The sequence below is a fragment of the Scardinius erythrophthalmus genome (genome assembly GCF_964197995.2).
Source record: "Scardinius erythrophthalmus genome assembly, chromosome: 13".
In the NCBI taxonomy this organism is placed as follows: domain Eukaryota; kingdom Metazoa; phylum Chordata; class Actinopteri; order Cypriniformes; family Leuciscidae; genus Scardinius; species Scardinius erythrophthalmus.
The window spans coordinates 19,934,492-20,222,849 of NC_138233.1; the positions used below are offsets into that span (position 1 = coordinate 19,934,492).

The 288,358-nt window shown below is 37.9% G+C and overlaps 3 protein-coding genes across 5 annotated transcripts; 2 read left to right on the forward strand and 1 right to left on the reverse strand.

The window, feature by feature from the left end:
- The first annotated feature begins 16,077 nt into the window (after positions 1-16,077).
- On the forward strand, positions 16,078-141,092 carry fgf13a (fibroblast growth factor 13a). Of its 3 annotated transcripts, XM_081383590.1 has the most exons (8): positions 16,078-16,126; positions 16,223-16,323; positions 17,324-17,504; positions 74,184-74,351; positions 108,448-108,558; positions 117,056-117,159; positions 134,902-135,100; positions 139,399-141,092. In XM_081383590.1, the coding sequence occupies exons 3-8, from the start codon at positions 17,456-17,458 to the stop codon at positions 139,533-139,535; spliced, it is 768 nt and encodes a 255-aa protein (XP_081239716.1). In that variant the 5' UTR covers positions 16,078-16,126; positions 16,223-16,323; positions 17,324-17,455; the 3' UTR covers positions 139,536-141,092. The 3 variants fall into 3 exon arrangements, with proteins under 3 accessions (XP_081239716.1, XP_081239718.1, XP_081239717.1); XM_081383592.1 differs by lacking the exons at positions 16,078-16,126; positions 16,223-16,323; positions 74,184-74,351 and having other exon boundaries at positions 17,328-17,504; XM_081383591.1 differs by lacking the exons at positions 16,078-16,126; positions 16,223-16,323; positions 17,324-17,504; positions 74,184-74,351 and adding an exon at positions 105,987-106,835.
- A 100,531-nt stretch (positions 141,093-241,623) lies between these two features.
- Positions 241,624-244,722, reverse strand: zic6 (zic family member 6; the record flags this gene model as incomplete). The annotated part of the gene is made up of 2 exons (XM_081382158.1): positions 241,624-242,243; positions 243,762-244,722. The coding sequence occupies 2 exons, from the start codon at positions 244,720-244,722 to the stop codon at positions 241,624-241,626; spliced, it is 1,581 nt and encodes a 526-aa protein (XP_081238284.1).
- Positions 244,723-250,417: 5,695 nt separating this feature from the next.
- Positions 250,418-252,871, forward strand: zic3 (zic family member 3 heterotaxy 1 (odd-paired homolog, Drosophila); the record flags this gene model as incomplete). The annotated part of the gene is made up of 3 exons (XM_081383268.1): positions 250,418-251,414; positions 252,316-252,479; positions 252,689-252,871. The coding sequence occupies 3 exons, from the start codon at positions 250,418-250,420 to the stop codon at positions 252,869-252,871; spliced, it is 1,344 nt and encodes a 447-aa protein (XP_081239394.1).
- Between the last annotated feature and the right edge of the window lie 35,487 nt (positions 252,872-288,358).

Consider the following 288,358-nt stretch of genomic DNA (forward strand, 5'->3'; position numbering starts at 1 on the left):
AATGCTTGGAGAAGCTTTACCCCCAGTTAGCTTTGAATTCACAGCCATTTTTAAAACCAACACCACCAGTCAATGAAGCTGAATTCTGAACGCAGAGCTAGCTATATACATTCAGACAACACTAATAAAAAGTAAAGATGAAAAATGTGTAGGAAATTTGAAAAATGTGTAGGATACTACCATGGCGCTCTGGAACTCTTGATTGTGATTGGTCCAAAATGTTTTCCCGCCTGCGCCCCGAGATGCTGATAGGCTCCACTGCCGTTTCAGCCTCCCGTGAGGCCGTGACCCTTGGAGTACAACCAGTATGAAGAATAAATGATGGCCCATCATCGCGCCATCCCCGGTGTCCATCTAGGTGCGCAGCGCTTATGTTCATGTCCGCGGAGGCGTGAACTCGCTCGTTCCGTTTCAGACAACACAACTGCCGCCATCTCGCGTCTCAGTTATCGATTATAGAGAAAGTTACCTCAGACGAATTCAGTAGCCTGATGTGTAATTTACCGTATTCAACAGCAGCGCCATCTTTGGTTTTTAACGGTAATGAAAGCGGGGCTGTGAGGGATAGACTTAGGCTACATCTCTTCAGTGGGTTGTACCTACTATTATTTAATGTGGTTTTTTTTCTCTCCCTCAAATCCAGCCCTGGAGGGCCACTGTCTGTAGAGTTTAGCTTAAACCAGGATCAAACTCACTTAGCCTACCTTCAGTAAGTCTGAAGAACTCGACTAGCTTTTTCAGCATTAAAGCCTTGATGCCATTGAATTTCGTTCAGAGTTGTGAAACCATCAATCACTGTTTGCAGATACCATAGAAATGAATGAGAAGTGCCATAAACAGAATCTTACCTGTCGCACAAGCCCGTGACTTCTCTTATAGAACAGCTTTTTTTTTTCGTGTAAACTCTATACACATAAAAATAGATCAATATAAAATGGATGTTTTATAGCAAACATGTTTAAGATTAGCCAAAGGGCTGTCGATTCATTAAACGATAAGCTATTTCCTAAAAAAAACAGTTTATTCAGTGTAGTGAAGCCTTTCCTCCATTGACAACCATTAAAAAAAAAAAACGCATCTGGTCTCCTTCCCTGTACCACAGCATTACTGTAGCTAAGCGTTATGTTTTTTTTCGGCTAAGGTTACAAACGTCAAGGTGTGAAGAGCTTTTCATTACACAACGGGACACACTTGCTGGCTGCGTCCGAAATAACACAATGCTAGGTACTTATTTTGAAATAAGTAATTACTTCGCAACTGCTAAACTGTATGTTCTAAAAAGTATGTATGATTGTTATCTGGACGTACTACATCCGTCATGTTCTCATTATCATGTGACCAGGGGCGTAGTTTGTGGGGGGGTGAGGGGGGAGATAACCCCCCCAATATTTAAATCTATGTATTACAACCCCCCCAATATTTATACCATGATCACATGAAAAATATGCAGAATAATTTTTCAACCCCCCCAATGTTCAAACCAAATCTACGCCCTTGCATGTGACATACCAGTGTCAATTGCGTCCCTTCACTGCCATTCACAATTCCTCTCCCGTGGCCTCATGGGATGGTAAAGTGTCCATCGTATCATGCATAGACAGTAAAAGAAATGGGCACAGCGACCCCAATGGATTCAATGGAGAAAAGTGAAGTCAATTTGAAGCTCTCACTTCCTGATGGCTGAGTGTACTGCGGACTCAAACTGAGCTTGACGACGTAGATGTGACGTGAGCAACCTGTCTGTCTTCTAGCAGCTGTGCCATGAGAAATCTGAATCATTCCCTTCTGAAACTTGCAGAAGCGGAGATTGTGAGTAGGAGGTGTCCATGAGCAGGAGCAACTTTTGCTAAGTATTCTGATTAATTATTTTGTCTTTTTGCCTCCACGTCCCCACGATTGTCCGCGAGCTTCTCCTCCTGTCCATACGGTAATTTCTCTACTGTGCGACAGAGAGTCGCGTGGTTATGATGCAATCTTTAGCCTATTTTTACAAAAACTGCTTCTACGGGGCCATAACATAAGATACAAGGTAATGGAGCCTTTTATACATTTTGGAGTCTTTAAAGGCCTTTAAACGCCTCAGATGTGAAGTTATTTGCTGTCAAAGTGACACCAAAATGATTGGGAGTCAATGGAATGCTAACAGCAGGTGATGGCCTGCTAATCAATGGCGGCCCCCGGGGAAGCTTCAGTTTCCGGCTGAAAGATTACCCCCTTGATCGTATGTACACTTAAGAGTATTCCCGGGTGAATTATGTCATCCGGGTAGCCTAGAAATCTAGACGCACCCTAGCAGCATCAAAATTTATTTTGCAGCCAGTGTAGTCTAGCAACTCTCCGTTGACTTTCGAGCTGGAAAAAACAAACTCTAGTCAGGCCAATCAAATCGTGTATAGAGTCGGTGGGCAGGCTTAACATAATGACGACAGAGTTGTGACGGTTCCGTGTGAATTCCCTGCTACTTGAAAACAAAGAATGGCTGCTGCTGGCGAACAGCGGTCTTTCAAATCGGCTTTGGCTGCAACTCTGGAGGACTTGGAGTTAAGCTTTTCTTTGAGAAAAGAACAAAGAACAGCACTTAAGTCATTCTTAAAAAATATGTATTTGTAGTTTTGCTGACCAGATACGGCAAAAGTTTAATCTACTAGCTCCGCTGTTGGGAAAATGCTCTGGTTGGTTGAAGCCATAGATATCATATAAAGGCTAGATGTCTCGTCCGCGCTGCTGGCCAATGGAGCTCGACATCCGCACACGGCGGCCATCTTACCACAGGGTGCTCGCTCACTCATAACATGGTGCATGTACTTTTAAATAACCATAACTTGCTCAATTTTCTACCGATTTTCAAACGGTTTGGTTTGTTATAAACGTCAGAGATGTAGCTATTATATTGCATACATATGAATAATTATGTTCAAAATGTTTAAGCATTCAGAATTATAGCCACGTTAATAACGTTTGTAAGAAACCAAACCGTTTGTAAATCCGTCCAGATTTCAGCGAGATAAGAGGATTTGTGTGCGTGCTGCTCACTCACCTTAATTCACAGAGCCCTGTGGTAAGATGGCCGCCGGTGATGCCGGAAGTGACTCCGCCTTAAGACATCTAGCCTTTATATGATATCTATGGTTGAAGCGCTGTCCTGTTGCGTGCAGAGGGAATTTGAAAGACAACCGTTTATCCCGCCCCTCGGATTGAGCCGTGCCAATGGTGAGTTTCCAGACCTAACATCTTGATGTAGGTTTGGCTTGCCAGGCTATCATCCGGGCAGTTTTTGCCTACTCTTTTATGAGCACTGTGAATTCGGACATTCTTTTGTCACATACTGTTTTTTGCCTATTATTTACTATAGAAGTATGCGATTTCGGATGCAGCCATAGTGTTGTGTAAATGCATGTCAAGCTTTATTTGCGTATTTTTATTTTCAATACTTTGCCATTTAAAATAAACTAAAAGATCTTCTAAAGATCTGTTCAGTAGTCCCTATGTAACAATTTAATTGTGATGCTTCTAATTAAATGATAAAAAGCAGTTGTAAACATTTACAAAAACACATAATCATCTCTGCACCAATAAAATATGCAACACTTAATGTTTTGCTAACAAATGATATGTAATAGCCTATCTAATACTGTAAAGTTTTACTCTAAATCTCACAATTTCAGGGCACATGAGTTTCTGAACGTGATGCATGATGGGATACGTTTAGCTTTACATGATACCAAGCAGGTGCTGAGACTAGAACAGTAGAGCATTGGCTCTTACAATGCCGAGGTCATGGGTTTGATTCCCAGGGAAAGCAAGAACTGATAAGAATGTAAAATGTGTACCTTGAATTGAAATGCAATGTAAGTCGCTTTGGATAAAAGCGTCTGCCAAATGTAAATCTACTGCCAAATGTAAATCTACTGAGACTGTGTAATGTAGATTAAAGCAGGGCAGGTTGGTGTTGTTATGTGGAGCATGTGGGAACTGGACACAGCACCATTGATTCCAGCAGTGATGTGCATCTGTCTGCCCTGTGCTGCTGGGAATTGGTGCCATCTCCAGTTAGATTAGAGGCCACTGCGAAGGATCAGCCCACTGCAGAAGATAATAAAAATGTGACGCCTGTTCAGTGCAATTGATTATGGAGAGCATCTTCTCTCTGGGGAGGTAAGCAGATCGCAGAGGTCCCAGGACTTGTGAACTCTGAGGCCAGCGTAGCTCATTAGAGTCCCCAAGCCATTTGTACAAGCTTATTTTTGGCCTCGAAAAGCACCAGACTGGGTGTATCATAAAGTGCAGTTAGAAGGGATGAAGAGAGAGAGATAAAGGGCTGCGAATTTTGCAATGTTAACTGTATCAGGAAATGATAACAGGTTCTAGACTGCAAAGTTTTCAGATGCTTCATGTTCCCATGATCCACACTACGTTATTAAAGGAATGGTTTCTTCATTATTTTCTCACCCTCGTGTTGTTTCAAACCTAGTTTCTATTGTTGAACACAAAAGGAGATGTTAGACATAAAGCTATGGGGAAGTTGGAGGGTTTCTGAAAGCGCGCTGCACTGCTACAGCAAATGCTAACCAAGTATTTGAAGGTTGAGCACACAATCTCCATTCAGCTTTGCCCTATAGAGAAGGATGTAATAGAGAGCAGGTTGAGTTAAGGACCTATTATCTGCTCCATCTAGAGTTTCATGACATAACTTTGTATATCTCGCTTTCTGATATACTGTTGATGACTATTGCTGGGAAGTACATTTAATGTTCCTCATTTAAAGTTGCTTTGGATAAAAGCATCTGGTAAATGAATAAATATTAGGGGTGTAAGAAAAAATCGATACACTTGAGTATCGCGATATTTTATTTTGCAATACTGTATCGATTTTCAAAAACGCAATATCGATTTTTTTTTATTTTTTTTTTACGTCCAAAAATATTCATGGTAAGACCGTAAGACAGTGGTTCACGTTTATGTTGTTTAAATCCCTACCACTAGATAGCTATGCTGAGACGCACCACTAGTGTCCTCGCCAGGCTCGCCTTTAACGGTGCGTTTCCACTGGCCTTTTTTGGATTGACAGCGGACCGGAGAAAGCGTTGCAGAGCGACCGAGAGCGTCAAAAAGTTGGGCAGTTCCTTTATACAAATATCAAGCGAAAAACGCAGTCGGCAGCCAATTGCTGTGAGGTTCGGGATGTGACGTCTGTCTTGAGAGTTTAAACATATGCAAATTGTGCCGGAGTTTATGATGGATTTAGTGCGTAAATCATTTCGTTTACAAATTAGACGTTTTGCAGTTGTTATATATATGTTGAATATTTCATTTTGGATGTGTTTATTGTGATTATAGCCTATTGGTCTGGTTTTATAAAAGTTTATACAGTTGAAAGGATATATTTGCTTGGTGCATTTGGAAACAAAGCTTGTCTATTTCTAAATGTAATCGCGTGCATCGTTCACACCAAACGCGAAGAGAGCATCTGGCGCGAGTGATTTCAATGTTAAGCCAATGCACGCGTTTACGCGCGTCTGGAGGTCCTGCGGCACGAGGCGTTTAGTGCGGCGCGGTTCGCCTCATTCGCGCGTCCAGTTCTTTTAAAATCTTTTATCACATAAAACTTGTTTTCAATATATGACACATTCATTTTGTTCACTTTCATCCACATTCATTCATTTTCGTCCAGTTCACGTTGTTGTTTTGTATTGTGACAGGGGCTATGCACCTATTTTCTTTTATTATGGCCTACTTGAGCATACAAATTTGCTCACCAAGAACCTGTGAACCACAATCCCAAACTGGCAGTTTGATTTTCTGTGTACTGAATTGTTTACCTAAAGTAAACAAAAGTTGACTAAAGTTGACTTTTATGCACATCATGTCTTTTTTAAAATATTTTTAATATATTTTACTTAAAAAAAATCCCAATATATGGCCTTATGCACAGTATCGAAATATATTGCAATATATTGAATCGTGACCCATGTATCGTGATACGTATCGTATCGCCAGATTCTTGCCAATACACAGCCCTAATAAATATACAGATAATTTCTATGCTACTTTATTGAAGTAGTTTTTTTTCCCTGTCATTTTTAGAGCTTGACATGCCCTGCTTTCATTTGTAAGGAAAAGAGCAGTGTGAATATCCTTCCTAACATCTTTTGTGTTCCACAGATTTGAAACAACATGAGGGTGAGTAAATGATGACAATAATTGTTTTTGGAGAATTATTCCTTTAATAAGCTTGGCACAAAGGTACTTATTTATTGCATTATACTACACTCACCTAAAGGATTATTAGGAACACCTGTTCAATTTCTCATTAATGCAATTATCTAATCAACCAATCACATGGCAGTTGCTTCAATGCATTTAGGGGTGTGGTCCTGGTCAAGACAATCTCCTGAACTCCAAACTGAATGTCAGAATGGGAAAGAAAGGTGATTTAAGCAATTTTGAGCGTGGCATGTTTGTTGGTGCCAGACGGGCCGGTCTGAGTATTTCACAATCTGCTCAGTTACTGGGATTTTCACGCACAACCATTTCTAGGGTTTACAAAGAATGGTGTGAAAAGGGAAAAACATCCAGTATGCGGCAGTCCTGTGGGCGAAAATGCCTTGTTGATGCTAGAGGTCAGAGGAGAATGGGCCGACTGATTCAAGCTGATAGAAGAGCAACTTTGACTGAAATAACCACTCATTACAACCGAGGTATGCAGCAAAGCATTTGTGAAGCCACAACACGCACAACCTTGAGGCGGATGGGCTACAACAGCAGAAGACCCCACCGGGTACCACCCATCTCCACTACAAATAGGAAAAAGAGGCTACAATTTGCACAAGCTCACCAAAATTGGACAGTTGAAGACTGGAAAAATGTAAGTCGCTTTGGATAAAAGCGTCTGCCAAATGTAAATCTACTGCCAAATGTAAATCTACTGAGACTGTGTAATGTAGATTAAAGCAGGGCAGGTTGGTGTTGTTATGTGGAGCATGTGGGAACTGGACACAGCACCATTGATTCCAGCAGTGATGTGAATCTGTCTGCCCTGTGCTGCTGGGAATTGGTGCCATCTCCAATTAGATTAGAGGCCACTGCGAAGGATCAGCCCACTGCAGAAGATAATAAAAATGTGACGCCTGTTCAGTGCAATTGATGTTCAATTTCTCATTAATGCAATTATCTAATCAACCAATCACATGGCAGTTGCTTCAATGCATTTAGGGGTGTGGTCCTGGTCAAGACAATCTCCTGAACTCCAAACTGAATGTCAGAATGGGAAAGAAAGGTGATTTAAGCAATTTTGAGCGTGGCATGGTTGTTGGTGCCAGACGGGCCGGTCTGAGTATTTCACAATCTGCTCAGTTACTGGGATTTTCACGCACAACCATTTCTAGGGTTTACAAAGAATGGTGTGAAAAGGGAAAAACATCCAGCATGCGGCAGTCCTGTGGGCGAAAATGCCTTGTTGATGCTAGAGGTCAGAGGAGAATGGGCCGACTGATTCAAGCTGATAGAAGAGCAACTTTGACTGAAATAACCACTCGTTACAACCGAGGTATGCAGCAAAGCATTTGTGAAGCCACAACACGCACAACCTTGAGGCGGATGGGCTACAACAGCAGAAGACCCCACCGGGTACCACCCATCTCCACTACAAATAGGAAAAAGAGGCTACAATTTGCACAAGCTCACCAAAATTGGACAGTTGAAGACTGGAAAAATGTTGCCTGGTCTGATGAGTCTCGATTTCTGTTGAGACATTCAGATGGTAGAGTAAGAATTTGGCGTAAACAGAATGAGAACATGGATCCATCATGTCTTGTTACCACTGTGCAGGCTGGTGGTGGTGGTGTAATGGTGTGGGGGATGTTTTCTTGGCACACTTTAGGCCCCTTAGTGCCAATTGGGCATCGTTTAAATGCCACGGCCTACCTGAGCATTGTTTCTGACCATGTCCATCCCTTTATGACCACCATGTACCCATCCTCTGATGGCTACTTCCAGCAGGATAATGCACCATGTCACAAAGCTCGGATCATTTCAAATTGGTTTCTTGAACATGACAATGAGTTCACTGTACTAAAATGGCCCCCACAGTCACCAGATCTCAACCCAATAGAGCATCTTTGGGATGTGGTGGAACGGGAGCTTCGTGCCCTGGATGTGCATCCTACAAATCTCCATCAACTGCAAGATGCTATCCTATCAATATGGGCCAACATTTCTAAAGAATGCTTTCAGCACCTTGTTGAATCAATGCCAAGTAGAATTAAGGCAGTTCTGAAGGTGAAAGGGGGTCAAACACAGTATTAGTATGGTGTTCCTAATAATCCTTTAGGTGATTGTATATGTGTCCATTTAGTATCATGCACATTTAGTACTTGTAATGTGTAGAGTAAGTCTATTGCATATTGAAGTTGTTTTAGATGGTATATGTTTACTTAAAAAACGCAAACTGAGGTTGAGTTTCACATGAATTTCTTCCTTTAGTGAGATTGATTATTCTCCAGAGACGGCGAGGCAGCAGGCCAGACCACAGATATAGCAGTGAACATCACAGTGAACAGTGAGAACAGAGAAACATCACGCCAACAGGAAACAGCACAGTGAAGACTGAGAAAGGTTGTAATTACTTCACTTTGCTTTGTATGTTTTTGGAAGAAAGAGAGAAAAATAAACTTTGCACCATCTTAGACGAATGCAGACAGCCTAAGAATAGCAGACTGTCTGAGAATAACCTTCACATCACGCACGCACCACAATCTCTGGATTAGCATTGACTCATCATCTAAGTCCTTACTTTTTTCCTCCCTCTCTGAGAGCGCTATACGGACATCAGTCACTCCACACCGTGTGTTTACCCTGCTACAGGGGAGCGTGTGTGGGTGTGTTTTCAATCATAGTGGCATAATGAACCAAAGCTATTATTTATACAAATGATATATCATTTTATTGAAGAATCACTTACAGAACTCTGCCCTCCTTTGGGTCATGCACTGGGCTACAAGTATTGATTTCTGCTTCTTAACTAACCCTCTATCCACTTAGAGGAAGTAATCTCAGGATTATAAAAAAAAAAATCAGGTATTGTAAAATAAATATATTTAATAAATTATTTAACCCCTGTTGTTATCAGTGTTATTTTAGTGTTGTTTATATACTATTGTTGTATTCATTAATGTTTTGAACTTATTACTTATTCAATTTTAAAACTTATACAACTTTTTAAATTTCAACATTTTCAAATTATAATATAATATTTCAAATATCAATTTACATAATTTAAGAATAATGTTTTAAATGATGCAATTTGACACCATTTTTAAAAAATCTAATTTAAAATTAATAAACAAAATTTTTATATTTTTATATCAATGGCCTAAAAAGTGGCCTAGCCCACATCTCACTTATATTCTTTGACCTGAGAATCAGGTACAACCTAATATATTAAGGTACAGTAGCACTGGTTGTTCATATGACAAAATGTGGGGGGAAATAGAGTATCTGTCCCCTTATTAGATATTTAATCATGTTAGTGATGTTTCAGTGTGTTTAATCAATTTGGATTGTGACTAATAAACTATTGTATAATCGCTAATGCTAGACATGTAAGCATCCCATTTATTTTCTAAAGGTGAGTCTAGGGACACTCCCGACTTCCTTTGTGAGTTAAAGGTGGTATCAGTGATTTCAGGCCCAAAAATATTTTTATCACATTCATCTAATCTTTCCTAACGATCCGCTAGCTGCCCGCCCCATAAGCATGCCGTCAAAAAACGCGTCTTGAAAAACTAAGCATTTTCTTGGTGATTGGCTGGAACACTATTTGTTTTGATTTTGAGTGTTTGGCTAAACCATTTGTTTTTGTGTGCAGATCTCAGAGCCTACGCTGCCTACAGAGACGCATTTTTTTGACGGCATGCTTATGGGGCGGGCAGCTAGCGGATCGTTAGGAAAGATTAGATGAATGTGATAAAAATATTTTTGGGCCTGAAATCACTGATACCACCTTTAAGTAACTCCCTATAAAGTATAAAGTATAACGTAAGTCCCTTCCTCCCTTCCTGTGGGTGCAGTACTGCAGTTATAAATGGAACAACGGCAGGTTTGAAGAATCTGCCCATGCCTTATATAGTCTCCTGGACGTGGCCATTGACATTAATCTGGTATTTGTTCGAGTGCACCTCTGTTAATTAGCACAGTCTTTCTGTGAGTCTGAAAGGGTAATGCTTCACACCCACGGCCCCAGTGCACCACTCCAGCTCGGCCCAATCTAAGCATCTGACATTTAAACAATCTGCTTGATATTTAGTAGGAGGATGAAAAGAAATAGCCACTTCATGTGTGCTCAAAACCGTAAACACATTTCTTTTGACTTTGTCTCTCTCTCTCTCTCTCTCTCTCTCTCTCTCTCTCTCTCTCTCTCTCTCTCTCTCTCTCTCTCTCTCTCTCTCTCTCTCTTTCTCAATCTACAGACTAGCAGTGCTTCATCATATTGGAATATTGGAAGGGATATAAGATAAGATAAGATAAGATAAGATAAGATAAGATATAAGTATGGATGTACTTTTAAAAATGTATCACTAAAACTTTTTTTTGGGACTCTATTATTTCCTTCTAATTAATTCTCACAGTTAATTTGTCGACCCTGTCTAAATTAATTTATGGGGGGTCATTGGCATTACACTACGATTATCCCACCTCCACAATCAGCAACTAGTGATTAAAGTGGAAGCACAAATGCCTAAAATCAGTGTCATGGCTCCCATGTAATTCTATGATGACCCAATTCACAAGTTTCCAAACATTTTAAAATGCAGGACTAATCTTTGGATTGCAGTGCATGGGCAGATAATGTTCTTTCCACATTACACGTAAAATCTCCTCCCCACATTTGACACATTTCTCACAATATGATATTCTGCTAAGCTGTTAAAATTTAAGAATGTTCTCAGACCTCCGGGATTCATCAAATGCCAAAACAAGACAATCGCGCATACTTTGTTCATTCATTATCATGAAGAAAAGTTCACATTGTGCCTAACAAAATATCACAGAATCTTTTTCTTCCTCTAGTTTATTTCCGAGTGTGTTTTTCCAGCCCTCTGCTGTTTGGACAAGTTTTCTGGGGATCGGTCAGGCCAGAGCTCCAAACCCTCCAGGACAGGCCTACAATAAAGCCTAATGTTTACCCATGGAAGGTTAAACAGAACTCTGCAGCGGAGATGGAGGAGTACAGAGGAAGAGACAAGAGGGAGATAGAGAAAGGTAGGGAGACATGCCAGGGGATATTTCATGTGTCAAGCTCAGGTTAACTAATTGACAGAAAAAAAAGTGTTTCTGCCCTGGCCTTTCTTTATCTCTTAAAGCTATTCAGACACAGCCCAAATCTGATTTTTGTGCATATCTGATTGAAATCCGATCAGATTTAGCAAGTGCGAATCACATGAAATACGTGGTTTGTGTGTGGTTGTGTGGTTTGAAATCACTTTTCGTGTGGTTTATGTGACTGTCTCACGACTCCTAAAACGTAAACGTCAGACATTGTTGTAGGAAACATGCTGAAAGTTGTTGCAGAAACAAGGTTTTCTTACATCTTTCTCCACCTTTTTACACCTTTTGGATAACAGCAATGTAAGATAAAAAGATGTTATGGTAAATATGCATATACCAAGGGTTGATCACTGCCAGAAAGCAGTAGATCTCCAAAGGTTTAAGGCCGTAATATACTTCAAGAAACTTTCTGGAAAAGTTCGCTTCAGCTGGTAAACACTTTGGAACTACCCTTGGTCCATGGCGATTACGTAATAGGTAGGTGCACTCTGGGGCTCCAAAGGTATTTCAAACTTCTTTTTACACTTAAACGAAGAACGAAAAAGACCTTTGCTGTGAGTATATCAGGGCCTTTATGAGTAATGACACTTTCAGCCATAAACCCAATGGGGTCTACTGTGCCAATTTTAGACAGAGGGGATGACAGAATTGTGGTGTCAGGTCAAGGCCTTTGACCTCAATTGTTACAGTTGCCTAACCCCAATAGGACCTGCCATTGCTAGCATATGTGCACTATACAGTACTGGAAGAAGTGCTGATGCAGCAAAGACAGTGGAAATTAGAGATATCCTCTCTTGTGTATTTAATACCTTTGTGGGTGGTGGACAATTATCTATACTGCAAAGTCAGCCATATAACCTTCTGGTGTGTTTGCTCTAGGTATGATGTCTTACTGTAGTAGCAGAATATTGATCATAACTGTAAGTTAATTACTGCCTTATCAGCCTCGCCCACAGCACTATTTACAAAATAAGCCCTTTTACCTCAGCATAACAGTAGTCCATAAATCACTTGCTCTTAAAACACTTTCCTTTGTCCCAGAAAATTATTTTAGGAATAACCCCATATAACTTCTCAAAGCTAACACTTTTCAAATGACATATTTTCTCATCCAACATTTGGTTTGTAAAAAAAAGCTTGTTGATTTGAGCTCAGATGTTCATAGACTTTATTTAAAGCAGTAAACTTATAAACACTCAGATTAAATAAGACAGAAAAGTGTGTATGACTTCTTTGAAAGCTAAAAACTTCTACAAAAGTTATTCTTGTGTTCTCCAAAGTCACTTTGAAGTGTGCTTGCTGTGTAAAAGCTGCCATTTATGTCAGCCCATAACTGAGCGTTCACAGCTGAGCTTTTCTTCATGAACATTTGGATAATTGTTGCCCACATAATACCATCAATCTAACCATTCATCAGTCTTCAACCATTCAAAAGCATTTCAAGGACACCTCTGGAAAACAACACCCCTGACTTAGTCCTTAATCATTACTACTGTTATTTTTACAAGGTTGATTGAGTGACGACTGAGTGGCACAATGGACAGTGTGGGAGAGTCACATCGGAGCTAAAAGCATGTAAAGACTTAATGTATCATATTTTGACACAATCATACTGGGGGATGTTTGACTGACAGTTAGGATTGAGCTGCTATTACCGTTTAGGGAAATTGGTAGAGGAACTGAAACAAGACTGAAACAAGGGCAGGTATCTTTCCTAAAACTATACAACACAACACAGTTTTCCAGTTCTGGATTTCATTTTTTTCATTTGAACAAATTCTGTTCAGAGTAAATATTCTGTGAAGTATGACAAGTCTGCTGTTTTATGTGCAATATCTAATTTACCATTATTAATGTTTAATTTTAATTTAACAATATCTAATATACCCTGCTCTCTAGACATCAGTATGGGATGGTAATTAAAAGACCTATATTAGTCGGTAATCAATATGGCCCTAACAAATCATTTAGGACAACACACCAAGATTAAATAAGTGGTCTGTTGATTTAATGCATGATGTTGTAATTTATATAATAGGGGTGGAAAATCAAAATGCCATCAAAAATGAATCAAAAATGAATCAAAAATGCAAATTTTGACACTTTTTTTAGTGATAATATTGGGCTTCTAAATTACTCTTAACTGACAAGCCAGTAGCAGAATAGTGAGATAATTTTTCAGACAGACGTTTTAATCAAGTCTTCCAGCTGGTGACCCCATTCTTTATTGATCAGGAGCACACTGACCTCCATGACCTTTTGCTTCTGATTGGCAAATATTGATTCCCCGTTTGGAAATGGGTACCTCTGTTTAATGTAACCAAACTCAGCTGAGACATTTCTTATGCATCACTCAGTTCTCATGAATATAAATAAAGAAGGAGGAGGCCATTAATCCACATTGAAGTCCTGTCTTACTACAATGTACATGCAAAGAAACTGTGTATGCATGCCACTGTTGTACAGTACACATATTGTGTAATAGATCTCGTCATGATAAAGAAATGTCAACATAATATACTGTACACCACAATTCAACATCTACAGTACACTCACCTACACTCAAGGATTATTAGGAACACCATACTAATACTGTGTTTGACCCCCTTTCGCCTTCAGAACTGCCTTAATTCTACGTGGCATTGATTCAACAAGGTGCTGAAAGCATTCTTTAGAAATGTTGGCCCATATTGATAGGATAGCATCTTGCAGTTGATGGAGATTTGTGGGATGCACATCCAGGGCACGAAGCTCCCGTTCCACCACATCCCAAAGATGCTCTATTGGGTTGAGATCTGGTGACTGTGGGGGCCATTTTAGTACAGTGAACTCATTGTCATGTTCAAGAAACCAATTTGAAATGATTCGAGCTTTGTGACATGGTGCATTATCCTGCTGGAAGTAGCCATCAGAGGATGGGTACATGGTGGTCATAAAGGGATGGACATGGTCAGAAACAATGCTCAGGTAGGCCGTGGCATTTAAACAATACCCAGTTGGCACTAAGGGGCCTAAAGTGTGCCAAGAAAACATCCCCCACACCATTACACCACCACCACCAGCCTGCACAGTGGTAACAAGGCATGATGGATCCATGTTCTCATTCTGTTTACGCCAAATTCTGACTCTACCATCTGAATCTCTCAACAGAAATCGAGACTCATCAGACCAGGCAACATTTTTCCAGTCTTCAACTGTCCAATTTTGGTGAGCTCGTGCAAATTGTAGCCTCTTTTTCCTATTTGTAGTGGAGATGAGTGGTACCCGGTGGGGTCTTCTGCTGTTGTAGCCCATCCGCCTCAAGGTTGTGCGTGTTGCGGCTTCACAAATGCTTTGCTGCATACCTTGGTTGTAACGAGTGGTTATTTCAGTCAAAGTTGCTCTTCTATCAGCTTGAATCAGTCGGCCCATTCTCCTCTGACCTCTAGCATCAACAAGGCATTTTCGCCCACAGGACTGCCGCATACTGGATGTTTTTCCCTTTTCACACCATTCTTTGTAAACCCTAGAAATGGTTGTGCGTGAAAATCCCAGTAACTGAGCAGATTGTGAAATACTCAGACCGGCCCGTCTGGCACCAACAACCATGCCATGGTCAAAATTGCTTAAATTACCTTTCTTTCCCATACTGACATTCAGTTTGGAGTTCAGGAGATTGTCTTGACCAGGACCACACCCCTAAATGCATTGAAGCAACTGCCATGTGATTGGTTGATTAGATAATTGCATTAATGAGAAATTGAACAGGTGTTCCTAATAATCCTTTAGGTGAGTGTATAAATTCTGCAAAAAATATATTTAAACATAATGATTCAAAGTAAAGTGATTCTGTTCAGTAAATGTAGTTCTTCAGTACATAAAAACTAAGCATTTATATTATTTGAATAAGCACATAGTGTTCAGCATTAATGCTGGTGATATAAGCAGGATGATGACAGACTTGAAAAGAAATAATTACAATGTGAGAACATGAGACTTCCAACACAAAATGTTTTGTAAATAACTCACTGCAATAATTCAAGCATTTAGCTCCAATAATACCCATAACTGTCAACATTGTTGTCCACCACATATCACCATTTTAACATGAATTAAACAAGCATTAGCTGTCAACTCAAAAATTGTAGATTTGACAGAATCTGTGTATGTTAGCAAATGCTATGATGTGAACTCTTGCCTGACAAACTGCAAACCCAGAAGATACACACGGTGCTCAGATAAACCCCTTTAACCCATCTTGGATGGCCTCTTTTTATGCCTGCTATCTTCTTGAATTCTCCAAGGTGACTTTGTAGATTGCAACCTAAAAATGGCATCATTATTTGTGGAGGTAAACTTCATTCTGCTGGAAATGCAGCTACTAAAATGATGTGTCTATTTCACCTCCTCCACTAAAAACTTTACATTTTCCCTTTTGTAGAATTTATTTGCCCATCTGAGAGGAGTGTATGCTGTTTATTTGTTGTATTAAATAATTAAACGTTTTTCGACATTGTGAGATAGGCTACAGTGAGGTCAGACAGTTACAAACTGAAGGTGGGACCTTTACTAATTGTTCAGATTATTTAAGTAATTGTCTTCCATAACCCTTGTCTGTTGTATAATTTGCTTAAATAATTATGATTTAACAAATGATAAACCAGTACTGTCAGTTTAAAGCTCTGGAAACCTTTTAAGAAAGTCTGGTCAATGAAACGTTGAAAGGCGTCCAACTGTCGCTAAAAATAGCAAGTATGGATCCTTAAACCATCGCCTTCTGTTTCCACTCAGTGCAGCGAAGGAGTAGGCTACAATCCGTCAGGTGATATACAGAGTCTGGTGTTGTTTTTCTGTCAACTCCAAATTAGCAGGGACAAAGAAATCCAGCATTTTAAAGCGAACATCTGTGATTCAATAGGTGTCAAAAGTGGACAAAGGAATAGACTACAGTTCGTGAACTTTACTTCGTGGCTGAATTACCTCAGCGGTCTTGCAGCTATCTTTTCATCGATTAAACAGGTAAGAAATAATCTTTTATCTGAGAAACTGTGTCAGGACTACTTTTAAGACCGTACAAAATCATTCTCGCCTCGACATTATTTAGTTTGATTGGCAACTCTAAAGATGCGCAGATTAAAAACAAATTAATTAAATCATTTTTATTGCCTGTTAAATAGCCATGAACATGGACGTGTACATTCACATTCAAAATATGGTGCATAGGCTAACAATGTTTACAGTTTCAATATTTGGCCTAAAATGAAGTGGAATTCGGGGACTGTTGGAATTTTTACCATCGTTAAAAACAAGAAATAGCCTACAAAGTGTAGCCTACCTTTCTGGAAAATATCAAACAAACAATTGTTCTACCGTAAGCCGTCCATTGTTATGAATATCAGTGGTTTTATTTCCTTTACATGTGTAGGTGCTATTTAGGTTTTGACTCAATATCCTGTTGCTCACACTACATTATTCCGTGTTTTACATCAAAACCAGTTTCTGCAAACGCTGGCAACAGGCTGGTACATGTGTGAACATCTCTGTTACAGTATCAAAAGGTGGTTCCTCGGGTTATATCAGCGCTCGCGAAGCGACCACTGTGTCACAGCTGACGTCGACTGACACTCGGTGGAAGCCCCTCTCCTTCCCTCGCGCTTTTTGTTCTCTCGTTTGCTTCATTCGCCAGGGTTAGTCTTATTTTCACCACCTCGAGCTTCATGCGGGAGCCGTTTTTCTATATCAATGTGCATTAATGTAGGAGACAACGTGGAAGAGATAAGGTGAGATAACCTTGTTGATAACAAAGAGCACTACGTGAAGGTCTGCGTTTGATTGTGACATTGGCGGACTTGTTACTATCCACGCGCTTTGTAAACTCGACTTGTCTTTATGTTTAACTGCATTGACGGCTGTTGATAAATGTCAATAGAAGGTACGAGAACCATCACTTTCTCTCTGATGTTTTACAACAACAACAAAATAATAATACTTTTGTTTATTTATAATGCGTTTCTTACAGAGCTCTTATCTCCTCACCTGGTACCTTTGTTTTGGATTGGCCAAGGATTTTCTAAAGCGACAGTGGGTATACACGACTGAAGGATTTCGGATTTTAGTCTAAATCGGGATCTATACATACAAACTGGGATCTATGAGCGGAAAAGTGGCTAAGTCTAAAGAAGAAAAGGATGCTTCAAAGGGTAAGAAGAGTCTTAAAACGTCTCGATTCCTCACCGTGCATCACAGGTTTAAAGCGACCGTGAGCTCATTCATCTCCCACTCGTTGCATTGTTGCTTAATTGTGAAAACATAAAAGCAGTAATGGAAATTGGCCAAAATACATGTCAAACGTTGGTCTAGGACAAACGTTTATGAGAATATATCCACAATATTACGCAAGTAATGAATGATTAGCTGTTCCGCCGAGTAGGAAAACCTGCTATCTGATAAAGACTGAAAATCAGCATCTTATTCAGTCTGTTCTAGAGATGAATTAATGGGCTGTCGCTTTAACGAAGCCTGCAATAAAAACCATGCTTGTTCTGTTAAAAGTCCCTTTTATGTTTTCTTCTTTGCACTTACGGTATAGGTCTCAGTAACTATTCAAATAAGCTATTTATCACATTTGCAGCGGTCTGCGCTGTGTGATGACGCTTAATCGTTTGTTTGGGTAGCTACTGCGCAAATGACCTATTGCGTAAAACGGAGCTTCTGCATGTCTCTGGATTCTGGAACAGCCGCGCTTTAGCTGGATGTAAACTGGCCAGCCAGCCATTGCCATGGAGACAAAGGGGCTACAGGGTTGCCAAAGAAACCTCCGCGCGTTAAATGTGCACTGCATGTCTGCCAATGGGTTTCAGTTCAGTTTACAACGACATGAATGTGCTGTGGTCCTTTGTTCCGACTGAAGAAAACCCACAGTTAAATAGCCTAAAAAACACAAACTTGGATAGCAAGCAACTTTAGAAGATATTTAACAAAATCGAATCTATCTTACTTTGTCCTAATAAAACGTTTTGTATACTTTCCGTCTCATAGATCTTTGAGTAGATCAACAGAAGTACAGAAGTAAAGATGAGTGATTAGCTTTATATTTTAATGGAAAATATTGTTTATAAGTTTGTGTTTATTAACATTGTATATTTATTTATTTACGAGGAAAAGAGAAATATATCCATTCCCCTCTTTATGTAGAGAAAAAATGGACAGATAGACAGCTATCTTGGCAGTATGTTATGAAAATATTAGCATATCTTCATGTATTTTGTTATTATAAGTGTTTATAGTAAATGTACAGCAGACTTTGTTGAAAACCGACAGGAGTTAGTTTTTGTTTTTGTTTTAGGCAGAATTCGTCATAGCATTGTACATGACTCATTTGCTCAGCATGCTGGCTATCATCTTATTTGTTTTGAGCTATTATGAAACACATTGCAGTGGCTATACATCATTAAAACTTTCAGGATTCCATTAATTTGGGGATTGTCACCACCCATTTGTTAGTTACCCGGAATTTAATGTGTGAAAGTTTTTGTTTTTGTTTTCTGCACTCTGCAACAGCATGGGCAGTGTTGCCATTGAGATCATTTTTGTTTTCAAAGGAAACTATGTGAATACATTCACACTTTGTGTGGTTAGCAAATTCACAGTAAAAATAGATGTGGGCAGTTGTTGCATTAAAGGTTATTTCTACTTACCCATAAAAAATGCTTTTGGCTGGTGTTGCCAAATTATGTCAGGTTGATTCAGTCACATAAACTGATAATCTTGAATTAAAACCAGTTCATTTAAATCTTGGTCGTTAATTCGCAAAAATAAATCGCAAAAATATGTTGGCATGGCTATTGGAAAAGTGCCATGGTGTAGCGACAGTGCGCAAGCTTTTGACACATTGGAGTTGTGGTGATGATCATGTTAGCGATGCAAGTTTGAATCTGGCTTGAAATGCGCGTCCCTTCTCTCTCTCTCTCTCTTTCTCTTATTTTTCGTCAATATCTCTCTATATAATAAAAGAGGCAAAAACTCAAACTTAACAATGTCAGCTATATGCTCGAAACATTTACACCATTATGATTTTTTTTTAACCGTATATGTCTTATTTAGGGCTTGATAAATATCAGTCTACCCTTGCACTGTAATTTAGGGCAACGGTGCTGAATGCTCAAGGGAACAGGCTAATTAGCCGGAGGATGAATGCCACAGGCTCTGGACTGGCTGACTAGGGCTTGCGAGTCTTTCATATTTTCTTGCAGATGAATTCATCTCCAGGTCAGATGCTGTGCCAGATCAATAGGCATCCAGAGCATAATTTAGAGAGGCTTCATTAATCACAAAGCAGCAGAAGATGATTTTTTGTGCCCCGCTCTGACACCTGCTCTAATCTTCTTGGCATAGCGGCACCCCGACTGCTGCAGCATCCAAATTCACTGACCTGCTGGACCTAAGTAAATTAAATAGCTGAATGTCTCGTGTATAAAGGGATGTTTTGTACAGTTCCGTGTTTCAGTAGGTTAAATGCTGCCAGTAGCTTTAAGCAGCAGACTTTGAACTTGTTGTTTGGATGTTGCCTCCCACAAAGTGAGGGGAAACATATTTTGACACTCAAATGCAAAAATGCTTTAAGTTCCAGAAATAAAGTATTACATAATTTAAGTCATTTCACAAAAGCAAGAGTGCTGTTGTGTTGAATATTAACAGGGACGTCGTTAGGCCTATTTTAGGGGGGCTGAAGCTACTCCAAAATGTTCCTAAGCCCCCCTAAATTATAATAAGAACAACAATAACAATTCGATTTATCAATAACCGTATCCTCATTCATATTTAGACGCAACAAATTATATATATCCAGCTACAAAAAAATAGCCGAAAAGTCGGAAGTTGGACAGTGCAAAGAGTCGTAACAGAGCTGCCAACTCTCACGCATTCACCGTGAGACACACGCAATTGACACTTTTCACACGCTGTCACGCCACACATCTATTTTCTCACACACAGAAAAATCGCGAAATGAGGACACGGAGACCAACAGACTAGACAGAGCAGGTTACTGTATGATATAAAAGAATCTCAACTCTCAGATTCTGTCAATTTTATTACGAAATTCAAACAATAAATACCGTTTTGGGGTTTGTAAATGTTATGTGACAGATCCTTAGCGCACGTGAACCGATCATTTCTACTACTAGCTAATAGTAAAAAGACACGAACACTGTTGAAAGATACAGTAGTAGGCTACAATTTACCGAAATGTATATTCCTCATACATAATATAGATCAATCAGTGTTTTTTGTCAGCGTGAAGAGGTCAATAACATAGCTGGAGAACAATTATGTCACATTTACCTCAGGAAAGCCATTTAATGACCATAATAGGCTACAGCACGTAGTTGGCAAGAAAAAAGAGCAATAGAGAGTATTTTGCTAAATATGTGTTCTATATTACATATTTATTATATTTTTAATTATATCATTAAATAAAGTTGTTATTATATAAAAAAACCGCATTATATTTAATTTGAGTTATTTTTAACCTTAAATAATACAGCCAGCTGATAGGGCTCTCTGTATGTTTACAGCATTAGGTTTTTTTTCTTGAGAAAAATGAACACCTACCTTGTGTGTAGCCTACCTAATATTTATCCAAATGAGTCAATATTAAATCAAAATACAATAATTTAATTGAATTGAAATAATAAAAAAGCGTAGCTTACCAGAAATTGTATTCTTATGATTGCTCTGAACATTTCTGACTAAGTTCAACAAACATTAAATTACTTATTCATAAACTTAAAAAAAAATGAATAAAAACGTAGGTGTGACGGGGTTGAGGGTAACAGGGTTGAAGATGGTAACGGGGTTGAAGAGACAAATACAGCTAAACATATACAGTACATAGCTGTTTTCTACTCAAATTCACTGTAAGATTTTCTATAATGCAAGTTACAAATACCCTGGGGGCTAAGCCCCCCTATCTTTCAATCCTAGTGACGTCCCTGAATATTAATATGATATTCAGTACAACAGACTAATATCTACTGCTCAAAAGTTTGGGGTCGGTAGGAGTTTTAAATGTCTTTAATAGAAGGCTCTTATTCTCACCAAGGCTGCATTTATTTGATAAAAAATACTATAAAACAATAATATTGTGCCTGTGATAACTGCTTTCTGTTAACTTTTATTTATTATTATTATTATTATTATTATTTTTATTATTCCTGTCATGGCAAAGCAGAATTTTCACCAGCCATTACTCCAGTCTTCCGTGTCACATGATCCTTCAGAAATCTCTGCTAAAGAAACATTTCTTATTATGTCTAAAATTTAAATATTATGTTGAAATCAGTTGTGCTGCTTAATGCTTAATGGGGTGGTCGATTATGATTTCACTTTTTTAACTTTAGTTAGTGTGTAATGTTGCTGTTTGAGCATAAACAACATCTGCAAAGTTACAATGCTCAAAGTTCAAAGCAAAGGGAAATATTTGCTTTTAAAGAAATCACTTTTTAAGGTCTACAACAAACGGCTGGTAGGGACTACACAACATTCCTCCCGGGTTAATGACATCACCAACCCTAAAATTTACATAAACCCCACCCCCGGAACACGATTTATAGATTGTCAAGACAGAATATGCGAATCAATGACTATAAGATAACTACACTACTAATCATTCAGAAATGCTGTCTACATGTTGTCACTTCTTCTTGGGTCTCTCCATCATTGTCTGACTCCGGTTTGAACATAAAAGGCTAAAAGTTTGTGAAATTTTCAGTGCATGTCTGTGAGTGCAAGCTGTTGTAGCTCCGCCCTCTGTGCCGGGAGCAGCAGCTCATTTGCATTTAAAGGGCCAGACACAAAACGGTGCGTTTTTGCTCGCCCTCAAAAATTGACAATTTTAACTTGCTATATAAAAATATCTGTGGGGTATTTTGAGCTAAAACTTCACATACACAATCTGGGGACATCAAAGACTTATTTCACATTAGAAAATGGCATTATACCACCCCTTTAAAATTGTTATGGAAACTGTGATAAAGTTTCTTTTCTTTTCTTTTCTTTTTTTTTTTTTCTTAATATCTTACTAACCCCAAACTTTCTCCATCAGCAAAGGTAGTTTGTTTCCACATTTTACCGCTTACTAGTGTGGAACAATACAAGCACAAACTCTCCATTATCACAAAATGACCCAGTGTTGTTATATTAAAGGTGCAGTCTGTAAGAATGACAGCTAGTGGTCGAAATTGGTGCTGCTGTCCAAATTCCAAATTTTGGAGATCATTGTTTCCCCCGCCCCTTCCTCCTCTCAGACTCGACGCTCACGTGGGGTTGCCAGTTTGAGGACACGCAACAGGAATGAGCGCAATTGACAATGAAAGCCAAGGAGTAAATACACTTTAAATTGATTTATCCACGTTTTAATATGCTCTCGTTCATAGAGATTTTTAGATTGATGCTGAAGCGTTTTAGGTTAGTTAGAATCTGCAATCTCTGACCCAGTTTGTTTGCTGGCTGCAATACGCTGTGTTTCCTGCCAACTGGCATCCCAGGGTGTCGAAATACTATTGGGTGAACTTGCAGTGGGCGAGATCACATAGACCAAAACAAAAACAGACATTCCAACACGGAACTCACATGTCAAAGTAAAATAACTGGCTGTAGAAGTGTTTTTCAGAGAAAGGAGTATGTGAACTCAGCATGTTTCCTAAATATCTGCAAAAGTATTATGGTATTTTTATACTTTAGTGAAAAAGTTACATACAGAACATTTAAGTATTTAATTTAGGTAGCAAATTATGTTGCACGAATCGTAATCATTTTGAAAGTGTCTAATGTTTGTATAGTAAGTGTTTTGCAAATTCTGTGTAAGGGTAGTGTGATTCAGGACAGTGCTACACATTGTAGTCTACAGCTTCCTCAGCGCTGACAGAAATCTCAACATGCAGCCCTAGAGCAAGACTCCATCTGCATTAGAGAGCTGTCACTCTGCATTGCCTCCTTGCTCTCTGAAATGTTTCGGAATGTCCCGGGCCTGTCTATATAGCTGTTCCCTCCACCTCGTAAATGATGGCCGTGCTGGTGAAAGTAGCACGATTAGTGCTCTCTGATTGGCCGGCCGTTTCTCGCTTTAGCTTAATCTCCAGCTCCTCAAAAGACCCCACCGCTTGTCATAACAGCAGCCTCAAAACATGCCTGAAAAGAAAGAAGAGAATAATGCAAATCTTGTTTTTGTTTGTTTTGGAGAACAGTCATGAAATTTCAAGTGCCTCTCCTTGCTTTGGCAATTTGCCTGAACCCAGCATTATGGTTTACTTTTTTTTTTTTTTTTTCTCATAGTGGAATGCATATTCATGCTGGAATTAATATTCATGCAAATCATGGTTATGTCACCTTCAAACATAGTAGAGCACAAAGTTGACAGGTGAGCATCTTAATTAAATGCTTTGACCTTAAACTCTTCAAATACTTGTGGTGATATGAGTGGAGCAGTAATCCAGAGAGCTGAAGGGACTGGAGGTCTGAGCTACACTCTTAGTTCCTGTGGAAACAGCTTTGCTTCAGATGGCAATTTATAAATTATAGGTCACATTGCTCAGATCAGATGGTCTGTTCACTGTTCCCAGTCTCAGCCTCAGCGCGTAGGCCCACAATCTCGTTGGCCCACTGATGCATATATTGCTCACAGAACTGGACAATGCTTTTTGATCTGGCAAGGACTTATCTGATTGGCTGTATTCCTTCTGGAAGTAAAGGGCACACAGGATTTTATAAGTCTGCGCTTTCAAGGATATAATGGCAAGTCCAATTATTATTACATTCTATCCATTTTATTGTGATATACTGTTAACATCATATAATACAAACATAATCTGTGGTTGCTGTACATTTCTCTTTTGCCGATGCTGAGTTCACAAAAAAGTTCAAATTTAAGAGGAAAAAATTATTGATGTGAAAGAAATGGCAGAGAGAAAGAGAGTGAGTGACCTTAAATGGTCTATTGTGCTGGGGTTTTCATATAATGACTGATGACAGCAGTGGCCTAGTGATGGTTGTAATGGGATTTATGCAGCAATGCATTTATGGGGATTAAAACCCAATCAGTCTTTCTGTGTTGTGCATGTAGGCCACTGCTGCACATCCTTTAAATCGGAATATTCAACCTCTTAGCGTTCCTCTTCGAGTTCCTCCATTTAGTTATAACAAAGCATTTAATTGTCAGGATATTCAGCAATTATGTATTTGATTATTTTCCTATCTGTATCTAGTGTGTTGTAGATTTCTTAGAGAACAGTGTATCGGGTATTATTTTCAGCTGAGTCATAATCTCTGAAATAATCATGTTTTACTGATCTAGTTATCTGTATTATTTGTTGGGTTCTTTCATTACACTAATGGCTGGATTCAGGGACATATTTTTTTGTAGGTGTGGGATTACGTGACAATTCAGGATTTTGGATTACAGGTCTGAATGGAATTGTTTGAGATTTAGAAATGCATTTTCATGCCATTTGTTGATATAAAGATAAGCCGCTTTTGTGTCATTTATATACAAAGGCACTTTTTATGTTGCCATCTAAGTTTTGAAGTACAGTAGGGCAGTTTAGAGGACAGTAACTGTAACATCATGGAATGTTTGGAACAAGATTCAACCACAAACTATTGTCAATTGCTGGGTCCTAATTCAGAGGCTGCATCCATCGAAGGCCGCATTCAAAGGCTGTTTGTTTTATCCTGAGCATTGAAGGATACAACGGATGAATCTTTCGCAGCCTACCTTTCCCCAGAATTCATTGTATGCCGGTGATGACAGGATTCTTTTTAGAAAAATTGCTTATACTTTCTTAGTAGTAAGTATTGGGTTTCAATTTACTTGAATATCTTATAGATACAAATGTAAAAATAAAATTTATATATAAAAATGGCAATTGCTTGAACAGTGGGTTCATTATTATTCTTTATGAAAAACACAGCAACAAAACAGTACAATGACAAACTTGCTTATAAACATAGAACTTTTATTAACAAAACTAATAAGATGGCTTTATTAACTAAAAGAATTAGCACGACAGCCTCATTCTTATTGTTTGCTTGAAGGTGTGTGTAAAATAGAACTGTTACCTCCGGATACTGCCACCTTCATCAGGCAAAGTTTACAGATTTCCTCATTAATATTTGCAGGTTCCCTATTAGCATTGGGTTTAAATCCAAAATATTGCCAAATAGGCGTATTTACATTTCGCTTTGAAACCAAATCTTCCGCCATCGTCTTGTCAGTCATCTTGCCTCACTCTCGTCATCCTGAGAAATTAAATTTAAAATGCTATTTTATATAGTTTATACTCTTTATTATGTACCGAGAAGGACCTAGGTGAACATATTTAGACAAGTTGTGAACCCTTATTTGTTTTCAGACAGTTGAATATAACTTTCAAAAAAGTCCAATACAAACATGACTCTCAGTTGCTATGTGACAAGAAATATTGTCCTTAGGCTAGATGTCCCATTTAACATTGCTCGCTCTGACCTTTGCGGGCTTCGAAGGCATGGCCTTTGAAGTTTGCGTCCTTTGAAAGGATGCAGCCTCTGAATTTGGACACAACTAATCTGCTCAGACCTAGGTTACCAAGTTGCACTTAAAGACCGCCTGTCCTGAAAATCAAGTTTTTAATGTTGTTTATATGTCTGTGTGGTGTCTTAATATGCTTTAAGACAAACCATGTGCAAATTCATCAGTCAACACCATTGCTGAGGATTTTTTTCCTTAAAACTGCAGTGTACCAAAGACAATCTCAAACCGGCCCAGTTTTCTACCGTCACAAACATGTAACCAATCCGGTCAACGTGCAGGCTTTTCCACAGTGAGCTCAAGAACACCTTCAAATCAGGTACATATAGCAATACAGCGGGTGAATTATGTATATGATGTATATTACAGTGTTATGATGAATTATGTCTTTCCCCACTGACTTTCTATGATGTTCATTTCTAAGGAGGCTGATTTTTAGAAGGTAGCTGTGTGACTCTGAGATGGTGAATGGGAACGTGGTTTGTAACTATAACAACACATTGTTAATTGTTTAATAACATAGTCAAGACAAAACCATTTGCATTGTGTTTTAAGGGATAAAATTACTAATTGCAGGTGGTCAACTACTTTAAAGGAGTAGTTCACCCAAAAAAATTTATTTTTTTTATATGTTCGATTTTAAAAATGTGTCTGAAGTTTCAGCTCAAAATACCCCACTGATCATTTATTATAGCATGCCCCAAATGTGGGAGTAAAAACATGCTGTTTTCATGTGTTTATCTTTAAATGCAAATGAGCTGCTGCTTGCCGCCCCTTTTCCAGAAGAGGGCGGTGCCTTTACAGCTTGTGCTTCGGATACTCTGGCAACAACAAAAATCTCACTCATCAAATATGTCAGAAATGGTCAATACCGGTGTTCAGCCTATGGGTGGGCAATATGAACAAAATCTTCTATCACGCTATGAGTAATTTTATTTTCATGATAACAATATAAATCACAATATAGGTATTTTTTCTTTATATTAGTTTATTATTATACCAATTTTTTATACCATTGAAATGTCATAATTCTTGTCACCATTTTCAATATCACAAGAGAACTAATACAAGCCCAAGTAAAAAAAAAAACAACTGCTGATGAAGGAAGAACAAAGAAACTAATTACAAGCATATAGGAGAACAAAACTACAATAGAATAAAGACACAAATGAAATAGACCTAAAAACTTTAAGCACTAGAAATAATAAGTACTACACACACTGTATAAATCAAATGTTTAAAAAACATTACATAGTCTTCACTGTGTAAATTAAATATACATTTATTCATATTAAAGTTAAGTGATTCAGTGAAGAGCAGTGAGAGATTTTCTCTTTTTTGTTTGATTAAGAATTGCAGTAGGTAAATTTGGATGCTGTCACAATGCATGGATCCAATATACTTTAGCTGGCTGTTTTTTTTTCTCAACTGTTTGTTGATTTAAGAGATAAATGACTGTGTTTACTTGCAAAGACGTAGTCACTCTGATGCATAAGTATGTGTATTTAACCGTTCAAGCCCAATTAGTCGCTTTATTAGCAGCGGCTTCAAGTGCGCGCATCTCTCAGAAAACGCTCAGAAACGGTCTCTCTGACAGGATGTGCGTATAGCAAAATGAGTTGAATTTTGCTGCTTACTGTGATTCAACAGTTTGAAATCACTTGTTTTTAAACTAGTATACTTAAAAACGCATGGAAATGCTTTCGTGACTGCATTGCACAACAATGTGAGCCTGCTTAACTGCGAAAGGACGATAGTTTTCTCCCGGTTAATCATGTCTACCAGTATATCGCTCACTCCTAGTTCAGCTTTATATGTTCGAACCGGAGTCGGAATTTCATAAATTCACAAATTCATAAATGAAATTCATCCACTGCGTCAACAATGGCTTAGATACCTGGAGTTATCTCCAGAACAGAACAGTTGTAATGACTACATGGTGGACTGTGTGTGGCTCACTCAGGATCTATGCTAATAGGGCAGAGATCATCACCAGTCATGGGCGGGGATTGGAGAAAACTCCGCCCATGACTGGAATCACTGTTTCTGATTTATGGGGATTATAAAAAAAGGAGTGGGTGGATTTTTACCATAATAGGGCGGTTGTTTACACACCTTGACATATGTTCAAACACAATGTAAAGTGCATTTTCCGTAATCATGATGAAGGAAATCTCTTAAAATACATTTTTAAAAAATATTTAAAATGATTTGTTTTGCGAAAGGTTTTTTATATCTAACCTGTAACATAGAAAACAAAAGAGATTTTAAAAGTTGATTTGGGCTCATTTCAAAAGGCTCAGACTTGGACTCTGTGTGAACATGTCTGAGACAAACTATGTACAGTAGACACACAAAGAGTTCATGTGTCAGGGTTGTACTTAATTGCTTTGTCATGAATCTCAGCTGTTTCTTTCAGCAAGTCAAAACCTTGTGGCTGAAATGGAGAATGTGGTAATTGCTGTTAGTTGAAAACATATTTGAGTTCTTAGACATCAGACAGCCTTCAGCTGCTCCTGAGAAGGTCATGCAGTTAATTCATAATACATCTTAGACATGGTATATGTAAGAGAGTGAAACTTTCATTAGACTCCTGCAGTTTAGTTTTATTTTTGCTCTCCAGAGCAAGGATAAACCTTGCAGCTACAGAAACACTACCAAATGCCAAATTACTGTGACGCTGTTTGCTACTTGATTTCCAGTGATTCGTGTTACCTGCACTGACTTATATTTTACCTTAGTCACGCATGACATTTCAAGTATAGTGGCAGTGGTTCAGTCCTAAAACCATCACTGCTTGTTGATTTATGTACCTGTGTCAATGACGCCCTGAGCTGGCTGCTCTGTCTCAGAGCCTGCTGTGGATATTGTGTTTTGTTTAATTACACTTCCCCCGGGCCTGAACGTGGCACCACTTAATGGGATTTAATTTTCTGCTGCAAAGCCTACAGAAGACAACTTGTTTGTGAATTAGCGGTCAAGTTTCTCACTCAGTGATTGACAAGTATATCAGTGTTATCAAATTAAGGGAATTACTCTCTGTCTTTGCAATTCATAAGCAACAAGTACGTAGAGGTTCACAATGCCTTGTTTTGGTTCTCTCTGGTAAGACAGTAATGGACATGGCAAGAAGGTAATTTTAAGTTCTCGGCTCAGGGGGTTGGAACTACCAACACAGTCCTCCACTTCTGTCCCTGCTGTCAGCTGCCATGGTCATTTTACTGTTCAATTCAATTCACGTTTATTTGTAAAGCGTTTTTCAAAATACACATAATTTCAAAGCAGCTTTACAAAAAGTGTTTGAGTCCATATTACAAATTAGAGTGTTCTGTTATCAGGGGTAACTGTCTAAGTTAAGTATTTCAGAAATGTACATATACAAAGTTACAGTTAGCTAAAAATGTATTAATTTAAACAATGTAATCATTTAATGCAGAAACAATGAGCTCATTGAAGTAATGAATACATGTTTGTTAACAAATGATTATGACATTTAGAAAATATAGCATTGGTGCATGTTGATTCACAATCAACAACTGTCTGCTAAGCAATAGTTCAATAAAGAGGTCCATAATAATAACTCTGTGCTTTTGGTCATTCCCATTGGCCGTTGAGGTCCAGCTGCTTTTTTTCCACTACTCGATTGTTGACAATGTAAGGCTGAAGAGCAAACCAAGGTCACACATCTACTAATTAGGTGACCTGGGGTCCCGTACCTTTAACAACACAATTATCCTTTTGTTACAGTGTGAGAGATGAAGACTGAGAAGAAAATGCCACCCATCCAGTCTGTGTAAAGTAGTTCTGCTATTTAAGTAGTTTAGTAAGATGGTTGTTAAAGCAAATAGCTGTGATTATGACTGTGTGTGTGCATGTGTCACATGTTAACTGGTAGCTCTTACTATGATGAGGATTAGTCATTGGTCTGATCATGATCAAATTAAAGCTGGCCAAATTACAACCGGGAGGTAATAAGCCTAACAGGGCTTGAGACAATACAGACTGCCCCTTGAAAAGTGCATTATGGGTCAGTGGAGGGAGAATAATAGCTGGAGGTTATCTGTGATATATGCAGGGTGTACCTCTTTGAGCCTGAAAATGGCTTGGGTTAGGGCATTCAGGCTCTCAGGCACAAAATAAGGCACATTTTACTATTGCACAAGTTTATAAATGCAGTATGTGGATGGTTTCTGATATATAGATGAGGATTTGTTCGATATCCAGCCATCTTTTCATTACAAGAGCTTTTTGAATCTCCCAGTGCCTCTTTTTACAAATTGTTTAGTATTAGAGCAGGGGCAGCGTATGCATATGGCAGTTGCCATACCCTGGCATTCAGACAAAACAGGGTAAATGACAGCTCATGATGGTGCTCATTAGTTCTGTTGCTTGAGTTGGCCTTTGGCAGAAATTGCAGCTTTGAAACAATTTCTTTAGATATAATATAATTACTTGGAAATGTCTTTGTTGTATGACCAGAAGGAATTATGCCTAACTTAGGTTTTGTGAAACGCCACCACTAGATTAGAGAAGCATGAGTGCCTTCATAAAGACTCCATTTGTCCACAGTTTGACACCATTCTGGCCAGAGCAAATATTACCTAATTTGCACTGTTAGTGTCTGGCACCAATTCCAGCAACTCTTCAAGACAAGCATAATTAAGCACTTATGTGGAGGTAAATGCTTGGCTCTTCCTGGCTGAATTTCTAGCTTGAATTCTTAAAGCAGTAGCTTCAAGTAGTTGGTTACCTGCGGAGTTATAAATGTCGGTATGAAGTGTGATGCAATTTGCAAAAATCTGCTAAAAACTTTAGAAGTTGCATGTAATCCTAGCATTTAGATTGGAACTGGCAATTTCATCCAGTTTTCGCCTTTTTTGTTTGCAATATGCAGAAGATGGTCTGTAAATGACTGAGTGGTCTGTGGGTTTTGCCGTCTAAGGTTGAGATTCGCTGGTCTTGTGTCACGTAATGCATGTACTGTGCTCTTTGCATCTCTAATATTAACACTATTGACCACATTGATCTCTGGGGTCACGTGGTCAACATAGTTGTTGCATTCAGATGCTGAAACACAGAGTTCTTCCTGTAGAGTGGTGGATTCCTCAGCAGGCACATGGCTTGAAATCAGATGAATATTATTTAATTCCAGGGATCCTTCTTTAGGTTGATTGCTGTGTCAGCACTTTTTTTTTCTTTTTACTTGCCATTGGACTCAAAGCAATTCTTTCCAGCAGTTTATTTCAGGTTAAACTAGGGAATTTCACCCAAGTGCATTCAGTGCATTTCAGTTCCTCTCAGAGTGATTTAGAGTCCACCAGATTTGAAGAGAATGCAATGAATCTCCATCTACCTTGTTATTGTGCTGTGATGACATTTAGATGAGTGATGAGCTCTCAAGTGCTCGGGGGTTGCTGTTTACATCGTTTCTCAAATGTCTGAAAAATGTTGTAGATACTAAGGTTTTTGGATAAACATATACCAAAAGTGTTTTTTGTACACTGACATCCACTTCTGTGTCTCCAAGCTCAGTCTTATCTATGATAGACTTATGAAGAAGAATGGAAATAAAATGTTGTGAGGATGACAGCTGCTAAAAATAGCTTCGCTCTTGTTCTCTGAAGCACACAGTTTCACACACTCTGGAGTGCCGATTATGAGGTGTGTGTGTGTGTGTGTGTGTGTGTGTGTGTGTGTGTGTATGCGCTTCAACGTTAGGAGGAGCATACACACATGGGAAGGAATAATTTACATTAGAAGACAGCCAAGACAACAAATCAGAAATAAGTGGTGAGCAAACAGTCACATAGTCTCTCAACTGTCTTGCACTGTAACATGAGGAGAGAAAAGGATAGATGTCTAAAGCAGTAGTTCACACAAAAAAGAAAAATATTTTAAAATGTATTCACCCCTGTATGTTTTGAAGAATGTCTTGGATGCTATTTTCCAAACAATGAAAAAGTGAATGGAAATGGGATCTGTCCATCCAAGTCTTCTGATGCCGTACATTAGCTTTGTGTGAAGTTTACCTACCATTGTTGGTTATTTCTTTTGTCAGCCCAGCATCAAATATTGCTTCTAATCTTTTGGTTTCTCACAGAATATAAATGCATACCTCATTTTAGCCATGATTTTAAAGAAGCTTGAAAAAAGTATCCTATAATTAGTGACTTTTTATACCCTTTGCTTCTAAGTCAGGCATCATTTTTAGCAATAGAGATGTTTTTATGGATCAAAGCTTCATGGGATGATGTAGTTCACGTCTGTCACTGCACTGAGCAGTGCTGAATGTCTGTCAGCTTTAACAGTCTTATTACTACACCTCAACTGCACAAGCAAATAATCAGTAGTGTGCATGTAGATTTGAATGAATCACTATAAATTGAACAGAAGAAACAGACAGCATAGTGAAGTAGTAAGGCAACTAGGCACGTCCGAATCCAATGATCGTGTCACATCATGATTGATTTTTGAAGGCAGCATAGATGTATCCTCCGTGCTTGTGATATCCCACAATCCTGTGCGCTCATTTCCTTGACATTGAGCTAAAAATACAAATGTTGCCTGAAAGTTGTGTTTGGTGTTCAGTTTGTGTATAAATGTGCGTTTTTCCCCCCACTTTTTTATTTAATTTATAGTTAAATTAGTATTGTAGTAATTAAATATTGCTTGGTTATCACCAAAGATCTCTCTATATTGTTGTAGATCATTAAAAATGTATGCTCCCTCAGAAGTCCATCCGAAATCAGTTTTGGGAGGTGCCTTCAAAGGCGAACACTGCAAAGTCACTGCCCGATAAGGTATGGATGCTACAAGTCCACTGCCTAAGCTTTCTGATGCAACCTATGTAATTTTACTGTACCAATGTAAAATGTATGGATATTGTAAGTCTTATTTTAAGCATAAATCTAATTTAATACATTTTATGCTTGAAATGAGAAAAGGAATCCAGAATAGTAAACCTGAGTGAAAATGACCATAGAGCCTGCAACTAGCCTCAGTGTGTTTGACAAGTGTGCACATTAGAAGAGCATCTGCAATGGCTGCAGGTTGGCAACATTCTGGGTCTTCTTGTCACAGACTTCTTCGCAGACTCAAAACATCAAAGAGCAACAAGCGTCAGTCTTGTACTGTGTGCTTGGCTTATAGCACACGCCTGTCAGCCTTTAAAATGCTGCACTTCATTACAAGCAAATGGACTTAATGAAATCAGTTGCTTCAGTCTCTGTCACTGGGTATTTACTGACCGTCACAGCTCTTCTACACTGTTAAAAATACAGTTAAATTTATGGTTAAAAAAGGCAGCTGTGGTTGCCAGAAATTCACAGAAAATTATTAATTCAATATAAAATTATATTGTCAATGTTTCGGTATTACGGAGTGGCGTATTGTTGCCTCTATATTTTACAACTTATAACTGTATATTTCATCAAGTGATATAATGTAAATATACAAATCTACTTGTCCTACCAAAATCTGCTTTTCACCTTTAAAATGTACTGATAACCACTAGGGATGTCACAGTGAGGAAATTTTCCCACCCCACCGGATAATAAATTTCACAACACCAGGTGCTACGCTTGCTTTTCGCTTTCACTTTCGACTTGTACACTTTACACATACTTTACGCACGCGATTACACATATTCTGTCTGTGTAGAGGGAGCATCTGCTACTGACCGCACTTTTTATATTTGAGATATTTGTCAATGACGCTCAGAATCTGTTGGACCCTTTGACACCAAATTCTCCGCCATTGTTTTGTCACTTCATCATAACGACTCTAAAATTACACTAAATAACAGAAAATGTAACAAAACACTTATTTACATTACTGATAACAAAAATGAGAAAAGAATATTTAAAAAAAAAATCATGTCAAAAATAAAAAGTTCACGCAGGGCCCTCACCTTAAATTATAACCTATGTCAATTCATAGTTTTTACTTCCAAAAACTTTCAACTTATTTTGCTCTTTAAGTGTTGTCTTGTTTTTTGATGATCTTGTCATGTAATTGATGCATACAGTATGTTTTGCAGTTAGTTGTGCACCCAGACATGACAAAACATGAAACTGCGTCTTTAAATATGCACAGGCTGGTGAGCTTTAGTCTTGTAATGTGCACTTGGCATTACTGAATGTATGAGGAAATTGGATGGACAGATACCACTGAGAGTCAGAAAGTCTAGTTCAGATGTTCCTGACAAAATGAAAGCACTTCAGTGCATTATCATGTCACTGACTGCCCTAGTAGAGTGAGAAGATGTGTCTGCAGTTTTGTCAGCAAACAAAACTGCATTTCCTTCAGCAAACTGAGTATGTCTTTGTTTATGTATTTTATATAATCCATTACCTCCATCCTTCTGGACTATCAGCTGAATGTCGCAGATGTCTAAAAGCAGTGTCTGGCAGCATTCTAGCAGTGTGCCTTCTTGTCTGTCCTTCTCTATTAAAGGGATAGTTCAATCAAAAATAAAAATTTTGTCATCATTTACTCAACCTCATAACGTTTAAACTTTTTTTGTAAATACAATGAAAGTCAGTGGGTTCCAAAACTACATTGGACTCCTCTGACTTGCACTATATTACATTTTTCAAAATATCCTCTTTTGTGTTCCGCAGGAGAAAGTGTGGGTTCGGAACGACATGAGGCTGATTCAATAATGACAGAACTTACATTTTTAGTTTGACTGTCCCTTTAAGGCTGGTTCACGGTCCCAACCAAGGGATCAAGGTTTGGTGCCAGGTCGCTACAAATTATGGCAGTTTATGAAATGGATTTTTATTTTTCCCTGGCTATTTTGCCCTTTGCCGTCACAGCTCAGGATAGTCGCTATAGTGAAAGGTTTGGGACTGTACATGTTCTTGTGCTGTTATCGGTTAAGTAGCCAACCATGACCATTTTCTTGCAGCTCCAAAATGATTAGTCACATGGCATTCATGGCTCAAGTGACTGGCTCAAAACAACAGTGTTAACACACTGATCCAACAAAACACAACAGCCAGTGAAATTTGTTGGTGTTCAACGAGGCAGTGTGAACAAGTCTTTAGTTAGGAGAGTGTGTAAAGATGTTTAGTGAAAACATCATTGGATTCACTTATGTGTATACACAGAGTACAAGACATTTAGACAGCTGAGGTCACAAAAGCAATGAAGCTTCACATAGCAATGTGTTAACCTTCCAGGCATTCACATAATTGAGCCTTTGCTATGTTCAGTATCTCTGTCCCTCTCTATTCTCATTCCTGTCTCGTCCTAGAGGGTGTGGGATGATTCCTGATGAATCCACAGGCAAGATACCTGCTTTGCACATATCTGCTTTAGATCGGTCTACCACAGATGCTTACATGTTGTCAAGGTGGAGGCATTGATGCAAATTTGTACATAATGTGATATGCAATAAAATAGTGCAGCTTTAATCCAAAACCAGAATGCCCAATTCCCTTTCATGCCTCCTTGGTTTATCTCCATTAGCACCTCTTTTAGCAATAATGCAGTCTTGCACTTTTTTCCTCTTGTCTGCCATGTTGTGTTCTTGTTAAAAGATCCAGCACATGCTATATAAAGACAATAATTTGGCACCGAATGCTGTAAAAAGTGTTGTTTATGCCAGTGCTCTGTATTTAGAAGGACGGTGTTGGTGGATCTCTTTTTGGAGTTTAATGATTGGTGCCTCCCTTCAGAGAAAAGAAAGCTTATGTGAGGGGCCACACCACAGACACACACACACACACACACACACACACACACACACACACACACACACACACACACACACACACACACACACACACACACACACACACACACACACACACACACGTTGTGTTTTCATGTTTTATGGGGACTTTCCATAGACATAATGATTTTTCTACTCTACAAACTGTATATTCAATCCCCTAACCCTAAACCTACCACTTTACAGAAAAATGCATGTTTTCCTCATGGTGCCCATAACATGCTCCAATAACATGTACCGATTCCTTATTCAGGGCATTGATACACTTATAATGCATTGAAAACATCACAGTTATGTTCATGTGTTTACATTCATGGATTGTGTACGGTTTCATTGATTATAATTGGAGCCTGTATCCTATCTAAGCAATGTAGTTTTGTCACCGCGCATCACTCGTTTCATGTACAGTTCAAATAAGTGGTTCTCAACCAAGGACCCCCATTGTCCACAACAATATTCAAAGGCTCCATGATTTTCAAGCTGATGGTGAATGAATTGATAAAGAATAATGACAAAAATGTTTAAAGAATATTTGTCAAATATGTTTACCGACTTGAACTTGAACTTGAACTAGATTTTTTTTTTTTTCACAATAAAATGTATTATTTGTAAGAATGGCCATGGAGTTGAAAAATGTTATTAATTTGCATGACCTATTGGATCCCAGTCCCCTGGTTAAGATCCACTGGTTTAAATACTTGTGTGTGAATCATGTGCATGACAAAAGGGTGATCCTTGCATGTTTATTAAACATTTCAGCTAATTTGATTATGCTTTTAGCTACAAGTAAGACAGCAGTACTTCTGAGCTGCATTTAACTCCTTTTATTTTGTTTTAATGTATTCCACAGATTTGCACAGAAATGGTATAGGCAATTATATAGAAATTGACCATCAATAAATATTGCTTAATTTAAGAATGCTGAAAACAGCATCTGTGATTGCAGAAATAATGGCATTGCTATATTGCACCATTCTGCTGTGTCGTTATTGAACTAGCTCAACAGAAGAGCTCTAAATCTGGTTTAAGAGTCTGATCATGGCGCATGTAGTTCAGAGCGGTGTTTGCTTTGCTCAAGAGACAGATGGCCCTTCTGCCATCCTGTCCTGCTGCTCTCCTGTACCCTATCTCTATGTTCTCATCCTGTCCTGGCACACAGAAAGAGTAACACTCTTTGGCCCCCGACAGCCCTCTCCTATATTTATTACAGTTTCAAGCTTTTCTTTAGCCTCTGGCTTACTACGCTGCCTACACACCGGCGCCAGGTGACCTGACCTATATCAGCACACCGGACGCTACACTAATCGCCCTGACACGATGCTATTCTAGCACGTTCTCCACATAATTATGTTGAGCTTTCTGCTGAGCTTGAGAAAAGGACCTAAGCTTCTCTTGAACGTCAACGTTTGACATGTAGATGTAGTGAAGCAATACAGGATCACTTATGCTGAGACAAGGGACTTATGATTTATTCAGAGGCTGAGGTGGGGTACACGAATGTGTAGGAAAGGTAATTTTTCCAGCCTACAAAGAAACTGATGACTTTCCACACGCTGGCTGCTCACTGCATTCAATGAAACTTCAGGCTCTGAGAGCACCGCACCGCAGCACGCCACGTGTGAGAGTGAGAGAGGGCGAAACGAGTGATAGCATGCAGCTCACATCTTCATGTTTCTGTTTCAAAACATCTTGCTCCTCCTGTATGCGTGCCTGTAAACAGAGGACGTGACAGCAGTTCAGACTGCATGTGGCGTGGATGTGTCTCTCTTTGCTTCTCTCTCAACTTCCTTCACAGCAACAGCATCCGATCTGAGCTTGTTTTTTTGTGTGTGTATGTCATAGCACATTATATTAATAAACCTCAAACTCTTGCATGGCTGCATATATTTGATGACGATAGAGTAAAAACAGTAATATTGTGAAATATTATTACAATTAAAAATGTAATTGTCACATGATCCTTCTGAAATCATTCTAATATGTTGGTTTGCAGCTCAAGAAACATTTCTGATCAATGTTGACAACAGTTGTGCTGCTTAATATTTTTAGGGTTCCTTTGATTAGATTACTACACATCTTTACTATCACTTTTGATTAATTTAATGCATACTTTCAGAATAAAATTATTAATTTATTTTAAAAAAATCATCTTACTGATGCTACACCAGTGTTTGTGTGTGCTCTTCAAATTTTTCGCTTATTGTATGTCAACAACATTTTTCTAATTTGTTTCTCAATGAATTTTTTGAGGGACATCTGAGACAAAGTTGATACTCAAATGACAATTTAACTAAATAAACTAGGAAATATGAAAGAGAAACCTCTTTGGTAGTGACTTTCTTTGGCATTTCCTTGAATAGGTTTCAGCTTTTAACACTTTGTTTACTATAATGCATGAAATGCTTGTTACTGTTTTAGATCTCCTTCCATTTATCCATCTAGTAATTTGCACACACTGTTTAAATGCCTGGTTAGTCCGATAGTCCTGATAATCTGTCTCATGATGGCTTAACAGTAGTGACCACAAGTCTTTTAACTATTTGTAGAGTTTAATTATTTGTTCCTAAAGAATAAGTGAGTACTGAAATTTGAGCAGGCGTTAATTACAGGTTTGCTGTTATTATATATTAAAAAGCATTTCTGCACTATTCAGAGATGGCGTTAAAGGCTGCTAAAGCTATAAGTAAGTTGTTTGTCTTTTGCAACGCATTATCTCCAACCACTTCCACATGTTAATGACCTGTTGCACCTTCACACTGCTGCACAGGCCCGTCGCGACAAGGCAGGCAAACCAAGCAATTGCTTGGGGCCCCGAGCTGGCCTGGGGCCCCAAGACAACGACTGGTTAAGAATAAAATGCAATGACAAACTGTGTGAGCGCCCCTTTGATAGTCAATGCAGTAAAGTGCAATGACACTGTTATCGGGATCCCCCTCAAGGGGGCCCCCCTCAGCAGTCGCTGACAGCAGCCAGCCAATCACGTGATCTCTGCTGCCGGCAAAATACAAAAACTCCTCGGCAGTCATCATGAAGCGGAATTATGCTTCAGGAAGCCAGAAAATAATGAAGAGAAAGGAAGAGGAGGATAAGAAAAAACAAGATAGTGGTAAGTAGGGGTGTAACGATACACGTATTCGTATTGAACCGTTCGGTACGAGGCTTTCGGTTCGGTGTTCGGTACGCGTTTTCAAACCGAACGGTTCGTTGGATAATTTTTCCTGCCGACCAAAATTTAGTTATTTCAAATGTAGGCGCGTTGCGCGTGGCAAGCGCGCTCATAATGTAGAGACGCCGGCGCGACCACAACATTGCCCAACATCAAATGGCAAACGTAATGTAAGCGGAACGAAACTGAGCTACTCGTTATTATTGTGTGGTTGACGGACCGTTGTTTATCAGTTTGGACCAGTGCAGCGCGAGCCGATCGTGATCATGCGACACTGTTACTACACGGCGCTAACAAGAGATCCAATAAATAAAGCATTTCAAATCGCCACTGAAGTAATCCATGTCCATTTTGCTTGGGGCCCCCAAATTCCTTCAAACGGCCCTGCTGCTGCACTGGAAGATCATTAGAGATGTGACTTTAACACAAGCGGTCTGGCTGAGTTCACCTTGTGTACGGTGGATCTTTGATCTCTTTGTGAAGGAGGCTTAGCACTTACAGCAGGGTTAAAGCGTTGTGGGAGAGGAATGTTTGTATGAATGTGTATAATGTAATGACTGTACGATTCACAGTGCATGGGTCTCTGAGCAGAGGAGCACCAAGCACATCGCTGCCTCATATGAGGACAGTCTGAAAATTTGAGCATCATGTCCAGTGTCCATCTAGCAATAAATAGGCAATTCGTCCTCACCTTTATGTTGTTACAAACCTGTATGGCTTTCATTCTTCAGTGAGATTCATTCTTCAAAAGGAGAAATTCTGAAGGACGTACCACCTGTGCTTTTTTTTTTGTAAAATGGGGACTTACACAGTGTCTACACAAGAAGTGAGTGCCGCAACGCGACAAAAGACAATAGAACCCATTATAATCAGTGATGGTGTCCACATTGGATGTGGCGACTCGAAAATTATTGCTATTTCTGACATACTCCAAGTATTTGTGCCTCTGACATAGACGAATAACTTTTCAATGGTCACTTTGTCATGCCCAGCGTAGACAGCCTCAAGACATTGCGACGTTACACGACAACGGTAGCGTCCGCTGTGAAGCTTTCAATCTTCATAAATGATGCAAAACACTGTAAAAGAGGTCCATTTGTTCACAAATTAGACATTTTTCACAAACAGATGTCAAGATTTTGAAAGGGTTTTAAGATATATGGACTTAAATTTCAGTCTGTCGCACGAGTTGTATTTGCTATGATATATTTATGGTGTGGCTTTTTTAAAGCTTTAGTTGAAAGCTTCAGACTATATTCATAGTAGTTGCATGGAAAAGCACAACTAGCTCATCTTTTGAAATGACACAAGTCTTGTAATTGCAGTAGGTACCTTTGTACAGGTTCAGAACTATATGAGGGGAGTAAATGATGACAGAATTTTAATTTTGAATTAAAATGGGCGAACTATCCCTTTAAATGAGTAGTACATTTCTGGATATTCGTTTTAAAGCTTACATTTCATGGCAGTGTAATTTTTATAAATGAGCAGAGCTGTCTTGTGACTGTAATGGAGGCTTTTATGAGGATGCTTCTGATGGATTATGGAGGGTCGTGTCAAAACTGGGAGAGCTTAGTGAAGACATATCCTCAAGAGTTGACCTTAAGCCTCTTCTGCTGCTACTCCTCAGCATTTCTCAAGACATCTGCATTCAGCTGACTTTGAGTTTTTCTAGTTCTATTGCTGCCTCTGAAACTTCACCAAAAAATACTGAAAGTCTATCCACAAATCTCTCATTCTTTTCTCTACAATTTCTGTTTCTCTTTACTTTGATGTCAGTGTCAATCTGGTCTTCTAATGAAAACCGCTGGTTTGGTGGATGTAGTGTTAGTGCCGGTTCACACGAAACGCGAGACACAGGTCAGTGGAACGGAAAAAAAAACGCACAGTCTAGAGACGAGTTTTTAAAAAAGTTGAACTTGTTTTAACTTGAACGGCACATTTTTAGAATGCAAGGGTTAAATATGTCCATCTAGCGCCTGTTTACATTAAAAACAATGCAAAAGTAGCACAGTGGAAGTAACTCATTCTGTGTGAATGGCCTCTTAAAGGCCAGTGTTCAGCACCAGTATAATTGCCTGTGTGAATGTGGCTGAACATATGTGGGAGTTGTTCTGTGATTTGTGGACTCTTAATCATTGTTGTGCACATGTGTGCGAAAGACAGAAGGAGAGAGAGATATGAGCGCAAGCTGCAGTCCTTGCATCTGCTGTTAGCAGGGCTTCCAACTTTTGAGTTTAGCTTGGAGTGAGAATTATTGGGAGGTTGGGTTGATGTAAAAAAAACTTGCATCACAATAAGTGTATTGTGGTTGTCAAAACATTTGGTAACTAAACAGAATTTTATTAAGTTTAGTGACAACAATGTTTACATGGTCACAAATGTCACGATTTTAATTCAATTTGTGGGATTTGATTCTGATCTTGATTCTATTAAGTTCAGTATATACATGTTAATTTTTCTCAAGAAAAAAACTCACCTAATGCTGTGAACATACAGAGAGCCCTGTCAGCTGGTAGCCTATTATTATTAAAGGTTAAAAATAACAACTCAAATATAAATATAATGCGTTTTATAATAATAACAACGTTATAATATTTCAATTATATAACTAAAAATATAATAAACATGTAATATTGTGCACATATTTAGGAAAATACTCCTCTCTATAGCTAATTTGTCTAGCCGACTAACGTGATATGGTCATTAAATGGTTTTCCTGTGGTAAATGTAACGTTATGTGACATTGTTCTCAAGCTGTTTTATTGACCTCTTTTAACTGTTGGAAAACACTGATTGATCGAAATTATGTATGAGGCATATACATTTCGGTAAGTTTTACTGTATCTTTTTTAACATATCTATTGTTAATTAGTGTTCATTTACTATTAACTAGTCTAGTAGTAAAGAGTATGTTTGTTACACGTGCCGCTTGAGCTGAGGCGCTAACAGCGATCTGTCACGTCACATTTACAAGCGCCAAAATGGTATTTACTATTTATTGTTGAATTTCGTGATAAAATTGACAATCTGAGTGCTGAGAAATTTGTTTCATATCAAAAGTTACCAGCTCTCTCTTGTCTGTCGGTGTCATCAGTGTCTTTGCTTCGCGATTTTTCTCTGTGTGAGAAAATGGATGTGTGGCGTGAGTGCGTGTCAAAAGTGTCAATTGCGTGAGTCTTACTCTGAATGCGTGAGAGTTGGCAGCCCTGGCTGTTAGTGTTTTGTAAAAAGAGTGGTTCAGCTCCCAGCCCTGTCCTGACAAGTGTCTTTTCCCATTATACCCAGATGCCAGGGACACATGCAAACTTTAAAACCATTAACTAAATCTTTAAAATGCCCCAATAAAAACTAAAACGCACATCTTTCTGTATGCCATTCAAGTCTGTGGAAAATGGTGTTCACAATCACAACCCATTTTAATTCCATATGATGACGTTTTTCAGAGTGAAGATATTCAGCAATAAAAATAAAGTAGGGAAAGATTGGAATTTATTGATTTGTGGTAAAGCAGCAATGCTGATTAAAGGCTACAGAGAAGAGAAGAGTTTTTTTTTTTGTATTTGAATAAACAGACCATAAATGTGCATTAATAAAGTAAATAGTGTATAGGGGGCATAAAAAACTGCAAAAGGTAAAAATTACAGCACCATACTGTACTATCCATCTGTAATTCAAAAGTAAAAAAAAGAAGCTGTATTTCTGATGATATCACACATGAACTTGGTTGCTGGCCACATTTGTACCATTTAATGTGTTGGATAAATGGTGTTGGAATATTTGATTTCTCTCAATGACTGGATTTTATGATAGACCAGTCAGGACAGATATTAGTGTAAAGTACGTCAGGTGCAGTGACTTCTGAGCAGAGGATGTGAGGTAACATTAAGGTCACCATTAAAGAGTCATGTCAGTTTATGAGGCAGCAAATGGTTGATGGGACGATTTACAGCGGCAGGCCTGAACCTCGAGGTGGCAGACATCACACCTACCCACAGAAACAGACAGAGAACGAGAGAGAACCATGATGGCATGCTGAAGGAGGAGGAATGGAGTATGATAGGATTGCTGATTTGCATATTGCGTTGCTAACATCTGCTCTCGTCACCTTCACAAGGTGATCGAAAAAAGAGAGAAAGTGACAAAAACTCTGTCCTGTGAATGCTAGCATTTGAACCTAAAGCACTCGCATACACATTGGTTTTGGGTATCAATTAAATGCTTTAAACATATTGAGTAACTAATTCTTTGTTACTTTGTTATTCTTTGTGTTATTCTTCTGATGAGTAAGGGCGCTTTCACACCAGCACTTTTGGTGCGCTCCCGGGTTCGAATGGCATCATTGAACCGTGAACTGCGAACCGTACTCGAGTCCGCTTAAAAAGGGTGGTCTGGGGTATGGTTCATGTGAACTCCAGTACGGTTTGCTGCTGATATGAAGGCAATCGTACCAAATCGCGGAAGTGAACCGAGAACCGCTATTGATGATGTATAATGTGGTCTACAGGACAGTCGTCAGTTGCACACGTCACTTTCAAGATGAGCAGAAAAGGTTTATTTTGGTCATCAGAAGAAACTGAAACCTTGTTAGATGTATGGGCTGACGAAAACATAAAAATGCAACTGGAAAACACACATAAAAATGCTGACATTTTCATTCATAGCGGTTACCAAGCAACACGATTACGCACCAGCTGCCAAACAGATTTATAAACTAATAAAAATTACAATCACACATCAAAATTACTTAAACTTCAACTAAAATTAAAACTGATAATTTTAAAATATATATCTTTTTTTTTTTTTTTTTTTTAAATCCTATAATAGTATATAAAATAAGACCACCCCTAAACAGGACATAAAACAATCGTGTGTCTGTAAGATGAACTCTTCCTGTTTAAGTTTAAGACTTTTTTGGTGCAGTATGCAGCAGAGGTGGTTGCATACGTCAAAACTCAGTTTTACCCATTTCTTCATCTGTTCACCACATTTTCACCTTTTTTTTATTCTCTCACTCTTTGTAGCTCAAATGCCTCTTATTGCTGCACATGTACTCTTATTGACATGGAGACACTGCAGTTCTCTGCTGCACACAAAAGCGTCTGCAGTTCTTTTGAGGTTGTGTTCGTTGTTGTACCCTGACATCCTCTCTCATCTCATCTCTGAGGAGCGCTAAGTTGATTATTACAGTTACAAGGTTGTCATCATGGCTGCTCTAAGAATAACAAAGACCCTGCGAGTATCTCTCTCCACAGGGGGATGGGGCTCTGAAATAGCCTCCCCCTGACCCCCCCCATCTCCCTCACTCCCCCCCTCCATTTTGAGTCAGCAATTAGATGCTGTTCTTCACCAGATCCATCTAGGGCAAAGTGAAGTAATGGCAGGAATTGGTGTGGCAAGAATGGATGAGCTGGCTGGATTACTAGTGTTTGATTGGGAACAAACTTCATTATAGAGAGCCTTTAAAAAAGCATGTGCAGCATTCCTTACAAGACACAACACACTACCTTAAAGTCAAACCAATACTACTATAAAATATTCATGAACAAATATTCCACATCAAAATGTGTTTACACTAATGCACAATTTTGTCATTCTCTCAGGGACATTTTGGAGTATTTAGTATCTGAAAATTTAATTTTTAGGAATGATTCATCACCCTTTGATAACCTATCACCCTTGTAAATGCCTGACAGGTGGCAAAGCCCTAACCCTACATTCCCCGGGCTTACGAGTCTGTAAGGTTGATCAACCTATCAGTTTTCCAAGCATTAATGGTAAGGAACGACCCTTATTATACTTGAGCGGCACATATGAGGTGTTTCTGGGTGTTTCTCTCTCATGTCTGCTTCTTAATTGTGGCATTTATTTGAGGTTTAGAATCCATTATTCCTGTAATTCTTTTGTATTATATGAATTTAATAAAGAACTCTGTCTCATATTCTGTCCAAACATACCGCGTCATCTACGTCAGGTGACCTGTAAATGCGCAAAAACTGTTTCCATTGCAGTTTTGCAAAATATTTATTTTTTTGAATTGCCTGAAAAACCACCTCATGTGAGCGTAAAAACTTTTTTTGCGTAAATGGGAGTTTTTGCGAAATTGATATGTTTCCATTGGGCATATTTTCAATTTGCAATTTCAGTTTGCGCAATTTGAAGGGTAATGGAAACGCGGCTAGTGTGAAATTTCAGCCTTGGTGTAGAGAGTTCATGGACATGCATTGTTTCATTCGAACTTGATGTAAATATATCTTTAGTGTGTGTGTGTGTGTGTGTGTGTGTGTGTGTGTGTGTGTGTGTGTCTTGGGTTAGGCTATTTATATTACTATAGTAAATCGAACCGATAGCATACTTTCTTGAGGATAGAGTTTAGCATACTGGAACCATTTAGATGTTCATATTTGCCAATATACTTATGTCTGAAGTTATTCTTTGATTGTCTGGTATGGTATTGTGGAGTTGTTGTATGTGTATGTCCATTGTTTTAACATATCTGTTGAAAAACATGCTATGTTAGTTTACGGTGAAGCACACTGCAAATGACCAATTATTGAGCTATGTCGGATCTTTACTTACAGACATTCAGTGGTACAGCGCTGCTGATCAGGGCCACTTGCAGTCTGCGCAGGTCACTGTGACTATTGCAGATGAGCTTGTTTAATCGCACCTGCGATCTTAATGCTGAATTATTTATGAGCTGAAGTCTAAATCTGGAAGCTGACAGAGAGCTAAATTTGAATAATGTTTTAAAAAAAAAGAACTCAAAGCGTTCTGTCTACATGTTACATCATCACCATTTGTCCTCATGCTGGACTGTGAGGATAAGCTTTGTGACAAGCACTGATACTATTTCAGAAAGAGGCTAAACAGTAAGCTGCCTAAACAGGCTGCAGCCGAAACACATATCTGACCCTGTAGTGGGATACACTACACAACTTTTAAAATCTGGACAGATTTTAAAACACTAGGAAAAACTGGGCATCATAGACTAAACAACTGAGGATCACACACTACCAGACTTTCAAATTGTTTTTCGAACAACAAACTCACGCCGAACACTAGATGTTAGATGCATGACAAATGAAAACGTGTTCTAAAACCGACTCATGTTTGATGTCCTCTGACTGGATGCAATCGTAGTCTGAAGCTAAAAAGTCTGTTTTCATCATACATGACCGATTTTGCAGAAAATCTCATAAACTCCGACTGACCAAAATCTGCAGACTGACTCTGACTTTCGGCAACTAACGTTGACTCTTCAGACTGCAAATCTGGGCAAAAGTCATGTAGTGTATTCCAGCCAGTCTGCCTCCTAAGATTTTCATTATAACCTAATTCTTCTTTATTATAATTAGGCACCATAGCATATACTATTCTCAGAGATGACAATTGTAGAATGCATTGCGATAAATAAAAAATGATAGGCCTAGTAAAGTAGTAATGTTGAGAAATAATATTACAATTGAAAATAACTGTTTTCTATTTTAATATACATTAAAATGTAATCTATTCCTGTGATTGCAAAGCTGAATTTTCAGTGTCACATAATCCTTCAGAAATCATTCTAATATGATGATTTGCTGCTAAAAAAACATTTATTATTATCATCAGTGTTGAAAACAGTTGTGCTGCTTAATGTTTTTGTGGAAACTGATGCATTTTTCTGAATTCTTTGATGAATAGATAGTTCAAAAGAACAGTATTTATTTGAAATAGAAATATTTTGTATCATTATAAATGTCCTTACTGTCACTTTTGATCGGTTTAATGCATCTTTGCTAAATAAAAGTGTTTTTTTTTTTAATCTTATTTTTACGGAAAAGTTTCCATACTTTTGAACAGTATGCTACCTACAATTCAATTCAATTCAATTCACATTTATTTGTATAGCGCTTTTCACAATACATATCATTTCAAAGCAGCTTTACAGAAAATGTATGTGTCTACATTACAATCAATTTAGAGTGATCTGTTATCAGAGGTGACTGTGTCCAAGTAATGTATTTCAGAAATCTACATATACAGATCACGCAGATAACTAACAATGTATTCATTTAAACAATATATTAATTTAAGGCAGAAACAATGAGCTCATTGAAGTAATGAATAGGCTACATGTTGTTAACAAAATGTTTAGGATGCATAGAAATTTAGCATAGGTGCATGTTGATTCTGAGTTTTCTTCGTCTGAAGTCTTCACTGGAGTTGGCGCCATCTCTTCACAGGTGTTGTGGCATATGAAGTCTTCATAAGAGGCTGGATCCAAACGGGATTTGACATACTCTCTAGTTACCTCAGGATGGGCAACCCGAGATAAAACAGAAAAGCAAATGGAAAATAATTAGCATAGCTGCTGTTCACAACATTCTAGCAAAGATAATCATGTGCATTTGATCTGATATAAATGGAGTATAAGGTTATGAGATGTATTATGTGAATGCTTGGCTAAAGATGTATCTTTAATCTAGATTTAAATTGGGAGAGTGAGTCTGAGGCTCGAACATTATCAGGAAGGCTATTCCAGAGTTTAGGAGCCAAATGAAAAAACGCTCCCCTCCTTGAGTCGACTTAGATATTCTACTACTAGAACCAGCGTTCTGTGACATTAAAGAGCGTGATGGATTGTAGGGCGATAGATGACTGGTTAAATACACAGGAGCTAAACCGTTTAGGGCCTTATAGGTCAGTAAGCAATACTTTTTGTAATTGATACAGAACTTAATAGGTAACCGGTGTAGAGATGATAAAATTTTTGACCTAGTAAGAACTCTAGCTGGTGCATTTTGTACCAATTGTAGCAGGACAACCACCTAGTAATGCATTACAGTAATTTAGTCTAGAGTTCATGAATGCATGATCTAACATTTCTGCATCAGAAACAGATAGCATGTTCCGTATCTTAGCAATGTTCCTGAGGTGGAAGAAGGCTGTTTTTGTAACATATCAAATATGATTTTCGAAAGACAAGTTGCTGTCTTAAATAACACCCAGGTCTTTTACTGAAGAGGATGAAGTAAAAGTACCTCCTTCTAAATGCAAATTGTATTCTAAGAGATTCTGTGTACATGTTTTTGGTCCAATAAGTAATACCTCAGTCTTATCCGAATTCAATAGATGAAAATTACAGGTCATCCGATATATATATATATTTTTTTTACACACTCTGTCACCTTCGATAATTCCACATAACAGTGGAAACTAATTCCATGTTTTCTTAGAATATTGCTTATTAATATTGAAAAATAGCAAAGGGCCTAACACAGATCCTTGCGGCACTCCATAATTTATTGACGTTATCTTACATTTTTCCCCTTTTAAATAGACAAAATGGTAACTGTCTGATAGGTTCAATCTAAACCACCTTAATCCCTGTCCCTAAATACCAGTGTAATTTTGTAGTCGATCTAAGAGGATTTTATGATTTATAGTGTCGATTGCAGCACTAAGATAAAGTAAAACTAGTTTTGAGAAACAGCCTTGGTCAGAAGCTAGAAGTAAAACATTTGTCATTTTAATGAGTGCAGTTTCTGTGCTATGATGGGGCCTGAATCCAGACTGAAATGTTTCATACTGTAGATGTATTTTTTTTGCAAGATGGAGCACAATTGAGCGGACACAACTTTACCTAGTATTTTAGACATAAATGGAAGATGCAGTATAAGAAGAAAAGAGTCCAGCTTTATAAGATAACTCATCATATCAGCCCTAACATTCACATTTTGTTAGTGAGGTGCAGTAGGAAAGCAGAGAACTGCCTGAAGTGAAGCTCTTGTAAAAAACACACATCCACCATTGCAGATGCATTAAACATGTCTGCTTGTAAATCAAAGACACAGCTTCCTGCAGTGGATGACAACTGTTAAAGCTGTGCAGATATATAACACTCACTGGCATCTTCATTTCAGTACGGTTTATTTTTCCATGCCAGGCAATTTGCATTTCTCATTTCTCTGGTATATCTTCAGAATGTAGCAAAAAGATCAAGGGCCGAGGTAATTGCCATTCCATTTGTGTCTGCTTAAGTTTCATACACTGCATGCTTGTGGAAACTACAAGTTGTTATGTATAGGTTTACACACTGAAGCCATGTTGAAGTTATGTGACCTTAGGTTGGGGAGGTCAGTGTGTCAAACGATTTAAAGTGTGAACATTAAATTGGGCACTAAACACCTGTGATCTCTATGATCTTTGGGTCAAAAGGTCTCAAGCAATGTAACAGATGCATGTTGCTATGCATAGAGGTCAGAGTTCAAGGCATGAGAGTTACGGAAGGAATGAGGAGGCCACAGTTTTTAAAGAGTGCTGATAGCTGTTGATATGGTTGCTGGTTTTCCTTGCCGCCTGTTCCTGCTTTCTGCAGTGGTTGGGTTGTTGCTGTCTGACAGCTGAGAAATGATGGGACAAACTGAGGTGCCTTTTAGCCTGCTGAAGTGATGTGCTCGCTGAAGCCGCACAACCTCAGCTCTCATCCTCCCATCACTCTTTTTAAGGGCTTGTCTTCCTGGCCTTTGGCTATTGATCAGTGCTGACTCAAGACTACACAGCCACACAGATACACATGCTATCAATAGACAGTATGAGTAAAACATCAGATGTGCTCTATAAGGACTTGTGTGGAGATTTACAGCTTCTTTTGATCATCTTGTATATGAGTGTTTTTCATCAGTTTCATCAGTGGTTCTTACTGATGGTATATTGGTGAAATTGAACTAATTTAATTGAACTTTTGACCCAAAAAACTTATGGACTTATGTTCTGTTTTACATGTATTCCTAATACTGAAATACACTTATTTTACATGAGGTTACATTTGCTTGTGTTTAGTTTAAATAGCATATTTAATAGCTTTATACATTGATGTTTGAAAGGAAAATGACAATGCATGATTTGCATTGTAATGCCGAAATGAAATGAAATTAAATCCATAGCTACATTTGTCATTAGTATTTTTATGACTTAAGGTTGATATTATGTGGTTTTAGGTGGGACCACCAACGATGGCATTTCGCTCTAACCAGCCGGATATTGTTTTACAAATTTACAACACCAGCTTTACAAATAACATCTGTCTGTGTCCTGGAAAGGTCGATGGATGAGATATATAAGTGTCTCCTCTAGCTGTACTCATCTTCTTTGTGAAGAGAGAGGTTGCAAATGTCAAACAGAAGCACTTCTCACATGTGTTTTATTTATCTTAGCTGTAACTATATTTTCGAATAACTTTGTAAGATAGAAATACAGTGCTGGTCAGAATTACTTGCCCCCTTGGTAAATATGATCAAAGATGGCTGTAAAAAATAAATCTGCATTGTTAATCCTTTTGATATTTTATGGAGAAAAAAAAAATAAGCAAAAATCGAACCTTTTATTGAAGTAAAATAATTGAAAGTGGGGGGAAATCACGTTATTAAATAGTTTTTGCAACCTTCTTTTGCCAAGATAACAGCTCTGAGTCTTCTCCTATAATGTCTGATGAGTTGGGAGAACACCTGACAAGAGATCAGAGACCATTCCTCCATACAGAATCTCTCCAGATCCTTCAGATTCCCAGATCCATGTTGGCGCTTCTCCTCTTCAGTTCAGCCCACTCATTTTCTATAGGGTTCAGGTCTGGGGACAGGGATGGCCATTGCAGATGCTTGGTTTTGTGCTCAGTGACCCATATGTTTTGATTTTGATGTTTGTTTTTGGATCACTGTCCTTTTGGAAGATCCAAACATGGCCCGTTATAAGATTTCTTGCACAGTCTGTCAGGTTTAGATTTTTTATCTGTTGGTATGATAAAACCCCACGAATCCATGATGCCATGTATCTGAACAAGATGTCCAGGACCTCTGGCAGAAAATTAGGCCCACAGCATTAAAGATACAGCAGAGTATTTAATTTTACACATGGGGTATCCCTGTATGAACCAAACCCATTGGAAGTGTTTACTGCCAAAAAGTTTTTTTTTTTTCATCTCTTGTCAGGTGTTCTCCAAACTCATCAGGCATTATAGGAGAAGACTCAGAGCTGTTATCTTGGAAAAGAAGGTTGCAAAAAGTATTTAATAAAAGGGGGCAAATAATTGTACCCAACATGTTTTGGAGAAAAAACATTTATTTCATAATGTGATTTTCCTCCCACTTTAATTCTTTTACTTCAATGAAAGGTTAGATTTTTGCTATTTTTTTTTAATAAAATATTAAAAGGATTAACAATGCAGATTTATTTTTTACAGCCATCTTTGATCATATTTACCAAGGTGGCAAATAATTCTGACCAGCACTGTATATTTTGTTAAGTGTCGTTAATTATAATCAGAGATCATAATTAATTCCAAAGGATCTCAGTGTATCTGATCTGTTCATCTACTAAACAGTTGTTTGATGTGATTGGGGATTAAAATTACATTGATACGATACAGACATGAATAAACTGTGCATTCCTATAGTCATGATTTCGTTGCATAACTGCATCAGTCAATTGCCATGAGTTCAATTCCTAGCTAAAGCATTTTCTTTTACAGAAATCAACTCAGTGAGTTGAAATCCCATTAGGCCATGTGTGACATAAACAATAACCTCCACTGCTTTCACAAAGTGCGTGTCCTCCTCGGGTGACCTCAGGTTCAGAGCGCTGACATTGATAAGGGTAGTGATGTAAAACCTTGACATACATCTGGAGGGAGAGGCAGGGAAACAACCAACTGAAAAACAATTTAATGCTTCCATGCTCTCGCTGCGCCAGAGGCCACGCTCAAATGAAAAAACTTGCAGTTTTCTTCCTCCTTTCTCACTCTTCAGATCTGCCCAAAACTAAGAGACCAGCTGTGTGTATCATTCAGACCAGCAGCTGGGGGGTTTTGATTAATGGCCAAGTGTTTTGACTGGCTTGTTGTTTGATGGGAGACCTGAGTTAAACTAGTAAAATGCAAGGTCTATAACATACAGTTGTTTATCTAAAACAGACTGAAGTATTCGGTCCTGTTGCTTGGTTGTTTGAAAAGCCCAAAAGTCTAGATAAGTCAAGTCAAATTTATTTGTATAGCACTTTTTGGGTAATGCTATTATCCCGGTGGACGAAGCAGTTATGTGCAATAGATGTTTTAAACATTTTAAAGCATATAAAGTGATTAAGGTTGTCTTAATCAACTCTAGCCATCTAACTTTTTTACAGAAAGCATTAGAAACCATGAAGAAACATTTCACCCCCTCATTTAAATTTTCAAAGAAGAGTTGGCAAAAAGCGGCATCTAGGATCATATACCTTACGCAGGGATATTGGCTAATTTTGAGTTTTAGTAACAGTCAGGCACATCTTAATTTTTGTTGGAGTAAAATTTTGGATCAGTGTGTTTTAGACGATTCAGTTCAATTTGGTGAACTGGTTCAAAAGAATGATCCGCTCAAAATCCGGACATCATTACTGGAAAACCGTTTTCTAACAATTACTTTTACAGTTCTGTTTTGTTGCATCAGTAGTGCAGATACCTCCTCACCTTTAAAAAGAGCTAATGATCCATTAGCTATGTGAATGCAACATGTGTTCTTTGTATTGACATTTGATTCAGAGTTACACTCTTAGCATTTTACCTCATGTTTCTCTTGATGCTCTGTACACAAAAGGGAAAGGGATACTATTGCTGGAACACTAATGCTAATGGCTAACCTGTTTTCTTCTCAAAACAAAACCCAGAACTGTAGAATGTGACTGAAGTTGAATCACTGAGTGATTCCCCCAGTCTCAGTGAGTAACGTGGGGGCGGCTGCATGAAAGATGAGATATGTATGTGCTTTCCTCTTGATTCAGTTTTCTCCCAGTGCAGCAAGTCATTACTTTGTAACAGTCTATAATGACACTAGATGTGTCATCACAGGGGGGCTTTAATAATGCCCACCACAGCCTTTTGATTTAGGAACAATGGGTTACATCTAGGGAAGCAGACTTCTGAGGTACAGTAGGTTAAATGTCGTCACACCATTGATCATAGAATAACTAGCTGAGATGCTATTTTAATGTCTTATAAACTGTAGCAATAACAGGCTTCCTTCAACTTGTATGAACAGGACTTAAATGTGCTCATTAAGAACTTGCTATAGGCTACAGCCTCATATCTTTCATTCCAACCATAAAAATATGCGATTAACAGAGCTGTCATCACCCAGGAAATCTGTGCTTATGTGATCATGCGGCTTCAGTAAGCTATCTGAGGTTGATTTACTCTGAATCCTGCCATTGCCAATCGTTATTATATATTAAATGTTGACAGATGATGTAGAACAGATATTCACATGTTTTTTCACCTGACCATTGGCTAGAAATAAAAACGCTACCTCCCTGGAGCCTGCTTTACCCTTAGCTTGCAGGCGTTCTGCCAAGTAAATGTGGTCTTGCAATTTATTAAAGAATTTATGCAATTGTTCCACATCGACCGCTTGAGTGAGGCAGACTAAAGAGTAGCTTTTGTCTGTGATGTCATCATAACACAACACTCAATTTCCCCTCAGGGATCCTTGCATAAAATGTAATGTCATAGACAAACATTTTTAGCATCATTAACAGCATTAACAATTTAAATCATATCGAATCACGATTTCCACAACTGCACAACTGTTTTTACTATTGATAATAATAAGAAATGTTTCTTGAGCATCAAATCCACATATTAGAATGATTTCTGAAGGATCTTGTGACACTGAAGACTGGAGTAATGATGCTGAAAATTCAGCTTTGCAATACATTTCATTTTAAAGATTGATTAACTTATTAAAATAACATTTCACATTACTGTTTTTACTATATTTTTGTAAAAATGAATGCAGCCTTGAGCATAAGAGAATTCTTTAAAACATAGCACCCATTTGTTGCTTTTCAGACAATGCATTAAAATATTTATTGGTATCAGCCAAAATTGGTTTTTAAACCCAGATCTTCAACGGGTCTTAAACATGACTCTGTTTTGAAGTGTTTTAGTTGATTCTTGTCTGTCTTAATGTAGAGCATATTGTTTTGCGTTGAACTTATTGAGTTATTGAGTTATTAATATCCCATAAATATCTCCCTGGCTTTGGTGTTTGGTTGTGGATGCGTGAGAGAGTTCTAGAGAGGACAGGAGAGATGTCAGTGGTTATCAGATACACAGAGTTCCCATAGCTTCTGCTACAGGTGTTTACTTTCACATACCCCGATTGACATCTCTGATATCCCTGACGTCAATCTTTTGGCCACTCAACTTTTTCTACCTTTCTACCTTAAACATAGCTTTGACTTTAGAACAACAACTGTATTATGTAAAAGGCAGCCGGCTATCATTGTATAAGCTGTGGGTCTTATTGGCTTCATATTCCTGTCAAATATGTCTTACCAACTGTTCCCATGGTGATGCTTTGAGCACTCAAGGTCATAAAGTGCTATTTAAGATACTGTAAAGAACAGTTTATCAAATGAAAGAATGTGCTGTGGTATAAGGTATAGCAGAGAAACATTTTACTGTTTTGAACCAAGCTAAGGACTAGAGTTAAATGTTTCTATGTTAATGGATGAACACATTTTCCTGTCTTTGAATTTGATCGGTATGTTTTCACTGTTTTCATTACTCTTCTTGTCCGTGTGTTCCAGACAGACTGTCAGCCTGTGCAATAAGGGGTGAAGATTTTAAATTGAATTTTTCTTCATGTTACATTGATAAATCAGTAGGTGGTGATAAGTGACTGTCTTTATGAGAAAGTCAATGAATCATTCTTTCAGTTCATTCAAAAACACTGATTCCTTCAGGGTCAAAGCAAATGACTATATTTGTGAGCGAGTCATTGAATCTCTTTCCGTGTTTTCACTGTTATATGGTAGGGGGCGCTATGACACATCTTCTGAAAGAGTTCAGAATCTCAAAACACAGGCGATGAAGATGCAGAAAGTAACAAGCGATATACAGTATGTAAGCAGATGCATATGTAAATTAACGTGGTCATCATTAATCAGCATATAAATCAAAACTGCCTAATGTTACCGAATGAAATGACGACCCAGGACGAGCTGTAGGATTGTGCAACCTTTGGGTTGTTTTTAGCCCAGCATCTGGGTATTTTAATAAAGCATACACAAACATGTATTTCTCTGAAAAAATGCACCAATTATATGGCACTGAGAACCACTCTCTCTTGAAGATGATGCAAAAAGCCAGCACTAAGCATCTCAACCGCCGGGTAGTTGCGTCTGACCAAGGAACAGGGTAACACAAAACTACTCAAACACTGAAAAAATAACCCCAAAAAAATGAACCAACAGGCTCAACCCAGCGTTTGGGTTGAAAAAAATAACCCAGCATTTTTTAGTGTATAATCAGCATCTAACAATCATGCCAGTGCAATGAGAGATAGTTATCACACCCCTAACTCAAATGTGTGATGTTCTCTTATCAGATTATTTCTGTCCTCTAGATCCTTCCAGTTTGTGTTTATAAGGGTCTGTGGCAGATCCGTTCCTCTCAGTGGGATGGTTCCCCTGCAGCACTGATGTGTTCAGCATTCATAACAGAACACACAGATCCAGCATCCTTACAGGGAGCCGCACTAAACTTGCCTCACCATACATGCCTCTTCTCTTTGTCTCTGTATTGGTCTCAAGCTTGCTAACTTGGGAGCCTGTAATCATTATCTCAGTAGTCTTGTATTGAACAGCAGTAGTGTCTAGTAATCTGTGCCACACTGAACTGAGGCTGTGCTTTTCTCCCAGGCCACCTTCTCTGTCAAAACAAATTATTCATGAAGCTATTCCAGCCATCAGCCCCCACCGTAGCTGGATCTGAAGGTCAAATCTGAAGGAGTTAAAGGACATTGGTGGACAAACGCGTCTTTGTCTTTTTATCTGTACTGCAGAGCTGCAGGTTTTATAACAATCATACAGTATGTACTTCTTACGTAACTCACTAGTGTTAAATGAAATACTACCTAGTACAAATTACGGTTCTTCTCTTTTTACCAAACGCATTGTCCGTTTACAAAAAACTATAATATGAATGTGTGTTCTCAAAATATAAAGACACTTTTTATAGAAAATGTTCATGTTTTTATATATAAAATGTTTTATATATATTTGCCAAGGTCACTACTGGTTCATTTGTATTAGTTTCCAAGATAAATGCCTTCTCAAATTGTTAAATGGCTGTTGTTTGTCTCTGTAGAGCTAAACACTTTGCAGACAGAGTAAGTGTGTTTGTCTAGGCCTCCTCTCTTTCTTTTAAAGTAGTGTCTGACAGAATGGGGTTGCTGAGATGAGTATAGAGATTGTAGGTTTATTTTGGGTCATTTCAGGTGTCTTCAAATTACTGACAAAAGTAGCTAATTTGCCTTTTCATCTTTAAAATTAAACTTTAATTGTCTCCACTTATCTTCCAATGTGTCTTCCTAATGCATGAGCGGGTTTGCTGTTATGCAATCCATTTATATTTGGATCTGCGCAATCTTTTTTCTCAGCTTCTCAAACTATTAGGTTGTGAATGTCGGATGGTGTAAAACAGGGATCATTATCTCATTTGTTCATTACTCAGAACCCCAGTTGTAATAGGGGTTGTTCACCACAAAGAGTTGTATACAAGACAGGGTCGTATGTTTTATTTATATTCCTGTTGTCCCAGATTAATGCCACCCGGACAGCTAATCAATACCTGCTGCAAAACCCATTGCCAAAACCTGCAAATGAAAAAAAAAAAAAGGTTATATGGTTTCCCTTAGGTGATTTAGAGGCTCAATCCATTTGTCTGTTGCAGGCTGTGCTGTACCGAGGGGTTGAGTTGTTCTAGACCAGCTGGAATGTCATGTCTAGACATTATGGATTTGGACTGGCAATTGTGTTTGGTACAATATTCACTCTTCTGTACGTCAGGCACTATTATGCAAAGCTAGGTCTGGTCAGCAGGACCCAGCGGGAGATAAATCAGAGAGCTTTGCACTGAGAGCTTTGAACACTGGTGCTCCCCAGCTGTTTCCTATATGGACACAATATAGATAGTGCTGACAAGTCTCTGACACAGATGTGGGTTTGAATACAGACATTTAAAGGTGGTATGAGTGATTTCAGGCCCAAAAACATTTTTATCACATTCATCTAATCTTTCCTAACGATCCGCTAGCTGCCTGCCCCATAAGCATGCCGTCAAAAAAACGCGTCAGGGGGAGGGTGTTGTGAGGTTTTGTGCTCGTGCACGGCTGCACGCGAAGTCAGAGCTGAAGAAAAAGCTGGCACAAAACCTCACAACACCCTCCCCCTGTCGGTGATTGGTTGGAACACTATTTGTTTTGGTTTTGAGTGTTTGGCTAAACCATTAGTTTTTGTGTGCAGATCTCAGAGCCTAGGCTGCCTACAGAGACGCATTTTTTTGACGGCATGCTTGGCATGGGGCGGGCAGCTAGCGGATCGTTAGGAAAGATTTTTGGGCCTGAAATCACTGATACCATCTTTAAAACACAAACTTGTGTTTAATGGTTGAATAGAAAGAAATGAGCACATGCTGTTGCTATTTTAATGTCAAAATTTGACACTATCAAATGTAATAATTAATAGATATAAAAAAAAATATCTATTTTTCATATTGTTGTGATGCTTACATTAAGCATTTAAAACAATTTTTATTTATTTATTTACTTACTTGCCCTAATGTGCATCTCTAGGTAAAGTGATAATTCACCCAAAATACAATAAAAAGTTCAAGTCAAAATGTTGTTTTGAACAGTAGTAGCATTCTTCAAAATATCTTCTTTATGTTCCACAGAAGAAAGAAAGTCATACAGGATGAGTAAATGATGACAGAATGCTCATTTTGGGGTGAACTACCATTGAAGGATTGCTAATATTTGACTAACTTTATTTTACTTAAATTTACATTTTTAACCAAGAGAAAATTTGGCTTGAGTGAGATAAACCGTAACAGGTTGTTCGTTTAAATTGCCTATAGAAATTCCTGTCTAAAAGTCAGCCCTGATTGCGGAAATAGCTGTGTGATCACTGTCGTTTTCATGAGGCTGTGGGGCGAATGGGCGATCTGCTTGAGTTCACACAGGCTGCCAGTGTTGTGCTCTGTGCCGTTGCGTAAGCACATCAAGCGCATGACCCACACGTGTGAACCTTTGCCAATGGAAGAGAGAACTGTGGTCGTTTGTGGAGGGATCGCTCACCTGTGTGTTTCTCTTTTGACTCATCTGTGCTGGCTTGAGGGAAAGTGTCATTTGGTGTGTTTCTTCAAACCACCTGTCTGGAACAGAACATTTATGAAGCTGCATGCTAAATAACCTACGCATGGATTCACATTTGATCTTGTGGAGAGGGAGAGAAGTGGAAGAGGCTGTTTGAAGGAGTTCTGACATGACAGACAGACAGTAACTCAAGGCTGTCTGAGGCAGCTGTGTGTAGTTTTCAGTACTTGGCTCAGTGCAGCCGTTTATCCAAGTTTGAAAATATGATTAATTGATTGATTTATCGAAATAGCACAACGTCCTTGTTAGTCCTGGAAAAATATTACACTTTAAGCATTTGCTATATTACATTATGATTTAAAGGAACAGTTCACTGAAATTATTTCATTTCATTCATGGAACACAAAAGGAGTAATTCTGAAGAATATGACTGACCAAAAAACAGACTTGACATGGTATACAGTAGCTATTAGAAGGTGTAACGGTACACAGAAGTCATGGTTCGGTACGTACCCCGGTTTTGGGGTCATGGTTCGATATGAGTTCAGTACAATAGGAAAAATTGTGACAATTTAGTTTAGGGTGCAATTCTCACTATTAACTTATTATTAATTATGACTTTTGCCTCAATAAACTCCTAATTACTGCTTATTAGTTAGTAAGGTAGTTAAGTTTAGGTGTTGGGTAGGATTAAGGGATGTAGAATAAGGTCATGCAGAATAAGGCATTATATGTGCTATATCCAGCCAATATTCTAGTAATATGCATACTAATAAGCAACAATAGTTGTGAGATTTGGACCCTAAACTAAAGTGTTACCGGAAAAAGCAACAAATCCACAATGCTACGTTTCTTTTCATTTATTTTGAACAGACAGTAGTGAAAATTGAGGTAGTTGGTTGATCATTGATCAAATTGATCATTTTTTATCCAGACATCAATAGCTGTATTAGTTTCAGTGAGACTTCTTTTAGGTGCCATTAAAAAGATGCCATTAAACAAGTATTTCAAATATACTGTCTTTATTTTGTTTCTACATGAATTTGGAGATTAACTGTGAAATTATTACATTATAAAATATATAAACTAGATATAAACCTACAAAAATGTGTTTTTAATTGTGATTAATCACAGATTTTTTATTTATTTTTTACTTTTTTTTTTAATCGATCGATATTATCTGTAGTTAGTGTCATGTATGGCATTAAAAAATAATAATAATTGCATTAAAAAGGCCTTAAAAAGCATTCTATTTAACCCTGAATTGGATAAAAATCTGAAAAACTGAATGACCAATTTCATTGCACAGCATCTAAAATGTTGGTTTGATCATTCTGAAATTCCTAAGCCAAAGTCTGTCTGTCATCAAAATTATTTGGTTTAATTCCCTCCCATAAGTGTCTCGTATGATTGCATTCCCAAACACCAGGCATCCGAAAGCAAGATAACATGATAGTGTTTATTGCGTTTAGTCTTTTTAGTCATTTATGATGTTGGAAAAAAGATTGCAGCAACTTCCATTTTTATTACAGATATTTTTTGCCAATTTCCCAGGAGGTGACTATTTTTTTCTATTAAACACATGGGATGGAACCACTGCTTTATTCGCAAATGTTTTATGCAATATTCCAATTTTGTTAAAAGTAAAGTTAAATTCGCAACTTTGGATGGAAATCTGTTTGAAGGACATTATACAGGTTTGGAACAACAATTGGCTGAGTAATTGATGACAAAATTTAAATATATGGTTGAATTAAGAACCAATATATAGTATGAGAATGAATGTGTAAAAACTATGAGGTAGGGCAGTGGGATCAGATCAGAGCCCTTTAGAAACCAAAATCTCAAAGAGAGCTTGTCTCCTTGCAAAATAAGCCAAATCTTTGAGCTTGCAACATGTCATAGCCTCTGGGAAGTGATGACCGCCCGTGTGTGAAGCGGGGCGACTGTTGTGTAACAGCCCAATTCCTTTCGGTCCAGTGGGTAGGATCGGGGTGGGCGTGGGGGTGGGGGGGGGTGCACTATGCCTTTTAAGAGCGCAACAAATCATAAGAGCATTATTTTGATAGTTTTAACCAGTAATAGCAAACCCTTTCATTGTGGGAGAGTTCATATAAAATTGATGCAAAGAGTGGCCCATATCATGAATTTCTTTTTTTTTCTTTTTTTTTTAAAGTCCTATTCGCACTGGATTAGTACTATCTGGGGACCTCATGTGATTTAGCATTCGCACGGGATAAGCGAAGCCTGTGATTTTACTCGAAATTACTGACTTATCTCCCGGATATGATGTCAATAGGCTATTGCTTGGAAATGTCTTGTCGTTATTATAGGTCTAGCTGTATGATATATCATAAACAGAAGAATGTTTCTTACCGCATGCTGCTATACATGTCATCCATCTCCATCTAATTATTCTTTTTGTTTTTGCTCTTCTGATTGTTTTCAGCTTTCTCTTTCTGCAAATTGTATAGTTGTATCGTATGGTGTATAGCGATATGACCCAGCACCCAAAATATTATCAAAACGCTCCAACGCAGCCTCCATTCTTCACGAAAGATGGATAAAAAAGCGCACAGGAAACAAAAACCTTGAAAAAATGAAGGAAAACCCTGATTCGCACAGGACTAATATTATCACAGGACCTTGGTGTTCGGCGAAATATGGTAGGTCATTTGCGGGGGAATTTTTACCTTACAAATTGCAGACATGGCCGATTCGCACGTGATTAAGATCACAGACAACCTCCGCAATTATTACAAATGACTAGAGGTCACCAGGTAATACTTAACCCGTGCGAATAGGGCTAAAGCCACCCATTTTGAAAAAATTAGACCATCTGATGAACTTTTAAACTTTATTTTTTTATTTATTCAAGATTTGATGCTAACCTGACAAACCTAATCCAGTCCAGTCCAAATATAGATTTATTTTTTCTTCCATTATATTTCCTTTTTTTTTTAATAACCTGGTATCTATTGAAAATGAATTTGTTTCCAGATGGACTAATTAAAAAAAAGTGCTTTTACTCCTGGATGTTGCATCAAGTCAGCCTACCAGATTAGAGCTTGCCAGATCGAGACATTTCTAGTTTCTAGATTTGTGATCAATATGCATCAGATGGTCAAGGAATGGATCGTGGGCGGTTCGTGGGCATGTCGACTGAAGCTGAGACTAGTGTACACATAAAAATCTTAATGTATACACTTATTAAGCACTGAAACAGCTTAAGCTTTAATGGTGAGGCACACTGTTAGCCCGGACAAGTTTAATCTACTTAAAAAATTGGAGCAAACTGGTTGCCCTAAAAAAAATTAAGTAATGGTAACTTAAAAATTTGAGTTTATTTAACTAAAAATGTTTTGTAATATCAATTACTAAATTATTATTACACATTGTATATTTAAGTTCAATCTACTAAGTTAAATTTATGTCAATTAATTTATTTTTAATTTGTTAAACTAGAAAATTAAATAAAAGCAAATAAATGTACATTCATAAAAATTTCAGTTTTATTTCAATTAAATTCCAAATTTTAATTTGAAATACAACAAAGCATGAATTTGCCATGCCCTAAAAGCATTTTACTCATAAAACATGAAAAGAAAAACTAGTCTGTTTTAATAAATCTCAGAATCACAACAAATCCAAAACTAGGCTATATGGTTTGTCTACACTCATGAGTTCACAATATTGTCAGTATTTAATTTTAGGTGCCAGCTCAACTTTTCCCAGGCTAAACATTACCTGCTGAATAAAATTAAAAAAAAATTCATACAATTAGGGTACTCCAGGGCAGGGCGTAAATCAGTCCGAAAAAAGGACACTGAAGGCCTGAGGTTGGTCAGTTCATCCATCACCAAACATCCTTCCAAATCAATCCTCACTCTAAATGGGTTTAGCTGAGGATTCTCACTGGAGTTTGTCTGTATGAGTCCTTGTCAGCTGCATCTTAACAGAGGAAGAAAAAGATAGAACAAAAAGATAAGACAAATACATTATAATGTCAGATGATTCTGTTGTCAAATACTCAAAGCCATATGCTGCATTCCCGCCATGTCGTATAACTGTAATTCCAAGATGACAAAATGTGACGTTGTACTCTGAGCCATTCATGTTCTTTGACTGGCAATTATGTATTTTAAAGGCAACACTTTCCATGGCTAAATGAATCAGCAGCAGTAGGTTGGTACACTGGTCATGTGGTAAAAGTAGGAGCTCTCAGAAAATTCCCAGTTTACAGGTTGCAATTACGAGTTCTACGAGAACAGGAGCGCTTTTTTACAAGCTGGAATCTCCATAAATACACACATTCAAATTATGTCTAAAAATTTGTAGAATCTAAACTTAAATAATTTAATTAAAATTGATATAAAATCCGGCGTCGAATGATAACACAGTTGTAGTTTCTGCCCTTTAAATGTGCTTATACATGAATGAACGGAGATTTTCTCTGCAGGGCCGTTTGGGAGCTGGTGTCTGGTGTGTAGAGGTGGTGTCTGACTGTGAGCTGGGGTTGTGTGAAATCCCACTCTTTCACCTCTGAGACACATGAGCTCAGAGGGAAGCCTCCTAAGTGTAAAGCGAAAACAGTTAGTTGACAGATGGAAGAGAGGAAGGAAGTGAGTGGTACTAAATAACATAAGAAATCTAAATGCTCTGCGTGGAGCCGCAAGCTCATAACTTACTGTAAGTACTTTAAAGGCACTGCAAAGTTTCGTGAGTGATGATTTCATATTATTTTATTTACACATGTAGTGTATGAAATAAAGTTGCTTGTAGGAAATTCTTTTTCTTTATGTATCAAGTATCGAGCACGTTTGTAAACACACACATTGTAAATGTTTCTGACACAAATGTCGATTGCTACAGTATACTCATCTGTATATTTAAGCCTTTTTAAACAGCTATTGATGCTTTACATAGTTGAGTCCTAATAATAGATCTCAAATAAAGCGAGCACATAAAATCTTTTTCCACAAGCCTTATAGTGCATGTGGAGTTCAAGTTTCTATTTACCATGCCCTGTACAGTATGTTGTCATATTTTAATCTTTTTATTTGGCATAATGAATGATTTAATCATCCTCTAACAGGCCTAGTATTGTACTGAATCCCATTAGCTTCCATCAGCTGTCGACTGCAGTAAATGTGGTCCAAAACATTAATCCCACTTAATTCTTACATCTGTTTGTTTTCAGCTTCAGTGAAGATGACTTGCAGTGTGTGTATGTGAGATAGAGAGACAGTCTTATTTACCTGAGAAGAAAGATTGACTCTAGTGTCTCAAAATATGTACTCTGGTGCATTCAGAAATCATCTTGAGCGGCTCAGTCAACAGCTCTGAGGGTCCTGTCAGAGAGAGCAGTGTCAAAACAGTCTGGAGAGCCTTTGTGATTTACACGTTATCTTTGGAGACGTTCCTCTCAGGTTGTGAAAAGAGGCCGCAGTGAAAGTTTATTTAATGCGTATGACTCAGCTCTGACTGTGAAAAAACACAGAGGAATCGCATCAGCTTTTCGCTGAGCAGAAAGCACACACTGAGATCACAAAATCTTTATGGATCCAGTATGCACTCATCACGATTGCAAGATGTTTACTTGGAACTTAATGTTTGATGTTACCAAAATTTAAGCATAATCACTTTTCAGGGCCCTATAGTGCAGTCACCAGCTGTTCTACAGTATAATCATATCAGGTTTGCATTAATTGCTTTGAGTTCATTGGTCACATATAAAGAGCTGATTCTTTAAATGCATGTTAATATGTGCAGTTGCCTGTTCTGATTCTAAAAAAATACAATGCTAAAAGCACATTATAAAGTGCAACTCACCATGTAATGGTAGAGAGTTAGGAACGGTATGCTTGTCAACAAAAAAAAGTTTCCTGTATATTTTGTTGACATCAAAGTCTGTGCGTCTAATCAACTAAACAGCTTTTTGATGCAAATTCATCTGTCACTTAGTATAAGCAGCAAAATTAGACAGATGCCAACATGGACAGGTTGCGTGGTGAGGCTTTGCACATTTAAAAACCATGCGCAAAACTGTGCAAGTTAAAAAATATGACCCAGGCTATGGGAAATATAATTATTAAATACATATATTCATATAAATATAAATTTTGTTGTGGAATTTGTTTTAAATTTAAGACGCCTTAAGAAACCGAAATGTTACATTTTCTTTTCGATTTATGGTCACGTTGCTTATTGTTTAATATATAAAATAAGACTCTCATTAATGTTAAGTAATAGCTTTAAGTTGGCTGTGTTGTTGCAAACCACGTAAATAGAGAGAAGCGCAGCTGAGCAGTCCTGTAGTATTAAATGTGTGCAGCCATGTGCACCGAGCCCTGTGTTTATGTTGTTACCTTAAATCCAAGGGCAGGTCGGCAGGTTTTCAGCCAGAGGGGAATATGTTCTGCTCTCTACCAGTGAGCACGAGAGAGAACCTGTTTGGCAGTGATGGACTGTACTTTGTTCTCTTCTGTGAAGAGGAGTCTTGTTGAATGAGATCTTGAAGTGGAAAGCAGTAAGTAAGTCCGTGTGGCCTCTCCATGTGCTGCCATCTTTAAATGCGGCCCATCCATATTTTCCCTCACAGGGCACACACACACACACACACCCACACACACACACACAGTACACATTACATTGCAGGAAGTGAGACTGCCGACTCGTTTCAGGCAGTTCCAAATCTGTTCTTTCTTTTGGGAGACAGATTGTGCACTTTGCAGACCTTTTACATTCTCAAACATCTATATCACTGCATATAATAATAAACAACAAACAAATATGTATTTAGAAATTATGATATGGAAAAAAAGTGAAGGAAATGGATGGTCATAGCTAATGTATGTTAATTTGGATGTGTTGTGCTGGTGCACTGAACCGGCTTCTTAACTTTTCCTGCTATAATTTCTTGATCACCCAGATTCACCAGACAAGTTGTGCTGGTCCACCAACTAGACTAAACATTTACATTCATGCATTTGGCAGACACTTTTATCCAAAGTGACTTACATTGCATTACAAGGTACACATTTACATTCTTATCAGTTCTTTCTTTCCCTGGGAACGCTAAACAAACAAGTGCTAACAGCTTGAAAATGCATGCTGGTCTGAGCTGGTTGTGTCAGAAGGTGTTCATTGTTTGAGGATGTGTACTCTTGATTTCTGCAGTGTTCAGAGAATGAGAATCACAGTCAGATGTCATACCAGACAGCCTCCAGGCAATAGAGAGATTCAGTCCACCTCAGCATTTAATGCAGTCCACCTTCAACAATTCTGCTACAAGGGTTGTGTTACTGACTGAGTAAACTGCCTCTTTAGCGAGAGAATAAATACCTCAAGAACTAATTAGACTGTGCCGCTATTAATAATGTATTCAACTCTACGGTGACCTGTCATTGTGCTTTCAGCAAAGAACATGCTAATATCCTGATTTCCTTCAGTTGTCTTAAACATTATCTCTTGCTTAAACTCTCTAAATATACATGTAAGCAAACTTGCTACCCTGCTTTCATTAAGACCTAAGGGAGCGTGTTTATATTAAAGCTGTAAGCCAAGGTGACTCATGATGATAAATTAATGTGGGAAGGCTTAAGGTCACCCCTTGAAAGCATATCGGCACCTTTACGTTTGCATTTAAATTGAGAGTATCTCCACATCTAAATTAATTTTAAAGCCTCTGAAGAAAAGTGAGGTCGGTTCAGAGAACCAACACTAGACCCTTATTAAGTCGCAAATGGGATGTCTGTGATGGTTATTGGTAGTGATTCATTTGTGTGTTCACAGCAGTAACAGTGAGTTAACTACATGGCTTATCGTTGGTGAACTGCCATTAGATTATTTTAATTTGTTGTGTCCTTGAATTCATCCTTTGTTGCAAAGTTGAATCTGTCTGAGCTTGTGTTCCAAAAGTCATGGAAAAACCTGGAAATAGTGTTTTTGTAAATATTGAAAGTCTTTTTAATATACTACCATTCAAATGTTTGGGGTTGGTATGATATTTTTAATGTTTTTGATGCTTAACCAGGCTGCATTTATTTAATCAAAAATAAAGTAAAACAGAGAATTATTATTGCAATTATTATTATTTTTGTTTTAATATATCATAATATTATGTAATTTATTCCTGTGATGCCAAAGTTGAATTTTCAGTGTCTTCAGTGTCACATGATCCTTACAAATTATTCTAATATGCTGTTTTGTTGCTCAATAAACATTTATAATAATAATAATAATAATAATAATATTGTTATTATAATTATTATTATTATTATGTTGAAAACAGTTGTGCTGCTAAATATGTTTTTAGAAACTGATTTTTTTCAGGACTCTCTGATGAATAGAACGTTCAAAATAACAGTATTTTTATATATATATATATATATATATATATATATATATATATAAATCTTTTGTAACTTTGTGTCTTTACAGTCACAGTCAAATGTATTATTTTCTTTAAAAAAACTTATTGACACCAAACTTTTGAACAGTAGTGTACTGTACATTTAACAAATATACATAAATATTAAGTCTATAATTCTATAGAAATTGCTATATTTACATTTAGTACACATATATTATTGTTTTGTGTAGATCTGTGTTTGCAAACCAGGATATTGGTGAAATTATTCTTTTTTGAGGCGAGTTCTTTTCTATGAAGTTTTTGAACTGCTTCACAATAAAACCTGAGAGTAGAAGCTTAAGTGATGTTGTTCCGCTCCTCATGATCGCTGGTGTTCTTGTTACGTGTTCGCTGTTGCAATTTTCTTCACGCTAGTTTCTATTTTAAATTGAATTCTGGAGGTGTAACTTTTCTCCACATGAATTGTGTATGTGTGGCAGGGCTATTTTGCAGTCCTTAAATGACTTCAGAAGATATAGCCTATATTTACATATACACATATGTATTATTTACATATTTACATATTATATTTAAATATCCATTGATCATAAAAAAAAAATACAAATTAATGTTTGAAATAAATTAACCCTTTTTTTTTCATTAAGAGTTTTATTCTAATAAATAACTTTTACAATAAAAATGAAAATAAAAATAAAAATTTAAGTCTCCAGGACCGTGACTCATTTTACCCCATCCATCCTGCATTTTATCATTCTCATACGGGCCTGTGACGTAAGCTCACTTGGCCATTTAGGGGGCCATAAAAGCGTCCGTTCAGGGCCATTTCTGGTTGCCCTCTGATTAGCTGTTAGTCACTGGCTGAATTGGCTGAAAGGAGCTGATTCTGCCTGTGTGTGTGTGTGTTTGACAGATGCTGGGAGAATCAAGCATGGCCTGTGCGTCATTGCTGTGTGTTCCTGTGGGAGGGAGGCATCAGGTGGTCTGTGTTGTGTTAAATGGACTGATTCGACAGGGAGGTGGGGGTGATGAATAAAGGTGTAATATGACTGTTACAATCTCATGTGTTCCCGAGTTAGAGGCTGTGGGGTGTTGCTTGGATGAGGACGAGTGAGAGGAAAGGGCTTTGTGGGCTTAGTTGAGAGAGTTTTTAATGATTGTTAAAGCATCATACTTCTGATAATGTTCTTAATAACAACGTTGTTTGGCTCAACATGGTCATTATGTAATAATGTAACAAATCAGATGAAAAATAACTTCTAAATTAACTTGTTAGTATTTTAGGGAGTTCTTTTGTGGTGTTTTTACATGCAGTAAATTTTTGTTTGCTTGGATTGATACTGTAACATAAAATGTCAACATATTGACAGCATCTTAAATGTGAACTTTTTGTATATGTGCAACTTCAAAGATCTTGACAAAATCTGACTGATCAGAACAGAGATTTCTAATACCTTTTGCTGCCGAATCCAATAATTGACGGATGTAAACACTTGAAAAATTAAGAAACTTTGTTCAATACCTTCTAAACAAAATTTATAGAATACATTTACATAATGGGATTACATGAATATTGTTTCACTTAAATATAAGTTCACTTAAATTGGTGTTCTAATATTTTTAATTGTAATTGTTAATAAAAACAATATGATAATTTAGCAGCATCAGTGTTTGTATTGGTATGATACTGTAACTGGCCTTCATTCATAGTACTTAGTAAAAAAGATGCATTTAAACAAACATTTAAAATAGGGGTCGACCAATTTATCGACAAGGCTGATATATCAGCCGATATTTGCCATTTTTATGGTTTTTTTGTGTGTGTTTTTTTGCTCATGTATTGTGGGACTTTTATTTTGCCAGCGCGCCAGACTTTTATTTTGACTGTGCTGAGAACGCCGGCTCTGAGAATGGCAACCAAGGGGGTAATCCGTCAGCCAGAAACTGAAGCTTCCCCGGGGGCCGCCATTGATTAGCATACCATCACCTGCTGTTAGCATTCCATTGACTCCCATTCATTTTGGCGTCACTTTGACAGCGAATCACTTTACATCTGAGGCGTTTAAAGACTCCATTTGTCCATTATTTATTTCTAAAGAAACACGAAAATGTATGAAAGGCTCCATTACCTTGTATCTTACGTTATGGCCCCGTAGAAGCAGTTTTTGTAAAAATAGGCTAACGATTGCATCATAACCATGCGACTCTCTGTCGCACAGTAGAGAGATTACCGTATGGACAGGAGGAGAAGCTCGCGGGCAATCGGGGGGACGTGGAGGCAAAATGACAAAATAATTAATCAGAATACTTAGCAAAAGTTGCTCCTGCTCCAAACTCATGGACACTTCCTAATCACACTCTCCATCTCTGCAAGTTTTGGAAGGAAATGATTCAGATTTCTCATGGCACAGCTACTAGAAGACAGACAGGTTGCTCACGTCACATCTACGTCGTCAAGCTCAGTTTGAGTCTGCAGTACGCTCAGCCATCAGGAAGTGAGAGCTTCTAATTGACTTCACTTTTCTTCGTTGAATCCAATGGAGTCGCTGTGTCCATTTCTTTTACTGTGTATGATGGCAACCTCTGAGCACACCATTCTCCCATTCTCTGTCTTCATTCTCTGTTTAACAGTTTTGTCTATTACGTTACTAGATAGAACTGTTAAAGTAAACTGTATTCGAAAAAGTATTATAGCGTTTGCTTTTACATGCTTTTATGCTAATATAATTTATACAAATAATAAACACTTAATTACACAAACCTTGCAGACTTAGTCGAATCCAGCTGCCAGATATTCTGAAGTGCACATCTGAAGCCTGCATGAATGTGTTACTCTGTGCATGACGGTCGGTCCAAGTGAATGAATGAATTTAGCTTCCTTAGAGATGCATTATCGACAAACTTTAAACCCTTGACGATCCTGCGCTATATTCATTTATTAAATATTAATTCAATTCAAATAAATATAAAGTATATATATTTTATCGGCTTGACATTGGCCATCGGCCACCCTGCTCTCTAAGATATCGGCATCGGCCACTAATTCAAAATGAAATATTTCAAATAAATACTATGTTGTTTCTACATTCATTTAAAGAGTCAATGTGAAAATATGTAACACAAAAATGTATGTTATGTGATTAATAATAATAATATAGCGCTTTTAACAATATTAATTGTTTCAAAGTAGCTTTACAGTGATAATAGGAAATTACAGTAACAGAGATTGTTTTGGCTTTACAGCAGCTCTAGAGTTATTGTCCAGCTAAAGTTAGTTTCGAGTGATTGATTCACTTCCGTTGCGAAGATCATTAGGTATTAACTTAGGGGCCGTTAACACGACACCGTTCTAACAGAAAACCCTAGTTGACACTTCAGGACTGCGTTGTCGTCGTGTCCAGGCACAGGTACATCATCAGATACGGCTTGGATCCGGCAGACTGCGGTAAACCTCGGGATAAACAGAGAGACTAATATTAGCGTAGACACCATCCTTCTTATGATGTAACAAGTACATCAGGATTTATGTGAAGTGTTCCCTAGTATTTTGGAAGGAGGGGCTTCATTGACCCAGGGACTAAACAGGGCGTTTGAGACATACTTGGAAGTGAGGAGCTGCAATAATGCACTGTAACATATAATGTGTTTTTTGAAGAATCCAGCATGAATACTTATTCTAGAACATACCCAAAACCAAAATCAAGACTTTGAAAAAGGGCATAATAGGCCCCTTTAAATTACAGCTTGTTTCGTAAAGCTGCAGAAGTGGCTTTCTTAGTGACACACAAACTCTCTTGTTACTCTTTTGTTGCATTTAATTTGCATTTTAATTATCAGATTTAAATTGAGTTATACACATTTCAGATCATCAAATCATTAGAAAGAACTCCTGCTTTCACAATAACCCTTTTCCACCCTCTACAGTTGCATGTTGACTGCTCTCAGGCATTTAAAAGAGTGGGAAAATATGGATTCTGTTTTTAAGTACAGAATAAAAGAGGTTTACTGGTGTAAAGAAAAGCTCAATTTCACCTCAGCTCCAGGAGCTTCAGAATGACACAGCAATAAAAATTAAATCCATTTCCTCAAAGCTGTGGAAGAAGATCCCAAGAGACCAAAAAGAAGTCTTGACTCAGATACACATGATATTTAAAGTGCTGGTATTTTAAGCGCTCGCTCCCCCAGGGCTGCTGGAGCAGCTGATGGTGATGTTCTTGTGTTATTTTCCATCAGACGGTTAACTGGCGTTTCATGCAGAATGAGAGTGATTGAAATTGCTTCTGACTTCCCCTCATTTGAATTGTACAAACTGATACAGTCCACCTCTAAATCTGTCTTTCTGCTTAAACTTCATGACCTCAATCTGCTGCGAGCTCTCGGCCTAAATGTGCAAACTGCAGCAGGGCCATAATTCAGAGCTGTTGATTGCGTCAGTCCTGTCCTTGAAGCCTTTGTGCATTGAGGCCATTGTAAATTAAATGTTCTGATCTTTGACATGCAGTGTAACTGTAACCCATGTACACTTCTGGGCTATTTAAGCCATCGCCGATCATTTAGTTTTTGACTTTTATTGCCTCCCTTGATTAAGGGTCGTTTTGCATCCAACTTGTGACACATGATACCTTCAACTCGGGGGCTGAGGGGCAAGGTGATGTAAACAGAGGAAGGTTATGCACTCTGTGTCATTAAATCCTTTCTCCCATCAAGTTCCTCTCTGGAGTGTCAGTTATTGGCTTTCAGCACCATGGACAGGGACATTTATCAGCGCAGTGCTGAAGTGGTGGCAGAACCATGAGCTGTAGATCATGTCCCATCAGACCACGGGCTGACAGCTCATTTTGAAGGCCCAGCTGATAGGGAGGGCGGAGCTACGGCAGGCTGCATATCCATCAGGCTTCCTGTGACCCATCCGTGCACTCTCCATCACGGTTAGGCACGTTGTGCAGCTCCAAGTCGTAAAGAACTCTTTTAGCACGGTCCAGTCCTAAATAAGCCATTTTAATTGAGGTTTATGGGGCTGCAGTTAATATGGCTATTAATAACCATTGATGGACTAAGACCTTCAAAATGCATTGGAGACAAAAGGAGACTGTGTTCTGGAGGGAATACCCCCACCCCCATTTCAGGTTGTGTAAATAAAAAGCACACCGTAGTAGACCTGGCATATATATATATATATATATATATATATATATATATATATATATATATATATATATATATATATATATTATTTAATAATAATTATGGACATGCCTGGAGCTGAATAATATGTTTGGAAAGGAAATGATGCATTCTATGGAGCCTCTCTAAAGGGATATGGTGATGTAAAAAAAATGAGATGGGAGGAAAAAATATATTTCAGTTCTTCATGTTCTCTTGCAATTATACAGTTGGCTAATTATGTTGTATATAATTTGCAGGCATCAGGGAGCCGCTATTAATATGCAGAGTATTGAAATCGCTTTTGAATGCATGCTCGTTTTTTTATTTATTTTATATATCACTTTCAAATTCGCGATCACGTGTACTTTGTTTATAGGGAGCGGCGGTACTGACTAGACATTTTACAGGACGAGATATTTGTCAATGATTCTCAGGATCTGTTGCGCACCAAATCCTCCGGCATCATCCTGTCAGTCATCTCTCCTTACTATCTTCACATTAAAAGTGAATTCTGATGTACTGTAATGTAACCGACTACCACATCAAGCCTAAACATGTCCCTTTAGAGGCTCCATAGAATGCGTAATTAATTTTCAGTGCCTTTCCGAATTTGGATTTAGGCTTCGGGCACATCCCTAATTATAATTATTTCTGAGTAAATAATTTAATATTAGTCCTATGAGAATGCCTCATTAAAATATTTATAATGTATTGTTGATAATTGATTGACTAATTGTTTTGCACTAATCCACAATGATATTTGTATTTTGACAGTCCTCATGTAATATAGTGCTTATTAATGTCTCTTTTCAGTAATTTCGGTCACAGTATGACTGAACTAGAGTGGGAAACACATCCGCAAAGCCAACATATTCCTATGGCATATTAAAAGTTTGTAAAAAAGGCCACATAACTGACTTCCTTCACCAGAAGAAAATCAAGAGTTAGACTTCAGTCTCCAGTATAATACATACAGTATCATGGCTTAAAATAGAAGGTGGCTGTCAGCGCACCTATACTTCATACCAAAGTAAATTGGACCCCAAGTGTGTACTTAAACTTCTGTGTACTTAAACCTACCAGTGAAGACAGTACCTAGAGAGAGAGAGAGAGAGAGAGAGAGAGGGAGGGAGAGAGAGAGAGAGAAAAAAATATTACCTCTGCTGGCAGTAGAAGTGTTTGGCCTCAAATAATGACAATGGAAAAAGAGATGCTAGCCTGACCAGCAGCCTGAACTTTATTAGTACATTTCATCTCAGGGAAAAATAGACTCTGCAAGCACCAGGAAATGAAACCCTATATTAACCTCTCACAGTATGTGCCTGAACTAATAGAGTGAGTGAGCATTAGCCTGCACTTACGGTATGAGAGGTTCGGAGGTCAAGGTCAAATAATATCACAATTACACACCACTTTTTAAAATGACCATGTTTTTCCCCCAGAATGGTGTAGTCTACCAAATATCAGCAGGGGCTAACTGAAAAAATCCTACAAACCTTAAGGGTCTTATTTTTAGCAGCTTTTATGGACATAGTCAAAGCTTCACAGATGCCTACCTTCTCACGATTTACGTTACATTACACTTCATTAGCTCATTATCAATACCGGAACAATGACAGCTGTTCATAAATGCATGTTGGATGTATGCAAAGTCCCATATACAGTTTGAAGTGCTTCCTCTGTGCATGTGTGATGTAGAAGATGCCTGTAGTGGAAGACGATGCATGCTTTCACTGGGTTGACTTTCTTCAGTACTGAAGAAATCACTTTAGAAATAGTCCCTTGATATATCTTGATCCCACACAAGTGTGTAAGTTTGCATGATGGCTCTGTCTATACACACACTATTGAGTCTGGTCATCACCCTCTGAAATATTGGATTTCAGTTGATGAGAGCCAGAAGAGCTCCAAATCCCCTTCCTGCTCTACTTTACCACCTTATCCCAGATCCCAATGCTTAACTAACTGCTGTCATATTGTTTCAATCATTGTGATGTAGTGTGTTTTAGGGCTGGGTGATGTAACTAAAGTCATTTACTCAATATTTGTAACCGTTTTGTTTAAAATGGTGAATTCCTCCCTTTTTTAAAATAGTTTTCTTTAATATGCACCAATGCATAGTCATGCAGCAAAAAATCTACCAAGACATTTTCATACACAAAAATGTCACTCAGATCCTGTATTGAGAACGTTTGAGTGATTACACAAATGTATCATTGAATGGTTTATATGAAATAGACCATTTGAACCGATTTACTAAAATGAGTTGAACATCCTAACTAAATCTCAATCAGCAATAAATAAATATTCTCAACACAAGGTGCGAAAAGGAATAATTGTGAAATTATTGTAATGACACATTTTTAGGAAAGGAAAACTCACATGAATTGATCATTTTATTCAGTTTGAAATCATTCGGAAATGTATTGAAAATATTTGGTATATCGCCCAGTCCTACTGTGTATTAAGCTTTTCTTTTCTATCTTCTTACCTTCTCTCCTCCTCTTTCTTCTGTATATCAAGTTATTATATGTGTTCTGCTAATCTTGTTACTGTTGTTGCTTATCATAACCTTGTTGTTGCCATTTATACTTTGTCTCTTTTCTTTGCGTAGTTCTCTCATTGTGTTGAATTTGTTCTGTTGCTTTGAGCGCTCTCTCCCTTTCTAACCCTGCGTTCATTTTGTTATGGCCCGACCGCAGTCCAGGATGACGCTGCCCCAGGTACCCAGGAGTACATTATGTTGCGGCAGGATTCCATCCATTCTGCGGATATAAGGGGTAAAGGCTCCCCTTTTCGTGCTAAGTGTCACGAAATCTTCTGCTGCCCACTGAAGCAAGTCACCCTCAAAGACAGCTCAGATCCCGAAGGTTTGTGTGAAACACATCCATGTTTTTCTTTACTTTGCTGATGCTTTTGTATCTTTTACATAAGTTTAAGTTTCATTTGAACTTACTTTAGTTTTTTGCCTTTTCTTAAAAGCATCTGGCTTGTGTATCTTGTAGAAACTGCTTGAAGCCTGTGATGTTGAATGCCCTAAGGACACACTCTCCTTCTTTTCTGTTTGTGTGTATGTGTGTATGTCTGTGCTGAATACAGACTTGTGATCAAGATCCTTCAGATCTGTATTCACCAATGATTACCAGATCACTGATGATGTCACTCTACCTGATCTGAGGCTTCACACTTCTATTTTAAAACCAGGGCTCTAGACTCAATTTATTTCATTTTTTTAGAGGCACAGGCAAAAATTTGAGGTGCATTCAATGTTTTGTTGACTAATGTTTATGTGCCACTGTCCTGTAAGTTTTACTATAGAAATATAGATAATATAAATAAATTATAAGCTTATATTTGTTGTATTATATTTCCGAGTGTCACTTACAGTGGTGCGACCAATTAACATTCTATAATATCACTAGTTTTTTAATAACATGCTTGCAGTGTAGAGCCCTGCAAATGAATAACATCCACTCGATAAAGCCCCTTTATCACTAACCCTTCAGTATGAGTGAGTGAATGATGATGATGATGATGATGATGATTCACACCACACCCTTCCCACAAGCCCCTCCCCTTTTTGAATACAGCTTGTCTCTTTCTCCCTTTACCCTCTATATCTCTCTTTCTTTTCTTCTCTTTAGCCCTGCACCCATTTTCAGACATCCCCCTCCCCCCACATCAGGTCCACACATCTTTCTACATTAGATGAATATCTGTTTAACTGCTGCCAATCTGTTTTTCAAATGATAGTGTTTCTGCTTTCAAAAGGAACTGAACTCTCTCTCTCTTTATCTCTCTTTCCTATGTATCTCGCTCTTTCTGTCAGGTGTTTTCAGATGCATGAGGGTTGCTGATGTCTGCTAATGATCATGGGTACACGGGTCCGATGTGCTGGGTTGTCATACGGTCCTGTATGTGTCTGAATGCTGTATTGCCTTTATGTTGGGAGTGTTTTGGAAATCTTGTAGAGTGATAAGATTGTCCAAACATGTTGTAAATGTGATTGTAAAAGTGTTTTTCTTTTCAGACTCTCAGATCACTGGGTAAGCCATCAGCAGTCACCTCAAGCTTAAATAAATAAAACTTAACACACAAATGCGCTCATCTCCACTGCTGTGCTGGATGACATATGAATTGTTCACGCATCACTAGAACGCAGCTCTAGATTGATGGATAAGTTAGTTGTCATAGATACAGTGCCATTGCTGCTGACAAACATGTGCCTAATCAATTATTCAGTAATGGTTTATATTCACGGTCATTACTACCTTATTTCTGTGTGGTATAGAGTTGTAGAGAGTCTCTGAGGAGCAAGAGTGAGTTGAGCATGGGGAATCTTTTTGTGTCTGTTTGTGGTAAATTTTTATCTGTCTGGATCATGCTGCAAACAAAAGGACACGAGTGAAAAAAGTGAAGGAGGGGAAGGCTTATAAAGAGACAGACTGGAGTACTGCAGATATATTATTCAGTCTGATTGAAGCTTTGCTTGGACGTGACTGAATTTGCAAAGAAAGTCATGGCTATCTTATGAAATGTGTTCATAAGCACCGTGCCATGGAAGGTTAAGGGATAGTTCACCTTGAAATGAAAATTATGGCGTTCCTCAGTCGGTCGCAAAAGGAGATGTTTGGCAGAAAGTTCACACTGCTTTTTTCCATACAATGAACGTGAACGTGGACAGAGATTGTCAACCATACAGGGTTTCTGAAACTCAGTCCTGGAGGGCCACTGTCCTGCACAGTTTAGCTCCAACCCTGATCAAACACACCTAGCTGTGAGTTTCTAGTGATCCTGAAGACATTGATTAGCTTGCTCAGGTGTGTTTGATCAGGGTTGGAGCTAAACTGTGCAGGACAGTGGCCCTCCAGGACCGAGTTTGAGAAACCCTGATCTAAAATGACACCAAAAGCACCATAGGAGTACTAAAAGTTGTCCATGTGACTTATATGAGACACTTAGCAAATTCTTCTACCATCTTTTAAATCTCTCATCATAACTTAAAATCTGGTCCATTTCATACAGAAAGCTATCATGGGGCTTCAGATGATGTGTAATGTTGTGCACATGTAATATAAACTACTTGTAGGATACTTTTTCAAAGCACCTTTTCAATGTGTGTTTCACTGTATGGAAAAGAGCAGCATGACATTCCTGCTAAACCTTTTGTGTTCCATGTAACAAAGAAAGTTTAGAATAACATAAGTGAGTAAATGATCAAAGATTTTTCATTTTGGGTGAACTATCCCTTTAAAAGAGGAAGGACATCTGAGCCACTGTTTAGGAGGAATACAAGCTGTTCTGGGATCAGTTTGTGTTACAGAGACTATTCTGTTTAAGAGTATGGGGGCACTGGGTGCAGTCCACTTTCCCTGATCAGAATCAGGATAACCCCCCCCCCCCCCCCCCCCCACACACACACACACACACACACACACACACACACATTAGATGGAGATTTAGATCAGCAGTGGTGTCTATAATCAAAACCCCTGTCACTCCACAAGTACACCGGACTCTGTCGCTCTCTCTCTCTCTCTCTCTCTCTCTCTCTCTCTCTCTCTCTCTCTCTCTCTCTCTCTCTCTCTCTCTCTCTCTCTCTCTCTCTCTCTCTCTCTCTCTCTCTCTTCGACTTCTCCTCTCTCTCCTGTACTGTTACACTGCTTGCCTCAACATCCATTATCTCCTTTGCACTCTCTCGGCATCTTCAAATTCATCCCCCAATCAATATCTGCTTGAATTCTGTCTGTTCTCTATCCTAACCTCTTTCTTTGTCCCCATTTCTTTTTTCTGTCTTATTCTTACTGTGAAATGTGTCCCTAAGGCCTGTTTCTCTATCATAATTAATCAATAACCGAGAACAAGTTGTTCTCAGTATTTATCCTCGAAAGCACATACTCAAACCTCAGTGCACACTAACATTTGTTATTTACCAGCCAAACTTTCATAACCTGTAAGTTTAATATGTCCTTGTGTACTTCGGAAACTGTATATCACATAGTGATGTTTGTGTGTGTGTGTGTGTGTGTGTGTGTGTGTGTGTGTGTGTTTGTGTGTGTGTGTGTGTGTGTGTGTGTGTGTGTGTGTGTGTGTGTGTGTGTGTGTGTGTGTGTGTGTGTGTGTGTGTGTGTGTGTGTGTGTGTGTGTATAAACATTTTTTTTTTCATTGAATTCCCAACTACTGTTACCATGATGTAAAATAACTTGCACTATCATCATTTAAAAGTTTGGTGTCAGAGAGATTTTTAAAGGAACACTCCGACTTTTTGGGACTTTAGCTTATTCACAGTATCCCCCAGAGTTAGATAAGTCCATACATACCTTTTTCATTTCTGTGCGTTCTGTAAGTGTTATTTGACGCACCCACCGCTAGCCTAGCTTAGCACAAAGGCTGGATGTAAATGGATAAGGTAGCATACTAATCCCAATAAGTGACAAAATAATGTAAACATTTTCCTATTTACATGTTGTGATCTGTATAGTCACAGCGTGTACAAATAACAAGGCTATATGAGACAGAGACCATTTTTAATCATATAAATACTGGGAACTATATTCTCACTAGGCGTAGGAGCACAGCTACTTGGGCGGAGTGGCTACTTGGGCGGAGTGATTAGCGCAGAGACGCCCTGTGGTGAGGAGCAGAGAGTTCGCTCAGAGTTGGAGTAATAGAGTCAGCAATTACTAGATAGTAAATTTATAGTTTACAATCATGGGTGTTCGCTGTATCTTGTCTTACAGCTTCCAAAGTTTGTAACTCCTCGTCTGTGTATTCTGGCTCAAAACTATATGGTTCTGGATCTTGGTTTGATACCCAGTAAAATTCCTCTGACAATTCCTTAAAGTCAGCCATGATCACGAGTCACGTTCGCTACTAGCTAGTTAGTCACGTTTGTTTTGTTTACAGAACCATCAACAGGGCCTCTCGTGTGCTGCGCTAATCACTCCGCCCAAGTAGCTGTGCTCCTATGCCTATAGTGAGAATATAGTTCCCAGTATTTATACGATTAAAAATGGTCTCTGTCTCATATAGCCTTGTTATTTGTACACGCTGTGACTATACAGATCACAACATGTAAATAGGGAAAATGTTTACATTATTTTGTCACTTATTGGGATTAGTATGCTACCTTATCCATTTACATCCAGTCTTTGTGCTAAGCTAGGCTAGCGGTGGGTGCGTCAAATAACACTTACAGAATGCACAGAAATGAAAAAGGTATGTATGGACTTCTCTAACTCTGGGGGATACTGTGAATAAGCTAAAGTCCCAAAAAGTCGGAGTGTTCCTTTAATGTTTTTGAAAGTCTATCTGAGGTTGCCTTTATTTGATAAAAAAAAAAAAAAACACAATTTTCTAATTTAATTTAATATTATCAATGTTGAAAACAGTATAATATTTTTGTGGAATCTGTGATACATTTTTCAGGAAAAAAAAAACAGCATTTATTTGAAATATAATTTTTTTATTACATTATAAATGTCACTTCTGATCAATTGAACGTGTCCTTAGTGCATAAAAGCGAAGTATTAATGATGCCAAACTTACTTGCATTCCATTATTTTTTATGTATTATGTTGTTTATACATTAACACATTCTGTATTAATAATAATGTAACTTTTGGATAATCCAATGAATTATTTACAAAATAAAGTTTGAAAGAAATTAAAGACATTTCCCTTGTCCCTAGATTCCCTAGATTTGCTGAATTTTCTCTTTTTATTTTGAACTTGAGTACAAACCAGATTTATATAAAAAAATAACAATTCAATGATAGCTCCACATTATTAAACAGATTGAGTGACTTTAAAAAGCACAAATAACATTATAAAATGCAACTCTGATTTCTTCATTAAAATACTTCAATACTATACTGCAGCAGAATAACCTACTGCAAGACCTCTACTGGGTGATGCATTTCTAACATGACACTGCATGTATGTGTAGCACCCAGCCCTACAAGAGACCATTAGCCAGTCTAGCAAGTGATGTCCTTTGTTGTGATGCCAGCTACAGTATATTGTATTACTCAAACACATAACATTATTGCAGTTAAATCACTGCTACGTCCATAACCCTACTTAGTAGAATGTGAAAATATTATACGGCTGGCTTGCTCATTTCACAAACTGTGTATAGCAATTTAAATGCTTGGCACCTTCACCCCCACCTGTGTAAACGGCATGAGTAGGACTGATGAGCTCTGAAATTACATTTCGGGTGACCCCCGCTTCTCATGTCAGCTGCTCCTTTCAAACTGCGTTATTCAACACTGTTATCGCTAACAGCACAAAGTCTAGATGGACTCTTTGTTTGTTTGTTTCCTCATTTAGTTGCATCACGCTCACGGGATCAGGTTGGAGCTATTTATGCAAATGTTTGCACAAACAGAGAAAGCATGAATAAGTCATGGTTATAATAATGGATGTGAGCAGGGGGGATTGGAGCAGAGTGAAGGACCTTCTGCACTGCACTGTATTTTTTTGTGTTTTATATTTATTGCAGGGGCTTTTGTGCTCACATTCAGTGCTCGAATTGAGGGGGGGGGGGTTGGGGGGATCCTGGACCCCCCATAAGGTATCAGGGACCCCCTATAAGAAGTAAAAAATAGACTTACTGTAGGGGGGTCCTTCAGATATTTTTATTTTAGTAAAAATAATAATGACAAATCTGATTAAATGCATGCAATGGATACGGTAAATTTTGTGAATTCATTTACAATCATTTATTCCGGTTAAAGATAATTTTAGCTTTAGAAAATGGAGAATAATAAACCTCCACTCGCAGTCGGGAAGAGAAAGCTTCTTACTGACTTTTTTTGAGGGGTAATTTTCTCTCTCTCTATATCTTTCTATATCTATATCCACTCCATGTCGGGGCTTTTGTATTCCTTGCATAAATTGGAAACATTTAGGCTTAAGTTACTAATTTATCATTATTTATAGTCCTGGTTCTACGGGAGTGCTAGAGATCTCGATGAAGATGAGTAACAGCATTTTAGTAATTATAAAGGGAGCGCTCGTTGTGCGCTTTCTAATATCCATCCAGAATTTGTATAAAACTTGTTTTTCATGCTGCTAGGACCAATGGCCAAAAAAAAAAATTGAAACCAAAACATGGCATTGTCTAGTGTGCAGGTAAAGAGGACCTCCACATGCTTTTACGGGTCTTCAAGTGCCTTATACTGTATGTAGTGCCCTGGTATATTTGCCATAGTTGCTCTTTTGGGTCTGCAGCTTTGTCACCCTCTAAATCCATTATTACCTTAGTAAGTAAATTAAAAGAAGAATTGTAGTTTATCTCTCTTTGATATATAACATTGGACTGAAAATGTATATATTTTTCCCCCTATATTTTATGGTTTATGTACTACAAACACTAATGTATAATGTATTATGTACTGCAAACACTAATGTAAGTCCTCATGGATTTTATACAATGTAAAAAAAAAATGATCACAGAATAAGGCAGAAAATATACAGTACCTACCTATCAATAGTTTGGAAACATTACAATTGTTTAATGTTTTTGAAATAAGTCTCTTCTGCTCACCGAGGCTGCGTTTATTTAAAGGGGTGGTTGATTATGATTTCACTTTTCTAACTTTAGTTAGTGTGTAATGTTGCTGTTTGAGCATAAACAACATCTGAAAAGTTACAATGCTCAAAGTTCAAAGCAAAGGAAGATATTTGCTTTTAAAGAAATCGTTTTTTAAGGACTACAAACGGCTGGTAGGGACTACAGGACATTCCTCCCGGGTTAGTGACATCACCAACCCTAAAATTTACATGAACCCCGCCCCCGGGAACGCGATTTATAGATTGTCATGACAGAATATGCTTATCAATGACTAGAAGATAGTTAACTCACATCAGCAATATAAATTCATCAACTAACCATTCAGAAATGTCCTGTTGCATTCTACATGTTGTCACTTAATTCTTCTTGAGTCTCTCCATCTTTCTGACTCCGGTGTGAACATAAAACGCTAAAAGTTTTAGAAATTTTCAGTGCATGTGTGTGTGAGGTAAAAGTAGGCTACACAAGCTGTTGTAGCTCCACCCTCTGTGCGGGGAGCAGCAGCTCATTTGCATTTAAAGGGCCAGACACAAAACGGTGCGTTTTTGCTCACCCTCAAAAAGTAACAATTTTAACATGCTATATAAAAATATCTGTGGGGTATTTTGAGCTAAAACTTCACACACACACTCTGGTGACATCAAATACTTATTTTACATCTTGTGAAAAGGACATTATATCACCCCTTTAATAAAAAATGTAGTAAAATCAGTTATATTGTGAAATAGTATTACAAATTTTACAAGAAAAATACAAAGGTTTAAAATAGCTGTTTTCTGTGTGAATATATTGTAAAATGTATTTTTTTCCTTTGATCAAATCTGAATTTTTTCAGCATCCATACTCCAGTTTTCAGTGTCACATGACCCTTCAGAAATCATTCTAATATGCTGATTTGCTGTTCTAGAAACATTTTTTATTATTATAAATGTTGTGCTGCTTCAAATTTAATTTGTGGAAACCATGATACCATTCAAACATTTGTGGTAAGATTGAAAAGAGAGAGAAATTAATACTTTTTTCATTGAGGATGCATTAAATTGATCAAAAGTGACAGTGAAGACATTTCTAATGTTATAAAAATTTTACATTTAATAAATGCTTTAATAAATGCAATATATAAATGTAATTCAATCCATGCTGTTCATTGAACTTTCTATTCATCAAAGAATCCTGAAAAATAAAATGCATCATGGTTATTACTTCTATGAATACGTTTTGTACTGTCTGTGAGAGAGCGCCCTCCGGCTTCGAGTATGAATGAAACATACATTACACGAGAGTGAACTGTTAGTAAATCTGGCCCTTAATATCAAACGGTCTGTTAAATGTCAAAGATTTTTAGTTTATCTTATTTCTTTTTCTTTTATATATGCATGGTAATAATCAAGATCCTGTCCTAGTCCTGAATCACACCTCTCTTTAAAGCGTTCCTGAACGATTAAACCACCAGCTTCCCCTATACTGATTTCAGTGTGACTGCTTTAACACATCTGCAGCTCCTCTCTTTTACACTTCTCCACACAGCCTCACGGACCTCCTGTTGCTCTCCTTGACTGAAGGCAAGTGTAAACCTGCCAACCCAATTCTCACCTGCTGTCACTTTAGTTTATTCAGTCTAATCTTGTAACACAACGTGGCAGATTTTTACTTAAAACTCTAAGTAGAACAACGGGTTCAGTCACTGCCAATGACTCAGTCTGTATATGTATGTACATTAGCTAAAGTTTAAACAGCATTTAAAATTGTAAGCTATTTGCGCTATGCGGTATATATGAATCACACAATGACAGCTTACAGCACACACATATAGATGAGAATACATGTTTCTGTTTCTATAAGACTTGTTTGTGAACATAAGAGAACTGAATGCTGTGGTCTTGAGATGTGATGGACTATTTTTAACTCCACACTCTTGCTTATAAACACATGTGGATCTTTTTTTGTGATATTTTTATCAGCTCTGATTAAATTTATGGAGAACTAGGAGTGCAACAAAATTATGGAATCGACAACTTAAACTTATACAGAAAAAAAAATAATACTTTTCAAATTGACAAATAAATGGTTTGTAGTTAAATGTAACAATAATAAATTGATAAACATTGAACTTGCATTTGTATAAAGCATTTTCCATTGTGCTTTATAAAATTGGACAATTCAAATGTAGGCACAATCAAATAACTTTTGACTGAAAGCAGTTTATAAAAAGTGTTGTAATATTGTGACATTAACCAATAATTATACAAACAATTCAATTTAATTGTCAAGTAGAATTTTTTTTTTTTTCAAAGAAATTTGCATTGCACTGAAGGTATGCATCAGTTTTATGAGTTCATATGGAATGGGAATTGAAGCCATGAATGTGGCATTGTCAGTGCCATGCTTTACAGGAACAATTATTTTTATTTAAGTAATAAATTGATAATAGATTCCTTCATTTTATTTTTGAGTTGCACTTCTGGTCCTTCATTAATTAAGGCTCTTCTGCAAAAATATTACATCGAAAAACATAAGAAAAAAAAATTAGATAACCTAGTCGACATTACTAAACAGATTGCTGAACGAATAGTCAACTAGTCAAATATTGTAACCCATTTAATGTCTCACTGAACCCAGATTAGGCTCTCGTGCCTTGAGGTAAAAATGTAATGTAATGTGAGTGTTTGATAAAGAACAGCAAAATATGTGAATGGGAGGAAGAGAGCTGGAGGGGATTGGCTCACTGCAAGCTTTCACTCCTGCCTAACTCCCCCTCTTTTCCTCACACAAAACGCACACGCTTGGTCTTTTCCTCTCGCCCACACTAGTGTGTTCCAGATGCCTGTTTAGACGGGTAGTCATGAGTCATCTCCCCACACGCTCTCACCTATTCTCCTCTTTCATCAACCTGTTTCACACCTCTTCAATCCCTCGCCCTCCTGGAGAGTTGAACTGAGAGGTGTACAGTGGGTAACTTCTCTCCTCCGCTCCCTCGCTGAACAGATCCACAAAAAACTAAAGCTAGGGGATGTTGTAGCAGTGCTTTATCCAGTAATGGAAATATTCCATCCAGCCAGAGTGGAAATCAATATGTGAACACTCTACATCTCCATTTAAAGTCATTTGTGCTCTTGCCTTGCCGTGCCACTTCACAGACTGTTGATGCCCCCATTTTTGCTGAAATGTTTACTTTGGAAACGGTTTGAGAGTTTTGTTCTCTATTGCAATAGTACAAATGTCAAGAGTTGTGATAGTTGAACCCCAAGCCCTCATTTTGTGATATGGTCCTGTCCCGTGGGCCAATGGGGCACAATGGAATAGCACAATTACATAAGACTTCGGAGCGTCTTCTCCCCAAGAGCTTCTGGCAGGCTAAGGCCTTGTCGGCACTGATTTACAGAGACACCCAATTTGGAGCATTGTCTTTGCTGCCAGGCCTGGTGAAGGATCTGAGAGTGTTGGGCTGGATGGAAAAGGCAGGATTAATGTCTGTCAGCACAACTCTCTCACCCATCAGCAAACCAACATGTTGTGTCATTTATAGGAATCTTTATCGGCCTACCTGAAACAGTCTTTTTTTCTGCAATGTGATACTGTAGATCAGTCACATGAACTTACTTGAGGGATAATCCCACTGGAGTAACCTTGGGGTATGTGCCTTGCTCAAAGGTACAGTGGGGAATTCTCTAAGCTCACTCCTTGTGGAGACTTAACCTCTTCATACCACACCACTAAAGAATGATCAAATGTAGTCTCCGATATAACATTTTTGGATGATACAGATAAGCCAATAATTATTTTCACATGGTGATAACATGACTTATGTAACATTAATTAAAAAAATAAGACTACAAACAAAAATCAATGGACTTAAATGCTATAAGTGAATTTAGGCATCACAACATGATAATGAACAGTATGAAAAAATGGATATTAACTTTGAGATTTGCTAAAGGTTACATTTAACAGTGTTCTTAAATTATTAGTGTTTTTAAAGATAAATTTTAAGTGAGCATTAGATGAAGGCAAATGTAATCTAAATGTAAAAATAGGGGAAATGAGCATGAACAATTAAATATTGTCCAACATTATTAAAATTTACCGCTAATGGTTATGATACCAATATAATGTTTTGGGTTGGTAAGATTTAGTTAGTCTCTTTTGCTCCCCACGGCTGAATTTATTTGAACAAAAATACAGTAAAACAGTAATATTGTAAAATTATATTTAAAATACATTTTCCTGAGATGGCAAAGCTGAATTTGGGAAGTCTGACAAGTGATATATCTAATGATAAACAGCCAGATCTACAGTATGTGGGTTAAACACTGAAGCTAATTCTGTTTTTGAATAAGGATGGTAGATTTACTACTGTAGATCCTAGAAACATGCCATAAATTGTTTTTGTGTTCTTCTGTTTTTGACAACCACCAGTCTGCACCTGAACATAGCGCCATTCCCTCTCTGTGCGGTTGTGTATGCACTGCTGTAGGTTTAAGCAATAGGCTCAATGTGCCAGTGATGTCTTTACAGCGAGGATGAGATTCGGTTTATTCAACCACTCCAGGCGAGAAGCTATTTATAGCTAATCCTAATGTGACAGGGAAGAGGGGCTAAAACACTGTTCTGGGACACACATTCAGGGTAGATGCAGGGAAACAGGATGAAAAGAGACCATTGCAAAGCATGTCTAGTACATGTGTGTTAGGGGGATGCTGACTTACTATCCAGAACCATGTTGTCTCCATTGGGCATCGTGACTTGTTTACTTTGAAGTGCAGTCGATGTTATGTGCTACCTTAAATATTTATTGTTCTGAGTCTTTTTTGTTGGGTTTTGACAGACATCTTGTTCAGATATGTGATGAATTAAGGATGAATTACTTAAGGGGGCATTTGGGAGAGGGTACATATACATATCACAATACAGAAGCACTAAAATGAGTGGTTGTGTTAGTCATTGCCTTCTGAGTTATTCACAGCTGGTAGACATATGCATAACTATAAAACATAACAATGTATAAGTAATGTTACTTTTATTTATTTTTATTTACCTGTACTTTTACAGTGCTATTATCATTCCTTCCTCATTTTCACAGTTATTTTGGAGCACCTAAACCCACCCCTACCCTAAACCTACACACTTCTCAACAATATAAAACACGTAACAGCCAAAAAAATTTAGTCAAGTATTTATTGCCAAAAAAACAGTATGAAAGTATTACAAACAACTCGTGTTGCATTCCAAGTCTTCTGAAGCCATACAAAATCTTTATTTGAAGAACAGAGTGTAACTTAAGTTTTTCATTGTTGAAAATGATCCTGCTCTATGAACGCATGCAGCTATATCTCATTCAAAAGATACACTTAAACATTAGCATGACGCAATCGGTCATGAGACACACAATACCATTTCACAAAGCTCAAAGCTGTCATTACTCTTCTTCTGGCGTCAAACATTGAATTTATGTTATATAATACACAAATGGGGTAAGTTTAGGGGTAGGGTTACGTGCTCAATACCATGTGCATTAAAATGTGACGCTGAGGGGTCCTGACCAAGCGTCAATATGTGACAATTTGGTAGTGAGAATGTATTGACTTGTTCTATTTTTCTGGTGCACACGGATTACAGCCGAAGTGAATGGGGACAGCAGAGTAAAGCACATAGACCTGCTCGGAAAGTTACCTGCATGCTCAAGTTCTCGTGTCATTTTCAATGAGATGCGCAAGTAGAACCTATAAAACGGAATTTTTAACAGTAACTGTATATGTCTATAAAGCATGGTTGCTAAACATAGATACACATATGCAGAAGATAAAACAGTTTGGTTAAACAGTCTGGGGTGGCACAGTGTTTCAATCTTGATTTATAAACAATGCGTTAGTTTCACTTGCAGTCACCTGAATCAGAATGCAGGACACGGGAGCCTGGAAAGAAGTTATCACAGAACCAATTCAGATTTGTGGGTAAAAGATTGAGGAAGTAGAATAAATGAACACTGCTCAGACGCAGAAGCCGAACCAGAGCATTAGAGAGAGTAGCCACATGCCTAATAGGAGACCTGTGAGCGATGAAAACGCTGCAACACGGGCACGAGGCTGAGTCGGCAAAACTTAAATATGTATACACACTCACATGCTCTATTCATACTGCCGCAGCGATATCTGATCGGATGTTGTTGCATGCATGTTAACAGCAAAAACTGAGCAAATGGCATTTTTACGCATCCGGTTTGGGCCATTTTCATATGTTGTTTGATACTTATCCAATATCTGGTCATCTGACCTAAGTCTAAAATCTCATGTCCGATTGTTCTCTTATTTCACGGTTTTATGTCATTAATATCCGCTGTAACATAATACTTGTTTACAGTATATGTGCATGGCTTGTAATTCTAGAGCTACAAGATGTGAAACAGAAATGTCAAGTATGCATTTTAACAGTGTTACACTGTTTTCTAAGAAAGGCTTGTCTTCCTGGGGTGATATTGTCATAGTCAAGTCACCGTTATTTTTTATAGTGCTTTATACATCACAGATGGTTTTAAAGCTGCTTTACAGTGATCAACTTGTGATTCAATTATGCAAACATAATTCATTTTGGCTGTAAAGCAGCTCTAAAAAGAAAAAAAAAATCATTGTTCAGCTGTATTTAGTTCTGTGTTTCACACTGTAAAAGTACAGTTCAGTTCTGTTGTAATGATCATTAGTTATTAAATTAGTTCAATTCGGCTATAAAGCAGCTGTGCAGGAAACAGTGATGTAATTGCCTATCGCAGTTCAGTTCACATCAAATAGTGTCAGTGCAGTCAGATCAATAATATTGTTGAATATTAAGGCCTGGTTTCACAGACAGGACTTAGATTAAGCCAGGATTAGGCCTTAGTACGATTAGGACATTTAAATAACTTTTTAAAATGTGCCTTAGAAAATAAGGCCATACCAGCTGTCAAATATTTTTCATGACTCTAGCAACTTTATTACAATTTTCCAGTGTATCATAGCCATTTTATAAAAACACTTGCAGAATAAAGAAACATCTCATATATCCCTTAGTCAAAGAAATACAGTTATATAGTTATAGAGCTAGAAATATTCATGGAAGTGTGGCAGAAATGTGAAGGGATAGTTAACCCAAAATGGCAAATTCTGTCATTATTTAGTGAATGAGTGCTCTCAAGCAAGGAAGTATCATGAAAATGATGACTTTATGATCCTTTTGCATGTTTTTTTATGCTTTAAAGACCCAATTTAACCAACTTCAGACTTTTGACTTTGACTTTGACTTCAGATTTTTGATTGGCAGTATCTTAGCTCACTGCAGTATGAAGTCTCTGTCTGACAGATGTGTTAGAATGTGGGCCATGTGAGCAATGAGTGTGCTCTCTCTTTTTTCTCCTACCCAGTCCGTCAGACACGAAGCCGTCTGATTGGCTGTTGCACCATTCAGACGCATGCTTAGGATGATGTAATGTGCAGCAATCAAGCGTCATCGTCGTCGCAGGACCCAGCATACAAAAAGCAGCGCTGATGATGCCAGCTAGCGCTAATCTCAGCGCTAACACTGATAAAGGCCTGATTATTGTTATCCCTCCGGCAGTGGTCGCACACTTTATCAGCTGATTAGCAGGGACTGCTGGATAACTCTGTAGCTTTGTGTGGGGATCTGCACTTAATCCTCAGTGATTTTATAGCAGCATGAATCCAACTCCTTCTGCAGTGTGTGCTTGTTATGGCAGATGTTTTTTAAATGGGATCAAATGGCTGCTTCCAATCCAAAAGATGCCCAATCCACCCTGGTTACGGAAGTAAATTATGGTAGTGTAATGCTTGATGAGAGGCCATAATCACTTAAACTTATCACTCGGTCATTCCAGGGAGCTCAGTGTAATCTCAGATTCATATTGAGACTTATGACACGGCTTCCTGGAATGCTTGTTTGCGATTGGTCGACAAACATTTGGGTATATTGACTGTTTAGCTGTATAATTGACTTCTGTCCCAGGCAACTGATTTCAGTATAGACTTAGCCTATTTTAACCCCCACAGTGTCTGTCTTCACACACAATGAATACAATATTTATTTATGTGGTTGTTTGTATGGTTGGTTGGGTGGGTGGCTTGTTGTATAGTAAACTCATTCAAGGTGACACATAACCTGATCTCCCTATCTTGTTTTATTTTGTGATAATGACCGGATGAATGTACATTATCTATTATTTAATACTCAACCTCTTGCAGTCTCGGACTCGGTTATAAACATGGCTTCCGAAGAGGGTGTGGGAAAGAAAGAAAGAGACAAAGGCATCAAAAATGAGGAAAAACTCAATGTCTCAACCGAGACATTTGGGCTCTGTAGAAGAAGAGTTTTGGCTCAGAGCTTTGTTCTTAGCCCTCACACTTCCTGCTTCATTAATGTCAGAATTATTATTATTTCTCTTGCTTTCAGAAATGAGAGCGCCTGCAGCTAAAGGACTACTGCGTTTTCGTGAGGCAGCAGACGGGAGCGCAGAGTGGCAGAATCAAAGGAATTTCAATTGCTGTTTACTCTTCGACCTCCTATTCAGACAGCTCACGCTGCATGAGTGTCTGCTTAGATCATAAACTATGCAGGGGGGAAAAAAGGAAAGAATGTGAAAAGATGAAAAGAGAAACTTTGTATAATGCATTCGCCATACACATGGAAGCAACTTGAAGCTTGGTTATCCAAAGAGAGATACAGTAGGAGATGCTTACATACTTCACCTTAAAGGGACGGTTCACATAAAAATGAAAGTTTGCTCCTCATCGTGTTGTTCCAAACCTGTATGACATTTTCATATGTGGAACACAACAGAAACATATTTTGAACAGTTTTGTCCAAAACAACATTGAAACAACATTTTATAGCGCTTTATCAAATAGAAATAGTTTCAAAGGAACTTCACAATAATAAACAGGAATGTAACAGAATTAATGATGCAGACTGATGAGACAAGTTCAAATTCGGCTGTAAAGCAGCTGTAGCAAGATAATAGTGTAGTGATGATTCAGTTCAGTTCAATAACTGTAGTTTATTCATGATGAAAAAAGTTCAATTTAACTACAAGTTGCTCTACTGAAGATAGTAATGTCATTATTCAGCTTGCGTCAGTTAAAATGTTGATTCAGATCAGTTCAATAACGGTGTCGATGTTGCAAACTTCAGTTTTGAAAAGAAGAAAAGATAAAGCATTTGTCATTATTCATCTCAGTTCAAATTTTGTTCTCATCTGATAGAGTCATACAGTTAAATAAAAGATGTACATTTTTCAAGTGATCTTTTGTTTTCTGCATAAGAAAGTCATACATGACGTCATACGGATTTAGAATGACATGATGACAGAAGTTACATTTTTGGGTAACGCTGATTTTACAACGCTGATTCATGAAGACTGTTTGGACAATAGACAAAGGAAAGAAACAATTTGCGTATCTGAACCTCTCTGCACCTTCCTCGTCATTTTAATTCTGAAATGAGTTATAAGAAGAAAAAGAGCCAACAATTTATTCATGCAATGCAGTACAGCGGTGGCTGATCCCCATGGTTTTAGAACAGGTGGTGTGTTCAGAGCTGAGGTCTGTCAGAGGGAGCAAAGGCAAATCAAATAAAGAAAGTTTTGAGAGCATCAGCATGCCAAGCAGGCGTCCCAGAAGGCTGTGTAGAAGTGATCTCTCCTGGATACTTGTTTCTGGAGTAAAAAAAAAAAAACAGCATGGTGAGAAAAAAAAGGCAAGGGCCATCAATAATGCAGAAGGTCAGATCTACTCTGACTGTACTGTTTAAATCAAAGCTGGCTGCAGCTCAGATTCATAAAAGGAATTCAGTCTTTTGGACTTAAAATCGTGAAACCGCAAACGGGCATTTTAACAGAAATGTCCCGCCTTGAGGCGTTTTTTACCTTTTGCTAAAACTTTGCACTCCAAGGGATTGTTTATTCTTTCATATTCCATTCCATTCTTCAAAATATCTTTTTTTTTTCACAGTAGAATGAAATGCATAAAAGTTTGGAAAAACATGAGGGAGAGTAAACAATGACAGAATTTTCATTTAAGAGTGATCAAATTCAGTGTTTTAAATAAACTAAAAATGTTACATGATATGAAAATTGCATAAAATTGTTATTAATCTAATTAGTCACACAGATAAAATCCCCCAAATTAAGAATTTTAAAGATGCTGCTGTGATAAACAAGTAAAACATTGAATAAAGGTTACAAAAAAGCAATTTGTTTATTTCCATATTAATGTATCAATCAGATGTCAAATTTTTAAAAAGACACATTTTGTTTTTGTCAATTTTGCTTTTATTCAAAAGGTACAAGAAGTGAAGTGGGAGAGTTAGGGAATCATTTTGTTTAATTTAAAGGTGACATATTATGCCCCTTTTCACAAGATGTAATATAAATCTATGGTGTCCCCAGAATGTATCTTGTGAAATTTCAGCTCAAAATACCCCCCAGATCATTTATTATAGCTTTTCAAATTTGCTCCTTTTTGGGTGTGAACAAAAACCCACCGTTTTTGTGTGTGTCCCTTTAAATGCAAATGAGCTGCTGCTTCCCACCTCTGTTCAGAAGACGCCCAATCCTTTACATGAGCTTCAAATATTCTGGCAATAACAAAACACACAAATCTCAGTCATCCAAAATCTCAGAAATAATAACCAGGTTGCAACTTTTAGACTGCACCTGGATGTTTCTGAATGATTAGTGGATACATTTATCTAGTTGTTGTGCAGTTACATTGAGTCATCTCATCGACTTGCATGTGCTGTCATGTTTAACTTTTACACAAGTTGACACAGTTTCCCTGAGGTCTTTATAAGACAGCTGTGACATTTTTTGTGCCATGCTCGTCTGTGCAGCCAACGACAGAACAGTTTGCGTGCTTTGCTCGAATTTTTGCCATTGCGTTAGAACTGGTTACACTGTTGTCGCTTGCGAAAACCAAATGGCGATGCCGTGGATGGAAACATACATCGGGAGTACACCAAACGTACTCCTTCGTCAGAAGGGGAGCGAAATCTGATCGGCTTATTTTTTGACATGCTTGCAGAGAAAGGCTTATCAAAACAAAGTTACTGGGTTGTCACTTTTCATGTGTTCTGGGTTGGTAGATGAACTGGGGACCCGATTATAGCACTTAAACATGGAAAAAGTCAGATTTTCATGATATGTCCCCTTTAAACTAAACGGATTTTTGGTCAGAATTTTGTAGCCAGTGTGTGTATACGAGTTAATCACAAAAAATGTGATTTATTTTATAATTAATCACATTAAAGCAACACCAAAGCACTTTTCCTCTTCGGTCCCCCTACATCTTCGAAACGGAATTGTCCATTACCACTGTCGTAAATAATTTAGCCTACCGCAGCCTACCGTCGCACACACGCTATTTGTTTATCCAGCACCGGCTTTGGAAATAACTATGTCCATGGACAAGGTAGAGTATGTTGCATGATTTTATGAAAGTATGATGTATTGCGACATCAGAAACGAAGAAAAACAAAATAAAGACATTGCTTGCTATTTTTTTGCTATTGTAGCGCTTGCCGTAAAGCAAGTAAAATTTGTCGTTTCTTATGTCTCATTCGGACTACAGATCCTCTACCCGATCTGGCAAACTTACAAAGTGCGGTTATAGCTGATAAAGGGTCGCAAAGCGAATGCAGAAGTGCCGTTCACCCTGTTACGAGTTGATGAACCACTGAAACGATTTTGGAAACATTATTTTAAAAGTCCTGTATTATGCCCCTTTTCACAAGATGTAAAATAAGTCTCTGATGTCCCCAGAGTGTGTACTGTATGTGAAGTTTCAGCTCAAAATACCCAACAGATCATTTTTTACAGCATGTTTAAATTGTCATTTTTTGGGGCTCAGAAAAACGCGCTGTTTTAGTATGTGCCCTTTAAATGCAAATGAGCTGCTGCTGGACGACCCAGGGGGCGGAGCTTCATGAGCTTGTGCTCAGTCTCTCAGGACAATTTCATCTCACGGAATGATGATAATATCAGAAACTCTCAGTAACGTGTTCATTTCGAGTCGGACAATAATGCCTACAGAGTCAGAGTGCTGTATAGAGATGGAACAGGTATAGTTTAGTAGTTTAATTACGGTTATTATAACGTATTTGTCATCTGCTTGTATGTATCCATTATTTATTAATAGCCTACAAGTCTGCTGTTTCGGACCAGGTCCGAATGATGATCAAACATATACTGATGAGTTTAATAAAGTTTATGGTACATCACACAAAGATGAAGCGTCAGTTTTACTTCAGAAAATCACCGTAAGAGCTGAGTAAACACAGTAAGCTATTAGAAGTGCGCAAGTACATAAACGAATTTCGGTAGAGTTGAGGGAGCATTCCTGTGGGCGGAGGTTAGTCAAAAAACTGTTCTTCTGACGTCATTAAAGAAGGAAGTAGAGGGATGTAGTCCAAACGGGCCGTTCGATGTAGGCGACTTCTGTTAAATAAAATATCTCGCTTGGCATTGAACTTTGAGCTTTATAATTTTACAGATATTATTTATACTCTAACAGCAACGTTACACACTAACTAAAGTTTGAAACATGGAATCACGAAGAACGGGACCTTTAAGGTACAAAATAATCTTTGGTGTTGCTTTAAATTGTCAGCCCTGTTTTTTTTGTTTGTGCTAATTTTAAAGACCTTCTAGAAACGAACTAGCAGAAGATGAGCCAGCACATGTGAATTCAGTTCTACCTCAGCCTGCTCCACTGATCCACACTCAGCTGTCAGCGCAAAGCTATGCCAGACCTTTACGCAATGCCACCAAGCAAGGCAAAGACATAAGATATCTCCTGAAGGAAGCATGATATTACCATGGGAAATGAAAACCGCCTGCCACGCTAAATGGATTTTGCATATGATCTTCCGTAGGAAACTTAGCAAAGTAATCAGACAGCTTGCGCAACCTCCATGTCTATTTATATTTGCCAGAAGCAAAGTGGAGATGATTAGGGCTATTTTTGAGCAGTTGCTAAGCTTAGCATCACACATTCTAGAATGGGTCAGACTGATGCAAAGAGTTCTGACAGTCGGCTGTGATACAGATGTCACCTCTGAGCTGAGGTGGAAGACAGTGCTATTTGCTCATCCATCAGGCTGGACGAGTTTCCTTTGTTCCTTTCTCTATTTTATATTGGATCTCATTTTCACCCTTTTGAATTAGCATTTACAGGGTCATCTGCCCCTCATTTCCAACTATTTCCATTTATATCTGTCTGACTGGGATTCGATATAGGTCAGAAGCCTATCACGCAGCCCAGGCCCCGCTGCCAGGGTGAAAATAGAAAATTAGTTATTAATATGCTTAGGTAGTGTGTAATTCAGCAGCTCATGATTATTGCAGAGGGAATCCTGGTGGAAAACGTGTGTGAGTTTGCAGACATTAAGTGATTTTCATTCTCACCTTGGTGATTAGCTGGACCGAGTTGTGGGCTCAGGGCCATTGAAGAAATGAAAGCACGTCATAAAAAAATGAGTGCTTTCTTAGCCCTTCTTCTCATGGAGCGCCAATATAAGCCAGCATCTAAAATGAAATTTTTTTTTGTGTAGATCTGCCTTTTCGTGATTCCATGCTGGGAAGTTTACTGACATTGCTAACAATCTGGATGCTTCAAAAAAGTACTGTGTCAAATAGATGAATGCTTCATTCTACGTTTAATTGGATGCAGTCTTGCCCAGTGAACTGGGGTTTGGCAGGATATAGGTGTTTTCATAAGCTGTGAATGAGTTTTACAGAGAACAGAAGTGGTCTATAAACTTTATTGTTCTCATTATAGCAGTAAATACTGACCTATTTTGGGATACATAGCAATACATTTACAGAACAAATATACATTTACAGTGGCCCCACAAACTATTTGGGCACTTAAGATACACTTAATGAATGAGTGTCTGCATTATGTAACAGAGCAAAAAATAAGTGAAACCAAGTGGCATTTATTCTAAAGACAAATTGCACAGAAATTATTTTTAGTCAAAACATATCACACAAAAAAATGACTCAGAATGGCTCAGTAAAGTGAAGTGAGTGCTGAGAAAATCCACTATTTGTTTTCAGATGTCACAAGCCATCTAGATTATTTGTGTCTAAAGTGTCCAAATACTTTTTGGTATGTGTAAAAATGTAGTTTTTTTTTTTTTTTTTTTTTTTTCGTGGCTGCTAGAACAACTATGTGAATGTGTGACTCTACAGTTGCCATTATAGTTTCTTTAAACTTTCTGTAACTGGGCCACCTGTTGTAAATATGGTGTCTTTCTTTTTCTGATCTCCACTCACTCAGTCCCATGATGGTAAAGTAGGGTACAATCTTTCAGCAACCCAGAAACGGCAGTAATCTGGGCTAGCCTCGTCCTGCTGCGCCTGCGTGGCCTCTTTCTGAGATATTAGCCACTTGCTAGCTGAAATCTGGTCCTAGAAGACTGATGGATCATGATTATTTGCACTGTAATCTCAATTGCTGTGACTCAGTTTACTTGAATGTATTGATTAGCAGTGGCGTCATCCAAGTACGTATGATCAGGGCTTGACATTAACGCCCGCCAACCCTCCTAATGCACCCGCATTTCAGCAGTGGTGTGAAACACAGTCACTCTAGCCACTTTGGCAGGTTGAATTTTATATATAATAAACATTTTTCAATTGAAGTCTTTTTAAAAGGGCATCTGAAATAAACTAAGTGCAATGTAGTACATATCGACACTGAAGTAAACGCTTCCTATACTAATTTTCCGCAGAAGAGATACACAATACCAGCCGCGCTTTCTCGCTCTCTCATCTCTCCGACAGCGAGTTGACACACAAACATGCCTCCCCTCACTCACTTGTTTCATTTGCTCCAGAATAGATGAATATTGTTGGTGTTACAGGGCTTTCATTTCGGTGTGGGATTGTACGTATTGCACATCATTTTACTTATTCCCACAGATTTTGTGCTCACACCCAAAGTGTGCACACATAAAGCTGCGTCTCAGCGCTTAAACAATCAAATACATACAAAATAATGTCAAAATGACGCTCTTGGTCTGTATTCACATAAGCGCAGTCAGTTATGTTGAGAAAGAAAATGCATGTGTAACAGTATAATGGATCTGTGCATCAGGTCTTAAAGTGACAACAGCCTAATATACCTGCTGCCAAATTATGAGAATAATATATAAAAAATTATATATGCCAGTTTTTCTATTCTATTTTGATTTCATAGTGACTTTAAACAACAACAACAACAACCACCACAAAAAACATTGTAGTGTATTTATTCCTTTTTATTTTTTTGTTGCATTCAAGACGTATTTGCCTCAAAAACAGGGGAGACGTGTTTGAATGGGCATGAGTGTGTAGTTTAAGCATCTGCTGCAGACGTATCCTCTCAGAAATGAGCCCCTACGGATGTGTAACAGGCTTTGGCTCGCAGCATCACCTGGGGCAGCTTCTCTCAAGCTCTGTGGAGCTCATACAAATGAAACTAGCGCTCAGATAACTCCGCTCAGATGGGCCCTAGCACGGATCTCCACTGTTTCACAGCTCATTTGACTCTGGAGATTGAGACTTCTCCCACTCATCAAAGAGTGCAAGCTCTCAGGCCAGGACCGAGACCTGGTTCACGAACTCATGCTTAACGCAGAAAATGGGCACCTTGTTCATAACAGAACAGATCAGATTCTGTAACATCACTGTAAACACATTACTTTCCATATGTTGTGGTTCCATGACGTTATACTACAGGAAACATGTTTGAAAGTGAACTTTAATTTTGCAGTTCCTTTTGCTGAGGCTAATGTCACACTCCAGCTTTAAATGCACAGCTTTTTTGCATGACCCACGTTAACTGAAGACTTCAAGTGTGCCAGAATGACGACTTTATCTGTTCTGATTGCACTCAGTTAAAGTGTCCTCATACTGTGAAGTGGACAGAACGGCCATCTGTAATTACCTTCACCGATTATTGATGCTTCCGTTCTGTTCCTGTGAGTCAGGACTCGCAATAGCTACACACAGTGTGTTTCTGGGGGCACTGGAGATGAGTCTGTGAATTGAGTTTTCCTTGAAGCTAAATGGGAATCCCTGGAGGCGCAGAATGAAATTAGCCGTAGTTGTGTACTTGGTTGTTGCAGAGTAATCAGCCGCCTGTTTGTGATGGACTCTTGCTCACCCCAGCTAATGCAGCTGATGGTCTAATGAGAACACAACTGCCTGATAATTGGGACGGTGTTGACTTTATGATGTATGTAATTGCTCAACCCTGTTTTTCGTTATCCATTCTGCATCACCGTGATGCAACTCTCCAACATAGCCCTGCAGACTGTTTTCTATTGCTGTTTAATAAGGATTCATGTTTAATTTTATAATTCAAGTTACAATTATGATCAGATTGGGGTCAGAGACTCAGAATAGCTCAAAACCATAGTTCATATTTGAGCATAACATTCATGCTTTTCTTAATCTTATGAGAACGGATTATAAACAACTTCAAATTGATCACACTTCAAACGTCCTCCAAGAAAAGTATTACATTAATTATATTTGGAGTCTCAGAGACCTCAGATTAAAACAAAACAAAACAAAACCTGAATAAAATTCTGATCAGTGTACACAATAAAATAGTGCATTTCTGTCAGTTTTTCCCATTTTATTTATTTATATGAAATAATTTAAAGGCAGAGTTAATTTTAAAATATATGTTTTATTTTATTTTTTACAGATGGGCTAAAACATTTTTTTTTTTAAAGAAATAAACACTTTTATTCAGCAAGGATTCATGCATTGATCAAAATGACAGTAAAGCCTTTAATAATGATTCATATTACTAAAGATTCATATTTCAAATAACTTTCTATTCATCAAAGAATCCTGTATGTTGAGAAGAAGAAATGTTTATTTAGTATCAAATCATCATATTATATTGATTTCTGAAGGATTATGTGACACTGAAGACTGGAGTAATGATGCTGAAAATTCAGCTTTTCATCACTAGAATAAATTACATTTTAAAACATATTCAAATATAAAACCTTAAATTGTAATACTCTTTCACAATATTACTGTTTTATATATATATGTGTGTGTGTATATAAAATTGATAACAGTTGCATGAATAAACAAATAAATAAAGTTGCAAAATTTGCCATCTACCTGCCCTCATGTTGCTAAAACGTTTATTATATTATATATTTTTTTTTATATTATACATTTTATTTTTAGTAATTCAATATAGATCCCAAACATTAAAAACATGGTAACAGAGCATGGTGGTTAATTTTTAAAAAAAAAAAATATTACATCCTCATCTTATTCATCCTTTTTCTGCTCTTTCTCCTTTTCTTTCACTCACCATCTCTGCATCTTTTCCATATTATAACCCTTTGATGACAGATATTTCCCATTCCTCTCATTCTGTTGGACACCGTTATTATTTTCTCAATCTCTCCCTTTCATCTATTCCAATTATACTTTATTTTATTTCTCAGCATCTAACACTTATTACATCAGCGGCTCAAAGCAGACCGCATGTGACAGGTAACCTGATTGTGGACAGGTTTGAAAATCCCATTTTGCTATCATAGAGAGTGCGAGAGTGCGAGAGAAAAAAGGGGGAGCAGGGTGTAGTAGAGGGCTGAGGATGATACTCCCCTTCCCCCATCTACTATGCTCACACACATGCTCTGATATAGACACTGTCTCCATGACAACGCCTGCCATTGCCATGTTGCTAGTGGCCAGCGCTCAGCAGAAGGCCCTCCTGTTTTTAGCAGCAGTGAGATGCTGTGAACTCTCATGGGCTCGTGGGCCACATTAGGACAACACATACTTCACCTTTACTGCTTTTCCCCTCCACCGTTTTCAGCTTAATCTCTGTTGGTTTCACTTGTTGTTTAAAGGTAATTGGACAAAGCATTTGTGAATAAAGAACTGTTGCCATCCCTTGTTTTCAAGAAAATAAAATTGTCACTTTGGCACAAAATATCTGTGATTAAAATGGAAATTGCCACTGTGGCTCTTTTTTAAAACATCATAAATGAGTTGCGCCTCAGACAGGGCATGCATGTAGATAAACGCAATAAACAACGACAAAAAAACGCATGTTATTTGGGTACCTGGTGTTTGTGAATGCAATTGTGTGAGACAGTTCTCGGAGGGAATTAAACCAATTGATGATAGACTTGGCTTAGGATTTTCAGAGTGATCAAACCAACATTTGAGATGCTGTGCAATGCGATTGGTCCACTGGCTAGTCCAGTTATCCAATCACATCCTCTCTTGAGGATTTATTTGGTAAATGTGTTTCCACTGTACTTCATTCACGCTTAAAGATAAAAAAAATATCCGCCTCAATTGAGCGCATGTTTTTATGCTCATTTGTAGAATTTCTTGCTGTTTCCATATAGCATTTTTTATTTTTTTACATTATCCCAAAAGTAACATAAAAATAGTAGTATACATACCTAACATAGCTATTGACACCCCAAAATGCATGTTTTAAATATATATGGCCAGTTTCGTTCAGGGTCCAATTCTTACTATTAACTAACTATTAACTTTTGCTTCAATAAACACCTAATTACTGCTTATTAATAGTTTATAAGGTAACTATTAAAGCAACAACATGGAACTTTTCAACCTTCATAATATATTTCCAAGACCCTTGTGATAGTACATCGACTTACAATAGGTTGAATGAGACGTCTGCCAGAGCCTGACGGGGTCTGTATCGCTTTTACTGGCACTATGTAACTTCGCGGTGCGGGTAGTAACCAGCGCTCAAAAAGAACTACAAAATTCGACTGCTTTACGGCATACGTCACTTCGCCCAACACTTCCTCAAATGTGGCCAACCAGCGCGTTTGTTTTCGTGCGTCTGTTTTCATCATGGCTGAAGCAGCAGCGAAACGTAAGAAGTCCAAGGTTTTGTCGTTAGTTTTAGATGGTTAGGATGCTATCGCTATTATTCTCGTTCAGATTTGAGCATTGTAATCGACATGCAAATCGCAAATGTTTGAGTTAAAATGTTTAGTCTACTATATATGTATAAATTATAAAAGGAGGAAGATTAATAATATTATCATTGCCCATATGAAAAAAAGCCTACATGCTTCATATACAGTAACCGTAAATCATTTTACGACAGCGGTAATGGACAATTCCGCTTCCAACCTGTAGGACGACCGCTGAGGAAAAGTTCCATGTTGTTGCTTTAAGTCTAGGTATTAAATAACAGCCAATATCCTAGTAATATTCATGCTAATAAGCAACCAATTTATAGTGAGAATTGGACCCTAAACTAAAGTGTTACCAAATATACATTCTAAATACTTATTTATTATACACAAAGGGTTATATCCTGAAAAGGAGATAGGAATGCAAAGGTCAAAAGGCTCTTTGCTCTCCATAAGTGGCCATGCATCTCAAAGTCCATTAACACCAGCTCCATCTAGTGGCCGTTGATGGCGCTCACAGCCATGATGTCTGCATCTCTGAGAGGTGATGTCATTCTTTCTGGCTGTGCTTGGAGAGAAGGCTGTATGTTGCTGATATCTGATCACTATGGCCATCTGTGTGCCCGTGTGTGTCAGCAGGAAGCACACTGCAAATTGGCACAATTATCACTTGTGTGAGAGTGTGTCTTGACTTGGTCATAGCACAGCAAATGTAATAAAACAGGTGCTGTACTGTAGTCATTTCCTCATCTCCAAGGCATTTTCTGCAGCGATGTGTCATGAACCCTCTTATGTGCCATTGCATGAAATGTTTCTGCAGTTCAAACATGCAGAACAAACATGGTTCGGAGATGCACTTCTTCATAACAGCATTAGTGGGGGGAGGATCCTTCATTTTGAACCACCTGATGATGTTGTAAAAGCAGCATAGATCCGGTAAATGCAGCTAATGCTCAGAGTATAATGTGGTTATGGTCTCTTGAATAGAGGGCAGCAGCCACACTAATTGTACAGCAGTGTCTTTCAGTTTCATCAGAGCTCCTATAATCCATAATAATAATCATCAAGCCGTTTACACCGCCTGATCAGCAGTCACTTCCACTGTGCCTTTTGTCTACACTTTATCTCTCTCTTTGTGTGTGTGTGTGTGTGTGTGTGTGTGTGTGTGTGTGTGTGTGTGTGTGCTATCATACATTTTTTATTTTATACAGGCTATCTTACATTTCTTTCTCTACATCAATGTATCTTATTAGTGATGTCACAATGTATGTAGAAAAGACCTTTTTTGACCTCTGCATTCCATCTAGTGAAAAAAGCAATGCTTTTTAGTTTGTTTGTTTTTAAAGAGTAAAGGTCATTGCCGTTCTTTCTTTAAAGGTTTCTTTAAAATTTCAATCTTGACTTGTTTGCCTTATAAAATTCAAATTTGGCAATTTCAAGTTAGCCCAAATAGATCATAATTAATAAAGCCTATCAGTAATAGTTATTAACTATTGCCTAATAATGTATCAGATAAACAGAGTTGGCTTTGGTTAAAGGGATAGTTCACCCAAAAATGAAAATTCTGTCATTATGTTGTTCTAAACCTGTATGAGTTTCTTTCTTCTGTTAAACACAAAATAAGATATTTTAAAAAAATATTTGTAACTAAACAGTTGATGGTAGCCATTGAGTTCCATACAGGGGGAAAAATGTCAACTGTTTAATTAACAATTTTCTTCAAAATAGCTGCTTTTGTTTTCAACAGAACAAAGACAATCATACACAGGTTTGGAACAACATGAGAGTGAGTAAATGATGACAGAATTTTCAATTTTGGGTAAACTATCCCTTTAAGTAGACCCATTTCTGTTCCTAAGTAATGGATGGACTGCACAGATTCATAAATATGCTTCGCTCGCGCCATCTAGTGGACAAACCACTGATAAACACTTTTGAGGCAGTGATTCATGGATCTTTCCTTCTCTAAATGTCACTTTTAATAAATATGCAGGACTAAACATGGTTATAGGCTCCATAAAAAAAGTTATGGAGGGGATACACAGGGCAAGATTAAACACACAACACTTACCTCCAGTATAAGCAAGGAATATTCACTATTAACCATGATGGTGTGCAACAGTAAATGCAATAAAAAGTGAATTTTTCTGATGGACAGTGAGTGTTATTTGGTGTGTTTACTGTTTTGTATTTGATGCTGTAGAGCCTCCCTCCAGCCTTAATTTGAAGATCTGATCTTTTGTACATCTGGACATTGGACCTCTAAAGTTTCACAATGTATTTATAACCTACTTTTGTATTCAGCCTTTGCATAACAGACAGCGTTGCCTTCATTAATACACTTTAAATGTAAGTGTGATTGGAGGTCACAATTGATTGTTTATTGGCTTCACGTCCAATGTTGTATTAGAGAATCACTTGAGATCTGCCTCGTTTAACATATTCCACTGTAGTCATGAACATATTCATTCTTACGGTTAAATCGGGCTGTTTTTTAACATTCAGGGGCTGATTAATATGTTCGATATGTCGAACTATAAGTTTGACCACGTTAATGTTCTCATGCTCATGATTTTCAGACTGCTATTAATATATTGAAATTTTCATCATTTCAAATAGTTTTGTCAAGATCGTGGACGTTTTACTGAACTACCGGCAGCTTTTACAGTTGTTTTTATTAAAAAGAATTGTGCTGAATCTCTTTTATCTGAATGCATGCTTAGATCATTGTTACATCTGTCAGGCATGTTCAGAACAACAGAAGTGAAAAGCACAGCTAATGTTTGATGCTCCTGAGTGGAGAATGGAAGGTCTGGTATAACTGGTTTACACAACGCATTAAAGGATCACTTTACAGCCGTTTCTTTGTAACATGAGAGGAACGAAAGCTCTGCTCTAGTAGGAAGTACAATGTTCGATTTTCTCCTTGCAATTTTGACCCAGAGTACTGCAGTTTAGTGAACACACGCCCTGTGTTTGCCGGATCAACAGCGCTTCCCAATGAATCTTTAATGACCGCTTTAGAAGTCGTAATGGCTAGTCACTAATGTCCATTAATGATTTCTGAATGCAGCTGGCCCCGCCTTGATGGCCTCTCGTCTGTTCCATTAGGATTTCTTTTTAGTATGGTGAAAACTTTGAAAACATCCTCCTGCTTGCAGTGAATCATCACTGTCTTCCTGCTTTATTCTTTTCAATATTTAACTGCGAAATATGACATTTCCTCTAAGAAAATCGACATCAGGTAAGAATTGTTTTCACTTTTTCTGCTCTTTGGTTTTAAAGGAATATTTAGAGTTGTGTACCGAGTAGTGAGATTCACCTGCTGAATCACTGTGTATTGCTTTCATTGGATTTGACTGGTTTGACGTTCTACTTCAGTCTAGAAGTTTTCTGTGGGATCTCAGCTTGTTGGCGCTGTCCGAGGTGCTGAACTGCAGATAAAGCTGCGCTAGAGTCTTCTTTCTTTCTTGATTTTTTTGTTCATTCTTCTTTTTATCTTAGTCTTTTTTTGTTTTATTTAGGCTTTGTAGCATGTGTTTGTAAATATTAAGGGACAGGGTTTTAATTTAAAGAACATTTCTAAGAATATTTTACCCTAATTTAATACTAAAATTGCTTTTTCTATGTGGAATCACCTGAATCACATTTGTGGACCTCAGAACCACATTTATTTAGCTAAACTAAGAATGTCTGTTACTGACATGAGATGGACAGAAGTAGTTCTCCTGCTTTTTCCTTTCAGAATAACTTTGCAATACTTAAGGAATATAATTCTGTAAAATTATTAGAAAAACAGTCGTAAACCGATCTGTTATTTGTCTTCACTCCAGACGTTGTTATTGCGTTTCATAATGTCCTGATTGTACAGTAGATGGCGCTGTTGATGAAGATATAATATCCCGCTGCTGAATGAGCAGGGCAGGAGTCTCGAGTCTGGAGGGTCTATAGTAGGCTAGTTGCTCAGGGTGTTTGGCCGTTCAATAGCTCTTTTAGCGGGATTTTTCTTTGACTTTGCTGTTTTTGAAGATATTGATTGAATCCCACTGATTAGTGCAATGCCAATACATGTTTGTAGATCTTATTCAACAAATATATTATTTTCCAAATATTATATTTCAGTAATAAGGTAGGCTATTAGAACCTAATATTAGAAAAATTCTAACCTATATTAGAAAAAAAAAATCTAAGAATAGCTAAAAACGGTTTTTAATATCCATCGTACCTCTCGAATTCAAGCAATGTAAACAAAAACAGCAATGTTATTCATTATTTTAAATATTGTGCATTGAAAATATTAATATGCATGTTATTATGAGAGTGCCAGAAGACAGAATGTGCTTTTGCCACGCATGCAGGAAACTCACTGCCATGGCAACCGACACTGCTCCAATCAGGACATCGCAACTCTGTTGTTTCCACGCGATCCTTTATGTTTTGGGAAAGAAACATAACACATGACTAGCACACTATGTTCGACTATGTAACTGTTGTAGCACTTTATAAAGCTTCAAGATCTCCAGTTCACTTGCAACGGTCTCATTTGTGTGCGTCACCGGCTCCCTGCGAGTCTAACGCGAGAGATCTAGCCCGATAGATCCGGCTCCCTGTTAAATATTGATCAATCGCGCTATTTACCTCGCTTGCTGTTCACAATGAGTAACACACAAATATTCAAGACTAATCGAATTTTACGTAGGCTAGTTCACTACAGCATAAAAATATTTTTTGCTGTTCCACATCAGTCTCCGCCCACTGCCCAATTTATACCCGGTACATATTTTCTGTCCCAGACGATTGATGACCAATCGTGGCGATTTCTGTGGTCGTGGCTGCTAAGCGGTGGTCCTGCGTCGTACAGTGAGAGAGGTTCAAAGACGGTCTTGCGACCAAAGACAGCCTGCGATAACACACTGTCAGAAATTAGCACGATCGTCTCACTTTGTGTTTGCTGCTACGACTTACGTCTATAGCCTACTGACAAGCCATTAAAAATACAACATGAAATGGTGTAGGCCTATTGATCAATGCGATGGTGCTTGCCTTAAACTACTTACCTCAAGCTCAATTTTTGGCATGCCAAGTTCCCTAGCCACGACCGCGTCCATATTCTCCTATTTCGCTTAACTTTTTTTTTTTTTTTTTTTTTTTTTTTTTTTTCAGCGATTAATTTTGCTGTAGGCTAGCCTATTTGTTCACCACTAGCGCATGCTAATGATGGCCTTTAATTATTCTATATACTAACTTGCGTGGTAGCCTACGATTCATCATACACTCTACATCTACGCACACGTCCTAGGCAGCGGTTTATTAAATCCACGTCGTTCGGTGGATAGCCAAAATCGCATAATCTGTAGCAGGCAGTTGTAACGATTTTGAAACAGTCACCGTCTCTCGGACAGATGCGCAGTCGGAGTCTGATTAACGATTTTAGAAGTAGTATACAATACAAATATATTAATACATGCATTTAATCAGTATTTAATAATGCAATTTAATATAACATGAATAACATTAATAATATCAGATTCGTAATGACCCAAGAGCTGATTATGAATCAGCTGATATTAATAGCATTTTTGAGTTAGACGTATTTTATTCTAATAGCACATTAGTACAAAGTATAGCCTAGGCTACTAATTAACCTACTGGAACTGGATATATATTTGCATTTCACTTATATATATATATATATATATATATATATATATATATATATATATATATATATATAAATTTCGTTTTAATAAACAAACTATTTATTACAGGGACAGACGAATTATAAAAAAGACCCATATTAATACAACTTAAAAAATAAAATAACCGTAACTACGCCATGACGTAAATGAGTTGCTGAATCACTTAAATGATTCTTGGAAATGAACTGTCCGAAAGAACCGATTCGAATAAACGAGTCGGACTTAATCACTTGCCGTCACATACCACAAATAAACTGAACAACTGTTTTTGTCTTCCCATTGAGTGATTCATTTTCCCGTATTTGCCATGATTCAGCCTGTACTACTATTAAGACTTGTTAGAAACTTGTCGCTCTCGTTGTAGTTGTCTGGGTCTACATTACAAACGGATTCAGATGATTTTAACTGAAAACAAACTCTCGCTCACACACCCACACACCCACAAAGCGCGCGCACACAAGAGCGCTGAATCGCGCTCGCTAACAGGTGTTTCTCTCACATGGCTCTGTGCTGTGACTGTGACTGACTGCTTCGTCGTGGGATGCTGCGAAACGTGTTCGGTGTCTGGAGGAACATCTCCGTTATTAGTCGAAATGGCAAGGTAACTTAGTGACATTATCAAGCGACAGATGCGGTAAGACCTCAGGCAACTGAATGTAGAGCCGTCTAAGGACTTTATCTCCGAAGAGAACAATGAGCGTTGAAGAGATGCGCCGTCACCTGCATAATTGTGTTTTGTGTTAAAGCCGTTTTAAACTCTTTTCTGCCGATCTGTCACAATGGTGGTATCTGGCATGAAGACTTGGATGTGAGCTATTAAGTTAAAGATTCCCCTTAAGAAATCGTGTTGTGGAGTAAGTGGGGAAACGGATAGGGTCCTCTGAAAGTTTTGGTTGTCGCACCGTCAAACTGGCCATGGCTGCGGCGATCGCCAGCTCCCTGATTCGGCAGAAGAGGCAGGCAAGGGAGCGTGAGAAATCCAACGCCTGCCGCTGCGTGAGCAGTCCGAACAAAGCCAAAGGAACATGCGAGAAACCCAGTCGACTCAGTGTTTTCTCCAGGGTCAAGTTGTTCGGCTCCAAAAAGCGCAGACGACGACGACCAGGTCTGATGTTACCTTTGTTAATGTCCTGTCTTAATACGGCCATTATATTTGTAACAGAATCGCCATCATTATCAATGCATTTGTGTCTGTACTTTTCAAAACATTGGATTTTAAAATGAAGTGCTTGCTATGCTCAAGTCAGACTACAAGTTTTACATTTTAGCCAGCATGTGCTTTCACACTTCATTGTTTCACACTTCATTGTGAGAGCTCATTCAAACTCCGTTATACGACCTTACAGAACTTCTCAGGCATTTTGACCAAATAATTTGTCTGAGAAAAAACGTTAATTGTATACAATAATGTCTTATTGTATACAATTAACGTTGTGTTACTCTGCAGATATTATGTTGCAATGATGTTGATGCTGATCTGTCTATCTATCTATCTATCTATCTATCTAAAACACTCATTCAGCACAACTGTTTACTTACAAGCTTGTAGTCTCAATTACCTTGCTTCCCTCCCTAGACAGCATCTTACATAACCCTTATGTGACACCTTAGCAGAAGTGTGGAAGTTTGTGTGTGTAGAGTAGCAGCTGTTTACAGCAGTGATTCGGTCTTCATTAAACAGTCTCATACTTAACAATCGTGTTCACATTTATACACATGGACTAACACTCACATGAATGTGCTTCTTTATGTGAAATTAAACATGTTTTCATATACACATGACGTTTGTTGAGGAGTGATACCTCTGCAAATCTATACTCATTCACACCCTCATTGAGCCATTCGTATTGTATCTGTACTGTACCATATTATAGCATCTGTATGGTAGTTTATTTTGGTTTATTCTGAATTGGCATCTAATAGGGTTATTTGAGAAATTCAGATTCTCTTTGTGTTTTCTTGACTGAAATGTAGGGTATGTGTTATAGTTTGTATTATCAGTTGTAACCTAATATCCGCACATGTTTTAATCTCATATGATAAATGAAAGTTAATCAGTGTTAAGAGCATGATCCACCAACTTACTAAGCCTGATTAACTACATATCTGCTAATGCAATTGCAATCTGGTATTTTGCGCAGGAGATCTGTGTCCTATATATGTTTTATATTAGTTCTAGTGGTGCAGATCAGATCTATTTAAAATGATATTGCTCTGTGCATCTACATATTCACATGAATTCTTGTAATGGCCAGCAGACTGCAGTTTCTTTGCAAATTGCAAATTGTGGTGACTCTGGTGACTATAACAACATGTTGAGATTTTTCTTTTTTGTTGCTGTTGTCAGTGTGGACTGTTGTTTGTAATGCGTGCAGGCTCAAATCTGTAGACTATGGAATGCTCTTGCTGAGCCAGTAGCTTTGAAGCCCCTAATACTGTCACTGTGGCAATGCCTGTTTAACCCTGTCTTCTTCTCTCTCTCTCTCTCTCTCCTCTCTCTCTCTCTCCCTCTCTCTCTCTCTCTCTCTCTCTCTCTCTCTCTCTCTCTCTCTCTCTCTCTCTCTCTCTCTCTCTCTCTCTCTCTCTCTCTCTCTCTCTCTCTCTCTCTCTCTCTCTCTCTCTCTCTCTCTCTCTCTCTCTCTCTCTCTCTCTCTCTCTCTCTCTCTCTCTCTCTCTCTCTCTCTCTCTCTTTCTCTCTACCTTCTGTCTCTTTGCAGAGCCCCAGCTGAAGGGGATCGTAACAAAGCTGTACAGTCGACAGGGCTTTCATTTGCAACTCCAAGCAGATGGAACCATTGACGGCACTAAAGAGGAGGACAGTGGTTTCAGTAAGTCAGCTGGCATCTTGTCAGAATATGTTTTCAAATTTTCACCTATCTAGGCACAGCTTGAGGTTCAGTTTTAGAAACAAGGAAGTGCTAGATTAAATAGGTTAATACAGTGGCCGCCAAAAAAGTATTTGGACACTTTGATTTATGAATGTTTTTGCGTTACATAATAAAACGTCAAACCAAATGGCGTTTCATTTTAACAGAAATATAGAGGCTTTTCAAGCAAATGTTTTTTGGGCTTCAAATAATACAGCAAAAAATATACTGTTTAGAATAAATCATTAAAAAAGCATTTGTCCATAGTTACTCAGCTAGTACACTGACTTCATACTTCCTAGTTAGACCAGTTGGTTAAAAGTAATAACAGAAATGGCTCAGGAAAGTGAAGTTGGTTCTGGTCTTGCATCATTTCTTTGCAGATGCCACTTGGTTTGATATATTGCATGACATTTTCGAAGTGTGACTTAAGTGTCCAATTTTTTTTTTCTTTGGCCCACTGTGTGCCTGGTATTGTATTTCAATGATGGCTGCTGTTGTTATTTATTCCTGTACACTCTTCCTTCAGACTTCATTTCTGCCTTATACCGACACTTATAGACAGCTTCAGCTTTGCTTTTCACTTTTTAATACCTTTTCAGTTCCTGTATTGGTCAGAAGTCAAGAGTCAAGAGGCTCAGTTCTGTATTATCCTGAAATGGAAAATTCAGCAGGAGCAGTCAAATTAGACTACCATTCTTCAGAAAACAATTATTCTGAGAGCACAGTCAATGTAGCTTGAAAGCCCAAGTACAAGAGAAACATTTTAGGCAGATGTCCATAATGCCTGAGAAACAACTTTTTCTCCCCTTTCATCCACAAATTATTTTGTGCCATTTGAAGTCCTCTTACTGGGCACCTGCAAGTGTGAATTATTTAGTCCGTTGGCAAGTGCGGCGTCACCCAGTCAGTGTTTGAGCTATACTGCGTATAGGAGCCGGCTGTCTGGTTGGCAGGGCTCTAATTTAATATGTGCTATATCTCACTGATGCTAAGTGTCCGTGGCATTCTTGGGCCTGTAAATTAGCTTGACTCTATTCAATTAGTCACTGGGTGAAGATGATGCTCATGTCGAGCAAACGAGTTTGTGGTGATCGGAGTCATTTGGAACTGTGATCACTCAAGGCTCCAAATCCTCTCATCCATCAAGCTCATCTAGATTAACACAAATTTGTATCTAGTGCACATAAACAGTGTTTAACATGAAGAGCCATGCTAATTGAAATAACACCCCTTACTTGAATTTAAATAGTGGTTGTTTGACTCAAGTATACATGTTTTATTCACCCTTGAGATGAATCTGCGACACTGGTGCAATTGGCCACTCCTCTTTCATTGCATGCTCATTTATTTTCTTGTCTGTATTCTTCCCCTGTGTGATTGACTGTAAGGTAAAATTAGTTATATGGGGTGAGATTAGATAATAGAAGCTGACCTGCTTTTCCCACTACACTCCCTTATTTTGTGGAGAGAATGAAAAGCTGTTGCTGGAGAGGAGAAGTGGGAAAACAGGGAGCTTCTATCTCTCACGCTACAAAAATAGAATTGTTAGGAGCTTGGTGCCCTTGTCTCCATAGCGACGCAGTGCAGTCCTCTTGGCTCTTCTCTTGGTGTGTGTGTGTGTGTGTGTGTGTGTGTGTGGGTGTGTTTGATAGGGATGAGGGTCTGCTCCAATGCTGTCTTTACTCTCTTGATGTATGCCTCTTACCATATCTCTTTGACTGTTGTTCTTTGCACTTCAGAACAGTGCCAAGTTATGTCATTGCTTCACTTAAATCACTTAAATATCACATAAGTGCCAGGTTTTAAGTGTGTTTACAGCAGATCTTAGCCAAATACTAATTATTTTTGCCCTGAAGTCATGCCATTCTGCTATAAATAATGGGGGTAAAAAAAAAAAAAAGTTTTTCTAACTGCATGAGAAATGACAGCGAGAATGAGAAGCTCCCATTCCCATTTGCTAACGGTGGATCATATTTGATTTTATTAGATGAAATTGGGCTAGTCAGGTGTTTGGAAAGTGGACATTTAAAGATAAAGATCTTATTGAAAATCAGCCTTTCCATCTCTCAAGTCTGACTGTGATGAGCTCTTTGGAGGAACAAGAAAAAAGCTCATTCTGGGCAGTAAATGTCAGGTATGGCTGCTCTATTGGATTATGTCTCTTTGTGCAGAGTTTTAGAGCTTAATTCAATTCCTAATCAATGTGCCGTGGCAGGAGGCCTTTCTCTCCGTCAACATTAGTTTTTATCTCTGCTAACTCGTCTTCCGTCTATAGAGTGGGCTGATGTGTTCTTCAGTCAGTCACAGTCGTATTCTAATCAGTCTGATTTATCTCCAGATATAATAAACTGAAATACTAACATCTGAATGAATGAAATGCTTCTCTAAATGAGCAATAAAAGTTTACTCAGATTTACTGTATAGAGGTTTATCCAGGCATCCAGATAAACTACCAAAATGAACACATCCAAGATCCTTTTGTAATAAAATTCAAAAGGTTCACACAAAATTGAAAATTCTCTCATCGTTCACTCACTATCATGTTGTTCCTATCCTGTGTGACTTTGTTCATCTTCAAAAATAAAGACATTTTTAGTGGATCTTGAGAGATCAACCATGGCAGCTCAACCATACTTGCTTGATACGCAAAGGACAAACCTCACTTATTCTCTGGCATTAACCCTCTGGAGTTAGCAGGGGCAACCTTCCTGTTTCTCTCTTGAAGCCAACACAGAAATTTTGTCCTTCATGAAAACTGTGAAGGCGTGAATTTTTTATAACTCATCCGTTTAAATTATATTAAGCCTTAAAGTTCTGCATAATTAAGGGAGTAGCCACTTGAGTGACAGGTGGATTGCCGCTGCTGTCACTACTAGCCGTCACGTCACCTCAGCTAATTTCAGCCGCTGAACTTGGCATCTTGAACTTGGAACTTGGAATTTTGCTTAAACGATGTGAAAATCATCCTGCTCACTCATCCACATAAAACAATATGTTGATTTAAAATTTAAATCAGCTAAAATTGGCTTAGATCGGCTGTCACTTTAAGACTTCATGTATGGTTCCAATATACCGACACATGAGTATCATAATATACTGACAGCTGTCCAAACTGTTTACATTCACTTAACTTTTTCCCCGCCATTGACGGAAATTTCCATCATTTGTGAGACAACACTTACCCACCATTGACGGAATTTTCCGGCTTTGTACTGTTAAACGGTAGAAGGGGGCTATTACACATCTTCTGAAAGAGTACTGAATCTCCTGATCAAAACACAGGCAAAAAAGAAGCAGAAACAAACAATATCGAATGTAAGCAGATGCATATGTAAAATAACGAGATCATCAACATTAAACGGCATATAAATCAAACCGCCTAATGTTACCGAATGAAATGTTGACCCCGGACAAGGTCTGTGCAAGCTTTGGGGGTGTTGATGGACTCGATCAAATCCATCTATGTTTTGATCATGGTTCTGAATCCCATCCAGATGCGGTCTTTGACAAAAACGCAATTTTCTCAGCTTTTTAAAATCATGATATTGCACACCCCTTTGTTTATATATGAATAAAAGCCTAAATTAAATCTGTTCATCATATAGCAGGTGTGTCTCTTCAGAAGACTTGGATTGAACGTCTCCATCCATATATGGAGTATGTTTATTCATAAACTTTTTGGAGCATCATTTTTGGTTTTGTGAACTTTCAATTGAGGGACAGAAATCTATCAGGTTTTATTAAAAATATCTTTATTTGTATTTCGAAGATGAATGAAAGTCAACAACATAAGGGTGAGTAAATTACAGAATTTTCATTTTTGGGTGGACTAACCCTTGATAAAACTTTTTTTGATCAGTCTGTTAAATTTTTTTTTTTGGGCTATCATATAACTTTAGAAGAAAAAAGTGCATGAGTATGGAGTACTTTGAATTAATCCTTTTATAGCCTGGTTTCACAAACAAGGCTTAGATTAAGCCAGGATTAGGCCTTCGTTAAATTAGGACATTTAAGTAGCTTTTGTAAACATGCCTTAGAAAAAAAGATATAAACATTACTGGTGTGCATCTTATTTTAAGATACTGTATGTCAGTGCAAGTTGCTTTATGTTAAGACAGCTCAAACATGCATTTTAGTCTGGGACTAGGCACATCTGTGAAACCAGGCAGTAATGTTATATGTGAACATTAAGGTTTTTCACCCATATTTTCAGTGATTGGTGCTGTAGGAGAGGTGCTTTTTTGAATTCTGATGGTTGTTATATTGGCGCTTTTGCAGAGAATATTATTGTGCCCTCTTGATCTTCCCAAATCTCTGTGCTCAGGTGCTCTATTAGGTGTGTGTAATTGAGTCTTCCCTCCACAACCCCCAGCGACCAAGCTCTGCTAATCCCTCTGAAATGAAGTTCGCCGTAACCCTGTGGTTATGTGTGCCGCCCATGTGTGTATGCCACAAATAAAAAAGATACAGATGTTAAAATCGTATTATCTTCCTATAGTACTAATATAATCAATACCTCATTAAATCATCTGCATTTGGCATCTAAAAACTCTTCATATGAACTCAGTGGCTGTAAAGCACAGAGCAGGAAAAGGGCTGATCTCCACAGGTGGACCTGGCTGGTGTCAGAGGGCTTCAGAGAGAAGAGGAAGGACCTTGATGTTGGATTAGAGAGGATGGAGAACACTCCGAACTGTTGTATAAAATAGCAACATGGCCATCGATTGAGGTCTGCAAAAAATATTAATCAAGAGCTTTCATGTTTATGATGAAAGGTAGAATGGGTTACTGTTTATGTTCTCTCTAGAGAATGAGGAAGCAGGAATCATGGCTGAGTTAAAGTTGTTCAATTCAGACAGATTTTAAATTAGATAAAATAGTTTAAATACTGACAGAAATTGATGGCAGAATTTAGATTTTATGATGAAGTATCCCTTTAATCACTTTATTTAGTTTTTAAACAACATTCATTTCATCTTCAAGCATGAACATTTGAGATTCCTTTTACTTTATTTGATGTATAAATAGTTGTTTTTGTATAAATATAAAGCTATCGTATCTCTTCAGAGGACCTGGATTAAACCGCTTGATTATAGTCCCAGACTAAAATGCATGTTTGAGCTGTTTTAACTGAAAGCAACTTGCACTGACATATTTTAATATGTCCATTGTTTTTCTCAAGATTCACACCAGTATTTTTCTAAGGCACATACTGTATGTATATACACTCACCTAAATGATTATTAGGAACACCTGTTCAATTTCTCATTAATGCAATTATCTAATCAACCAATCACATGGCAGTTGCTTCAATGCATTTAGGGGTGTGGTCCTGGTCAAGACAAACTCCTGAACTCCAAACTGAATGTCAGAATGGGAAAGAAAGGTGATTTAAGCTATTTTGAGCGTGGCATGGTTGTTGGTGCCAGACGGGCCGGTCTGAGTATTTCACAATCTGCTCAGTTACTGGGATTTTCACGCACAACCATTTCTAGGGTTTACAAAGAATGGTGTGAAAAGGGAAAAACATCCATATGCGGCAGTCCTGTGGGTGAAAATGCCTTGTTGATGCTAGAGGTCAGAGGAGAATGGGCCGACTGATTCAAGCTGATAGAAGAGCAACTTTGACTGAAATAACCACTCGTTACAACCGAGGTATGCAGCAAAGCATTTGTGAAGCCACAACACGCACAACCTTGAGGCGGATGGGCTACAACAGCAGAAGACCCCACCGGGTACCACTCATCTCCACTACAAATAGGAAAAAGAGGCTACAATTTGCACGAGCTCACCAAAATTGGACAGTTGAAGACTGGAAAAATGTTGCCTGGTCTGATGAGTCTCGATTTCTGTTGAGACATTCAGATGGTAGAGTCAGAATTTGGCGTAAACAGAATGAGAACATGGATTCATCATGCCTTGTTACCACTGTGCAGGCTGGTGGTGGTGGTGTAATGGTGTGGGGGATGTTTTCTTGGCACACTTTATGCCCCTTAGTGCCAATTGGGCATCGTTTAAATGCCACGGCCTACCTGAGCATTGTTTCTGACCATGTCCATCCCTTTATGACCACCATGTACCCATCCTCTGATGGCTACTTCCAGCAGGATAATGCACCATGTCACAAAGCTCGAATCATTTCAAATTGGTTTCTTGAACATGACAATGAGTTCACTGTACTAAAATGGCCCCCACAGTCACCAGATCTCAACCCAATAGAGCATCTTTGGGATGTGGTGGAACGGGAGCTTCGTACCCTGGATGTGCATCCCACAAATCTCCATCAACTGCAAGATGCTATCCTATCAATATGGGCTTTCAGCACCTTGTTGAATCAATGCCACGTAGAATTAAGGCAGTTCTGAAGGCGAAAGGGGGTCAAACACAATATTAGTATGGTGTTCCTAATAATCCTTTAGGTGAGTGTATATATATAAGATACTTAAATGCCCTAGTTGAACTAAGGCCTAATCATGTCCTAATCTAAGCCCTGGTTTGTGAAATGATCTCTTTATATGATAGCTTTTTCTAATAGACTTTTAATGGAGGGATAGAAAACTGTCAGGTTTCATTAAAAATATCTTTATTTGCGTTTTGAACTAAAATACTCACACAAGGTTGAGTAGTTGATAAGAAAACCCTTTAAAAATATATTTTTTGTTGATCAGTCTTTTAAATTGCATTAGTCTGAGTACATGACATAATTTTCATTTTATAGTGAACAAAACCTTTAAGAGATGAAGGATGGATATTATGTTAATGACGCAAGTATATATTCTTAACTCAAAATATTGTACTTTAATATCTTGTGTGATTGCTATATCAAGGCAGTATAGGCTAAATTTGGTAACCTAGATCAGTGTGCATTGATTTCTGTTACACACACACACACACACACACACAAATCTCTCTCTCTCTCTCTATCTCTCTCTCTCTCTCTCTCTCTCTCTCTCTCTCTCTCTCTCTCTCTTTAAAAAAGCAGCCTTTTACTTTACAAGTTTGTTTCCTTCTTGTTTTTTTAATCAACTTAATCAAGCTAGGTTACATAACCAGTGAAATGGCTGCTCACACATTTTTTTTCTTTCAAAAAGCTTGTGCTGTTTTCTTCCCGAGCTTATGTTCCTCAGATACTCCCAGTGTCAGGGGTGGCTGGCTGGCTGCTTCACTCTTCCCACTGGCAGAAAGAGGCTGTGTGGATGGGAGAGATTGTCAGCTTTATGGCTTACGTGGTGACGGGGGGACAAAGGTGTGAGGAGAGTTGGCACAGCCAGTGGTACCCAGAAGCCCGAGCCCCGCGCAGCTCACTAACTCTGCTCAAAAGAGAGAGAATGTGTGAAAGAGACAGAGGGAAGAGTGTGAAACAAGACAGACAGAGAGTGAGAGAGAGCGTGTGTGTGAAAGGGAAAAAAAGAGCTATGTTAAAGAGGCGGCAGTTCAGAGAAAAGTTTACGTTTTTCATCTAATATATATATTTTATTTTATTTAAGCTTTTAAGTTAATGATAAAGGTTGTTAATAGTTGTAGTTAACAATAACAATGTAATGTTAAAGTTGTAATGTTAAATATAATATTTAAAAAATATCTTCCAAACACTAAATTTCACCAGAACAAAGCATTATTCCAAAAAAAAAAGGTTTCGAAATACTTTTTTCTGTACCTAATAACTTTTTTTTTTTTTTGGTCTCTGAAGCAGTCTTTCTACTGACAAAACAAATAGACAGAAACCATCAGATACTTTAGGTGGTTCCTAGAACATTGCAAAACGGTTGTTAGATTGTTGTTGGTGTTTCCTAAGATGTTCTGGCCGGTTGCTTGGGTTTTCTAGAAAGTTTCTTAAGCTTTTTTAGGGTGTTTCTAGCTGTGCAGCTTTAGTGGTCTTCTGATTCTGTTGAGTTTGATGCTGTGTTGATGAAGCAAATGTGAGTGGCCAGAATGATGATGATGCGTATTGGCATTCTCAGGCTTATTCTGCTTATATTTTTGTGTTATGTCCACCTCTCAGTCAGTGGCACTGTATTAGTTTCTGGGGGCTATGCAAGAATTTTGCAATGCATGTGAACAAATGAACGTTTATGGTGTAAATATTGAAAATAATGTTAGAAATTAGAATAATGACTGACATATAGCAACTCATTTGACAGCAGATACTGAATCAGAACAACACGTTTTCCTCTGGCATTTTTTACTGAAACTGCGTTTGACAGAAGTGTTAGCAGATTTCACACATGCCTTTCAAAATAAGTCTCAGTAAAACATTTAGAATTACGTTTTTTGTTTTTATTGTTTATTTGACTAAAAATTCTGCGACCCACTTAAAACGGTCTTGCGACCCATCGGTTGAGAAACACAGTTATAGGTTACTATATAAAACACATGATAGTGATATTCCAATTAATTAGCTGTACTCTGCATAAATGTTTGAAAATATAATTGTCTTTTCTTGTTTCCTATACAGCCATGTTCAACCTCATCCCGGTGGGCTTGCGAGTGGTGGCCATACAGGGAGTTCAGACTAAACTCTATCTGGCCATGAACAGTGAGGGCTACCTGTATACATCAGTAAGTAACTGCAACTTCCTATATAGAGGTTTGTTTATGTGTGCTATACTGCGGCTGTTGAACTGCATTGTTTTATTGTTTCATAATGTTTCCTGGGGTGCACTTATAATGTTAGTATGATTTTTTTTTTCTTCAAAAATGGTCAATTTAGATTGGCTGACAGCTCTGCATATGAAAAAGCTAGAAATACATGTGGAACTCTCTCGAAAACTTTTAGCACGCTTTTACTATTACAGCTCTCAAGGTTAACTAATTGTATAAAATAATAATTAGCATTACAGTCAGATCTATGGCACTATTTAGATCGTGGCATGAAAGGTTGCAGTGATGACTGGTGAGCATTGTAGCCGATCACAGACATGTTGAGCGCATGAATGCAGCGATATCGCCATTGCATCATTTCTGCACACTTAACGAATGCTTTCATCATAACTAACAGTGCAAACATATATAAATAAGAGATTAGTTGATTCTAACGGGAGTTTTGACCAGAATCCAGAACTCAGTCACTCATAAACTCGCGCTGTTTGATTGACAGCTACAGCTATTGTAAACAGAGCGTTCTTTGATCACTTTCTTCTATATATATAATTCAATCCGTTTAAATAACATTATTTACACCATACTAAGAGAAACAATGTGAAGTTGGTCACTGGTTTGATTTACTGACAGGACAAAGAACATCTGACTACATGAATCATTACATCAGAAATCACGGGTCAGGCATTAGTGAACAGGATACTTGCATGTTGTGGCAATATTGTTGAGTCCATATCGTAAAAACCTGCAAAGTCTGCGCAAAGTTTGCGGATTGATTTACCAAAGAATTCAATGAAATGTACCGAATAGGAATAAATAATGTTCAACTGAGACATTCACATTGTTGAAAATTAATATCCACATTCCTAGCATTAGGATCCTTTGGAAAGTAATGTTATTTTTAGTCCAGTGAGTGACCCTGTGCTCTTCTCTCTTCCTCATCTCACTAACGCCAGTGGGCGGGGCCAAAGTTAAGTTTCTTCTGCAGAGGAGGTCTTTCACTACCATATTACGTCATAAAGAGGCACATTCCAGGACGAGTCGTTCGCTGGGCCTGGTAACAATAAAAGCTGATTTTGGACTAACAAGGACGTTTTCAGTTATGAAACTCTCAGGATATTCTTATAATAACTTGACCGCTTATATGTCAAAACCTCAAGGATTATTTAATTTCTCAGTTCATGACCCCTTTAATACAAGAGGGTGAAATCACATCAAGCTCCTTCTGCACAGACCAACACCTGAGCTCTAGTCAATCAACACTCTCTCCATTACCACACACACCACTCATCTACTGCCAAATCCTGATATCAGACACTCCGGATGAACAGACCTCCATTTGACCCAAGATCAAATGGTCACAATGCCTTTAAGATGCGTTCTTGCTCCTGAACCCCCCTTGCTGTACTGAAAAAACTGTCACTCTCAAGAACACTGCCCAGTATTTCACAGATTTATCCATATAAACAGATGATGCCTCCATTGTGCGCTATTTTCACACCCTCTCTCCCTCCATATGGCATGCTGTCAGAAAATGAGTTAAGTTACAGCTGTGACAAATATCTCAAGATGTTTTCATAACCTCAGCTCCACACTCATAGTTTAGATTATGCGCAGCCCCACACACTAAATGGCGTGATTACAGGGTAGATGGCTTAGAGATGTTTGTTTACTGGCTGTGATTGGGCCGCCCTTTGCCCCCCTCACAGTCCTGACCTCACGCCTGCCTGTACCAGGCGAAATGTCGGCACTCTGGCATTCGTCTTGGTTACTATGGTGATGCAGGCAAGGCAGTATGTGGGTTGTGTGAATGTACACCAGTCCCTATCATTTTATTCAGCTTCAGCAAAAGATGGATGAGACCCAGTGCTTTCATAATATCCTCCAGCACATGTGAACTCTTCTGTAATGACCAAAGTACAGTATGTTGATATGGAGGACTGTTTGTAATTGTTCTAAATGTTTAAAAGTACATTCAGGATTATTTGTTTTTCGACTGGTGCAATAATTGTGAATAATTACGATTATTGATTCATAGTTGTTTGTCCAGATGAGTAATCTCCCTTGTGGAGAGGTTCTTCTCCACCTTGGTCTGAAATAGGAGGACAGATGAGTTTTCCAAGTGCATGAGTAACATGCTTTTAATTACAAAGATGACTAATATCAAAACGTTAAAACGTTTAGAAACTCGTGAAAATGTGCTGAATAGACAGCCTGCACCCAACATTAATTGACTGCATGAAGACATGAATAATGCAAGAACCTACCTGCCAATCTTCTGTAGTTGGCATTACTGGAGCTTGTGTTGTCTGACGAGAGAGTGGGTGCGAACGAATACACAGTCTTTACTACACAGCACACACTCTCACTCAACCTCAATCTCGAGGCTGACAGAAATCCTCCATATTATGAATATCAGTGAAATGATGGGACAGTAAAGGATCATTGAGGAAACTTATCAGAACGCTGGAAGCAGACATTGCCTGAGAAAGCTGGCCTGGCCCAGGATTGGAATGGGTCAACTAACTTGACTTCAAATGACCTAACTGACATAGTTCGACTGATTTATCTAGATTTTACACACACATACACGCCTGTGCGCATGCACACAAACACGCACACATTGGGTTTCCATGTTTTATGAGGACTTTCCTTAAGCAATGATTTTTATACTGTACAAACTGTATATTCTATGCCCTAAATCTACCCATCACAGAAAACTTTCTGCATTTTTACATTTTCAAAAAACATAAATTAGTATGATTTATAAACTCATGACCCAAAATGTCCTCACAGGGGCAAGGATTTCGGATATTGCCATCTTTGTGGGGACCTTTTGTCCCCATAATGTAGGGATTACCAGGACCACACACACACACACACAATCATTCAAAAGTTTGGAGTTGGTAAGGGTAATTATATTTTTGAAAGAAGTCTCTTATGCTCACCAAGGCTGTATTTATTTAATCAAAAATACAGAAAAAAAAAAAAACAATAATATTGTGAAATATTTCTTCAATTTTCTACTTAATGTAATTTAAAATGTATGATGGCAAAGTTGAATTTTCAGCATCATTACTCCAATCTTCAGGGTCACATGATCCTTCAGAAATCATTTTAATATGCTGATTTGCTGCTCAAGAAATATTTCTTAATATTATCAATATTGAAAACGGTGGATATTTTTTGTGTGAAAACTGTCTCCTGGATACATTTTTCGGGATTATTTTATAAGGAGAAAATTCAAAAGAACAACATTTATTTGAAATATAAATCTTTTGCAATTGTCTTTACTGTCACTTTTGATCAATTTAATTAATTTGATTCAAAGTAACACATGTAAAAAATTAAACATGAACCTCTCTAATATTGACTAATTGGTTGTTAGATGATGTATTACTGATTTATTGGATATGTCAAGTTAAAAATAATCCAATCTTTTACCTTAAAAATTGCGTAATTTCATCTCAAAACATCTGTCTATCTGTTTTTAAATATGTATTAGGTAAACACCCCTTAAGAAACACATCAGGTGAGCCTCAAACCCCCTAATTATGCAAGACTGTATACTAAGACCCTTTAGTTGAGTCATTTAAGCAACCCACCAACTAGTCAATTTAGAAAATATGAATTTGTGCACATACCTAGTCCAGGAGCAGTGTTTTCAGCTCGCTCATCCTCACTGCATACCTGTTGCCATCTAATCTGTACTGTATAATGCTGTTTCCAGGAAGCTTTGGGCTGGACCCGCTCACAGCAGGCAGGAGATAGACAAACAAGGCAGCAGACAAGAGACTCTCGCATGAAGTCTGACAAAAGCATGTAATCTGATCATAACGTTTGGTGTGATGCAGGCGTGACATAACCTGATGATATAGGGAAGCAGCGGGATCTAAACACACACACGCGCACATAGAGCTACACATCCCGAGCACAAGCACACTCATTCACGGCGGTTCTCTGCTCCCGCTCAGTGACTTTAATGATGTATGCCTCAGCGTCTGTAATTAAAACATATGTGCCAGAGTGCTCATTAAATTAAAGCTCTGTTCCCCACAACAGTAACGTTGTGTTTGCAGTGTGTCATCCTGGTCGAAGGCAGAAGGATGGAGGCTATGTTTAACAGTCTCTCTGAGTGACAGCACAGCAAGGTTCTGTAGGTGTTAATATTTTATTCCAGCTGTAACCGTTAGTTCTGGAGAGTGTTAATTTGCATAGGTCTTTGAACATTCATCTTCATTTACTCCCTGTATTAATTTCCATTTTAAAAGCTTTTCCTGCAGTTGCGTCCTCTCCATTGTGAATCCATTGTTATTGTCCAATATTGGATCTGCCTTTCAATTTTGTGGATTTTTTTTAATGAAAGCAGACTGAGCTGATTTTGAGTATACAGTAGCTCTGTGAAGTAATCCATCGCTTACAGTGGTGGAGAGCTTTCATCTGGCTTAAGTGGATAATGAGTGTGTGGCATTACTGCATTCTAAACAGTATTATAAGGTATTTTAATGATTTGGTATGCTGTAATTCTGAAGTCTCTCTCTTTTTTTGTAATGTGTATGGGTGCTTCTGTGCTCTCTGATGCCCCCATTGACTCTTTGTGTTTGCTGCTATGGAGCCACACGCAGCCTGAGCTACACAGCCAGCCAATCACACACCAGTGATGTTGGGAAATCCCCAATCAATGAAGAGTATAGTTAGTGAGTGATGAGAGGTTTGAAGCTGCTCTTGTGCTGCTGCTTCTCCTTTGTCTATAGTTTCTCCTCGTCTGTTTTTTTGTATGATTTGAAAGAAATTATTACTTGTATTCAGCATGGATGCATAAAACTAATCGGAGGTAACAGTCATTTGTGATGCTGCAAAATATTGTGATTGTTATTCTTTTAAATTTTTTATTAATCAAAGAATCCAGAAAAATAATTTATCACGGTTTCCACAAAAATATTAAGCAGCACAACTGTTTTCAACATTAATAATAATAATAGGAAATATTTCACTATAGCACAATAGCACTAAATCAGCATATTAGAATGATTTCTGAAGGATCATGTGACACAGAAAATTCAGCTTTGCCATCACAGGAATAAATTGTTTTAAAATAAATAAAAATAGAAAAGTGTTAATTAAATTGTAAAAGTATTATTATTTTTTTTTTTTTTTTTATGTAGTAACCCCAAACCTTTGAATGGTGACTTTTTTTTATATATATATATTTGGGGCAATTTAATATACTTTATCTTGATATTTATCATTTGCTCTGAAATTTGCCTCACCCATTTGCAGTCAAGCAGATTAAAAAAAAAAAAAAATATATATATATATATATATATATATATATATATATATATAATTAAATATAATAATTCACATTTATACAAACATTGCAATAGATATTTATAACCAACTTTATTTACCTTAATCTTTATGAAAATGCCACACTGAGATTTCCATGACCATTTTGGCTGATACTGCAAACTAATCATTTAATGGTTTGACGTGGTTTTGAATCGATTAATTAAAAGAGAATATTTAGACCGATTCATGAAAGTTAATTAAACTATGGCCCAGTCGCATCTTAAAATAAAGAACCAATCAATAGTTGACAAACACAACATGGGTGCACACACAGTAATAATTACATCTCAAGCAAAAATGCATGGAAAATAGCCACATTGATTGTCCTTGGCATTGCATGTTGTGGCCTATTATAAGCTAAATCAACCATAACATGCCATGAAGCAATATTCTGCAATTCAGTGAAATAAATGGTTCGCATTTACTACAACAGTCAATCATCAGCACTGAATTAAGTCAGATTGAAGAAAAGATGCACAATGGCATTTCTTTGTGTGAACTTGTCAGTGATTTTCTTCTGGAGATTAATTTGGCAGTCCATGAATTAATTATTTTTTTATCACTTGAAAGCATAGCGATGGTGTGTAACCTCTGCTGAACCACGGCATGTTGTTGTAAAGCTTTAATTATTTTCAAAGGTTCGCTCATATTGAGCACTCTAACCAGGTTTAAATGCCCACGAATACAATATGAATCTGAATTTATGTTTGGTCAATGACCACCCAGAACAACGTAGCATTGTGTGTGTTTTTGCAATCTGTGTGTTCGTGATAAGAAGACCGAAAATAATAGAAAGAGAATTCATGCATGAGTGAGTCTGTATGTCTGAGTGCAAATGTATTCATCCATCAGCTTGACAGAGTGAGGGAGAGAGGAAATCAATTAAACATATTTTCTGTTCTCTGCACATTTTCTCTTTGCATTTATTATACAGAACCACATGATTCAATGTTAAGTTGTTTAATGATAATACCTGCTGTTTAATCAGTAAGCACATCAAATATTAAAACAACCTTGCAATTATAAATGATTTCATCACAACATATTACAAATGAAGAGTTAATCAGATGACAGTCGATGCACATTGGCTGCCCTGTGAGCTGCTCTGCGGCCGCATTTGAAGTCGAAAATCAGTTTAGTGTTGGGTCATTTGGAACAGCAGAGACAGGCACATCAATATTAGAAGCCCACAGACTACAGAGAGAGCACAGACACGGTGTCCTTCTGTAGTGGCCATAAACTATTCTGCAAGGGGAGAATTCAGACCGTACAGGGCACTTTCTACCATTAAAGGGGGGGGTGAAATGCTCATTTTCACTCAATCTCCTGTTAATCTTGAGTACCTATAGAGTAATATTGCATCCTTCATATCTCCAAAAAGTCTTTTGTTTTATTTTATTTTTAATTGAAAGATTGGCTGTACCGAGTCTTTCCGGAAAAAAACGAGCGGCTGGGGGCGGGCCGTGTGGGCGAAGCTAAAGCTGTGCTAACGCACCAAGCTAACAACAACACACAGAGACATTTGTTCAACAGTTTTACTCACCGTTCCAACGCACGACCGCGAACCTTTATCATTGTGACTGCTCGATCCTTAAGCATTAGACGATCTGGGCTTTGTTTATAAAACAATCATCGTCGAAATGCAGGGAACAACAGCCTTACACAACTCCGTTTATGCTCAGGAAAACAAACTCCATCCACTGGTCCCTTAACGCCGGGTTCTTTGGGAATCTGTGCAGGGTTGTCTTGCCCTGGCAACCAAAAACACACTTCTTTGGTGACATTGACTTCCCAAAAGCCGGGCAGGGCGCTTTGATGGCGAACTGCTTTCACTCTCTTGCTCTGTTTTCCCGCGATCTTACCGGAGAAGTGCCCTTAGGACCCATATAAGGAAATTCCGCCCTCTCTTACGTAAGACAGAGCCATACTCGAAAAAAACTTTCCGAAACTTGTGACAAACCGGAAGGACAATTTTTGGAACAAAAATACTCCTTCAAACGTACAACTTAACTTTTGAAACTTTGACCATGTTTAGCATGGGAATCCAACTCTTTAACAGTGTAAAAAACTCAGTATGCATGAAACAGTAATTCACCCCCCCTTTAAGGAACATTTTGGTGTCCCATAACTTAAAAAAAAAAAAAAACATTTAGGGAGCAAATTCCATATGTTTTGTTTTAAGAACTAATACAAACTGTTTCATAGTAATCTATTATTATTTAGATATTAACAAACTGCAAATACCATAGAAAATCTTCCCTTTAAATTGCAGTGAATTGTGAGATAAAACGACTTTCCTTTTTTTCATGGATGTCTATTTAGGCATTGTTCTGGCATCTCAGATTCAGTCTGTTGCCATTCTGGTATATAACGCCTGCACCGTCCAATCAAAAGCTAATATAATCAACCTCTGCCCTGCTTGTATCACTTTGAAATATGTCAAATTACAGAGGTAAACCACAATTCACATCCACGCTACAAGAAATAGAAAAAGGAAAACCGTGCTGCCGTGCAAAGGCAAAAGACCGTAACTTCGTTTTTTGTCGAAAATGAGTTATTTATATTTTTGGCACATTCAAGACCTTCTTTATTATGTGGATAAGTATCTTGAATCAATTCCGTTTATTTTTCGAGAAAATAATGATTTGTCTTAACAGTAACTTCCAAAAGCCCATGAGAAACCAAGGCAGAACACCGTAACATCAGTTACCGCTCTTTGGCTTTGTTTTGGAACGCTCAAATTACGAGTTACGGTGCTCTGCCTTTGTTTAGCCGCGCGTCAATATGAAGTTACAGTGCCGGTGTTTAATCAAATAATGCTACCTACCAGGTTGTAAGGTTATCTGCCTTTGTTTTAATGTCCATTCAAATTAAAATTACGGTGTATCCTGTGTAGCCTATTTTGTACAGCTGCCATCAGTCGCTCTAACTTCTGATGTCCTCAGAGCGGTCAGAACATTTAGTATGGTCTGCTCCATCGACAAACGTGTGATTACGATCGCGAAGGATTATGCAGAGTTGACAGAAAAACGTTACACATTGCCGTATCAGATGAATACATCCATGAATTAAAGCTTGCAAACTAGCTGGCAGAGTGCCAAAACTTCGCCTTCAGCCCCGCCCTAAACGCGGTCGAGTCAACGCTGGACTAATAGGATGTATTTTGTCATGTCAAATGTATTAATAATGCCATCAGAATGTAACCAAAGCACAGGATAGCAATAAGTAGATGGCTATAAATAATTGTAAATCATACAAAATAAATGCCATGATCACTAGATTTTATACAGGTGTGTACTATAATGATTTTGTTAATGGTGATCAGCAACTAAATATTGATAATGTGGAAGTTACTGCCTTTTGCCTTGGTATGACCTCTCACTTTTTGCTGACAATACAAAGGCAGAGTACAGTAACTTTAAAATAGTGGTCAAAAGTCAAGTTTGAGCTCAAGATTTTTTTATGTATATAATTTCCATTACTAAAACATCTATTTGCCAAATTTCCAGTGTCCTACCTATAATTAATTAAGCGGGACAACTAAAAATCTTTAAAGTCATTTTTCTCAGTTCCACACTCTAGCGACTTAAGGTCTTTTGCCTTTGTAGGGCAGCGTAGTCCTGTGGTAGTCCTGTGAATTAAAGTTAGTGCCATCAGCAGTGTGACATCTTGAGTCAGAGCCGATCCTGACCTCCCTGTTAAGGGGCCCCTCCTACACTGAGCCATGAAAACCATTTGCCAGTGCCACACAGTCTCACCTGGCACCCCAGTGCTCCCACTACAATCCTCCCTCCTTTAACTAGTACTAATGAAAATGTAATTCCTGATATCAGAAATAGACATGGTTACTACAAAAAGTACATTCTGAATATTAAGAATTCACATTTTAAATAGTACAATTATTGATATCAAAAATGCATCCTGTGAATGAATAAAAGCTAATATGGCTTGCCATAGCATGTCACTGTGTTTTAAATGATAAAAGCAATACTTGATGGTTATTATTTACTGAGAGGTTTGCATCCATATTGACCAGTATGTCTAGCTAATCCACATTTTAAATGCAATTTAGCCTATAAATCAATAGTCAATGTCAATACATTGCTTTCCATCTTGCCTTATTGCAGAGTTGTGACTAAACTGACTTGGAGACTAGATAATCAGATAATCTTTTTTTAAAAGTATGTGCGACTAGTGATTGTACTGGTCCCCACAGATGTTATGCTGGAAAGTGCGCGTTTCATTTCGTGCACGGCACGCGCGACACGGTTGTCTTTTCCGAGCTGCAGTTTATAAACAAACACCGTTGCCCTTTGTCGTTTATCAAACGTAATAAATAGTTGTATTTCACTCTCACTTTTTTTTTTTTTTGTCAGGCACTAAGTCACAGAACACAGCCCTGGAAGTGGTCGGCATTAGCAAGACCAAAAGATGCACTGCCCTGCTTGATTAGACAGACAGACAGGCCAGAGAGAGATGCACATCAACTTAACTTTACTGTTAATCAAACTTGGAGAGGAGAGAACACAAGTCTACCTGATTGCTGTTCCCGCAATTCACTCTCATGGTGTTTTTTTTCTCTCTCTCTTTTCGTGACCATGAGGATAGTTTCGCTCATTGTTCTCATCGATGTTGTAAACTTTGATTGACACGCTTTGACACGAGGGGGAGGCGGGGCCTTACGCAACTTGCGTAGTGTGTGTATAGGGCTGATCGGCTCTATCTTGAGCATCAATGATAATTCCTCAGATGGGTGGTTGAGCCAGAGGGAATGATGAGGTACAGGTGAAGAGACCTGGTTACCTGCCAACTGTACAGCGTGGAGCAGGGAGGATCAGTCTCTGACTGGAATAGATTCTGTCAGCTTCCCCATTTACTTCTTTTCCATAAATGGAATTGGAGTTGGATGAGGGAGAGTGGGTAAAGTAATGAGATAGATCGAGAGAGGAATGATGAGGAAATGGGAGCACCCATATACAGAGGCCAAAAGGAAAGACGAATCTTAGAGAAAAATGGAGAAGATGGCTGGAGAGGCGAAAATAAATGAGGTTAGTGGTTGAAAAAGATATTGGAAGACAGAGGGGAAGATCTAATGGAGGATGGATCAAAAGAGGAAAAAGCAATAAGGGAAAAAGAGGAAGGTAAAGAAAACATTGGGTGGAAGTAGAGAGCTGAGCGAATGACAGGAGATAGAGCACCTATACACATATGAAGACCAAGTAGAAACTCTATCTGTTTCTAGCACACACACAAACATCTCTTCATGCTTCTCTGTCGGGGCGGGGGGGGGGGGGGGGGAAGCCCTTCGGGAGAAGGGAGGGAGGGGCAATGCGGGATTTCCCCTGCCAGAGGAAAAGATATTAGATACGAATCAGTGAGCTGGCAACAGCATGACTGCAGCTCCTGATATAATTACACTTGGAGATAGAATCAACTCGAACGCAAAGCGCTACAACACCTCAATATCTGCTCTCTTTTATTTTAGCTGTTAGGATGGTGGATTTGTCGTGTGGTTAGGAACAGTACTGAGGAACAGGCGGAGCTCAGATTACTTACCAAATTAACACTTTTACTGAATTTTTGGTTGATTGTTGAACTACATAATACATGGTTTCAACATAATGTATATGAAAATCCTGAAACACCAAAACCGAAGGTTTCATTTAGACAAAAAATGAAACACAAAAATAATTCTAATTGGGTAATTGAAGTCTGTATGTTGTTCAGGGTGTTGTTCACAGGTGATAAACCAGTCCAAGGAAATTTTAGCATCACTGAAGAACTGCTAACTGTTTCAGTCAATGATTTCAGCCCTCCAAAACTGTTTCAGCTGAAACCAAACATTCATTTTATTTTAGAAATGTCTATGAATTGCTAAATAAAAGTGTTTATGTGGTATATACAGATAGATGGAATATTCCCTGTATTAAATAAAAAAGGTGGATAGTGAAGAGCTAAATGAGAGATTTAATATCTCTCGTCCCATCACAGTGCACATGATCTCACTTATCTTTGTTTCTTTGTTTGCAAGTATATGTGCGTTGATTCAATAAAACTGCCTCCTGCCTCTGTTCTCCACAAGACATCAGCGGGTGTCCAAAAATATCTGCTGTGTTATATAGCTGTTCTCCAGCGTTTTTTTAAATGATGTCTCTGCTTACTGCAATTTTCATCACTGTTGGTGATAAAATGGCATGGACAATTAAGAAAATGTGTTTGCCGTTTCTGCACAGTGCGTCTCTCATCTACCACACTCCATCTGGAAACTGTGTTACAGTGTGTAGGGATGCCTCTGAGATATAACAGCCCTTCTCCTCTGCGTGGAGGTTCAAGTACATTTGTATTGTGCATAATATCGTGGCACTTCCTGTCTAAGCCTGTGGTGTCATTTCTTGCTGTGTCCATTTCTTGAAAGGATACGGTAGCACATTCTTATACCCACGACACACACGTTTGGGCTTAGTCTACCACATTTACTGGCAAAATAGAGGCTCTGTCTTGCTTATTAAATCAATACTGTAATGCATTGTGCCTCTAAATCAATGATGAATGGCCCTAGTCTCAAAGCTCTGAAACCCCCCCCAAAAAAACATTGGAGAAAATGTATTTATCTTAAAGTGCCACTATTATGCTATTTTAAAGGTTCCTAATTTTGTTTTGGAGGTCTCCTACAACAGGTTTACATGCATAAAAGGTCATTTTCTTATAATGTACATTGCACATCACCACATTTTTCAATGATTCTCAAACGACTCGTCCAAAGATTCAGTCTCTCTAAACCCCTCCTTTTTCGAGAGCCTGCTCTTCTCTTATTGGCCAGATTGCCCAGTCTGTTGTGATTGGTCTACCCATGTGTATATTTCTAATTTATTGCGGTGCACATGCAGGTTTGTATCATAACAGCGCATACGTTGGCCAAGCACTAACATGAATGACTGGTGTAACGCTAAAGTTAAAACAAATCTTGCGCCATCCTTTATCATTACTCAAAGTAGAAAGCAGAAAACAGCGTCTTCTCGACATGCCCTCAAACACTGTTGCTGGTTCGTGTTGTGTACGAGTCAAAGTAGACTTTGTTCACAGACAGACAATGAAAACCATAGGTGGACTTTATGCAAATGTATTACATTGTTATGATTGTAAGTTACGGAAGTAAGAATGGAATTACTGATGACTCGTTTCGGCAGTTCAGAATCGATTCTTTCCTTTAGGAGACTCATTTATAACTTTATTTGTCTGGCAGTTTGATCTTTAAAACATTGCAGACCTTTTTACCTTCACAAACAGCTATATTACACTGCATGAAAGGTAAAATTCAAAAAAGCATAATAGGGCCACCATAAAGCGCAGAGGAGGAAGATGAATTTCTAGCAAATTGAAGCATTAATGGATGAAAATGATGAATGATTCTCTGAGTCAGTGTCAGAGGACCAGCTCTCTAAAGCAGCGGTCTCCAATTAGTGTACCACAGTCCAGATTTGAGCTTAAGATTGGTTTCACTCGGATCACAAATAATTTTTCATATATTAACATAATTATAAACAGTGTTTTTTTTTTCTCCACATGGAAAAACGGATCTGAAGTGGCATAAAAAAAATGCAGTAAGAGCAACTGTTAACACGCATGTGAAATTAGACACTAGTTACATTAGTCTTTTTTGAAAATAAGAGAGTTTAATTAATAAAATCTTTGATGCTGACTATTCAGCTTTGCCAACACATGAATAAATTACATTTTGTAATATGTTCACTGTTATTTTAAATTGTAACAATATTTCACAATATTACAATTTGACATCTAACTTTTGAATGGTAGTGTAGAAATTCAATTCAATTATTTGTTATTTTATACTGGACAAAATAGTAGTCTTGACTATTTTGTCTGTGTATGATTTTATTTATTAATTATTATTATTTATACAGCTGCCGACTTGAACGTTCAAAATTAATTTTGCTAAAGTGCACGTTGCTTATTCAATTTCATAGCCATATAACACATTGACTCCTGAAACGGTTTATTTTAATACCTTTATTTTAATGAACTTTTGCTGGGAAAGGACATTAGAGAGGCATTTAAAAGCATCACGTTATTGTGCTTTATGGATTCAGTGGTTAGCATGTGGCACTCACAATCATCCCTGTTTCCTGACCTCATCCTCTCAACACTCCACTCTTTTGTTTTTGTTTATGTTATTATGATGAATAATTCCTGATAAGGTAGGGTGCAATCCAGTCGTTATTGAGAGCCGATCTACATAATGCCTTTGTGCTCCATTTGGTTGTAATTATTATGACCTTCAGCTGAGACATTAACTGTTATTAACAGAATAGCTTTATAGCAGTAATCTATTTAAAACGAAGAGATACAGGATGTCTGATGAGAGGGAGCATTTCTTCTGACTGGAAGCATAGATGAGAAGTGTTGAGATGAGATTCTGCCTTCAAGTTCTCACCCTGAGTGAACCCAACAGCGTCTTTGCCTCAGTACTCTTAGCTAACCGAAGTAGCATCTAACCGTCTTTTGGTGATGTTTATCACAGGCGAAGTATCGATCACAGATCCGTCCCTGTGTGCCTGCTCGTAGGATCTCACTCGTAATCACAGATCAAACTTTCTGACCAGGCTGACGCCAGAGTGGTCCTTTCAATGTCCACGCTTCCCAAACACTTTCTGTTTCCTGGGTGTTTACAGGATGTAGCTCAGTTAGTGCTGGGCCGACAGCCTGTCCCAGAGGAAGTGGGATGTCACAACTGGTCTGTGACATCAGGAATGTTCCTGTCAGTGTGTGTGGGAGCTCAGTGTCTCTGTGAGTCACCCGGAGCAGAAGGACGACTCGAGTCTGTACGTCGAACATTGGAGTGCTCCTGTTGGCCCCAGGCCAGCTGGGAAACGGAGTGTTCTGTGATGATGTGAGGGTTGAGTATCGACACATGATGAAGGGACATTCTCAGCATTGCTGCTACAAAAGCTGTGTATATATGTTTATTACTAATTCCATTTAAGGTAGTCAGTTCGCTCTCTGGCCGTCTTGCTAACACCCCTGGGCAGGTATTTGCTAAGTATATAATAGGTGCATATACACTATTGTTAAAGAATTGGAGGTTCTAAAGAAATTCATACTTTTATTCAGCAATGATGCATTAAAATGATCAAAAGTGACACTAAAGTTTTTTTCTAATTTTACAAAATATTTCTATTTTACAATAAACTCTTTTAATCAAAGAATCCTGATAATTTTTTTTTGCAATTTACACAAATATTAGCACAACTGTTTTCATCTGAAGACTGGAGTAGGGCTGTCACGATTCCTTGATTAAATTCGCATACTCAATTGCATTTGCCCGTGTCGATTAACCGACAAAATACTGGAAGTGGCGCATTTCACAGACGAGAGTCTATGAATTGCAGTATTAGACCGTTTTTAAAATTATCCGTTTTTTTATTATCAGAAAAAAATATCTGATTACTCGATTAATTGTCAAAATAATCGACAGATTACTACAAATTACTAATAGCCCTAGACTGGAGCAATGGCTGCTAAAAATTCAGTACAATAAAATACATTCTAAAATATATTCAAAAAGAAAACGTATTTTAAATTATAATAATATTTCACTGTTATTGTTTTTACTATATTATTGATAATAAATAATAAATGCAGCCTTGGTGAGCATTAGAGACTTCTTTCAAAAGCATTTAAAAAACTGACTCTTCCTGACTCTTTTAAAAAAAAATTGAAATGTTGAAATGTCCAAACTGTTTATCAAGTTTTTCCCCTCAACATATTATAAACTAACAATTGTATCATTGAATTTATCAAATCATGCTTAAAAAACAATCACAGCCAAACAGAATATATGTTATGCTGCATTATATTTTCGACCAATGAGATTTCACTCTAAGTGGAGTTACCCACTTAAGAAAAAATAGAACTGATATTGTATAGCAACTGATACAATTTTTAATTGACAAACTCAGATTAGGTGGAAGAGATGTCTGATTAGTTTATGCATGTTTGTCAGATATTGAAATTGTAGCCACAATATTCATGTGCAAACACACTTATGTAATTCATGCAGGAAGCAGGATGAAATAACACAATTTGCTGTTACTTAATCTGCTGTCTCCTGTATAAATCTCGAAGTTGCTGTAAATTTTCCTTTTAAGTGCATCAAGCTCTCAGAGCTGAAGGAACACTTTACCCTAGTGATATTTACAGAGCAACACAGATTATTTAGCCTAGCTTTTTTTTCTTTCTTTCCTTAGCTCTGATGAAAAACATTATTTGATTTACAGCTCTCTCTGTAATATTTTTCACATCATTTGCCACACTCAAACAGTAAAGATTACAGCCATAAGACCCTGAGGTGCTGTAATCCATTTTAACTGAGCCGTTCAGTTACTGCAACAGCAGCCCAAAGGCTCGTGTGGATATTAATCTAACCTCTTCTAATGACTTTCTGTTTGAATTTACTTCACTCTTGCATTTAAGGAGATGGATATTGCATGAACATTTGGATTTGAAAAATCTGGAAAACAAGCATAATAAATCCAATGTGTATATTATTACCAATATGGGTCTAAAATTCTTTTTTTGTCAGTACTTCTTCATAATGTTTAAGAAATAGGCTGCATTTTAGCTTTGCATGGCTAAGTTTTGAATGGTTCACCAGCATTAACCAGCTGAGATAGCTGGAATATATATATATAAGCAGGAAGTGTGGATCCATGAGCAGTGGGTGTGTTATTGTGGCTTTGCCTTGGTATTGATTTATTTTGAATGCTCTATTGGGCTGGTGAATGAGTTAGACACCTCTTGAAAAGCAATTAGTTAGCCAGATAACATGCAGAATAACATAAATTGATGTTGCTCCATTCACTGTCTCTCATCTTTTCACCCTCTTACACTATTTGCAATATCCTAATGAAGCACGTAGTCAATACAGGATCAAGCCTAGTGGGAGGTGAGCATTTATAATGACTCAATGAAGAGCACACGGTGTACTCGTACACATTCAATACGGCCCGATCCATAGACTGAGCTGAAGAGCGATCCATCCTCAAACTCCATTAGCATGTTTATGCAACACTACAACATAGATTGCTTTTGGAAGTGCTAATGGGAGAGAGTGTACAACAGACCAAGGAGGGGAAGAGTGAGGATTATTAGGGGGAAAAAGAAAAGACCAGACCGGATAAAAGAGAAAAATACAGTTTATTGCACTGGGACCAAATGTTTTTTTTTTTACCACAAGAGTGATTGCAAAATAGTTATTGTTTTCAACAGTGTTATTTTATTATCACTGAGAAAATAATATATTTTTAGTAATATTTTTAAGGGTTTTTTTTTTTTCAAGTTTTAGTAATGTTTTTTCTTTTTTTTTATAAAATGTGTATTTTTTTTATTCATTTTTATTTAAGTTTTAGTTTTATTCATTTGAGTACATCACGTTAAACTAAATAAAAATTAGAAATGTTTCCTTGCTAACTTGCTGAAAAAAAAATAGGTGTAAGGTTTTTTTTATATTTAATTTTATTTCAGTGGTTTTAGGTAACTAAATTGTTTTCCTCCTCATCTGCCTTTGGTTGGACAGACAGATAGTCCCACCCCAACTGGTTATATTATATATATATATATATATATATATATATATATATATATATATATATATATATATATATATATATATATATATATATATATATATATATGTTTTATACTTTGCAGGGACATCAGCCTATTAAATGGCTTAGCTATCCACCTTATTCTGCTCTAAACAATGCACGCTGCCATAACGACAACTCCGGTTCCCTACTTCCGGTTCGTAGCGCTTGACCTGTACTAGTAGCGAGAGAAGTTCAGTTTTAACGCTAACCACTCTAAACGTTTACTTTATTGAATGTATCTGATACGGAACCGGACATGGGCATTATCTCCTTCTTATCGTATGCTCGAAACACTCAGTTTCTAAAAAGTTTGGAATCTTCTTTGAATTGTTAAAACAAACAACAACAGCACATGAGGAGCTTGAACTCATTCTCTCGCTGCTAGTACAGGTCAAGTGCTACGAACGGAAGTAGGCAACCGGAGTCGTCGTCATGGCAGCGCGCATTGTTTAGACTGAGCAGAATAAGGTGGATAGTTGTCTTTGTATAATAAGTACATAAATTATTTAACAATAACTTCCGCTGTAAGTTTTCAGAGTGAAGAGATCTTTAGATGCTGTGTTTTTCTATGAATGTGCATAATACCATATTACTTCTTACAATTCACTGTCACATAAAGTATTTTTTTTTTATTTCTGGCCAATCCTCATCTTGCATCTTTTTTCTCCTGTCCCTTGCTGTCCAGGAACACTTCACACCAGAGTGCAAGTTTAAGGAGTCAGTGTTCGAGAACTACTACGTGACATACTCCTCCATGATCTATAGACAACAGCAGTCGGGCAGGGGCTGGTACCTGGGCCTGAACAAGGAAGGAGAGATCATGAAGGGCAACCATGTGAAAAAGAACAAGCCTGCTGCACACTTCCTCCCCAAGCCTTTGAAAGGTAAGTCACCACCTCTGCACATTTTAATATATTGCTATTGACTCATTTAAGTGGCTCTTTGTGAGCTAAACATGCTAAACATGTCTTGAGTGTGAATGTTTTAAGTGCAGTCTCTATAAAATGATTCTTTAAAAAGCTTCTAGTTATCACAAATGACTGGAAAAGTGATTGGTCAATTTGTGGGAACCCTGATGATTCATCTACTGGACAGGAAATAAAACAAAAGGCATCTATTGTATTTTTTATTGTCTTTTCTTTTATAAAAAATATATTGTATCTTTTGACATTGTCAAAATGAATTTTCATTATACACGCCCCACTCTCCTTCTGAATTCTCTAAACTATGGGCTCCGGACTTGTGAGCACACAATCTGCGCCTTCATTGTCTCTCAACCGTTGTAAAGCATGGCACCTTGTTCTCTCCATGCGCCTGTGGGAAACGCTGGTCGCTGGCTGAGGTGATGAGGTGTGGAAAGTGGAGTCTGTAAAAAGCGTTGCAGACGCCAGCACAATTAGACCATTTCAAGCGTCGTCTATGCATAAAGGCTCTGGAATGATAAAGCAGCTTTTGACAGCAAACAGACCTGTACCCTTCCATCCAGGCCAAGGCAGCCATCTCAGACCAGAACACAACAGAGCATTGTTCGATATTGAAAGTTCCTTGTGACTTTCATCTGCTGTCTGCATACTTCCGTCAACAAACACAGAGAGAGTGTTCTCTAAGCAAAAATCCTAACTACGTGGAAATCTGTTGTTGTTGTAAAAAAAAGTATGAAGGAGGTGTCACATGCTAACTAATAAAAGCTTACATTTTAAAACATTAAGACCTAAAAATATTACTTTTGTTTCTGGGTATCAAAGAAAACATTAAATGTTATTGCTTTTAGATGGACTTTTAATGCCTTGCTCATCATTTGGTAAAGATGCATAATTAGGATTTTTATCTTAATGAAGATTAGACGAATCTCTAAACTAAGAGCCGCTTTGCTTTATGTAAAGCAGTAACTTCTCAAATGGCTCATGCTACACAAATGAGTTTTTGAACATAATGGGCCCTATTTTAACGATATAAGTGCATGGTCTAAAGCGCACGACACAAGCACACTTAGGGCGTGTCCCTATTCTCTTAATGATTAATGGGTGTGTTTTGGGCGTAGCGTGCAATAAACCAATCAGAGTCTCATCTCCCATTCCCTTTACAAGCCAGTTGCGCTCAAGCATGAGCAGATCCGTTTCCTCGCTAGAGAAACGTCAGTTTTTCCGCTAGCAAATTCCACCATGTAAATAGCGAATCCGCCATGGCGCGAGTGACGACTATCTATGGGACAAAGTGTACGCGTGTTGTGGACCCGCCTATAGGCGCATATTACTAACGCGATCTTTGCCTCAAAATAGCAACGCCCCAACAGTGCGCTTGAACACACCTCGTTTTCAGACCAGCACGCCCATGGCCGCACAAATGGCCGCAAATGCATTTGCTATTTAAACAACGTGGCGCAGGATATGATAAAATGATAACTGCGTTGGGCTGAAACTAGCAAAAAGCGCTGCATTGCGCCAGCTGTATGATAGGACCGTATGTCTGATAATGTCACACAGTTCAAGTACTTACAGAAATCAATAATGCTTTTCACTGCTTAAAGAATTAAAAGAAGGTCTTTTATTTGATTAGAAATTAAAAATGGAGGCTTAGCAGCTGAGAAACATTTTTGTTCTCAGAGAAAGCCTTAGCTCTTGAAAATGCATTTCCTTTTTCTAAAGAGGCTTGTAGTGTGTTGAAAGGATAATGGTGAGTGTTAGCAGGAGTAATGCATTTGCTTTGAAGGACATTCACTGTGAAGATGGTTTACTAAGGCTGATTTTAGAGGCCATCTCACAGCCATTTAGTGCGGTTTGTGCTTAAAGGGTGAAATAACAATATAAAGTACACTTTTTCAGGATACATACTCTGAGAAAAAAAAGCCTTAAGCAAATTTGCTTCTCCATTTAATGCTGTCTTGTTTTAAGGATATTTAGATATTTTACTTAGTGTATTTTTATTTTTATATATAGATATTTGATACATTATAAATAGATACAGATTTTTTTTTTTTTTTTTTTTTTTTTGCAGTATATAACTAAGATGGTCACACATTCAGTAATCTGGATGCTTCACCTAAATTTTGCCGGATTTGTTTTTTTAATTGTTCAAATGCAGGAAAATATTGATTACACTTTACAATATGGTTTTATACATTAACATTAGTTAATGGAGTTGTTCAAATTAACAATGAACAATAGTTTTACAGCATTTATTAGTCTAAGCATTTAGTAGTTAATGTTAAATTATGTTAAAGTTTGCAATCAGTTAGATTTTTTGAAAGAAGTTTATTATGCTCACCAAGGCTGCTTTTTTTATCAAAAATACAGGAAATATAGTAATATTGTGAAATATGAATACAATTTGTGTTGCTTAATATTTTTGTGGAAACTTATACTTTTTTCAGGATTCTTTGATCAATAGAAAGTTCAAAAGAACAGCATTTATTTAAAATATAATTATTTTGTAACATTGTAAATGTCTTTGCTGTCACTTGATCAATTTGATGCATCCTTACTAAAAGTATTAATTAATTTCTTTAAAAAAAAAAATGTACTGACCCCAAATTTCTAACGGTAGTATTATGATAGTAATACAATGTATTATGAATGAACGTAAACTTATTAGTATGTTAAACAATTAACATTACCCTAGATAAATAAATGCTGTAAAAATGTTCATTGTTAACCTTATGCATTAAAAAATATTCACAAATCGAACCTTTATGCAAAGTGTTACCATAATGTTACCATAATCTTTTGTAGAAAAGTGATGATTGTTTCAGTTGTGAGTTTAGTTGTTGCAGAGGAGAGTTATGTCATTTGAAGACAGAGAGGGACTTGGAGTTTTGCTCGCTGCCTTATAAAGATTCTCCAGCCGTATTCTTCCAGAGGACCAATTAAAGAACTGTCTCCTCGCTGTGAACATCGCTTCGGCTGAAAGTTCTCGGCTCACAAAGTAACTGTAGTCTCAGTCCAGAGTGCACACACAAAGTCAGCCTGTAAGATCATTACCACTTCCATAATCCCTGAGCTTGAGGCCTCATTTTTATGTTCAATTACTATAATTTTTTAAACACTTCAACAATGTGTTGTCAAATTGATGCAGTCACACTTTGAAGCACATTGTTGCAGATTTTTTTACCTTAATGATGAGATGTTATATGACAAAGGCCAGAGAAAACTCTATAGAGTGCACTAATAATGACCTGGCCGTGAGCCTCGAGACTCCTGCATCCCTCCAGGGAGAAGCTCACTTGGTTGCACAATCAATACGTCAACTATTGATTCTTAGAGCTTTCCACTTAAGTGCTGTATCGATTGCCTGTTGCAGGCAGAAGAAGCTTTGTGTGAGGTTAAAGGAAGTCTTTCTGATGCTGCCTGTACTGCACATCCATAGTGAAGATGATCCTTATAGACACATTTTAGCACACTGGCTACCTAGTGGATTTTTGGAGTTATGATGTAAAAGTGCCGCCTGAAGTGCTTGGGTTAGACATGTGTGTCAGATAGCAGGAGTTGGGGCGATGTATTTTCTGTATAGACCGATATTAGCTCCCTAAAGAAAATCTTTCTGCTGAAGAGTGAAAAGGTGCTTCTCAGAACCGAAGCACTTTTCTGCTTGACTCCCATAATCACTTCTCGCAACAGTTTTGACCTGTGTGTGTATAACTCGGTGGGGTTTTCTAACAACTTAACAATTTTGACGTAATATTTTGCTACTTCAATTACCAAACCTTATTCGTAAAATAATAGCTATAATATAAAGGCTATCGTTAAAAAATGTGGGTTGGTAAGATTTTTTTTTTGTGTGTGTGTGAAAGTTTTGACGTTTTTTTATGCTCACCAAAGCTGCTCAAATACAGTAAAAAAAAATAAAAATTGACAAAAGTGAAAGTGACATTTTTCCAATATTGTTAATGCAGTATCTTGTATTTCTTATATGATTTTTTTTCCATTGGTTTTAGGAGTTTTTAAAAATGTTTTGATAAAAGGCTTATATAATTATCAGCCTTTTTTTCTGTTTATTTTCATATCGCAAATATTCAGTCAACTAAACCTGATGGAAAATGTTCAGTGTGTTTACCTTAATCAGTGGCTTTCATGAAGCAAACAAGCACATTTTCACCCCATTATCATTTTCTCTGTGCACAGCATCTAACATAAAATGTGGGAAGCTTTTACTAACCAAATACTCTTTCTTTGTTTGTGTTTTTCAGTGGCCATGTACAGGGAACCCTCTCTGCACGACCTGACCGAGTTCTCACGTTCTGGCAGCGGGACACCCACTAAGAGCCGGAGTGCTTCCGCTGTGCTGAACGGGGGCAAAGCTGTGAGTCAGAACGAGTCAACGTAGCCCGGTTTACCCGGCCCGGCCCACTACCTTACGCCTTCACCAAAACCTCTGAATGCTTGAGACTTCACACAGACTTCTCTCCAAAAAGCTCTCAGCGGTTCAGGACAACATGAAACACAACATAACCATGCTTCACTTTGCATACTAGAGTAACAATTGATTGGACTTCTTTATAATTAGCTTGTTTTTTGTTACGTTTAGCTCGTTGTTGTTGGGTTTTTTTGTTCCTCCTTTACCACTCTCGTTAATGCCTTTTCCACGTGAAACAACAATTGTAGCGTTTCATACAATGGGACGTTTGGTTTTAGTCCCTCTCATCAGTCAAGGTTCATTTACTAAAATTGCAAGTCCTGATGAAATAATACATTTAAGAGTTCAGGGCAGTAAGTGAGGGTTTAGCTGCACGGGTGCGGTGGAAGGAAGCCAACCCTTGTCCTCCACGCTTCCTGAGTGTGAAGCGATAGAGAAGCGTCCATTCCCCGTGTGTGTGGGGAGGGGGCTCTGCGTTCATGTGCACTCGCTCAGAGGGCTTGCTCTCTAGCATTGGAATATAAAGCCTACGTTCTGCTCACATGAAGAGAGAAGCTGAGCCTCTCAGAAGCAAGAGGCCTTGGCTTGCTAATTGTTTGAATTAGCTGTGAGCTTGTCTTACTTTCTCTTCCTCTTGTTCTTCCCCCACATCAGTGTTTTTTGAGGTTTAAACAGCGACTGGAGATCCAGCGCACCAAAGACAGAACTGTGAGAGTTTCCCCTCGAGCTGCCAGACCACACCGGTACATATATATGTATATATACACGCATGACAGGAATGATGAATAGGTTTTTTTCTGATGGGAGAGATTAGCGAGAGGTTTCAGTATTCGAGGAGATGGACTTGTGGTTAATGATGGCTGTTTGATGTCACCCCTTTTGTCTCTTTTGCGTCCCGTCATCTCTTTTCTAGGTTCCTTAAGTCTGTGTGCTTGTGTTTTTGCCTTTCCCGCCCATGTCGTCTGTTCTTTGGTCAATGCTGGTCACCGTTACTGGTCCCACCTGGACTCCGTTTTGTGTATAAGTAACTTATGGTGGTGACAATTTTCTATATAAATGAGCAAACAAAAAATGATACTGTGGAACTTAAGTTGGTTGCATTTTTTAGGATGTGTCTAATTTGTAAAAGTAAAAAAAATACAAAAAAAATGTTGTACGGGGCATGTACAAATCAGGTTGTGTACAATAAGGACCCTTTTTGTGGGCTGCAGCACAGTATATATTCTTTCCCTCGGGCAACATAACTTCATACATGCTAGAGGGGGTTCTTCTCTCTTCTGTTTCCTTCTGGGTTTCGTTCTTCTACAGTATCTGTTGCATGGGAGACTGCAGAGAGGTCAGGAATAGAGCTGCATGATTTAAGCTATGTGTATTAACTCCTCCCTGGATCATATGCTCAAAACTACCAGGATAAAACTGGCAAACAACATGTACGTACTGACTGGCACTCTGCCACGTACCTTCAAGTTGTTTCTTATTTGTTGTGTACATACAATGCACTGAATAAAATGTTTATATTAAGATATACTTTTAAAATGCGTCTGTGCTTTATTTGTTCACTTCGATCGGCATAATTGTATTACAATTATTCACTTGGCATACTGGCCAGTGGATCCTATCTTTCTCTTTGCCAATTCAGTTTGTTTTAATGGCCTCTTACATCTTATTTTACTCTATTTACCCTTTTGGAATCGGGGTACTAAAGAGTCACATTGTGCCAACATAATCAAATACTGATGCAACAGAGCAATTAGATTGATACCAGAGAACAAAAAACATTGGGAATCAAACTGTGCAGTTGTTGGACCGTTTTTGTGTTGTTTCCAGCGTGAACAAGAGTAAAACAGCACTTAACAGAGCACTATGTTGTAAGAAGGTGACAAATAGCGCTGCACTGGGGGACGGATGTTGTTTTTGAAGCTTTCCTGGCTGGTTCTGGCGTGTAGTTGAGCCAGTGATATAGCCAACTATTTCCACTTCCTCTGGACAAAGATGAATCGCCCCTGGAAAAAAGTGCTGTTTAATTGCCTGCAGAGTCAAGACTCCTGCATGGCTTCTACCTCGCGGAGCAGTTTCATGTTATGAATCAGTGTGATAGACAGAGTAATAGTGTGAACATTGGAGATCACCATTGGAAAAAAGAGTTTATATTGGAACATCATCTCGCATTATAGAACTATAGGTATAAAAAGCTCACCATATGGAAGATTTTTGAAATAAGTATCTCATGCTCACCAGTGTTACATTTAAAAATACTGTATGAATTGTAATATTGTGAAATATTTTTTTCTGTTTCTATATATTTAACAAAAAGCTGCATTTACAGTAGGCATTCTTCAGTGTCACATGATCCTTCAGAAATCATTCTAGAATGTTGATTTGCTGCTCAAGAAACATTTTAGAAGCATTATTATCAATGTTTTTTGACGATGATTAGAAAGTTCATAAGAACCGCATTTATTTATTACATTATAAATGTATTTACTGTTGTTTTGTTTAATGTGTCCTTGTTGAATAAAAGTTAAAGAAAATTATTATTTATTTATTTTTTAATCTTACTGACCTCAAAACTTTTGAACGGTAGTGTAGATCGATGCTGCTCGTTATTACCTTTACCGTCATCTAACGCTCACTTAAGGTTTATCTTGAAAAACGCTAGTAATTTTATAACGCTGTAAATGTGATCTTTAGCAAATCTTAAATTGATATACATTTATCATACTGTACATTATAATGCGACGCGAACGTTCGCCTGTAACATTTAAAACAATACATTTTTGTGTTTTATTTAGACAAAATAGTCGATTTTAATATCAGCCATAACTTTTAATATCAGTGAATCCCTGTAAAAATGAATGTTACTGATGAATGTAAATGTATTGAGTATGTAAGTGTGTGACAGAGGACACAGGGACAATGCCTGAGACCGTGAGAAGCTCTTGTGGTGCAGTATGCACAGTATATACAGCAGTCAAGTGCTCTGTAGAGCAGAAATGAACTAATGAGGACGGAGTCTGTTCCACAGCAGCAGGTCGACACATTTTATCTCTTGTGCTGCTGCTCAATGCACTCCCATTATTTCCTCTCTGAGGCCCTTTCTTCTTGTTGATTAACCAGAACACTCTAATTCATTAACACTGGCAATTTTCTGTAAGCCAACTGGACAAGCTCTTATCCTGAACAGACAGCAGCCCGCAGAGCATGCAGCATAATGAAGACGAACCCTCAGGGACCCGAGTAGTTTCAGTATAGAGACTTCACACAAAAACTCACCTTATAGACAAACGTTGTGAACAAAAAGTGAGAGCAGCAAATTTGTCATATAATTCAGTCTGCATCAGAGCCTTTTGCAGAGTCTATTAGTTCTCAATAGACTCTGATTAGATTTACATATGATCTGATTCTTTTTTACATATGAAACCGATCTAGTATCGACAAACCATGTTTGTTCAGAAAGGTAAGGGTTAGTTTAATATAGGACTTTTAATATATTGGTCTTTTCAATGTAGACGTTTTGTAATGCGTTGTTGGAGAGAAACGCGCACAACAAAGGAATGGAAAATCAAGATCATCTTTAATAACAGACATAACAAAAACGCATTCATCAACAAAAATGGACAAATGAACTAGGGAAACTCAGGGTTTAAATACAAGGAACGGAACTAGATGAACAGAATCTAATAGTCAGTGAATAACTAGAGCGTGAATGAGTAACCAAAACTTAACCAGAGCATACATGTTAAAGTTTTCAAGTTTTTCTAACTATAAAAATGGTATTTTAAGGGATTCTACATTATTTTGTTTAAATATATTCAAAATAATTACATTCATTTTAAATGTTACAAGGCATCACCATACTATAATGTACAGTATGGTGTACAAAATGTATATTTATTTTGAGATTTAGTATCAAATTATGTGCTTTTAAAGATTAACTTTTGAGTTAGCCTTAAATTTACTTCCTGAGTGCAAAAGAAAAATGTAAATATCACATGTATGGAGTTAAGTCAACTCTACTTAACTTTTTAAAAAACATTCAAGTAAACAATACAGAAGATTTGTTGTTATACTTTCAACCAGCCAAATTATGTATTTTTTTGAATATTGTATAATATATATCTATATGATACAGGTAATACCCAACTGAACACAGATACTTCAATACTTGGTACACAATATACATTCAATAGATAGTTTTTGAATATGAATGGATTATTTTGAGTGGAAAATGAACTCCAGATGTCACAAAGCATCAAGTTACTAAACCTACTGTAACAAACGCAGTGATAAAACAATGTTAATACAACTGGAAAACTTTATTAATTATTCATGCCACATTGCATAATGGGAACACCAGTATTAGAAAGTTGAGAAGGTTTTACTTAATTCTATAACTTTGACATTTACTTGAAGAATAGTTCCAAGTAAAATATATTTAGAAGCAGAAGTTCAAGATTTAATTTCTACAAGAGTACTAATATATAATTGACCTTTTTATTGCCTGAACTAACTTATTCAGTTTGTTTTTTTCTGTTGTATTTACTTTGCCACATAATCTTTTTTTAATCAGTTTATATTTATCTAGTACAACTGATACATTAAAAACTAATATCATCTGATAACCAATATGGTACCAACCTACATATGCTATGTTTATTTTAAAGTTTTTCAGTAAAGTGCTATCAAAAGTTTCATCAGCATGGAGAGCAATCGGATTAATAACATCTTCCTATATCAGTACAGTTTCTTTTACTTGAATCTCTCTGTTAAGCTTCTGTATGTATCATCTGTCCATGTGGAGTATGGTTCCAGATCCATTCAAATGAAATGAGCAGACCAAAGTCATCATTCCCCATAATTACATTCAGCTACATGTCATCTATTATCGTAAAATGTCAACTTTCTGACTCACACTTACTGATCATGGAGAGGAAGTGCGTCTACTGGAGTGGGCTGAAGTCAAATGAAGATGAACTAAGCCAAGGTAAAATATGACACGAGATGACATTATTCTGCATAACCTCTAATGTTGAAGCCCACCGCAAGTGTTGTGACTCCATGTGTGCCGTTTGATCTCTAAGAGAGTGCTTGAGCAAATGAGACTGATTGGGAACATCTGAGGCTCGTGTGCGAGGGAGACGTTACGCAAGAGCTGTATATGTGCTCAGATAATAGCGCTAGCACATAGGCACAGCTCGGAGTTTACTGAAGGACATGAACGCATAGAAAGGGAAGCTCCTGATGTGATGACGTAATTCTCAGCCTCTTTCAAATGCTGTATCACATATCGAGCATTAACGTATAGACATAATCCAGGGCAGAAAGCACAATCCACTCTGAACGGATAATCCAACACTAATCATGTGCACTTTGACTTTGCCCTGTGAGGAAAATAGATTATAATTCTTTATATTACAGAATGAAAAATGACCTGCATGTGAATTTGGAGTTACATAACATATATTATCCATATGTTTTATCTGTAGATCTGAATGATAATTTCCTTCCCCTTATTTCTTTCCACCCTCATGATTATACACCTCTCCCAGTCCCAGGCTGCTGTGTGTGAGCAGGTGCAGGAGGGAATCCCGGACCTTGTGTGCTGCTGCAGTGGGAGCGATGGGATTACATAAGAGAAACAGACAGGCCTTACTGCTCTCCGCCGGTCATGCACTATTCATGAGGCTCTCTGCATCAAAACTGCATTCCTATTCCTGACACTTCCATGGTACTGCCAGAAAAACAGCCACTCCAACAGCACTGACCATGAAGAATTTACACCCCTTGTCTCTCGCTCCCCACTTCCCCCCTCATTCTTCAGCTGCTTTAACCCACACTCTTAAAAAAAATAAAGGTTCTTTATTGGCATCTGCATTTAGAACGTTAAACATCCATGGAAGCTATCCATTGCACATAGTGGAAAAAGGTTCATCAGATTATTAAAAAGTTCTTCACACTGTTAAAAAAAATCTTTTAGGAACTGTGCATGATAGGTTCTTTGGAGAACCCAAAATAGCCCTTTAATGGCATTGCTGTGAATAATAAACAAAAAAAAAACCTTTTGGAAGTTTGATTTTTCGGAGTGCATGCTTGAGCTGGTTTAACGATAACACAGATGTGTCCATCAAGTTTATCAGTTAGTTAGCTAATAAATATTGTTTTATTGATTGGGTAATGAGGTCTTGAGGGCGATCTGTGAATTTGCCAATGAGTGAGTTTCCAGACGTAACACATTCACTGTAAGCAGATCAATAACTCTAGTAATGAGTCCAGTGATCCCTCTGGCTTTACTGTCAGCTTTTCAGAGTGGTTCTCTGAGAAACTCATTAGCATGTTCGGAAGCATCTTGGTGGTCATGGATTCATCTTCATCAATGGTGTCCAGTGTGAAAAGTTCACTAATGAATTTTAAGCTTTTACTATTGGACTCACTGATGGATTCACCCATATAGACATAGAAATCAAGGAACTCACCAATGGGATGAATAGACCCTCTTTTCTCTACTATAGACCTTATGTAGCCCCGTACCTTTTCAGCGCTTCGCTTGTTGTGTTGTTTTCTGGTTTGTATTTCCACAGCATGAAGGCAAGATATTATGGATTTATGAAGGAACCACAATCTTCCCTATTTACTGACGCAATGACATCTGCTTCAAACATTACAAGGCTCATGATAACTTTCGTTTACTCTACATTATGTAAATACACTTCATCATTTAAGTACTCTTCGACAGCGATGCCATAGAAATATAGAGAGCTATACCGAAAAAAACGGAAGTTCGAACACAAAATTCAAAAGATGGCTGCACATAATGCCAAAGAAATGAAGAATTACCTCGATCTCTGTAAATGCATGGAGAGGGTGGAGCTTACCACCAAGTGAGTGTCTGGACCCAGTCCAGTTTGCCTACAAGCTAAAATAGGGAGTTGAGGATGCCAGTTTAACTCTTTTGGACACAATGACCAGTCACCTGGATTTTCCGAAAAACATTTGTCAGGATTTTATTCATGGACATCTCATCTACTTTCGATACATTTAATATATATTTATTATTACAAAAAAAAAGATAGACTCCAACATAGCTGTATCATTGTAAATACTGGGATCCCACAGGGCTGTGTCTTATCACCTATTTTATTTTCCATATATACAACTGAAATCAATGTCGTGGCCTTGGTGACAGATGAGCAGTCCTTGGTTACATACAGGCAAATGTTGATTCAATGGTCCTCTGGTTCCAGGGAAGCTCCCTGAACTGAATATTAGTAAGACCAAAGAGCTGTGCTGTGGGAGGCTTCGTCCATCTAATACTACCCTACACCCTCTTTCTGAACTGCTAAGCTATAGAGGGACAGGTAGTGAAGCAGGTTGAGGCCTTCACATATTTGGGCACTGAGATTGATAACCACTTATACTTCACACATGTGAATGGAGCCATAAAAGGGCTCAGCAGTGTTTATTTATAGATGCAAAAGCCGTAGTTAATAGTTAGTTAACAGTGAGAATTGGACCCTAAAGTAAAGCATGACCAAACAAATTTAACTAGAGTAATTAAGCAGGCAACTAAAATTACTGGTCCCTTGCAGATTCAACTTTCCGATCTTTACAATGGTGCGGTAAAAAAGAAGGGAGCTTCTATTATTACTGACCCCTCTCACCCTTTTTATCACTCTTTCCAGTTACTTCCATCATGTCGCCGGTTCAGAGCTCCTTTGGCCAAAAACAGGACTTATGTTATGTTTTAGAACTATTTGTGAGTCTTTTACCAACAAGACAAATTTCTATCAGTAGCTTATAGACTTAAGATTTTGAATCTGTTTAAAAGGTTGCAGTATATGTGTATTATTGGCTTTTGTATAAACTGATTGTGATGGGTGTCACTTTGGAAAGACTACATGTAATAAAACTGATAAATAATGATCACTTTATTTGGTTAGCTAAAATGCTAAATTATAAGGTCAGCCAATTCAATTAATGCATTTGTTCATTCATTAGTGAACTCAATCCATCACTGCAATGCACACTAATGACACTTGAGGTTTTTTCAATCTTGTCTAATTTGCAGTCAATAAAATAATTACTTTAAACGCATTTCACAATGTCTTACAGGATGTCGTGGGATTGCAGAAATCAATCTAAATCACTGTGATTCACATTATTGTGACATTTACAAATGGGATTTACTACAGGAGAAAGCTATGCTATGCTATGAGGAGATTTTATCTCAGTGAATGACATAGTACACAGATCAACACAGCCTGGAGTGAAGGTCTCACGTACTGATGAAATGAAGACAGACGGGTAATAAAAAACTAAAATGATGCTTTTGATCAATACAGACTCTTAGTAACTACTGAACTTCATAAAGGGAGTCTGGGATAGTTTTGAACACAATGCAATCAAAGTAAATAAATAAGTATTTTTTTTTATATAACAGAAAGACAATCATGTGCTTCCAATAGGATGCGAGGGTGCAAGAAGGTTTTTCATTTTTAATGGGCAACTGTACAATACGTGGAAAAAGAAGTGGCTGTAAGAGTAGCACTGGTGTGTATCCTGTATATAAAGACTCTCTTGCTCTGGGTTTCTGAGCATAAGGACATATATACTAAGCTTCAGAGAGCTGCTTGTTGATATCTGAATGTTCCAAGCACAAATCAGTTAATCTCATTAACTATGCCTATGTTAGTAACCTCTAGAGCCGAACACAAACTGAGCGTGCAGGAGAACGAGAGAGGGAGGATGAGGGTCAGGCCGGGGTGAGGCTCTCGTTGCCATGAGAGAAACAGTACACTGAATGAGATTTAAGCTTTCCAGGAAATAGATCTGACAACAACTCTGATGTGCACGCACCTCCCCATCTGGAGGATATTAATTAAATGAATCTGCCAATTAAATAACAAAAAGAGAGCATTAACCTGTATTTATTTACCTACTTATATTGAAAAAGCCACTATGGTATACAAAACAGTATGTTCACAGTATGTTATATCCTACTACAAGCAAAGAATAATCTTAGCAAGAAGAAAATGTAGTGGGCAACAAAAGGGCCCTCAAAGCATTGAAAAATAGCCTCGTTTGTTTTTGCGACCTGGTCATTTTCTTGGAAAAGTACATTCAAACACCACTGCTTTACCCAATTAAAAAGTCTCAGGAGACTCGAGTCGACTCACGACACTGTTAATTAACAACAAAAGATAAAGCCGTCAGGGCTCTGTAAGAATAATATGGGTCTCTGTAAAGCAAGACCAGCTCAGAAACACATGGTGATTGCTGCTGTATGTATTGTAAGATGTGCCGACATTAGTATTCTAAACAGGAGGGGTTCACCATCTGTTAGAGACAGATCTAACCTCTGTACATCCTTCAGGGCTGCAGTGCACCATGTAATTATTCAAGTTTGAGTCAGAGAATTTACAACATTTTGTATGTTTTCAGTCTCTAATCAAAATTTCTTATGCCAAGGACCCTCAAATATGAGGATCTCCTTGTCAATGTCCCCCTTTCGAAAATATAAAGGCTATGTTATATGCTGCCATGTACAGAAAAAACACTTATAGGCTACTGTATGATAAAAAAGTGTAATATCATAAAGACAAAGAAAATAGAGGGTCATTGTAATTAAAAAAAATATTGAAAATAATTACTTTTTATTAAGTTGAAAGAATATCTGATTATGTATGTTTTTTTTTCCTTAAACGTTTTTTTTTTTTTTTTTTTTTTTTTTTTTTACATCTTACTGGAATATAACAATTGCAATTCATCTCATGGTTTCTGGCCAATCTTAAGAATGCAGAATGAATGCTTTATTGAAGCCTTTGTGGAAGTAAACGTTATAGGGTAAGTAATAGGACCCAAGTACATGCACCCCAGAAGTTGAAGTGGTATGTTAAAGGGATAGTTCACCCAGAAATGTAAATTCTGTCATTAATTACTCATTCTCATGTCGTTCCAAATCCGTAAGACTTTGGTTCATCTTCGGAACGCAAATGAAGATCTTTTTGATGAAATCTGAAAGCTTTCTGTCCCTCCATAAAAAACAACAAACAAACAAATTTACCACTTTATTTGCAAAATATTAATCTCCAACGCACGTTCACACAATAGCAATTTGTCGTGGTGCTCTGAACGCATGTTGGAGATTAATATTTTGTAAATAAAGTGCGGGAAAAAAAATTGTGCAACCAAAGCACTCTCGTCGCTTTATAAAACTGAGGTTAAACCACTGGAGTCACACAGATTACTTTAATGATGTCTTTACTACCTTTCTAGGGCTTGAAAGTAGTAGTTGCGTAGACTGTCAATGGAAGGACAGAAAGCCTTTGTGTTCCAAATTTGAACTAAAGTCTTACGGGTTTGGAACGACATGAGGGTGAGTAATTAATGACCGAATTTTTCATTTTTGGGTGAACTAACCCTTTAAAAGATTTTACTTTGTAAAGCAATTTAGACCTGTAAAGATATTTCTCTCTCAGTTTGAATGTGCTTTATTGGCATAACCGATCATTATTTCCAAAGCATCAGCAGCTTAGCTGCATTCAAAGGAAATAAAGCAAAAACAGTGCAAAACAATGCACATCGATTATTACAGTAAAAGACAAAATATGAAGGATACTTGAAAAAGAAAGCTAAAACAGCAGAAAGCAGAATAAAATATCTGAAGAAACGAAGGCAAAGATAAGAGCATCACTATTACTGAGCATAAGAAACAGGAGCAAGCATCGCTTTTTCTCTCTTTTTCTCCTTCATACAATGCACAGGAGTCATTAATATGCTAATAGCTGCATTCCGTACTGCACAGAAATGAGGGTATTTAATCAAATGTGCAGTGACAGTCAACTTCAAATCGAATGCCTGGCTCACCTCAATTCCCTCTGTATTTTACAGTATATCTGTATTGTCAGCATGCTATGTGTAGTGCACAGAAACAATGTTTGTGTATTTGTATTCATGTGGCGTCTCTGTTTTCCTTTCACACCTGTGCTCTGATTATAAGGCAGTGGTAAAAGCAGACCTCTCTCCTCAGGACAGGGCATGTAAGGTGACGTCCGCACTCCTTTACGTGATGATGTGTTGTACGACCTCAGCAGTAAGGCCTCTCTTTCAGTGTTTCCTCACTGCCTCAGGAAGCACTGGCTCTATTTATCAGCATATGCTGCCATTAGCCGTGGAGACGCCGAGAGCGTTCAACAGAGGGAGGATTTGTGTAAAGGTGGATAAGCACAATGTTCCCCCTGCTTATGTTTGAACATCATTAGAGCATCTCGTAAGTGTGAGGGATTTCAGGGTTACGGCGTATAGGAGCTACTACCCAGTCTGCTATTAATAAATGAGCTCTTATGAAAGATGCACTGAAGGGAACCCATATGAGTTTTAAAGCATGAAACATTCATTAAAGTTTTTCTTCTTGGCTTTATTCTTGGTAAAGTTTAACAAAGCCTTGCTAGGCTTTTGTCATAGATGCTGCACAAGCAATATTCTCGTTTTAGAGGGAACATATTATTATTTACATAAATGCATTAACACTGTCACAACAAGCTATTTGTGTTTTATTAGCAGTTTTCTTACGCAACAGCTTTCACACATAACACTTGCGAAGTTGCTTTTGCAGACAATCTGCTTTTTTTTTGAGCATCAAAGCACGGTCATTTATTGTTGCTCTGTAAAATCTTCACTGCAAAATCCAGTCATTTCGATAGGAATGCTTCCCACACAGATTTTTCTTGTATTCAAGTTCAAATTCACCGCATTGACCAACAGAAAGCTGCTTGATTTGAAAGCGACTTCTGTGTGAGCTGTGCTTCATACATCTCTATGCTACAGTAATTGATAATATGCAATGGATCTTTATAGTCTTTTACTCTGAATCTTTTTCTGTAATCAGACCATTCTGTAATCAGAGGTAATACTTATCGGTTCAAAAAAACGCCCACAAAACCTCTCAAAATACAACTTTAACATAGTAGGATGTTCTGTTACTTTATCCTCTACAGTAAAAGACCTGGGTGTTATACTTGACTGCAACCTGTCTTTTGAAAATCATATTTCATATGTTACAAAAACAGCCTTTTTCCACCTTAGAAACATTGCTAAGCTACGTAATATGCTATCTGTTTCTGATGCAGAAAAGTTAGTTCATGCATTCATGACCTCGAGACTAGATTACTGTAATGCTTTATTAGCTGGTTGTCCTGCATCCTCAATAAACAAGCTACAGTTAGTCCAAAATGCCGCCGCTAGAGTTCTTACTAGATCAAGAAAATTTGACCATATAACACCAATTTTATCATCACTACATTGGTTACCTATAAAGTTCCGTATTAATTACAAGGTATTGCTACTGACTTATAAAGCCCTAAACGGCTTAGCTCCAGTTTATTTAACGGATCTTCTATCGCCCTATAATCCATCGCGCTCTTTAAGATCACTAAATTCGAGGCGTTTGGTCATACCGAGGATATCCAGATCCACCAAAGGAGGGAGAGCATTTTCACATTTAGCCCCAAAACTCTGGAATAGTCTTCCTGATACTGTTCGTTGCTCAGACTCGCTCTCCCAGTTTAAAACTAGATTAAAGACGCATCTCTTCAGCCAGGCATTTATATAATATTTTTAATCTTACAGTTAAATCCGGTCTCTACTTCATAAACGCCAGAGGAGAACTGGCCCCCGTTTTTTTTTTCTCCATTAGGACACCTGTTGGAGTTTTTCGGTTCCTTGCCACTGTTGCCTTTGGCTTGCTCAGTTGGGAATACTTAATTTAATTAATCAATCAACAATACTATTGATCAGCATTACCAAACGTGGACGTTTTCCACTAGAAACAAACACTGATGTACTATTTTAATTAATACTGTGAAGCTGCTTTGATACAATCTGTATTGTGAAAAGCGCTATATAAATAAAGTTGACTTGACTTGACATACTTTAGTTAGTTCCTGACATCATACGAACTACAGTTTCACTCTGCATAATCCTCACTTTTTTGCTTGTTGCTGGACTTGCATTTTTTGACAGTAATGGCTGTTTATTTGCTCCATGTTGTTTTGCATTGATGCCCCTGTGTGTGCATGGTTCAGCGGTGAGATTATTTATTTATTGGGTCTTGACATCATGTTGTCTCTGTGCTGGAGGTGTAGGAGTACACGCAGACTCCCTGGAGGAGGGCAGTGAACTCCTCACAGCACGAGAGAGAGAGAGAGAGACTGTTTCCCTAGAGGTCACAAACACGTGCACACACGGCACTCTATCTGTATCCCCCCCGCCTCTCGTCCTCAGTCACTGCTTTCTGACTGGAGATGGGCCTCCACTTAGTGTTAGTCAACACCACTAGTTTTCCCCTGTGCCTAATTCCTTAATCGGCCCCCTGCCGAGGCTCTTAGGACCCCCGGAGAGGGCCGAGTGTGCAGTTAACTGCACAAAGGAGGGCACATGTGTGTGTTAGAGGGGGTCTTTGTTGCATTGTGGCATGCTCTTGGCCTCATGGTGATTACCCGCACCAGGGGTCCCGCATTGTACCGCCACACCCGAGAATCTCACCTTTACATTCCCCCCCGTCGAGAGCCAGCAGGGGGCTCGCTACTGCTTCACCAATCACTGTTCTTTTACAGTGAGAGCAGGCACTTATCTAAAGCACTTAAACACTAATGCATACCCTAAACACTCACTTACATACACAACGGCTACATTCCAAAAGGAGACCTACAACACCATTCATTACTTTAAGAGCCGAGTACTCACAAGCATTTAAACACCATACACTTAAACAGCCACATGCTTTCATTCTCACAATCTAATCTCGTGCACGCTCATATGTACTCTTATCATTCAAAAGTTTGGGGCCGTGAGTTTTTTTTTTATGTCTGTTCTCTCTTCAAGGCTGCATTTATTTGATCAGCATTATTACTCCAGTCTTCAGTGTCACATGATCCTTCAGATATCATTCTAATATGCTGATTTGCTGCTTAAGAAACATTTATTATTATTATAATTTACCAACAGGGGTGCTGTTTAATACGGAAGAGGATTAGGGCCAAGCAATAATAAAAAAATAAAACCATCTCGAGATTAAAGTCATTATAATGCGAGATTAAACTTGTTAAATTTCAAGAAAAAAAGTCGAAATACAATCTTGAGAATAAACTCATTAAATATCGAGAATAAAGTCGTTGTGTTTCGAGAAAAAAACTCATTAAATTTCGAGAAAAAAGTCGAAATACAATCTTGAGAATAAACTCATTAAATATCGAGAATAAAGTCGTTGTGTTTCGAGAAAAAACACTTGTTAAACTCGTTAAATTTCGAGAAAAAAAGTCTAAATAATCGTGAGAATAAACTCATTAAATTTCTAGAGTAAGTCATTGCGTTTCGAGAAAAAAAAGTCGAAATGAAATGTAGAGAATAACGCATTAATTATAAATTAATTAATTAATTATAAACGGCATAAATTATGGCCCTAATCCTCTTCCGTAGTTTAATATTTTAGTGAAACATTATACATTTTTACAGGATTCTTTGATGACTAGAAAGTTCAAAAGAACAGCATTTACTTGAAATCTTTTTTTCTTTTTTTTTTTGTAACATTATAAAAGTCTTTACTGTCACTTTTAATCATTTTAAAGTGTCCTTGCTGGGGGGAAAAGTATTAATTTCTTGCTGACCCAAAACTTTTGAATATTACTGTATGTGGGTGTCACGTTTAGTGTCCGTGTTCATGTTGTGTTTGCCTGTGGCACACCCAGTTTGTCCATGTGTTTCATTGATGTTATCCCTGTCCCCTGTTGTCTTGTTAATTAGTCATTGAGTTCATTTGTCCCAGCTGTGTCTCATTTCCCTGATCTGTTCTCTGTGTATTTAAGCCCTGTGTGTTAGTCTGTTCCTTGTCTGTCGTTGTTGTGTTATGTTTGGTTGTTCTGTTCCCAAGTCCTGTTCCCTAGCCTGAGTCTGTATTTGTCTAGTTTTGAGTTTGTTTAAATAAAAGCTGCTGCAAGTATCCTGCATCCTTCCCTGCTTCAACCTGCATTTGTGACAGTGGGGCATGCATTTGGAAACAACTTTTTCTTATTTTGTTTTATCTTTAATATTATTAAAGCTACACTGTGTGATATTTTCCCCCATCTAGCGGTGAAATTGTATATGACTACCCAGTGAATATTAGTTTCTGTTCCTTTCAATTTCGAGGGCGTTTTAACTCCTATGGTGGCTAATCTATTCCAAGATTAACATGGCTTCCAGTTCGACTTCGTCCAATTGCGCCTTTAAAACTATCACCTGTGATCCGTCGCAGCACAGATTTATATTACAAGGTAAACAATACTTTTTCACTATTGACGCGAGGAAAAGTACCGGCATTCGAACCCTTCACCCGTATGTACTTTCAATGGCAGATTATAAACTTACGAGAATACTTAATTACTTGAAAGAAGTAAATATACATTAATGAACACATATATTTTTGAAAGAACTAAGTGTTTTTTGCTAAGAATCAACTAAAAAAATTACACAGTGTAGCTTTAAAGAACTTAAAAAAAAAATCAATAGGCTACTGTGAGTGAAAACCACAGTCACTAAAACTTACACAAATTAGACAACGGTAAATATTAAAAAAAATATATATAACTTTTACCTATCCTGTCACTGTTATACTGTGAGTATTGATGCAAGAAATTGAAAATGAAATGGAGAGAGAGCTGTGCAGTGTTCAGGGTTTGTCCTGTGGTGTTCTTGTCACAGCATGAGGTGAGCATGAGCTCTAGCTGAGGGACCTGATGGTTTCAGACACACACAGGAACACATCAGCTCCACAACAACTCATCACCAATACTGATCCAGTCCTCCACAAACTTCTTCAATAATTCAACCCATACAACACTGACTCAAAATCAGATGACAGAGCTCTCAGGGAAGAAACCACAATGCTTCTGCCAGCCCATAAACCCCCAGGAGGAGCATGCAATAAATATAAAGTCTGAAATATCTAACGACAGATAGAGAGAAAGAAGCCATCAATAATAAATGAATGAATTGGGTCTAAAGGAAAGACTTAGAAAATCTATGACAGTTCACACAGTAGCAAAACACAGTTATCAGGCTATGTTTATATTGTTAAATTTGGCTCTGCACAGTTTGCTAAAAGAGACCTCATGCTATAGCCAAACGGACTGCCTTAGATTCTGGGACTTTCAACTGAATTCAACTGAACAACTGACTGAGTGTGGTTGATATGTGCAGCAGAAACAGAACTGCAGTAATAGTCTGTCATGTCATTGACATACAGTATGTCATAAGACACATGCTTCGGATTATTTTTTGCTGTCAATCACTGATGTTAGGGCTGTCAATCTCTCTTCGGTTATGCAGAATGTTACAATATAGAAGAATGAAACAAATCCAGCATTGCTGGTCACTAGCACACTTTGCATGCTGGGACCAGCTTGGGGTGTTTCTGGACCAGCATATGTTGTCTTGAGTGCTGGTATGATCCCACCAAGACCACAAAAAAACTTGCAGTGTGCGTTCACTGTTAAATAAAGACCAGTATTTCCAATTAATTTGTATAAATTATTTAATAAAAAAAAAGCATGTTTTGCAGGTTATGTTTACTGGTACCAGGCAAAGTCATCAGTGTAAACACGATTCCCACGGTATAAAGGAATAAGGACATTTCATTCAACAGAACTACACACAAGTGCTGAATTACTACTCACACAGGTCAGTTTATCAGACGAATGAAACGAAAGGTAACGCAGCGCTGTTTCACTTGGTCAACACTATCACACTAAACAGCTTTTGAGTGTGTTGAAAGTTATAATGTTTTTCTATGTGTTAGTTTGTCTGTATGAGACTAGCAGTAAGCTAGATCAACGTTAGAGTAACATACTGATCATAATTTAACATTTCATCATGTTGAGCTGTATAACATTGATTAGTTTTATGTACAATTGCTCACCTGTCAAATAAAGTGCATGCAGGAGCGGTGTCTCTGTCAAGTCGAAGTTAGTCGCGGACGTGGAGCTCTCGGCATCTCGAAAACGCCACGCTGATATCGATCCTCGTTTTAGTTCTCCTTTTGTCCCAAAGTCTGCTTGCCATGGTCCATAATGTTTGAACGAAACAACAACAGCGTGAGCATGCCGCTAGACGTAACGCAGTTGTCCACGTCTGTCGCCATGGTTACTATGGCAGTACAAGCGGAAACCAGGGATAACGCGGATATTACGCCATTGACAGGCGACAAGTGAACAGGGATGAGCCATTATTTAAAATGGGAATTTCTCTGAAATTAAAAGTCTTTGGGAACTTTTGGGATATTGTAAGTACACAACAGCAGGAAATATATCACATTGTGCAAGTGATTTTTGGATATTTTATTACAAAAATCATACATATTGTAGCTTTAAGACACAAAATCTTGAAATGTGTCGCTATGGTTACAGGCACTAGAAATTGGCTTTGATTACCTCTTCATAAAGAGGTTATTCAAACTGTTCCTTTTTGAATTTACATGACATTCATATAGTGACATGTATGGCCTGTGAACTGCCAATGTTTTGAAGAGAGAATAACTGCATGCATATACGGTAGCAGGTAGAAGTGGCCCCTTTGAAGAGTCTAGAGGCGATATGAGCTCCATGTGTGATTAACAGCTGGTGCTTCTGTCTCTGTCAAACAGATGCTGTTTTTAGCACTACCAAATCCTTAATATTAATATCCATCATTTGTTCTGATTTGCCCCTTCCATAGTAAATGAGATCCAGTAATGGAATAATTCCACTGTCGCAACCCTTTCCGTCCTCCCTCTGTCAGCAGAAACAGATGAGGCCCTCAAGACGTCGACGGAGGATGTGGATGTACAGAGGAGTGATTGTTAAGAAGACAGACACACGAGAGCTGCGGGATCCAATCAACAAAATTGTGATGAATCATCCTTTTCTCTAAGCTTCTTTACATGTTTGGATCACTTTAGATAAATCTTTGTTCCTTCAGTGGGCAGGTCCCAGTGCTCATAACTCATTGTCTGCTTTAGCTGCAGAGCGAAGCCACATACAGAACAGAAGAGCTCAATTTTAGGGAAAAAAGGATTCATCTGAGATAAGAGATTGTATATTGGTGGTCTCAAGGCAGCATAGCACTCCTACACAGCACGCTTGTCCGCCTAGCAACCGTCTTCTCTGGCCAGCAGAAGACTCATCCCGACCCATATTAGCCTCTAATGAAACCAGGCAACGGGCTGCAAAATCCTCCTAATGCCTAGTATACGAACAGAGCCCAAATCATGGCCCGCCAATCAGTTACTATGGTAACCTTACCAGTTCACTTCTTGATTTCGCTTTAATGATCACACTAGGGAATGCATTGGAGGAATACAGGATGTACAAGTATGAAATGGAAAGAAATATGGGGAGGGAGAGATGTGTGAATGAGTCATTGTGCTCAAGCTGTTGAACAAATGCATTCAAATGAGGTGAACCTAAATTCTGCACAGCTTTTGAAAAACAAGCCAACCTCTTTAACAATGCTTACAGTGTGCTAGCGGCTCTCTCCAGTGAGTTCTATTGCTGTGTACCTGTTTGAATTTCTCTATCGAAACATTACAAGAGGACGAGAGCGAGAGTGACAGAAATTGAGTCATCGGCTCGAGCTGCTGCATGTGTAAATGAGAAGCAGACAATGCAGTTTGTCTTTCCAAAAGCAGAGCAGCAGCACTATCAGAGAAAACCCCTGTGCAATTCCTTTCCTCTTAGGTCCTGTTTACACCTGGTATTAAGATGGGTAAGTGGATCACAAGTAGACGATGGTATGTTCTCTCACCATTCCTGATTTCTAATAAGCACTCACAGCGTTCGGCATGGTCTTGTCAGAGCCGTCTGATCAGAGCAGAAACGAAAGCTGATGCTCTCTGCGTGTTTTTCCGTCATCTCCAGCCAAGATGACTAATGTAAATTGCAAAATTACACTTTCAGTTTTTGTAGGTTAAACATTACTTCCATATATGGGTGTCCCCCCATTAGAGTCAGTAAAGTCATTAGTAAACATTGCAAGATGGCTATGGATGAACACCAGTTGTTTGAAACGGCTTTGGCCGCTACAATGAACGAGTTAGACTTGGCTTTTTATCTAAAACAGGAACAGAAGACGCCGCTCGAATCATTCCTTTGCAAGAAGGACGTTTTTGCACGTTTTGGACGTTAGCTCCGCTGGTAGCTAAGCGTATGGGGTTTATTGTTGTGACTGGTCGTAGTGTTATCCTATTGCGTGCAGTGAGATTTTCAAATGCATGCTTGGTGCCGCCCCTCGAGTTGGGCGATTTTCATTAGTCGACGCCAGACCATTAATCTTTTAGATTTAGGTCTGGATTTCCAGGCTAATGAATATAGCCTTACTGTTATCTATAAGTTAGTGTGCTCCAAAACAATGACAAAATTCACATTTGGAAGACCAAACCCAACGTTGAAAATGAAAATCAGGTTGATGTCAGAATCCAACACCAGATTGACATTAATCTCCAATGTTGGACAGACGTTGTATTGTGGTTGAAAATGGAAATCGGGTTGACATTAGAAACCAACACCAGTCGGGTTCTGACGTCAACCCGACTTTCATTTCCAACCAAAATGCAACCAAAATCATCCCCTGACTGATGTTACTACTTTCTACTCAAGGACCTTGACAGAATTGTAGTGGAGTAAAAAGTACTATATTTGTATTTCAAATGTAGTGAAGTTAAAGTAAAAAGTTTCCAGAAAAAATAATACTCAAGTACAGATACTCTAAATGTGTACTTAAGTAGGCTACAGTAAGTAAATGCACTTTGTTACTGTCCTCCTCTGCATGCTTACATGATCAGAAGAACCCTAAAACTTGCATGACCTGTATGAAAAATGAAAAAGTGCGCCTTGAATTCATTCAGTTATGTTTGACAATCACAAAATATTACTATATTTCCAGGTGACTATTATTTTCTCTTTAATTGAGACCACATAGTTTATCATATTCTGAATAAGATGGTGAAAAGGCCTGAATCAGGGGCTGGTCCTTGTGCATGTTTTCTTTGATATTGTGATTTAATCAGAATCACAACCCATCCATCTTACTTGCAATCGAGATGCTTTAGAATCCATGTGTCTTAAATAGACAATTGTGACTGAAATGTGTTTAATGAGAGCTGACGAATATCACCAAAGTCCCTTTAAGACAAGTCATACAATGCAGGAATGGAGAAAGATTGAATAACTTTCAATGAAAATAAAATGTGAAAGCAAAATAATCATGCATTGTGCTTCTTAAGCTCATATCTCTCTTTTTTACACACACACACACACACACACACACACACACACACACACTGCATTTTTCAAGCTGGTCCAAGCTAAAACACTTGCAAGTTCAAAAGTAAAACTACAATCTTATTTCTATGTTCACCTCCTTCCTGTAGGGTCTTCTAAATTTGCTTACTGACACACCAGAGCACACCTGCCTCTTTCTATCATTCACTCATATCTAATTACATGAACATGAGAGCAAATACAGTCCTGCAGTGCATATTGCCAAGTCAAGAGACCATTTAGAGTCCATTTAAAGAGATTGATATGACTTATCAACACCAAGTGTTTAAGTGCAACTTAATCAAAAGTGCAACTGTCCCGTTCAGTCTACTTCTCAGCAGAGTGGAAATGAGGAAAGAGAGGTGACACTCATGAAGGACAGTCTGCAGACACTGACAAACACAAAACGATGGCAGTTTATCATTTTGTTTCATTACTGACAAAACTATGTACCATACTGTAATTTATTGAGGCTACATTGCCAGGACCTGTTGTCCTGGAAAACTGGCTTTGGTTTAGTCTGTCTGGATAGCAGGGCTGTGTCTGGGTGGTGTTCTTAGGGTATAGTGCTGTATAAAGCAAGCCATAAATTTGCCATATATCTGCAAGCTGTTCAATAGTATATTTAGTCCCACTCTGCACAGACTTTGTCTGGTAATTTAAATGCTAATTCAATAGTAATGGGTTTATCATTGCCTGCTCAAGAAATGGAATTGGTCTTTTACATTTACAAAAGTATGAGAATGTGGACCATGTAAATGTGGAGCACTAGTACGCAGAAGTTCTACGGGTTAGTTTAGAGATTTTTAAAATAACAATATGCGCACATCCAGAAACTTTAGGCAGGTGCACGATCAGATAAAGCACTTCACTAAAGAATAAACAAAAACGCCACTGCTGCTCCCAAAAATAAATGCATTTAAATATACGATGTTTCAACGAGAAGGTCTCCGTCAGGCAAACATCAAGTACAGCAAGTACAATTTATATCAGCATGATCTATCACACCTGACCTAATTAATCAACTAAGTACCCAATCATCCAATAGAAAAAAGAGATAGAAAAAATAAAAATATATATAATTCTGGTCAGAATTATTGGCACGCCTGGTAAATATGATCAAAGGTGGCTGTAAAAATAAATCTGCATTGTTTAAAAAATTTGGGAATGCACATTAAGAAATAAATGCTTTTCTACAAAACACATTGGCCATAATTATTGGCACCCTTTCATTCAATACTTTTTGCAACCTTCTTTTGCCAAGATAACAGCTCTGAGTCTTCTCCTATAACGCCTGATGAGTTTGGAGAACACCTGACAAGAGATCAGAGACCATTCCTGCATACAGAATCTCTCCAGATCCTTCAGATTCCCAGATCCGTGTTGGTGCTTCTCCTCCCTCCACTCATTTTCTTCAGGGTTCAGGTCTGGGGACTGGCATGGCCATGGCAGAAGCTTCATTTTGTGCTCAGTCACACATTTTTGTGTTGATTTTGATGTTTGTTTTTGGATCACTGTCCTAATGGAAGATCCAACCACGGCCCTTTATAAGATTTCTAGCACAGGCTGTCAGGTTTGGATTTTTTTATCTGTTGGTATTTGCTAGAATCCATGATACCATGTATCTGAACAAGATGTCCAGGACCTCCAGCAAAAAAATAGGCCCACAGCATTAAAGATCCAGCAGTATATTTAAATGGGGGCATTGGGTACTTTTTATCCCAGTTTGCACCAAACCCATCTGTTGTGTTTGCAGCCAAAAAGCTGTTTTTTAGTTTCATCTGACCATAGAATCCGGTCCCTTTTGACGTTCCAGTCGTGTCTGACAACTGAATATGCTGGAGTTTGTTTTTGGATGAGAGCAGAGGATTTTTCTTGAAACCCTCCCAAACAACATGTGGTGATGTAGGGCCTGTTTGATTATTATTACTTTTTAGGCTTACCCCAAGAACTAATCTCTGCAATTCTCCATCTGTAATCCTTGGAGAGTATTTGGCAACTCAAACATGCACGTACATATACATAATAACTATCAGGGAAATAACAATTAAAAAAAAATCAAACTACAAAATAGTCACCAGTACCAGTTCTGTCTATACTGGTTGTAGTTTACTTTTCTGTTAATTTTTTTTTTTTTCTGATAGTTATGTATATGTATGTATATATGTGTGTGTATCGGTATATACAGTAGTCAACATTTGTAGTGGATCAAAAAAGTTAATCAAAGTTGTCCTAAGACAAGATCGGGTATTGTTCAAAATTCATGGATAACTTTGATGAATGGTTTTGATCTACTTCAAATGTTGACTACTGTATATATCAAGTCAATAAATTTAAATAATCAAAATGTGTCCCTTTTTTTATGCCTAGTCGTTAGAAAGAAGAATGAATAGTAATATTATATAATATATCTGAATGTAAACAACTCTATTATTAAATGATGCAAGTGCATGTTTTGTATTTTCTCGCAGAGCCCTATCTTACACTTACGCCACACTGAAACCCGGTGAAAACCTTTGGATTAGTTCATGCTTGTTCCTCCAAATGCACTGGTGACTGTAAATGTTACCGTAACACTTTGACTAAAACATTCCTTGCATAACATCTTAGGAGATTTAGAGTATCGCATACTTGAGCTGTGATGCACACGTTGATGACTTATAATTTTCACATTTCTGCGGGGCTCCAGACAGACTGCTGTCTCTGTGAGTGAGGCTTGGTGCCATAAACCTCTAACAGCTGCCTTCTGCTCATCACTAATGACCAGAATATTCATAATGGGGAAGATATCTGTGGCATCACTGATTTCTGGAAGCCTAATTATGATTAACATTTGCCCTCCTTCTCACCTGGGACATGTAAGTTGCCATTTAGCTTTTCGTCATTTCCAGAGTCTTACCAGCTTGTCAGCAGTCCTAAAAAATGTGAATTTGTCTAGTTGCTACCGTAAATTTCCCCCAAAATGTTGTCAGATTGATTGAAACGTTAAAGAATTTTTTTTTTTTTAAATATATGGAAACTTTCATTTTAGAAATACATGTAAAACACAAAATGCATTTTGAGAAGTGGTCCACCACATGGTGATCCATTAGGTGAGACAGAAAGAAAAAGTGAGGCCATATGCTTATATAATGTCACAGCTTTAATGGCTGTGAATCACAGGTCCTTATCATTTATTTATTCACTGCTGGATCACATCCACAGGATGCTGCAAGAACCCCACCACATCACTGTAGAGAAGACAACAACATCCCACAAAGTTGCACAGAGTAGGAATGAAGAAATGATAATGTTTTCATTGACATCAGTACAAAGTCCAGACATGTAATTCATGCATTATAGGGGAAATACTCAGTAGTACCGACATTACTTTATGCTGACTCAAAAGCCCCCTGTTTCCTCTGGGATTTTAGCTCCATTTGTTATAGGTTTTTTTAAGAATTTGTTTTAAACATGTGGTTGACTTGGAAGACTAAACCCCTTGAGTCTGAGAATTGTGCCTTGCAGGAACATTCCACACTCTCTCTCTCACACACAAACACAAAAGTGCTCTTTTGTACTGAAGTTGATCAAATGTGGACACTGTACTAAGCTAATTTTAAATCCAACAAAGTATTTATTTTTCTTTTGTCTGATTTATTTCACCCTCTGTCCTGTTTGTCTGATAAGTTTATAACAATAAATTACCATAATAAAACTGGCATCTAACGAGGGAAAGAACACACTGTTCCTCTTAACTGCTCATGTTTGGCTTCCACACTCCTCTGAGGATGTGAGTGAGGCAGACACTCTTCAGCGTGGTCTCTGATTGGCAGGCTGAAGGGACACCACTGACCTTCAGGTTTTTAATTGGAACGGCTGTCAGGTGAACACAAAACTTTGGCCAACTGTCGGAGCTCTGTTTAGTAGTCATGACACTTCTTGAGAGTTTATGGTTAAATAGCAATAGTAAGTTAATATTCTGCTTTGTCATTCTCAATTGACAATTTAATAATTCATTATAGTATTACATACATTTTAATAATTGTTATATTGTATAATTAGATACAAGTTATGAATTTGACGTTAGAAGTATTTAAATCACTGAGTGGAATTACACTATACTGTTCAAAGTTTGGGGTTAGTAAGATTTTCCAACGCTATCTCACGACTTATTTGTACGAATTCGTACGAGTGATAAAAAGGTGGCTAATTCGTACAAATTCGTATGACCTCACTCGAACGAATTTGTACGATTTGTCTAAACCCACGTGATGGGTAGGTTTAGGGGCGGGGTCAGGGGTAGGTCATTCAAATGAATTCATACGAATTGGGCAATTCGTAAAATATGTACGATTTAGCAAAAATCTTACTAATTCGTATGAGTATCATGGTTTCCACAAAAATATTTAACTGTTTTCATCAGTTGATGAAATTCAACAAGAACTATCTTTAATATCAAATATTCATGAAACACAGTAAATGTAAAAGTAAAAGAACATTTGGCCAACGTGTAAATTGTTCATACACAGTTTATTCACTTGTAGTTTTCACCTGCTGTCTAGGGGTGGATTTATCTGAAATAGTTTATAATAGAAAAGCAGAAGGCCCATGAACGGTTGTACAGAAAATGGAGTAAAATAGTGGAATGTTAATACTAAAAAAAAAAAAAACTAAGCCAGCCAATCAAATTCAGAAAAAGTGATTTCAGACGGCTTTTGCCATCAGACGGTCAGGAAAAGGACTGTGGGCGGTTTGTGGGTGTGTTGTATGAGGCCAAAACTCCTCCTTTCCCCAACCAGCCTGGTACTGTATGGTATAAAATGGCTTAATGACTCTTCGTTCTGCATGGCTTTGAAATGTTCCACTGAATTATTGCCATTTAATCCATGGATTTCCCTTTACCCTGTCCTTAAACCTTCCTTTAACCCATCTCCACATCTCTCCCATGTGGTCCATAACAGAATACACTCACACTAGTGTGTGTGTGTGTGTGTGTGTGTGTGTGTGTGTGTGTGTGTGTGTGTGTGTGTGATATATTTTTAATATATCAAATTTGTGCTGCACATTTATGATAGATGGTCTTGACAGTTGCATTACAGGGCTCCTGTCTAGTGTCTGAGAGAGAGTGGAGTGAGAGAGGGGGGAGGAGAGGGAGAGATTACATAACTGAAGTCGGCTTTTTATGAGAAGAAGAGGCGTGATGTTCCAGACTGCAGATACTGAGCTCCATCATCAGAAGGACCACTAGTAGTAAGCTTTCAGTCACATCAAGATCTGGCTTTAACAGTTCCAAAAACATGTGAAATGTGTTATTAGTGGAGATCCCTTCTCAAACAGAGCTCATTTTCTCTGCAATACCGAGTCACTCCCACACCATTAAACAGAAATCTGATACATTTTCATGGTTTGTATTCAAGAAAATATATGAGCTATATCTTTCAACGCAAGCTATTTCTTGTGAATGTGTGAGACTTTCAATTAATTAGCTGCTATAGTTAAAAATAACTAGAAGAATAACAGTGCAGTAAGGTAAAAGTGTTTGCACTACAAAGCAGAGTATTTATGGTTAAGATAATAATATAATAATAAAACATAAACTTGAAATATCAATCAGCATAACGGACTATTGTTGTACAGCTAAAATAACGAGGCGATAACCTTGCACATTGAAGAAGCCTGCTCTTAAATTAAAAATATAGCTACAGTTTGAATCATACGTTTGCATTTCCATTACAAAGTGATTGGCTTCTTTTTTTTAAAAATAAGACACTGATTCAGTTCTGCTCTATAATGCAGCATATTAACCAATAAGCAATGTTAACAAAAAAACAATAACTCCTGTTTAGAATATTATTTACTATTATAATTATAATTATTTATTTATTTATTTTATTAAGCAAACAATACAAGTACATAAAGGAAGCAACAGCAAAAAATAAGAATAGACAAATATAAGTGCAGAAAAAACAAGTGTCGGACCAATAAACTTGTTGATGACAAACAAGAAAAGAGTGCAAAATACAAAACAAAACAAAAGATCAGACAAATAAACAAATATATAAACAACATAAAACAGAAGGCAATGGACAAACCTGTCTCTACTTCATACACCCATATATATATACACATAGTAAAAAAAAAAATACTAATAAAAAAATAAAAATAAAATAAATAACAATAAGAGACATATGCAGAGAAAAGGGGATATAGATGGGAAAAGATTGATGAGAAAAACAGAAAAGAGGAAATAGAAATTAGAATGGGGAGGGTAGAGAGTTAAAATGGCTATTGCATGGTTTAATTGATTTATGCACCATTCCAGTGGATCGATTTCTTTATTTTATAAGGTTTATATAAACATATGAGCAGGACTGTATCTATTTATCTATCAGTCACTTCAGATAGAGTCATCATAAAGTGCAGAATGCTTTTGAAAACTGAATAACAAAATCAGTAGCATTTCAATTCGGACAGTACAATTACAAATCATTCCTTACATTGATTTCTAGCACGGCTTCTAAGAACAGCTTTAGTGGTGTGGCAACTCACGACTGCTCACTTGGCAGCTGCTAAGTTAACTTGGGTGTTGCTAGGTAGCTAGCTAAATTAGCTAATATTTGGTTAACTAAACAGGGGAAATTGTATTTCGTAAACACATTGTAAACCTAATTCCACAGCACCACAAAAGGAAAAGACATTAATTGTATCAACAATAACTGCAGCTTGATCATGCCATGGTATAGCGCCGGTAGCCTACATCTGGTACAGTTGTAAGTCGCTGCAGACAGCAGGTGCTGGAGTGGTGTGTGTGTATGTGTGCGTGTGTGTGTAGCCTGCAGAGTTATCTCTCATCTCAACTGCCAGGTAAATTGAAAGCGACACCGGAGAAATTAAGACAATCGACTGCCAGGTGAGGCCAATGGCCTTGTCCACAGCACTTACTCGTGAATCTTGGATGGACTGACTCATATGCGCTCCTCCTCCGCCAAACAGCACACTCTCACAGACATAAACAAACACACACACACTTACATGTCATGTTGTAAAACTCCAGGTAATAACAAAAGCCATGGCTGTTTTTTGTACAGCTTGTGCCAGAAAGGCGCTCATCTGAGACCTGTCAATGTAATCATGCTACGGCAGCAGAGCAATGCAAAAGCTGTGCTTTTTTCCCCGGTCTTGCCTAGCTTTTAATTTTTTTTTCTTCTAAATTTAACAGCGACTGGTGACCTAGGAGTCAGCGCTGTCGTGGTGACGCTGATGGATTTATGCAAATGTCAAGGCTGGCTCTGTTCTGTGGCTGTAGCCTTTTGGAAAGCATGTCTCCCGGGAGGAACACTGGGACTTGGAATGAAGTTGTTTCATCTTCAAAGGCTCTCCTGAAAATAAGCAGACACACTAAATCACCTGCTGGCTTTATTTATTTATATAGTGATGTGCAGAACAGGCAAGTACAGAAGTGAGGGCTCACGGAAGAAAGAGAGGAGTCATAAACGGTCATTTTTATGCTCTGTATGTCAGCTGATGGCAACTATAAACTGCATGTTAGCCAAAGCTAACTTTCTTTTTAAGTTAATCTAAACAACATATAGTTCTTAAAAAATAGTTTTACAACATTTATTAGTGTTGGTTTATGTTAATATACTATACACTAGGTTAATATACACTATATACCGGTGGTCAGTATGACTTTTTAGGCTACTTTTATTCGGCAAGGAGAGGTTAAATTGACAGTAAAGACATTAATAATGTTACAAAAGATTTCTATTTTATATAAATGCTGTTATTTTGAACTTTTTATTTATTAAAGTATCCTGAAAAAAGTACGATTTCAACAAAAAGCAGCACAACGTTTCTTGAGCAGCAAATCAGCATATTAGAATGATTTCTGAATGATCATGTGACACTGAAGACTGGAGATAAATCACAGGGATAAATTACATTTTAAAATATATTAAAATAGAAAAATATATACTTTAAATGCTTATTAGTTTGTTTTACTATATTTTTGTCAAAATATATATTTATAGTCTATTAAAGATCTTTTAAACAATAAGCCTAGTCTATGTTCGAAATACTAACATCAACATTTTAACAGTTCAAGTTCTACATTAATAATACATTAGATAATGAACAAATATGAATTAACCATGAACAATAACATATTTATAAATCAACATTAGCCTAGATTAATAATTGCTTTTTGAAAATAAGACATGGACAGCCAAACAATGTGCATAATAGCAGACTGGCTAATGTGAAACAGCTCACTAACTCCATCAGCAGAGAAGAAACCCCTGCCACAGGCCATTGCATGGCACATTCCCAGCAGACTGAGGGCTGATAGGCAGATGCATTACACACGGAGGGGTCAACACTGTAGTACCACACACTAGATAGAGAGGAAAGTGTCCTGGTACCGCTAAAACATTCTGTAGCTATTATAAAATTTGAATGGGAAAGACCTTAAAAAGAAATATATTTAGCAAAACAATCATCGTTTTGTAATATCAAAAGTGTGGTACCATCTAACTCCCTCTGCCATAAATATCTGTCTTTGTGTGTCAGGTAGAATAAGAAACTCAGTTGATAGTCGTCTACATCTTGGTTATGTAATGAACATTTAATTGAAGTCAACCTGTATATACAGTAAGCTCACGATAACTGAAAATAGCCAGCTTTGATTTGAAAGCTATTTTTTCACTCTTTATTTAAAGCACAGGCTAATGTTGACAGTCGCGTCCAGATATGGCATTACGAAGATTAAAATAACCCTACTCTAACTCCAAAGAGCCTTCTTTTATCAAATCATTCTACCAATCGAACTGCTTAATCTCTCCGAGACACAAAGGAGAAGCTCCTGAAGGTATAAATATATCAGTCAGAAAGATGAATTCAGTTATAACTGATCTGACATGTTATAGATTTTTAGATCTCTTACAGGTTTTGCCATGTGGGATCCTGAGAGCTACACTGCCACCTCTTGGTCAAATGAAGTCTGCTCGACATGATGATGTAAAGTTAGACTGCTGGCCTTGTGTCAAACCTGAAGAGTCAACAATTAATAATGTGGTTGTTATTATAAAGGAACAAGTAGTCAGGAAACAGGCCAGCGCAGATGGTGATTTACACAGAGATCAATACGATGACTGACTGGAAGGATGAATTAAAAGTCAGAGTGTGTGTGTGTGTGTGTGTGTGTGTGTGTGTGTGTGTGGATGCATGAATCATATTATCTGTCCGTGATGATCTCATAAATGGTAGCAGATTGGATAGTGTTGATCTGGACATTTTTGGGGCTTTTAGGCTGACATCAGGCTCTGCGAGTTCCCGTCTGCCAGCACAAACAGTGTTTTTAATAGACGACTTCAGGGGATGAGAAAGCTGCCATTTTAGGGATAATTTTAAGAGTGCAACATAAGGTATAAATTGATCTTCTCCACCTGTGATGATGAAGATGAAGATAAAATAGGACAATTAATATAAAATTAGACAGTGTTAAGTGGAAAAAGCTGATATGATGCACCCAAAATCAGTGGCAGCTTTGCAGCGTTCAACAAAACTGCTGCAATACACGTCACTTTGTACATAAAGACCGAGAAAAACAAGGTCACGCTTTACATTACAGCGCTTATACTGTATTTGCATATGACCTCAGTTCCTAAAACTAATGAACATACATAATAAGCTTTTAGTGCTGCACTAATTATATTAAATGTACAGCCTACAAATTATACAGAGAACATATAAAGTGTTAGAGAAGAACTGGTCGTTTCTGCAGGTGAAAGAGTGCAGTGATGCTCTCCATGCAATCAATACCATTATTGCAGCTTCACTTTAGTATTTAGTTGAGCTTTTGTTAGCATATGGTCACCACTGAAGCACTTAGGGTTGCTTTTATGGTTTGAGGGCTTTTTTAGCCGTGGAAAAAAAAATATCATTAGTGGGACAGTACTGCAGAAAGGCTGAACAGCAGCAAAGAAAACATGCGGCACTACGGCAGGGCAGGACAGCAGGAGCACACAAGGATATAAATGGAGGAGTGCAGCCATTGGCAGAGTGGCTCAGGGGAGATATTGTACACCAAATAGGTTTGGAAGAGTGCAGGTTGAAAAGGCAGTGCTCAGAAGTGCTGAACGCAGAAGCCTGAAAACTAGACGTTTAACCCTCAATACTCGGATAGATTTACATGTATAAAGACCCATTTATACTTATAGATTTATAATTAGTAATTAGTAATTAAATAATTATTATAATTATACAAATAAATACATTTATTTAAAGTAATAGTTCATTTTAAATAGTTAAAAATCATATTGTCATTGTATAAAAGCCAAATGAAATTATTAAAATATCTGAAGAACATAAAGTAGACTGTTTTTTCTATCTAAATGTAGATTAATGTAAGATGTATAAGCAAACAGATTTATTGTTCATAACTATGGCTGTCAAAAAAATAATGGTAACACTGTGTCTCCAAAGATTAATAAACACTAACAAATGTATTGCTCATTGTTAGTTAAAATATGAACTGTTTTCTAATGAATTCTTGTGTTACCAAAGTAATAATATCCAATTAGTACAGTATGTTAAAATAATTGATATACATGTGTAAATGATAATTAACCTTGAAAATATATCTTAAAATTTTCTTTCAAAATTGTTTATTTAAAAAACATTTACTATTATTATTAAGTTTTTTTATAGATTTTTTTATAGATTTTTTTAATCAGTTGTACATCCCAATATATTAAAATATCATTACCATTATAACATCCTGCAAGTTTCATAGTTTAAAACGTCCTCCTCATCATAAACAAAGCATTTATTTAATCAAGCTCCAAAATCCTGGATCTATGACATCACACGGGCAAAAACATTTGCATATATTACTGCCCCCAAAGCAAGACACTAACGAATACCGGTAGTTAAAAATAATCGCACCATAGGCCCCGCCCTCTGGCATTTATTCGCTAACGGCTGACATTTGCATACGCTGAATGTGAGTGTTGCATCGCGTCAAAAGCAAATAGAACATTACAACCACTGATGACGCTGTCTGCCCCGGATACACTATACAGATGCGTTCAGTTTCTGACATAGGCCTACTTATAACAGAACAAATGAAAGAGTGAAATAACGTTCGCTATGACGCGTCCAGCTCGTTTGCGTTCCCATACCGATTTCTTAAGTATTCCAGCTTTGGTTGGATCATTTATGTAGGATTATATGTTTGTTCGGTGCATTTTTTTTTTTTTTTTTTGTTAACGAGGCACGGTGTAAGGGAGAGTTTGCAAAGAAACTTTTGCTGAAAGACGAAGCAGCCAACTGTATTGGATCTGACTACATCACAAAAACGTAAGTAAATGATTTCCCAATGCTTTGTCTATAAATTACCATTTTGTTTGGATAATGTTTTCAAAACACTTACGCCTTCATGCAATATCAAGAAGTGGGCATTGATACTGTTTCCTAATAGCCAATCATAACAGTTGCCTTTAAGCTTTAAAGGAGACGCACATTAAAACCTGATCATTTCAGCGGGTCAGAAAGAATTAAGGTTTAAAATAATAATTTTCCTGCACACACTGTGTGTGTGTGTGTGTGTGTGTGTGTGTGTCTGTGTGTTTGTGCAAAACACTTTATCAACATTATAAGTGATTCTCAAGGAACATATTAAAATTATAATTAAAAAAAAACATGTCATGACCCCTTTAAACCAAATCAAAGGAGTATGCAAAGCGCACCAGCATACATCTCTCATAGACTATTTATACATCTCTCATCTCTCTATTTTAACAATCTCAGGTCAACCATCAAGTATCAAGCGCGAAACGCAAGTAACTTTGTGGGCGGGTCTTGGGCGCTGTTGCTATTATAGCGGCGGGATAAATTACACTTGTGCCTGATGCAAATCTAAAATGGGTTGGTCTGAAGTAGCTTCATTACTTGTGTGGTGCGCTTGTTCCATGGCGGATTGCTATTATAACGGCGCACGCCAGGCGCGGTTCACAGCCGAGGAGACCGACGTTCTCGTCAGGGCCGTAAAAGACAAGTTACATTGGGGATGGGAGAAACCAACCCAAATTAGCTTCGGTTAAACAGGCGTATAATAATTTGGGTAAATGTGTAAGCTAGATTTATGCTTTTTTTTCACATCTTCATGGACACTACAATGATTTCCCTCGTGTGTTAATATATTTCCTTGTAATAATGTATGGTTTTCTAAAAATGAGAACTGCAGTGTCTGTGTGTAGATGAGATTAGCAAAGTGTATGCGCGTTGTGCACACGCTACATTGATTATGGCCAAGCATGCGCCCTTAAAATAGCATATGAATAACATGCGCAACTCGCCAATGACTTTAGACTAGCTTTTTCCTGGTCAGTGGCGGAATTGTTTTCTAAACCTGCAAAATAGCACCAGGGAACGTTTGCGCCGGAACACGCCTCCTCTTTGCGAAAGTTAATTTCCTAATTTACCGACATGCGTCTGTGGGGGGAAAAGTTCGCTGTGCACGGGTGCAAAATAGGAATGATACATGCCTCGGTGTACAAAGTCAATTGCACTGGGTGCAAGATAGGGCCCATAGTCTCTGATGACAACACTAACCAGCACTGAAGCCGGAAAACAGTCTTTATAGCAGTTATAAACTGAATGAGACCATGATAAAAAATCTTATCTCTGAGGTTCTCAAATTGCAAGATCAACTTCAGCAGTCTAGGCCAAAAAAAAAAAAAAATCACACAACAGTGTAGCAAACTAAATAATATGGTCCACAAAACAATATCGCTTACAGTACCAAAACTAGTCTCAGACAAGCTTATAGTTCTCCCGTTAACTCTGATCAGCTTTAATAGTCTTGATTCTGATCCCATCCTATTAGCGTACATTCAATTAAATCTAAGCAAGTGTGCTCCCTGATACGTGTGAAAGCCCAGAGGCTTATGGAGGGGTAATTAATAAGAGTGCATGAGATTAACTGACTCCCCTCCTCTCTGAGCCCAGCACTATACTGCTGCTCTATTATACTAAACACATGCTCGCATTCAAACCAACACTGATGGAGAATACGCTGTTAAACCCGAAGCAATTTTGCATTGAAATCAGTGAAAATTATTGACATCATAAAACTCTACATATCCACTTCATCTAGACAGTATGTGACATAAAGGCTTCAGTAGATATGAGCCTGAGTGTGTTTTCAGATCTGTCCTTGGGTCTGAGCATTATAGATGTCTCACAGAACGTATTCTTCAGAGTGGAATCAAATGCCCTTGATTAGAACGTAAAAAATGTGTCTGAGAGGCTGCGTATACTTGTATTGCACTTGTTCAGACAGGCCGTGATTCACAATCTACTGCCGTCATCACTGCTGAAAACACAGGACTGAAGCGAATCTCACACAGACAAAGAGTACACTCATGGATCTGGGTGAAAGCATCAAGAAGCATCAAATAATTAGGGAATCTGCGATTTGGATGAAATTACTGTATTCAATAGTTTTGTACACACCACAATAGTCAACAGAGTTTTTTTTTTTGTTTTTTTTGTTTTTTTTGCTTAGTTGGTCAATCATAATCAATCTGAAAAGAATTAAAGTCAATTTAACTGGCTAATCTGAAATTCTCACGCTTTTTTCTTTCTTTTAGAATTCCCATCTACATAGGATTCTGTGTGATTCTTTTGATTTGTGATTTCTCTTAGAAACTCCATTAGCAATAAATTGGCATTCCTTTAGAAGTTTTTGACATTCCACTGTTATGATTTTGAGCGATGACCTTTGAACAAGGTGATTTTCTGAAGTCAGCTCATAGCTGTCTCTGATACTATCACTGTCAGTCCTCATTTACAGAAATCCCAAGTGTGTCTAACCTTACACAAACTACCAAAGCATCTTCAATGCGTTGAACAGGGACAAAATCTTTGGAAAGAAGTGTTCTCGTGGCGCCCTCTAGTGTTCATCAGATATTAAGTCAGTAGTCTATACGCCATAAAAAAATCTTAAGGAATGAATAAATAAAAACGAAAGTTCATCATTTTAACTAATCACATTTTTATGTAATTATTGCATTATCTAAACAATACTAATTTTGTGCTAGATTGTTTTATATAACAATAAAATATTTTCAATATGAATTCATTAATATCAAGGATGAAATGATAAACAAATCTTATAAGTTCAGACAGTTAACATTTTTGCCAGTTTGCAGTAAAAAATATAATATGTAATTTTTGGTGCTGGAACCTTTGTGGCATCGCCAAAAATAACTTTTTATTGCTTTCCATCTGTTGCCTGTTAGATTTGAAGAACCATTATAACCTTTGATGCAGCTCTAAATAATTTTTGGGAAATCTGTTAATTGAATACTTTTCATTTTTTAATATTTAGCCTCTGCTGTTTTGATAGAGCTAAAGATCTACTTGAATGTAATTTTCTCCAAAAACACTACATGGCAACAAAAACCACAACATCACTTTCCTAAACATCTGTTGACAAATTGTTTGCAGATGAGGGGAGGAATATTGTGTTGTCACAGATAATCAACTAATATTTCATATCAATATATTATGGTTTTACAGTTGCAACAACAGCTGCATTAGTATGGTTTTGTCAGAAACTATGGTTCAAATTGTGAAGGCTTAAAAAAATTAAAATATAATTTAGGCCCAATATGGCACAAGCCTTTTCGATTTAGCAGAATTATAAGGAAATTGATCCAAACCAACGGCCTCCAATGGGACGTTGACATGAACAAGGCACGACTTCTTTGAAGGCAACTGGCACACAAATCATATGAGCTGCAGGCTCTTAATTACATGATGAGATGAATAAATGGGGTAAATGAATCCAGGTGACCATCTGCTCGGAGCTCACCGAAGTAAACTCATTCCAGCGGTGCCAGCAGGTTTTGTCATCTTTAACTTAAAATGAGCTCTGAGTTTAGAGGAAAAAAAGTGTGTTGTGTCATTCCCCTGAACTCCTGATGAGAGTAAGACAGCTAAGGGGCTCGAACGAAGGCTCTCATTTTTAGCTGGGGTGTCAAAGTTGCCTGAATCCTGAGCTGGTTTCCACTCCCTCTTACATCTCTCCCTCCACTCCTCACAGCGCTCCTGTCATGCATGAACAGGCACAGAACACAGTAACAAGTTTGTCTCATGTCAGCTTTGAATAAACAGTGCGATAACTTCTTTCCATCTATATCAGCCTCTCTCATTCTCTCCCTCCTGCTCTCTCATTTTGTTCACTCTGGGACCCCATGCTGATTGATAGCAGCTTTAAAACGTTGCATGTTCAAATAGACTAAGCTCCGAAAGCCTCGTGTGCAGAGTGGAAACAGGGAACAAAGCACCTCCACCTCCTCTCTAACCTGTCAGGTTTAAAATCAGGCTCTTATCCTGAGCGAAGAAGGGCATTAGATTTGAATAATATCTCTGTCTCCACATTAAACTTTTCTTCTTAAAATACGGTAACGTGCACACTTGGAGATGGTGCGTCACATGGTGCCAACTTAAAATGATAAATGTAACTTGTTTTCTTGCTACAAACTGTTTATAGAAACACAAGTTCACTTAGCACGCTTTTATTCCGGGCCCAATGCGGAATAAACTGTCACTAGAGTTAATAAAATTTAATTTGAGCGGGAATGTGATTTATATTTAGAAGTTTTACCCCCTGCTGGAGTGTTTCGGTTAATGGTGATTCAAACTTTCGGCATGTCGTCATCTAATCCTTATGCTTCTAAAAGATTCCTGCTGGAGTCTGTTAAAGGTGTTAAAAGTTTTATGCAAAAACTAGCACTTATGAGAAATATCATTAAAATGATTTATACTCGCATAAGATGGAGACTCTAGACTTAACAATCCCCTAGAAAAAGCTATTTTATTCATGGGGTGGGTTGCCCGCCATTTTGAAATCACATGACCAGCCGTGCCATAAAAAAAAAAATCATAAAATTTACAGTCATCCATAACACAACTACTGCTACTACTTTTTTCTATTATTTATATGCTCCCTTGCTTACTTATTGTTTAAAATAAAAACTAGAGTTTTTGTTTACGTTTTGCTGTTTAGTATGTATATATATAGAAGTCGTATATATATATATATATGAAGAGTTCAGATGCGAAAACCTCTACGTGTTATCTGAAATTTCCTCCTAGAATGATCATTTTTATGAAGCTTGTATATTTAAGTTCAGTAATTTCACTTAAATGGCAATGAAGTGAAATTATTGAACTTAAATATACGAGCTTGATAAAAATGATCATTCTAGAAGAAAATTTCAGATAACACTTAGAGGTTTTTGCATCTGAACTCTTCATATATATATATATATATACATATACACAAACACACACACACACTAAACATAGTAAAACGTAAACAAAAACTCTAGTTTTTATTTTAAACAATAAGTAATCAAGGGAGCAAAAGAAGGTTAATACGTACTCATTTATACCCATGATACTGTTGCATTGAAATTTGTTTGCAATACAGTGACACCTGCCTGTTTATTTTGACTACAAAATACTGTAGTTTAAGCCTACCAAAAAGACAGAAACACTCAGTAGGCCTGACCCAAATTCACATGACTTAAGGGTATAAGAGCCGTGTCAATCCATTTTCATGTCAGTTTGTCACTGCCTACATTATGGATAAAACAAGCTGCCAAATGATCACAGTCAGTGAACAAATCCTTCACTCAAGCACTCTTTCATTTTCTTAACAGCATTGTAATGAAGGAATCAGTATTTAATCTCCTTGTGAATGTACATAAATAAGTGATAAACTTTGTGAATTCTGAACACATTTACATTTCTGTGTGAGAGAAAAAAATAATTGTCATCATTAAAGTGGAAAATGAGGAAAAAGCCACAGGAGAGTGATTCATTCAACACATTTCTACCATAACTTGTCCAAACCAAAAGAGGGCGCAGCCAGCCACTGAGAAACAGTACACCTTTAGTCTGTCTACTCTAAGGCTCTCCTCCGCTCTGAACTACAGCATCTATGAGTGTCGAGACCAGACACAGAGGCCACAATCTCTCCCTCACACACGTCCTGGGTCATGGGACAATAGCACATGCTTGTTCTCCACAGGGTTCCCTGTGTTCCTAGCAAACTTTGACCCCTCTCGTCTGTCTGGTGCATTACCGACACCTGCGCTGTGAGACTTCCTCCACATCTCAACATGTAGCTGCTTGAGATGATGTGAAACAATCTAATGCGCTTTGTTGCGGATGCATATTTACACTGAAGGAGAATCAAGAAACCCTGGATTCCCAAAATAGCACAAATTCAAGAATAAAATCATTTCAATTACAAAAACTAGCTTCTGTATTGCTTATGGTTATGCAAAATACATTAGTGAGTGAATTATATTATACAAAAGCAATGCCTGTCAAGCACATAAAGGGCATTGTAAATGAAATGATATTTGAACAAAAAGTGATTTTTCTTTTGTTTGAATATCTTTGCTCACTATTAGATGTTTTATTTAAATACACTGTCATTCTATACTAAATTAACTGATAAAACAATGCTCAGCTGAACCTTTAATTATGAAGGCTATGTTTATATTTATGACTAGTGATACAGTGTTTTTTACATTTTGCCTTCATTTTCAATCTGAGCAGTTGTGACCAGAATCTATTTGATATATTTTGATTTCACAAACCCTATAATCTTCTTCCTGGTGAGTGAACCAGATCAAAGATGAAGCCAGCCATATCTCAGCACTGAATCACATAAAAGCAAAGTCTATCAGCCAGATTAACACACATCATTTCCCAAATACATTATAGGGTGATGATTATACCAGGACTCACCACATAGTGTATCCAGTTTGCAGGTAAATGCTGTTCTGTCTGTTATTCTGTTATTCCACAATCACCGAAGGAGAAATTTGTTTGAACAACTTTAATTTCTGGGCAAATTAAAGTGCGGTTGACTTACCTGTGTTTGTTTATATTGATTCAACACAACAACACTGGATGAGATTAAACTGTGTAATTGTATAATCAATGCCAGAGAGTCGGTCGCAACTAAAACTTGCACCTCAGACTCACAGACCTGTAAACAGATGCACCTGACGAGTGTCTCAGAGAGATGCGCTGAACATGTCTAAAGCATGTGTTTCTGGAAGAGGATGTGCAGACGTTAAAGTTTGTTTGGATGATTTATGGCTCCGATAACAGCAGGGACATAATGACGATGAGATTGCACAGATGGATTCAGCACAGTTTACCCTGACGCCCGACCGAGGAGCTCTCCACAGGGCCGTATGGCTTCAGTCTGATTTATAGCACGCTCTCAAAGGGAGTGGCACTCCATTTATTTTTGACTCAACTTTAAGATGTCTCTGTTCAGATTGAGACTCAAGTTTTTATGCAGGAGTCCTTCGCTACTAAGACAGCAAAAAAATGTACAGTATGTCATTTATTTTAATAGTTCTGATTCTTTGGAAATTCCCTTTGTTTATTTTAATTTTTATCCGTAAGTAGCTAATAAATATATTAAATTACACTGTACACTCACGTCTTTCCAAATGTTTATGAAATTCTTTCTTCTGCAGGAACACTAAAGAAGATTTTTTGAAGAATGTTGGTAACCAAACAGTTTTGGTTACCCTTAACTTCCATTGTATGGACAAAATAAACACAGAGATGTCTCGAAACATCTTCTTTTATGTTCTACTGAAGAGCGCTATACGATTTAATAACATGAGGGTGAGAAAATTATGACAGAATTAACAGAATTATTTTTGTGTAAAATGTCCATTTAAGCATTTGTCAGAAGCTTTTACACAAATCAACTTGTAATATGGGTTGTGAGATTAAAGGTAGGGTAGGCGATTTTTCAGAGAGGCTAGCAATAGTGAGCTAGCTTTGAAAGCATAAGATCCCACCCTCCCTTTAGAGCGCCTCTAAAGCCACGCCTCCTCCAAAACACATGAACATCAGCCAGAGCAGACAAAAGTTTCACGGGACTGCGTTAAACTACCGCATGTTTCAAAGCACGTAACATTACAATAATTCTTTTTTTTTTTAAAGAGCACTGACCTATACCACCTGACTGCAGCATATGAATTCTGGTGTTAGTTCTGCCATTGAAACGCATAAATTCAGGCCACGAACCGCTCTGAGAATAACGTCACGGGTTTCCTTCTCTTACAAATTACAGTAGTTATGGCATGAACACAGCATAAGCTCGTTGTTTTGGTTCAGGAGGAACTGTAAAAGGTGGCTGCTGTTTTGGTTGCGGTGGTCTGTGACTGACGTCTGTCTAACTCTGCATACCAAGAAACACCCTGATGAAGTGTGATACGCGGAGGTATAGAAATACATATGTTGACAGGCAGGTAGGACATCCTATAGCCCATTTCATGGACCTACACCGTCCACAGATGATATATATATATATATATATATATATATATATATATATATATATATATATATATATATATATATATATATATATATCTATATCTATATATATATATATATATTTAGACCACTTAACTTTGTGAAGAGACTTTCAACCAGCATAACAATAAATGTTTCTGGAACAAATCACCTACCCTGCCTTTAATATAAAAAGAAACTTAAGCTGCTTACGCTAAATGAACACATCTGTGAAGTTTGGGGATGCTACAGTATGATCAGTTGAGCAGATCACCACTAATAATGGGTGTGTGGTACACAGTTTGAGATTATGCAATTATAATCACGTGAATGGTGAGCTGCTGTGGACTACACAATGCATAATAATGACACTCTGTAATTAGAAATGTCTTAAGACAAGAGACTTGTGGTAGTGTGCAACCTGTTCATCTTCATGGTGTGTTTCAATGTATTTTGCTAATTTACAATTACATCATACTTTGCTTTTTAAATATTTCTATGCTCCTTTCTTTGCTATTTAAAATTTAACTGATGATTTTTTACTAACGCATTAGACTGTAATTACAACTTTTGAGGTTGAAACATTGATTTGTGCCTTTTCTTCTGTGGTCTCTCTGCTCAGATTAAATGGAGGCGGGGAACCAGTGTGTGGAGTTCTCAGGCAAGGGAAACTGAGGTTGCATAAATATGGATTTTTAATCGCCTACCAGTGTTTATTTTTTCCCCTCGTATCTCTATTTGATGTGCCGTCCCAGATGTGCGTAACGTCTTACTCGCTTTAAAGGCCCGAAGAGCAGCAGTGTTTCAGAGCAACTTCTCGCCCCCTCCAACTCTTGATTAAGAGTAATGGCGCCCTTTAAGATTTGCATGGTGATGTTAACTAAGCATGGTTGTTGAAATATAATTGACTTTTCTCATGGACTCCAAAGACAAACAAAGACACTAAAGGGGGTCCAAGAGTGAGCGGCATTAAAAAAAAATGGGCCAAACGAGCTCCATCCAGCTTGATGAATAAGCATTGGAATTTAGAGCTTGAGGCAACGTTCACTGTTTTCTTTTTCTTTTCGCCTCTTTTCTCCCTTTTTAGTCTCGCCCTTTGTAACCACAGCCACATTTATTAATGGTCACTAAGATGTCAGCCATAGCCTTTACACATCAGTCACCGAGGGCTGTCTTATTTATTTTTACCGTTGTTCTCGCCTCTTCTCTTCTTTGTTTTTTCCTCTTTTCTTGTGTCAGGTATTTAAGCAGGCTGTCAGTTTTATAGGGCCTGGTGAATGGGGTTGATAGGGGAGACTCTCAAAGGACTGCATGTGACCCATCTGCCCACAACACCCTCGCACACACCCTCTCCCTTTTGTGCCCTTATTTTTGTTTGTCTGGGAGAGCCAAGTGAAAGATAAACTTTACTAGGTAGGAGGTTACAGATCGCCGTCCATATAACAATGCTAGGTAGATTACACTCCCTAAATTATTTTGAATTCGAAAGCTTAGTAAACTGGGAGACCCGAGGGGGAGAAAACACCAATATCTGCACCTCATAGAATTAAACATGACAACACGCACTGATCACTGATATGACTGAAAACGAAAACTTTGAGCTTGTGCGCTCAAATTCTGACACTCAATCCTGTATGCTCTTGCCTATTTTTCACTCCTGACACACTGTCACGGTAAAGTAATCGTCGCTCTGTACTACATCCTAGTCGGGTGGCCGATGTGGTGGTAGATGTGTGGAAGAGACAGGGGTTGTTGTGAAGTGAGTGAGCGATGGGGCTTTCACGCTTCAGCAGACATATTTGCTTAGAGCTGATTAACTGCACCCCAGAGAGGAAGAGCTGTAGTGCTCTGGCTTCTAAGCTTCAGAGGGCGTGTGTGTTATACAACTTAGAATAACAATAGTAATTGTGAGTAAATAGATATATTAAAACGTATTTAGCTTTGATGAATCATTGCAGCTATTTAGACTAGACATCTTAACTACAAACTATGACTACAACTTACGTATTATAACATCAGCGATGATGAGCTAGATCACTCATTCGGGACTGGTGGCTTAGTTCTGTTCTAATAGGTTTGCGAATAGGAAAAACTATGATAATAAAATGCAAATAATAATCGGCAAGTTAGGACTGCTTATGAAATTTTACGTTATTATTTATGCCATTAGCAGACACTGCATTACATTGCATTTTGGGAATCCAACACATGGCTGGCACCTTGCTCTACTGTTAAAGCTACAGGAATGCTAAAAAGAGAGGAGCTTTTAAAAAGAAGGAGGAAAAGTTTCTTATAGGTATTGTTGCTGACATCAAAGGTTGTCGTCCAATCAACAAATAGTATTCTGACACACAAAAACCCCTGTCTAATACAACTTCTACAATATTTTTGGCTCAGTGTTTGCTACCGGCTCTTGTGTGTACTAAAGTTTGGGGTCAGTAAGGGGCCGTTTACACAACACCGTTTTCAACAAAAAACAGAAGACTTTATGCGTTTTGGCCGTTCTTACTTTACACGACAATGGCGTTTTGGTGGCTTGAAAATGCAAACTTTTGAAAACGGGTTTTAAAGTGCACGTTTTTGAAAACGACTACAAAAACGTGAATCTGTGAAAACGGTGACATCATGCACATGCGTAGGCTATTACATGTTTAGTCTTTGGGCTTTTTTGCAAATGAAATGACACGGATATTAACAGTAAGAAATAAGGGGGGCATACGGACAATCACAAGTGGTTATAAGAATTACACAAATCAACACAATATAACATTTTGTCATCATGAAAAATTAAAGGTTCCTTACAACCGACACAAGGATGATACAAGTTTTCGATAACGTTGTCATCTGTACAAAAAAAAATGTTTCCATTTTTAGCACATCATTGTTGTGTAAATGACAATGATTTGATTTGATTTATCAACACTGATAATGGAAATGTTTCTCGAGCAGCAAATCCTTATATTAGAATGATTTCTGAAGGATCATGTGACACTGAAGACTGGAGTAATGATGCTGAAAAATCAGCTTTGACATGAATAAAATCTGTCCTGAAGCAATACCAGCTGAGAACCACTGATTAAGACAACAATAAGCATTAAAACTGCTTTTCGCCTACTCAAAACTCACCTGCACGCTTACAAAACTGTAAGGCAGAAAAATTATGGGGGTTTCCATCACTAGTTCTTAACTTTTTCAGTCTGCCATCTTTCCCTCAGTGTCTAAAGTCTAGCTGTGTTTAGAACAAAGAACAACTTGTATACGACAGGTTTTACTGAAAGCACCTTCCACACAATGGCTCCTGAGGAGGGACCCCCTGTAGCCGAGACCCCGGTGCCCAGGCCACTCAACTACTTTTCCCGCAATTTTCCCCTCATGTGGCAGCCCCAGGCCCATGCTTGACGGTAACTTCATTAGATGCCTCTTTAACCTGGCCCTTCTCCCTCTTATTTTCTCAGAAGTACCTTTCACCAGTTGACAGGCTAGAGGTTCGGGTTAATCAGGCACTGGCTGTTTTGGCATAGAGCCCCAGGAAGGATGTGCCATGATGAGGTGTGCAGTATGTCACTGCTCAGTAAACTGATTACAGGCAACATTAGAACTATCATGTTGTGACACCAGGAATGGAATGTTAGACAACTTAGGAACATGCAAAGTCACCAGAGTGACTGGTAAGCAGTGGTGGACAGTAACGGAGTATTTTTACTTCATAAATTCATAAAAACATATCATTACTCGTTATTTTGAACTGAAGAAATCATCAGGTGCTCCAAGACGCAATAGCAGTGTCCGATTCGTGAACTAGCTAATTATTTTCAATGTGACTGTTAAATCGGTTCGCAAATTGCACCGAACGATTGCGAATTGGACTGTTCTGAGTCAACAACTCACTGATTCAATGATCCGTTCAGAGCGAGTCTCTGCTCCGATCACAAGTCTGACTCAAAATGAGCCAATATCTGGAAGGTCCTCGGAGATCCCAATGGCACCAAAGGGAAGTTACAAATGACGAATTTTAGGATTGATTATTGTAAATGAAAATCATGTTTGGGTCTGCTGTAAAAAGGTGAGCTGTAATGCTTGAATGTGGGCATGTCCACATCACCAATTCACCATCTCAACGGTGTAGATTTTAAGCACAAAACACAACATAACATTAAAATAACAAAATTGTTGCACATGCTTTCATCTCTGCCATTTTAAATGATATAAAACTAGTATGTTTGCATAGCCGTTATTTTAAAATGTTATGCATTTAGCCCTATGTGATGTGACATTACACATTATGTATCTGCATCCACTAATCTTCCTTATGACTAGTGCTGGCTACTTACAATTCATAATGATGTTTGACTCAGCAATTCCCCCAGGTATTTTGAGCAGTAGGATTATATAAAATATATAATATAACATTAATGTTAAATATGTTTTTAAAATTACAAAATAAACATTCATTGATCAGTTACTTTTAATACTTAATTACATAAAACAAGTAATAAAAACTCTGTGAGTGTTTTAGCTCAATTTTCTCACCTCATGGGATCACAACACTAAGAGATAGTACGGTAAATCTTTTCCTGGATTTTTTTTATGCGTTCCCGAGATTAGACCTTCCTTAACATAATGCCGAAAACCCGAAGTCTCTAGGTGGTCTGGTTGAGGAGTAGATAGAAGTGCAAGATTGGTGCGCACAGACGCACAGAACAGAAATCATGAGGTAACAAGCGCAATTTTGTCCGGTGGAAAATTGCGCTAAAAATCAAGTAAATAGACAACTGTAAATAGTTGAAAATGATCATTGCTGTGGCCAAAAAAATCTAGCCTCTGAATCATCAAATAACTATATAGCACTTATTTACATCACTAAACAAGAGTAGCGTGTGTTTAATGTCTATGGAATAGTTCAACAAAAAATGAAACCAACATGATGCCATCCTACTCATAAATCTTACACATAATTACTCATAATTGGCATTACAACTGCCGGCTGAGAGATAATACTGTTGTTACAGCCTAACATCTTTTCAAAAAATGTAATCTATCACAAGCAATGTCTTCAGCGCCATAAAATGTGTCTTTAAAAGGAAGCTGCAGGCTGTATGATTCCTTTTGTGCTGGGCAGTGAGCCCAGCCTGCAAAGTATTGGATGAAACGAGTATATTTGTAATTTGTAGTAAACCTTAGAGTGTGTAATTTAAAAATTCATGCTACGATCTTTGTTGCTGACGAGCAGTGTGCATGTATTATTGCATTTGGCCCCAGCACAGAACAGAATGCGCGTCTACTACTGAATAATGGCTGGGAGTCCACTATGACACTGAGACGCTAATGAGCACGTAGCTTCAGGCGTAGTAAGAAACAGTCTGCCACTGAGAAAGTCACACAAATCCCAGCAGTAAAAACGAAACAGCTGCATCATATCAGAGCGTTTAGCAGAGCCCACATGAGTGCATTTCATCACAAGGAGCATCTGTTAAATGGAGTTATTACCAACTGGAGCTGTAGCTAGATCAATAAGTTAAAGTTAAGTTAAGTGAAATATTTAATAGGCAATATTGTAAAGTTCCCGATTGGCTGTGGAGAGCGTGACCTGCCAAACTCACATCCTGAATGAAGAGCTCTTGACACACCCAAACGCTCCATCACTTTCTCTTTAGAGCACCTATCTGTGAAGTTCCCCGAGCGTAGACGCCATGCAGACCCCTCAATGATGCCAACGTCAAAGAGGGGCTTGTCATCACCTCCCCTCATTCACATTTGTCTACTCAAACGTGGCAGAGGAAAAAAGGCACAGATGTTAATCTCTCTCTTATCCCCTCCTTTTTATTAAGGGAGATTAAAAAGAATAGAGTGCAATTTGGATGAAGGCCAAGCCAGACTAGATGTGCAAAGTATTTCTGGATTATTTCCACTTAGTACAGGCGGGGGCTGTAAAGGACGGCTGTCTTGTTAGCTGGTGTGACATTGAAGACTTCACAAGCCAGTTGGTCAACCGGAATCACAATAAACGGTGCTTGTGCCATGACAAAATTCCCATGGAGTTTGATTTGCACAAATGCAAGTCTCTTTAAGTTAAATGTGTTGATTTGAGAAGAGTTCTGGTAACAACTTCTTCCGAGGATTCGCCTCACGACGGTTGCCAGAGACCTCAGTCACGCCTTTCATGTTTGCAGTTAAAAGAAATAGAAGTGGAAGCATACCGAGGCTAAAAAGGACTGCTTCTATTTGTTAATCTTTCTTTCTCTATCTTTTCATATGGCCAGACCTTCCTTTTTTGATTCCTTTCACCTCAAAAGAAAGAGAAAAAAGTTAGTCAGTCCCCTGTTTCTTTTGTTGTGCTCTTTCTTCTCCACACTCTTTATACTTTTATCCTAATCCCAACCATGCATGAGTGATCAGTTGTGTCCTGTTGTTTCACTGTTCTGCTAGTTTTCAATCGGTAGGGTTCCGTCTTTGTTTCCTTTCAGCGAGAAACACAGAGAAAGGTAAAGAGAAGGAAGGGTAATGAAACCTCCTCCATAGACTTACTCCTTTGTCTTCCTGATCAGGTTTATTTTGCTTTTTCTTTTAGAGATATAACCGACTGTAATTAGGAGAGATGATGTGTTCTTTGCCAGCTCTTAGTCTTTGGAGAGCGCTAGAAATGCTGCATCAAAGCCGACTGATGCAGTCCAGCGGTCACAGAGCAGGAGCAGGTTTTGATGTATGAATTCGATATAAAAGATCAGCAGATGTCCGGCCCCGTCCAAACACCGTACCTGACAGGTGAAGAATGCTCTCATCCAACATGAAGCAAACAGGCAAGAGGACATCTAAAATTCTACCTGAAACATGAACAAGCTGCACCACGAGGGCCTGGGGGTTTGTTGAGCTGTTTGGATGTTTGGCTTCTGCTTTCCCAGCAGTCAAACAAGGGTTTTGATCCCTGGATACTCTGGGAATATATAGAAAGAATTGAATTCTAGCTATTTAATCAAAAACGGATGTATCGACATCCTCAGACCGCGGCGAGCAATTTTATTATATATGAAAAAGGTGTTCTGTTTGTGCTGTGTGTGTGCCAAAAATGTGTTACAAAAGCAATTCACTCATATAATGACTTGAATACACCTCTATAATGAGAAGTTTTTAATTCTGTAATCAAATTATTTTGTAGAGGGGCATAAAAAAATTGCAGGGTAAAAAAGTCAATAATCTAAAATAGTTTAGCATAATACTTTTATTATTATTTCTTAGAAATATTTAAACAAAACTGCTACAGCACTTAGTAATATTTGTAAAATGTGGTCCAAGTAACAGCAGAAACATGCAGAAAATAAAAAAAAAACAGGAAGTGATATCCTGACAACGACCCCTTCATCCCCTTATGACTGTGTCAAGGTCAATACATTAATAAAATATATAAAATAAAAAGATAATTTGACCTTTTTATGACAAGTTAGTTCAGGTTGTAAAATGTCATGTGGTGTGACTCTTTGAAATATTAAAGATATTTATGAATGAATAATAAAATAAAAAATACTTTCCATTAAAAAATATTTGTGAAAAACTTAAGTTTGACGTGACGTTTTTAGGGTCTCTACATTGAAATTTTTCATAACCATATAAACCAAACATAAAGAGCGCATTTCTAAGAATTTGGCACATGAGTTTTAAACGAAGTTTTCCTTTTCTTTATGGTGATTTATTTCTTCTCTATGCATGACAGTTATGAGATGCATAATAATTTGATTCTCTGCTTCTCTGCAGAGTAAAGGCTCTGGTCAGTGTGTCCTCTGTTCAAAGGGACAGTCATTGTTGCAGACTGATCCCTCCTCTCTGTGGTTGTCGGGCCTAATTAAAACTATTCTGGGGGCATGGGGTGAGCCGAGGGGGAGGGGCCGGCCAGCACTCCACAGGAAATTATGATCGCAAATGTCTTCCTGTCGAGTCCTGCACTTGGCACTATAAAGTGAGGCCGAGCCTGCATTACCTGAAAGGGCTGGAATCCGAGCAGACATCCACATCATCCCAGTCCATAGTCCAGCGGGGTCGCACACAAGTGGCCTTTGTGGCCGGCGAAAAACGGGATTAAGAAAGGGTCTTCAAGAGAATTGATTTTCTGTAGAGAACAATGAGTGGGTGAGAGGAGCTGGGGCCAGAGCTCTGAATCACACAGCCTCAGTGCCCCATGAAAGGCCAAAGCCGCACAACATTGAGATTAAAGCAATCATGTTCTTTACCCCACTTTCCCCCCGCCCCTCGCCGCCACATTACACACTCGACTCACAATAAGCAGAATAGGCCCAAAAGAAGAGGGATGAAATGGACTGTTTGCTTTTGCCTTCTCCTCCGGCCCTCCAAACGTCGCACGGCTGCACTGAACAGGTTGGCGGATTTCGTTAAAGCAACAGCATGCCGTAAATGTAGCACCGTCCTTCTGGATGTGGCGGCAAAGGGGGCATGTCTCTTTTGGGACGACAGTGTCAGGGAGAAGATGACGTGGAGTGGTGATGGGATCAAGGGTTACACATGAAAGAGGCGGGCTGCTTGGGTGCAGCTGTTGGTACCATTGTGGTCAATAATTTGCATGCATTTAGTCCAAGCCTGAAAAGCTGGCTGCTTTGGGAAAGTAAGTGAGCATTATCGTCATTAAATACATGATATTAAATCTCATACGAGTCTTAAAAGAGTAGTTCACCCAAAAAAACAGATGAAACATTATTTCAAATATCTTGAAGTAGGAAAGCCATAAAAGTCTGAAAAACATGAGGGTGAGTACATTTTTCATTTTTGGATGAACTAATCCTTTAAAGGGATAGTTCACCCAAAAATGAAATTGTCATCATTTACTCACCCTTATATCGTTCTAAACCTGAATGAGTTTCTTGCTTCTGTAGAACACAAAAGAAGATATTTTAATGAACGCTGGTAAACAGACAGTTGATTGTAGCCATTGACTTCCATAGTATTTTTTTTCTACTATGGAAATCAATGGCTATCATCAACTGTTTGAACACCAACATTCTTTAAAATATCTTCTTTTATGTTCAACAGAAGAAAGAAACTCATACAGGTTTGAAACTCCCAAGGGTGAGTAAAGTTAACTATCCCTTTAAGTGAGAAATACAACATTTCAAAAACGCTGGAGAGACAGATATGGACGTTGGCTCTTTGACCGGGTACAGGGTTAAGTGTGGACTCTTCCAGAAAGGAGCTTCCCTCTCCAACCACGGATCAGATTCATAAGGTCGTTGAGCACTAAGCCTCTCTGCCTGTCTAGAATGAGGGTTGTGATCTCCCTTTGTGGCTCACTGGGAAGTGTTGGTGCACTTGCCGGCCCCGTTCCATCATTAAACAGATTGTGAGCAGGCTGCTGAAGGCCACGGCCAGGACTGGATGAGCGGCAGCCACTTCATTAGGGGTATTATGAAGGAAAAGGGAAAAGGCCTTTCTTCTCTCCTCCATAGTCTAGAACGCTCAAGGTCTTTTAAATCGTACAATTCTTTTCTGGTGAGGCCGCGGCACAGCGATAGCACTTAAGACGCATGACAACTCAGAGATATTAATTATATTCATCTTCTGGAATATGTTCAGAATAAGAGGGAATTTGATATCGGCTGTCCTGTGTTATTTTCTCTCCTCCTCTTCCCTTCTCTTATGTCTTTTTCCAGCTGGCGCTTTGAAGTGTTGCTGTTTTTGTTCTGGGATGGCTGCGCATCCCACTGCTCCCCGGGCTTTGATATCTCCGGTGGGGTGAGGGGTTACCAGGCAGAGGTCTGGAGCTGGGATATCCTAACTTCTCTCTCCAAGAGAGCTGACCTCTGCACCCGAGGGGCGGTGCGAGCGATTCCAAATGCACAGCTCCTTTTGATGTGCCCTCTTTCTGAACACTTAATTAGCCAGTGGATGAACATTTAGCTTGAGCGAGAACGCTTCCTAAAGAGCATATGTCCTTAAAGTCACTGACTGCCTTTTTGTTGTAAGTGAAAGTGTGGTAAGAGCCATTGAAACAATGATGCCTTGCAACACCAACTTGTTTGGATTGAGAGTTGACTAAACCCACCTGTTTACAGAACACTAGTGGGTGAAAAGAATGAAAACAGTGTTCTTTCATAAGATGAATGCTCTCTTGGCATTGTATTGTCTTACAGGGCTGGCTTAAAAACAGCAGGTTGATTTTTAAAATACTGTGCATAAGATGAGATTCATCAGACTATGTTTAGAAAACTTTGTTCTGACAGTGATACAACCAAATATATTTGCTATAATGTTTCAAGGAATTCAAAAATTCTTAATCCATTTTAACAGGAATCTTCAAAGGACGATTTTCCAGTGATGGTACAGTAAATACAGCACAAGCACACACTTGGATCTGAACTAAACAATATTTTTGATAAGTGAGGGTAAATAAGTGGTTGGATTACAATACAAGATAATGTGATTTTTGTGATGTACAACTACAATTAGAAGTCAAAGGTAAAGTGAATTTAGGCATCAAAATATTATAATGAACAATATGAAATATTCAATTTGATAAAGATACACTTAACAGTTTTTTTTTTTTAAAGATTAACTTTTAGTATAGGAAGGCAAAGGTCTAAATCAAATTTTAAAAATGGTGGAACTGAGAATGAACAATTAAAAATGTCAATTAAATATACAGATAAATTCAAATTAAAATATCTAATATTGATCATTAACCAATATAATGCACTCCTAATAGTAATTTACTCTCTTAAAGCTCAAGTGTGCAATTCACCATCCCGAGATTCCCGACACACCAATATTGGCTAAATAGGGTGGAGCAATTTGTTGCTCAATGTTTGTGGAACCTGTTTGATATTTTGCAGTTCTGTTTGGTGAGGCTAGTGGAGCAAAACTTACACAGTAGAAGGATACAGTACAAGTACACGAGTAAATCAGGGATCCATATTAATAAGCACAACTGTAAAAATAACAAATTAAAGTTAAAAATATTTCACTTTGCTTTGGTCTCGTAAAAAAGCTTCAACTGAACTTTCAGATCTCACTGTGTTGTAATTAAGACATGAAAGGAGTCTGCAATAATATCTCAGGAAAGTAGTATAATTACGAAGCTCTTATTACTGAAACAAGACGTAACCATTCAGCAGTCCCATAACGGGTGCTTCTCTCAACAGCTCCTCAAGCAGCCTGAGATCTTCATGTCTACTATGGAGACAGTTAACATCAATATATGAGAATATGAATGTCATGATGCCTGCGGTGAAAGGTAGGGCTTTTTTAAGGATCCAATTTCCCGTTTCTCTTGCTCTCAATGCCCATAAAGTGAGTCGCTGCTGCCCAGGAGAAGCAGCCTCAGCTGGAACATGCTGGATTCATCAAGCCTGGAAAATCAATTCTTTATTGCAGCACTTTGTGGCTAATAATTTCCCTGTGTCTCAGTAGGAAAGAGCAAATAAAGCCTGTTTGTTTCATTTTGGAGGTCCAGTAAAACTCCCCCATGCTGCTGGTCAGACTGTGACTCTTCTCCACACCTAACTAATACAAACCTGATCGACTACAGTACTACTCTACTGCAAAACACACTGGCTCCCAATGAACATACAATATAAAAAGCCAAATTATCCATAACAGAAGGTTATTATGTTAAATATATCCACTCACATGTAAAGACTGATAATTCCCCTTAAGTTTTCAGGAAGAACAATAGTCTCTCTCTCATTAAGAAACAGAATCCTTTTGACATCAGACCACAGGCATTCAGTTTGAATTTCACTAATAAATGTATGTCTGTAAAGATAGCAAAAATGATAGAAACAGAATACTTAAGCAAGAATTAAAATGGAAAGAAGAGAAAATTCACTGGACTTCAGACTTTGCTATGACAAACTAGAAGATGTGTTCCCATAGCTAGATGCTTTTGTCTAACAAGCATTAGAAGATTTTAGGAGATTTATTGCTGCTTCTGACTTAAACATCAAGGCTTAACCTATTTCTTTATGAATAAGGAGTTGCAGTATCGCAGCAGAGCTCAAAGCAGAACCTGATGATTCAGACTTCCACTCGCCCTGGCACACGAGAGCTGGAGTCTTAATGACTTTGTTCCCTTGCGTTTCAGTCATGCTTTGTGACATCTGATCAAACACTGTTGGCACACGCTCAGCAGCAGTTACTGTACATGGCCAGAGACCGAAAGACAGAACGGGAACATGTTGTTCAGCGAGAGGGGGGATTTGAATGAAATGGACTTTGTGCAGCCTCTGAGATCAACCGCTGCTGGATGCTGCGAGCGTGATGGACGGATCTGAGACCATTTTGTGGCCTAATGAGGTAGCAAATCAACTCCGGCGGGGAAAAGAAATGCCCTGTGTCTTTTTATTCCTTTCAAAAACTATTTTGAGGCGAACGGAATATCTTTTCCATAGCATTTTTCTCTCTGGTAAACAGTGGGATTAATATAGGAGTGTGTGTATGAATTTACTTGTGTGTGTTGTGAGTGTGAGGAGTTTTGCAGTCAGCTGTCGTTTGGCAGTTCACACATATGTTCTACAGACTGCCTACCTGTGGCTGGCTGATCGATCGATCATCTCTGTGGGATTCTCCTACAATAGGCGAGGCCGGCTTTCTGTTCTTAACTCTATTCTCAAACTCAATACTATAGACAGCATATCACAGACATGTTCATAGTGCTTCGACTAGACCTGTGTACCACTACACAGAGGCTGACTCAAATGCTTCTCAGTTCTTGCCACCCACGAAACACTTTAGTCATTCCAGCACTTTGGCTTTAAGTAGATTTCACACACAAATCATAGTTCTGGACTAAGAAAATCTCAGAGTGTCAAAAACATTCAGAAGAAGCCTTCGTGTTTTTCTAAAAAATTGCTATAATATCACATATCTACAGCTGTTCAAACAAGGGGAAGCTGGACGTGTGGACCTGTTACAAGCAAGATTCCCCGTGTATCTTAAGAATAAGACAATTATGTTTGGTTAAAATCAAAGAAATAATATCTTGGAAAGCACTGAAATTAAAATTCTGGGCAATACCAATAAATATTTTTATGTTATGGCCGATAATAACAGATAAATGGCCGATATAAAAATTCACATTATAGTGCATATTGCATAAATTAATTGAAAATACAATAGAAAAAAAATGTATTCAATATTTTTTTTTAATGCTACAAAGGAATTAACACATCACAACATCAGAATGCACAGTATGAAAAATGTATATTCGTTTTGAGGTTTGCTAAAAATTACATCCAACAGGGTATATTATTATTTATTTACTTTAATTAAAAACTAGGTCACCTTATACTTAAAATAGGATGTGCAATTAAATAATGATAATTGTTTTTAAAAAATCTGACATCAGCCAATAAACGATATGCTACCAATTGATATGTCACAAAATAAACTCTAACAGGGTAATCTGGACCCTGACATTAGGTGTTATGGCCCAAGTGTTTTTTTGTTGTTGTTGTTTTTATCCTCCTGAAACGGTTTATTTTTGCATCAGTGACTAACTTTTCATTATCCCATAGCTACTTATCAAACAAATGAATACATCCGCAAATACTGATTTCTGTGAATTCAGTGAGAAGACTGACCTTCACAGAGTAGTAGGCTGGTTGCCAGCAAGCTTCTTTCTACTAAATTTGATCTGTTAAAATAGAGAATATTTCTATTCTATTGTTATCAGTTAATCTTGACTAGAAATGCAGGTATAGTACATACCAAAACAGAGTTCCATGGTAATTTAGACCATCTCTCTATGGAGCTTTAGCTTTATTTAAGACTTCATGTCTGCAGTGAACCACCAGTTCTACACTTCCTACTCCTCTGTTCCCTGAGTGGTGATAAACACTCAACATATGGGAAATTACTGTTGGGTAATAAAAGGTTGTTGGCTTTTGCTGACATGTAATAAATTAGGCGGATTGCATAGGAGAGCTACAACAGGGGCTCCTAAGAAAAACCTATGCTGTACTTTTGTACATGTACACTGGATGTCTTTTTTTTTTTTTTTTTTTACATTAACTCTTTATATCTCTTGTAGTTGGTGGTAACACAGTGGGGTATGTGCGCACAAATTACACACATAAAACTCCTGAAGCCTGGAAAATATTTTAATAGTTTCTGTCCCCCCACCATAACAGCCGAGCGCCGAACGTGCCACACTGGTGAACTCCGTGAGTATTACTGACGCAATTAAATGTGAAACGCTGGGAGGAACAGGAGGGAAAAGATGCCCAAAATGGCAGTAAACAAGGGAAATGACACTTGACAAGTTGTAATTTATCGACATTGTTTGAAAGGAAAAAGACTCACTGTTTTACAGAGAGAAAAGAGAGGCATGGGGAAGCAGGCTTTAAAGAAAACCATTCATAGAACGCAAATGCATCAAAAGCAACCCAGAGCAGAGAGAAAAGAGGGCGAGAGCAAAGAGAAAGGGAGAGAGATATAAAGAGACAGGGGGAGAGAGAGAACAGCAAGACTTCAAAGTCCATATGCAATAAGCAGTGCACACAGACAGCAGTGCACATGATAGGACAGAGAGCAAGAAGAGTCCCCTGGAAGCTTGTGGGGGCCTCTACTCATAACATCTCATATCTCAGAATGCCAGATTTCAATCAGAAGCCTGCTGAACAGCGACCATTACACAGAATGTGGAAGAAACTCAAAAATAAAAATGAGCCCCAAACTGCGCTTTAAAACAGTTGTATTTGAAAAAGGCGACAAGTAAAAACTGCCAGTTACAAACATAAACATGCTTTTTTAAATATATAAAAAGCTTTATCTTGCATCAATGGAACAGTAGTAGATTAAAATGTAATTGCTTGTCACGGTCTGTGATAACAGTACAAACAACTTGAGCGAATCTAGATAATAAGTCCAATTAGGTATTATCTTGGCTGGGAATGAGAGGAGCTTATTTGATAATGGTGTTATCATTCCATTTCTACACATATGTCCATTACACCTCTGCATCTTGGTGCTATTAAAAGTGGCAGATTGATAGTCATTCAGCCAGTAAAATAACTCGGAATAGAATTTAAATTGTTCCAACAAAATGCACTGTCACCAATTTGAGGTAAAAGAAAATAAATAAATAAATATGAATAATAACAAGTGCACCGCTTCAATTTGTGCCTGGCAGATGGGTAGTGGAATGATTATGGGTATTGTGTGATAAACTGGACATGTGTGAGTGAGTGTGTGTCTGTGAGTGTGTTTTGTTCCGTCCATTATCAAGCAGTGATATTGTTACACAAAAAGAATGCGCTTTTTTGGACTATTTACCAGAGAAGTGGCAAACTGTATGATTTTTTTCTCCAACATAAGAGCGAAATGATAGGTAACAAATGGATAGTAATAGGCTATGGTTTTGAAATGAGCCTGGAAGGCTCACAAAAGGCTATAACTTGTAATCATTCAGCTAGTAATCAGCAGGTAGAGTTAGATCTGCAAGAGTAAATGTCTTGCCTTCCTTCATGGAATTTGACATTGTGATTAAAATGATCTAAAATAAATGAATATATATATATATATATATATTTATATTTATATATATATATTTTTTTTTTACATGTTTTTTTTATGCGTAAAACATCTCAAATTAATCGCAAAGATTAACGCGTTAATTCCCCAGCCCTAATATATATACATATACACATATACATATACATATTGAATAAACAAACTTTTGTGTTAGATGTGATTAAGGCATATTAGATAGATAGATAGATAGATAGATAGATAGATAGATAGATAGATAGATAGATAGATAGATAGATAGATAGATAGATAGATAGATAGATAGATAGATAGATAGATAGATAGATAGATAGATAGATAGATAGATGAAAAAAGCAGAAAAAAGACTAAAGACATGCTAGTTGGAGGCATGACACTCAGCGTAAATGAGTAAAGCGAACATGCAACATTAGAGAGGTGGGGAATAAATATTCCAATTCCAGCCCAAAGTGTCTTTATTTTGACTCAAATGTGAGATATGCCGTTGCCATGGTGACATGGTGCAGGCTGAACCCCTCTCCCCAGCTGTTGGGAGGTTTTGTCTGTGTGTGTGTGTGTGTGTGTGTGTGTGTGTGTGTGTGTGTGTGTGTGTGTGTGTGTGTGTGTGTGTGTATGTGTGTGTGTGTATGTGTGTGTGTTTGTGCAAGCCCAAGCGCGCACATTGAAGCCCCGCTCTCGTGCTGTGTTCCCCTTTCAGCCGCCAGAATAGAGTCTCAACTAATCCGTGAAAGTTGCGGTGCTCTGAACCGCCAGCCAAGCCTTTTCCCACTGAATTGAGGGCCGGGGGTCTGCACTGGGCTTTACACTTGATTGGTCTTCGCCGTGGCAAGACTCCCCTCCCTGCTGGGTGTGGGCCCGTCCCCCTCGCTGTGCTGCTCGGGTCTAGGCTAATCGGCTTCTCCCCGCCGTAATTACCCACACCCGGCTTGGGCATGCTAAGCCACCAGTAGTCTCTAGGTCTCTTTCTTCACCCCAGTCCCTCGCCAGTACTGGCCCCTAGGACCACAGGCTGGCGTCAGTGCCAGTGCCGGCTCAAGCTTGTGGCACCGGGTGCTGGGCAAGGGGACGGAGAGACACACACAATTCCAGGATGATGGGTTTATTTGGTACGGTTAGTCAGGTAATAGTTTGCCTTACAGCTACGAAAGCAACTGGGTCAGCATATACCCTATAGAAACCGACTGGAGGTATCGATTTCCTAGTGCTGATCAGTTCGGATGAGAATTGCAGGGTGACTCTAGCATCCATGAATGTCAGATGCAGATGTTGATCATGTCTGGTAGCACACTTTTGGCAGAGCAGTAGTAAAAACTGCGAACACTGTGACTGAGAATACTCTTTGTGCCACAAATTTACAGCAAGATCAAACAGCTCCTCTGAGAAAGCCTTCATTTCCATTCAGCTGGAAAATAAGTGAGCCATATCAATATTGAGGTGGCCCTCTTAAGATGTACTGTCACATTTCCAGAGCTCTTTAAAGGCAAAGAAGAAGACAGTTCACACAGATTGCAGCGCAGTGCAGAGGATCTAGTGCTTTCTGTGGGGAGCGGGGGACACCAGAAAACATAGAGCATTTATTGGACCCCCATTTGCTGCCAACATCTTATTATGGAGATTTTTTGTCCCTCCAAATCAGTCGGCAATCACTCTCCCAAATCCTAAGACCCTTACTCAGAGAGCAGATCAAAAGATAACGCACATTTCAAAATACGGAAGGGAAAAAAAGAAAGAGAAGAAAGGACAACAGAGAAAAAAAGAGAGCCAGAAGGGGGCATACTGCTCTCTCTTTACATACTCCAAAAAGGCGTTTCAAGCATGCCGTGTGTGTCTCCTTCCTTCTATCGTTTCACACTACCAAAACATTTTCTCCAAAAAAAACTTGATTTAAAAAACTTAACTGTGCATCATACACAAACCTATAAAGAATCAGCAGTTAATGGTCCATTCATTGGAGGGGCAAAATGAAAGGTCTGAAATCTGGCTTCTAGGAAGTATCGAGACCCCCTTGAAGCTGGAATGAAAAGTGTAAGTTTAGCCTCTCAGCTGTGTGTCTCAATCCATAATCCTGCCCCAAAACCCCAGCCGAGAGCAGCCTGACACTCCCATGGCGCTCCTGACCAGTGAAGGCCTGGTCTGTGCAGATTTATGGAGTTCAGCTCCGTGCCTTACTCTCCTAGTTGGGCTGAGGACTTTGAGCCAGACTGCTAGAAGTTGCACAAGATTAAGAAGAATATAGATTCTGTTCCAGCAAGCTACGCATCATAGACCATCAATCATACTGGATGTGTATAAAGCAAATGGATAAGGTGAGTGTTAATGTACATGTCAAAGTGCAGTATGCTATGTTATAAGTAACGTGTAAGAGTGTTCTTGTCACATCTATCTTTTATAGATCTAGTTATATGGTGATTGATATATCAGGTCAGTTGAATGGGTGTGTGAGGGTATCCAACTCCTTAATTGTGAGTTGACGTGGACTGGCGTTCTGATGAGGCCGAAGATGCATTTGCTGAAAAACGGCCGCTGCTAAATGAATACAGTGAAGTTCAAATAAACAAATGCATTTGAGTTCAAAACAAAGCCTTCAATCCTCAACACTATTCACAGCTCAGCTTTAAAGAAGTGTTTCTTGAGGGAGATTACATTACACACCCTATTCCAGAGTAATCATAAATTGCAGATGATGGATTTTCATGTTGCTGTGTTGGCACAAAATAGATGGTCATATGGATCTTGTGTTTTCCTGTGAAAATATGCTTTGGAAACTTCTGCATTGACCGGGCCTGTCAAGAAAACGAATTAAAAATGTATTGATTCTGCTAAAATATTCCTGAGATGTGAAAATGTTAAAAAGGCTATGTGATTTGGGAGCTCTATTATTAATTAAGGACATTATACATCTTCAAAGGATTTTAAAGCCTTTAATTGCAAAAAAGTATCAAATTAAGTTAAATCACTCTTTCAGAGTATTTTAAACTATGTGGGTGATCCTTAGCTGTTTGCCAGCCTATCTTCAGATGGGATAAAATAAAGTACGTGATTGCAAGGCCATACGCAAAGAAAGATTATATCAATATTTGATTTATACAAAATCTACTGCAGTGTCACTTGCTAGTTATTTACTTTACTATTTTTTTGTCCAACCTAGATTTTCTTTTCTGGCTGACTTTGTCAATTCAGGATAAAGTCACCTCTGGACAACAAGCTCAGTGTGAGAGCGAGCGCAAGTGTGTGTGTGTGTGTGTGTGTGTGTGTGGACTTTGTGGGTGGGGGAGCAGGTGTGAGATTGGCTCTTCAATGAGCCTCATCTTGTCCCATGTTGGGTGCTTTGGTGCATTTGTGTGTGTGTGTGTGTGTGTGTGTGTGTGTGTGTGTGTGTGTGTGTGTGTGTGTGTGTGTGTGCAAACGAAAGAAAAGAAGGGAGGCATGTGGCGTAGCTATTACTCAATAGTGTCTGGAATGTTCTGAGAGGAAGAATCATAGGCAGTACCTCAAAATGTGCATTTTCTGTCAGCGTTTGGTGTGGCATCATAAATATTGTATAAAACGAGGGTTTAGGTGTCATACAATGAGAACGGAGGCGCATTCAGAGGGAGCCAGACAAAATGGCTGCCTCTTTGTGCGGTAGTGAGCGAGAGCTGTAAGTGATATGATATTTGTAGTAACGCAGCGCAAATCGCATTTCCCATCGCATGAGTAATCGCACACGGATATGAATAGATCGTGTTTTTCTACATAATGACATGAAGATCTATCATTTCTTTCTTGATTTATCCACAGCCAGGATGTTATTTCCCGCAGACACACACCCACATACCCCACCCACATTTTGGGTACCTTGTTTTGAGTGGGAAAAAAATGGTGATGTAACACTCCTCCGATTTAACTTGCCCCATTTTGAAACAAACTTTGCCTCTCTAGTTAGATAATACGGCATCTTAACGCAACTCCACTTTATGTTTACGCAACTATCTCCTTTTCTGCTCACCCGCTTCCTAGGAGATCCATATGAGTTTTGTTTCTCCACCTTTGTGGGGTTAAATCATACTGTACACCAAAAGGAGATGAAAATATGAGTTGATTTTAACCATAAACATACGCCGTTGCATCACTTCGAAAATAGTGCATATATGGAGCATGTCTTTAAGGCTACAGGGACATTGTAGAATAATCAATTTCTTACACTAAAAAAGTAACTTTCATTAAGACCTATTTGTTTGTAAAATATGACAGCCTCATTTTGGAGTCTCTTTGAGTCTTTGTTCTTTAAATCTTTATTAAAAAGAGATGAAAAAAGCCTCTTTATCCCATCCCCTCCCTCTATTTTTCTCTCTGTATGTAAGGTTAACTTTGGGACCATGTGAGAGGTTTTTTTTTTTTTTTTTTTTTTTGTCATTTGGAATGAGAAGAAAGAGAAAGGTAACTTTCTCTCCTCCACTTTCCAAATCTCCCAGGTCCGGAGAGTTTGACTGGAGAAATGGGAACGGCGGCACAGTGAGAACTCACTGTTTGCTTTTGGACTTTTTTATGAGCGGACAGAGAAGGGACCCATTCCAAACACTACAAACGGCATGTGGACTTAATATTGAAGTGCAGTACTCACATCCTTTCATTCTATTCCATTCAATATATACTGCAAAAAAAAAACATTTTATTCAGCATACGGAACTTTTCGAGTCACAGATGGACCCAGTGAGAAATTTCTTTGAATCTACATTAAAACACAGAAATATCCCCTCAAATGCCCAAAATAGTCAAATAGATTTTTATCAACTATTTCATAAAGGAGAACGCTGCTGATTTCATAAAGGACCACAAGCTCCCAGCATGCATTGCGGCAAGAATGAATTATGCGGTTATTCTTATAGGATTGTTGTTTGCTGACTTTCTGCTGTTGTTTTTGTTATCACTGTTGTTTATTTTGTTGGGTGGTTATATTCAGAGCGCATTTTTTACTTGTTGTTCTTGGGGTTTGTCTTAAGTGTTGAGGTCTACGTGCGTCTATAGAAATCTACTGCATATAATATTTTATGATTTGCAAGATATTCTCTTCATCAGGATATAGCTAGCATAGTATACTTTAAATAAAACCATGAGAAAATAAAACTATTGCATCTTATTTTGACCTCTCTGTCAGGAATTTATGGACTGAATGATACATTTAACGAATCAAAATCAAGCAGTATTACTTGAATATCTCAAATGCATCATATTGTTTTATATTTTAAAATTATCTGAACAACTTACCCTTTATCTAAATAACTTTTTTGCTGGCTTAAGCTTAATAATAATGAATACACAAACACAGGGACAGAACATGTACACTTTTCTACTTTGAGCAGATGACAGTTTAGCATATCGCTAAATAGTGCAAATGTACTGGTGTGCCATAAAATGATGAAAATGAACAGATGACTGTAAATATCAATTAAAAGAGATGGAGTTTGAGTGGCACTCGAGTGTAAAATGATCTGATGACAGAGTCTGATGTCCCCAACACTGAGGAACATGTGAAAAACAGATGGTGTGCTTTCATTCAGCATTCTCCTAGTGTTTCCCTTCTCACACAGAGGAACCATCTGAATAAGAGAGCAGTTTTGATCAGGCCTGCGCCTCTGTCGATTCCCTCCTATCATTAAGTATGATTAGTTTATGACTCAGTATAAACCATTCATGACCACTCTCCTTGAAGAAGTAAAAAGCCTCACTGGAAATGAAAGAAACTTTTGCCAATTAGATTCTGTCACAAAATACCTAATGAACCGAGCCAGCTTTTGATGCTACAAGCAAACTTTACCAACTAGATAAACAATACAAGAACTGTAACAATGTTCTCAGAAACAGATGGAGAAATCAAAAACGCAAAATCAAAAAGCTGAGAATGCATTAATGCCATTTTTTGTTGCTTTTCAACAAAAAAGCGAAGAAACACTCATTGTTTAATCAAAACTCTTTTATGCATCTATAGTTTCAAGTGGATGTATTACAAACAACAAACTTAACTCTAATTAAAAACAAGAAAACTTGCAACGCATGAAATGTAAAACTTTTCAAAATATTAGAATTACCCTCCATTCAAATACTGAGCAATAAAAAACAATCGAAAAAATATATATAAGTAAATGAATTTGTGCTGATTCTAACCCAGTGTCACACTTCATTACGATTTATGTGATTAATTTAGGAAAAAGCGGTTTACAACATTTTGCAGTATCTAATTAAATCATCTATTTTTACAAAAAAAGCTTCCCTGTTTTTTAATATTATAATGCAAATTTTATTAATATGCAGTGGTATTTTAAACAAAATTGTCTTTGCAATCTTCCAAATACTTGACAACATTCGACGTTTTACAAATGATAGCCTATATTTTACGTTGTTTCTGCAATAGCCGCAAAACAGTTTTGGAGCCATTTCTTTTATAAATGAATGCTGAAAATACTGGTGTATTAGACAATAAGAAAAATAGGACAGCATTACTATAACAACATGCAAATTACTCAGTGTTGAAAATGAACAATAACCGAAAAAGATCCGATAAACCTTGCTTTAAATCAACAAATTAAAATGATTATTAGATTATTATTTTAAAAACATTTTTATAACCTCATCGGCGGGTTTAAAATTTACATTAATGCAATGAGCACACAATCATTTAACGAATGACATTTACAAAATAAATTAATTCACTCTCTTTGAATGCGTTTTTTCCTTTCTTTTGTAATGTACAGACGAAATAAATAAATGTTAAGATGCCGTTGTGTCCATAATTTTTTTTTTTTGTGTGTATCTTATAAATTAATGTGCTGTGTGTTTCATAATATCATATACTCTATAATATAATGAAACCTGGTATATTATGGTTTGTGTTTTTTCTATTTAGCAAGAAAACAAATGTTTACTTTTTTTCATCTTAAAAACAAACACTAATATAAATTAGACTTTCAACATGAATATATATTAATTTAGGCATTCAACATGAATATATATATGTTAACTGACTGTTTACACATAATTTCCATAAAACTCTCAAACAGTGATCATTAAAAATGAGAGCGCTATTTCAAGGAATAGCTTAAACGGCTTAAAGATTACAAAAGTGCTCAAATACTTACAGTTTAATACATATCATTCAATGTTCAAATAATATAAAAGTAAACCAGATATCAATTAAAAAACATGACTAGAGATTAAACGTCTTGCCGTTCAATAAAAAAAGTATTATTTTTATGTTTATATCACTGAAAAACTAAATATTACTCTATTTCTTTTAAAATATTAATAAATAATAAACTAATTCAAACAGAAAGTGGAAGATAAATAAATATGTAAAAAGAAAAAGAGACTTCTTAGACTTCCCTCTACAGAAAGGGACAGCACATACTTAAAACTAAAGAACGATTATATAAAACACACACACACACACACACACACACACACACACACACACACACGCAAAAACAACAAGTAAACAGTCAACCACTATATATATATATATATATATATATATATATATATATAACACAATAGTGTCTATATTTTATTTGATTTCTTTCTGTGTGTCGCTAAAAGTCAAAGGCAAAATGTGTTGGCAGGACCACAGCCTATTCAGCCATCTTAACTCTTATTACCATATTTCCTCACAGCAGATGCTATGATTTGCCTGTAAGATTTGTCAAAAACACATCTCCCATGGTTCACTGTTGTCAAGCACTTTGTGTTTAGCAGGTGACAAGTCTGAGTGTAAACTGGCTGAGTGGAATATGTTAAAGCCCCCTTGCAGGAAGAGGCATGTGGACCACTGACATACAGGTTTACGGCTGTCCACTAATGAGACGTGCTTCCAGAAAGCAGGTTTAAGCAACGTGTAAAACAATCAAGGACAACAGGGAATGAGGACAAGCGCTGACGTCAGAGGAAAAGTAATGGGCAATGTAAAAGTGGGTGGGATATTGGGGAAAACTACATTTAAGGGCAACAAAAGTAGGTTATATTATTTCTACGTTTTTTCTACGGCTCCTAAATTTGTTCACATCCCCTGAGTAAGGTCTGTGATCTGCCTTTGCAGAAAAGCAGGTCACATTATACAACCAGGAAGTGGCCTGCCAACGTCCTGCAGCTTGTTTATGGAGACATCTTGTTACCAGGGTGATGGGGTCCTGTCTGGTAGCGTCTTCATTAGTGGTCACACATGGTGGGCACAGGCATTCTGTTCATTCACCTCATGCGCGGCCAGGACCCCTAAAGCCACCCGTTCACCTAACACCTCCAGCCTGCCTGAAGCTGACGGCCTCCCACCAGAACCACTACACTCGTCTGCGGACACAGCTTTAATTGGGAACGACATGGACAAACTCAAAACCGCCTGGAATAAAATGCAGGCAAACTTACAGGATTTACTTACAGGAAAGGAGATTCCTATCTAAAGTCGGAACATTCCTGAAGAAACTCCTTAATTTTCCACAAACTACGGCAAAGCAGGAAACGCTCACATTTTCAAAAACCGGGCGTTCCGACCTGTCAGACGGCATCACGAACACCTTTGCGATTACAGACTGCATGAGCTTGGGCATGAGTCTCGGCAACTTCATAAAAGCGTTGAATTTTTCACTACAAGAAAAAAAAACAGAGAACTGGGGAAGACTGACCGCTGTCCAGTTTGTTAAATGGCAGAATGCGGAATGATCGCATTTTTCAACATGCTGAGACCGGCCATTCTGATTACCTTTTAATCTGAGGGCTGAATTCCAAATGCGCCCAAGTTTCCTCCGGGGGGAGCAGCAGGAGGCGCTGTAAAGCAGTTAGCCTTTTGATAATGAAGTGCCAGCAAAAACAAACATGGCTGATGAGGGGGGAAGGGTTAGCACTACCTTACAGTGGCTCGGCACGTTAATGCAAGATTAACATTGAATGAGCATCGGGAGCCCGAACCACTGATTTCAAATAGATATGGCCCCTACCCACTAGACCTGACAACAAAGAAGAGTCAGCTATGACCTCTGCTCAAGCCGCAAAGTCATGCGCACGGCTTCATTTCGCACAATGCTGGGGGAAGCCGCCATTACCGTGTAGTGTGAAGCACAATGCAAAGTGCCACATCAAGGTGTTTACGGTAGAGGTGTGAAAGCACATCCACAATAAAAAAAGATGTTTTGGGTTATTATCACCTTCCGTCATTGCGAACACGGTGGCCTAAATACACTATTCACCGCCGAGAGAGTTTGGTAATGTTCCTGTTACTGCCGAATTATTTTTTGCTTTGCATTTACGTATACCATGTTTGTTTTGATATTTTCCCCACAAAAAAAAAAAAAAAAAAATCTGTACTGTGGGTCTCTTGAGCACAATGATGCATGTTGTTTTAGGTCACTCCTATCTCACTTTTATTCCATTATTTGTGTGAGAGACTTTTGATATTTGTTGTCTTGGGGTTTATAAAGAAAGAAGTTAGATTTTAATGTTTTGTTTGTTTGTTGTATAATAAACTTTGGGACAGGACTTTAAGTAACGAGCAGTGACTTTCAGATTATCTAAACAACCGACATTGCCAACTATTTTCCTTATAACAACATTCAAATCGTAAAAGTGAAGATACCGTGCTGTTAAAAACTTTAATGCCACAGTAAAGAATCAGAATAAATTTGATTTTCCAAATTCTTTATATCAGATTGTTGTTTTTTATTATAAGATATATAGCATGAAATTGTGCCCCATGTGTACATGCAATGAAGAAAAACAGAACGGCTATAGTTTCGCTTTTGCATTTCATTAGAATTACTCACTACATCTCACCTACGCTTAGCTGTAATTTATGCGGTTAAAATAAGAAGCAAATATGCAATTCATCTCGTGCTTTTCCCTGCCGAAATGAATACGAATATTATCAATGTACTGAAAACATGCACGCAATTGTTCCAGTAATATCTGAGAGATGCCACCTAAAATTATGAGCCAAACCGCATCATAGTTAAATACAAAATTATGCATGAAAAATAATTATGCAAAAATGCATCAAGTGCATCTGTTTGCCAAACCAATTTACCTGTTGGCTGCTTTAAACAATGAACGATTGTAAATTATACAGCTTTAAGCATTTGTCATGTCATGCAAAATGTTTTACAGAAGAATGTTGAGGGTTAGGCAAGCCAAACTAACCACTTAAACATGATATTATAGCCAGAATTGAATAATCTGGTAATCAGTGAAAGGCTGTTTAGCTTCACTGAGATGTAACGGTACAGTGAGTCGGCCCATGTTCCTGTTCTCTTGAGGTTAAACATTAAATCATTGCTGTTTCATTGCGTTTAAACGGTCATGAACATCGGAAATCCTGCAACGCTTTTTATATGTTCATTAAAAAAAATGTATGTACATTTATAATACTACATATTACCTTTGCTTCTAATTACAAAAAAATAGTTAATGCTGCTGTGGGGGTGTTTCTACAGCGTCTATGGGAGTGACAGTAAAATTTACATCTTTTTCTCTTCTGACTGCCGTTATCAAACTCTCTATATTTTTTTCCTATTTTTGAAAGTTGTGAAAACACTATCGTGGAGTTTTTCTTTTGCTAATTTGAGAAAACGGGAGCACAACAAATATATTTAATGTAGTCTCTCGTTCACCACTATAAAAGTTTACCCAACTATGACTACTTCCGCTTCTGAGAAACCCGGAAATGTGAAAAGAGTTAAAGATAATTTCTCGATGTGAGGTTAATTAACTGGACTGAAAACTAAATTTAGACATCACCATGATTTAGATACCATCTTCAGAGGCGAAAGCAGCCCTTTTGCATGGAGCTATGGACCCTAATGAATTATTAATTTTTAATCCACGAGAGGTGTGGGCCTACGAAATAGAATCTCACTCTTGGACTACATTCTTCCGTTCTGCCCTGCTAAGGCAAGCAGTATTTCTGACTTGAGCAGAGAGCGAAAAACTAAATTGAAATGACTGCTGGGCCTGATAGACTGAGGGAAGAAAGGTAATGCCAAACCAAAATTGCCAAAGAAGCCTCTCCTTTCCATTCAGCACTGGTGTACTCTATAAAGACATCTGCTGATGACACACTTTGGGGAGGCCTGCTCAAGCAGAGACTGGTGGAGAAACGCTATAACGAGATTGAACCACATGACTGCTTGCCGAAGAGCCCGAAGCAGGCTCCCACACAACCAGCTGCCAAGCAGGGTGCCACAGAGCCCAACAACCACCACAAACATGCCCTTACACTATCCTACAAGACACGGCCTGGCCGGACAGGGTGGCAGAGACCTTTATAAAATGAATTCCAGCTGACATGTTATTTCTATTCCCACTTAACAGGCAACGCTATCCTACCTTTGGCAGCATTTCTTGTTCAATAAAAAGGGACGGATCATTCTATCTATATTTTCTACAGCTTTAGGCCAAAAGGACAGGACACGAAGAAAATGTTCATGTTCCGAAACTCAGTGGGGGGGGGGGGAGTACAGTTGCCCAGACAGGTACTGTATTTGGATGAGCTCAATGGATCCCAACAGACAAAATGCCGTATGCTGAAGTGAATGCAGAATAAGATTCACGATAGAGAAATCTAATCATGCAACAATAGCATATTATAAAATAAGCATTTAAAAAAGCATTTAAAAAAAAAGCTGAAAATGAAGTAAACGTGATGACCCAATGCAAATGTTACCCCAAAAATAATAGTTACTACAGAGTCTCCAGTAATTTCTAACTTTAAATTCTCTCAGTATCATCAAACAGCCTGTTTATCTTCATTACTCGGACCAGACTTACAAAATCAGCAAAAAGTTTCTGCTAAAAATACATATACATAAACAAACATACATTCAACCACTACCCCTCTCTCAAAAGTCAACCACCAAAAACAAACCCAATGTCAGAAAACCTGGATGCACACAATGATTGTGAAGCGTTTCTGCAGTAAAAAGAAGAAAAGAAAAGAAAAGAAAGAAAAAAAGAATGAAAATACTTTTTGCCATTTACAGAGCCTATAGGGCTGTCACGACAGGTGTGGTTTATCAGAACATCCATGTATTACGCACTACAAATAATGATAATAATGATAACAAAAATGTTAGCCTTAGTTAGCGAGAATCAATCACATTAAGGTTACTATGTTTTAATTTTTATAACCTTTTTATTCCAGATATTTTTTACACCGAACTCTCACTTTTTTGAAACGGAAAGGCTGTAATATAAACTACAAAAGTAGCTGAATGAAAGCAACTGTATATCATGTAAAACCGAAGGGTTGGATAGAAATCAGAATGACAAAGGATCTTGGGAAAACCACACTTGATGTCTGACAACAATAAAGCACAAGTAGGCAGTGCTGCAGACATTGTCAAAGTATTTACATCACCATGAGTGAACGCTGACTTACGGCACCTTTGATTCGGAGAACATCACTACAGAATAAGGCTGAAGTGATGGATAACTGCATAACAGGTTTATGGTTCCCCTGACAGGCACACATGAGGTTCCAGTGAAGGATGGATAAAAGGTGTGAGAGAGTGTGTTTAATTGTTTACTTTTGAACATCCTTCTCTCACTGTCTGCCTTAATTAATTGCAAAATAAAGTGAAAAAAAGCTCCAGCAACAGTGGGGTTAAAATGTTCTTTCGGTGCATTTTCCAGATCAAGTGAACAATACTTTGGCTTTGAAATTTTAAAACCCCTCTGTCTTGGTAAATGACTGAAGTGGATAATTAACTATCATGGCAAATCAGCAAGCAGTCAATCAAAGCAGCAGTTTTTTCTTTCTTTTAACCGAGGTCAGGGGGCAAGTACAAAGGCACTGTGAACATTTCATGTGCTCCTGAGGAGCGATATCAGTTGAAAATTCATGTTACCTTCAGACAGTGTTTGGCAAATGTGGCCCATGTGTGATTCTCTTAAACTTGCCCTCTCCTGCTGACCTCTCACCTCTGCTCTCTGTCTCTCTGCACTCCAGGTCGGAGTCGCCACGCAAACACAGATGAGGCGCATCACCTTTCGCCAGCACGGCACAGGTAAGCCTGGCCCCGACCGAGCTGCTGGACCAGGGGTCAGGCTTGCGGCCCAGCATGCAACTGGTCTCGGTCACATCAGGTCCTTACACCCCAGAGATGAGCCTGCAGACGGACGTCGTCTGAGACCTTTGATGTGTGGCGGTGAGAGGTTCTGTTACTGTGTCTTTAATTAGGTCCAGCAGCTGCCCCTTCCTGGTCCGAATCTCCACTATCTGCCTAATCTCTTACAGGTGGCCATGCCAAACACGCCGAAATCAGCCACCGCACTCAGGTGAGCGACGTCCAGGGAGGAGCCGTGGCGTCACGCTTCCCTCTGTTTGGCACAAACAAGTCTGATGCACAGAGGCAGCGCTAACACAGCCCAGTTGCAGTGAGACATGCTTAAGATTCACAGTTCCATCACTACGGCCAGCATGTTCCCAGCTTACAGCCAACCGGGTGTGAAATTATGCTAATGTATGCTTCCCGTCTATCATCTTTTGGCAAATTTGATGGCCTAATTTATTAAACATTATCCTTTAAAGATATTTTAGGGGGGTTGAGTATAGTAAAAAGTTGGGGCGAACTTTCACAATGCCGTGCTTATCTGGATTTTGTTTTGTTTCAGATTCAGTTCAAGTTAAGCTCAGTTGACAACATTTGTGTTATACAGTTGGTTATTACAAAAAAAAAGAATTTCCAGAGAACAGTGAAGCACTTACAGTACAATTGAACTGAATGGTGCCAATTCGTAAACGTTACAATACTCACTTCTTGAACAGTTTAACCACAAGTCAGGAACAATATCCATGTCAGCATTATTTTAGAGTAAAGAAATTTGCTTAGTAACATTTTCTGTTAAGTTATAACCAATTTTACAACTTTGCCATGACAAAATAATGATAAAACCATGAATTTATCAAACAAAAAAATATGATTTAAATAACACTTTACAATAGGATTCATTAGTTAATGTATTAACTAACATGAACAAATTTCCATGAGCAATACATTTGTTACGGTATTTGTTAATCTTTGTTAACGTTATACACTCTCAGAAAAAAAATGTCCAAAACTGTCACTGTGGCAGTACCTTTTCAAAAGGAACACCTTTGTACCTAAAGAGTGCATATAAGTCCCTCATAGGTACATATTGGTACCAAACGTGGACATATTGGTACCAAACGTGGACATATTAGTACCTAAATGGTACATATTAGAACCCTTTTGAAGGGTACTGTCCCAGTGACAGCTTTTGTACCTTTTTTCTGAGAGTGTAGTAAAGGGAATAGTTCAATTTAAAATGAAAATTCTGTAATCATTTACTCACCCTCAAGTTGTTTAAAACCTGTATGACTTTTTTTCTTCTGCTGAACACAAAAGATATTTTGAAGAATGTCGGTAACCAAACAATTGATGGACCCCATTGACTTCCATAGTATTTTTTTTTCCTACTATGGAAGTCAATGGGGTCCATCAACTGTTTAGTTACCGACATTCTTCAAAATATCTTTTGTGTTCAGCAGAAGAAAAAAAGTCATACAGGTTTTAAACAACTTGAGGGTGAGTAAATGATGACAGAATTTTCATTTTTAAGTGAACTGTTTCTTTGATAAAACTACAGATGTTCATTGTTTGTTTATGTTACTTCACGGCGCATTAACTAATGTTAACAAATACAACTTGATCCTAATAATGTATTAGTAAATGTTGAAATTAAAATGTACAAAGATTAATAAATGCTGTAGAAGGGCAGTTCATTATTAGTTCATGTTAACTAATGTAGCTAACTAACGTTAACTAATGAAACATTATTGTAAAGTGTCACCATAATAGCTTTACAACTCAAATAATAAACACGTTTTAACTGAAGAATTATTGTATGTGCTTTTATAAAGTTTCTGCTTTTAAATGCTCCAATAATTGGCCCCATTCACTTCCATTGTAAATGCCTCACTGTAACCTCCAAATACTTTTTTTGTGGTAATCATCAACATTATGCAACAAATGCTCTCGACTGAGATTCCAAATTCATCTAATATTCACCTGCATTTGTCACTCCCAAGTTAGTGGATTGCTGCATTGAACTTGACTAAAGATGAAATATGCCAGGCTGGTTAGGCATACTAATACCCTGGATTCATTAAATTAATAGGGGTCTTATTCCCCTTGTCATGGGTTCACAGTTGCCCTTTGAGTTTGCCGGGGCTAGAGGGTGCACAGCACTTTGAAAAGCCCTTACCGGCATATCGAGCGCATTTTAATACAGTCCTTTTGAGGCTCCTGGTAGGATGCAGAGTAACTCCTCGCCTTTAAGTTCCCGCACCTCTCCATGTGATCTCGTCAGATAGCCACGGCTGTGTCAGATCAGGCCCAGCCTGCACATACACTAGGGGGATGGGGTGGGCCATGCAAGGCAAATTAGACCAGCGGTGTTCGTTTCTAAGGAGAGGCCATTCTTTCCCGAAGACGTGAGTCCTTGAGAAGCAAGCGCTCAGGAGTGCTTTGATGTGGGAAGGTGCTCAGTTTAAGGCTCTGAAACCGGAGGCTTTGGGAGAGATTCAGTAGGATTCCCCTTGGTGATCAGCAGGGGAGGCTGCCCTCTCGTTGGTCAACTACGCATACTGTATAGATTTAATTACACCGAGAATGAAGTGCGTGGTCCAAAGAAATCCTTGATGCTGCCCGTTATGACTGTCATACCATATTCAAAACCATCAAGCTACAATAGGAGCTGAGCATCGTGATCACAGACTGCAAAATCAAAGAGGCTTCAGAAAACAACAACAAAAGGAAATGCTCTGAATGTTCTGGGAAAACAATATTGTTTTCCACTGCAGTTGCGCCTTTGCTAATCTTTCACGTTTTTTTGAATGCACAAAATGGGCACAAGGACAAATAGCAAAGGATTTCAATGACAGAACAACACATATTCTACAGCTTGTTTCTGTCTATGAGCTTCAAAAATATGTTTAATTAACAGACACAAAATATAGGGATGCCTCATATCCATGGCAATATCCCTTTTCCCAACAATAACACAAGATGAGAAAAATGGAACAGACGCCAGAAAGACGTTAAGTAAAATAGTGCAGAGCAACTGATTCGTAGAAATGGGAATCTTTTACAGCACTTGGTCCTGTCTGTAGCAATGGCTGGATTCAAATTAAATAAAACAACTAGTTCTACTGAACTTGTTATCGTGGTTTATGCTGTCACTGAATCATTTATTTATTTACAGGCCAGCTAAGTTAGTAATTTTGATGCTGAAGTGTTCTCTATTGAAGCAGTGCTGTTTGCAGCAGCACAGAGATTGTGGCTTGGTTAGAAACCCGGCACACATCCCACCCGACCCCAGAGTTTTAAAAGGGGCCTTTTTCCTTTGGTCCTTGCACAGTGGTGTGGCAACTATGGATCACAGGTGGGAGTCTGCCTCTACCAAATAAGCTTCCCCACTAAGGAACGGATTTGGCGCTGTTATTTTTCTATTAGGGCGGAATAATGCTAAGCCTACAGAGGCCATCTTTCTGTTGCTATGGTAGCCTATATTTCCTGCAGGGTTGCGACCCTGAGTGACTACAATGCAAAGTCAAACACCACAGACGATGTGAGGACCAGAAACGTGGACTTATGAGTTATGGAAATCAGCCGAAACTCTTTAAGACTGAGTGACAAGTTTATTGAGATCTCTTTTTTTCCAATTCATTATGTCAGTCGGGAATTCAAAAATCATTTGTCACATCTCCAAGTCCACGTCTCCACGCCCATCTGTTGGTTTATACACCAGTTGGATTTGAAATTTCTCTCCCTTTAGCCAAAATGTTAACAGTCTTTTTTGAGAGGAAAAAAACACGCTGACTTACAGATATTTACAGATGAGGCTCATAAAACCACGCTATAGCCAAGTACATCCACAATTTAAACACAAATACATTGCGAGACATGTCCGGTGACTTACCTTGACTGTTTTGAGGGAGACAGGAAAGGAGCTCGTGAACAACCAATCTTGCCTGCATTACCTCACAACAACAGGAAATGGACGAAAATGTTTTCAAAAATAATTAACAGAATCATTTTTATTTGATTATTTATAATTTTTTTTTTTTGATTAAGAAATAAAAAGACGTTGGTTTAACTCAGTGGTGTTTTTACGCTAAGTGCTTTTATATAATATTTAATTATGAAGCATATCTTTATAATTTTTGGAAAAGAATAGGCCTATCAGGTAGCCTTCAAACGATGGACTCTGACACTAATAGGACGTCGGCACTTTAAATATACATTTACTTTAATTAAGGTAATTTAACTTAAAAATAATTATCCTGCATGCAGAATAATTAGTATTTTGCCACCCTCTGTCATTTCATATTAAATATTTTAAATACAAATAGTTGCATTGCAGTGTTATTGTATGGTAGCAATGATAGGCCCTTTTCTATTTCGATTTAATTTATTAACAGATGAGAAGATGTTATATTAAATTCATCAAGATAGCCTGCTGATTCAGATCATGTTAAGTCGTTCAACATCCATTGAGATGATCACAAATCAAATTATAAACTCAAGGAAATGAAATTCCTCACTTCAAAATTCGTTTTCTCTCTTAAATCCTTTTTTGTTTTCACTCAGACTTAAAACTTACACTGTGATTGTGGTGCTCATGCGTGATGGTGATTTCACCCTCTATAGCTAATTTCTTGATGATGTCACAATGCACCTCTCTCCCCACTCTTATCATCATCATGAGTTTAGACTCTTGGATATCCTTAAAAAAAAACATGAAATTGTTTTGTTTTTTTAACCTGACCGTTATTTTAACAATTGTATTGCGTTTTATGATTGTCATAGAAATCTAGTTTATATGTTCTTTATGGGCTTTTTTTCCTCAGCCAAACTGTTTGTTTCCTTTTCGTTTAAACAAAATGTCAAGAGTTGAAAAAAATAAATAAATCACAGAGTTTGATCTTGAGACTGACAGCACTGAGCTCTCATCGCTCAACAGGATCCAAATGTGAAGGAGCACAAGTATGTTGGGTAGGCTATCATATTGCGCCATGGAAAAGTTGCTGAGAGTATTCTTGATAGAACCTGTTGAACTTTACTCTGGGGGACTCAACGCTATTTCCAAAACTGTAATGCTGCTTGGAACATTCACCCATGAACTCCTTTAACTTTGGATTGGAGATCCACAGTTTTAACAGATCAAATGCTCCCATTTATTTCTTACAAAGCATACCGAGATGCCCTGCTGTTAAAGGGGCATTTTTTTGAGCTACCGCTTAAAGTTGCTCAGATTTTGCTTTCCTTAATCTCCTTTTCCTTACTGTGTCCTTTCACCCAGTTCAAGTGCGCGGATGCAGGACTGGCGCGTGCTCTACCTGTGTTACGTTATTCGAATCCGAGATTTTGCCAAGTGACAGTGATGTGGTGTGTCACCTACTGTTCGTCGAGTATAGTTCAAACAGTGCGCATAAATGCGACAGGATATCACGCCTGTTCTGCCACACTGCATGCGCTCAGGTGTTTTAAAGTCACAGTTTTCCATACTCGCTTTGGGTTGACAAAAATGACATTCGGGCTTTAAGAGTTCCGTTGTCAATGTAGCTCTTGAAAGTTCTCTGGGAGTGTGATTTCACCCGCTTTGGTGTGCAGGCCCCCAGAGAGCAGGTTTCAGCATTCTGCTCCACCTAACCCCTTCTGCCTCGTCAAGAACCCCATTCTGACTGCTAATGAACTCCTTTTGTGACATCTTATTTCCCTGCTCGGCTTAATAATACGTTTTTATTTTGGTTTGTTTTATTTTTATTTTACACGAGAAAAAAAAAAAAAGAAGCAAGAATCGTTGTTCGTGAGACCTAAAGCTCACATATTTGATTTGTAGCTATATTGGTTTGGTTACAATTAATTTGTTATTGTTCATATCAGCCTGCTGTCCAGATGTGCAAACTACTGAATCATGAAGCCAATTTTGGCTGTTTGTGTGATTATAGATTCTGTTTATTAAGCTATTCGTTCACATTTTATTTGAGAAAAGCAGGAGTGAATAAATAGGCTGTTTTTTTTTTGTTTTTGTTTTTTTATGAAACGTTAATATATCGAATTGTTGATTAAGTCAAAATATGCGTCTCAAATATATAGGCCTGTGTAAAGAAATGATCTCATCTTTTGTTATTGGATCAATATTGGATCGCTTTTCCATAGCGCAGCTCACCTGTGCAACCTGTGACTCTCCTGTGTGGATTAAAGGAGGATAGTTCAGTTTGCCATCTAAATATACATGACAGAAAAGGGGGAAATCTCTTTATGACAACTTAATGACAGATGTCTGAAAAGCGTAATGCAAATTATGATGCCTATTTATCATTTGCGTCATGCGCTTTGAATTTTTAAGTAATAAAAATAAGTTTACCTATATTTTTATTTTAAGCTTTTATCTTTTATCTCTTTAATCATTAGTTATGAGCATATTTAAGTTGATGTCTTTGTAAAACAAAATTATTTTCTATTGATTTTAGTTATTTGTTTGTTTTAATCAATATAAGACTTATTTCTTTTTTATTATTGTCTTGTGTGTGATGCAAAAAAGGGTTGGAAATTAAATAAGTAATAATAGTGTCGTGTATACAATTTATGTCTATGGCCTATTTGATTAAATATAAAACCATGCAGATTATGTTTATTGAATTATCTTTGGTTTTATTTAATTGTAACGTGCTTCGTGAGTGCATCTGAATTGTTCCTTTTGAAACTGCTTGTAAATTTTTAAAAACTTGATAGCTTTTATTTTGTCGTTGCTTTTGTTGGTCATCAACTTTGTAAAAATGTCACCTTGCTCTAACTTCTTTTGAAAGTGTGAAAAGTTAAATAAATAGTCAGATATGAGCCATGGTCAAAATATAGCTGTTTCCTCTCACAACAAAATCAAATAAAGTATCGTTTTAAAGTTATATAGATACTGAAAGCAAAAGCCAATAATAATAATAGTAAAATCAGATAGCTTTAAGTAATTCATAAATAATTAGTTTATGCTTTAATATGCTATGAAGTAAAACTTTAGTCGGAAAAGACTGTTGTAAATTCCTGACATGTAACATACAGGTTAACAGTGATTTGATAAAAAGGAAAATGCTCCAAAATGCTGATTAATACATTTTCATGAAGATAAATAGTAACAGCAATTTCATTGTATCTATAAAATAGTAATGTTTCTTCATTTTATAATCACTTTTGAAAGTTACATATCATTACGTTATACGGTTGTTTTAATGTTTTTACAATGTTTTTCTTTGACATGAATCACTTTTTCAGATCACCGTCGAGAGAAGTGATGTTGATCAGGTCAGAGGACCCAGCCAATGACTCTGCTTAAGAGCAAACCAAAAAAAAACCTTCTGTCAACGTATAATTGACCGTTTCGATTTAATAAGATGCTCCAATTCGGTAGGAGATAAAGGGTAAGGCCCTCCTTTACACCATGTCAACACAGCCCTATGCATTGTGTAAATTACTTGGATTATCTCGCCTTTGTGAGCAGAACAGTGGACCCTCAATATACACACAAGATTTAATTCAAGTCTTCTTCCAAGCCACTCGAGCTTAACTTCTAACACCAAATTTAAGGACATGTCACCGCCATTCATAGTTAGACAACACTGAATTGTACAGACGAAAAAAAAAAGTTACTTTATATGTTGGTGACAGTCAGTTGCTTGCAGGATAGTCTAAATTAGCAGCTTTATTAAGTAAATATTTCAGTTCATTTGTCACAGTCTTGGGTATGAACATCACTTTCTGCGTATCATTCAAGATTATTTCATAGAATATTTATTTATAATTTGTATTTACCCCAATGGCATTGTTACTAAGCGGCTTGAAAAGCAGTAAAGTTGTTTACGCTGATAGCACACTGACAACTGACAAATATTTGCTGTACGAATTGAACTGCTCAAAAGTTTCACGTTGTTTATTTAAATTTCCCTCGGGCTCCAGCAACCGAAATCCGGATATGATGCCAAATCTCTTCTGATAATCAAATACATCTTTATTGGTTTGTCAAGTTCTGTCTTACTGTGTTAGTTCACTCAATCATCATTTGAGGAATAATTTCGATAACTCTGTCTGGAGCATAATCACAAGAATCAAGCTGCAAAAACAGAATGGCATACATTTAAATGAAATATATATTTAAATAAGTCTTAAATCCACTCAGCGAAGCACTGACGAGGATCTTAGCTAGAGATCTTAGAGGGTAAATCCTTAAGAAACCGAGTTAAATCCCTAAGAATTCGAATACATGTTATCAATAAACACAAATAAGTGTTCAAGTTCATTGCAGTAGTATAGCTAGCTAGGCATTGCAAGCACTTACAACTGTTGTCAACTCATTCCTGAATCCTCCCAATAAATAATAGGCTACGTCGTATAATAGCCGACAAAACTATTCAAATTAGGGTAACGAAATAAAGAGAATTTGCATATTTTGTTCATTCAACCCTCATTCTCGTTGATAGTGAAATGTTTCGCAGTGTAAACTAAGTAAATGAACGAGTATCCAGTCCGCAGGTGTTGTGCCTGAATTAGACAGGGTTCTGAACACAACTTGAAGGGGACGTGCATGGATCTGTCAGGGTCCGCCATAAACACTCGAGTGAAGTCCAAGAAGGTCCGCTAATTAGTAGCCTGTCTCTCTGGAGGATTTACACATTCCTCGTTGCCAAATGTATGTGTTGTATGTGTAGTCGCATGGGCCTGCATCAATTCGATGAACATTTGAATTGGGGACTAAATGACTGTCTGCTAATGGCTTAACAGGAACATATCCGGAACCACACAATAGGCTACATATACCACAGAAATGATTAAAGTAATCTAAATAGTATCTCATATATATATATATATATATATCATATATCAATGTTTGAGTCTATGAATCATCATTCTGACTCATGGACACAGACACTCTGAATAAGGGTTGGAATATGCGGACCTTTCCTGGAAAAAAAATGTTTACTGAAAGCACGTATACTGTACAAGTTTTAGAGCCAGAGGTATTTTTAAAGGGATGAAATTGGTCTTTTTAATAATAAAAGATGAATAAAAGCCCATGTGAACTGAGCGAGTTTGTTGTTTCTGCTCATTATTTGCATGGGCTGCCAGTACCTTCCATAGCCATAACTTTTTTGGATAATTTTTTTTTTATATATAAAAGTCTAAGCTGTCTGAAGGATACTTACAACTTTGAAGTAAAGCATGCATTAAATTGTGTATGTGTTTACTAGATCTCACACCCTATATTGTTGCTCCTAGGTCCACAAATAATTTTTTTTCCAAAGAGTTTGTCAACTAATGTGCTGCTTTAAGAGGATTGTGACATGATGTTCTCAATCAAGTTTCATGCAGACTTCATGACATAATTTGCAGTGTTTTAACACTTATGATATGAACATAAACTAATAATGTAATCATTATTAACTTCTGACCTCATGACTAGATTAAATAGGTTATGACTAGATTAAATAGGTTGCCATCAATTTAGAAGTGTTGTTCTCATATCTGCTGTTCCTCTTAAATGCCCCATATGTTTCTGCTATTATTTTCAGTAATGTTTGAAGGTGTTTTCTGGATGTTTTCAATTAGAATTTTTATGAATAAATAAAAATATAATAATGAGTAAGTGTCATTGTCAGAGTGAAAATATTAAGAATCCATCAGAAATTTGATTCAGAACAGTTTAGTGTGCATCAACAGAACTGAGGACTTGCCAGAGAGATCTCATAAATATGTGTTTTAGCAAATAAGCAAGCTGTAAAATAAACTGCCCGCTGTGAATTGTACAACAATAACAAAAAAGGTGCTGTTATCAGGTCTCACATTGTTCAGTACAGATGTTGCAATATTTTCCCCCAGTTTCACAGACAAGGCTTAAGCCTAAAATGGATGTTTGAGTTGTTTTAACTGGAAGCAACTTGCACTCACATATCTAAGACACACTTATAATGTCCTAATTAAACTAAGGCCTATAATCCTGGATTAATTTAAGCCCTGTCTGTGAAACCAGGCCTATGTGTCTTTTTCCCATTCACTTTATTGTGAGTGCTCCAGCAACAACAATGTTGGTACAAAATACTCAGATAATATACTTCAAAATGTAAGGATTAACACATACAATGTTCCAAAATGTTAACTTTTATTTCACATTTCATTGGACACTGCATGTTTAAATGAGAGTTCACCATTCAATCTCATGTTGTTCCAAACCTTGATGACTTTTTTTTTCTTCAGTAAAACAAAAGAACAGACCAGCTTTAAAAAAAAAAAATCCACAAAGTATTGTTTTAAATATATTAGTCATCTAAAGCCATACAATAACTAAAAAAAGGGTTATTGTTAAACCCCTAGCTTTGTGGGCAGTTCTCCAACATATGGTGCAGGTCCAGGTTTGTCCATCATTGCTTCCTAACTCTTCGACACAGCACTGTAACGCAGAAACAAATCCACCTGACCTGTTCCACTCACTGACTCCAGTTAAGAGTCACCAGAGGGGGAAATGATCTAGGCCTATAAATAAACTGTCTATTACTCACACTATGGACTCAGAAGACTTGGGATATAGTGTGAATGGACTATTTTTATGATATTTTGTGTTTTTGTATTCCCATGGAAGATTTCAAGCTTATGTCCCCATTCAGAATTTATTGCAACTGCATGAAAGAGAGCGACCAGTGCAGTTCTTCAAAATTTCTCCTTTCATGTTATCCACCTTATTTTGCACTAGTAAGCTGTTTCCTTTGAATGTGCGAGGCTACCGGTTAATTAACTGATTTAGGTAGATATGGATAACACATTTGCGCTACAAACCAATGTGTTTATGATTATGATAATGAATTCAAATTATATGACAACAATACCAGTTTGCAATAACAGGCTGTTTTTGTGAATGACACCAGAAGCCTCACACATTCAAGTTACAAATGGCCCCAAACGCTCTTGTTAAAAATAAGGTGGATGCAGATATGGAACAATTTTACAGAATTTTTGGGGAGAAAAGTCAGGTCATTGTTTCTTTTTTCTTTTTTTTTCATCCCTCAAATGTGACCAAAAGAGTTGACAGCATAGATATGTCCAAACCCAGTATTTTAAAATGTAATATCGAGTTGATAATCAAGCATGTATAATGAAGCACTTGTTTGGAATAGAGTCCTGCTCTTTTCTTAGTCATCATGTGAAAGGTCATGTATACATTTTATTTCATGTTAAATTGTAATGCTTGTAAGAGTGAAAACCATAAAATAAATCCAGCTTCCCTTCTATTCAAATATATATGTGTGTGTTGTCTCTGGCCCCATTAGTTGGGTTTAAAGGTTTAACCTCTGTGTCAGGGAGCCACATCCTCTACTCACACCAGGCTTCATTCCTCCTATGGCACGTTAGTGTTTCATTTCCCCTCCCACACATTTGTCCTAAGAGGGCAATTAAGGAAACAAACGTTTTTCCCCAGATTAAGCGGCTGCCAGCTTTGCATACTAATGTAATGCCAAGTGGTAACAAATAGTGAATGCTCTTAATTACAGGCACTATTTTCAATCAGAAAGTGCTCGATTTCTCAGGATGAGGTCACCGTGGCAGGAAAAAAACCTCCAGAACCTGAAAGACTACAGAGACAGTCATCTTAATATGTGCGTGTGTGTGTATGTTTCATAGAGAGGGACAGTGGGGGAGAGAGATGGTGAGAGATGAAAAAGATGGAAGGGGGGAAGGGACAGATTGAGAGAGAGAGAGAGAGAGAGAGAGAGAGAGAGAGAGAGAGAGAGAGAGAGAGAGAGAGAGAGAGAGAGAGAGAGAGAGAGAGAGAGAGAGAGAGAGAGAGAGAGAGAGAGAGAGAGAGAACGATAGGAGGAGTGTGAGTCAAAAAACAGAAGGGTTAAAGAAAGAGAGAGAGCTAAAATAACATATGCAGATGTAAACCCTTTTATCGTCCCCGGGCTCCGCTGTGTGAGTACAGAATGTGATGTGTAGCACTACAATTACCTTTCAATCACTGACCAACTGCTTAATGTATGACTTATATGCAACATGGCATTCCACATCCAGCTGGAGATCAAAAGCCGCCTCCAGTCGAGTAATTTAACACAATTACAGTTCCGCTACCATCTATAATGCAAAGGAAATCGGTAAAGCAATATCCTGACCACCATAAACTGTAATAGCTCAAGAAAGCTTACCACTGCTAACCACATATATCTTCCTTCATTACGACAGATGAAATAATAATGAGCTTTAAAGAGATTTGTGCTGTAGTCTGTGAAAGTGAGCTATGATTGATGGACGTGCGGTGTGGTTTTAGCAGCAGAATTTCAATCTGGAACAAGGTTAATACAGTGAAATAAGCTTTATTATTTCAGGATCTGGGATCCATCCAGCAGACTGTGAGACTTTCCATGTGGGATGAAGTGAGTCTCTACATCACAGCCGGTTCAAAGAGGATGTAGGCCTACGGCTATTGTAAGATACAGACCAGGAGATCTTTTTCATGAATGTAAGGAATGATGATATGCTGGGAAAATGTACTGTAAAAATGATCGCTGATCCACAGTTATCGGCCGAGCGTCGTAATGAATACAAGGATCACCTCCTTCGAAGCAACATTCAACACTCACCCTCTTGTCGTTCCAAACTTTCCAAACAAGATGTCTTTCCAAACCTGTATGACTTTCTTTCTTCTGTTACACGAAATGAGATGTTCTGCAGAAGTTTGGAACGACAAGAGGGTGAGTAAATGGTTTTCATTTTCGGGTGAACTTCGCTTCGCAGAATGTTGCTTCGAAGGAGATGATCCTTGTATTCATTACGACGCTCGGCCGATAACCGTGGATCAGCGAAACAAATGCAATGAGAGATAAATCCTGTGATCATTTTTACAGTACATTTTCCCTGCATATCATCCAGCCCACAACAGAGAGAAGAAGAGTAATGACAGATAAAATCACTCACAGTAGGAAGTAATAAAAATGACTTCAAAGATGGATTTGCACAGATTGTTCTTTTTATTATCATTAACAGTAATGTGATACACATGCCTCCGGTGACCTTTTCACAGTATTACATATTCCCAGCTGACTCATTCATTAGTATGGCAGCGCAAACAGAAGGCAGAACTCAGCCATCCATCTAGAGAGTGAGAGAGAGAGATAGAGAAACAGCGAGAGAGGAAAAGAGTGGTGTGCGCGCGTGTGTCATGCAAGAGCTCTTAGCCCTGGAGGTTGGAGGGAGAGGCACTAAAGCGTTTCATTTGTGATTTGGCACATCTGACAAGATTCATCCGTGGCTGATCATATGCCTTCAATGAATACATTTTCTAGAATCAATGGGAGAGTACTGTAGAGCGCAATCAAAGGCACATTAATTGTCTGCTATCAAGAGCTCCATTTGGAAAAAAAGAAGCCCATCTGTGCCGTTTGCATCTGGCTGACAGGAGGAACACATGGTCGTTTTATTTGTCAACAGCTATTAGCGGTACATTTCAGCTAAATGACAAATTAAAATATAGCGATAGGTTAAAATAACGCTTCGCCACTTTATAAAACCACAGTGAGGCACAGAACAGTAACTTGGTTGACTGATGGAGACATAGATATATATATATATATGAGACGTATAGATTTTTACTGTATATGCCAATTCAATTAGAGAGGTAAAACTTCAGTCCAAACTGGCAGGAAACTTATCAGGAGCACAGGCTAATGTGATGGCAAGCGTGACTAACTGCAGAGCTCATTTCTTCTGCCGCGAATGGATTCTACACATTTTGTTTCCATGCCTTGGCCCCATGTTTACTCAATGAGATTTTACACTTGAATGGCACTTGGTCTCTTTTTCTCCACTGCAATATTTCCAGTCATGGCCCCATGTTCTCTCTCCCCCAGCTCCCAAAGCATCCTATTTTAACAAGCCAATAAACTCCAGAACGGGTGACATACTAATAAAAATGTAAACTTCTGGATAGGTTACGGGTGACTGACAGTGTGTGAATGTATGTATGCGCGTGTGTGAAAGACGGAGAGAAACAGTGAGAAAGTGTGTGTATGCGTGGCTCTATCCTGGTCAGATGCTTCATTTCGAGAGCAGTGGAACATACTCCTGAGCCTCCTGGTTGGATTTGTTGGAATGTGTGAGAGGGAGGATTTTAGCGCCATGAGCCCAACGCCAAAGAGATGCAGACTTCACGCCATCTGTCTCCCCCTTCACTCCTCTACTTGCCAAACTTGCATTTTTTCTCTCTTTCTCTCTGTGTCTCTCATTGGGTCCCCTTTCATCCCTCATCACACAAGTAAGGGACATAGAAGGATCAAGTCATCGACTGCAAGGCTCCGGCAGTTGAAGCGCTTCACAGCGATATTAAAAAACCCTCTGAGTTGTTCATTTTTATTAGTGGCCCAAAAAATGACATTTAATTAGACTGTATTAGCCTGTTCAGAGTATTGACAGCTGCATGAAAATAATTGCCTGTTCTTTCACCATATGACCAACATTTTGCTGAAGGGAGCCACAGTGTTCATATGGGAAATGTTGCATGAATAAATATATGTTCCACAATAATTGGCTATATACATTCCCTGCTGAACTGAAACATTAAAAAAATTCACATAGTAATTTGAAATAAAGGGATAGTTCACCCAAAAATGACAATTTTGTCATCATTTACTCACTCTTATGTTGTTCCAAACTTGTATGACATTATTTCTTCTACAGAGCAAAAAAAAAAAAAAAAAAAAAAAAAAATTTTCAACTGTTTTGGACCCCATTGGCTTTCATTACATTGATTTTCTTTTTCAAATTTTATTCTCATTATATGAGGAATTACTGCATTATACACCACTTAAGATACCTATTTAAAGTGAAAACAAAAACCATGTGAATATGCAACATGAGATTTTAACTCTGGCATTAAAATATAACTGTAAATGGCTGAAATGCTTCCTCTGCATCCTGTGATTGGAGAGAAAATCACAGCATTATGTCAAGTAGTACAATCCACACATTAGGTCTTGCACGCGTAACGAGATGTGGAATCAGTGTTGCCTCATTAAAACCATACCAGATCCTCTCATCGGTGGATGCAAAGTGCTCTGATGGGCTTGACCTCTGGCCCTCTCCCCATGTGGGCTGCTGGGCCAGGACAGAGCCAGCTCATACCCTGCCCAGGTCCCAGTCAGCATACCCAGCCGGCTGAAGAGGAGAGGAGGCAGTGGTGGCCCAGGCGGCCCATGACCCTCACTGAGCTCCAGGTGGCAGCGAGACAAGCGGGGGGCCTTTGATGCTGACCTCCGGTCATTCTGCTCGAATGGATCTTACCATTGATCTGGCCTGCCATGGTAGGGAGGGGTGCCAGGTGCCCCCGGTGCGGTAGAGGATGAAGCGCAAGCTGGAGCCGTGCTGGAGGTACGCTGACCCCGCGGTTCAACAAGGCCAGCGTTCGGCAGCCAAACTGGAACGCCTGCCTCATGGCAGACGGACACGGGAGGGCTGGCGGATCAAGAGGGGTAAAATGATTAATCTCTACTGCAACTTCTACTGCTGCCCTGCAATTTTATTTGATCTTACACAGGTACTAAATATGTCTATACGAGCTTCAGTTTTGAAGCAAAAAAAAATAATAATAATGCTCGTAATATTGAAATGTAAATGAGTAATTCACCCCAAAATTAAAACGAAATCATTTACTCACCCTCATGTCATTCAAACCTTGTATTACTTTTTTATATGCAGAACAAAAAAGAACATTATTCAAACTGTTTTGTTTTTTGTCCATTCAATGAAAGCCAGTGTGTGCCGATGTTGTTTTGGACCCCATTGACTTTCATTGTATAGACAAAAACATTCAGTTACACTTTATTTTAAGGTGTCCGTGTTGCAGTGTAATTATACATTTAAGAACTGAGTAATAATAATTAACGACGTGTACTTACTATAAGGTTAGGGGTTAGGAATAGGGGTTGGTTCAGGGTTATTTGCATGTAATTATGCATAATTTATAGTTATTACTACAGTAACTACATGTAACGTGTAACAAATACACTGTAAAATAAAGTGTTACCAAACATTCTTCAAAATAACATTGTGTCTCGCATACGCAAGAAAGTCTTGGAAAGACATGTGGGTGAGTAAATAGTGACAATATTTTAATTTTGGGTGAACTATGCCTTTAATCCAATGAAATTTTAAATGTCTAAATAGAAACATTTATCTTTTAACATCTGAATACAAAAGACACTATCAGATCTGCATTAAGACACAAAAGAGAAAACATACAGAGACAAAATAGTTAATTTTTTATCTAAACTAAAACAAACAGTAGAGAAAACAATACAAATTAATGCAAAATGTTTCACCCCCAGGCTACTGTATGCAAGTCTGTATTTGCTACATCTATGTTTACACACACACACACTCACACACACACTCAAATACACACTCAAATACACACACACACACACACACACACACACACACACACACACACACACACACACACACACACACACACACACACACACACACACACACACACAGTTCATAAGCACATATTCTGAACAGGGTGTAAAATCCTTCCATCCCCCTTGGTGCTGCCACAACATTGAGAAAAAGCTGATTAAAAAAAACAAAACAAGAGATAGCACGAGACATGTCACCTGTGTGCTTCAGGACCTTTTTGCCCCCTCATCTATATGCCCTGTAATCACCAGCCCATAAACACAGCCCTGAAGACCGGCATTAAAGACTGAGAGAAGAGTGGAGGAAAACAGCATCCAAAGAGTCAGAGGTAGCCTGTGTGGTATTATTAATAAGGCATTAAAAAAAGAGAGCACTTCAAAGCATACAGGAGCCATGCTATCGTACATGAAAGTTACATAGTATGGCTTAATGTCTCCTAAGGCGTCTTATGGTGATGCAGCTTTGATTTGAAATGCATTGTGTGGCAAATGGATTTGCACTAGTGGAGAGTGGGGAAGCACTGTGTGAACGTGCCATAATTTAAAACCTGACCTCACAAGCTCTTCAAAGCATTCGTGAATAAGGATGTTTGGAACTCGATGATGGGGTTTCACTACACAAACAAGACCTGACCACACTTGGAGGTTCCAGTGCTGTTGTTGTGGTTGGGATTGCTGTTGTTGGGATGCTTCACTTTCCCTTTAGGAAGTAAACGTATGGATCAAGGGGATCCCCAAACGTATTGGGGATACTTAATTTAATTAATCAATCAACAATACTATTGATCAGCATTACCAAACGTGGACGTTTTACACTAGAAACAAACACTGATGTACTATTTTATTTAATACTGTGAAGCTGCTTTGATACAATCTGTATTGTGAAAAGCGCTATATAAATAAAGTTGACTTGACTTGACCAAGGAGAAGCTGAATTGTAGTTTGCGAGGATAATGTAACCCCGAGACGAACATTAAGAATTTTTAGCAGTTAACAGGCAGATATATTGCGTTTTTTTTTTTTTATCCACAGCCAAAATCATTAACCACCCAAAATCAAACCTCTGCCTTAGCTTAGCTTTAGCAGAATAGAAAGGCTCCAGGACGCTACAGCACCGCATGCTGTTCTGACAGAGGATGTCTTAATCACTGAGGATAATCAGGCTTATTTAGCTACTGAGATTTACGGGCAGAAATTTTAAATGATAACCAAATGAGGCCATTGACAAGCTATGTCAAGGAGGTGGCGCAGCAGATTAGACCACTAGTGCTTTTCGGCATGGACAACGCCCAGAGTAGAGGGTCATTCTTCCAATAGGACTCAACTGCTAGTTGACAATACTAAATGTTCTTACCTTGCCTCTTGGAAACAAGATGCTTACAGACGGATTGGGGGTGGGAATTCTGTCTCACGTTTGCTTCCCCTGGCAAATGACACACTTCATGGTTAAAAAATGTTGGGTCCCTGAACAGACTTCACAGTTATATAAATAAAATGTGTGGCATAGGGACAAAAATGGTCATATTTAATCCCACTTTGATCCCCAATGAGGGAACTGATGAAAGCCTTCCCACCCCCCTTCCTTCTGTATCATAATTGTTTTACTCTTTCCTAAAATATCATGTACACTAGTCAAGTATACATAAATCACTGTATACATAAATGACCTTTCGCATATTTGTTCATGTAAAATGATAGGACTCAGAATGGCCTCACACAACCCCAAAGCACAACGTCACTTCAAAAAACAAGAAGAAATCAAAACACAGTAATATTCACTGACAGAATGAAAAATGTGACTCGCTCAAATGCAAGGGGTTTATCGGGTCCGTATGCCTTTGTCAAAAACAAAGACCTAAAGTAAAAAACTGTAACAGATTCAGGCATCACACTAACCAGAAAACAACAAGAGCAGCATTAAAGCAACCTAAATTACTATGTCTCTGTCATAAATAGAAACATCAGTTACAGCAAAAAAATGAAGAGTTTGTTTAGATTTTTTTCTTCGTCCCATATATTGAGTTTCCATTTTCCACGTAACTCAGCTCTGTGGGATGTTATAATACCGTATAGCCTACAGATATTGTTCTTGATATCCCTGCTCTTGTTTACTTGTGTTGTCGGAACACACTATTTTTTTTTTCACACCACAGGACATACCAGCAAAGCATTTTTTCTCTGTGAGCATTAACTTCAAAAATGTTTTCAATACACATTTCACTTTATGTAAAATTCTAAATAAGACAGCTCTGTGGGTGCCCCATGACCCTGAAAATCCACTGCAGCTCCATTATTTGTCTAGCAAGCTGCGGGCGTCCCAAGTTTCTTAGGAGATAAGCAGTCCTGGCTCTATCAAAAAATACAAAGCTTAATGTGTCAGAGAAGGATGAGGAAAAAAAGCAAAATGAGGAGATTTGTGCAAATCAAAATGAATAAGACAGAGAAATGAAGTAGAAAAAAAAATGGATAAAAGAAGACGGTAACCCCAATAACACCCTTTTTAGTTGTAGGGTAAAATATACCATCCTGTGTATCCAAAGCAATAAAATCATTTCTTTTTGCACTTCACTCAAGCTAATACTTTTTAAACCATATTGTCAAGCCTGACCAGAAAAACAAAACAATGTGCTGATTCAATGAAAAGCTTGGACATGGGCGATTAAAAGAGGTGCTGGTTTTTTGGGGCAGATGAAAATTGGGGTATTTTGAGGAGCTTTGGGAACAGGGAGGGAGATAGAAGGAGGGGGAAATGAAAGGAAAATGCCAGTAGTGCCCACTCAGCTATTTTCCCAGTCAAGATCAAAGACAGCGCTGGACTGGCCGCACCGCGGGAAACTTGAAATGTGCCCTGCCTTTGTTTGCTGTTGCTAGGAGACTTCAAGACAGCCAAAAGTGTTTTCAGAAAGTTACAGGATCAAAAACATTTCAAATATACATTTTTAAGACTGTCATGTTTGAGACTGGGTATTGCGATTTACTAGGCCATTCAACAAGCACAATAAAGACAGATTTATCTACATAACAAGTATGATCATGTAGGAGGACGCCATTTTCTTTTTTACCCCTTTTAGTGAGAGAAAAAGCTGGTAAAATAGGCGGAAGTTCCATTTTTCCTTCCTGTCCATGTGTGAGTAAGCCGTCGTGAACTATAATATACAGTAATACCTAAAGCTTGCACTATGCTTAGTTTTATGTGGGCCTTTGTGTGTGTGAGAGAGAGAGAGCAAGAGGGAGATATTAATCATCAGAGCATGTATATTTCCTCCACTTAAGCAACAATTCCATTAATGGGTGTCTTGAGTGCGTGTTACTGGGAGCTCATTAGCCATTATTAGTCTAACACTCAAATAAATGTCAGAATGTGCTGAGCAAGAGCTGCTGGTAATAGGCCCTGGGTATTATCAAGACTGCTCATTTAGAAATGTGTGTCATATCTGATAAAGACAAATGTGAACTGCAGTGTGGTGATCATGAGCCCCTTTTATATTTACTGTACTGTGGAGTAATTAAAGCAAAGATGTGCAGGTTCAGTCTGATGCCATCTTGAGTGTGGCACGCTAAGTGCTCAAGGCCCATTGAAATGACTAGAATTGTCTCATGAAGAATAAATAGCCAAGTAAGCGTATGCATCTAAATCTGAGCCCAGACTCACACACGCGGGAAGGAATTGTATTCTGTTACTGGACCGCATCCATGCCCTTGAGTGAGGCAGTGTACTTGGGACATGGCTCGCCAATCCTCTTGCACAACATCATGCCCCCCCCCAAATTAACTTGAACTTGCTTTGCTCACCAAACCACCCGTAGTAATGTCTGTGAACTGATGACTTGCTTTATGTTGTCAGGTTGTGCACATTTAACGCACACAAACTTTGAATTTTATCAATAACAATTTCCCATAGACAAAACTAACTGGTACTGAGGCCATATTTAGGGATCCAAGAAACATACAATGTGCCAGGGATGCTATAACCATAAATGGTAGAAATTTGAACTGAAAATTCCAAAATGTTACATGCTGGATTGGACCATAATTATGTAGAGCTGCTAGAGAAATACGTTTAGCTATGTTTCATGTGTCATAGAAACAAGGTTTTCATATAGGCTATATAATAACCATAATTAAGGTTTTCAACTAGGCTATAGATTATTAATAATCATAATAATAGTTTCATTGGCTCATGCACTAGAAATTCCTAATACTCTCATTTAGCCTATAACCAAAGCTATACCAATTAACAGCAAATTAATAATGTTGGGGTTATTTTAAAAAGGTAATAATCAGTGTGATAAATATTTTTGATTAAATTTGCTACATAGTCTATGCAGAGCGTCACCATGCGGACACTTAATAAATTTAGCAGGGCATGCCCAGTTGGTGGCGCTATAATAATAAAAATAATAAATAAAAAATTATTCAAGCATCATTTTTTTTTTTTTTTGTATAGCGCTTTTCACAAAACACATCGATTCAAAACATAAACTATGCGTGGATAACTGCTTTTTTTTATGTTCACCATCAGCCAATCAGATTTTAGCAGCTCGACAAAGAGCGTAATGAGGAATTTCAAGATTTCATCCCGCTTGGACAGAAGGTGGCGATATGACAGTGAAATACCTCAAATTTTAATGTCATGTTAATTCGAATGTAAATAAAACAGGGCTTTAGCCTATTTATCGTTTTAGATTGTGGATGATAAAGTGCTAAATGAATTATTGTGCTAGGACCCCGATAATTGCTGCTTGCATTTCTGTCAGTTACTGTTCACATGAGCGCAGTTGTAGAATCGACGTTTTACTTAATGGAAGAAACAACAGTGTGAGCGCCATGAAAGTCCAGCCGAGAGTGACCTTCATGTCTGGAACGATTAAGATTAGAATCGTGCAGCGTCTGCCTCTTGTTTTCAAGAGCTTGAGCCAATTGGCACAGGCCGAGTGTTCTCTCCCAGCTCTCCGTCTGCCGCGGCGACAATGACAACCAGTTACCGCATGGCGTGCAAAGATGACAAAAATACTTTCACGCCAAGGGATTTTATTCTGTCCAGGCAAACATCACGCGATTACCGAGAACCGTCCACTCTGGTTTAAAATAGACTAATTGTTTATAACGTTTAGTAACGGTTTTGATCTGAGAGGTTTGATTGATCTTTGATATTACAACGTAAACCATTTTAATGAGCGCGTGAGTATGTGTGTGTAAAGCTTTCAAAGTCCAGAGCATTTGTATGTGAACTGTAAAAGTTGTTTAATATGCTGCAACTGTTGTCCGACGTGTTGCCACCGGCGCTTAAGTCTCAACCGAGAACATCTAACTGAAAAGCAAAAGCTATGCTCCGTTTGTTTACTGGGTTTTTTTTTCCTCAGCATCATTTCATGGCTGTCTCTTTTAACAGAGCGTTTAGTCTCAATAGGATAGAGTCTGCTCTGCTTCACGCACTTTAGTTTGGATCCCTCCCCATGTGACATCATCTGATGTAGGCTACTTTAAAGGTGTCTAGTGCCACCGCAACATCACTCTGCAGTACACGCCAAGAGAAGTTTAGAGAGCACTGATACTCTGGTCACAATATGATAAATCATTTAGAAGAACAAAACGTGAGAGAAAATATGTTTTTGTTTTTGCAAATCGAATTGTTCTTTATAGGGGATTTCTGAACGTTAATGGATGGATTGTTTACATGCATGAGAACGTGGTACGCTACACTCATCTTAAACCATTTTAGAAATAATTAGCCTAGCTAATTATCTTGTAATTATTATTTTGGCTGAAATTACCTAATTGATAGACTACAAGTAAAATCGATAGGCTAGATATATTTAAGAATGGTCTTGTAACAGAAAATGTGTAGGCTAAAGGAAACTATTGTGATGGTCAAAACAGTGAAAAGCTTAAGAAATATTGACCGTTTTACAGGACCTAAATGATCCACTTTCCAATGTAAATTTATATGAATTTTAAAGTTAATTTGAATGTTTACGCCGTTAAAGTAATTCTCAAATAGGCTAACATAAAGAAAACGCCTTTTTAGAGAAAACAACTAATCTGCATATTTCCTCGTATAGCCTAAACATTAAACTTTAGTAAACTTGTTAAACTACAAATGACAATTATCAATTAAACAAGTATTATTCTTAATCAGTAAATAATATTTACAACAGGTCAGGCTACCCTTAATTTTAATTACAGATTATGCAACGGGTCATTTAATAGGCTAAACTGAATAAATTAAAAGCACACATTTGTGTCAAACTGATGGAGGAATTATGGTTTGATTAGCAACAATTACAGGGGGGGGAAAGTTTCTTTTTTTAGGGGCACAGAAAACAACTGGTTTATTTTCTTCCAGCATGTGACCGCAGTCTGAACCCTGAACCCTGTGGTGACAATAAAATGTTTCGGTTCTTCGGAATTCCATAAAAGCTCAAACGTTTATAACGTTGCGAAGCAAAAAGTGGTGGAAGAGAGAAAGATTTAGTAATGGTAATTAAGAGATGGGATTCTTGACTGAAAGGTCACTGAGGCCCGGTGTTTCTTCATCTATAGGGCAACACAGTCGTGGGTCAATCATCGGAGCCTGTGTGACCTGTGGGCTTATAGTAGTGCGACCACATAAACATAAACATTGCGTGTCTACGTGAGTGTTTTATTGAACAACGTCGCGATGGCGATAACCTTGTCTAGTTTGCTAACTAACAATGGCATAGTAAAATAAAATAAAAAAATCAGCTAGGCCTTTATGTAGCAATAGGCTATAGCCTATCTTTTTTTTTTTTTTTTTTTTATGTATGTAGGCTAATGTCTTCGGTTCCAATCAGTTCTGATGTGTGAGATTCTCTTCTCAATATAAGGGTAAGAGGCGTAAAGCTCTGTAGACATAAGAGTGCAGCTGACGTCACAGCCGGAGAGTCACCCGCCGTGTGTACGCGTCTCTAAGTAAGGACTTATCTACAAAAAGTTCTGGCTGACAATGTGGGTGGACAGGGCGTGAAACTACTATCATCATCAGTTTTGAATGAAAGAAAGAAAACATATATACAACAAAAAGGGAGGCTCATTCCAATTCAGCTGCGTTGTTAGGACAACGAGAACCATCCCTCAGATGATTAGTTCCACTTCAAAAGAATTTACTTTCCGGCGGTGAAAACGTCCCCCTTTTGTGTCTGTACACAGAGTTTTCACTCGCAAAAGGACGACGACTAGTATGTTGAGTCAGTCTGTTTATTTTTTCTTCTGTTCATAGTACAATTGTATTAAACAAATAGTGGGGTGACCACAATGGTCGATAAGTTCATAAACATGTATGCAAGATTTAGCATTCTTTTGTAGTCAAAGCACAAAGCACTGGTCACATTCAGGGATGGGGAGGTAATAATAATAAGTTTTCCATGTACAAAAGTTTGATTTTCAGGAATGTATATAAGAAATAAAAAATAAATAAAGTCTGTGCAAGCAGGGCAATCCAATATTTAATCAATACACATAAAAGATGAGGACTATATGGAAATGCATGAAAGATATAAAACAGCAAAACAATCAATAGAGTTAGAGTCAGGTTTGCTTTCATCTCTCAAAGCTATGTCAATACTAACTGAAGTTTCTGTGTGCAAACTACAGAAACAAGCTATTTGACTTTGAAATGCACTGCAGAGTGAGGCAAAGGTTGATATCAAGATAGAATTACAGGTGGCTGTCCTCACTGAATCCTCTTTAAAGCTATCACACCTTGCATCCCTGTCATGATAGCATTTGACACTGTTCATTTGCCCAGTGACCCACACCAAAATGCACTTCCCTCAGGAAATATATCCACTAAACTATAAGTTTAGCTGTCTCTCTTTGCTTGGATTACAGCAAGTTGAGAGGATATGGTGCCATTTGAGTGGAGTGCCAACAGGGAGCCTACATCTCAAGTTTGCATTAAACTTATCATTCAACGTGTGTGTGTGTGTAAGTGTAATGAGTTACATTTCCACTTTGATTTATAACTTCATATCACATTTTCCAGTCTGTAATCCAAATACTTTTACACAATATCTTGGTCACATACATTGTAAAACATTATACAATCAATAAGTTATGATAACATGTTTTTACATTGCTTTAAATTAACTTATAAAAATAAGTTAAGCATTTTGCAACTTTTTTATAAGTTATATACGATTCAACTCATTTTTTAAGTCAGTTTAATGTAATTAAAGTTGAAATTATTTAAACATCCAAGTTGAGTACTTAAAAATTTAAGGCAGCAACTTTTTTTTTTTTTCAGTATCTTTTTTTAGACATATTCAGCGAGTTTTAGCCTATACATTATATACAGTCTGTACATACACTTTTATTAAAGAGCATACAGAAACTTGCATGCAGTAAACAACCAAAATCTGGGGAAAGAAGTCTTGTTTATCATTAGATGCTATCATTAGATGAAGTATACAACATCATATTTTAATTGACATTTACTCACAACAAGAATTCTAAGATCAAAAAAGAGTGAAGTGCACAAAAATAAATATAATTACATTACACCCAAGTGCAAAGAAAAAAAATCAAAGCATATAAGAGACATACATTTTTTCCTTACCCTTTATGGAAGGAAGGTTTGACAACATTCTTGACTTGCATACAACTAATTGCTTCTTCCATCTATCCAATTAAAGGCTGGAAATTAAACCAAATAGCATTGCGTGTTTTGATATCTCATCACACGCTCTTGACTTCTAATCAACACAGAATAATATGATCATTGCACATTAATTTCCAGTTTGAATATCAGCATCTTGCAATTTTGGTTATTGATTCCAATCAGCTTCTCGTATGGGATGGGTTGGGATAGGGTGGGATAGGGTTCCTCGCGTGACTTAGAGGACTAGATGACATGTATGAGAAACCTGAAGGATGGCGTAAAGCTCCCAACCAGATCCTCCCTACCAGCGGGTGGTAGACTAAGAGAGGATGTTTTTAGGAAAATGATAAATGGCATTTAGCATAAATCAAATTCTGATGTGTGTAAAAAACCTTAAAACGTCACTTGTAAATGCATGATTTCACAATGTGATCTCCATGCTTACATGGATCATTGCTTTCTCTTGTCTTCTCTTGTTATCACCACTCTGAGAGCAACTACGCCTAGGTGATAAAATGAGATAAGCAAAATGAGAGGGTAGTGTTTTCAATTGGGAAATATACAGCCTACTTTAGCAGGTCAAAAATAAGAGCACAACTCAAATGAAACTAATAATAGTGTCTACTACTGTAAGTGTTGCAGACTAACTAAAATATGGGTCACTAGGATTTCAGAGAGGAAAAAAACAAACAACAAAAACTGGAAATAAAAATAAAGCTAAAATATGCAGTGCTGAGTAAAGATCTAAGGAACACAGTTGCTATTAAGAAAATTATTTGGGGAAAATAACTGCTCTGAAGATTAATTAACAGAGTTAGTTTCAACTGATTGAAAGGAAATGTGGCCCCTCACAAGCAGACCTCATTAAATCTAGCTCTTATTTGTCTTATAGGCTTTGAAAACAAAAAATGCTACTGTCTTGTTCAGAAGGCATTGTTAGAAACAAACCTATCACAGAGTTTATCAATATACTTAGTTAACAAAATCACTAGTTATCTTAATCAGAAAGATCATCCTCATAAATATGTCCAGTTGGAACATGCATATGTAAATTTTATGGATATATATCAAATGTATTTCGATTTTACATAATGGCTACAATAGCTAAAATGGCTTAAAATATCTCTTGATCTTTAACTCACTGGAGTTGCTAAGGTGGCAAGAATTGAGCCCTAACAAGCAGTAATTGTAGCGATAAAAGCCATGCAGCAAAATCATGCAGCACTTAAATACTCACATGGGTAAAGGTTCACCAAATCCCACCTTTATTCACTCTGGGCCCCTCCCTCCAGAAACTGCTCCACCAATTTCAATGTGAGACGGCAGTGACCTGATATCTTTCAAGCCAAAGGCGATCTGTGCTGCCTTCAACATAACGGCATACATTTTTATGAGACATGACTTTTTATTCTTTTAGCAGACAGAACATGTGTTGAGCCCCTTTAGATATAAAATGAAATTACATAACTTACGTAACTGGAGAAAGAAATTGTTACATTTACAACAGTTACAACAGCTACATTTACGTTTACAACATTTACATCGCACGTTTATGCTAATGCGGGAGATATAGAGGATAAGCCAGTGATGGATGTGTTAATTACCTCGGTTCTATCCCTCTCTAATGTAGGGCTAAAGAATTCTAAGAAATACATTCAGTCCTTTCATGTGCACAGATTTTTTGTTCCCCAAGCCAATCAATACATCTAAACCAGGATTTATTTAGCTTCATCCAGTGAATGATTTAGCTACATCTTTCCTGTCTGTTTTAAAATAGTCTGTGATTCAAGACAGTGCGAAATGACCTTCATACATAAAGCTGTCAGTGCAATTTGTGCATGTTGAAGAGGGAAAAACATCATCTGACCAATACTAAAATCAAAGCCACAAGTCCTGCAAAGCCAAGACGATAAGCCTAATTGATCCAGGCACTAGACTGATGCTAACCCAGCTAATGAGGAATTAAATGACATACATATTTATGTGTTTTGGTTAGCTAAATGTATGTTACACAGTCTGAAACCCATTGCAGACTGACCAGTTGGTTTACAATATCAGTGGCTTCCTGACTGGTGCTATTGTACAGCACAGGGATAGTATATTTTGAAGCAGAGGTAGGTTGAAGTAAAGCTTTTTATTTAGCCTCACTCTTCCATCTAGTTCTGCACCTTCGAGTGGCGGGTCAGCACCAAACCAAATCCGATTTGTCCCAACCATTAATGTCACGGCCTTTAAGCTACATATCATCACAGAGAGTACGCTTGCTCAATCTGTAATTGAAATAGCTTGGGGAGGAACGCTGTGCCCCAGTTGGCCCCCTGAGCCTGCTTTATCCACTCCACCATCCATCACTGTTCACTATGGCCTCAAGGTGCTGGTGTAATGCTGTGAGGTTAACAGTGAGATCAACTTAAAGACGTGCACACACTCTATTCCCTTTACCTGGCCTACAGGCCCAAGCATGCGCACATGTGACATACACATCAGCTAGAAGTATAGTAGCGGAAGCTGTGTGGGGTATACCTCAGTTCATTTCTTATGCTATTTTGAAAGTGTTGAGAGTTGCAGGCTCAGAGGATGGCTGAACTTCATTTGGGGAAGTGATCAGAAGACCCATCTCTCCTTTAGATGTTGAGTTCACAGGATTGATTACACAGCCCTCTTGTGATGCATCCTTCAACAGATAAAATTAAACACCCACTATTACACACTTTGAAACACCCTGGACCCCGATCAGTGTGATTCCAAATTCAAAACCACACTATAAAAGACAATGCCTTTCATTAAATATTCAAATGTGATATTTTGCGACAGTCCAATGCTGCTACTAATGAAAAGTGATGGTGCTGAGGGAACCAAAAAGACAACGTTCACTTTAAGTCTGTGGGTCTCTTAAATCCAAAGGATGCTGCTGCTCAGCCCGCTCAGATCAAAGCCACTTTCTGCAAGCATTCAAGATGAATTCTGTACTGCGGGTGGAAGTAGTAAAAAATAAAAACTAATTTGGATTTTAAAAAATGTATGAGAAATTAAAAATCTCTTTGTTAAGGCTATGACACTATAAGAGTGGATAAATAAGCGCCAGTGTGTCTTTTTAAGCATGTTCAGCTGGCCTCTCATATTCATGAAGGCTGCCAAAAATGCCCTTGCCAAGACGTGGAGGGCACAGTACTCTCCAAGTTGATCTTTACCAAAAAGGATCTGGAAGCGAGATCAGAGGAATTGGGTGATGGCCATGGTCACCCTTCTGAAAGCATAGTACTGGTGCTCAGAGTCAGGGCCATCCTCAAAGTCGCCCCCTTTCAAAAGGGGCAAATCCACAACACTTGCTAAAGTGGATTTAACGACTAATGGTAAGAGAATTGTTCTCTTTGTTCTTCCCCCTCCGGAACACGGGTCGCTATGACCATGTCGGCCGACAAGCTATTATTGCAAACTGCCACGAGATAACCAGCGCAAGCCACACCTGCAAGCTGATTGGCTGAGCAGATCCCTTTACTGTCTTCCCTGCTGCCCTGAGACGCCATCATCAGAGAAATGTCTTATGTAAGGCATGGATAATGAATGAAAAGAGTGTGCAAAAAAAAAAAAAACTTTTAAAAGAAATGTCCATGGGGGTGAATTGCAATCCTAAAAATGCATCAAAAGACAGAAATGCATCAGATATTGGGCTGGGCGGAGTTTGATTCCACTCCCAAACCGCAGCTGTGCTGAATGGAAAAGCCCCATAGCAAAAGCCCCGCACAAAACTGCACAAGCCTCATTTTGGTTGGACTTGCTGAGGTTTGACAAGAGAACGGAATGTCCGGCAAGTGAATAGATTGGGTATTTAATAAGCTGTGGTACCAGCTGAGCTACACAGGGGGCTGGCACCACCACCACTGACTCCACAACACTGCACAGCGGATCAAGATGGGACAGAAAACCAACCTATCAACTGACGGCACCATTAGCAGTGCAAATCTCAAATGTGTTTTGTTAAAATGCAAAAATGTTCAAAAGCCTACAATATTTTACATAACAATTCTCTTACGATTAAAGGGATAGTTCACCGAAAAAGAACATTATAATTTTTGAAAATGCTTTTTTTTTTTTTTGCATTCAGTGTTGTTTTGCAACATTTTAACTTTCATTGAATAACAAAAAAAGCTGAAACACTCTATATTATTATATAATATATTCTTTATAACCCTTTAAAGTATTTTCTTTACACGTGGTAATTGTCAAGTTAGCGCTTAAGCATACCTTAATGAAACCGGGGAAACAAATTAGACAAATTATCTCACAGAGATTCACAGGAAACTTGACAACTGAAAAGACAACACTATCTCTGAGTTCTGCGCCTTGTACGACTCTCACGTCGTGTTTTTGATAGCCTCATTACAGCCTCACCTCTAAAATCAATTTGCCTGTGTCTGTAGAATCACTCTCATTACACACTGGGTAAGAAGGAAGAGCGCGTGCGCGCCAAACCCCTCAAAGCCTAACACACCCTGTTTGGAAAAAGATAAATGAAAGCATGACTACAAAGAGAACATAGGATGGCCGAAAAAGGCGGCAGAGAGCTAGAGAGTATGAGTGGACGATGGCGACTCTGTAAACTATCTGAAGGACGGAAGATCAAATGAGGTGAATTTTGTGATTTGATGGCACCCACCTGCCACAGGACCACACCACTGCACAGATTAAGGGGCCGGTATAAGGGAGTCATGGGAGAAGAGGGAAGCCAGGAGCACAGGCAGCGCAGTAGATGAGAGAGTGGAAAAGTGGGCTGCTATGTACAGGAGGGGGTTGGGATGAAAAGAAGCCCAAGTCAGGGAACACCAACACCACTGGCTTGACCTGGGGACGACTGGAAAAGGCAGGAATCCAATTAAAATCACACCCCATCGGCCTGCACAGCCACCACCCCCTCACCAGGCTGACGCAACTTCACACTGATCCTGCTAGATGTGTCATTTTGAGCAGGTGGAACGCAACAGACATTGAGATCATATAGTCCTGGTCACACTTTGAGGATGCAATGGTGAAATAATCAATGACACACAATATCTGTAACATTAAAGGGTGTGTAGATGCATAAAAAAGTTGAAGATACTGTAAATTGTCACAAATTATAGACAAAAATGCAAACTAACCTTTGCCATACATCCTTGTTGCTAGGCAGAAAGCACTCTGTGAAAAGTGGTAGAGAGCAGCGACATACTGCTGACAGGAATCATCTCATTCACAGTGAAGTAACCTTAATAAAAATCAGCTAAAGGGTGTAGTCATCTAGATATTCATGAAGAAATATCATTGTTCTGTACGATACTTTTGGAAATGCAAAGATGAACAACGGCCATTAAAGGAGTTTTAGAGAGAGATCTAAATTCTGACTGATGAAAATGCACACCATCACTGCACTTGCTAGACAAAGTAAATACAGAACAGACTAATCAGAGACACTTATTCTGGGAAATTCTCATATAATAATCCTCCTGAAAGTTGCTTTCAGAGAGTGAATCTATGATACAGGAAAATTAAATATATATATATATATATATATATAAAGCAAAACTTGCTGTTTCCAATGTGTCAATGCAGTTAGACTAAATAAGGATTTAAGATAAAAGTTTTTTTTGTTTGTTTTTTTAAATATGCTTTAAATTTTGAAAGTAGATTGGGTTTTTACTTAAGAAATGACCAGTAAGGTGACTAACATGGGTTAAGTTATAGGTTTAGGAGTAGGTTTAGAGTCAGCTCTTATTATAGTAATTACAATAACTACAGGACTGAAAAAAGTGCTTGTATAGATTGCATGTATTATTACGGAATTGCAAGAATGTAAAAATGAAGCTAAGGAGGAGGTCAGCATCTGCTAATACAGTGAGGTTATATATGATAGTATCCAATCAGTCTTCACAGTCTTCACTTGACTCAATCGCAGGATAGTTTGAGGAAGAAAGATGTCAAAACGGACAAATTACAGAGTATGTAATGTAATTTTCGAATTATCTTTTAGCAGCAACACTAGTCAAAAATAAATTAATTCTAAAAGAAATGCTAAATAAATGTGATTTCAGTTGTTTTCAGTTACATTTCTCAACTAATTTTGAAGCCGTTTTGTTAATGACAATATTTTTGTGTATTTCAAAATCATACACACAACACATTTTATTTGTGCTGGAAACGAGTGAGATTCCAAACACAAGACGATCAAGGTAATGATTTTTACGATTGCAATTTACTCAAATTTACTATAAGATTTCACATAATAGCGTTTTGAAAGGTATCAAAATTGTATAGAAGACAAGATCAGTTCGGATACATGCTTTACAAATGAACGCAAGTATCTCTACATGTTAAACATCCTCTCTAATGACAACACAATTATTAACACAAGTTTTATATTGCAAATTTGGAAATATCTCATCAAAACAAGATGTTTTCCTAGCATCAGTCACAAATACCACAACTTCCTGTGCTCTCTTTTTAATTTCCTGTCTCTCAATTATCCAGCAGTTTATAAAAGAAATGAAGAATATCTTGCAAACTCCACATCCACGACAACTTGCTTGTAACGTACCGCATCAGTCCGGCGCTGATGGTATGAGGTTTCAGTGGAGAGACAGATATACATTTGCCCTATGACCTCTCTAAGGTTATTCACAATAGCTAAATGAATAAACTGAAAAATGATGTTAGAAGACGCACAGGGTCAAAAGCCTTGGTAGCCCCCTTTTTTCCCCCAGTTAAACCTAGGGTCTCTTTTTCTTATGCCTTTAATAGTCTCCAAAACACAGGTTCACTGTATTCTTTGGTCACCCGATTTTTCACCAGTTTCTCGCTATAAGTAGGTTATAATGATTGGTGCCTGAGGCACCATCCTTGACTGTGGGAACTGGGCTCTTTAACTATGAATTAAATGTATTATTGTAATAACCAACCAGGAAAGAAATTAGTCTTTTAAAATGCAATACATCCTAGTCATTTTAGCTGCTTCACACCCTACTACACTATCCTACCACCTCATACACACATGCACAACAATCCTGGCAAAATTGGAGCATAAAATACCTAAGTGCAAACTATCTGAGTACATAACAATAGTTATAACAAACCATATAGGCTAACAACAGTTGCATCTCAAAATTCCAACAGTAGCACTATACCGAAGGCCCCAAGTTTAATCTTTGCAGCCTTTACAGCCTTACAGTACATGTTCAAATTTTTCTCAAAATACAGAATCAATTAAAAAAATGGGGACAGTACTGAGTTTGAGGACAAAACAGAAAATATGCAATAGCACTTTAGTCATGCAACTGGTTTACTGAAAGTGCTGTGGAGGCAAACAATTTGGGTTTCAGTATGTGCACTAACCTAACATTTCATTCCTCACTACCAAACTTACTCCTTTTCCAAATTTGCCATTTGGTTCTTAACAACAGAGGTGAGATTACAGCCAATTTGTATTTTACGGAACAGGATTTGCGCTCATTTTCATTCAATTGAAAACCTACACGTTCGTACAATAAGCAACTTAAGTACGTGCAGGTAAGTAAGGCCTATATCCTCGCTCACACCTTATTCATGCCCTGTCATATTGCACTGCAGTTTTAACAATAAAGTTAATAGTAAACGAAATTATCGTAACAATTCACATAAAATAATTAAGACACGATGAGTTAAACTGACAAGAAAATGGCGATAAAATTGGAACCTACCGGAGTTCATTTGAGGTGGCTTTGGCCGCTAAATCGCCTTCACTGAAAACAATTTCTTTCTCAAAAATGAATATTTTGGACATTGCACAAGTCTGAAAGTCACTAGAAGTAAACATATATAAAGCCTATATACGTACAAGTAGGCTATATAGTAGGCTATTTTTTTCCTACCACATATGTGGTAGGCTATCCGTGAAATTAACAAGCACAGATAAAATCCAAAAGCTTATACTGAACTCACGCACGTACGTTTCATTTGAGAAGCATAAAGTTTAAATCACAAGCCTGATCAAAGAGAATAGAGATACTTTAATGAAACTTTGAATGCATAATTAATTGCACAGTATATACAGTAGAATCTTAATTAAACAATTATCATTAAGGGGACTGATGTCTGTTATAACCGCCACAGAATTACTGAGGTATAAAATGCACTCAATGTGTGGTGAGAAAATCTTAAAATAATATAAAGGCCGCGTCCAGGTTCACCTTCACACATCACATCAAGACAAACGATATTTTGTATTCTAATAACCTGCGACCAACATTTAAGCGGAGACAGAAAATACATATAAATTCCATGTTGTAGCCTACTTTACAAAAAATATTCAACTTGATGAATAACTTTTCAAGAGATAGAAATCTCTAATTTCCACTATACAACAACAATACGCCATTTTTTTTCTGTGCAGAAATAACTTACTTTTATTATTTCGAACTGTATTCTACTCCATCTGTTGGTATCTTGTTTGCCGATATTTTATATTTGATATATGAATTATATTTTGGCAACTTATCTATACTTTTATAGACATTTAGCAAAGGTTAAGTAAGCTATTTACAGTTTAAGAATATTCACCGTCACCGACGTTTCACCAATACAAGAACATAGCTACAACAGATAAAGCTCACGTACAGTAACAAATTGCACTATCCTATTTTGTAAGCCAATTTTACATGAGGAGGAAAACTTCGGCTGTCATCCGTCATGCTTTAACACGAGTACAAGCCCGAATCACAGACATTATAAATCACTGTTACAGTGTTTGGGTGAAAATGTGTCCACGGCGCTATGACATGTGTACCAGCCATTTACTAGACTTTTTTGAAAAGGTGAGTTGGACGTAAAAGTTCTATGGCTAGGTGGGAAAGTATGGCTTGGTTGGTTGCATGAGTATTGTACAGACTCGGGTCGGTAATTGCCCCGTTGTAGCAACAGAGGGTCCAAAAGGGACTGTGGCCTGTGCGCCGTATAGTCCAAACTGTTTTCAAAGGTGTGATGGAAACGTGACCTCATAGTCGACTCATTTCGCGTCTCAGGAGACAGAGTCTCTTGGGAGGTAGTCGTCATCGTTCGCGTCACTGTGGTAGTAGAGGCGGGTGTGTCTTGCTGTTCTGCCACCTCAGGAGACCTGGCCTCTACAAGGTGCTCGTTGTCTTCACCGATTTTGGCAATGTAGGCCTTGCAATGGAGTTTCATGTGTTTGCGCAAGGAGCTGGGGTGTGTGTAACATTTTTCGCAGCCTCTGACCTTGCACGTGTAGGGTTTATCGCTGGAGTGAACGTGAGAATGCTTCTTCCGGTCACTGCTGTTTGCGAATCTCCGATTGCAGCCCTCAAACTCACATTTAAACGGTTTCTCACCTAAACGGGCAGAGGAGGGGGAAACGCGAGTTACGGGTGGGATGTACAGTCAACCATGGCTCATCAGTTCTGAGTGCATGGTGTCATTAGATGTGTTATGCAGGATGTTGTAGCAAAAAAAAGTTTGCTGCTCCACACATTAAACAGTAGCCTAAAGCAGGCGAGGAGAGAACTTTAGACAACACTCTCGTACATGCAAAATGTGATAAATCGAAAAAAAAAAAATCCATTTAGCCCTATTTCCCCCCTATCATTCTTAAAAGTGGTATTTTCCATTCAGTTGATTCCATGCTATTGCTGCTACTTTCAATGATTCACACTAGCTAAAACAGACTTAGCCTTAGCTTAAATTATTAATGAAGCGCACATGCATAGCTACAGCCTCTCTCAAATTTATTTCAGTTATAAATAAGGAAAATTAAAATTAAGAACAAACAGATTAGGCTATTATCACAAGTTGAATTATGCCATGACCAACAGTTGGCTTCTAGGTAATTTATGGAATTGTGTCAGTGATTAATTTTCAAATTCTACTTACATGCTTTCAGTGAGCAATAATAATTCTTAATATCGGTCTGTAGTCGACCTCATTCATATTTTTATATGCGTTATGAGACAAAGATTGATTCCTATTTTAATTGATTTCTAGTAAAGAAAAATAAAGTTAACTGTGGCTTTAATAGCCTAATTAGACTAATCGATAAATCATTTCCATAAATCATACCTTATGGTTAAATAAAAAATAATATATATATATATATATATATATATATATATATATATATATATAAAAACAATTATATTGATCGTAATATTCTAAGGATTACTGTGACGTCAGTTTCAAGTGTAGTGGTCTCAAAGCATGCAGTGCACGAGCGGGTGCACTCTACCATAGCAGAGAATTCAGCTGCGCCTTGCGTAAATGCTACGTCACAGCTCTCCGGTGCCCTGGAATTTATTTCTTTATTTTCACTGCATGAATGAGAGGCACCCAAACAACTGGCCTGTGGATTGATTTTCACCAGCACGGTTTCTAAAAACGAAATCAAAAATGTTTCCACTAACACGAACAGCAAACGTTAGAACAAACAATGGGCTACATATGATATTAATAAATGCTTTAATCGCCGCTCAATTTTAAGTGTTGCAGAAAATTAATGAAATTCTAAAGTGTACAAAAAATCTACATTCACTTTTATGCCGAAACATTTTGAAACTAAATTAAACATGATGGACCACAGTGTCAAAATCCGTGTTTATGTACAGCAAAAAATAATTTTAAAACTATACCGTTGAATATTTTATAACGTTGCCATGGGATCAAATAATCAATTTATTTATTCTGTCCTGGCAATTCCTCATTAAAAAAATTGTGTTGTAACAATGTTAAGTAAAACACTCTGAAAAAGATCCTAAAAGTCAATCCCAAAAGTCTGAAGCCTATCTTTATATTACTATCATCATCATCATCATCATTATTATTATTATTATTATTATTATTATTATTATTTAACTAACCTGTATGCGTTCTCTTGTGTATCTTGAGGTTTTCGGATCTGGCAAAAACTTTTTCACATCCATGAAAAGGGCAGGGAAAGGGCTTTTCTCCAGTGTGCACTCTGACGTGGTTGACGAGCTTGTATTTGGCTTTGAAGGGCTTTCTGTCTCTTGGGCAGTTCTCCCAGTGACAAACGTAGTCAGAGTGCTCCGGTCCTCCGACATGCTCAATCGTCACATGGGTGACGAGTTCATACATGGTCCCAAAACTCCTGGCGCAGGGCGGCTTGCCAGTGCCTTCTTGGCCGTCACTCCACTTACACACGAGCTCGTGCTTCGGGTTCTGCCTGGAGCACCTGAGGAAGGCGTCACCCCCTCCTCGTTGCATGGCCATATTCAGTGGCTTATAGAACTCCAAGAACTGGGTGACTAGCTGCTGGCTGTTGGCCCTGGGGCAATTGACCGACTGCCCATACGGGTGCGTCCGTGAGAGAAGATCTCCGGGAAGACCCAACATCATTTGGCTGCTGAGATCTCGGGTTCCGTCTGACGAGCCATGGGCCTGCTCTTGATACGTGGTGAAGAACGCGTGGCTCCTGCCATCCCTATAGCTGTGGAGGTCACGGTACCTTCCAATATTGCCATGTTGGTTAGGTCTCGGAGCCAGCTGATCAGTTACTGGTGGCATGCCTGCTGCTGACAGATTTGTCCCAATGATAATGCCCCTAGGACTGGGTTCTAAGCGATGACTGGTGTATCCAGTGTCTGGAAAATGGGTAACCGAGTGGTCAACATATGCACTGGCCCTCGTCTCGTGGTAGTCTCGCAAATTTTGCGAGGGGCAGAGTTTTAAGGAACTGCCAGTGGGGTGCCCCATGTGCTCCTCTGCCAAAGGTGGCAGCACCATGCTGGGTTCAGTATTGCTCTCCCCAGGGTTGACGCAAGAAAGAGGGCAGCCACTAAACCGCGACAGGCTTGTCATGTTTTGTTGCAAGCTTGACTGAGGGTTTGGCAAATCAACCAACCTTTAACGTTTACGATTTACCAACAAAACTCTTCCCCATTTCCCCCGCTGTATCATCTGCATGTGCAGTTATTGCCCGTAAACCTCTCAGACGCAGGAATCGGACCCAGGTTCGTTAAGATTGGTGTGAGTCCCATGCCGTTCACTTTGCCCTCTTGATTTGTGGCAATAACCGTGGTAGTAAAATGCTCCGAACCAGGCCATACTGCAATATAAAAGCACAGCAGGCAAACCAGCTTTTAAAAAACGGTGCTTTGGGATTGGTCGGAATGCGCGATGATTGACAGTCCCTGGATTTGTTTTAAAAGGGACACGCAGGCGTTCACCACACGACTCCGTTTTCAAATATCTCAGTGAAAATGCTTTGATATGTGCCGCTCGCGCACTGCCAGATATTGGCTCATATGTGACTTAAATGCACCAGAGTTCCGAATGATTATTGTTGGCTAAAATATCGAAATGTTTAAACTACGTATGTATGAATTATTAGAACGTCTGAACTGCGAATGCTATGCAGCTGAGTGATTTCAACATCGAATTTAAATACAGGAGTTAAGAAATCAAATCAAAATTCTCTTTCAAACCACATGTCTCTCTCATTCAACTGTGAATGTCTGATTTACTATTCAATATTATGGTTTAACATTAATTAAGGTGAATATACGTTGGTGATACTCGGTCCATAGTAGCCTACTGGTGTTGTTGGTGGACAATTTATTTTTTTACGACCAAAAATATACTATTGTAGTTGAGCGTCTATAATTCTACTTGCAGGTAAATATTACACTTACTTTGGTTAAGTTAAATGCGACAGAATCGAGATTTTTTTCACTCTGTTTGACATTTTTCATGCAAATATGTAAACATTAAATTACAATTTATTTTAAAATACCCCATATTGTAAAGTGTCCTTCCCCATGTGGAAGTGGTTAGTTTCATTTATTTAGTTTTTTTTTAGTGAAGAAGAGATGAATTTTATGGATTTACTTAGGCGTGCATTTTTATCGGATATCTTTCTGGAGTTGCAAATCTGTGATAAAATGAACAGAATCATTTTATATATATATTTTTTAATGAATGGATACATTAAATTAATTAATAGTTAAATCAATGAATAGGCTATTAATAAAATATTAAATACGCAAGTAAATATGATTTAAAAAATACAAGCTTTAGGCCACAATAAAAAATACTGAGTCAAATAATACCTAAATATCGCATAATAACTAAATATAACGTTTTTTGGCTATGGAATATGAAAGAGTTAATAGACTCCTGACATTTTAGGTTACAAAAATGATTAAAAAAAGTTTCAAACCCCAGATGATCTGGTGACAATTTAGGAGGAAATGTATTCACTTGTTTTGAATTATTTTGCACCTATCAATATAAAATGACAAAAATGAAAACAGGTTTGTGGTGTATATTCTCACCACAAATAATTAACTAAACTGCTTTTGTAAAAAGAATGACACAGCATCAGTGTGTGGACATCAAACTGAATACCTGGTAGAAGAGCCAGTTCAAACATGTTTAAATAACAACACAAAATGTTGACATGTATGTATAGAATTTAATTATGTGAATTAAGTTTTAGAATCTCAAAAATAAAAATCTTTGATTATATCAAATGAGATACTAATCGCTCACATCACAACATTTTTTTTAAATAAAAAAAAGAAATTAATATACTTCTTCTGAAGACTGTCTCTTCCCTTTGAGTGGGCACAAGCTTGGGTTATTTACTGATATAATTCTTCCCACACATGAAGTTCTTGGATAGAGTAAACATTACAAGACAACAATATTTACTGAGGTTACAGTCACTGTATTCACAACAGTCAAAATTAAGGCATTATTAACAGTCAAAAAAGCATCGTTGTCACTACAAGTCAAATCAAACATAATAATAAAATGAAAACCAAAAAAGGACAAGAATTGTTACTTTTGTAATGAGTCCTAATGCAGTTTTCAGATAAATGACCATGACCATGATATCCACCACCATAATAACAGTGACAGATATTATTTTGTGAAACAAAACGGAGTCTTCTCACACAGCAACTCTTCCTGATTAGTATCCTGATTCATATCTTTCTTCTTTTTTCTTCATTACTAAAAGACAAAAGGCATTTTTACAGATATTCCTTACATATAGAACTTTCAGAATTAAAGATTCAGTGCAAGAAATGAGAGAGAGAGAGAGAACAAGAGAGAGGTGCATAAATGAAGAAATCAGTGATGAGAAAGGTGATAGTTGGACACTAAAATAGCTTTTTTGTGCACTATCAATTCAAGTAGGCTAATGGTCACTAAATGACACATCTATAGTTCACAAAGGTCACAGACTGGTCTTTACTATACCCACAGTGCACACACTACATAGTCAATAGTCTAATATCAATCCAATGCATCCATAGTTGGTAGTATCGTGGCTTACAGATATCTTAAGATAACTCAATTGAGAGATGAGCTTATTACTGAAACAAAATTGTATATGCTCTACACATCTAAATATACCTTAAGTACATTTGCAAAAATGTAAACCACTTCTCTTCCTTGCATACCTGTATTAGGCCATTATGTCTACTATTATAAATACAGTGTAGCCTTATTTTAATTTCCATCCAACATTTCCATATCCAGACAACAATAAAGCCATACATTGCCCCTGATATATATATATATATATATATATATATATATATATATATATATATAGGTTTGAAATACAGAAAAAGTATTCCTCATTGCTGTGAACTTATAGCAGGTGTTTAGCTTAACAAGTTCAGGGTCAAATGTCGGTAAATTTAGATGGGCAAATTAAGTGGAGAATAGACAAACTGAGTGAGATATAAGCAGAAAAGCACCACACACAAGGACTCTAAAATACTTTTTTTCTTTTTTTTTTTTTTTTTTTTTTTTAGTTTTGGGGTTCGGCATATAGCACAATAGTCTATACTGGTAACGGTAGTTTGCATTTACTAGCAGATGCATAACGCCTCGACAAATTTAATTTCTTGTCATTTATGCTAAACAAAGTTAGCACATTTTATATAGACACGTTAATTGAAGGTGCCATGGTTATCTCATTACCCAGTACTGATTAAGTGTTTGAGATAAATAGAACCACTCCTCCAAAAAGCTGATAGAAAACATGCAGGCTAAAGACTTTTGAATGTTTAACAGATACGGAAAAAGATAAAGCAACATGTCCGCAAAAACACACAGCAAGAGAAAACACAGCTAATGTCTCAAGGGACGAATAATAATTTAAACCACAAAAATAATAAAAAATATCCCTAAAAGAAAGGATGACGAATTGGTAGGTAAGTAATGTCTATGTTTTTATTTTTATTGCAATAGTTTAATTTTGTGTATTTGATTAGGCTACATTTAATAAATGTAATGTGAGATTGATAACTGGTACATTAATCAACAGGACATGAACTATAGCAGTACATCAATAATTATCAACGATTCTATGATTGATAATTGTTTAGCCAGAAAAACCACCTATTAGAATTCAGTGTGAAGCTGTTTCCAGGTAATTCTGCTCTAACTTAAAAAAAAAAAAATATATACGAATGCCTATCTTTTCAAGGGGGCGGGGGATATAGAATTATGGTATGATTTTGACAAAACATTATTGAACAAATAAGGCTAATCGGTCGCAATATAGCTCTGTTCCATGCAATTATAGGCCTATAAGTCCTTTTAATTTTCTGTGGTGTAAAGTAAAATAACGCACGAGGCCCCCTTGAGTTAAAAGCGAATCTTGCCCTCATTTGCCTTTTGGTTGGCATAGTTGTAGTGCCGTAAAGAAGTTAAGTGAAGTAACTGAACAATTCTGTGCATAGAGAAAGCAAAGAACGTCCTTAAGAACTTAGCTATATCCTAGCCCCGCCCGGAAATGAATATGTCACATAATATATTAAGTGCGTCCACATTTAAACAGATAGGCCTGCATCTAGAGTGGAGAGTAAAGAATCCGTATAGCCTATCTGACTGCAGACAATGAAACCTTTAAAAAAAAATCGCCGTAAATCTGTCCGACGCTGCAGAATACTCACATGTGTGCTCGTGTACGAAATGGAGAGTAAGAGAGAGAGGAGGAAAGAACAAGACATCGCAGAAAGGAGGGGGGGGGGATAGAGCTTGCTGGATATCTATTTTGATAGCAATCTGCTTTAAACTTGTGTTTTTAAGCATAGTAAAGTTCTTTGGCGAGACAAAAGTGAAATGCATGCTATTCTATTAAGTCAATGAACCATGAAACATTTACTAGGCTACTACGTTTGTAGGCTATTTATTAAAAAAATAAAAGTTTATTGTAATGTTTTTTTTGTTTTTTTGTTTTAAACACGTAAGGTCTTATGTTACACGATTATGTTACCTGAATAAAACATGAAACTGATCTGATCAAAACTTTTATAATGCATCTACTGAAAAAATAAATTACTCACCTTAAAACTTAGACTTAGACAAGGCCTATACGCGTTTTTCCATCGTAGAAAATGTGCAGAAAGTGAAAGCGTGATAGCTGAGGACTAGACCAGAATGTGGGTCTGATTTAGAGATTTTTGTTTTTAATCTCTAAAATATAAAAGGGAACTCCTTCCGAGGAGAGATTGAAGGGGAGAGGGAACGTGAAATGGCTTGGAGGTATAAAAAGCGCTGCTTGAAACACTCAACGCGTCTCTGAACTTGATCAGATTTTATGTGTCCTGCAGCGAGTCACCAGCAACCCTGTGAAACTTCCTCAATAGCAAGAATTTTTGGCGCCGTGAAAAAAAAAAAATCCTCGGGATAATATACTTTCCACCATATTTCATTCTCTCTTATTCTTGGGTTCTGCGCTCTGTAGTAGGTACGCTTTTACCTCTTACGGCTTCAAAAAATTCAGAACTCTATGCATGCATAAATGTAGCCTAAATATGTGAATATACAGATAGATAGATAGATAGATAGATAGATAGATAGATAGATAGATAGATAGATAGATAGATAGATAGATAGATAGATAGATAGATAGATAGATAGATAGATAGATAGATAGATAGATAGATTATTTTGAGAAAAATGGTCAAGCAAATCCTGAAAGTTTATGTAACTTTGTGAACCGCTGACATGCAAGCTCGGGAAATAAACAAGCCTTTTTGCCTAATTCGAAAAAAAGTCCCGTTCCTTTACCTGCAAATAATGCCAACAGCAACCAATCAAATCTACTCACTGAAACGAACTGCCATTTTCAATTCTAAACCTTGCCAATCAACGAACAGGCAGCCAATTATCGCCCTTCATATCCGTCACGTGACTAAGAAAGCGCTGTCCTTTCATTGGACAGCGTAGAGCTGCCTCCCGAGCTCATTTATGTGCAAGGAGTGAGTGATTGACTTTATCAGTCCAAGGACATCATTCGTCTGGAAAGGGGGGGAAGTTTGATCCTCTTTCTCACGGATCCCAGTTGCGGGAGTTTGTCCTCCCGTTTACCGAGACCCGGGATTATCATTTCGTTTTTCAATTCAAGATTTCTTTATTCAAGCCTACGTGAAATTGTGCTCAGTTTACCGTTACCCACTTCACTCCACCAACCTGGGGTTTTTCACTTTTTTTTTTTTCTTTTTCGCTTGCTTTTTCTCGATTGAGTCCAATGACTATGCTCCTTGATAGCGCTCCTCAGTTCCCGTCACTAGGAGTAGGGGGGTTCGGAACGCCTAGACACCATGAGTTGGGAAACCGAGACCCCGGGCTGGGGCTTAGTCCCTTCGCAGATTCATCTCACTCGGCTGCCTTCAAGATAAGTCCCGTTACTCACGATATCGCCTCAAGCCAGACATCAGCGTTCACCCCACAAGCTACTGGATACGCAGCCGCTCTCGGACACCACCATGGAGGACAAGTTGCTTCTTATGCCGGCGGAGCATTCAATTCGACCAGGGACTTTCTGTTCAGAAACCGGGGCGCAGGCATCGGAGAAACCGCACCACCGAGTGCCCAGCATGGAATCTTTGCCGCTTCTGGGAGCCTACACGGCCCCCCCGGAATTTCGGACAACCCGGGACATCTGTTGTTTCCTGGACTTCACGACCAGAGCGTGAGCCATACTTCACCAGGAGGACATGTTGTAAACAGCCAAATGCACCTGGGTTTACGCGGGGACATTTTTGGCCGTCCAGATCCGTACCGACCTGTGGCGAGCCCTCGTACGGACCCTTACGGCACCGCTCAGCTCCATAACTACAACCATCCCATCAACATGAACATGGGGATGAACGTACCCACACACCACGGTCCGGGGGCCTTCTTTAGATACATGCGGCAGCCTATTAAGCAGGAAATGTCTTGTAAGTGGATAGACGAGAATCAAATGAATAGACCTAAAAAGACTTGTGACAGAACTTTCAGCACAATGCATGAAATGGTGACACATGTTTCGATGGAACACGTTGGTGGCCCAGAACAGAGTAATCATATTTGCTTCTGGGAGGACTGCCCGAGAGAGGGAAAATCATTTAAGGCCAAATACAAACTCGTGAACCACATCCGAGTGCACACTGGAGAGAAACCGTTCCCTTGTCCGTTCCCCGGTTGTGGGAAAATCTTTGCAAGATCAGAAAATCTTAAAATTCATAAAAGAACTCACACAGGTAAGGCATTCATATTTCCCCCCTTTTTTGATTACCTATTGGTTTTTGGAAAAACAAATGTGTATCTATAATTATGTAAATAATGTAGGCTATACATAAATTGCAGTTCTTTCATACATTTAGGCAATACAATTGTACATTTTATTTTACATTAATTTTAAACTAAATACAAAGTTTAACATGGAGGAAAACTCCCACTAGTAGCTACTTTAACTACACTTTAGAATTAAATACAATGGTAAAATGTTTGGGGAGAAAAACTCATTTTGATCTCATATAACCCCTATATACTATGAAATGTTCATTTTCTGTTATCTTTTCGATTGAGGAAAATATATTTTTGTTCAAATGTATTGCAACTCTTTGAGGATGTAAAGCTGCATGCGTGGTTGTGGAGCGAAATTTTGAATGGACTGTCCTCTTTTCATCTTGTGACTGTAAAGCTAGTAATTGTGGGGATGTGTGTATTGTGGGTGCATGAATAAAATGCTACTGGGAACTTGAGGTCTGGGAAAGTATGAAATGGAAGTGAATTTAGTCTGATTAGCTGGATTTGTGCCTAGAAAATGACCCCTTTCGAAATGTAAAGCAAGCTGTTGAACAGTCTAGTAGGCTATATTAAACTAGCCAGATTGAAGAAAAGTGTGCTCAAATTAAGCAATTGCTATGCAATTTACACGACGATGCATTGCGTGTTGATTAAAGATGCTTGGAAAGTAAAATAAATGATAACAGCACGGACTCTCAAAAAGCGTGATATGTGGGTAACTAAACCATCTGGTGTGAGCGCACCATGGCCTGTTATTTCGAAAGGCATATTACATAACTGAAAGTTGTGCTCATCCGCTCTGTGAAAAAAAAGTTATATTCCTAAAACCCCAGTGTTTGCTCTCACTTGCAGGTGAGAAGCCATTTAAATGCGAGTTCGACGGCTGCGACAGGCGCTTTGCGAACAGCAGCGACAGGAAAAAGCACATGCACGTGCACACATCTGACAAGCCATATATCTGCAAAGTGTGTGACAAGTCCTATACACATCCCAGCTCTCTCAGGAAACATATGAAGGTAAGGGGAAATTTTCTGATTTTGCAGCCAAAAAGAAATCATACAAATAAATAGTTTATTATTATTATTATTGTGAAGAATAAAACCCCCGTATAAACCCCGAACAGAGATCAGAAATCATTTCAATCATAATGTTTAACCGTAGGCTACCATGTAAACAAGTGTGTTATTGCCTGTATGTCATACATCTATGGACGTTATAATTTAAGGTACACGAATCACAAGGCTCAGAGTCGTCTCCAGCTGCTAGTTCTGGATACGAGTCGTCCACGCCGCCAGTGCTGGTTTCTGCGAACACTGAAGACCCGACAAAAACACCCACGTCTGCAGTGCAAAATACATCTGCACACAGCGATGGACTACCGCCTAATTTTAACGAATGGTACGTTTGAAGCTCCAAGCAGACTCTCAAAAGGTGGACCAAAAGGTTGAAGCAACCTTTAAAAAAACTATTTACGCTATGGCGTACAAAATGGCATTGAAACAACAGGAAAAGATGAGAGTTCGCCAACAGGCCTCGTCTATTCTCAGGATTCGAAATTTGACTTTATTCCGAGTTCGAAGAAAACTAGCAAGGCATTAAATAACAAAATAACACTTTCTAAGAATAAATGGGTTTCCTTTAGTTTTCAGATTTCAGATGATTATTTTATTTTTCATTTTATGTATTTTCTGAAAAAAAAAAATATTTAAAAAATAATGGCAAAGAAAGAATATTTCACGGTGTTTTATATTAAGGTGACACTCATATCACCTTTGATTGATTGTTAAAACTTCAGACAGTCTTAAGAAACGTGCCAAAGTCTTTGTCTTGAACTTGAACAAAAAAATAAATCATAAATAAGTATATAGCCTACTCGTGAATGTATTTCCTTGTTTGATGGAGTCAAATCTGTTGTCCAAGTCAGTTTTCAGGTGGAGAATGTGGTATTAGCTTACGATTGTTACCTTTGAATATAACGTTGCCTTTGTTAATAATGATGTAAATACATATCCATGATGCCATATTTATCAATTTGTAATTTAATTATCGGCGAAATAGCCGAATCTTAAATGATATTTATGGAAATGTTTTCTAACAAGACTGTACAGTTTTGAGTCAATAACCAGTTTTAACGATGAAAAAGGGAGTCGGTTCTAAAGTTCCCACGATACGATTGTATCTTTTTTAACCAATAAATGTGTCTTATCTGGGTCGTAAAGTATTAATTATATTAATATTATAACATGACATGATCTATAGTTTCAAGTACGCATTTTCCAACGTTAAGTTCACGTGAGGACCGGTATAAAAAGAAAGAGAGAGAGAGGAAAAAAAACCATTGGGATTATTATTATTATTATTATTTTAAATCACCGATGAATCAGCCATATGAGGTAGTAGACTTTCTGGTTCTTATTGATTCCCCCCTCCCCTCCCCTCCCCTCCCCCTTTACTCTTAGCATCAGATTATAGACTATATCTCTGTAAGGAACACTTACAAATTCGAGAGGCCACTGACCAGTGTTTTCATCGACACGACACTTTTTGACCAGATACACAATGCAATAGTATAGCTATCATTCATGCATCAACTTTGAACTCGTGTGACAGTGTTAAAGACATTAGCCTATATTCTTGGGTTTAAGGTACAGCCATTTGAATCAGTATAGTATTCAATTTTCGATGGTTCAAGAACTGTCTTTGTGGATGCAAGTCTGTGTTTAATGTGTCAAAGAGGAGCAATGATCTGTCACAACATTCTCAAAATAAAACTTTCTGTCTGTCAGTTTGCATTGTTTTAAATGTAGTTCTTCTGTGAATATAGCGTGTTGTTTGTTATGAGTACTGTGGTATAACATATAGAAAACTTTGATTACACATTTACTTGTTTTATGTGAATAACTTTTCCAGATGTGGAACTGTATGTGTGAATGAAATTTAGTATTAAGATTACAAGAACTTTTTAAGGTGGAAAAGTAAGGGAAATATGTTGTTCAGTGACACCAAGAATTACAGCATTGCATTGTTACATATTTCTAAGAGACTAAAATTATGCATATACATATATTGTGCTTATGAACATGATTTCAAACCACCAGCACTACTTTTTGTAAACAAACGTTAAAAAAAAATCAGTACCTCGTAAGTAACGGTGATATATGAATACGTTTATTTAAATAATTTAATGAATCTATGTTTTATATACTATTTTCTATACGTTAAGTTAAAATAAATAAAGATTTATTTCAGCCACCTTCGATGTATATTCAGCCCTGATCTTAGACAGATCTAATGTACAAATGAAGCTTGAATGTGATTCTGTGACATTTTCTCGTGGAAATGGGTCACGCATCAAGTTATTCCTGAAAAGCACATGTTTAACTGATGAACTGTGTCACTGTGCCATTTTCGAGGCAAACGATGTTACTTCAACATACCTATTCAGAATTCAGCAAAATCTTGTACTTTCTTTCGAAGTAGCGTTATTGTTTGTTGGTTTGTTTAACAAACTATTTGACAAAATGTGAACAAGTTTTTGACTGGAATTAAAACAAATCCTGAAATGTCACAAATGAGGACGTCAGTTTTTCCTTTTCATTCATTTCTTTGCTATTTTTCCTCTTGTTCTAATTCTAACCTTGAACTTAAAGCATAGCCTACGCCTTACACCAAAATGTACGAAGCAGCAACCCACTTGAACTTGACAGTAACATGCCGCCATTTTAGCATCTTGTTTCTTTGAGGGACGAAAAAGTTTAGAATTGTAAAGCGTTAACGCAGCTAACAACAGTTTTAAGCACATGGTTATCTTAGGACCTATGTTAGGACCTTGGATAGTAAACATGCAAGAAAGCTGCTAAGTTTGTTTCAAAACTTTCTGCAGAGATACGCTAAGCCATTCTCTCGTTGTCAGTTATGTAGGCTGGGCTTGGAAGACATTCATTCAAAAACAATGCTGTGGTAAAAACAATATTGCACCAGTGGCAGATTGTACATTTTATTATTCCACTGCATTATACAGATTATCTCCTAATGATTATCTCAGTCAAATTATTAATTATATAGCCAAACAGTATAGCATCAATAGGACTTTATAAGTTTTAATTAAGTATTTTTAAAATGATATATGCAATGTATGCACCCACACACATATAGCCTACATATACCCATATGTATGTGTGTGTGTGTGTATATATATATATATATATATATATATATATATATATATATATGTTTTACAAAAATATAGCCTACATAGCCTGGTATTTAAAAACCTGCATCGATTAAAGGATATGGAGTGAACGCAATATATTTTTAAACGGACTCAAGTTTACGCTTTAAAGCCCATAAAGGCAACCATTATTTTTTGCAGAACCTGCCGGGCTTTTTTTTTTCTTCCTGACTTGGTATGCAGTATTTTAGCCCAACCCCCATAGACTCCACCTTCATTTCAAACCCACCCCCATCTTCATAAACAGTTTTCCCAAATTCATTTAAACTGAATCGTTTCTATTTTCTGCGCAAGCGCACATTCTTCTATTTCAGACAACATTCTTCTCCTCATGCCATCGGCTCGAGCCTATCTGACATATGTGGTGACGTAACAACATGGCGCCGGCTACTTTGCTGAGGCACACCGACACGCTATCAGAGCTTGACTAAATGAAAGCACTCGTTCGGTCTCATTTTAAAACCGTTGCGAACAACTAAAAGTATAATGTGAATGTAAGTAAAATATAAGTGAATGTTTGGTCTTTGGAAAATACCAGTCTAAAGAATGCCATGGCTTTTTTTTCTAATTAAGTTTGAAAACGATTAGAAAACACATCGGCACTGTAGTAACGTGGCATGAGTTTGAAGAGTAGCGGAGTAAAACATTGAATCTGTTGTAAATAAAGCGCTGGCTTTACACAAGCAGATATAAGAAATGTAATGCAGGGTTTTGGTTAACTCAATTAGGTTTAAGTAATCTAAGAGAAAATGTTCTAAAATAGGCTACCACTTGTTTTATCACTTTAAACACTCTGAGATAAGAATTTAGTAGGCTAAGTATTCAGGTGTTTATTTGCAAGCGCATTCTGGCTAATAGTAGCCTATCCTAGTCCTCCCTGAAGCCACACTCAATCTCATAGCTTTGCTGGCTAAGCGGGTGGCACTGTCTAAGAGGATAAACCGACACGAGCCGGTTCCAAACGCTTTTTGTCACGCAACTGAGTGCGCGGTCATAATAAACTCATGAGATGAATTACCTTGAACATGGCGTGCAGTCAGCACGTTTGCGTGTGCTAGCCTATTAGTTTTCTCACGCATAACTTTAATTTTAAATGTAAAGGAACACATAAAATAAGTCATTGCCTCACACACTACCAGCCCTCTTATGCAGACTTGAATTCATCAAACAACTGTATTCCATAAGGGATGCTTTTAGACAAGGTACTTGTCTAAAAATAATATAGATATAGATATATATATATATAGGCTACACACACACACACACACACACACACACACACACACACACACACACACACACACACACACACACACACACACACATAACTTAGAACACAAACTTACAAGACCACATCCAAAATACAACAGCAAAAGCATTTGCTGTAAGGTATTCAAACTAAAGAAGGTACAGCTGGGGCGAGGGTGGTGCGGCTCACAAGGGTATGGGCTCTTGATAAATTATTTTTTACTGTATAGGCTACTTTTATTTACACAGGAAAAAAATGGTAGATGTGAAAATCTAGAACTCTAAATCTTATGTAAAATACGCTTTAAAATAAGTGAATTGGGCTGTGTTTGTCTTTAATTCGCTATATTTACCAAACAATACAACAGTTTTGTGGAAGGTAGAGACAATTTGCACGTCAATTAATCCTTTTCAGTGAGTTCCACCGATGCGTATTCACCTGCAGGAAAAGCGATGAATATGCAAAGGTGCTCAATATGACTGTTAATCCAGGATGTGCCCTTTCAAAATCTACTTTGGATGTGCTGCAACTCCATTGTAATGTTAAAGAAAGGTAACTGGAGTCATCATTTATCTTGATGTTTCGTAAAGTTTGCGTTTAAATTGATTTACCCTTCACATCCCTGCTGGAATGGAAAGGGGGTGGATTTTTATGTTACTTTAAAAATCCAACAAGTGTCAGCTGCTGTTTTTTTAGAAGCAAGCCTGTAACATGGTATTTCTTTGTTGTTTTGTTGTGTTAGAGGACATTTTAACTTATGGCCTTTATCGCTTTGCGGGATTGTTAGCACACAGAGATGAGAAGTTATTATACTGAGACGTCATTCTAAGCACGTGCGAAATAAAAGAGAAGAGAGGACGAATTCCCAGAGCCAAGTAGGCTACTATCCTGGCCTATTCGCAAATTTGAAAATTTGCGGAGATGTTTAAGAACGCTGCGAATCCATTTGTACCTTAAAAAGAGCGAGTCTCCAATTGTTCTTTGCAACATCACACACTGTCTTTGACTGAAGGAACCCCTCCTTTCAAAGTTTGTCAATAAGACAATAAATATATAAATAAAAATAAATTAAATTAAATTATGAAGGAGACCAGGGAGATTGTTTCAGCGCAATTCTTTGATAATTATCATACGCCCTTTTTTTTTTTTTTTTTTGGATTAAGCAATGCAAGGTGGTGCCTTAGCCTAATGTCCGGGTTTGGAGAAAGTATCCCGATCCCTTGTTACAATATACTTTCAGTTTGATACCATTTATCTAATCGTGCAGACATGTTCATCATAAAAAAAAGATGGTGAAGGCACATGGAACCAAATTAGCCTAAACAATAAGCTCGGAATTGACCAATATCATCATATAATAATAAAGAAGCCTGTTTTACATAAAATGCAAGGGAATGATCTTAAATTTGTTTTAGAGAGAAAAATCATGAAATCACGTCAATCTATCCGCCAACTAAATTGTTCAGTTCAGCTGGACCATTAGAAATTTGTATATTAATGAATTTCACATCAACAATGGCCATATTAATAAAATTAGATATTTCCAATAATATTACTAAGAATCATTAGAAGTTTATGTCCACTGGTTTGTCATCATGCTGTCTCACTTATCAAATTAATGGACGACTAAGGGAGTTAAGGTGGCCTGAGCTGTGCCATCATTGCATCAGTTAACACCTGCAAACAAGCGTTAGGGACTGCAGGGGGCGAGAGAGCAGGTGGTTGGTAGTTTGGAGGCCCAAATTAATAAGACTAAAGCAACAAAATACAAAAGGCAAAATCATTGGGTCAGAAAGTATCAGTTCTGCTCCAGCTGACATAATATGACTATCCTTGACTCTAAAAGTCATTAAATCAAAACATGGACTGAAAATGCCAATTGACTGATCAAGTCACATAACTTTTTTTTCTTCATATTTTACTCTCTGTCGATATAATAGTAACCTGCATGACATATAAGGTACAAGCAGTAATTTATTGATCATTTCACACTGTAGCTCATTAAGGTAATGATTTATTGCCTAAGGTTATTTTAAAGTAGTGTATTCACATATTTTTTTCTTTGTCCGACAAAAAGTAATTATGCACACTTTACTCTGTGTGTGTGTGTGTGTGTGCGCGCGTGTGGGTATAGAGGCTATCAGGGGGTGGGTGGCCAGGTGCTGTTGGAAATTGCTTGGCTATTGCCAAAGAGACCTCATGCCAGGATAATGCAAGGTCCAAAGGTGGACCAGACTAGAGTCAATCCAACCCCTCTCAATACCCCAGGGCCAATCTCCTGTGTAATTGTTTTTCCGGTTTCATCTTTCCATTTTGAGGGACATTACAGAAAACGGATCACATACTTTGTCTTTGCTCACTTAAAAAAAAAAAAAAAAAAAAAAAATGACAGCAAAAGAAGAGAGCACAAGTTCATGTGAATATGTTTACAACCTTGCTGCTGTTGTGCCACAATTGCAATCACAATATCCAAGTTCACCATCACTAATTTTCTTAAGGATAAATTATTGCATGACACTGCAATAAAATCAAGAGTATGAAAGACAAATAATGTATAATTCAAAATCAGTTAATTTTATCTAAACATTATCGACCCTTATATTAGAGGCTGATGAAGACACTAATGGCTTTTTCAACACAATACTTAAAAAAGGGCATTTTTGCATGAATATTCTAATATATTTTAATGTGATTTAAATGCGCAAAACAACGTAATCGTTATTGCAATTCTAAATAGGCTGCTGCATGCCACCGTTATTATTACTGAAAGACTGAAATATCAACCCTATTGCCTGCACCTAAAAATATGCCAGTTGAATTCAGAGATAATGCGATTTTAAGCGTTTAAAAAAATAATAATAATAATTAAACAGCCATGCAAAGTGAACGCTAACAATAATGGTCATAAACACATTTTCATAGGCTAAATGTAATTTTTATGTATAGGAGCATGTATTAGATTCAGTGTTTTGTGTATAATTAAATAGTTCTTAAGTCAAGCCATAGCCTACTTTGTCAATGTTTGTCATAAATGTCACAGGCAGTCCGTAATTCGCGCGAAAAGAAAATTCAGAGCACAGAGTTATTAACAATTCACTTGGCAAGTCCTTGACAAACTCGTTCGAAATAAATGTCAAAGAAACTTCAATCATGCACTATAGCTCAGATTACTGCAATTTCCCTGTCTCAGAAAACTCGTGTGCTTGTTTTGGTGAGTGAAAACGTGAGGATGGAATAGTCGTCAAAAATGGCCAAAGGGAACGTTCATTCACCAGCAGGCGTTTTAATATTTGTCTTTCTTACATTAGTTGATATATTGTAATGTGATATTTCCTATTAAATCACTCAAAACGGACATGTTTCAAGTCTTAAAAAAGTTCATTCTGCAGCATGATATTTAACCACTTATACCAGAACCGTTTTTCCTCATCATATGCTATAATAATAGCTACATATTACACACAAAGTCAGCTATAAGTTCAAGGAGAAAATAACCAAAACACTAACCATTTAAATTAAATATGCAACGAAATTCGTAGTGTAGGCCTAAAATTTGCTTACAGATGTGATTATTTTATTATATATATATATTTTGTGCAATGAAACGCGTTATTCCGTCATAATCTCAGTAACAATTCTGCGTTTGCTTTTGCCAAATGTGCTGAATGATTTTGGTACATCACCTAAATAAGGTGAAATCTGGGGCATTCGGACTCAAGTAGACTGGTTATCAGAGTTAGTGAAGTGTAAAATTGCAACACCAGACAGGCAGCATAATAGCTCAGAAGGGGGCTAATGTTCATGCTGCATTCACAGAACATTTTTATAATTGCCAAATTAAAAAGAACTATGATTATACAAAGATTTTTGTGCTTGGTGCTCTTTTTAAATTCATTTACCTTTTACACTAAACATTTTACTCACTTTTTTTACTTTGGTAAAAGTACTCACTTAAAAATGTTGGGTTAAAAATAACCTAACGAATAACCCAACTAGGGGGTGGTATAGCACCTTCCCAACTGTGGGTTATTTTAACCCAATGCATTGGGTTAAAATAACCCAACAGTTGAGTTAAATATTTATTTTTATTTATGACCTTATTTTAATAAATAAAATACACATTGTTTTCAAATACAGATTGTTTATTTGTATAAAACAATACATACATTTCAACAAATATATGTTTAAACTATATATTGGTGTGTCCAGCATTTAATGTAAATATAATTGTGTGCATAAATTCGAAATACACAAGTGTACATACAACATAATAAATTCAAAACCTATGGAAATATATACAAACAGTACATATTCAAAACCTATGTGCATAGAGTACAAATACATAAAATATATACATACAGCACACAAAAATAAAAAATGAACACTAAATTTAGTTTAATGAGTAAATTTATGAGGCAGGAACTCCTTCGGATACATTAAAGTTTGCATGCTACAAAAATTCCCAAAATGGGTGCAGAGGTCTTTAAATACATGTCATAGATGTAAAACATTTTTGAAACATCCATTGCTTGAAATAAAGTCTTCTGTTCAACTGCTTCCACACTGAATATGATAAAAACTTGCGAGTTCTCTTTGTCCCCAAGCATCAAGTCATGTGGATCCAGGCTTGTCTCACTGTAATGCACCATGTTAGTTCCAACCTTAAAAGAATAAATAAAGTTCAGTAGGGCATGCACTGTGACAAAATCAACAGTGTTAAATTATGAAAAAGTTACATCCAAGCAGTGCTTTACTGAATTAAATTATGGTCACTCTAATTAGTCATTACACCTGCTGTTAAAGGGTTCGTTCATCCAAAAATGTAAATTCTGTCATTAATCACTCGTCCTCATGTCATTCCAAACCTGTAAGACTTTCGTTCATCTTCAGAACACAAAGGAAGATTTTTTTGATGAGTCTGAGAGATTTCTGTCCCTCCGTTGACAGCTATGCAACTATCACTTTTAAGTCCCAGAAAGGTAGCAAAGGCATCATTAAGGTAATACATATTACTCCAGTGGTTCAACCTTAATTTTATGAAGAGACATGAGTATATTCTATCCCTTAACCATAATTTATCACTTTATTTACAAAATATTAAACTCGAGAGCAACTCGACGCATGCGTGTTGTGTTAACGCGAGAGCAGACAACAAGAGCGCGTCGGTTCATAAAATTGAGGTTAAATACGGTGGCCGAGAAGGGTCACAACACAAACAAACGCCACAACAACTACATATGCAGAAAACACCTCCAAATTCAGAAAACACATACAAACGCCACCACAACAACTACATATTCAGAAAACACCTCCAAATTCAGAAAACACATGCAAACACCACAACAACTACATATTCAGAAAACACCTCCAAATTCAGAAAACACATACAAACGCCACAACAACTACATATTCAGAAAACAACTTCGTCGATTTCACATCACGTACGCTGCAAATATTCACAGCACGAGCAAATAGGGAAACGAACTGCAAACTGCAAAGACACAACGGAAAAGTTTCCAGGGGGGCCATAATCAGTGACGGCTACAAGAGGTAAGTGTTTCTCTTTTATTATGACAGACTTGTCAATGTGCTCTGATACCGAAGTGGTTTTGTGTGTTTTCAACATATTAAGTTATTGTCCCCATAACGTATTAGTCCACGCAGATAATTGTTAAACGTTCTGCCAACGTTGTTAGCTGGAAACTAGCTGGCTAGCTTGCTTCTGGTCACTAAATAGATGCATTACCGGCGTTTGTACATTGTTGTCCTGATATCTGAACTATTTATTTATTTTTCAGATTGAAATGTTCTGTCCGTTTTGTGCTGCAAACCACTTCGGTATCAGAGCAAATCGACAAGTCTGTCATAATAAAAGAGAAACACCAGAGAATGTCTAATAAGGCCGTAGACGGGCTCTGGAAACACTTACCTCTTGTAGCCGTCACTGATTATGGCCCCCCTGGTATTATTTCCGTTGTGTCTTTGCAGTTTGCAGTTCGTTTCCCTATTTGCTCGTGCTGTGAATATTTGCGGCGTACGTGATGTGAAATCGACGAAGTTGTTTTCTGAATATGTAGTTGTTGTGGCGGCGTTTGCATGTGTTTTCTGAATTTGGAGGTGTTTTCTAAATATGTAGTTGTTGTGGTGTTTGATTGTGTTGTGACCCTTCTCGGCCACCGTAGTTAAACCACTGGAGTCACATGGATTACTTTAATGATGTCTTTACTACCTTTCTGGGGCTTGAAAGTGGTAGTTGTGTAGACTGTCAATGGAGGGACAGAGAGCTCTCAGATTTCATCTAAAAGATCTTCTATGTGTTCTGAAGATGAGCGAAAATCTTACAGGTTTGGACCGACATGAGGGTGAGTAATCATGACAGAATTTTGTTTTTTTGGATGAACAATCCCATTAACAAGCGGAATCATTGAAGAAAAGAAGAAGTGGAGCAGTGTAATTTATCAGTTAATTTGATAGTGTTGCTTTTACTTACAGGCTAAATGTCATTTAAGCTGCACTTCATTTCAGCATATGTTGGACACACCATTTTTCCATTTGTGAGGTATGGCGATGATGGCGGGATTTCAGAAAAAAAAAAAAAAAAAAAAAAAAGTTTTCATCTATACCACGTGTGTGAACCTCTTTTTTTTATACACACTTAGACACAGCCAAAATTATTTTTCCAAAATAAGACACCCCTTCCCTATAGAGGGTATGCATTGACGTCACTTTCCCATCTAAGAGCTGCTGAGTGACTAGATTTAATAGGGGAACTGCGAAAACAAAACAAACGATTATCAGTTTAAACTAAAGGTTGTACTCTATATAGTGTTCCTTACAATTTACCAAGGATCCAGTGATCCATGGATATTGACATGCAGCCAGGAATCATGTTTCCTAACATTTATATGATTATATGTTTATTTCAACACCGGGAAATTAAAAAAGCTAATTTGCCTGTGAACGCTTTTATATAAATACAATAAAGTCTAAGTCCGGGTGATCACTTCTATCAATGTTATATATATATATATATATATATATATATATATATATATATATATATATATATCGTCCAGCCCTAAAACTTTTATAGTTTTTTTGTTATTGTTTATTTAAAAACATTCAATTATGCGATCCATTTGCTACTCTGTACTGTAGTGATGGGTCGGTCATGAACGATTCGTTCATTTTGTGTTGACATCCTATGGGTTCTGTACTGGAAACAGAAATGATTAGTTCATCTCTTGAGTCTTCGGGTTCGGGTCCGAGTCTTTCGTTCTTCCTGTCAGTCCCATAGAGGCTATGTTGTCGGTACCGGAAAGAGAAATGATTAGTTCACCTCTCGAGTCTTCGGGTCTGATTCTTCGGAGTCTTTCGTTCTTTTGTCACGTGACATGATGTGACAGCGCTGGACACATAAATGAGTTAATAATTTTTTAACAGTAACATGCTGCGTTTTTGGTCTCAAATGATAGCTTTTTAATTTCTTTCAATTTATAATTTTATACGAATTTCTGTTATGATGGTTCTTTTCCATATGAATGTGGTACTAAAGTGTTGGTAATGCTTTAAACTTTATCTATGATGGGGAAAATCACTTTGATAAAGATATATATTATAAAAAGTCTAATAACAACACACAGTTACGTGACATAAAACTGAACGACTCGAACACGAGAGATAAACTAATCAATTCTGTATCCGGTATCGATTGCATAGCTCAACTTATGTGGCTGTCACGTGTTGAAAGAAATGACTCGAACTCGAAGTCGACAGACTCGAAACGTGAACTAATCAATTCTGTATCCAGTACTACAGACTGCATAGCTCAGTTTATGAGGATGTCACGGGATGAACGAACGACTTAGATCGGGAGGTGAGGTAAACTACTGCAAAGCCTGAAGACAGATAAATGAATTAATCGTTCTGTTTCTAATAATTTGGCCTCTTCCTTGCATTGCAATTTTTTTCTTATTCTAAATGTGATCAACATTTGATGTGTTTGGTGAATTTGGCTATTGACATGTAACATTTTAAATACATTATGCTGAAATTAACGAAATGACTTGAAAAAAGATTTGTTCGAGATTCAAAGATCCGAGTCAGTAAAATGATCCGAACTTCCCACTACTACAGTAGCTTTTGGCAGTCTGTAAAAATATACCTCAGATTCGAAAAGCTCTTTCCCATTTCTGATGCGTTTTGTGTGTTTTTCACGGCAGTCATTCTGCCACTCAGTGGGCGTAAACCGCAGTCATTCGACGGTCACATCACGCGCATACCTTCTATACTGAACATCACTATTCTAAGAAAACTGTGAAGTCTGGGATGTTCTCTAATGATTTCTTTGATAGTTTTTGTTCAAGAGGATCAATTCCACGCACTGCAGTTTGTTGAGGTGTGTCTCATGAACTCCTCGACTTGGCTGTGAGGACTTCTTGCTTTCTTTTGCCACTCAATCATTGCCAGCCATCAGACAGCTCAGACTCTATTGAAATTAAAACATACTGTATTAAAATAAGGGAAGACAGCTAAAAAAAAAACAACAAAAAAAACAAACAAACAAACTTAAGTAATTTACTGTACCTGGATCTGTATGTAGTAGCCCCAGCACTGCACATTTGGTCTTTCTAATCATTATTCAACTTACCAGCTTGTTATTAGAAGGACTCCAAGACCGGTTGAGAGTTGAGAACTATTATCATCCAGCAGGGGAAAACTTTTTATTTACTCATTCCTGTGTTAGAATGAAGCAGAAAAAAAAGAAATATTTTCAGAAAAGTAATCTAGTCCGTAAAAACTTGTTACTACAGGAAATCAAGGTAATCTGTGTATTGGAAAACATAAACTTTCTTTAACTAATCATGAACTAATCGTTTATTTGTTGCACAATGTTTCTCATGTTTTCCGCTTCAATGCTGTTGGGAATATCTGCACTTTTTCATCTTTCTGTCATCACGGATATATCAGCGAATTCAAACGCTTCTCACTGCATCTCACAACGCTGTTGTGGTGTCGTGTCCGATGTCTGAGCTCGCGCCGCTGGGCCGAGCTAATGGTCCGTGCACTACGGTTCAAACGAGTAGCAGCTAGCAGCTAGAGCTCTTTCGTTCTGCATTTAGTGACATTTGTAGTCGCGCCTGTACGAAAAAAGTACGTTACCAGTCTGGAGCACTGCTTCAGCTGTGACAGACCATCAGTAAGGTCCCTTTAAGACCTTTGCCATGACGAATACCGTAAAACAGGCGTAATGCTAGATAGCGATTTCAGACTAACGTTAGGCCTAACGTTACTTCGTTTATTGTAGCAGGCAACTTGCTGGTAGTAGTACATCTCTAAACGGATTCGCTAGTATAATGTTTTAATGAATTACTTTATTACTGCTAGCGAGCTAACGGGGATAACGATAGCTAGGATTGATTTCCAATCGATCTCACTTCCCGGACTAAAGGGAACTTCGTTCGTTTTTTTTTTTTTTTATATATATAAAATTCAGTTTAAGAATAATTATATTCAACGTCTCAGTACACAATACTTAATGTTATATATACATAAAAAAATATGACTTACCTTTCATAATCAGGATGCAGCAGCAGCTTCACTGTCTGTCACTGGACCGTTAAAATTTGAACCGTCGCTGCGGAAACCGTAGGCTATTTAACCCAACAGTCGGGTTATTTTTAGAAATTACCCAACGATTTTAAAAATGACCCAATATTTTTGGAAAATAACCCAACGTTTTACTGTTAATTGAAATACCTAATAATATTTGTTACTCCTATCAATAAGCAAACAATGCATGTATACTTTTGCAACCTCTCAGACATTTCATTTTTGAATATGTGATACAAGTCTCTAAGCCTTTTGAAGTGACAACACTGCCCTTTGCTAGAAACTTCAGGGTTTCTTCTCCATCCTCAAACCCTGAATAATCATTTTGTTGAGAAGATAACATTAAAAGCAAATTAACAGGCTTTAAAACATTACATAGTTTAAATACTCACAATTTAATAAAATCACTTCTAAAATGATAATTTGATTACTAAAAGGCATAATCAGAAAGAGATAATGGAACCAAAACATGCCATATCTCTAAAATTATTAACCCGCCTAAAAGCTTCCAAAACATCATCTACACTGGTGGATTTTTAATACGTGTCATGGACAGTTCAGCAGACAGACTACTGTCTGAACATAGGGCATGTAGACAGACAGACAGAACATGTAGATTAAGGATTAATCCATGTTTAATTCCAGCTTCCCCCTGAGAGTGGGACCCTATTAAAAAAAGTCAGTCTCACAGTCAGACTTGAAGGAAAGTGGATGTACTACTACATCTTGTCCACTGCATCCAAAAATAAATAAATAAATAAAACTTCAACCAATTAAACTTCCAGGGGCCAAAATAACCTTTTTGCTAGGTACATTTAGTTAAGCAGCAAAAAACAAAAAGAAATGTGGTGGAACCGTTTACCAGAACCGTGTCAAAAATAGTCTCACATGCTCACACCAATAGCACAATAATAAATATAAAAATTCTAATATTTCACTTCTTAAAATCCCTCTGTTCAAAAACAGAAAGATGCACTTGTTTGATAAAGCCTCATTTCTGACTGATGCACTTTACAATTCTGCATTTGGCTGTGCAGAAACACGCACAGCAGCAAGACTACAGGAAAAATTTCTATACTGTTTAATAACATACATTAACAGCAGCTGCAGTCTGAGTAGCTTCAGTTCTTACTGGTCTGCATGTCACATGCACTAGGCAACAACCAGACTCCTACAGGGGCTCCAAATGTCATCTCACCCAAATCAGACTGATTATATATTCGTCAAGAATATAGAAGTAATACTTCTATATTCATCATTGAGTTATTTTAATGCTGCTTGGGGTGTTGGGAGTAAGCAGATAAGGCACGTAAAAGGTTCAGAGGTAAAAATGTTTAGTGCTTTAATTGTGATGGAAACTAGCATTAGGTTAAAGATGTTACAAGCCGGACAGACAAGATTGAGGAGCCTCTACTCTGACATGGTTGCCTCTTATTGTGCACTTTTCAGTCATTCTGACGTGCATTCATATCTTTCTATTCCAGCCTGACACATTTCTTTTTTTTTTCAATTAACCATTAGACCTGTCATCTTTACTGCACACACATACTCGTTCTTTTTGGACAGAAAATTGCAGTCCAATTAAAAGTAATCAAAGGCTGATGAGTAAAAAGCCTGGCTATTCTCATGCTTTTTATTTATTTATATATATCTCAAGCGATTTCTTCTATACTGAATGGTTTTTGATGGCCAGTGGATTGGCAGAACAAAGAAATTATTGTGTGAAGTCACAAATTATTTAAATTATTTAAAAATATATCTTTATTTTAATGTCAAGTCATTGGCAAGTTGCATGAATGGACGGGTAGGTCGTAAATTAGAGCTATCCACACAAACTACAGCATTTATTGCCATATATATTAAAACCGCATCCTGCACAGCATCCTCTCAATTTGAAAAGGTTGACAGCAGACCACAAAATGATATGCTTTGAATTAATATGGAATGACATGCTCTCCATCGAGACCACTTTGGGACCTGGATAAGAGGCAGGGACAGCTGCGAAATTACAACTCTCACATGTACAGAAAGTAAATAATTTATTGCCTATAGTAGCCATTAACTGAACAAACACAATAAGCTCCATAACTACCCAGCAATACCGTAAGTCTGTTAAAGACGGAGCATTTTACATTCTGCTGAGTCAGAAACAATAACTGGTTAACATGTTAAATACAAGTTTAAAATGAGTTACTCTCAAAAAAGTATGTACATACAACAAACATTTCAAATTCACATTGTACAATATATTCTGGATCTGTTTCATTGAATATAGTCATCAAAAACATGGCGGTTGGAGGCAAAAAGCCAAAAATGCACTAATAGCTGCCAAGATGCTCTAAAAGTGAAACATTTATGACCTCCAATAATAACATTAAATGTTCCTGTAATAACAGCGATTTCTTTCTAGTGATTTACAATGGATTTCAGCCTTCAGCCTGTAAATCAAAGACTGCCCATACCCACACACTTATTAGCTTGTAGTCAAAGACTGTTTTCAGCAGCATAAACAGCTTAAAGGGTTAGTTCACCCAAAAATGAATTACTCGCCCTCATGTCGTTCCAAACCGGTAAGACTTTCATTCATCTTCGGAACACAAATGAAGATCTTTTTGATGAAATCTGAGAGCTTTCTGTTCCTCCATTGGCAGCTTATGCAACTAACTTTTACGCTTCAAAAAGTTCATAAAGAGATCATAAAACTAATCCATATGAGTGGTTTAGTCCAAATTTTCTAAAGAGACTCGATTGCTTTATATGATGAAAAGATTTAATTTAAGCTTTTATTCACATATAAACATTGATCAGCGAACATAAACAGAAACTCAACCAAACCGGCTTGACGCGCGAGAACAAACCTCTTTGGTTCTCGCAGAAGCTCAAACGTGCTGTATAACACAAGAGTGAACCTCATTAGTTCTCCTGGAAGCTCAAAGTGCTGTGTTACACAAGAATGAACCTCATTGGTTCTCACACGTCAAGCGAACATGCTTGAGCTTCTATTTACCACAACTGATGTGAGTTGATGAATATTTTTATGTGAATAAAAGCCTAAATTCAATCTGTTCATCATATAAATCGATTGTGTCTCTTCAGAAAATTGGGACTAAACCACTTTACGATCTCTTTAGGAACTTTTTGAAGCGTCAAATTGGTAGTTGCGTATATAGCTGCCAATGGAGGGGTCTCAGATTTCATCAAAAAGATCTTCATAGTGTTCCGAAGATGAACGAAAGCATTATGGCTTTGGAACAACATGAAGGTGAGTAATTAATGGAAGAATTTTTATTTTTGGGTGAGCTATCCCTTTAATGTAAATTATAATCTGTACTGGCTGAATTTCAAAATCCTTACATCTGCAGAACACAGCAACTAAACAACAACTTAACACTGATAAGTTGCTGTAACTGCACAAGCACAGCATGCAGACATCCCACACACAATTTTGCCTCATAGCATCTGTCTCTGGAGACATTACGGGGAAATCCTGGAGACAGGAGCTAAAGTGCAGGCCTAACTCATCTCAACACTGAAGAGTACATAGATCATGACACCATTTATTTTTAAAAAGAGTGCACTGTGTGCGTGTAAATTTAGAAAGTGCCCTGATAGATTTATTCGAGTTTTAACCACAGGAGAAGACTGTTTCATAAGAGCATGCAGAGCGTAACTGTTCACACATTTGCATTTGACCTGCTCTTGTACGGGTCCTGGGAACAGTAGAGAGGTGTGTACAATCTGAAGTTTACAAGATATCACAGTTTTTTTTAACCTTGCCCCGACCACATGTGGAGTTATGAGATCTCTAGCAAGTGTAAACTCAGCAAGGAGTCTGAAATACGACTGTATGCACACAGAGAGGTTCTGTACGGTTACATTCCCTCATTTTTTAATGCCTCTGAAAGTGATGTGCTAAATCCTGAAACTAAAGCTTTAAGGATGTGGAAAAGTGTAAATATAAAATATCTACTAGATAAATATATATATATATATATATATATATATATATATATATTAGAGCCCGACCGATATGGATTTTTGGGCGCCGATGCCGATACCGATAAAAAAAAGCCAGATACCGATATATCGGCCGATATTATTTATGTGTATATTATAATACAGTAGCAATATTATTTATGTGTATTATATTACAGTAAGTTTGGACACACTTTACAATTGGTGTGTACAAACTTTTGATGGGTACTAGAGCCCGACTGATAAAGGATTTTGAAGGCTGATACCGGTACAAATATTTGTTGGTTTTAAAATCCGATATTCCGATATATAGGACGATATTTTTTATTTTCTTTTTCAGAAACGCGCATCAAAACATTAACAAATTTCCCTAACATTAGTTATTTGTAGTTATTTATGAGTTTTAACTAAAATAATATGATAATGCATTTTAAAAAGAAACTTGTTTCTTTTATTGTCACAACAGAACAGAGGAACATCAAAATATATTAAAGTTCTGATAAATAAAATGTATAAAAATACAAACTTAAGATTTTTTTTAAGACTAAACGTTTAGTCCTTTGAACAAAAACAACAATTTCACATTCAAATTGACAACAAATTCAAATTGTCATAATTTACTCTCTCAAGTTGTTTTTTTCTTCTGTTGAAAATAAGTTATTTGGATGAATGTGGGTAACCAAACAGTTGATGTACCCCAGTGACTTCTATAGTATATTTTTCTCCTTTGGAAGTCAATGGGGACCAGCTACTGTTTGGTTACCCACATTCTTCAAACTAGTAATATTAGAAAAATATTAGAAGGAAATTAATACAGTTGGAACAACATTAGAGTGCCTGTAAATAATGAGATAATTTTTATTATTGGGTGAACTATCCCTTTAAGGACAAGCGGCAATGTGTTTACAATTGCTACTGTCTGTTTAAGAGCTGAGCATGACACGTCTAATGTACACGCATTTGACAAGCGGACAACCGACATTGTTTATGTAAATCTTGTGTGTATTTAACAGTATTAGCACAATAATACTCGAAAGATAACTTAGTCCAGTATCCAGGCGCTGGTACTAGAAAGGCTTTTAGTGCATGTGAGCTTCACATGTACGCGCTGAGAAACGCACACGTTAGAACAGCGCATCAGCATTTAAAATTAAATGTTTAACCGACAAAGCATTAAAGCACATGCACATTATGAACTTTTGTGAACTGCAGTGTTAACATTTTATGTGAATATAGCCTACGTCGCGTTGTTCCGCTTCACTCTCGGCTTATTTAACCGCAGCAAAACTGGACATGAGTCACGAATTTTGTCATCCTTATTTGAGTTAAGAGAACTGATAGGGATGTTCTTTTAATTGTTATTCAAGCAATGTATGTCTCGTGAGTCATTACCAACTCACCATGAACACACTTCACCGATGATCTCACTCGCGGTTCTCTCTGCCCGACTCTGGCTGGATCAACAGGTTGCAGAATGTGTGGCGCGTTATACACGAGTGTTGGCAACAGGGATGGTGTAGAGTGCCCTCTGGTGGACAAACTATACAACGGCAACACTCATAACATGGTTGAAGGGTGTTTCGTCCGTTTTTATTTTATTTTTGAAATATTAATTTATCGGCCGTTATAAATGCCGATACCGATAGTTTTGAAAATGCCTAATATCGGCCGATAATATCGGCCTGCCGATATATCGGTCGGGCTCTAATATATATATATATATATATATATATATATATTTATATTAGAGCTGCACAATTCACCTTTGTTGTTTGTTCAAAATAGATTCTCCCACAATTCAGAATAGACAACTTAAAGTAACATGTAATTTACTAGAGGTTCTGACAAAATGTTAATTGCTGCAGTCTATGATATATTTAATTAATTTCAATTATTTTTTAAAAGTTGGTTTGAATGAATGATTCAATGAATCACTCATAAAGAATTAACTGATGAATCAGCATTTTTGAACAAATCTCTTGAATGAACGATTCAATGACAGATACATTTTAATAGTCCCTTGTCACCACCTACTGGTGTAATGATGTAATTGGTACAATCTTTACTTCTCTTTAAACGATTAACCGTGCAGCTCTAAACCTATATTATATTATATTATATTATATTATATTATATTATATTATATTATATTATATTATATTATATTATATTATATTATATTATATTATATGTTTACTAATCTAAACTTTTGAACAATAATGTGGCAAGCAGGGCGGGGCCGAGAGCCATGGGAATGGAGTTGATTAAAGTGATTAAAGTTTATTAAACGTCCGCCGGATCCCACCTCCTTCTTCCCGGAGTCTTTAAAGGGTTAGTTCACCCAAAAATGAAAATTCTGTCAGTAATTACTCACCCTCATGTTGTTCCAACCATGTAAGTCTTTCGTTCATCTTCGGAACACAAATTAAGATATTTTTGATGAAATCTGACAGAATTTTGACTCCTCCATAGGCTTCCAGTGTGACCGAAACTCACCGGCCCAGAATAGTTATTAAAACATCGTTAAAATAGTCCAAGTAACTACAGTGGCACTACATTAAGTTTATCATGCGACGAGAATACTTTTTGTGCGCAAAAACAAACAAAAATAACGACTTTATTCCACTTTTCATTTCCTTCTCTCTGGGCCTCGTAGTGTTTTTGCGCTGCGCGTCTGTGTTGCACGTCATCACGCAACACACACATGACCGGCGTCGGCCAATAGTGAGCCTACGTGGTGACGTGTAACACAGACGCGCTACGCATTGTGCGCAAAAAGACTACGCGAACCAACTAGAGGCCCAGAGAGAAGGAAATGAAAAGTGGAATAAAGTCGTTATTTTTATTTGTTTTTGCGCACAGAAAGTATTCTCGTCGCTTGATATACTTAAGATTGAGCCACTGGAGTCACTTGGACTATATTAACGATCTCTTTAATAACTTTTCTGGGCCAGCAAGTTTCGGTCACATAGAAGCCTATGGAGGAGTGAAACATGGCTCAGATTTCATCAAAAATATCTTAATTTGTGTTCCGAAGATGAACGAAGGTCTTACGCGGTTGGAACAACATGAGGGTGAGTAATTACTGACAGAATTTTAATTTTTGGGTGAACTAACCCTTTAACTTTGCAACATTGATGCCAAAAACCCGGGAGGAAGGAGGGACACGATGTCTGAGAGCCCTCGCTGCTGAGGGGGATTGCGGTCTGACAGCACGAAGGAGCGGTGACCGCCAGTGGTGCTGGAGCGATTGAAAAACAGCTGGGGCTGCCGCTTTACTTTCATTTTGTTATGTTTGTTTTATGATTAAACTTTACGTTGATTGTTCGCCGGTTGCCGCCTCCTTCTTCCCTGAGCCTTGAACAACGTTATAATTAATAATTACATTATTTTCATGTGAAAAAATACCGTAAAGCTCAAATTGTAGACTGCACACCAAGATACTTTAGGGCTTGCATCACTTCAACCAAGCAACAAGGTCTGTCCAATATTTGCAACATGTGGGCCTGTCTTCACTCAGCGAGAGCTCTGTCTATCCTGCCTTTCTTTGTTACAGCCCCCATGCTTTGTGCCGTGTGTCCTGCATTTGGTCCCCCGCCTTTGCTGGGGCCACGAAGAACTATCCAAGTTTCCATTCATGCTTCTCATTACTGGGGCATGTTGAGGTTTTATGGAGCCTTGTAAACCCTTGAATTACTGCACTTTAAAATAGATTTTGACACTATAATGTGACTGTGCTTATGGTGAAGCCTTTCATTGCTAGACGGAGGACTCATAATGGCGGACGACAAAAGAGCATGACTTGTTAATTATTTTTAACTGCCGGATAAAATGATTATGAACTAGGTAAAAATGCACAAAGGGCATGTAAGCGGGTGAGACATGTAATGATGTTGTGTCAAAACATGATGGTCGAGGAAGCTAGGCTATTTCATTAAATTATTTTAAAATCTTTTATAAAGTTATTTTATTAAAAATGTAAATAGAAAAAAAAAATCATTATTAAGAGAAGAATTAGCAAGACTTTGACACTGTGGCATAACCTAACAAAACTGTTTGTTTGCAGTATCTGTGTATTTCTCCTCCCAGGCTTCTTTGAGACAGGAGCCGTCTGCTGGGCGGCAGAGTGGTCAGAATAGAAGGTGGCAGCCAGTCAAAACACTGCCTGTTATTCCAGCCAGGGCCCAAGTGCCAGTGAAGAGCTTCTTTTCATGCGCCCTTAATGTGGTAAAGTGATCTGCTGCACAATAGGGACACTCAAGGAGGCCATCCCCAGCAAACAGGCCAAAACAAACATCTCCCTATAGGCCTGGCTGCCTCACCCCTGGCCCCCTGAACACATCCCAGCACCTCTCAGGTCTGCTTCAGTGGGCATGCAAACAGAAATACACTCACAAATACTGCATACAATCATTCCCATGCACAAATACACAGTTAATGAATTCGTACACAAACACAAATAACATCCACAAACAAATAAAGAACGAACACATGCTGTGACAAATAACACACCACATGTAACCACACATACGCTGAAAAAATATGCTGAGCTCACACCCTCATTCAGTGTTTAAAATGCGCAACAGTTCTGAAATCATAATGAATAAAGCTTTCTTAAAAGAAATTTTTGCTAGCAAAATCAAAGCCATGTGTGGGACCAACAAAATAATGTGGTTTAAGCAACATTCAGAAAAAACAGGAAATGATGTCATAGAGTGGACCCCTGTAGACCCTTATGTCTGTGTTTAAAGGTCAATGACACGCTTATCATTTTGAATTTTTTTGACCTTCTCATGACATGACATGGTTAGTTCAGGTTAACCTGTGTTGTGACTCCATCAAAAACAATGATGGTTATGAATGTATAATTTATTATACATACACACACAAACACACATATATGTATATGTATAAATATATATTTGTTTGTATAAAATGTTACTTTTTACGTGATGGTTACATCACATTTCTATAGAGTAAATAAAATGAAGCTTTTTTTGAAAATGATTAAAAAAAAACATGAATACATTTCATTTCAACAAAGCTTGGCATTTGTGTTTTAAACTAGTTTTTTTTTTAAAGATCTTTCTTTTTCTTTATCGTGTACACTTATGTTAATGACCCAAATTTTTACATACATCTAAAACGCCAATTTAATTATTAAGGCTTTCTGCCATTCAAGAACTACAATTGGAGAGGCATGTATCTTAGTAGACCGAGAGTGCTGTGACTGTGGCTTTGACTTTGTGTGGAAGCGCTTTCAATATTGACCACAGCGAGCATTTATGCGGAGGCCCAGCTGGCTCAAAGACAATTTGGCTGACAATGACAGAAGAATTAGCACTCACTTTTACAAGCTCAGCCTCAAATTACTTCTCTAGCACTCTGCGCTAGCTTTAGTAAATGAGACGAGGCAAATTCAAAAAGAAACTTTACATGCGGCCGCCCCATGTCTGTAATAAGCACTCTTTTTTCTGATCCAAAGACATAATCATGACAATAAAAGTCCAGGCGTAAACCGCACACCAAAGATCATGAGAATTATACAAGCACTACAACCGCTCCTGGAATGGGCCTTTTTCTAGTGTGCTGTGTGTGAGGGAGAATGAAAGGCAAATGCTTTTCCCTCTTCTCCTCTTTCTTCACTCTTTTCTTCTCCCCTCTCCTCCTCCTTGTCTGTTGAAACATGTGGTCAGCTGTTGTGTTTCCATGTGGTCAGATGATCAAAGGCAGAGCGGGATAGTAATTGTCCCCTGCTGAAGCGCAGCTCGGCCTGGGATCAGGGTCCCAGCAGGTGGGGGGACAGCCATGAGAACGGCCGGAGAAGCTGGAGGAACGCGAGAGGCCCTGCCTGGCAGAAATAAAGACTTCCTAAGGGTTCCTCTGACAACAGAGCCGCTTGGGGAGAGTGAAAAATGAAGCCTCCACACATTTAGAGTTTTTTTTCTGGAAGGGGGAAAAGGGGCCAAAATGGGGGGAGGGAGGGTGAAAATGAATGCATAAGAACAAGAGATTATAATATTTGGAGAATAGGAAGGCTTTGATTGTGCGACTCTCGCCTCAGTTGCCGAATTTTAGCATCCTTGATTCACGTTTTTTTTTCTGGAGGAAACAATCATGTCACCTAGTTTCAGTTTTACTGATTATGCAAAATGCTGGAGCAATTGTTCGAAACCAAGGCGTGCATGAGTCTCTAAAGGGGATATTTATGAGATGGGGCAGTAAGAGAGAGCTTACTGTACGACAAAGCCCAAGAGAAAGAGATACACCGTGGCTAAGTCAGTGTTTACCTGAAGACCAAAGGGAGCTGTGAAATCTCACAAGTCAGGCTACTTCACATATATGTGGGAGCCCACAAAACACTTTTCACTGCTGCCTGTCATTTTGATTGCCCAGCATGACTCCACCCAACCCCAACCGCACCCCACCTCTTCCTCTGGCCAGATGGCTTTTTTTTAAACAGTCTGTGTCTTGCACCTCCACTCTCAATCCTTGGAAGGAGCGGGAGGAAAGGGCCAGCGGGGGACATTGGGCTGTGTGGACAAATGGTTTTGAGGTAGCAGAGAAAATAAAATGGATTAAGGGGAACCTTTTCACAGACACCCCTCAAACTAGCATGGCACTTCTTAGCCGAGGCCCTGATAAGCACAGAGATGGTCCACTTCAGTTACAGAAATAAGAAAAAGAACCTTCTACTAACAGAATGAAACATTTCCGCCAAACCTGAAAAAATTGATACTTCAAAGATAGGGTGTTTCAGGTTCCACATGTATGTATTTTGATGGGTATATTATAAGAACATCAGCATTTTCTGAATCTCACAGGTGTTCATTTAACATATAGACCAGCACCTCCAATCATCGGAGCAGAACACGAGGTGGTTTGACTCCTACAGAAGACGATCAACAACTAAACATATATATCAGATCCATTCGCACACAGCAGGTCTCTTTCTACAACACCACAAAGGCCCTCAGTTCCTTCAAAGTGGAAAATGGACAGGAAACTCTGTGATTTCATCATCACTAAAGATTTCTGTTGCAACCCAAACCTGAAGCCAACAAGCGTACAGACATTAAGGAAGCTGCTTGATTGACTGGGAAGCGGTAAATAGACCTGTCAGTCTTCTCACAGTCCCGACAGAAATGCCTGCGGTTTGAGTGATGGAAGATGTCCCTCTTGCACAATCTCATACAATACAAACTCATAGATATTTGGTGCAGACCTTCTTGAAATATCTGACAATACTTCAGGGATTAAAGATTCAAGGCTGAGCCTTTTGTCTTTGCAACTACTTTAGAGTAGTCTCCAGTCTCTCATGGTGGCCGAAGCACTTAAACGGTCATTTCAAAATAGCCCAAAATAACCCATTCGATGCTGTTCCAACATTAGCCAAATCAAATGCAAACAATGACTCCATATGTACCCGAAACTAAATGTCAGAGCAAGAAAGGACTGACATTTGACTTCCTGATGGATGTCATTATGTCACTAGGCAACATACCACGAACGTCCTGGCTGAATAAAAAGAGCTATTGTCGACTGCAATCAATAAGAGCTTTCTTTTTGTTTTTTTTTTGTGCAAATAATGCACATGAAAATCAAATGGCACATACTAATCAGTCTTTTTGTTTGTTTTGGAATAGCAGGAAAAATCCCTTTTAAGCTGACTGTTTGCGTTTTGTCTTTTCAAAAGCCATTTTGGCAATGTATCAGATAGCTATTTTAACAGCCAAAATTAATAAATATTTTACAAAGGTTTAAACAGGCACACAGGCCAATTTTATAATGTGTCTAGGTGCATTTCGAATCATATAAAGGTGATTTGTTTGGTTTGGAAATGACAAAGGCAGAACGATCAGAGCTGAATCCTGTCACTGGATTAGATCTGTGACATTAGCCCTTCCCTTCACATCAGGTCACAGGCTCCATGTCACATGACACCAGGGCCTTGACCCCTCTGTGGTGACATGTTACTCTAGGGTCAGTCGAGTTGCTCAATTAGCAAAGGAGACAAAGACCTGGGCGTAGAGGAGGCGAGAGATCAGCCGTCCCATCCAAAAAAAATTCAACTACGGAGCTCTCCGCCGCACGTCTGCTTCTGTTCGCCTGGCCAAGCCCTCATTTAGCAGTTCACTGACTGGATACGTGCCCGCTGCTCTTCACAGAGTGTGCGGTGACAGCCAAGAGTCACTAAAGAGCTGAAGAGTCACTCCTGTGCCACATGGCAGGACCGTCGGCGAGATTATGATCTTACATCTACGAGTCAAGATTCTGGTCTTGAATTGACTGGCACGCACATTAGTGTCAGAAAGAGTTTGATGTCAGACAGACTGGCATCAGCGGGCGCACATGCTGGGAGGGGAAATAAAGCTGCTCTTTGGTGTACTAACAGATCATGCAGTGAAATGTATGCAAGCACATGTGTTTATGCAGTATAGCTTACACTGTTACACGAACATCAAGGCATTTATTCATGTCTTCAGCAACCTGTGCACACACCCCCTGACACTAGACACCCACTTATATACAGCCTTTTTTCCATCTTGCCATCCCTATTATAGACACTCATCCAGAGGGAATGAAAAAGAGGAAGATTTCAGCTGAGAGCATGATTGTAGTCAGAGGTATTTTAGGTGAACCTCATCTTGATAGCAGTGTCTAGAGGGCTCAAACAGAGTTTAAACCATCCTCTTTTTGCTGCGATGCAATCGGGTATGGACTTATGCGCAGATAAGCACGCACACACACAAGTAACGTTTTCATCCCGCATACAACAACCACATATTGCCTGCGTACTTTGATGACGAATATAACCTGGTGTCAGAAGGAATTGTTCCCTGTGCTTCATCTATAGCTCTCCTAAATCTAGAATATGCTTTGAAAAGTTGAGCAGCCAATAATAAAGGAAAAAGATCCACAACTACGCTGCTGTAATACTTGTCCATCGGTCTTTTGCCTCTCGAGCCCCACTATGAAAGATTAATTGTACTAGTGAGCTTGCAAGTGCTAAACTACAGTAAGTACAGAACAACAGCTGGCCCTGTCATTTCCATAAGAATACAAACCACAACAGCTGCTCTCGCCAGCATCTGCTGAGCTGTTTATGAAAATAAACAGTGCGCATCCTCATAAACGTCCTCATAAAGTCATCAACTATCTCCAAATTTACAGCACTGAAAAATGCATTAGGCTCGGCCCTGATTTGATAGCACTAAATTTCTCGGCTCATAAATATATTTATGTACTCTATTCACAGATCGTACCAATTACAAGGCGAGCAGGGAAATTGTCAAACAATGTTTCGACATGTTTAATAACATTGGGGTATGATTTGTCAAGGCAGTGCACCAAACACAGCCGCTAATGAGTAGCAATGGAACTCCGAGGCTGCCTGGCCAAATCACGGGGCCTTGGAGGACTATTCAACCATTGTCAACAATTTCACTCTCAGTCCTCGCGCAAAGCGATAGAGACCACTGTTACTGGATAGCACTTAGCTAATGGCTCCCTTTTGGCAGCCGTAATTACACAATGATTAGCTTTACCCAATTCACACTTCACCTTGTGTTCCTACCGTCTGCAGTGAGCAGGTCTGGGAACAGCTATGCAGACCGTCCTGAGCCAGACTTGTTCGAAATGGCGCCTTCACATTGTGGATTCTACGTGTGGAGAATTAGTTAGTGCTGCTAATCCAATTGAAACCAATACTTCCTGTCAGGCAAGGTGCTGGCAGACTACATAGACATATTAGCGGACAATGAAACCTCCACTAAACTGTAATCTAAAGTTTAATGAGGTCCAGACAGTGTGAAAGGTTAGCATGCTTCTGTCAAGTGAACAATACTTTAAGTCAACACGCAAAAACACCAAGTACGTTTTTATTGATATCATTGCTTGTCCTACATCCAAATGCCTGCGGTAAGCAGTATTTAAGAACTGAAAATTATATTGGTGAATAGTAAAATATAAAAATGTAAAATATTGTCAAAACAAGTACCGGTATCTGAAACGTTATTAGAAAAAAAAGCTTAAATGATAAAAACATTGAAGGAAGACACTGAAGGCTTGAAAGAAGTTAATCAGCAAAAACATCAAATAAAAAAAATAAGAATTACTTAAATACACACACACACACACACACATGCACTTATTTAATTAGTTTACCTTCATTTACTTTAATAAATATTAATGTTTATTTATTTATTGCCGATGAAATTGAAGAATTGTGTGCGTGTGTGTGTGTGTGGACTTCCCATTTCAGATCATTTCAACATAATCTCTCTTTTTCTGCCATGTCAATGGAGAGAAATCATTGTAGATTTGAATGTCTGATGAGATGGTGGTCTGCCTCTGGATGTTGAACATATGAGAGAGGAGCGCTAACGAGATGAAGAGGCTCAGTCATCTTACTGCTCTACAGACAGTCATGCATATGTTGTCAATAACCACAGGGAACAGGCTGTAATGCATCCTTCCAGTTAAGAATTCATACTCCAGTTAAACTGCTTCTATTGTTCTCATTTGCAAGTCGCTCTGGATAAAAGCGTCTGCTAAATGAATAAAAATGTAAATGTAATGTGTACTCTGAGTCAAACCACATGATACATTTTTTTATTTAATTGATTAAATAATTTAAAAAATATTTAATGCAGGCAGTTCTATGTCTGTTCTATCTTGAATATGTCTGTCCTGTGTTCATCTATAACTGTCTGGTTATATAACTGTAAATTCCTTGTGTGTGTGTGTGTGTGTGTGTGTGTGTGTGTGTGTGTGTGTGTGTGTGTGTGTGTGTGTGTGTGTGTGTGTGTGTGTGTGTGTGTGTGTGTGTGTGTGTGTGTGTGTGTGTGTGTGTGTGTGTGCGCAAGTACACTTGGCAATAACGCTCTTTCTGATTCTGACAATGTGATGCTTCCATAGTGTGTTGTTCCCATGAAAGAGATGTGCGCTGTTTCTCTGGCATTTTCAAAGGCTCATAAAATATAATACCGTGGCTTGCCTTGATACAGTCTAATGGTTTAACGAAATCCAAATTTTAAACATCTTCTTCTATAGAATTGAACCTATTGAGCCAATACAGATGAATAAGCAAAGTTATTTCACGGCAAGACCACCCTCATTGTAAAGCAAATCGTGATTGGTTGGAGTGAGAGCGTGCAATGACTGGTCAGTGCAAAATGGCTGTTATCTGATTGGCTTAAGTAGATGGTGGACACTAGAAGTCTTTCAAAATCCACAAATGTGTGCTGTGATCTACAAATGCACAAGAAGAGATCCAAAAATGCACAGAAAGCGATTCATTTATATTATTATTTTTTGTAAATCTCTTCACATTTATTTGTGAAACTCAATCTATTTATTTGGAATAATGCAACAATTCTAGCACCATATTTTGAACAACTGAGGCATAGTGAGCAACGCTTTTGTTCCTGGTGCAGAGACAAAAATGTAAATGTGAAACATGTTAACAAATGGGAACCCTGATGTCATAGCAAATGAACAGTTTTAGTAACAGCTGAAAAGAAAAAAGAAAAATCAATCATGGCAAAACAAACACAAAAATTTAAACGAGGCTTCTCTACGACTGCATTTGGGTGCAGTGGTCAAGTTATTTGCCCATAACATTCCAAGCTAAATCAATAAATATACTCTTGTGTCAGTTTCTAACATCAATCCTCAGCAGAAATAAAAGAGGGAAGCACACCTTCCTCTGATCAATATTACAACAGCTAGGCACAGGACAAGCATCTGAGACTCCTGCTTTGTAGCCAGAAAGGTCTTTATATGTTCTCTAGAGGACTTATTTACTCCAGCCTTCAGCCTAGATGCTCAAGTCACTACATTTCTGGCCTATCAACCTTGAAACCCCCCTCTTCGCGCGTGAAGCAGCATAAGAAGTCTGATTCAAGTGATTTCTCTTTTTTTTCAGTGAAGTTAAATGGTGCACCGTGTTTTCTACTGGATGGCAGGAATTGAAACATTTAAAAAGCCAACAGCGATAAGCCAAGCACAGACACCCCGCAGACAGACCACCTCGCTTTGGAGACACTTAAGCGTCTGTGGCTTTGACAGCATTTTCATCACACCCCCTACCCCCCTTCACCATCTGTGAATGTGCCCGGCAACATCAAACCGAGTCTGAGAATCGAAAGCCAGGAGACAAACACGTTCAGGGGTACTACTATCCTCTGCTGACAAAAAACGACTGTCACTCGTGACAGAAAAAGAGTCACTTGGCGGTGGTTAACGCACGCCATCCATCTTGCAGGTAATGTTTTTCTCCTTTTCTCTCATGAGGAGAGGCCAGTGTTGCTGCCATGTGTGCAGTTAGAAGCTGCCCTGGCAGCAAGCGCTGCTTGCACTTGCATCAATTACAGCGGATGGGCCTGACAGCTGTAATTACATACCTCAACACTGATTATGTGCGGTCTGTCATGGAGACCAGCAAGGCACCTATTTTCATGCACTCGTTTAAGCAGTCAGTTGTCAGGGCAAAGTGGCAAAGCAAGAACGGCCCTCTTCAAGTAGGAGGAAGGGAGGGAAAGTGGCGGGGATGTAGCTTGCATGGAGTCAAGTAAACCCCCTCCGCATACTCTCATCCCTGCCGCCTCGGTCTTGGCAAGATCTCCTGCTGCTCAGGGCAGTAATAGCTACTGCATAAAGAGCCCATGTTATTATTGTCACAATAGTGAAGGACTCATAGGAAATTGGAATAGACCTGCTCATTGTGCTGCAAGAGAAGACAACAGCATCAAAGCAAAGACCCGTGCACAACCAATTTAACGAGAAGTTGTCAATAGGACTCAACCTAGTATTTTAGACAATATCGAGCGTTAAGTGGCACAATGATACCGATATGACTACGTTAGAGGAGGAAATGAAGGAAAGTAAACCTGGCAGTAGGAGAAAAAAAAACGTTGGGGTCAAGTGCACAGCTGATGCATTGAGCTGACTGAATCGATTCCAAGAAAAATAAAATATGCCATTAATATTTAATACACTAAGCAAGGTAAATGCATTTGCCAATCACATGACAAAATAGTGGCTTTTTTCACTAGCTCAGTGTAAAATTAAGACTTTAAAAATCAAAGCAGCAGCTCCAACATATTGCAAGGCTGTGCTTCGGGCAACAGAGTTCGAGTCCTGGCTCGTGGTCTTTTCTGATCCTGTCCCCCCACCTCTCCCCTAACTTGCTTCCTAGCTGCCTTCTGCACTGTCCTGCATAAAAGGAAAATGGCAAAAATGAATATACATTTTTTTTTTTTAAGTACTGTCAAATATTAGATGCAATTCACTCTTATAAAATTCTCCCTGTGCCCTAGCCATGCCACCCTCGCCCTTTCCAAACCCCCCCCGTCCCAGACATCCATACTCCAACCCCCAACCCCCAATGCTCGCATTAAAAGCCTAGTCAATCCAGCTGTGAGTTCGGGCAAACTGCCAAATTGTCTGGCAAATACAAATACAGTAGCAATGATTTCACCAAGCATCTGGAAATGGTTCCATCTACAGCTGTGATGTGTGACTCAGTTTTGAATATTGACATTATTTACATAGCTATCATTGAGAAAATTGACATCTCACACCCATTATGTTCACGTGTAATCTCATGTAAATTTCTTAAACGCCACTCATTTATGGGGTAATAGTCATAAACGTTTTGAGCAAAACCTAATCTGCGTTTAAACATCAAAACTGGAAAAAAAAAAAAAAACGTATCAAACGTATCTTGGTAAAGCAAACTGGTTAGGCCTACCTTTCCTCCGATATTAACTTGTTAAAGCCCTGGTAACATGAGTTCAAAGAGACAATTGGCCCACTGAAAGACAAATAGGAAGAAAACACGTTAGAACAGTGAAGCCAAAGCCAACTGCTCAAGTTTGCCATATCCAAATTTAAGAAGGTTTTCAATATAATGCCATCGCTGAATTTGCTAAACAAAATAAACAAAAGCTTACGCTTATATAGCTCTCACTCTACCATTCAACAGTGTGAGGTGTGAGTGCTCCCTTTTCAGTGACCTTCAATAGCTTATTGATTTTTGCAAATGCAAACATTTTCATTGAACTGTGTGCAGCAGTTTCTCCTGTAAAACCTCCAAAGCTGTATTCACGAAAGTAATAAAAAAGCAAACTGTTTTGTACCAACAAACAACAAACATAAAAACACCTAAGGGAGAGTGTGCATAGCTATTTGTCTGAATGCAATGTGAGGATAATGGCATTTAATCCTCACATCAACCCCCACCCAGACTCACTCCACACATCCTGGCCTTGCAAAGACCGTCCTCCAATAATAAGCTGTCTAGTCCTTGGCTTCCAGGCCTTTGTCATATTGCCTATCGACATGTTAGATTAAACAAAATTTCACATGTCAATTAAATGAGTGTTGCCCGGGTGATTAGCAGATCCCACTAATTGTCTCCCTCCTCCTCTGCCATAATTTTCCACATGAACGAACAGGAAAAAGGGCCTTGTCCAACAGGCCCCCCATCAAACATGTCTAAGATGGGTCTTTACGTCCTCCTCCACTTCATTCCATTCTCCTGGGGGAAAAGCCGGGGAAGAGAGGGATGAGGTGGGGAGGAGATGAGATTGGAGGGGGGATTCACTTTTCAGGGCGCCCCGCTCAGTTTGGTGCATCCCGCTGATGGGGTGCAGTGAGAACGCAAACAGTAGGTCCAAGACGCCCGGCGCACAGCCCCATTCACACACTCCCACACGTGCACCCTCACTGATAATTACCCAACCGGCCCCCGGAGACAAGACGCCCACAAAGGCTGGGCCACTAGTTTTAGACAGGGGCCAAGGCACTGCCAAGGTCTTCCTCTTCCACATATTCTAATTTCTTTCTTCCTTGACATATGTTTGTTTTCCTTTTCCCTAATGAACACGTTCTCTGGATCTACCTTTGGTCCATCCCATCAAAGGGGTGAAGTCTGATTGGCTTTGGTGGATCTGAGATGATGAAAATGACAGAAGACAATTTGTTCTTGCTTTAAAATAGTAGATATTAGCAAATGTGTAGGCTAAACTATGCACTTCTGCTGCCCAATTTCACTCCAGCATAAGGTTTTTAATCACAAACAACTTTAAGGGTGCTGCCTGTAATTTTAATGGCAAATGTCCTCGTTTTTTTTAATTAATGTTCTTTCTGCTATCCCATTCTTGTTATCAACAGTTGAATTTGAACAGCAGCCTATGGTGACATTTATAGTTTTAATAGAATTATAGGGTAACACTTTATTTTAGTGTCTTTGTTACATAATGTTACATGTACTTACCATAGTAATAACAGTACATTATGCATAATTGCATGCAATTAACCCTCAACCAAATCCTAATTCTACCCTAACCCTATAAGTAACTACTGTAGCTACACAGTACTTAAATATATAATTACACTGTAACAATGACACCTTAAAATAAAGTGTAACCAATTACAGTTTTTACTAGTTGAAATTTAATTCTTGATATCAAGAATTTGTATATCTGCGAGTGATGACATTGTTGCAACCATCTGTTGCCTTTGGCTTGCTCAGTTGGGGATATTTTGGGGATATTTAATTTGAATTTTATCAATCAATAAATTCCATTAGAAACAAACCTTGTTGTATTATTTTAATTTAATACTGTGAAGCTGCTTTGATACAATCTGTATTGTGAAAAGCGCTACACAAATACACTTGACTTGACTTGACTTGATATCAAGAATTAACATTTTTAGTAGTGGAAATGTAATTCTTGCTATCAAAAATAGCCATTGTTACTAGTAGAAATTTAATTTCTGATTGATATTAAGAATTAGCATTTTAACTAGTGAAAACTGAATTGTTGATATCAAGACTTCATATATCCTTGGAATGAATAAAAGTTAAAACGGCTTGCCATATGCATCGGCCAGTGTGATATATAGTGTAGAATTTAGGGCTGTCAAAGTTAATGTGATAACGCATTAACACAATCTCACTTTAATGCAGCTAAAAAAAGTGAGAGGTTCTATTTGACCCTATGAATTACCGTAGTTCAAACCTTTACCAAATATTATTTCTAGTGCTCCTCCCATCCAAAAAAGCAAAGCGCTTTGTGCTTCTGATAACAAAGTCTCAGCTTACAAATTCTGTCCATTTTATCACAAAAATACAAAAATAAATGCTGTTTTGATGATCTTAAACGGATCGTTCACCTAAAAATTAAAATTCTGTCATCATTTATTCACCCTCAAGTTTTTCCAAACTTGTATGAGTTTCTTTCTTCAGTTGAACACAAAAGAAGATATTTTGAAGAATGTTGACTTCCATAGTATTTTTTTTTTCTACTATGGAAGTCAATTGCTACCGTCTGGTTAACAACATTCTTCAAAATATCTTCTTTTAAGTCCAACAGAAGAAAGAAGCTCATACAGGTTTAGAACAACTTGAGGTAAAGGATGACAGAATTTTCATTTTTGGGTGAACTATCCCTTTAAATATGGCATGACAGATCACTTTATCCGACTTATTTCAAGTGGCAGCGGAGCGCACGTGAACCGTTCAACTCTTCCACTTTACTTCAAGTTATAGCATGAAATAAACATTAATGAACTTTTAGTAAAACTTATCTCTCATGTAATCACTCAAATGAAATCAATGGTGTTTCTGACGTCACAAACTACCTTGTAACCAATCCCATCAACGTGCCGGCAGGCTTTAACATACCATTAACTGCCGTGAAGCAGGGGAATTTCAAGAGAAGCCAGGTTATCCTGGTATATTTTTCTGTTGATATGAAAAATCAGGTAGATTTAGCAACATAGCGGATGTATTACGATATATGCCTTTCTCCACTAACGTTCCGAGTTGATCAAACGGTTTGTAAGGATGCTGATTGTTAGAAGGCAGCTGTCTGACTCTGAGATGGTGAACGCGAACATGGTTTGTGTAACATTAGCAACACATTATTAGCTGTTTGATAACATAGTCAAGCAAACGGCTACTCATATTAATTACCGTTATGTGCCCGCCATTGTAAAGAGCAATACCATTGTGCAGCAAGTTGACCAAGTGGATCTCTGAACTTGTGTGCGTGAGTGGAGGCGGGGCTAATTAGCATATTCATGAGTACGCATATAATAAATGAAGCAAGGCTGTAAAGTTACAATCAGGCTATTTTAAGGCATGAATAAATTTCTCTCACAGGAAAAAAAAAACATATAAATACATAATTTTGGTTATCAAAGATGAGTTTTAAAGGATAAAATTACACTTAGTATTTTAAGAAAAACTGACATGTAGGCCTACCTGAAATATTTATAAATGAACAAATACTAAATCGTTCACTGTAATTCATGATATTACCGGCTGTGCTGTAGCTCAAGCATTCCACAAAGAAAATTCAAACTGTACCGCACAAAAACTCAAGAAATTACCACCAGACTATCGGTATTGGCATCAGCAGAAGTCACTCTGAATAATCAGATATCGGTTTTGGCGGAGAAATTTAGTATTGGTCTATACTGTGCACATATATATAAAAAACAAAAACAATTTTTTTTATTATTATTCATGTGTCCCTCATAATCTTTATTCAAAAATATCAACTTCCTCTTTCCCTCATAACATCTTCTCTGATGACCTGTGCACAGGCATGAGGGATGGACAAAAATCCCTCCCCTCCAGCAACCAGTCGCTCATGAGATTACAAAATGTACAAAATTCTGTTTTATTTTATTTCTTGCTAAAATGTCTTGTTAGAAGTCATTTCAGCAAGATAATACATCACAACAGGGAAGAAAAGGACATTTTCCATTTCATGTCAACTTTAAAACTGCATTGCAGAACTTCAAACTCT

What these genes read in the sequence shown, in the direction of transcription:
- fgf13a (XM_081383590.1), top strand. Translation starts at nt 17,456, where the DNA reads ATGAGCGGAAAAGTGGCTAAGTCTAAAGAAGAAAAGGATGCTTCAAAG. An exon ending in AGAGGAGGACAGTGGTTTCA is followed by an intron (nt 108,559 to 117,055) that starts GTAAGTCAGCTG and finishes TTTCCTATACAG; the next exon opens with CCATGTTCAACCTCATCCCG. An exon ending in AGGGCTACCTGTATACATCA is followed by an intron (nt 117,160 to 134,901) that starts GTAAGTAACTGC and finishes CTTGCTGTCCAG; the next exon opens with GAACACTTCACACCAGAGTG.